The 288,358-nt window shown below is 42.7% G+C and overlaps 2 protein-coding genes across 3 annotated transcripts; one reads left to right on the plus strand and one right to left on the minus strand.

Moving 5' to 3' along the window:
- Nucleotides 1-1,619: 1,619 nt before the first annotated feature.
- Nucleotides 1,620-75,762, minus strand: TMEM165 (transmembrane protein 165). Of its 2 annotated transcripts, none has more exons than XR_004539523.1 (6): nucleotides 75,325-75,762; nucleotides 54,340-54,571; nucleotides 36,298-36,473; nucleotides 22,231-22,413; nucleotides 21,519-21,647; nucleotides 1,620-2,661 (listed from the first exon to the last, which is right to left on the minus strand). XR_004539523.1 is itself a non-coding variant. In XM_033945257.1 (6 exons), exons 1-6 carry the CDS (start codon nucleotides 75,334-75,336, stop codon nucleotides 2,585-2,587), a joined length of 786 nt encoding a protein of 261 aa, XP_033801148.1. In that variant the 5' UTR covers nucleotides 75,337-75,474; the 3' UTR covers nucleotides 1,654-2,584. The 2 variants fall into 2 exon arrangements, 1 of the variants encoding a protein (XP_033801148.1); XM_033945257.1 differs by having other exon boundaries at nucleotides 1,654-2,661; nucleotides 21,519-21,624; nucleotides 75,325-75,474.
- Nucleotides 75,763-75,983: 221 nt separating this feature from the next.
- Nucleotides 75,984-120,949, plus strand: SRD5A3 (steroid 5 alpha-reductase 3). Its single transcript, XM_033958869.1, is given in 7 exon segments — nucleotides 75,984-76,162; nucleotides 87,947-87,963; nucleotides 87,966-88,031; nucleotides 88,034-88,096; nucleotides 91,076-91,267; nucleotides 102,429-102,557; nucleotides 120,254-120,949. Coding segments are annotated over 7 exon segments (906 nt in total). The 3' UTR covers nucleotides 120,514-120,949.
- Nucleotides 120,950-288,358: the final 167,409 nt, after the last annotated feature.

The raw sequence follows: 288,358 nt of genomic DNA on the forward strand, positions 1-288,358 counted from the left end.
GAAAGCAAGACCGGTATCCAAGGGGCATGCTCCAGGTTATGCTATCAGAGGGAGGAGTTAAGACTTCAATCATCTGAGGCTTCCTACAGTGCCTAGTGGCAGGGGATGCATAACCCACCGGTCCCAGAATAAAGGGATGGTACAAGAAAGTCTGAAGTTAGTAAGACAGTGATGAGGTAAGAGGGGGAAGGGTTTAAGTCTCTGAAGTGTGAGCCTTCCTACAACGTTCTGGCAAATAAGACAGAAATAATCCACTGGTCCCCGAATAAAGTGGGATTATACATGCATATAGGCTATAAATAACATAATAGAATACAATTGAATAGAATTTAGATGTATCATCCAGCTTCCCAAATGATAACTGTTCTGTTTTGATAACTGCATCTCTTCTATCTGCTAAATGAACTTTTATCTCAATCATATTGTCCTAATACCATCAATCAAAATGTCAAAAGTAAATCCTTCATAGGTTTGTGGACCCAAAGACCAGCTCCTGACCAAAACAGATACTTGGGAGCTAACCACACTGGTGAACATCTGATGATGTGTTGGGCAAGCAGCATTTATTTTTCTGGCTGAGTATTTGTTGCTGAGCCCCATTCAAGTGGCAAAATGTTAGTGTTCTTGAGAACCTGATCCTATCCATTTTTCTTAGCTAAAAGCTTTATTATATAATCAAAATGATCCTTCTGTGCATATGGCAAAACACTTTTTTTAAAGAAGTGGACAAATTAATCAGAATGAAATGTAAAAAAAAATCACCACTTTTATTGACATGTTTTTCTTATAATTTCATGTGTCTGAAATAAAATATTACATCTCTACCATATGATCTTTTAAGAATTCATTTGCCATAGCTACATTTGTCAAATATTGACACTTGATTGCTATACACTATGAGGAAGATTCTCAAAATCCTGCGTTAAAAAGCGACAGTCTGCTAATACAGCTGTTCCGATACCGAATCTAAAAACCCAAGAAATTCTTTAATAATTGCGCAAGCAAATAAGGTCGGTGGACAGAAGTGAAGATTTCCTAAATTTGCATGTGTCAATGCCATTAAAAAAAACCCAAGAAACAAAACGCAACAGCGGGAAAGATGCCCACACTTTTCGCTGTATCACAACACCCCTTCCCTAAAATCCTGCAGCGACTCCCCCCCCCCTTGCATCAGGAAATATGCCCACTCTCTCCAGCACTAAACTAAATTTAAAAATCCGACCGTGACCTCCATCCAACCAAAACCTCCTCCCCCTTCGGCAGTAGGAGAGATTCCCACTCTCTTCTGCTGCAGTAAACTACCTTCTCCACCCCGGGCCCAAGTACTGCCCCACTACTAGTGACCCCCTCTCCCTCAAACAGATGAGCCGGAGGGACATGGACATCTGATGCTGCTGTATCATCTAAAATGGTAATTCCCCTCCCCAATGCATCTTGGGATACACCAGGGAAGGGCTTGAGGCTCTGATTGATCCAGGGTGTTTAAGGCCCTTCCTATGGGAGGGACCTTAAACAACTTGGACCAATCAGAGCCTTAGGACCCTTCCCAATGCATCTGGGGAGGGGCCTGAGGCTCTGATTGGCCCTAGTTAAGGGGAGGGGCCTTAAACACCCTGGGACAATCAGAGCCTCAAGCTCCTCCCCGGTGTATCCCAAGATGCACCAGGGATGGTAATTACCATTTTAGATGATGCAGCAGTAGATGATGTCCACGTCCCTCTGACTCATCTATTGAGGTAAGGGAGAGGGAGTTACTACTAGTGAGGGAGCAGTTGGGTCCAGTCACGGTTGGTAGTTTACTGCAGCAGGAGGGTGGGTCACGGCAGGATTTTTTTAATTTAGTGCTGCAGGCAGGAGCGAGTGTGCATCTCTCCTGATGCGGGGGGGGGGGGGGGGGGGGGGGGTGTTGTGATACAGCGGAGAGAATGGGCATCTCTCCTGATGCATCACAACACAGGCTTTCTAGCATTCTCAGATACTGACCGGCACCCCTGGACCACTTGCTTTTTTTTGTAGCTAAAAGCCGACACTGCTTTTAGAAAATGACTCAGCAATTTTATAAAATCCAGAGGACTCATTTCAACGTTGAAGAGCCCATTTGCATGTCGTAGACTGCTAGAAACCTCACTAAAAACGGAGATAATCTATTTTGATAATCTGCCGCTAAACCGTGTACAGGCTAAACCGCCAGTAAAGAATTTAGTGACAGCATTAAAGCTTTAAGAATCTAGCCCTGTGTGATTTCAACTCAATTATTTATTTAGCTTGGAAACAAGAGTCTATATAGGGAGGAATATCGTAAAAAAAATCCCCAACTAGTGGTGACCCAGCATTTTATCCAATAGAAACCAATACTTCTTAAAATAAGTTTACTTATTCTACTCCATAAAACACACCCCCCTTGCAGATAATACTTTCATAAATGGGTCAAACTCGTAATACAAAAAAAAAAAAAAAAGTTAGACCCACTGTACAAATATTTTATGAGCTGCTCATTGCTACAGCATATTATACGTTATAGACAGAAAATACAGTACTAACTAAGCACATTCAATCTTTCCTGAGACATGAAACTAAATGTCTGTTAAAAACCAGCTTCTGGGCTTATAAACAGTGCAGAAAATGCAAATGCCAGGAAAACGATGCCACCTACGATTGTCACTGAAAAAAAAAAGAAAGAAAATTTATGAAAGAAGGGAAAAGTTTTATTTTAAGAGCAAAATTCCATTTTGTCCTAGCATTCAATATTTCACTTACACATTTTGCTTTTAAAAAGGTGCGACTAAGATCCTTTATTTACAATGCTCCATATTTAAAATTCAGCTTCTCAAATTGTCTACCCTATGGCTCACTGGCCAGAATCCAGCCCACCAAGAGCTTTTTTTCTGCTCCTCGGAAGTGCCAATTCTTATTCCTGCTTCCCCATCACAACTCGGTTCTCTGTAAGCCTGAGCCACACAGTGTCAGATGTTTGGACTGGTATTGCAGTTTCAAGTCTTGTAAGACCAACCCAAACTCCAGCACATGCAGAGAGCTGTGTCGTGGTAGGGAAGCAGGAATCCTGTTTCTTCTGTAGCAGAAGCCAGGTGAGGGGTAAAGCGACTAGGGAGGCATACATAAGAGACAGAGACTGGGTGAAGGCTAGGAGGATATATGAGAGAGAGCTTTTTCATTAAATTTCATACTGTGGGGTTGTAGCTTCTGTTTCTTTGTTATGGCGATAGCTGTACCTCAATAAAAATTATTTCCAAAAAAAAACAAAAAACATTTATATTAAAAGCAGTTAAAGACTTAACTGGAATAAAATTTACAAGTTAGAAACTCCCTGTTTACATCCAACCTTAATTAAATATAGCATCAACAAATTCCAAAAAGGAGAAATTGGTTCTTATCTGCTAATTTTCTTTCCACTTATCTCAACAAATCAGTCCATTACTTGTGGGTTATGTCTTTCTACCAGCAGTCCATTACTTGTGGGTTATGTCTTTCTACCAGCAGGTAGAGCGAGAGGACTCAGAATTGTGCTGTGCTCAAATAGGCAGTGTGGACCTGGGGCAATTCAGTATCCCAATAACAAAGCAGTAAGAAAATATAAACCATACCACCACCAAAAAGGTCTCATTCCTCTTCTAAACAGCAAGATATGAGATGCACTAAAGCAGTTCTCAAGTAGGGAAATTCCTGCTAAGAGAAATGAAACTTCAAACTCTGTATCCTTTCTAGCAGCAAGATCAAGCCTGGAGTGCTTGGTATGTAGCCAGGACCACATCTGGACCTGCAAACATCATCCAGAGGAACTGCTCTAGAGGTTGCAACTGCTCTACCGTACTTGAATGTGGTCCAACGAGAACAGTCAGTTGCTTACCTGACAAAATGTATGCAGAGGAAATGCTTTCTTGCATCCAAGCCTACAGTAGCTCACTGAATGAAGTGAGACCTTTATATTTGGGACCCAGAAAGAGAACAAAGATGGTCAGATTCATTAATGACTTCAAGATATCCGAGAAGGATATTGCAGACATCCAATAATCTGAGACAGAACAGACCTTGCCACAATCTTCCTTATGGAAAGACAGGAGCAGTGTAGGCTGATTAACATGAATCAGTAAGTTCAGGAAGAAAGGAAGAACAGTTCAAATGGAAATTCCTGCCTCAGAAAAAAGGAAGATCAGAAAAGGATCCCTGCATGATAGAGCCTGCAACTCAAACTCACCTAGCTAAGGTAATAGCAACCAAAAAGGCAAATATTTGGAGTAAGATAGCTCCTTTCAAAGGTTGAAAAGGAGGCTTTTGAAGAGTCTTCAGCAACAAGTTAAGATCCTATAGAGCATGAGAGAGATTTGCATATAATGGAAGTGACAGGCATGCAAATCTTCTCCATGCATATTCATTAGGGCTATCCTGAAAACCCGACTAGCCTGGTGGTCCTCCAGGACAGGGTTGGGAACCATTGCTATAGAGGACATGCCAGATGGAGATGAGGCTGCAAGCAATTCAAACCCCTTAAGAATTTGGATGAGCAGCTAGTGAACAACTGTTCACACAATCTCTATAGAAAGTTTCTCAACACGCGGTACAGTACACGGGCCGCTTGTTGGGGGTACGTGGCCTGGCCACCAATTCCTGCATGTTCATAGAGGCCGCCACCTCCAGGGATCCTGCATTACTGCTTCCCCCGCCCCCCACAGCTGAAGCCGCTTCTGGCAATCTCTGCCTGCCCCCGAAGCAGACACAGTTACCACCTTCTTTGAGCCACACTCATTCCTTTGGTCTTCAGCAGCACTGCTTGCAAGCAGCAATTCACACACTGCACGTAAGTAGCTGACCCTGAAACTTCTCCGACGTCAGAATTGACGTTGGAGGGAAAGCTTGTAGGTCAGCCACATGCAGCATGTGAATCACTGCTTGCACCATCCCCACTGCAGACAGAATGAGCGAGTGCAGCTTGAACAAGAACTGGGTTGGCTTCGGGGGGGGGGAAGGGGGATTCCCAGCAGGAAGGCGGGATCCCCGGAGGCAGCAGCAGCTTCTACGGACAGGAAACTTACATGCAGGGAGGGGGAGGTGGCATGAACATGGGATACAGAAGAGAGGGAGGAAGGGAGCACTAACTTGGGACATAGGAGGGAGGGAATAGAAAGGGAGAATTGTTGGCTATAAGTGTGTGACGGGGAAAGATGATGGCACATGGGGAAAGGAAAATTGGTCATAGAGAGGGAGATGCATGGGAGAGAGAAGGATGAGAGGAGAAATGTTGGATATGGTGGTGGAGAGGGAACAGATTGAAGGGGATTGCAAGGGGGAGGAATATTAGACATATTGATGAAGGGAGATATGTTGCATTGTGCTGGAGAGGGGTGATAGAAGAAGGAGAAATGAGCATGGGGCTAGTGGGCAGTGGTGAAAAATGCTGCACATGATCCAGGAGATGAAAGAGGGAGAAATGTTGGATGTGGGAGAGATGCCTGAATCTCTCAAGACAGATGGACACTGTGAGCGAGAGACTTGTTGCCAATAGGGGTGGAGGAGAGAGGAAGAAAAGTTGGACTCGTGGAAGGACAGAGATGTTGGTTGGTGAAGGGAATGAGGTCCGAAAGAGAAGTGTGCAGGAGGCAGAAAGTGCTGGACTCAGGGAGAGCGAGTGAGTGATGGATGGGGAGGGAAGGAGAAATGTCACACTCAGGGGGAGAAGGCAGAAAGTAAAAAAAGTTGAACTCATGGAGGGAGAGAGAGAGATGTTGGTTGGGGGGAAGGAATGACTAGATGAGAAGAAATGTGCAGAAGCAGAAAGAGATACACTGGCAGAAAGTAGGGAGAAAAGTTGGATGTGGCAGTAGAGGAGTGGGAGAGATGCACCCAGGACATCTCTCTTTCTCCACTCCCTTTTTCAGCAAGGGAGGGAATGAGAGAAGGACAGTGATAGAGGGGGGGGAGACATGTTGCCAATGGGGGTGGAGGAGAGAGGAAGAAAAGTTGGACCATGGAGGGAGAGAGAGAGATATGTTGGTTGGGGAAGGGAGTGAGGTCTGGAGTTGAAACATGCAGAAGGCATGAAGAAAGAAATATTGGATGCACAATCAGAAGGAAATGTAACCAGAAACTCATGAAACCACCAGACAGTAAAGATAGGAAATATGATTTTATTTTCAATTTAGTGATTGAAATGTGTCAGTTTTGAGAATTTATATCTGCTGTCTATATTTTGCACTATATTTGTCTATTTTTCTATAGTTGTTACGGAGGTGACATTGCATATTTTAAAGTCATCTGCATTGACCTCTTTGAAAAAAACCCCAAATATAAATGATTAAAATTTTCTCTGTGTACAGTGTGCTTTGTTTTTTTAATTTTGTGGTTGTTATTATGTATTAAGATGTAAATGAAAAATGTCATTATGTATTAAGATGTATATGAAAAATGGATGGAAGACATTGCATTACAATTAGTATTATTATTACAGGGGTGGAGCTTGGGCGGGGTTACTTGGTTGATATTTATAAGACTTAAGGCTCCTTTTACTAAGCTGCGCTAGCGGTTTTAGCGTGTGCACTACACACTAACGCCTCCATAGAGCTGGCATTAGAATTTTCCACTAGTGCACCTTTAATGAGGAGCCCTTAGGGGGTACTTGGCTTGAAGAAGTTGAGAAACTCTGCTCTATAGCATACTGGGACAAGCCTTTTTTTAAAACCTTGTTGAAGAAAGATCAGAATATGCACATGCAAAGATTAAAAAGGAAGAATTCGCTCTTTCTTTGCACCATGTTTCAAATACTCTCCAGACCCTGGCATAAGCCTAGATGTACTGCAGAACACATTCTAGCCCAGACATGGGCAACTCCAGTCTTCGAGGGCCGGAATCCAATCGGGTTTTCAGGATTTCCCCAATGAATATGTATTGAAAGCAGTGTAAGCAAATAGATCTCATGCATATTCATTGGGAAAATCCTGAAAACCCGATTGGATTCCGGCCCTCGAAGACCCGAGTTGCCCATGTCTGTTCTAGCCTGAAGGAGTGTAGAAATTACATCTTCATGATATCCTTTTTTCCTCAGTTTATATCAAAGCAGGAAGGATTCTCTAACAGAATGGGGTCTTGATGATGAAGCCCTTTCTCCGTATGGAAAATGGCAAAGACTGTATCTGAAGGTGAACCTGATCTTTATACCAAAGCTTCCTGGGCTAATCTGGAGCCAGTAGAATCACTTGGCCTGGATGGCAAACAATGCACAAGAGAACATGGCCTTCAAGGGCCAGAGAGGAAATATGTACAGAAGAGAGTGGGTTGGCCAGGGCTGGAGAACAGCATCTACTCCTTGAGAGCCAGGCCCCTTCCTCCTTCCTTAAAGGGACTAAAGAATTTGGGAAATTTTGTGTTGTCCTTCATGGCATCAGATCCATGAGAGGCATGTTCCATCTCAAGGTTATGAGAGAAGACTTGGAAAGAGTCCACTCCCTTGGGTCTGGAGCAGTGGTTCTTAAACATGTCCTGGGGGATCTGTATATAATAGAGGTAACAATCATGCATATTCATTAGGGATATCTTGAAAACACAACTGGTTAAGGGTCCCCCCATGACAGGCTTAAGAACCACTTATCTAGAGCATTCCTGCTGAGATAATCCGCTTGAGTGTCCAGATGCTCCGCAATGCAAGCTGCAGACCCCTTTCCACCCAAAGAAGCAAATCTAAGGCTGAACTCCAAGTTCCCCCTGTCTGTTTATGTAAGAAACCATTCATATTGTCCAAAAGAACTCAGACATGCTTTAGATGAAGAACTGGAACAATGGCCAGCAGCACTCCGAGTTCCAGATAGTTTATTAGCCATTTAGCTCCAAGGAGCGAACCTGCTCACCTTTGTTGTGACAGATGATTGGAATTGGACAGTCGAGAGTAAGAATGTCCTGATTTCTTCTCTCCCTAAAAGGAAAGCTACTTTTTGCTGATAACACAACCACGAAAAAGGTGCAGAACACTCAGGCCTATATCTTTTTATATCATAGAAGTGAGCACAAGACTAGAAAAATCTATAAGAATATTTTGGTATGTCTTCAGGCAAACGATGAGATTAAGAATCCCCCTGTCCTTAAGTAATTTGTCCAGTTCCTTCTCAAATAATATGTAATTTACCCCTAAAGGGAAGCTTTATAAGAACAGGTTTTGATGCCACATCTACCACCCAATTGTGAAGTCAAAGGCATCTAGCTGAAATCACTAAGGCCATCTCCTGAGAACAGCCACCCACCAAATATGCAAGACCAGCTTCTAATGCAGGAAAGTCTAAAAGGATGAGAATCAGAATCCATGGAGAAATCAGCAGCTTGATGAACCAGACAGAGACAGACCCCAGCAACATAAGACCCTGTTACCTTAGCTTAAATTCATGAGTTACCTAAAAAGACAAAGCTCCGGGCCCAGATGGGATCCACCCGAGAATACTGAAAGAGCTCAGAGATGAAACAGCAGAGCTACTGCAGCATATTTGCAACCTGTCCTTGAGAACAGGGGTAATCCCGGAGGACTGGAAGATAGCGAATGTTACACCGATCTTCAAAAAAGGATCGAGAGGCGACCCGGGAAACTACAGACCGGTGAGCTTAACCTCTGTTCCGGGGAAGATGGCCGAATCACTGATCAGGGAAGGTATCAATGAGCATATAGAAAAAAATAATCTGATGAGATCGAGCCAGCATGGTTTCTGTAAAGGCCGATCATGCCAGACAAATCTACTGCAGTTCTTTGAGGGGATAAATAAGCAATTGGACCAAGGTGACCCAGTAGACATTATATATCTAGATTTCCAAAAAGCCTTCGACAAGGTGCCCCATGAACGCTTACTGAAGAAACTGTGGAGCCACGGGGTGGAAGGGGACGTGCACAGATGGATCAAAAATTGGCTGGCGGACAGGAAACAGAGGGTAGGAGTAAAGGGGCACTACTCTGACTGGATAGGGGTCACAAGTGGTGTTCCGCAAGGGTCAGTGCTGGGACCACTGCTGTTCAATATATTTATTAATGATCTAGAAATGGGGACAAAGTGCGAAGTTATCAAGTTCGCGGATGACACAAAACTCTCCAGTAGGGTCAGAACTGTTGAGGAATGCAAAGAACTGCAGAGCGACCTGAACAAACTGAGTGAGTGGGCAAAAAAATGGCAGATGAACTTCAATGTGGAGAAATGTAAGGTCTTGCACATAGGGAAAGGGAACTCCATGTACAGCTACGCGATGGGAGGGAGGGCACTCGGGGAAGGCAAACAAAAAAAAGATCTGGGGGTATTGGTGGATAACACAATGAAGCCGGCGGCGCAATGTGCAGCGGCCTCAAAAAAAGCGAACAGAATGTTGGGCATTATCAAAAAAGGTATCACTACCAGAACGAAGGAAGTTATCCTGCCACTGTATCGAGCAATGGTGCGCCCACATCTGGAATACTGCATCCAATACTGGTCGCCATACCTCAGGAAGGACATGGCAATACTCGAGAGGGTCCAGAGGAGGGCAACGAGGATGATAAAGGGTATGGAGAACCTGTCATATGCCGAACGGTTAGACAGGCTGGGGCTCTTTACCCTGGAGAAGCGGAGACTGAGAGGGGACATGATAAGAGACTTATAAAATAATGAAAGGCATAGAGAAGGTGGAGAGGGACAGATTCTTTAGACTAGCAGGGACAACTAAAACAAGAGGTCATTCAGAAAAACTGAGAGGAGACAGATTCATAACGAATGCAAGGAAGTTCTTCTTCACTCAGAGGGTGGTGGACACCTGGAACGCGCTTCCCGGAGAGGTGATAAGACAGAGTACAATTCTGGGGTTCAAAAAGGGACTGGATGACTTCCTGGAAGCGAAGGGGATTACAGGGTACAGATAGAGTTACCTTACAGGACATTGAGCGAATAGGGTATGGATATTTTAGGTTAGGTAGGGAACACTTCCAGGTCATGGACCTGGGGGGCCGCCGCGGGAGCGGACTGCCGGGCACGATGGACCCCTGGTCTGACCCAGCAGAGGCAATGCTTATATTCTTATGTTCTTAAGAGATGCCTCAATCCTGTGATCCTGCGTGTCCTTTTAAAGCAGTAATGCCCTGAACAGGTAACTATAATCTTTTTAGTAAATGCAGTGAGCTAGGAGTCCTATATGGGGAGTTTTAGCTTCTCCAACTCATCATGCAGAAGTGAATAAAGTCTGGCCTTGGCTCTAGCAACCTTAAGCCCAGAATTCGAAATGTTCCACTGCATGAAAAATTAATTCAAACATGGTTTCATGAATATGACCAGTCTTTGGGGGACTTCTTGGTCCCTACATGACAGTGTTTGAGACAGAAGAGGAATAAGAGCTGTAATGTGGAAAATATCTACTGCTCTTGTAAAGGCTGCAATGCCCTGAGCTAACATATGCATCGGTATTCCTTTCCCCACAATTTGGTAGCTCCCCTATGTCTCAATTCCCCTTCCCATCTTCTGGTGATAAATGGCAAAAAAAGCCCGAGTCCTGCATCTTCCACCACCTCCCTTCCCATATCTGCAGGGGAGAGTGGGAGATATGCTGGACTGGGATTTTGGTCCCCTTTATCACTAGCACCCTGGGCCGGTGCCTCATCTGGTTCATATATTGCTTACAAGATCCAGAACTGGCCCAATGTAGTAAGTTCATCTTTATAGAAGAGAAAAGCCATCTCCCTCATCATTAGGAAGCTCACCCTCTTCTAAATCATCCTTATCCCCAAGAGAATCTAAAGGAATAGAATAAGACAAGACATAGTGGGTCTCAGAAAATAATACATCTGTATGTAAAGTCAGGAGGAGGAAGTACTTGCCTCTTCTTAACAACTACTGTAAGTCCTCTGAAAGCTGATTACAGGAAGCAGGAACTAGGTCTGAGGAAACCTGGATCCATTTCAATAAGTAAGTCTGAAGAAGCTGTTGTACAAAATCTGGGGGGGAAAGATGACATACTGTTGTGCCCCTGAAGTTGAGGAACCCTCAAAAATGCCTGCCAGAAATTGCTTGGACCCGAGGAGTGACTGAAGAGCTGCTGGTAACAGCATTGAAGCCAGCAGATCTGACACATAAAGCTCTGTAATGACCATCATTGCTCTGCTCTGTGAACAGCTGAGCTGTCAGTGGCTTCATGGAAATCCCAGAGACACAATCTGAACCCAAAGCCCTGCTATCAGCGGGGGAGGTGGAAGGTGGGAGAGAACAAGATACACATTGCCCTGAATTCCTCGCTGAACAGCGAGAGCAGTGCCTAACTTCAACTGGAATTTAGGAATCCAAGGTAGTAAAACTAGCAGCTCGCTGGCTCTCAGAAAAATGCCCTCCAGAAGAGACAGTCTCAGAGATAAATGTTTTTCTCTGTGGAAGCTAGGTAGGAAAGGCAACAAATGCTCACTCTCCCATGAACTTCACTCCCTTGTATTTTTTTTGAAGAAGAACTCAATAAGAAGGGAAGCTGCAGGAAAGGCCCAGACCTAGAGTATCCCAAAAGGCCACTGAACAGCTTCCTCCATATTTTCTTCCTATGATCACCTTGTCTGCACCAGCATTTCTTAATATTCTGTGACTTCCTTTAATCTACTGTAAGTATCCTTCTGCAACTCTCCATGTGCTTATGATCTCAAAAATGTCTTTGTACTGCTTTATGAATGTCCTTTTGTAACCTGTCTGAGCTCCTGGGAGGACAGGATAGAAATTGAAGTAAATTAATTAACCCCCAACTCTATTATGACCAGGGTTACTGGACCAGGAACAAGTATCCAGAGAGACAGAGGAATATTGAATTGTTTCAGCTACACACTAGCTACTAGGGCATAGCACAATTCCGAGTCCTATCTTCATCTGCCCTTACATGGGCATAATCCACAAGTCCTGGATAGATATGTTGATGACAACAAGAAATGGGAGTTTATGCTCCCTCTGGAGATTAATCACTTTTTTAGCCATGCGGAAATAACACCATTTTAAAGCTCAACCAGGTACACTATAATATGATTGAAAAGCTATACAATTCTGAAGTCAAACTTCAGGCATAAGTTGTTTAATGAGGCAAAACATTCCTTAATATCTGCAGTGATTATGGTCATTCATGTATTTTTATAAATCACAACTAAAAAGGGATGCCAACAGAATGTATTTTGCATAAAACAAAGCTACTTACCTGTAAAAGGTGTTCTCCATGGATAGCAGGATACAAAGTTCTCACAGCATGGATTTCATCACAGGCACCACCATGTGGAAAAACTGCTCCAGTTTACTTTGTACTAGAAACGTTTGAGATGCTTCACCAGGCATGTGTCTCATTTCCCACATGCCACTGTTGCAGTCTAGTTATCTAGCTCAACTAGAATAAAACTCAATGGGGAGTTGGTGGGTGTGTGAGGACTTTTATCCTGCTGTGCACAGAGACCACCTGCAACAGGCATCTGAGTGACTTCAACAAAAATCAGGACAGCAAGTCCTCACACAGCATGGACTCCCTTGTTACAGGCTGCCTTCAACAACAACAAAAAAGAAAAACAAGGTTCCACAACAAGCAGCCACCAATGTTTTTGGTGCCAACTTGCCTTTTATACATTTTCCCCTTTTTGTTTGGTGGGGTTTTTGTTTGTTTTTTAAGGCAGCCTGGAACAGAAAAGAAAGGGTCTATGGTGAATGGAGTTAGATTCTAATTACCAAAGAGATTCTGAAAGACTGAAGGGCCAAACAGTAATGGACTGTGAATGACACAGGGCAAATTTTTCTCCAACCCCATGGGAATTCATTTTCCCGTTGAGTTCTTTTCCTGTCCCTACCCCATTCCTGCAAGCTCTGTCCTCATCTGCACAAGCCTCAAACACTTTAAAATCATAAGGTGCTCATAATCAAAACAAAAATACATCTAAAAAAACAGCATAAATCAGCACTTGGACAATCAGTAACACAAGTTGTCCAAGTGCCAATAATCAAACCGGGTTTTAGACGTATTTAAAAATGACTTAGGCCTTCACAGTGCTGCTGAACGGCCAGAGCTAAAAGGGGCGTTTCAGGAGGAATGTCGAGGGTGGGATTTAGGCGGGACGTAGGCCATCCTAGACTTAGTCATACTGCATGTATAGCCGAAAGTTTTACAACACTGCCTAGACAGAACTTAGACGTTGTGACTTAGGCCATCTAAAACCAGGCCTAAGTCCACAGAAGATATCCAATGTGACCAGATAAGCACTGCAGACACAAAGTACAGACCCCCACACACTGCCCCAGTGATCACTGACCCCCTCACCCCCACCCCATAAAAATCCTAACAACAACTTTACATATCTGCCTCCAGAACATCAGCACCTGGCAGCCTGGCATAGGAAAGCCTAGTACAGCTACACAGTGGTCTTGGGGGTGGGTTAGTGAATCAGAGAGGTGGCCCATAAGCCACTCTAATCACTGCATTCATGGTGAAAAATGTGCACCTCCCAAAAAAAACCCAAACCCTTTTGTACTGCCATATAAGTGGCTCCTGCAGCCATAAGGGCTATTGGGATGGTAGATAGGTGGGTCTAGTAGGTTCTGGGGGTGTTTTGGGGGGCTGACCATGACCTATAAGGGAGCTGTAGTGAAATGTTTGTGGCACCCTTTTTATGAAGTTCACAGCAGTGCTCTGTAAGGTACCCCACTACTCTGGTGCCATATCTGGTGTCTAGTCCATCACTTTTCTGGCTCCTCCCACGCCCAAAAGGTCTTTTTCTAGGCATTTGTGACTTGTACAAATTTTTGGACGAAAATGTGGTATAAAGATGGACGATTCAGCAGCCTGGACGATCAGATGGCTGGACGTACAGTTAAGACAATTTTTGGAAAAAAAATTATGTTGGACGTATTTTTCGAAAATGGACTTTTTCCCATGTCCAACTTTGGGCAACTTAGGCCCAAAACGGACTTAGATGTTTCTTTTGATTATGTCCCTCTAAGTGTTCAAGGTTTGTGTGGTTAAGGCTGAGCTTACAGGAATTGGACAGTGACTTACTAAAGAGTTTAATGTGCTCCAAACAGAAGGCCAAGGCTCTCCAGTAATCCAAAGTGTACAATGCACTTTCACCTTTGTGGATGTGATACCTGGGAAAAATGTCAGCAGGACTCGTTAAGATGGAAATACAACAACAACTTAAACAAGAGACTTAAAAAGCTTAGTATAAAGTGGATCAATTACTAAAGTTGTGGAGCTCACTCTGTACACTGAAATCACTGCCACTAAAAAAACTCGTTCACAACCTTAGGTCTAGGAAGGGAAGGAATTCCTCAATCTTTTTTGCCACCAGAAAATACTTGGAATAAAATCCCTGCCCTCTTTACTTTGGGGAATTAGGTTCAACAGCATATGCTCTTTGGCAATTACTTCCTGATACTGAGTGTTTGACCATGATGCCCTCAGTGGGCAGTTTGATGACGTTTCAAATAGATGCAGAGGGTATTCCTGATGGATGATCTTTGGAACCTGACTAATTGCGATAGGAACATAAGAATAGCCATATTAGGTCAGATCAATAGTCCTACTAGCCTGGTATCCTTCCTCTAATAGTAGCCAATCCAAGTCACAAGTACCTGGCAGAAACCCAACTAGAAACAACATTCCATGATGATACCAGGGCTTCTACCATGTCTATCTCAATAGCAGACTATGGGGCTTTTCCTCCAGAAATTTGTTCAAACAATTTTTAGACCCAGAAAAGCTAACTGCATCCTCTGGCAATAAACTTCAGAGCTTAACTATTCAATGAGTAAACAAAAAAATATTTTGTCCTATTTGTTTTAAAAGTATTTCCATGTAATTTCATTGAGAGTCATAGAAATAGAGAAAAATGAAGGCAGATAAAGACCATATGGCCTATCTAGTCTGCCTAACCATGCCATCTTCCCAGGAGATCCAACATACTTGTCCCAAGATTTCTAGAATTCAGATACACTTTTTGTCTCTACCACCGGGAGGCTGTTCCAAGCATTTACCACCCTTTTTGTGAAAAAGGGTTTTCTGAGGTTACTTTTGAATCTGTCCCCTTTCACCTTCACCCTATGCCCTCTCAATTAAATTTAACGCTTTCTGAAAATCTAGATAAACTACATCAACTGACTCACCTTTATTCACATGTTTATTCATGCCTTCAAAGAAATGAAACAAATTGGTGAACTCATGTTGACTCTCCCATAAAGTCATGTTTGTCTATGTCTATGTATTCCATAATTTTATTCTTTATAATGGTTTCTACTATTTTGCCAGGCACTGAAGTCAGACTTACTGGTTTGTAATTTCCCGTATCACCCCTGGAACCCTTTTCAAAAATTGGCATTACACTGACCACCCTAATCTTCAGGTACTACAGATAATTTTAATGACAGGTTACAGATCACTAACAGATCAGCAATTTCATGTTTGAGTTCCTTCAGTATCCTAAGGTGTATGCCATCCAGTTCAGGTGATTTATCACTCTAACCTGTTGATTTGGTTCAGTATGTCTTCCAGGTTAACTGAGATTTCTTTTCAGTTCCTCTGCATTGTCATCCTTGAAAACTATTTCTGGTACATGTAGATCTCTATCACATTCTTCCATAAAGATCAAAGCAAATAATTTATTCAAGCTCTCAACTATGGTCTTGTCCTCCCCGAGTGCCCCTTTTTCTTCCTCATGATCCAACAGTCCCATAGATTCCTTACAGGCTTTCTGCTTTTGATGTACCTGAAAAAGTTGTTTCTGTAGCAAGTTTCTCTTCATATTCTATTTTAGCCTTCTTTATCAATGCTTTGCATCTAACTTGCCAGTGCTTATGTTGCTTCTTCTTTTCTTTGTTCGGATCCTTTTTCCATTCTTTGAAGGAAGTTCTTTTGGCTCCAATAGCTTCATTCACTTCACCTGTTAACCATGCTGGCTGTCATTTGCTCTTCTTTCCGCTTTTGTTAATACATGGAATATCTCTCTACTCTGAGCTTCAATTTTAAACAAGATCCCTGCCTGATTTAAAGTCCTCACCTTTGCGACCAATCCTTTTAGTTTCTTCTTAACTGTTTTCCTCATTTTATCATAGCCCTTTTGAAAATTTAATGCTGCTACAGTAGATTTCCTTAGTGAATTCACTCCAGATATCAGCTCAGATTTGATCATGCTATGATCATTGTTTTCCAATAGATCTAACATTGTTCCCTAGTCTACTAAGCCCAGCAATGTGCAAAAAGTCATAGATTCCTTCCTACCAGTAGGTTGTTTGGCATGGATATTGGGATGCTAACTATGCTCTTGTAGAGACAGTAAATCTACATTTCTGGTTTTGGCTGTGGTGCTAATTAGGTCTTCTGCTGTCTGGGTCAACAGCAAGATCCCTGTCTTGACTGGAAAAAAGGGAGGAGGATAGCTACACCTTTTCTTTACCTGTTACTCTGGTACTACCTAGAATAAGAAGCCTGGGCAGAGTCTTAAGAGTGTCACTGTACTACTTGATTAGGGTAGCAGCCTCCTGCAGCTCATCTCTAAAAATATTTTCTGTACAGCACAGAAAATCAGCAAGCTTTTCTAGCATATCCTATCCTAGGTCTGAAACCAAAGCCAGGTGAGTCTACTGATGCCAAAACCCATTGGAGGAGAGTAAACAGTGGAGTGCCACAGGGGTCTATACTGGGACCGGTGCTATTTAACTTATTTATAAATGATCTAGAAATTGGAATGACGGATGAGGTGATTAAATTTGCAGATGACACTAAACTGTTTAAAGTTGTTGAAACGCATGCGGATTGTGAAAAATTGCAGGCGAACCTTAGGAAATTGGAAGACTGGGCGTCCAAATGGCAGTTGAAATTTAATATGGACAAATGCAAAGTGATGCACATTGGGAAGAATAGTTACCGGATGCTAAAGTCCACCTTGGGGGTAAGCACCCAAGAAAAGGAACTGGGTATCATTGTAGACAATATGATGAAACCTTCTGCCCAATATGTGGCGGCGGCCAAAAAAGCAAACAGGATGCTGGGAATTATTAAAAAGGAATGGTTAACAAGACTAAGAATGTCATAATGCCCCTGTATCGCTCCATGGTGTGGCCGAGCCAGTCTCCGGGTATGTGGGAAAGCTCGGCTCGGACCACAAGTAAGAATTTTGTTGCGCCCTTTATGTGGTCAGGTGAAGGAAAACCCAGATACTGGATTGCTGTGAACCTCACCAGGTTTATTAGTGTTCCCAAATGAAAATAAGAAAAAAAACATTCAAACTTGGTCTTAGACTCTCTTAGATGCTTCCTGTACTTTCGTATAGGTGAGTCATATGGAGCTTGACTCAGGAACTGGATAGTCAATCTTTATCAAAATAAACATAATTCAAAACCAAAATTCCACGGTAGTCCAGTGCTTTCACTGTCTCATATTCCCTTTTGGGATTTATCAGTCTCTCCTGACCACAGTTACTTCTGGCTTTACAGCTGAGCACTGTTCGTGCCAGCCTCCTCACGTTTCAGCTATTTTCATAGTCACAAATACCAACAAGATTAACTTTGCTTCTTGCTTTAACTCACCCTGCTCCCAAGGAACCTTCACAGCCCTGCCTGACAGGCTGTGCGGGCCACGCCTCCCTTTTGGTTTTAAGGTCTCCAGGCCCTCCCGAACTGACCCTTGTCTGCTTTATCTTCTGCTCCAAGGGAGTCTGGATACGGGTTTATTTACAGAAGCATTCTCATATAATTAAGTAGGCTGCCTCAGCCCTGCTTGCAGCCCTGCTCTGGCTCAAGTTTAAAGAAAACAGAAAACTTTCTTACTAAGACTGGATGGGACCCTCACACACTGTACCCTCCCAGGTCCATGTCTTCATCACACACACTATTCCCAGGGTCACTACACATTTCCCACTCACACTCTTGGGAACCCTGGCTTTCCATTCCCACATCCACTCCAAGCTTTTCCTCCCATCCCCCTCTCTGCAGGCTGGCTGGCTCTCCTGGAACATTTAACTCCGGATAAACTCCCAGCCATTCTCCCTGAGTATCGCTGGGCCAGTCCCCATACCTTCTGACGTTTACACTGCCCCTCCTTGTGAACTGGCCTCTGGCAAGACGTCCCTGCTGAGGATTGGGCTGCCTGTGGAAGCTAGGCACACTGTGAGTTGTTTGGCTCCCGCAATCAGAGCCAGCTGTGTCCTCCTCCTTCTCCAGCTGATTTCCTCCCTGAGGTTTTTCAACCTGCTCCCTACGGAGGCTGACTCCACCCTCTTCTAGGTTGGGTTTATGCTTCTAGGCTTGAGGAAAGGATTGATAGGGGAGATAATTAGTTTTCAGTGCTCTCCCCACCTGGCTTTTGGGCTGTGCTACAACCTGTTTATGCACTTTCCCTCCTGGCTGAGCATGCTGTCCTTGCTCCAGGCCAGGTTTTACAGAGCCCCATGCTGCATGCTGGGGAGGTTTAACAGTCCTTTTCACTGGGACAGGAGCTTCCCTGTCACAATGGTGAGATCTCACCTGGGAGTATTGCATTCAATTCTGGTCTCCTTATCTCAAGAAAGATATAGTGGTGCTAGAAAAGGTTCAAAGAAGAGCAACCAAGATGGTAAAGGGGATGCAACTCCTCTCATATGAAGAAAGACTAAAACGGTTAGGACTCTTCAGCTTGGAAAAGAGACGGCTGAGGGGATATGAGATATGATTGAAGTCTACAAAATCCTAAGTGGAATAGAACAGGTACAAGTGGATCGATTTTTCACTGTCAAAAATTACAAAGTTAGAGAAATACTTTTAAAACCAATAGGAGGAAATTTTTTTTTCACTCAGAGAATAGTTAAGCTCTGGAACGCACTGCCAGAGGATGTGGTAAGAGCGGATAGCATGGTATTGGTAGCATGGAATTTTACGACACCTTGGGTTTTGGCCAGGTACTAGTAACCTGGATTGGCCATCGTGAGAACGGGCTACTGGGCTTGATGGACCATTGGTCTGACCCAGTAAGGCTATTCTTATGTTCTTATGTAGAAGTTATTGATGCAATGAAAAAAATATAGGTTACTCAGACCATGTATTTTCCATACTCCTTCTCTTTACCCACTACTGAATCGAGGGGCTCAACCTTCTCCCAGGATCAAGTGTCTGAAAATTCCCCAGCACTGTGCACACATTGTTTCACAAGCACATGCACATGAGCAGCTAAGAAAAAGCTATTCAGGAAATCAACATACCATTCTAAAAAAAAATTCTTCCAAAAGACTCCATTTTCTGAGCTTCTCTCCTCAGGGGCACAGAAGAATGAGTCTTTAAACATTTGGCCGGTTTGAGAGCAGATATGACCAGCATGGAATGATAAGGAAGCTGCTGCTTCTTGAATCCAGAAACCTGGTGTTTTATAGTATAACATAACATTGTGCTTGTTAACTGCGTAACCATAAGGTCAACGTGGTTTACAAAAGATTATTAACAGTGAAAAGAATTCTGATGTCTCGAGGGCCTCTATTGACAGGGCTCCTTTTACTAAGGTGTGCTAGCAATTTTAGTGTGCGCTTAACACACGCTACAATGCCGCTCACGCTAAACACTAACGCCTCCATAGAGCTTGCATTAGTATTTTTCATTTAGCACAGGGTTTGCGCACGTTAATCTTCAGCGCGCGCTAAAAATGCTAGCGCAACCTAGTAAAAGGAGCCCTTAGTGTTTAGAGTGGACAGTGTGCTCTCTATGCCAACGCATCCCCGACATCCAATGTAGCTGAAGGATCCATGAAAACCAATGCCAAAGGTAAACAGAGCAGATTTCTCTGTACTAAAAATATGTTTGTGCTGCATTTCTCAAAGATCTCTTTTAGATATTTGTGAATGAAATTTATGAGAAGCATCATAAGAACATAAAAATCGCCATACTGTAGGGGTGTCAAAATCCCTCCTCTACGGCCGCAATCCAGTCGGATTTTCAGGATTTCCCCAATGAATATGCATGAGATCTATTAGCATACAAGTAAAGCAGTGCATGCAAATAGATATCATGCATATTTATTCATTGGTGAAATCCTGAAAACCCAACTGGATTGCAGCCCTCGAGGAGGGACTTTTGACACCCCTGCCATACTGGGATAGACTGAAGGTCCATCAAGCCCAGTATCCTGTTTCCAACAGTGGCCAACCCAGGTCTCAAGTACCCATGCTAGATCCCAAGTAGTAAAACAGATTTTATGCTGCTTATCCTAGGAATAAGCAGTGGATTTCCCCAAGCCATCTCAATAATGGTCTATGGATTCTCTTTTAGCAAATTATCCAAACCTTTTTAAACCCTGCTAAGCTAACTGATTTCACCACATTCTCCAGTAACAAATTCCAGAGTTTAATTACATGTGTGAAGAAATATTTTCTCTGGTTTGTTTTAAATTTACTACTTAGTAGCTTCATTGCATGTCCCCTAGTCCTAGTATTTTTAGAAAGAGTGAACAAGCGATTCATATCTACCCTTTCCATGGTTGAGCCCCAGGCATGAGTATCCATAACAGATACTGTTACCACAAATATACTCATTAAAGCCACCTGGGGCTTTCTTATGGGATATCTGGTTTGGCAAATGTATATAAAATCAAGTCAAATAGCCCAATTGGAAGCCCAAGGTCCTCACAGCAGAGTTAGCTACCGTATTATCTGGGGACAGCAGGCAGATATTCTCACATGTGGGCGACATCATCCAAGGAGCCTGGTACGGACAGTGGTAAAAATGTACTTGCACTTAAGTTTTCAGAATTTTTTTGCACACTTATGCTTTCCCATCTGTTGCTGGCTCACGGTACCTCAATTCCATAAGCAAGCTAATAAGCCACCAGGGGAGGTGGGAGGGATGTGAAACTATCTGCTTGCTATCACCGGATAACACCCGTTACAGTAAGTAACTGTGCTTTATCCTAGGACAAGCAGGCCACATATTATCACATGTGGGACTCCCTAGCTTACTGAAATGGGCTGGAGAGAGTTGGCCATTAAGAACAAAATAAATTTTGTAATACTGCTTGGCCGAAATGACCATCTCATCTGGAATAGGATTCTAGTCAGTAGTGAGATGTGAATGTATGAATTGAGGACCAAGTAGCTGCTTTGCAAATTTCATCAATGGGAGTGGAATGTAAGAAAGCTACTGATGCTGCCATAGCTCAGACCTTGTGTGCTGTAACACGTCCCTCGAGTTGCAGCCCAGCCTGAGCACAGCAGAAGGAATACAGACTGCTAACCATGTGGAAACAGTTCTCCTGGTGAGAGGCTGGCCCAGTCTATTAGGATCAAAAGAGATAAACAGTTGAGGTGAAGTCTTGTGTGGCTTAATCCTTTCTATGTAGTAAGCCAAAGCTTACTACATAGTACATACTGTACTAAGATGAGAAGCTCTCTTGTGCAGGCTCTGTCAACAATGTCATCCATGCTGCGAGAGCTTGATATCCTATTTGTCCTTGAAGAAAATTATTTACCAGGTGTTTATGTGAAAGGCACTAAGTCAATAAAAACAAAAAATTTTCAAAAGGACGTACCAAAAGAGGGGAACAGAACATAAAACCTGGTTACTTACCAGTTCTAACGGAGATTTTTTGTGCTATCATTCTTCCACCAATAACAGCTAGGCCAGTGCACAAGCAGTGTCCTACTGTTCCACCTACTGCCACACCAAATGGATCCTAATCAAGCACACATGGCATGACTGGGCATTAACAATTGAAAAAGGAAGTTCAAGAAAATAGAAAATTCAGTTTACTGAAAACATTTGAGCTTTCTTAATATATTGAGAACTCTGAAGAGTAAAGAATATTGCCCTATCTACTACTTCTTACTATGTTTTTCATTCACTGGCTGTTGGATTACCATAAAATCAGTCTGGAGATGCTGTGAGGGGCACTTTACATCACATGTCACTCCCATTTGCAGCATACAAACAGATGTGCCCTGAGACATGCTGAAAATCCAATCCTAGGTCACCAAGTCCCTTATTTATTTATAAAAGTTTGTATACCCTCTTCCTTGGAGCTATTTCATTCAAAATAGTGTATAATAAATCATAAAAGCATCAATTAAGGTAACATTTATTATTTCCCCTTCAAACATCAACTAAAATGTCACTTTACAAATGATGAATTGCAAAAGGGAGATTCACAACTCATATTACTTGGACAACAAGCACTGGTCTGAACCATTGCTTGATTAGTACATTGAGTGAGAATTTGTAACATTTTTGCATTCCCGTAGAAAGTTATCCCACTGTACTTTACTGCACAGATCTCACTTACCTCTCTAGCAGCTAAAACAATAGTTGTGAGTTGAGACCGATCACCCCATTCTGCCAAAAATGTTAAAGTAAAAGCTTGCACAAAAATTGGAGAGATACAATGCAGCCACCTCTTCTTAGGTACACCTTGTCCCATTCCTACTTCTACATCTGTTGGTCCGTTTAATAGTTTGGACCGCTGAAGCTGCAGATTAAGATGAACCACAGCTTAGAGGAATCAAATAAGCAAGCAACATTTGACACAATACTCCCTGCTTGGCAAGTTTAATCCAGAGAGGGAGAGGCAGAATTTTAAGTCTCGATACCTTACCAGGGCTACCAAAAACTTTAACCCTAAGAATGTTAGAGGTGCCAAGATCAGCTATAATACTAGCCTTGAGCACATTTTCTAGCAACAAGTTACAGAGCTTAATTGCTTGATTAAGAAAAATACTTGGTTTGTCATTTAAATCAACTAGTTAATTTCATGGAATGTCTTCTAGTCCTAGTATTAAATTATTCAAATACTCAGTACTTTGTAAATCTCTTATTAAATATTATCTATAAATACCAATCTGTACACATACATATAATGCAAAGAAAGTTTGTGAATCCCAACTACTGTATAAAGCACAGTTATTCACACTGTAACAGGTGTTATCCAGGGACAGCAGGCAGATAGTCTCACAGATGAGTGACATCATTCACAGAGCCCAGTACAGATGGTCTAAAAGTGTGGTATCAATAACTCTTCAGAAGTCTTGAGACAGCCCGTACAGGGCATGCACGAGTGCCTTCCCGCCCAATGTGGCCATCAGTTCAGCAGAAGCCAACAAGGGGAGATGGGAGGGTTATGAGAATATCTGCCTGCTGTCCCTGAATAGCAATCCCAGGACAAGCAGGCAGCATATTCTTACAGATGGGACTCCCTAGCTATGATGTATGGGATGGAGGGAATTGGCAATGAAATAAAGAAGTTATAGGGGTCCTTTTATCAAGCTGCGGTAGGGGTTTAACGTGCGTTAATCCGCCTGCCGCGCTAGTTGCTAACGTCTGCATTGAGCGTGCATTTTTTAGTTGGTCGCGGTGGTTAGTGCAGCTTGATAAAAGGACCCTATAGTGTTTTGGGGTTTTTTAATGTTTGCCGAACCAACAATTACGTCTGAAAATAAACATGGCAAATATGGAATTGGAAAAAATTTATTTATTTAAAAATTTATATACTGCCTATACTCTAAGCCAGGGGTGTCCAACCTGCGGCCCCGTGTTTTGTGCGGTCCCGGTCGAGGGTGATGCAGTGTTTTTCTCTGCTGCCCTGGGTTTTTACTGTCTTGCCGGCTCCCTCCTCTGTCTTACTACAGCGTTTGCACGTTTGTGCGGCCCCAGAAACATTTTTTCGGCCAATGCGGCCCAGGAAAGCCAAAAGGTTGGACACCCCTGCTCTAAGCGGTTTCCATTAAAATAATATTCATAAGTACGTTTTAATGCCTAACAAATTTCAACTCACTCAACATATAGTCTTCATTACATAAATAATTATAGAACTGCTCATTATGAACTTGAGCAGGAACTACAGAAGGTACTGGTATCTTAGAATTCACGCATGTCTTAGGTTGTAATTGCCTATGATGTATTGTAGGGACTTAAGAGTCTGCTTCAGAAGTAGCCACAATGAAGCCACAATGATAGTGAAATGGAGTAACTACTAATGCTGGTAACGTTGCTTAGTCATGAGGTGATGCACCTTTGCCCAGTGACAGCCCAGCCTGAACATGGCAGTAGGATATGCAGTGCATTGACTGTGGAGAGATCCAGGTGATGGTCACTGAAGATGTCAGACTGTTGGGTGAAGACTAGTAGTAAACAAGATGCTGTTTGGGTGTAGCTCAAGGTAGGCCGCAAGTCAAGGCAGGTTTAAATGCAATGAGTAAATATTCCAGTTCTAGGTAGATAATATGGTCTTGAGAAGTTTCATGCTTCTATAGAGTGAATGGGAGGAATTTGATGGGTACTCCTTATAGGGTGCAAAAATGCTTGAAAAAATAGTGTACAGAAGAGAGACCAATTGAAAATTGTTCTGCATAAGTACTATGTTGCAAAGATGAAGGCAGAAGTTGTAGAAATAGGGAATTCAACTTGTGAAAAAGAAAATGAAGGTTGCGACTTCCTGACGTCCTGTATGAAGGGAGAAAGCAATGGACATGTATCTGAAGACAGGGGTCCACAGGTATTCATACAGAACTGATAAGAGGCGAGGTAAGCTAGATTCTTGTGTTGTGGAATTATGTCTGTCTTTCTAAAGTTTGAAGGTATTCCATTCCATTCCATTATTTATTTATTTAAAGTCCAAAAATAAGGTAATGCAGTACTGATGATAGGATGATGGTTTGGAGTCCTGTCCTGTAGATAACAGCAGAGAAACTGTGTCCACATGAAGTAGTAGAAGTTAACACTGGAATTGAGAATTGGAAATTATCACAGAAGAGAAGCCACACTAGCGAAGGTTTATAGGCAGATGAAAAACAAAGTCAGATATATGACAACTGAATGTTTTAAGAGGAATTCATTCTTTAATATTGAACTGAAGAAGAAAATGAAATGAGGTCTCCCCTTTTTTTTGCCTTGGCAATGGAGCCTTTTGCCAACCATATTCGTCTCCATCAGGACATCCGGGGTTTTACTCATGGTGAGGTCTCTACTAAGCTGCTGCTTTTTGCAGATATTATGCTTACTGTTACGCGCCCAGTGAGCTCTCTCCCGGGAATAGTGGCGGAACTTGAATGGTTTGGCCAGGTATCTGGTTTTAAGACAAATATGGATAAGTCCAAGATTCTTAATTTGTCGGTGACTCCAGGTGATAGGGTTCGGTTGAAACGCTGGTTCCCTTTTAAATGGGCAGCTAAAGTATCAAATATCATGGGATTAATATTCCTTCTAGTCCTCAGTCACTCTATGATTTGAATTTTTCTCCTTTGCTTAAATCTTTGTGGGCAGATCTTGATAAATTGGAGGCCTCTTCTCTTTCTTGGTTTGGATGCATTCAGAGTGTGAAGATGGTGTTACCGAAACTTTTATATCTTTTTCAAGCCTTGCCGATTCCACTCAGATGTCTTTTTCCGCAGGGTCTCTAGGAAATTGTTTCAGTATATCTGAAAAGTAAGACTCCGCGGGTTCAAAGGAGTGTGTTATATCAATTCCGGGACCATGGTAGGATGGGTGTCCCTTGTTTGAAGCGCTATTATGTTGCAGCCCAATTGAAGGCATTTCTGACTTGGTGTAAAGCCCGCTCTAAAAGTTGGGTCAAGATCGAACACCCGCATATCGATGATGCCCTTTGTGTTGGGCTTCCTTGGCTGTCTCTGCCAGAGGCCCGGGCTTTGCTAAGAGGCTCTAACCCTTTTCTCACTCTTACCTTTAACATCTGGGCCTGTACTCGGGCTCGTTTGCTCCCTGGTAAGTGTTATTTTTTATCTACGCCACTTTGGGTAGCGGAGGGGTTTATGCCCGGTTGACTGGATATGCGATTTAAAACTTGGGCCCTCCAGGGCCTTGCGGATCTGGGGGATTTTTTTGATGAGGGTCAGATTGTTTCGTACTCAGATTTACGGGAGGCCTATGATTTGGGGGATTTGGATTTCTTTCGATTTCACCAGGTCTGCGATTTTCTTCGGCGTAGGGCCCTGGGCGAGTTGTTGATCCCGGAAACTTTGTTGGAATGGGCCATGGGTGGCAGTTGTGGTTGGGGATGTGTTACTCGCTTTTATAAAGGCACTTACTTCCCAAAATGCCCCCCAATCAAATTTATTCAGGTATGGGAGACTTTGTTAGGGCAGACTTTTGCTCCTCGATGGTGGGCCAATCTTTTCAAATGCTTGCTGCGCCCTTCAATTGCTAGCTCTTTGGTGGAAAATGGATATAAGATGCTCTACCAGTGGTACCTTACACTAGTTCGCTTGCACCGTATTTACTCGCACACCTCTGACTTGTGTTGAAGGCAGTGTGGGCAAAGAGGTACGTTTTTGCACATTTGGTGGGATTGCTCTACAGTGGCCCCCCCCTATTGGACTATGGTGTTCGAAATTCTCATGGAAATTTTTCATAGACCTGTTCATAGAAACATAGAAGATGACGGCAGATAAGGGCTACAGCCCATCAAGTCTGCCCACTCTGCTTACCCACCCCCTGTCTATGCCCTAATGACCCAATTTCCTTATCTTGACCCTCGTAGGGATCCCACATGGGTATCCCATTTATTCTTAAAGTCTGGCACGCTGTCTGCCTCGATCACCTGCACTGGAAGCTTGTTCCAATTATCAACCACTCTCTCTGTGAAGAAATACTTTCTGGTGTCGCCATGAAATTTTCCGCCCCTGAGTTTGAGCGGGTGCCCTCTTGTGGCCGAGGGTCCCTTGAGAAAGAAAATATCATCTTCCACTTAGACACGTCCCGTGAGGTACTTAAATGTTTCGATCATGTCTCCCCTCTCCCTACATTCCTCGAGAGTGTAGAGCTGCAATTTGTTCAGTCTCTCTTCGTACGAGATACCCTTGAGCCCCGAGATCATCCTGGTGGCCGTCCGCTGAACCGATTCAATTCTGCACACATCTTTACTGTAATGTAGCCTCCAGAATTGCACACAGTACTCCAGATGAGGTCTCACCATGGCCCTGTACAATGGCATTATGACTTCAGGCTTTCGGCTGACGAAACTTCTATCGATCCAACCCAATATCTGCCTTGGCAGTTTTCATGTCTGCACTGATGATTACTCCTAAATCTCGTTCTGCTGAAGTCCTAGTTAAAGTTTCTCCGTTCAAGAAGTACGTCCTGCATGGATTTCCGCTTCCGAGGTGCATGACCTTACATTTCTTAGCATTGAAGCCTAGCTGCCAGGTTGAGGACCAACTTTCCAATGTAAGCAGGTCCTGCGCCATATAATTCTGTAAACTGCATTCACTTACTATATTACATAGTTTGGCGTCATCGAAGAATAGTGTTATTTTACCTTGAAGCCCTTGAATCAGATCCCCTATGAATATGTTGAAAAGGAGTGGACCCAGGACCGAGCCCTGTGGCACTCCACTGGTCACCTCCGATGTTTTAGAGACGGTACCATTAACTACCACCCTCTGAAGTCTGCCACTCAGCCAATCATTGACCCATGCAGTTAGTGTCTCTCCTAACCCCATCGATTCCATCTTGCTTAGCAGCCTGCGGTGACTTGTTCGTAAATCTATAGGCAGTGCTTTATTGCATATGCCGCTTGGGGCATTGCCACGCTCCTGTCAGACCTTGGCTTTTCATGTGTTTACAGCTAGCAGACTGTTGTTGGCTGCACAGTGGAAGCAGGTTCACCCACCAACTAGGCAGCATTTATTGGGAAAATTAGCGTTTATTTTTCGTATGTCTAAATTGACAGCTTTCATGCATAATCGCCTCTCTCAGTTTTTGATGGTTTGGGATCCTTACATCAAGTGGTCATCGACCTCCTAGTGGTCTCACCCAGCTAATCTGGTAGTTTCTAGTTGGTTTTCTGCAAACAATTGGGATGGGGGGTTGGGGTGGTAGGAGGTGTGTGTGTGTGTGGGGGGGGGGGGTCATGTTCTGCTTTGGACTGTTTTGTCTCGTACTGAAGAATCCCAGTATGACTTTTGGCGGGGTGGGGGGATGCGATTGTCTGGGTTGTTGGTTGCCATTGTTCATGGTTCTGTATCTTTTTGCATTTTCTCAATAAACTTTTGAAAAAAAGAAAAGGAAATGAGAATCATGGTGGTCCAATGTTGATGAAATGTGAAGAAGTTGTTCCATATTATAGGTATAGAAAGGAGCGAATGTAGGAGTTGAAGGTCTAGCTGGAAGTAATTCAGTGGTAATAAAATGATGAGAATGCAGAATGTTTAATTTCGGGAAACTGTAATCATTGGCAGAGAGTACAAAAGTATGAAGCGTGGAGATCGTTAAATGAAGCGGATGTGATGGAATTGAGATGAAGGTAAAATCTAGCCTTTTTTAAAATTATTTAAAAAGTTTTTATACCGCCCAAAATGTCAGTGGTTTCTAGGATAATATACATACACACTAGAGCATAACAGTCCAAAATCATCAAACAAAGCATTAAAAAAATGCCCTTTACAATGATGCTAAAATCTGAAAAGGGTTATTAGCATATGATGCTCTGGCAGCTTTGAAGAAGAGGTTTTTAGCACTGTTTGCCAAAAGGACAAGGGTCTGTGCCTCCTTAGCTGATAAAGCATCAACTGACTAGTAGAAGTGAGAGAAGCTGAAGCACTGTGGCATTGATGTGATGTTGTAGGGTAGCATCTTGCACTGAATATGATTGATTTCTGACTGGAAGCAGAGATATGTGTTATAAGATTGATGAATGGGAAGCTCGTGGATCAGGCTATTTAATAAAGGTTAAACTCTCTGGTTGAGATCTCCTTCTGGGAGGTGGTGGAGAAGGGCTTGAAGGAATCCCATAAGACTTTGGGGCAGATAACTCTTGTTCAGACCCAACATGCATCCACAGATACGAGTTCAAATGGCCAGTCCTCAGAGATTTGCATGGAGAGGAAGAAGTCTGGTGCTGTTTAACATGATTATGGTGCTTATTGGAGCGTCGAGAAGAATTTCTAGTATGCCCATGGTACCAGTCAGTGGAAGAAGATGTAGAGCTTCAGAACCAGGAATCTAGAGATCTTGATTTTTGATGAGAATGAGATCTGCTACCACAAGGCTTGGAATAACCATGCTCAGGTTGGGCCGGTACCGAAGTAGGTGCAGGCAGAGGTGACAGATGCATCTGCAGAATGACAGCCAGCTCCTTCTGAAGCAGCTCCTGAATTTGGTCCAGTATGGACAGCGCCAGTACTGTGTCCAGGGCAATCTGTACATATGGTGTGGCAGAGTGTTGAGGTGTTGGTGACCTCGATGAAGAGGCATGCCTCAGAGGTAACACAGCCTGCACCGATGGGGAGCACTACTTGTGTCGACATTTTGACTGCATCAATTTGATGCTGAGGTAGTCAGCGATGCCTGGTGCGAAGGGGAAGAATGCTTCTCTGCCTGTTTCTCTGATGGTCGTACCAAGTCAGATGTCGAGGATGGTGTCAATGCCGATGTTGGTACCAACTGCTAAAGCAGCAGGATCCATTGCAGAATATGCCGACATCGAGGAAGTCCCAAAGATTGAAGTGCAAGATAGCATGTACAAGAGTCCGCTCTGAAGGCATCACGTGTGCGTATCTGTGACCGAAATGGTCCCGTTGCACTGAGTTCACCTCTTATAACCGCTAGAAAGCTTTGACATCAAAGGAAAAACAGCTGAAGCGAGGTCAAAAGAAGTTATGTTTACCAATGGAAGAGGTAGATGTTCTTTTGAAAATGATTCGACAGCTGCAGAAGAAAAAAGGGTGGCTGAAGGGTCAAAGGCCCAAAAACAATTTTAAGGAAAAGGAAAAAAAATGAAGCACTAAATTAAAGTAAATAAATACTTGAAGAAAAAGAATGAATAAACTGCACAGGAAGGCACTAAACTGTAAAGAAGTATACACACTAATGGAGTTTCCAAAAACACAGCTTCTTCACTTCATGGAAAATGAAGAGCTGATGGTCCCGCGAGCCAACATTGGGCAGAAGGCACTCATGCATGCATGGTATGGGCCGTCTCGAGACTTCTAAAGAGTTAAAGTGATACTATACTTTTTAGACCATCCGTACTGGGCTCTGTGGATGACATCACCTATCTGTGAGAATATGCTGCCTGTTTGTCCTGGGATAATGTGAATTACAAGTTCTTACCATGATATTCATGTTTAATTAAAACCAGTCTCTTCTAAATGTAATAAAAATGGTATAAACAATTATGTTTCTTGGGACACAGTAGAAACCATAAGTGTTATCCATAATTAGTGTGTAAACCTTTCATTTCCTCAGCACAATTAATTAACAAGAAACAAATGTCTGAATAATAGGGTAACAAGTAAATCACCCACTCTGTGCTTCGGTATCCTGTCCCATATAAAGATCCAAAAATAAATGGGAACTTCCTATCATATCACTTGTATAGAAGAATAGCTGAGACTCATTTGTCTTGACAGGGTTACAAGACCATTTGTAAACATTTGGGGTACCACTGATTCACTGACAGTACCCAAACTGAAAAAAAGTTGAAGACAACAGTGGCTATACCCATGTGTGTCATCCTGCAAAGACCACCCCTAGGAATGTGTTCACTGGAGGATAGTTAAGAAGAAACCAGGACTCTCTACAAAGAACATTGCTGCCCACCTCAGATTCACCAAACAGCATCTAGATCAGTGTTCTTCAACCTTTTTATGCCTATGGACCGGCGGAAATAAAATAATTATTTTGTGGACCGGCAAACTAATAAGACTGAAATTTAAAAAAACCCCATTGCCACCCTGTCCTTGCGAGCTCGGTCCCGTTAACCATCTGATCCCATCCGCACAAGCCTCAAATAGTTATGATTTTATATTGAACATATTTTATTAAAGTTTAAAAAGAAACAATATTCTGTACAATTGTCATTTTATAAATATAAATAATACAGGGCAAGGATCAACAAAACCCCCGTCTCCCCTCCCCTTCACATATATCCCCTCTACTATCAAGAAAACTGAATAAGCCAAATTATTACAGAATGCTACACAAATATCATGCTAACAGAATACCACAGTCACACATGGCAGGAATGGTGTTAGGGGGAGTGCAACTAGGGGAACTGCCTCCTGGTCAGAGAAAGCCCTAAGCCAGCTGGAAGCTAAAGACGCACTGCCTGGGCTTTTCACTCCCCAGTTATGTCTAACATCAGCTCTAGCAGGATACATATTTTAAATCTGATATATTCTAATCTAATCTAATCTAAACCTTAAGTTTATATACTGCATCATCTCCATGAGAATATTCTAATCACAAGATAGAAATAAAATTATTTTTTTCTACCTTTTGTCGTCTCTGGTTTCTGCTTTCATCTTCTTTTCACTCTCTTCCATCCAGCGTCTGCCCTCTGTCTCTTCAATCCAGCATCTGCCTCTTCCATCCACTGTCTGCCCTCTACCCCTCCCCCTCCCATATATCTGGGCGTTCTTTCTATGCCCCTCTCTCCTACACCAGATTTAGCATCTTTGTCCCTCTTTCCTTATTTTTCATCTGACCCCCCTTCCCAGCATCAATCTTTCTCTACCTTGTCATTCCTCTGTCTCTCCCCTTTCCCTCATCTGATCTCTCCATTCCATCCTGACTCCTTCCCCTCCTCTAATCTCCCTGCCAGCTGTTTCCTTCCAATGTTCCAGCAGTACCTTCTCCCTTTCTTCCTCCCCTTATCCAACAGTAATTCTCGTCCCTTCCCTTTCCCTTCTCCCCTGTCAGAAGTAGCCCCTTCCCCTCCCTTGTCCAGGAGTACCCCTTCTCCCTTTCCTCCTCCTATTATCCAACAGTAACTCTCGTCCCTTCCCTTTCTCCCCTGTCAGCAGTAGCCCCTTCTCCTCCCTTGTCCAGGAGTACCCCTTCTCCCTTTCTTCCTCCCCTTATCCAACAGTAATTCTCATCCCTTCCCTTTCCCTTCTCCCCTGCCAGCAGTAGCCCCTTCCCCTCCCTTGTCCAGGAGCACCTCTACTCCCTTCCCTCCTTCCCTCTCCAGCAAATGTTTCCTCGATGTAGGCTAGCGGCAGCTCTGTGTGCTTTCAACTTCGGCACACAGCTGCCCCTAGGCAGTATTTTAGCGCGGTTTCATGAGGCAGCCTCGGGGTTTTTGGTAGGCCGGCTCGCTTCGATGATGCGATGTGGGCCGGCCTACCAAAGGCCCCGAGGCTGCCTCATCAAACCGCGCTAAAATACTGCCTAGGGGCAGCTGTGTGCCGAAGTTAAAAGCACACAGACCTGGCAGCTGCTTTTCTGGAGGTGCGGAGACATACGTGGCAGGAGTCGGTGGTGGCAGGCAGGATTGCCGGCATAGCGACAGCAACAGGAAGTTGCACGTCAGCTGACGCCGGCACCTTTTACTGCGGCGGGGTCCTGAATCCTTCGCAGACCGGCAAGATTTTTTTGCGGACCGACACCGGTCTGCGGACCGGCGGTTGAAGAACTGTGTTCTTCAACCTTTTTACACCTATGGACCGGCGGAAATAAAATAATTATTTCGTGGACCGGCAAACTAATAAGACTGAAATTTTTAAAAACCCCATTGCCGCCCCATCCCCTCGAGCTCGGTCCCATTAACCATCTGATCTCATCCGCACAAGCCTCAAATAGTTATGATTTTATATTGAACATATTTTATTAAAGTATAAAAAGAAACAATATTCTGTACAATTGTCATTTTATAAATATAAATAACATAGGGCAAGGATCAACAAAACCCCCGTCTCCCCTCCCCTTCACATATATCTCCTCTACTATCAAGAAAACTGAATAAGCCAAATTATTACAGAATGCTACACAAATATCATGCTAACAGAATACCACAGTCACACATGGCAGGAATGGTGTTAGGGGAGTGGAACTAGGGCAACTGCCTCCTGGTCAGAGAGAGCCCTAAGTCAACTAGAAGCTAAAGATGCACTGCCTGGGCTTTGCACTCCCCAGTTATGTCTAACATCAGCTCTAGCAGGATACATATTTTAAATCTGATATATTCTAATCACAAGATAGAAATAAAATTATTTTTTTCTACCTTTTGTCGTCTCTGGTTTCTGCTTTCATCTTTTTTTCACTCTCCTCCATCCAGCGTCTGCCCTCTGTCTCTTCAATCCAGCACCTGCTTCTTCCATCCACTGTCTGCCCTCTACCCCTCCCCCTTCCATATGGTATCTGCATTCTTTCTATGCCCCTCTCTCCTACACCAGATCTAGCATCTTTGTCCCTTTTTCCTTATTTTTCATCTGATCCCCCTTCCCAGCATCAATCTCTTTCTACTTTGTCATTCCTCTATCTCTCCCCTTTCCCTCATCTGATCTCTCCATTCCATCCTGACTCCTTCCCCTCCTCTAATCTCCCTGCCAGCTGTTTCCTTCCAATGTTCCTCCTCCCCTGTCCAGCAGTACCTTCTCCCTTTCTTCCTCCCCTTATCCAACAGTAATTCTCATTCCTTCCCCTTCTCCCCTGTCAGCAGTAGCCCCTTTCCCTCCCTTGTCCAGGAGTACTCCTTCTCCCTTTCCTCCTCCTCTTATCCAACAGTAATTCTCATCCCTTCCCCTTCTCTCCTATCAGCAGTAGCCCCTTCCCCTCACTTGTCCAGGAGTACCCTTTCTCCCTTTCCTCCTCCTCTTATCCAACAGTAATTCTCATCCCTTCCCCTTCTCCCCTGTCAGCAGTAGCCCCTTCCCCTCCCTTGTCCAGGTGTACCCCTTCTCCCTTTCCTCCTCCCCTTATCCAACAGTAATTCTCATCCCTTCCCCTTCTCCCCTGTCAGCAGTAGCCCCTTCCCCTCCCTTGTCCAGGAGTACCCCTTCTCCCTTTCCTCCTCCCCTTATCCAACAGTAATTCTCATCCCTTTCCCTTCTCCTCCCTTGTCCAGGAGTACCCTTTCTCCCTTTCCTCCTCCTCTTATCCAACAGTAATTCTCATCCCTTCCCCTTCTCCCCTGTCAGCAGTAGCCCCTTCCCCTCCCTTGTCCAGGAGTACACCTTCTTCCTTTCCTCCTCCCCTTATCCAACAGTAATTCTCATCCCTTCCCTTTCCCTTCTCCCCTGTCAGCAGTAGCCCCTTCCCCTCCCTTGTCCAGGAGTACCCCTTCTCCCTTTCCTCCTCCCCTTATCCAACAGTAATTCTCATCCCTTCCCCTTCTCCCCTGTCAGCAGTAGCCCCTTTCCCTCCCTTGTCCAGGAGTACCCCTTCTCCCTTTCCTCCTCCCCTTATCCAACAGTAATTCTCATCCCTTCCCTTTCTCCCCTGCCAGCAGTAGCCCCGTCCCCTCTCTTGTCCAGGAGTACCCTTTCTCCCTTTCCTCCTCCCCTTATCCAACAGTAATTCTCATCCCTTCCCTTTCCCTTCTCCCCTGTCAGCAGTAGCCCCTTCCCCTCCCTTGTCCAGGAGTACCCCTTCTCCCTTTCCTCCTCCCCTTATCCAACAGTAATTCTCATCCCTTCCCCTTCTCCCCTGTCAGCAGTAGCCCCTTCCCCTCCCTTGTTCAGGTGTACCCCTTCTCCCTTTCCTCCTCCCCTTATCCAACAGTAATTCTCATCCCTTCCCCTTCTCCCCTGTCAGCAGTAGCCCCTTCCCCTCCCTTGTCCAGGAGTACCCCTTCTCCCTTTCCTCCTCCCCTTATCCAACAGTAATTCTCATCCCTTTCCCTTCTCCTCCCTTGTCCAGGAGTACCCTTTCTCCCTTTCCTCCTCCTCTTATCCAACAGTAATTCTCATCCCTTCCCCTTCTCCCCTGTCAGCAGTAGCCCCTTCCCCTCCCTTGTCCAGGAGTACCCCTTCTTCCTTTCCTCCTCCCCTTATCCAACAGTAATTCTCATCCCTTCCCTTTCCCTTCTCCCCTGTCAGCAGTAGCCCCTTCCCCTCCCTTGTCCAGGAGTACCCCTTCTCCCTTTCCTCCTCCCCTTATCCAACAGTAATTCTCATCCCTTCCCCTTCTCCCCTGTCAGCAGTAGCCCCTTCCCCTCCCTTGTCCAGGAGTACCCCTTCTCCCTTTCCTCCTCCCCTTATCCAACAGTAATTCTCATCCCTTCCCTTTCCCTTCTCCCCTGCCAGCAGTAGCCCCGTCCCCTCTCTTGTCCAGGAGTACCCCTTCTCCCTTTCCTCCTCCTCTTATCCAACAGTAACTCTCGTCCCTTCCCTTTCCCTTCTCCCCTGTCAGCAGTAGCCCCTTCCCCTCCCTTGTCCAGGAGTACCCCTTCTCCCTTTCCTCCTCCTCTTATCCAACAGTAATTCTCATCCCTTCCCTTTCCCTTCTCCCCTGTCAGCAGTAGCCCCTTCCCCTCCCTTGTCCAGGAGTACCCCTTCTCCCTTTCCTCCTCCCCTTATCCAACAGTAATTTTTGCCCCTTCCCCTCCCTTGTCCAGGAGTACCCATTCTCCCATCCCTCCTTCCCTCCAGCAAATGTTTCCTCTATGTAGGCTAGCGGCAGCTCTGTGTGCTTTTAACTTCGGCACACAGCTGTCCCTAAGCAGTATTTTAGCCGCGGTTTCATGAGGCAGCCTCGGGGCCTTTGGTAGGCCGGCCCGCTTTGATGATGTGATGTGGGCCGGCCTATCAAAGGCCCCGAGGCTGCCTCATGAAACCGCGGCTAAAATACTGCTTAGGGGCAGCTGTGTGCCGAAGTTAAAAGCACACAAAGCTGCCCCTGCTTGTCTGGGGGTGCGGAGACATACGCGGCAGGAGTAGGAGGTGGAAGGCAGGAGTGTCGGCATAGCGACGGCAACAGGAAGTTGCAAGTCAGCTGACGCCGGCACTTTTTGCTGTGGCTGGGGACCCGAATCTTTCGCGGACCGGCAACATTTTTTTGCGGACCGGCACTGGTCTGCGGACCAGCGGTTGAAGAACTGTGATCTAGATAACATACAAGACTTCTGAAATACTGTTTTCTGTATAGGTGAATCAAACATGAATTTTCTGGTTGCAACACACACTTTGATTTTTGCCCAAACAGTGTCTTCCAAAGTAAAAACCTCATCCTGATTGTCAAGCATGGCAGTGGAAAGATTTTGTTGCTGGCCTTTGCTGTATCAGGACTGAACCATCATTGACTGAACCATGAATTCTGATTTATGGGTAATACAGTCACGTGAAAAAAAATCAGTCCTTTTTCTTAAGAAATGTTCACATATCAATGTTGAATCTTTTTTTATTTATCTCTGGAAAAGAAAGTGAAGTAATTGCAGGTAAACAACAAAAATATTTCCTTGATTTACTCATGAAACAATGAAAACATGCATATGTGGTACTGCTGTAGTAGGTGAAAGTAGGTGTCATAACTGTTTAGAACCTTATCCCTAATCACTGGGGCCCACCAGAAGTGCGGTACTTGCCTGAGTCCCATCACATGGACTCTAAATACTGCTTCATCAGCAGTCACAGCCTGAAACACATCATATGAGTCACATGGCTAGAGCACCAAGACTTACTTCCTCATCTTTTCTCTTTATTTCCGCTTGAACTTCCTCCAGCTCCTCTTGGCCCTCTTCTGAGCTCATCTTTAAACCCTCACGAAGCATTCTGATGCCAAAAATTGCAAATAATGCTGTTGACACATAGTATGTATACACTCTGGGGATTACTGTTGTAGCATAGCCAAATAAAACTAGAAGAAAACAAAAATCACAGCAGGTCATTACAAAAATGTTTGGACTTGGTAAAAAAAAAAAAAATTCTAAAAGGAAAGCAAAGCAAGTAGAAATACAATGAGCATTAATCAGACACTGGGATTTAGTAAATATATTTATGGCATAAGCACCCTGTTCATTAGGTGAAAGGGTTTGTAAAAATTCAGTTTAAAAGGCATTCTGCCTAATAAATTTCACTGTACACCTAAGGGATTATATCTACAGCTTGGTTGATAGGTAAATTATAACCTTCAAAAGTCTTTGGAAACTGCACCACCTAAGCCATTGGTGTGAGATTAAAGGAGGCAGCACCTTGAATAGCATGCAGCAAACACAGTGCTACTGATATTTTTTATGTTTATGTTTAGAAATCTTTATTCATTTTTTGTGTTACAACAAGTGTTACAAATAAACTCAATAGAAACTTAAATACACACTTGAATAACTCATATATTAATATCAAGTTTAACATTAATATAATAATCCCCTGTCCCACCCTCCTTCCCAACCAATAATACATTAATCAGTTTTATTGTACATTCTTTGAATATTAATTTAGTATGTAATAAACAAAATTGAAAAACCCACCCCATTTCCCTCTTTACAATTATCTTATCATGGGAAAAATTCATTAGAGAAATCATGTTAACGGTCTTCAAATATTTCCAGTTTTATTTATGGGAAAAATTATCCTTCTTTACAAAAATCGGTTAATGGTCCCCATATTTTTTTAAATTTATTCATGTATCCTTTGTGTGTTGCAATAGCGTGTTCCATTTTATATATGTGGCATACCGAATTCCACCAGAACATATAATTCAATCTATCATGTTGTTTCCAATTGAATGTAATTTGTTGTATTGCAATTCCAGTTAAAATAAATAAAAGTTTGTTATTACTGGATGAAATTTGACTTTTTGCTCTCATAGTTGTTCCAAATAATATAGTATCATATGTCAAGGCTACTGGATTTTCTAACAATCTGTTAATTTGGGGCCAAATTGATTTCCAGAATGATAGGATAAATGGACAAAAGAATAAAAGATGATCTAATGTCCCAATTTCAATATGACAGTGCCAGCATCTATTAGATCTTGAACTATCTATTTTTTGTAAACGAGTAGGGGTCCAAAAAGCTCTATGAAGAAGAAAAAACCAAGTTTGTCTCATAGATGCTGACACCGTACATTTTAGCCTCCAAGACCAAAGTCGTGGCCATTGAGATGCACTAATTTGGTGTTTTATCTCAATGCTCCAAATGTCTCTAAGACCATTTTTTGGTTTTTTATTTATATATCCGGATATTAATTTATACCACTGTGCGGCTTTGTGACCTATTGAGTCCATCTGGAAACATAAGAATTCCAAACTGTGATATTTAGCAAGATCTTTCCATTCAGGGAACCCTTTCTGAATAGATTGCTTCAATTGCAACCATTTAAAATATTGTGTTTTATTGAGACCAAATTTTTGTTGCAATTGTGAAAACTCCAGCAATTTATCATTTTTAATTACATCATCCAAAGTGCGAATGCCTGCTATCATCCAATGTTTCCAGATGACTTTAAAACCGCCAATTTTGATCTTGGGGTTTAGCCATATAGTTTGGTTGGTTGATTTACTAATTGGAATTTGAGTAAGATTACTTATGTATTTTAGAGTTTTCCAGGTATCCATAAATATTTTATGATCTTTGTATAACCTTGGCATTTTGATACTAATTACATGATTAAGACGTAATGGAAACATAAGTCTCCATTCTAGCCAAAACCAATCTGGAGTATTATCTGTGGGTTCTGGGAGGATCCAATACATACCATGACGTAAGATATAGGCTTGATGATACCTATAAAAATTGGGAAAATTTACCCCTCCCTCCTTAATTGGTCTTTGTAATGACGCTAGAGCAATTCTTGGTTTTTTATTAAGCCATATAAATTTTGTCAAAGTCCTATTAATTTTTGTATAAAACGAATCTTGAAAGAAAGCTGGTATCATCCCCATTTGGTAACATACTACCGGTAAAATCATCATTTTTACCGTTTGTACTCTTCCCCACCAAGATAAGTGCAAAGGATTCCATTGCTCACACATTTCTGTTACTTTTTGTAATAAGCATTTTTCATTAATTTTCATTGTTTCGTCTACTGTTTTTGTTATCAAAATTCCAAGGTATTTAATATATTCTTCCTTCCAAACAAAAGGGAATGTATCAAATAAACCTTTTGTACAATGTATATTTAGTGGAAGAATTTCTGATTTATTCCAATTAATTTTATATCCTGAAAAATTTCCAAATTTCTCAATCAAATCAAGTAGATGTGGAATGGTGGATTCTGGATTCTTCAGATATAGTAATAAATCATCTGCGTAAGCAGATATCTTATATTCTTTATCTGAATGAGGTATACCCTGTATCTCCTTAGCTTGTTGGATAGCTAATATTAAGGGTTCTAAAACAATATCAAACAGCAAAGGGGATAAGGGACATCCTTGTCTAACTCCTCTCTGTAAATTAAATTTTTCTGAAAACGTATTATTAATATATAGTCTAGCAGAAGGGGAGCTATACATTGTTTGTATCATTTGTATAAATCCAGGACCTATACCAAACCATTCCATTGCTTGATACATAAAAGGCCATTCTACTCTATCAAAGGCCTTTTCTGCATCTAATGAAATTGCAAAAGTAGGTTCATTCATTTTCTTTGTTAAATATAACATATGGAATGTTAATCTGGTATTGTGAGATGAATGTCTTTGAGCAACGAATCCTGTTTGATGCATACCTATTATATGGGGGAGAGTTTTAGCTAATCTTAGCGCAAGTATTTTTGCTAATAATTTTCCATCTACATTTATTAAAGATATTGGTCTATAGTTTGATACCAAAGTGGGATCTTTATTGGACTTTGGCAAAACAATAGTCAAAGATTCTGCTATAGTGCCTTTAATACAACCTTTATTGAGTTGATATTGATAGAGATTTAATAAATAGGGTAATAAAAAGTTTTGAAATGTTTTATAAAATTCCACTGTATATCCATCACCACCTGGAGCGGATCCAACTCTAAGGGACTTCAAAGCTGTTCCTAATTCTTTTAGTGATATTGGTTCTTCCAAACTTCGTTTTATATGTTCAGGAATTTTTGGACCCTCTAACATTTTAAAAAATTCAAAACCATCTTTTTCTTTATTTGGATAATTTTCGGAAGAATAAAGAGATTTATAGAATTTTAAGAATTGTTTTAATATAGGTTCAATTTGTGTATATGTATTTCCATTTTCATCTTTTATTGCTATTAATTTTGTTTTTCTTTTTTTCGCTTTAAGATAGTTTGCCAATATTCTTCCTGATTTGTTTGAATTACCATAGTACAATGTTTGTTGAGAAAATAAATCTTTCCTAATCATCTTAGATGAGATCTCATTATATTTACCTTTTAATTTTAATAATTCTTGTTGAATAGAATATTCCCATTTTTCTATAAGTTTTGATTCTAAATTTTTTATCTCTTTTTCTAAGATTAAAAATTGTTTTTTAATTTGTTTTTTTAGAAAAGCCGAATAAGAAATTATTTGTCCTCTAATTGTTGCCTTAAAGGCATCCCATAAAGTTTCTCTGTTAATATCATCATTATCATTTATTTGAAAAAATTCTTTCATTTTTGTTAGAAGATTTTCACAAAAATTTTTGTCAACCAACATTGTATTATCTATTTTCCAAATTGGTCTGTTATTATTTTGATATGTAATTTTAATTTTGATCCACACTCCACCATGGTCAGATAGAATAATTGGATCAATGGCTGCTTGTGTCACTTGATGTGCAAGATGTTTTGAAGTAAAGATATAATCTATTCTTGAAAAAGAATTGTGAACATGAGAACAGAAAGAAAATTCCCGACCATCAAAATGAAGTATTCTCCATATATCTATTAAATCACAAGATTGAATCAAATTATCTAGTCCCATAGATTTCATAACTCTACTTGGGTTTTTATCTAATAAAGGATCCATTACAGCGTTGAAGTCCCCTGCTACTATAAGATTTGAAGTAGCCAGTGGTATGATCAGTTGTTGAAGAGTTTTAAAGAATTCATTTTGGTTCGAATTAGGGGCGTATATGTTGATTAACGTCATGGTAGTATTTCCCATATTCATTTCCACCATTATCCATCTTCCATGAATATCCGAAGCTTTTAGTTTAAATGAAGCAGAGCATTTTTTATTAATTAAAATAGCAACACCTGCTTTTTTCCCTGTAGCTGGTGAGAAAAAACACTGTTTGACCCAGCCTCCTTCTAGCTTTTTAGATTCTATATGTGAGAGGTGGGTCTCTTGTATAAGGCATATATCTGCATCTTGCCTTTTTAAAAATGATAGTGCTTTTTTTCTTTTAATCATATGATTTAGACCGTTAACATTTAAAGACATAATTTTAATATCCATTTATTTTTAAATTTTCAGGTATTAAATTATGTATATTTTCCCAATGTTTTAAGTATTTCATTTCTCTTTTTTCCCTTATTCCCATGATTACCTTATATATTTCCCTTTTATTCCCTCCCATCCCTCTTATCCCTCCCTTCCCCCCCTTATTAATTACGAAAACTTGGATACGCAGGTTGAGGTTAGATTTAGATAACTCCGACAAGCTATTAATAATTATCTAAAGTACTACCATTTTTTCCCTATTTCTGTATATTTTCTCTTATTTTATTATTAATTATAAGAATAAGTAAAAAGTTTTTTATTCTTATGTATTGAAAGATTATTTTCTGTATTTGTATGTCTTTAAATCCATAAGAATGATTATATTAAATCATTTATATCTAAGAACATTTCATTACAATTCGTTTCTTTTCAGGTGGAATATTATTTTTGTTTTAAAAAGCTTTCCAATTTAGCCTCTTTCCTCAGAACTGTAACAAGAGTCTTCAGCACAGAAATCCTCCCATCTCCTATACTCATTATTTTGTTATAATTCACAAGAGCGTGTCAATTAAAAGAAGCTAACACTCCCATTAGAGTTCTTATAAGTTCTGTCTCAATAGTATACTCTCTAGATATCTATGATTTTAAAGTATCTGAGGCCTGTACAGATAAGAGTGAAGTCCTGTGCCAAAAACCCTCATTTTATCTCTCATAGAGAATTGCCAGGTTGAACAATTGTGGGTACTAAAATTCCACTTAATAAATAAAAGAACATAAAATTTGAGATATATATATTTAAAAAGAAAAAAAAAATTTTTTTTTCCTTTTTCTTCCTTTTCTCTTTTCTTTTTCCCAGGCAATTTTTGCGTCTCAGATACATTCTTTTCATATATTTTGTATTTGAAACGCATTTTAATGTATCTGAAGCGCAAAATTAAACCCAAAGTACCACCTTCAACCGGAAATATAGCAAACCAATCACTTCGTCTTATTTTTTTTTTTTTTTTCCCCTTTTCTTTTCTTTTTTTTTTTTTTTTATAATATTCTATGTGATTGAAGGATGATTCTCTTTCTTATTATGACTCCGCTTTCAAAATTTCTCATTCAATCAGTATATTTTAAGTTTGTTGAAAAAACTTTCTTCGTCATCATTTGAGTTCGGAGATGTGTTTCAATTCAATTTCGTTCCTTCCAGTAAGTTTATCTTATTTATTCTGAGTAGAATTCTAGAATTTTTGTATTTTTCAGTTTTCTTGTTTTCCATGGAGAATGTTGCGAGTTGTTTAAGTCTTTAATTCGATCCTTGTGTGTTCTTTTTCCGTTGTTTTCCGTTCTGAACTATCTTTAACCGTCAATATTCTTTAGTATGAACTCATTAATTGTTTTTTAGATTGTCATAGGTTGCTCCAGTTGATTTATAAATTCCTGTAGTTTTTTTGGATCTGTAAAATTTTGCGTTTTGTTAGCAATGGTAACCTTCATAATCGCTGGGTAGAGGAGCCCAAATCTAGCTCCTAGAGATCTTAGTTGTGGTCTCATGTCTAAAAATTGTTTTCTTCTTGTTGCTGTTTCTTTTGCAAAGTCCGGGACAATGTATATTTTTGAATCTTGGCATTTAAGATTTTTGATTTCCTTGGCTATTTGGCAAATTTCAACTGCTTGTTGATGTCTTAAAAGTTTGAAAATTAAAGTTCTTGGACCTGTTTGAGTGATAATTCTTTGTGTTGGAATCCTATGAGCTCTTTCAATTTCCAGTTCCGTTTTAAATTTCAGTGGTAGTATTTTAGGTAGAAATTTTTCAAGGAATGCAATCGGATCATTCTTTTCCACTCCTTCAGGTAATCCGATTATTCTTAAATTGTTCCGTCTTTCACGATTCCGGCTGTCTTCAAGATTTTTTTTTATCTCTGTTATTTCTTTCCATATGATTTTGCTGTGATTCATATCTGTATTTAATTGTTCTGTAATATCTTCTAATGTTGAAATTCTATTTTCTGTAATGTCTACTCTTTTAGTTAGGATTGCAGCATCTTCCATTGCTTTTTGTAGTTTTTTGTTACTATCTAAGACAATTTCTTTTATTTGTCTTAGTTCTTCCATAACATCTAGATTTTTTTCTGTTGGTAATGGGATTTTAGAGGGTGTACCTGGCTCAGGTTTCGACCTCTTATTACTTCCCGATGTTCCAGCTCCCAATTCAGCTTTATTTTGTTTAGTTGATGTCATATTTCAATATATATTTTAGTTTCTTTAAAATTAAAATATTTGATAGTAGATCTTTTTAATTTATTTGTATATAAGGAGCTATTCGTTTATCCAACCATCCATCCAAGCCACGCCCCCTTTTTTTTTTTTTTTCTCAGTATTCTTAAAGCAACTGTAAGTTATTTGTCTTAGGTTCTATTGCTTTGAGAAAAAATGTCAGTGATCTTTTTTTTTTTCCTCCTTCAAGCCTTATCTCAGTCTCTATGAAGGCAATAAGACTCAGAGTAGTAATTCCTTTTTAGATATGGCTGGTTATTCTTTTATAGGATTAATTTACCAAACTTATTGTGACATCTGGCTTCAGTGCTGAAAAATTTGTAGCCTTCTTTTCTAGCTCTCTTCTTATAAGCCCAATCGCAGCCTCTACCAAGGAGAGCAATATTCCATCCAATATTTTATTTCAGTATCTCTCAATTATCTCAATGTCACTTTTTTTTTTTTTTTTTTCAGGTTACATTAATCCTTTTATTTGTCCTTTTCTCATGGACCAAACGCTGAGAAAAACATACAATCTCCTATACCTGATCTTTCAGATACAACAGCAGAGATTGCCCAGTAAATTTACTACAGACCTTGCTTTATTTCCAGCAGAGGACAGTTAATCCAAGACAGCCTATTTCCTTAGTATGACAGGCATTAAGCGTTTCAAAACCTTTATCCTTATCACTAAGCAGCTCACCGGTAGTCCCAGACTTTGTCAATTAATAATTAATTTTTTACGATCCAAGATGGCCGCGATCGCGCATCGAGCAACCGCCCGCAAACCCCACTCGGGGAACCTCTCCTCGAGCGTTTCACACCGCAGGACTCAAACCGTGCCAAAGAGGGGAAAGGAAGCCTCCTCTGCCCTACGGCGTCTCAAATCAGTCTCCTCCGATAATATCCAAGAGCTGCTGAGACGTACTTAGCCCTTCACTCCTCACTTCCCAGAAATAAAAACGGGACCTCTGTCTCCCGACTCTCACTCAAAAACGCACCAGGATCGAGAGAGGCAGCCCTCTTTCTCCAACTTGATTAAGGAGGCAAACTTTAATTTAAGTGTAAAATCTTTTTTTGTAGTTTTTTCCTGAAAATTAAGCCTGTTTGTACGGAGCTATTCTTTCACCCAACCGTCTTCATTCGCGTCCAAGCCACGCCCCTACTGATATTTTTTAAAGATTTAACTAAGATTAAACCACTGCCATTATGAAGAGATTCATGTAAGGTGGTCCTCAACAGGTGCAGCATGGAGACTTACTAGGGGTGCATTAAACTAACGATCATTGCTAAACCAGTTTGACCATTTTTGCGATCGATCGGATTAACCGACCTGCTGCACAAAACTGTTGGCCATGTGTTTTTCTGAGTGATCACTCATTCTACGATCCAACCATGCAAACTATTCCATTTAATATTAAAATCCCATGCAAACTAGCCCACCGATCAATGCCCTAACATACCACACAAAATTGCAATCGCTTCTACTGACCCGAAATAGCTGACTGGTGCAGACCTGTCGGTAGACAGGCCTGCCTGGGCTTTTTTTTTTAAATGGCAGTGTGCGCGCGTATATTACACACACACACAATCTGCCCTCCCCCACCCAGACAGGGGTGCTCTGCTTGGCAGGAGGGAGTAGGTATCTCTCTTGCCTATTTTTGGAGAAGGGGAGGGGATTGGTTTGGGGAAGGGTCAGTAGCACGGGGATCCAGGACCAGGTGGGAGTATGGGTATTCGGCCAGGCAAGAGGAAGTAGGCATCCCTCCTATTTTCGCTGCCATGTGGGTTGTTGGGGAGGGCCATCAGCGCAGGGCACTTTTTTCTTGGGGGGGGGTTTAATGGGGCAGATTGTGCACGTGTAACACACACATCTGTGTCATAAAAAAAGCCTTTACAGCAGGACAGCTGCTTCCCCTTTCACTGCTGTTAGGGCTCTGCACATGTGTCAATCACTCATTCATTAATCTGTTAGGTTTGCATGCAAATGATTTTGCACCTCCATGAAAATCATTTGCATGCAAACTTGGTAACTCAATCGCTCGTCCAAAATTGGCTCAAAAATCGGCCAACAGTGATCCAGTCGGTATTACCGATCATCTTTAGTGCATCTAGGCCTTAATTCTTACTACTTCCTCTTTAAAACAGACTGGGGAAGCTATTAACATAAGCTCCAATGTTACTGGAAAATTTGCACACTCGCTCAACAAGACAAATCTTGTCACAGGTGTCAAAAAGCAATGGACCAAGATCACTACTTTTCATCATATGCAAAATATATAAAGTTGTTAAATTAGTAAACCTGGTCAGTTTAACAACACTGCTGGCCAGTAATGCTTTCGAAACAGTACAAATCTGTTAGACCTCCAAACAGTGCTCTCTAGATAATGAAAAATCTCACTTGCATCATCCCTCTGGCACACAGTACAAAAACATGTTATAGCAATTCGCCAGTGCCAGGTATATATCCCATATTCAAAGATAGAGGCTCCAATTTGTTTCCCAATGAGAAGATCCAGCTCCGCTATCTTCAATCCACTTTTTGGCAGACAATCTTGTGTCAATTCCTATTCCTTGATCTCATTCCAGCACCAGCTCCTCCCAAAGATCAGGTCTGCCAAATAGAGTTTCCTGAAGACAACTTCCAAAAGAGATGGTCTGTGCTAACCGTGGAGAGTGAAACAAAGTTTGCCTGAATAAATGAATGTCTTGACCAAAAAATATGCCTACCTGCCTGTCTAAAGGAACAGCACAAAATGCTTTCCAGACGTAGCGTGTACTGGTTCATATAAAAGCAAAATCTCAGATTAGCCCCAATCTGATATGAACCGTCGTTCGGTTGGAGGGGGAAGGGGGTGTAATGAAAGGAGGGTATACGAGGTTTTGAGAATTTGATCATATTATAGATGAGGGCAGAGTAGAGCCCTTTGAGATTCTTCAAGAGGAATGATAACCTACTAAGAGGAGACTTCCACCAAAACCTACAGATTTAACATTTTATATGCAGCCAGAGACGTGTCTACAGTAGAACCCCAAGGTGATGTCATGAATGTATTGCGTGAACTCAAGGCAAAAAATGCAGTCAGTACAGTTACATATCAGACATATGATCTGGGGGCAAGGCAAGATGAACTGAAGCACCACATGACTGAGTGTGGGGAGAATCTCAAAGACATTCATCAAAACTCATTTAGTGCCTGAAAGGAGGACAGGGGAAATCTGGGCAAAACGGAAGATCTTGAAAATAGATCAGAAAATTATAACCTCTGTTCTGAGGTATCCCAGAATATTAATGCTATTATAGAAACACGATGACAGATAAAGGCGAAAAGACCCATCCAGTCTGCCCATCCACAGTAACCATCTCTTCTAAATAAATGAGGTCTCACTAGAGTCCTATACAGGAACATCAACACCTCCTTTTTCCCTATTGGCCATACCTCTTCCTATGCACCCTAGTATCCTTCTAGCTTTCGCCATCACCTTTTCAACCTGTTTGGCCACCTTAAGATCATCACATACAATCACACCCAAGTCCTGCTCTTCTGTCATGCACATAAGTACCGTACTTAACACCCTAAACTGTACAGTTCTTTTGGGTTTTTGCAGCCTAAATGCATGACCTTGCATTTCTTAGCATTAAATTTTAGCTGCCAAATTTCAGACCATTCTTCAAGCCTCGCTAGGTCTTTCTTCATGTTATTCACACCATCCGGGGTGTCTACTCTATTGCAGATTTTGGCATCATCCGCAAAGAGGCAAATTTTACTGACAGCCCCTCAGCAATATCGCTTATGTTTAAATCATTTTTATTGGCATATTATAACAGAAAATATCCATCCACAATAATATTGTACAATCCAAGAAACCACATTATCCAACCCAACCCTACCCCATGCCTTCCCATTCCCCTCCCACCCACCACAGGAACAGAAGCAACTCACAATGGGGGGGGGGTATTGGAACATATCATATATACATTAGCAGGTACTGTCAATGGAGAAATTTATCTTGGATATAAGGAGTTAACGCGTTACAAAACTGTGTCCAGCATTGACAAAATAGTTTCCCTACTCTTGAGTCCAAGGTAGAAAAGTCCGGTCTCTCAAGAAGTGCCTATTGGCTCAAAGATCTCCAATGAGAAAGTGTAGATGCCCATCACCATTGCCCTTCTGAGGATGGCTTTACACCCCAGTTGCACTGGATGCATATGAACATTCAGAGTAAAGAAGAAGCTGGGATGTAGCCGCCAGATAAAGTTCCAAATCCCCGCTATGTAAGAAATAAGTTGCATCCAGAACCGGGAAATATGAGGACAAAGCCGAATATGTGGCCCAGGCTAGCATGGGCTTGCAAACACTTGGTGCAGTAATCCCCCCGAGCAAATCTTTGCTTGGTACGCCCTGTTTGGGGGGCAGAGAATGTTTGCAAAATAAATTTGTAATTCCTTTCTTTCTCAGTAGCTTGTAGGAGGTACTTATGTTCATATTTGATGCCCTGCTTTATCATTTCAGATATTATAGAAACTTGTAGATCTTGAGACCACTTATGAGCCACTCCAGCATAATTCAAATCTCCTGCTAGTTCTTGGAGAAATTTAAGATGAAATCTCAGCAAGATTTGTATTTGAGCCGTAAGGCATACAGCTTCCAACAATTTCTCCTGCATTTCCTCCATTAATGCCACCGATGATATTTCTGCTAAAAAATATCTAAATTGGATTTATGCGTAACAGTCTTTTGCCAGGAGCTTGAAAGATCTGTGTAATTCCTCAAAACTAAGTGGAGTCCCTGTTGAAGATATAGCGTGGGACACAGATTAGTCCCCTCTGCACCCAAGATTGAAAAGACGCCCGATTCATACTGGGACAGAAGCTCCCGTTGCCCACCAAGGGTAGGCAAGCAGTAACTTGTGGAGAAATTGCCAGCATTTTACATAGTTATTTCCAGGTCAATCTCATGGCTGGCAAAAAAGACATCACTCCAGCTTCGTGAACTCAGCCAATTTCTTGGTGTGTAGCAAGTAGCTGAAGTGATAGGGATGGTAGGAGGCACATTCCACCTCTGTCACAGAGAAGTATGTAGTATTACAAAACCATGAAAAAAAGAAAAAAAACTCCAATTGAATGTTTAAATATCAAAATATAGAATGAAATACATTCAGAATATAGCAATGTGTGAGAGAAATATACAGTACTCGAGAACCTAGATCTCAGTGTCCACCAGATAAGCAAAAGAAAGCAGTTGATCTTATGGACAAGCCTACTTCAAGTACCCATTTGAAGAGGCAAACACATCCTCGGTCTAAAAAACTCCATGGTCAAATATCAGGCTAAATATTTCACAGGGCAAATGACTGCAATAAAAAATTTTTGTTTCATTTAAATATACTTGAACAGTCAATCACACTTATCTTAGAGTAAATTGTTGGTAAACATCTCTTCCATTCCATCTCTTCCAGCGGGGTTTTTTTTTTTTTTTTTTTAACAAGTCTCCACATATCAAGTTTTTCCATGCGTTTACCACCATAGGACTTTTCAGGGACCCCTGAAAAAGACTATCTTGTCGAAACACGGACCGTGTTGGGTCCTACGCTTTCAGCGAACTAGGTCCTTTAGGTTTTTTATGTGGATCATTTTATTTTTATGTGGATTGCCTTATTGTACTTTTGGAACTTTGACATAATAAAGTCCATTTCAGGAATATCGTCACTCCACAGTGTTCTTTTTGGTTTCTTCTAACCATCTCTTCCACACCCACTCTGCTAGATTGAAGATGCACAGAAGGTATTTTTTATTGCAGTCATTTGCCCTGTGAAATATTTATCCTGATATTTGACCGTGGGTATTTGACGTAGGCTTGTCCGTAAGATCAGCTTTTTCTTTTGGTATTATAAAACCAGTCATTAATATGTCTTATTTGACATACTCAGTAAGCCCAGGCCCCCCTGTTCTTTAGGTAACATTAAAGTGAACAGTGGTATTCTAGGGCGTCAGTCTCGCCACAAGTATGCTGACAAAGATTTATTATGTTGGTAAATATGCTTGCAAGTTTGCGAATCAGCATTACTGGGAGCATCTGTAACAAATATAACCACTCGGGTACTACCTAGTACCAGCATATTATAGAGGGCTATATGCCCCAGCAAAGAAAGTGGATATGTACACCATGTCTTCAATTTTTGGATTGTTTTATGCAAAAGAGGGTCCTTATTCAACCTGAGGTATCTTTACTCCCAAATATACCAGGTGATGTTTTGCCCACTGTAAAGGGAAGGGGCTCTCCCAGTGGTCACAAACAGAATTCTGTAACTAAAAGCTAATGATTTCTGCTTGTTTAAAGTTAAGCCCAAATAGAGCTGAAATTTGTCCAGAATTTCTAGGGCTCCGTGTAAAGACTGTTGTGGATTTGCCAAGGTAAGGAGGTCACCTGCAAAAGCTGAGGGCCCCTCTGACAAACCCACAAGTTCATCATCTCGCAATAGGGTGTGAATCAGCGGTTCCATCCCATTGACCAATCAGCTGTTCGCACCCCACTGGCCAGTACAAATGACTTGGGTTCAGTGTACAGTGTTGTAATGGAATTAAAGTACCACCCGTCCATCCCAATATAAGTTAATATTTGGAATAGATAGTGCCAATTAACTTTGTCAAATGCCTTGGCGGCACCAAGACACACTAAAAGGCCAGGCTGCTGTTGTCATTGAGCTTGAGACATAGCTAGTAGGACATGTCTAACATTCAATATGGAGTGTCTGTGTTTAACAAAGTCTACCTGTTCCATGGTTATTATGGTGGGCAGTATAGGAGCTAGGCAGACGGTCAAAACACATACAAAAATTTTTATGTCTATATTTAATAAAGAATTGGCTGGTAAGATTCAACCTCATCACTAGGTTTGTTGGCTTTGGTATTAGGGTAATGAGAGCCTCGTTAGCATATCTGGGAAGCATGCCGGGCTTCTGTGTGTGTTCGTAGAACACTAAGAGGGGGGTCGCTAATTGATAGGGACAGCATTTTATACAAATTCTGGAGAGAACCTGTCAAATCTTGGGGCTGTGCATGATTTTAGTGCCCTTATCACTTGTAGTATTTCTTTCCCTGAAAGGGGTGATTAAGCAAGGCTAGTTCTTGTACAATACCTCTGGAATCTACACCATAGAGTTATTTATCTCTTCCAGCCTTAAACTGTAGGGAACTCAAAATCAAATTCTAGCCCCTCCTTCTGTGATCATCTCCTGTTACTCACCCAGTTTCGTTTCCTATAGCCTTAGCTGTAGGGTCTTGTCTCTTCTGCTCGTGATTTATTTTTTTCTAAATTCTAGTCACTTAAATTTATATTTGGCGCAGGTCTTGCCCTAGTGCTGTGGATTCACCCTGCGGGGACATTCTTCAGCAGGAGATTGCACACTTTTCCATTTAATATTGACTGCTTCTGGGGGGTTCCCTGCTGCTGCAGTAAACCCCCTATACAGCTGCAGATCTGCTTGGGTCTCCAGAATCTGGAGCCATTTCACCCCAGGTTCTTCCACTAAGGGGTAGAGTGCAGGCTGCACAGTTATGTGGAGGCGTGACCGGGACCAGACCTATTTATCCCGAGAGGTCCTGGTAGTCACTGTCTGGGGTAACAATGAAGGTGAGGTGGTCAAAAGACCCGAAATCCACTTTTATCCCAGGACAAGCAGACAGCATATTCTCACACATGGGTGATGTCACTGACATTGCCCCGGTACCGACAATTGAAAAGTGAATTGCAACTTTAAATTTTAGAAAGTTTGCAATCAGCCCGCACCGCGCATACATGAATGCTTTCCTGCCTGACGTAGGCGCGTGGTTCCTCAATTTCTTAGTTTCTGCGGAGCTAAGACAACGCATTTCAAAGGCTGTTGAAAACTTTTTTGCCTTCCCGCTCTTGTGTCAGTGACTTTTCAGTCATTTTTGTGTTATTTTTCTTTATTTCATTTAGTTTACCCTCCAGTTTTTTAAAAAAAAAAAATCTATTTTTTCTCTCTAATCTAATCTTCATTTTATATACCGAATCTACTCCCTAAGGACTTCGATTTTGCCAAGGCGGTCTTCCTGTCGATGTCACACCCGCAGACGGAATTTAAGAAGTGAGGTCGCTGTGCCCGGCCCCTCTCTGTGACTGACCCACATCGCTGGTGTCTCCAGTGTTTGGGACCAGAGCATCACCTAGAAACCTGTACCCAGTGTTCTTCTCTTCAGAAGAGGACTTAGAAAAACCGCCTTCTTCAAACTGAAACTTCTGTTCAGTGTCGCTATGCAGGGGGAGCTCATCATGAGCTGCTCTCTTATTATACTCAACACTGGGAGAAAGACGCAGATTACATTAGAACCAAAGCAATGGGAGACATTTTTTTTTATTTGCTTAAAGTCTCCACAGCAAGCAACTTGACAGAGAATGGACACAAAATTTTGTATCGCTCGTATAATACTCCTGCCCGCTTGCACACCTTGTACCATCTGGGGACTGGAGACTGTTGGAGAGCTTGTGATGGTCAGGGGACAATGTATCATTTATGGTGGGCCTGCCCTAAATTGCAGTTATTGGATAGCCATTTTTTCCCCACAGTTTTCCGGATTACGGTATCCAGTTAAAGCAGAATGTCATCTGCTGAATGTTAGACTCCCAGGGGTTCAACCCTCTACACACAAATTGGCTTCATGCATTTTTGTGGCAGCTAGGTTGGCTTTGGCTAGAAATTTGAAAAAATTATCACCCCTTCTTTGGAGACTGTCTATTGTAAATTGGATTACTGTATTTCCCCATATATAGGCCACGGACTATACATGGGCTTTACAAACCCGTTTATGGGATGTGGCCTAATTAAATGGGCAGCCTATGCAGCAATTTTTAATCATCCCCTCTCCCCTGTACCTTTTTCAGAGCCCCCTCACTGGACATCAGATGGCGCACGGCTTGAATCTCCAGAGGTGCAGGGCAGGCAGCTGCGATCTCTTCGGCATCTGGCCTGCACCCGCACCGCTTGCCGAGTGGTTGACGTCAGTTCTCACGAGAGCTGACCTGCCATTCAGCAAGCAGTGCCGAAGCGATCGCAACTGCCTGCTCTGCACCGCTGGAGACCCGAGCTGTACGCCGTCCAGCGAGGGGGCCCCGACAAAGGTACGGGGGGAGGGGGATGATTGAAAAAGGAAGAGGGAGGTACCGGAAGATAAGCCGCGGCTAATACCATGGGGCGGCTTATCTTCCAGTTTTTAAACATAGGCTGCCCTTTTCTGCGGCCTATACATGGGGCAGCCTAAATGCGGGGAAATATAGGGGTTTTTTTTAATGACATCATAGAGGCATACCACGACACACTGGCTCCTAATACAAGCCAGAGTACACTTCAAATTCAACTGCCTACTATTTAAAGCTATAAACGGAGACAGCCCAACCTACTGGAATAATCGACTAATTCAATCCACCTCAACCAGACACAGGAGAACCCACACACTAGTCACACACCCGTGAAACCAAAAATGTCAAACAAAGAAAACTGTATGACAACCTACTGGCCACCAGAGCAGCGAAACTGGACAGACAACTCACCAATCTGCTGATTTTGACCACAGACTACAAAATCTTCAAAAAAGAAACAAAAATCCTACTCTTCAAAAAATACATAAAACCAATATAACACAACTAGATATGTCCTAAGCTTCACTTGCAATACTATCTACTCCTTAGCAAATTAGAAAATGTTCAGACTATTCCTTATGTACTTCTTAATATCATAACAATTCTTATGTAATCCACCTTGAACCACAAGGTAATGGCGGAATAGAAATCACTAATGTAATGTAAACTGACTGCCTTAAAATCTGGTCGATTGACATCTTTTTTAATAAAGTCTGGGACCCTTTTATCACTTGGATGGAACTTTTAGAAAGAGTATTTCTTGGATTGTATACTTCCCCCTTTTTTTTGGGGGGGCGAGGTTCAGTGGGCTTTCTTCTTCGTTATTCGGGGAAGAGGATCTTTGTATGGGGGGGATGGCGGCAGAGTTTGTTTCTTATGGATTTATGGATCAATAGTGGCTCTAACCTCCCATTTCCTGTTTTTCTGCATTGTTATTGTCTTCAAAATCTTTCAATAAAGAACTTAAAAAAGAAAAAAAGAAAACAAACCCAAAAATTAAAAAAAATTCAGATCAGATCAGAAACACATCTAAGCAACTTGCTTGCAGAAGAAAAACTGAGGGGACAGGAGCAGCCTACTGGGGAGGAGGTGGAGTTGAAAGATGAGTGCAATCATTCTGCAAGCAACATGCAGGTTCAGATGCATAATCCTAGCATTTGGGACTACTAGACACATTGCACTAGAAATATATCATTTAAAATCTAAAGATCCTGGTTTATATAAGAACATAAGAAGTTGCCTCCTCTGGGTCAGACCAGAGGTCCATCGCGTCCAGAGGTCCACTCCCGCGGCAGCCCGTCAGGTCCATGACCTGTAAGGTGATCCTTATCTAAAACCCTTTATTCCCCTTTATGCTTCTATCTATATCCTTTCATAATCCTATCTCTACCTCTATCTGTATCCCTCAATCCCCATATCCTTCAGGAATTTATCCAATCCTTCTTTAAAACACCGTAGTGTACTCTGTCCTATCACAACCTCCGGAAGCGCATTCCAGGTGCCCACCACCCTCTGAGTGAAAAAGAACTTCCTAGCATTGGTTCTTTTTTTTTTTTACACACCACTAAAATTCTTTCCCTGACTGCACCAATAGACAGGAGAGATGGCTTTGAAATATAATCAACTCATGTTTGGAGCAAGAGTTTAGCCACAGAGAAAAGCTGCCTGTTGCAAAATCGAATAAACTGTTGTACCAGGGCTGCTCAATTCCGGTCCTCAAGATCTACAGGCAGGCCAGGCTTTCAGGATATCCACAATGAATATACATGAGAGAGATTTGCCTGCACTGCCTTCTTGGTATGCAAATCTCTCTCTTGCATGTTCATTGTGGATATCCTGAAAATCTGACCTGCCTGTAGATCTCGAGGACCAGAATTGAGCAACCCTGTTTTAGACTGAGACCTTTCTCTATTTCCTAGCTGCTACCATGGAGGGTTTTATTATTGAACAAATGGCTAACTGAGCAAAGTTTTCTCTGTAAACAAATATAGTGAAATGCGCTCACCGGATAAACATGTCATGAGTCCTAGGGCAAGCATCGCCCCAGCCAGCACAGTGAGGCGATTATAACGCATTGCCATAATAGCAGCAATGAAGAAGGTCTTATCCCCCAATTCCGAAACAATGATGACAGATATTGCAGCCACAAAGGCATGGATAAATCCCAGATTATCCTTTGCAATGGATTCCACATATTCAGAAAGTACTGGAGAAAGCTGTGTGGGCGTTTTCTGTACCTGGTTAAAAACAAAACAAAACAATTAGTAACAGTAATGACAGTTCTGGAACCGTACCCATAATATCCATAATCGTTTTATAGCTCTCTGAGCAAAAAGAGCACAAAAAAGGAAGATAAATGATCCAGTGAAAGGCAGACATAAAGCAGATGTGTTTAAAGAGTAAACACAATAGTGATATGATTGTCCTTATGAAGTATAGCTTTGCCTTCGGAAATATTTTGGAACAGAATATGAATAAGAGGTGGCACTTTTGTGATCATCAGCTCAGAGCCTTGAGCCTGTGTTCTAATATGTAAACATAAAAAAAGGGATTATGTACTTACCCTGGTAAGTTCTTTTCCAGTAGACAGGCAAAACATTCTATATAAGTGGAGTGTATCCCAATGGCCACAAGCCATATGCAGAAGGAATCCACTCCATATTTTTTCTGTGACTCTGCTCTACTTCACTGTGCTCTCTGGCTTCACCTTCAGTTAGTACCCAAGCACCGAGAGCCACCTCACAAAACAGGAAGTAGAGACATCCATGGCAATCAAGTCCATAAACAGTTCTGCTCAAGAATTAATATGCGAACATTAACTGCAAACAGCCAACAAATGCATCAAAGGAGCTCAGAAATGACCCCCCTGCATAAAACAGGAACATATATACAGATTCTTCCCAGCCCATGGGCTGACTGACATCCAAGAATCAACTTGGAGAGGTATAAACAGACTGAGACAGTAGGCAGGTGCCGGAAGGACTGAGCGGGAATCTAGGATGTCTCACTTATCTACTGAAAAACAGCTTACAAGGATAAATACATAATCTCTTTTTCCAGTAGGTGAGACATTCTAGACAAGTGGGACATACAAAACCAGTTCTATAAAGCTAGAGTGGGCTGACTGCACTGACCATCAAGACTGAAGACCCTGAAGACTCTATAGAATTTGGCAAAAGTGTGCAGAGTGGACCAAGTAGCTGCCTTACAGATCTCCTCAAGGGAGAATGCTTTAGCCTCAGCCCATGAGGAGCTCACGCTTCAGGTAGAATGTGCTTTAACAGACACAGGAGACTGTTTACCACATAGAATGTAGGCTAATGAAATGACCTTACGTATCCACCTAGAAATAGTGACCTTGGAAACAGCAGCACCCCGCTTAGTAGAATGAGTCAGCACAAAAAGATGGTCGGAGACGAAAGTCATTAATGACCTCCAGTTAACGTAAAAGAACTCTTCGGACATCCAATTTCTGCAAAATGCGGCTTGCGGCTTAGAACCTATAGGCTGAAAAACAAGCAAATGCACTTCCTGATTAACATGGAAGACCGACATCACCTTCAGTAGAAACGAAGAAATCGTGTGGACAGAGATCCTAGTCCCAGAGATCCTCAAGAAAGGCTAACTACAAGATAGAGCCTGGCGTTCAGAGACACATCTCGCTGAGGTAATGGTGACCAGAAAAACTGCCTTCAGTGTCAGGTCCCAAGAGAGAAGCATCTTTCAGAGGCTCAAAAGGAGCCTTGGTGAGGCCAGAGAAAAACCAAGTTAAGGTCTCACAAAGGGAATGGTGGTTTCATACAAAAAGCGCCCTTCAGAAATCTGGCCACGTCAGGGTGAGACACCAGGGAAGGACTACAGTCCTGAGTTCTGAAACATGAGAGCCCAGTGACTTGGACCTGCAGAGAAGCCATAGTAAGCCCTTTATCAAGGCCCACCTGAAAAAAAAGCAAGCACCATGGAAATAGGAGTGGAATACAGCTCCACACTGAATGGGACGATTGCAGTGAGCTCCCCAGCCCCGAAGACTGGCATCGGTCTTCACCAAGCCATTGCTGGATTCAGAGCATCCAGCGAGCAGAAATAGTGTACGCTGACATTTTAGCCAGTACCCGCATAAGATCATATAAAGCATCAACAACATAATCACCCCCAGCCAAAAGGAGTTGAGGAGAAGGATCAACAGCCTCACTCTCCAGGGTGCGCAGCCGAGACAGACAGGTGTGTGTGACAAAGGATGCCATCGAAGCAGCCTCTATGCCAAAAGCAGCTATATCAAAAAGCCTCTGGAGAACTACATCCACATGGTGGTCCTGCATATCTTTAAGTACCACACTAACTTCGCTGGGAAGAGAGATACGTTTAGTCACCTGTGCAACCAAAGAACCCACTCAAGGCAGGCCCAGAAGCTGCTGGCACTCCTGTGCCAGAGGGTACAAACAAGACATGGCCCTCTATCCACTGAGTTCTCTATCTTCGCTTACGCGGATGATATTCAACTTACCCACCCTGTTGATTTGGACAACCCTGCAGATATCTCGTCTATTAATTTGAAACTGGAACCAATAAGCCATTGGTTAAGCACAAATATGCTAGCCCTCAACATCAGCAAAACCAAAGTAATGATTTTCCCAGTCAAGGAAGGTCTTACTCTTCCCTGCCCCATAACAATAAAATCAGTTTCTCTTCAGATAGTCACCTCTATTAAACTTCTCGGTGTTACTTTCGACGGAAAACTCTTGTTCCATGAACAAATACGCTCAGTAGTTAAGAAATGTTTCTATCATCTTCGAATGATTAGATCTCTTGCCACCCTATTAGATCAATCTTCATTAAATATTCTTATTCATTCGCTCATTATTTCATGCTTAGATTACAGTAATGCACTATACAAAGGAATCACTAAGAAATAAAACGTCTTCAAATTATTCAAAATACTTCCATTAAAATTATTTCAAAAGCACTTAAATACAATCACGTCACACCTCTTTTTTTAATTCTTTATTAATTTTCAAAACTACAACAGTGCAATACAACCAATGCAACTCACAGTAATACAATAAAAGCACATTCATCTTTCTCATGTTCATAATCATCCTTCCCCCCCACCCATCCACCCAATTATCATTCCGTATAACACAAACATATATTATCATAAATATCCTATCTATTCTGAATAATGATATCTTCACACCCATCCCAATTATAAATATTCAAAAATCAATTTGACATAAAGAATCCCTCTCCCCCCTGCCCTGGATATGTACCATAGTAAAGCACAAACTGATTCACAGTCAACAATTACAATGAGGTAACATAAGATGCCAATGGGCCCACCGATTAATTTAAATATATTACCATGTCCTAAATTTTCAGCATTTATTCTTTCAAATCTATAACTAGAGCAAAGACTTGCTCACCAGAATGAAAAATTTAAACGATCAGATTTCTTCAAATTTCGGGTGATCATCTGGATGGCTATTCCAGTCATTAAGGATAAGACGACCTCTATATTGATCTAAAGAGGGTTTAACATGTAATATTGTACCACAAATGACTGCCCCATAAGTTAAAGGAATTGATGATTCCAAAATATTATTAATTTTATCCCATATTGACCTCCAGAAGCTAAGTATCAATTAACAATAGAACAACAGATGATCTAGTGTCCCAATGTCTACACCTCTTTTGATCAATGCTCACTGGCTTTCTATTGATCATCGAATTTTTTATAAAATAATGTTACCGACTTAAGAAACCATAACTTCCAGCTAACCTAATTTTATTAACAGGCTACCCCCCCACACACCCCCATCGTACATTACGTTCATCTAATCAAAACTTGCTATCTATCCCCTCTTTAAGATACATTAACACTATGCGCACTAGCATTTTTCTGTTACGGCCCCTACCATCTGGAATTCAGCGCCAAATTATATAAGAGAAATTACATCCCTTGATAAATTTAAAAGTAACTTGAAGGCCTTTCTTTTTAAAGATACATTCGGTGTATAATAGTCCTTCTGAGGACGGTAAAGGAAATCTGTTCCTTGCCATTTTTTAATCATTTTAGCTTATTTTACATTATTCTAGACTATTTATATTTTGTTCCCCTTCCTTTTGTTTTGGTCCCTCTCTCCCTCTTTCACTTTGTGCAAATTGTATTTCTGCCCTTCTCCATCTTGTATCGATGTTGATGTTTGTCAGTGCGTATGATTGTTTGTAGCATTATTTGTAATTTGTTTTTAACGTACGTTCTTATTATACTTTGTTTTTATATTATGTAAAACCGCTTTGAATTTTAATACGGCAGTATATCAAATTTTTAAATAAACCTGAAACCCTCGCTATCTTAAGAGCATCTTCCAGAGAGTCATATTGCTCTGAAATTAAAATGCTTATATCTGGGTGTGCATACCACAAAGCCATGAGGAAGAAGTGGATGGAGCTGGCTGAGTGACCAAATTCAACTCCTGCAAAGACTCAGGAAATAAGATCCAGCAAAGTCGCAGACTTAAACAAGTGCAGAACCATGGGATCGTCTCCTGGTTCTAAAGCTCTAGAGGGCTCCGAAGAGCCAGAATACAGACCTTGGTCACCGTCCCGGGGAGTGCTGTGCCAGAGAATAAGGATCATAAGGATCACCCTGATCAGGATCAGGCAGCGCTGGAACAGCGGCTGACTTAGAAGACGTGCCCATAGAAGCAATGCTGCTGAGAGAATTATCTGAGGCAGAGCGGTCTATGCAGGGGCGAGAATGCCTGCTGTGAAATTCATTCCACAAATTTCATAAAGTCCGAGGAGGCCTCCAGCTTCTGGGACACAGTCACCCTTAGATGACAATCTTGTGTTTCTTAGGCTGCACTTTGTGCATGGAACTATCAGCTGTGCCAAGCCCTGAAAACAAAGAAGGTCACCCCACTGGGCTACCTGAGAATTTAGTCACCTGCTTAATAAGGGAGGGGGCAAACTTTGCGCTGCCACCACTCCCAGCTGCGCCATGTGGCATAAGGACGCTCCTGAGGTGCAAGAAGCATGCAATCCTGGCAAGAATTCACACTAGGAGAGCCCAAAAACTCCATCCCAACAAGTTTTGAGGCAACAAATGCAGTTTTGGAGAAGCAGGAAGCCTGTGAAAAAAAAAAAGAAGATTGCTAAAAATCCAAGATGGCCACCACTAAGAAATTCACACCAAAATTGCAATATTCTTCACAGTCAGCAAACTCTAAAAACAACAATTTTAGGATTTTTCAGGTGGAGGAAACAGAGGGGACATGCAGAAACCTTCAAAACTTGGAAATTTAGGCACCTTCCCCCAAATCCTCGCAGACTGACAGCCTTTACTCACTTTGACCCATGTTGGGAATGTGCTGAACCCTGCCTCAGCTCTCTTACAGTAGCTGGAATCGGAGAATCACTGCCTCATGGGAATGTCATCAACGCTGATCTTTCGGCTGCTAAAAGGATGCTAGAGTGCATAGGAAGAGGTATGGCCAGTAGGAAAAAGGAGGCATTGATGCCCCTGTATATAAGACTGGTGAGACCTCATTTAGAATATTGTGTACAATTCTGGAAACCACACCTTCAAAATATATAAAAAGTATGAAGTTGGTCCAAAGGAAGGCTACTAAAATGGTGCGTGGTCTTCGTAATAAAGCATATGAAGACAGACTTAAAGATCTCAATCTGTATACTTTAGAAGAAAGGCAGGAGAAGGGAGATATGATATAGATGTTTAAATTCAAAATGTGTATAAGAATGTTTAGTCAAGGGGGCGGAGCCTGCTAAGCGACATGAACGAACGCATGGAATGATTGCTCCTCCACACCCGCACCGATTTCCTGATTTTTGCGCGTTCCAGCCATATTTTACAACGCCTCTCTGCTTTCCCTGTAGCAGGCTCCATTAACTCATGTCGCCGCCGAAAAACTCCAAAGGCGACTCTACCCCTACTCAGCCTCTGAGCGGTAAGCGGCCAAAGACAGAATCGCTGGAAAAAATGGCGCCACTCGACATTATGATTCGAGAAATGCGCTCTTTCAAATCAGTGATGCAGGAACAAGTTGAGGCAACTAAAATGGTGCGTGAGGAGCTAGAATCACTCAACTCTCAGTTCGTAGATGCTAGACATCGCCTTGACGTTTTAAAAGAGCAAACAGCTACGCTACAAGCTAAATCTCTCCTCATGGACAAGCATGAAAAACTGATAATTACCCTCCAATGGGATCTTGAGGATATCGCCAATCGCAGTCGCCGGAATAACTTACGAATTATCTGGATACCTGAATCGTCTGAGGGATCCGACATGATTGCCTTCCTCACCTCTCTCCTCCCGAAAATATTGGGCCTCACCTTCACAACCCCGCTCGCAATAGAGCGTGCTCACCGGGTCCCGTCTCATCTGACTGCACATCAAGCCACTGCCAGGCCAATTGTCGCGAAGGTATTGCGGTTCCCTCATGTGCTGCAAATCATGAATGCTACCAAATCACATCAGCAGCTTCTCTACCAAGGCAAAAAGCTTTACATCGTTCCTGATCTTGCGAAGTCCACTGCATCAAAACAGAAATTATTTCTCTCTCACCGTCAAGACCTTAAAGACATTGGAGCTAAATATGGTCTTATGTATCCGGCTTGTATGAAAGTCACATACAACAATCGCACCACCTCATATACTGAACCGGAGGACCTCAAAGAATTCATCTTTTCTGTAAAGAACGCTATGACCTGAACATCAGATGTCATTTTCCTTTTCCAGGCTAGAACGGAAATGTTTAACTTCTTGAAATGGTGTGGAGCTGTTTTCTGTCACTCCTGCCATCTCTCACTCTCTCTTGCAGGAGCACCCATAAACTGTTCTGTTTACACACATCTAGCATGTGTTTGTCTCATATTTCCATGCTATGTGTTTCTTGTATTTTCTTATCTTCCCTGTCTCTCCTTTTCTCTCTCTCTACTCTGAAGACTGGGTATTTTTGGAACGGTATTGTTTGGTATTCTTTCTATCTGCATATACTTGTTTGCATATTCTCTTCTACTGATTATGGCTGATTTACACATATTGTCATTCAATGTTAATGAGCTAAATCACCCCATCAAAAGGAAAAAAATTTCTAATTACATCAATTCCAAACATCCTGATGTGGTTTTCCTTCAGGAAACCCATCTTCCCTTTGCTGCTTCATTTAAATTCTCCATTAACGGTTACTCCTCTTCTATCTCGTCCCCTGCTTCCAACAGAAAGAAAAATGGTGTAACCATACTTTTTCATAAAAACCTCCCCATAACTATTCTGGCACAGAGGACTGATGCGGAGGGAAGATGGTGTTTGGCACATGTTGTGTTACACTCAGTGGAATATGTATTCTTAAATATTTATGCCCCTGTTTTGGACCACCCAGATTTATTTCGTGAACTGCAGGCCATCCTTATTGAATTTAATTCTTATCCCTTGATTATAGGAGGAGACTTCAACCAAATACAAGATTATTGTTTAGATCGCTATTCCTCTTGTAAGCCCTCTCAATCTAAATCTTATCAAGAGTTGATCAACCTCAAAACAAATTTTTCCTTACAATACCCCTGGAGATTATTACATCCGAAAGGCAAGGAGTTCTCTCACTTCTCTCCACCCCACCAGACTTACACCAGAATTGATTACTTTCTGATCTCCTCCCAACTCGTTCACGCCCTCTCCTCTGCACTTTTGCACCCAATAACTTTGACTGATCATGCAGCTTTCTCCCTACATCTAACCTTACAGTCTTCCAATTCCAGATCCCCGGCGTGGAGGTTGAATAATCATTTGCTATTAGATTCCGATATAGTTGACAAAATAAAATCCTTCACCTCAGAGTTTTTTGCTATTAACTCCAAAGATCCCGAAATTTGTCCCTCCACCATTTGGGAAGCATACAAGGCCTCCCTCAGAGGTGAATTTATTAAACTCTCCGCATGGAAAAATAAAATCTTATTGCAGAAAGAAAAAGATTTAGAAGCCCATATTAAACAACTTGAATCACACACATGTCGGGACACTCTTACGACCCTTCTATTTACCAACAATTATTGAAATTGAAATATGAATATAATTGTCTCTCTTCTTCCAGAGCTAGGAAAGATTTGTTTGTGCTGGCTTCTGGACATTATATAGGAGATAACACTATGGGTAAGCCCCTCGCCAGATATCTTAACACAAAAAAGGCAAAAACCAATATCTCCTCTATTCACACCGCGTCAGACCAAACGGTTACTTCCACAGATGCAATCTTAAAACAATTTGAATCATTCTATACTAATCTTTATTCTTCAGAACTTCCTCCACAAACACCCAATTTCCATGATTTCCTGGACACCATTGATCACCCTAAACTGGATGAAGCAACCAAACTTAGTTTAGACTCTCCTATCACGTCTTCCGAAATTCTCACTGCACTATCCCTCCTAGCCAAGAACAAAACTCCCGGCCCTGATGGATTTACTAACGAATTATTTGGCCCCTCCTTAGCTCCTTACATGCTAAATTACTACAACTTCATTCATCTCACTCCGGAGAAGCAATATAATTTTGCTGAGGCTACAATAATAGTTTTTCCAAAGCCCAACAGAGATCCCACATTGGTTAAGAACTACAGACCCATATCCCTTCTAAATTTAATTATAAAATCATGGCCAAAATTCTCTCCGTTCGTCTAAATACAGTTATAGCCACCTTGATTCACAAAGATCAGGTTGGATTCATAAAAGGCCGTTACATCGGTGATAACCTGCGCCTTTTTCATCATATCAAAGCTCATGTCAAACATCTCTCCGAACCGGTGGTTGGATTGGCCATTGACGCGGAAAAAGCATTCAACCGCGTGGAGTGGCCTTTTCTCCTCCAGGTTCTTCAATGGTTCAACTTTGGCGAATATTTCACTGACTGGATAAATCTATCTAAGACTGGATAAATAATAATCTATCTAAGAAATTCTATTTGCACAGAGGCACTCGACACTCTCACCCTTGTTGTTTAACTTAGCTTTAGAACCACTGTTGATTGCCATCCGTCAAAGCTCCCTTATCGACGGTATTTCCACCTCTAGTAGGCAAATTAAAATTGCTGCTTATGCAGATGATATACTTCTTTTCATTCGTAATCCGATCCATTCCTTCCCCGTGCTTATTAATATTATCAATGAGTACTCCTTGCTTTCCAGATATTCTGTTAACTGGGAAAAATCAGAACTTTTCCCTCTTAATGACCTTATCTCACAATCTGATTTAGATTCCTTTCCATTTCATTGGTCACATACTGCTGTCAAATACTTGGGAATTTTGGTCCATAAAGACCCCTCCCTTGTCATGGATCTAAATCTTTCCAAAGTTAAACTCATTGTCAATAAGGCTATATCTAACTGGTCCCCAATGTTTCTTTCATGGTGGGGCAGAATAGCATCAGTTAAAATGACCTTAGCCCCCAAACTAAATTATATTCTATCCATGCTCCCCTCTAGAATTAATAAATCCCTTTTTCACTGGATTAATCGCAAACTCTCCTCTTTTATTTGGAACAATAAAAGACCTCGTATAGCTTTCTCCAAATTGAATGCTTCCAAGGAAAATGGCGGCATGAACCTTCCTGACTTTCAGTTTTACTCCATGGCTTCTTTGGCAAAATATGGTACCTGTTGGATTAGACCTCAGCCTCCAAATGATCTCCCTCTCTGGCTGGAAATGGAAACACATATTTGTCAACCATGTCCCTTGTTAGCCCTCTGTACTATGAATATTCCCCGTCGCTTGAAATGCTATCCTTTACTGGGTGTGACACAACATGCTATACGATATTTGGATGATCTAGCGGAATTCTCCTCTTTTGACTGCCATACTATGTCTCTCTGGAATAACCCAAAACTTACACATAACGGCAAACCTTTTTGCTGGAAATACTGGCAAAATGCTGGCTTCTGGATGGTTGGTCAACTTCTCCATAATAATTTGATCATCCCTTTTTCTACCTTCTGCTCTCTTAACCCTCTGTTCAAACCTCACTACTCTCAATGGAACTTACTTACCTCAGCTATTGTCTCTCTCAATCTGCAAGCTGTTTCCTCTTCTTCTCCTCACACTCTATACCAGTGGAGCGACAAAGCCCTTTCTTGTGGAGGAGCTGTATCCTTGTTTTACAAACTTCTTCGGGATCATCGTTATATGCTCTCCTCTTCAGACTTACAACAGTGGTCCTCCATGCTCACTATTTTGATTTCATCTGTTGACTGGATGACTCTATGGACCAAAACCAATCGACCGCTCCTCTCATCCAGAGTCTCCCAATCCTTGTATTTCCTCATGTGGCAAGCTGTCTGGACTCCTCATCATAAGTGGAAGGCGAAACTGAGACCGGATCCTAATTGCTGGCATTGTATGGACCTGATGGGCCGCCGCGGGTGCAGACTGCTGGGCGTGATGGACCTCTGGTCTGACCCAGTGGAGGAAACTTCTTATGTTCTTATATCTGCCGAAAGAACTTTGGATCATATGTTATTTCATTGCACCGCATTCCAATCTTTCTGGTCTCGTATCTGGAAAACTATAAAGGCTATTACCTTATGTCCTCACGATCTCCATTTTGACATGATTATCTTGCGCTCACAATATCCCCATTTTGCTCACTCGATCTGTCCTCCTAAGCTGATTGACACGATGTTTGCCTTGGCCCTTATGCACATTCTTAAAAACTGGAAATCAGCCTCTCTTCTGGATTACACTTTTTGGTGGAACTCACTCTGTCTTTATCATCGATACGAACAATTTGCTTCTGAGAAATTGCATATATCAAGACTATCGAGACTCGCTACCTCGACCTCCACTCTAAAATCTCCTTGGCAATATTTGGACACCTTTATGCAATCTCAATCTCATTCTCTTCCTTGACTGTTCCGACTTCTGTTGACTATTTACTCATAGCCTTCATTTCTCTTCCTTTCTCTTTTCTTCTTTTCTTTCACCCTTTATTGATGCTGGGTTATTTGCATAAATTTTTTATATTTATTATCTTCCAGATGCATATGTTTAGTTTCTTTGCATCTCCTTATTACATTTTGCATCTTATTCGCATCACTTTTTGTATTTTCAAAAATTCAATAAAAATTTTGAACTAAAAAAAAAAAAAAGAAACACAATGTATCAGATACGTGGCCCATTTCTAAAAATAGTAGTTTTAATGCGTCACAAAAACAATTATGCAATTGGATACTTAATAAATGTTTGCAAAATAACAAAAAAAAAAAAAAAAAAGAATGTTTAGTCAAGTGGTGGGTTACCCCCTGAAAAACCATTTATATGAGAAACCATTTATAGGAGAAAAGATGTTTAAATACCTATGTGGCGTAAATGTGCATGAGTTGAGTCTCTTTTATTTGTACAGAAGCTCTGGAATGAGAAGGCATAGGATGAAGTTAAGAGGAGATAGGCTCTGGAATAGTTTCAACCTGTGATAGGATATGTAATGCTACTGCAGGAAACAAACCCTTAACGCTCCCATTTTCTAAATGTTTATAATTCACTCTGCCAACCCTTCAAGAAATTAAGAGATGCCTTAATTCAATAAACACCAAAGGAACCAGTCATGAAGTTATTCCTCCTTTTCTCCTGAAGCGATTTTTCCCAATTTTTGGCCCATGTATACTAGACCTGGTCAAATCTAGCTTAGCTTCTGGACCAATATTGGAGAAAGCTACTCCGCCACCTTTTTGACTATCTCTTTCTTTTCTAAAAAGATTATATCCTGGTATGTTTGTGTCCCATCCAATTCAGATAGAAATGGTTTTTGTGGCAGCGGGTGCAAGATGGGAAGATTAAGACTTTTCAAATCTTAAGGGGGGGAGGAGTTTGATCTTCCTGATATCAGATCTGCCCATGGTTACATTTGCAATATGCACTGCAACATTTCAAATTGTGCATTACAACTTTAGCAGACTAATGGCGGTTACCAGCTGTATTTGAAAAGTTCATTGGGGGAGTGGAATAGTGTCAGCTATTTGTGTTGCTAGACTCAAACCAGAAGAAAGATTTGTGTGGCTACTCAGAAGTTTGGGGCATTTGAGTTGCAGGATACACTGCTAGATCAGCAATAGCAGGGGTTTTTGGCTACACGGTACACGATCAAAAATATCAGCATGTATAACTTAGATACTGATTGCTGTGGACTCCTATTAAACAAAAAATAAATGCAGACTAAGCGATGGAGATCATTGCTGGTCCACACAAGTAAGAGGGCAACAGGCATTTTACTTCACCTTATTTACGAGTGCCTTGGGAATTGTTAGATACTTATATGGTTACTGTTTGGGGGGTGGATTATTGAAAGTTGAAGGTGTTTTTTGTTTGTTCTGTATGTACTTAATAAAAGATTTATTTTGAAGATTAAACATCTAACTTTGCACAGCAGGACAATCCAATTTTGCCTAATCTTCTTGGCAGAATAGTCCTTCAAGTTGTTTACAGATATTCTGTGGACTGCAGTCTTTCAAGCAATGCCACAGATTTTTTTAAAAGACTCTCATCCCCACTGCTTCAAAGCAAACCTATAACATGATGCTGCCATCAGATTTCTTGAGAGAACTCTCTTTCCAGGCAGCCAAAATGAATGCCTGGTTTGGCAAAATCATGCGCATGCAGGAGTCTCGTCCTATTTTTTTTAGTAAACTATTAGAGACACAATTATTTGACAAATTTGTAACCCAAGCTTCCTAATTGCTTTATAAATATAAAATATATTGTGTACATTCTAGAAATTGATGTATCTTTTTGAACTGTATATTCGCTAGATGTTCAGCCTTACCTGCTACCACCTAGAACCATTTGTGGTCTGACGGTATATAAGAATAAATTATTATTATTATGCTTTAACCATAAGCATATTGTTAGCAGGGGGATGTGCTGTTTAACATCACGCATTGTTTACACTGAACCCAGAAAGATTTCATGTATTAATTGTATACCCCTTTTAATATAACCAGGGTTTTAAAGTTCCGCTTTGGCCTTATTGGATCACAAAGCATTCACCCACATGCATGGAGAGCCCACTAATTCATTCTTTGCAGTGGCTTTCTTCACAAGCATGGCCTATATGTTATCTTGATGTTATTAATCAGTTTATTTGTTCTCATCTCAGCCAAAGACCACTGTAGCTTTTTGCTCAGCAACTGAGTTTGGACTGACAATCTGTTCAAGCCAGTATTTTGGTGGTGCCATTCTGTTGCCAATTTTCAAATAATGGACTTGGCACTATCCTTGAGGATATTCAAAACGTTTAAGACTTCCCTTAATATGCATCTTTGAATAAATTTCAGCAACTCTTTGTTGAGAATGTTTAGACCTTTTCTTCAAATTCATTTAAAAGCTGTTTCTGCTGTAGAAGGTAAAATAATTCTTCATCCAAGCGTTTTCAAATTACCTCAACTACTGTGCTTAGACATAGATGGGCTTTGAAAGATTATGCATGAGATCTATTAGCATACAATGAAAGCAGTGCATGCAAATAGATCTCATGAATATTCATTGGGGAAATCCTGAAAACCCGACTGGATTGCGGCCCTCGAGGAGGGACTTTGAGACCCCTGATCTAAACCCTAAGTGGCTTACAATAAAAGCATTGTGCACTTTATGAACAATATGTGCACATACAGCTCTCAATTGTTTCAATTTTACCCTTTATTTGGCATTGTTGCTCATGGTTCTTATGGGAAATCTGCATCTCCAAATGCTTGTTACTTGGCATTGTTGCTCTCGTTCAACATGTTACATAAAGCAGCTGTTTCACCATCTGCCAATTAAAGGGTCAAGAAAGTATTTTTGTATTATGCTATTTACTGGTAATTGTGGTTGAAAAATAAGCTGTGAATCTAGGATTACTCCCCAAACTAAAGTGAGACAATTCCATCAAGAGTCAGAGACTGGAGAGGACTGGAATGAAACTACCTAACAGAAGACAAACTAAGCATAGAAGCTCCAGTTAAAAGGGAATAACCTCAAGGCTCAGAACTGGCCATGCAAGACTCTTTGGAGAGCAAATAGCCTGGAACTGAATTCATAACCCCTACTGCTTCCTGAACAGCTACAGCCAATGTGGAACAAGCTGCTGCTTAAATACAGTCTGCTGTTTTGAGAATCATTTATTCTGATAAATATCAAAATTTGCTCATTTACACAACCCTGGAAGAGACAAAAAAATTTTTAAAAAACCAAGCACCGAACCACATTTTTGAAGATTGCTGTGAGTCAGGTTTTCAGGATATCCCTGATCAATATGCATGAGTAAGATTTGCATATAGTGGAGGTTAGGCATGCAGATCTCTCTTATCTCTTGAAAATCTGGCATGTTGGTAGCCCTCAAAGAGAGTAAATACCAAGGGCATTCATTTATCTGTTAGACATAACCTGGAGCACCATCAGTGCTAGTAACCCAGGAAGTGAATCCAAGGTCCCAGAAGATTTCTTAACAGGAATGAAGGTGGGTGGAGAAATGACCCTATATCAGAGACATACTTACAAATTCCTCAGAAAAACTAAATGTTCTTCTACATAACACTAATCAGCCTGTCCAGTTACACACAAGAAAAACATACCAATGAACTCACGTTTACAGATAAAATGCAGAAAATAGCTCAGAGGGCTATTAAATTACATGGTACAGACGGCTGCAAATTGTATTGAAATGTATTCCTTCACAATGCAAAGACAGAAGCATACAATGCAAAGAAAGGAATAATGGACTTTAAAATTTCCACCAAATCAAAGATAGCATAGATGGTTTTGAGAACAGAATTTGTCAATTTTTCATAATAAACTGATAATTTTTTCTTCTTTTACAAGCAGAAGGAAGCTCCTAGAAGTTTGACAGATGGGAAGTAACAAACATACATTTCTTTTTTTTTTTTTGTAATTCTTTATTTAAAATAAGAAACACTCACAAAAACCGTATAACAAGCCAGAAAAATAATACAGAATACCCCCCCAATACCCCACAAAGAATACCCCACTTAGTGAACCCCCCTCCCCCCCCAACAGGCTATAAGCCACAAACCCAAATCCCCCAACAATTTCACAATCCTCATTACAACCAAGGCAAAAAAGTTATATGTAAATTAGAACCATGGTAGAACAGACAAAATCCCCAAATAAAACCAATAACCAGCCAATCAGCCCTGATCAGACCCCCCCTGACCAAACCCTCCACTGCTCCAAACAGCCAAATATTGCTGCCATGTCCGTGTCAACAAGGCCAAAATCTTGTAGAGTTCACACACCCATCCCAATTTGTCCCTCATCATAATTAAGGTAGGTGTAGTGGGGCTTTAACCAATAGTGAGCCACAATCAACCTCACTGCTGTAAACGCCAACTGGGCCAATTTATCTTGAGTATCATCAACTCCCCCCACTTGTATCCCCAATACCGCTAATTCCACCCGCTCCGCTAAGGGTATCTGAAGTAATGCCCCCACATACCCAAACACCTGCCCCCCCAAAAGCTCCACCACATATGAATAAACTTTCCCCTCTGCCCACACCCCCTCCAACAGGTGACAGAGCTGGTGGCAGACATTTTACTCAAAATAACTGGGGTCATATACCACTTTACCAGCAGTTTAAAAGCAATTTCCACCAAAACAGGCGCTACTGCCAGATGGTGCATCCGATATGCGATTCTCTCCCATTCATCCTCAAATAATAATAATAATAACAATAACAGTTTATATACCGCAATACCATTAAGTTCTATGCGGTTTACAATAGATTAAGCGAGGTACAAATTGATTGAATTTAAGAGGGGAGAAGAGGAGAGTTAATAGGACCGGAAATGCATTGTTGAGGAGAAAGAGATTAATAGGCAGAGGAATCACTATGGAGGAGAAAGAAGATGAGTGGGTCAGTTGTCTAGATACTTTAGGAACAGTTGAGTTTTTAGACATACCGCTATACCAGAACACCCTCCCCAAATCCTCTTCCCAGGCCAGTAAGTACGAGGGTTTCCTTCCCCCATCCCAATGCACCCATATACAACCTCGTTTTACTGGGCCCCTAACAGCTGTTCAAACTCAGACCGCTTATATGTAGTAGGATCCACCTGATGAAACTTGACAAGATAATTTTTTACTTGCAAATAGGGAAAAAAGATCCCTAGATTCCAGCTGGTAAAGAGACTGAAACACAGGGAAAGTTCAAATAGCTTCTCCCTTCAAGAATTTACCAACGTACTGCAACCCTTTCTTCTCCCGCCTCTTAAATATCTCCCCCCCCCACCCCTCCCTGCCCGGAACAAAATCAGAAGCATACCTCAGAGGAAGATGATGCACTCCTTTACCTTACCCAACTTTTTGTGCATCCCCTTTCCAAATCCGCAAGGTCCACCTAGTGAACGGATTATCTATGGCCATAAAATCCTTTTTCCCCAGTTTCCCCCACATCATAGACCCTAGGGACCTCTCCCCAAAGTAACTGTTCAACAAACCCTGTTCAACCTGCACCCACAACTTCTTTGGAGAAGCATGCCATTCAACCCCAGCCCGTAACTGCACCGCATGATAATAATGCTCCAAATGAGGGATACCCAAACCCCCCTCCGCCTTAAACTTAAACATTGCAAACCATGCCACTCGGGGTCACATACTGCCCCACACAAATAGCAACAATCTCCTATGCCATCGCTGAAAAATATGTTTAGGTATTTCAATAGGCAATACCTGAAAAAAGTACAGAAATTTAGGAAAATCATCATCCAGACTACTTCCATGTGTCCAAAGAAACGTATAATTTATCCCATCTATCCATATCCCTAGACAGTGCCACTACCAAGGAAACATAATTAAGTTGGAACAACGATTGCTAATCCACCCTCAATTGGATACTGAGATAGAGAATAGGCCCCTTAACCCACCAGAAAGGAACAGCGCTCTTTATTCCCAGAATATCCGTCTCAGGAACTGAGATATTCAAGATCTCTGTCTTAGGGTAGCCTTGAATCCAGACAACACCCCATATTCCGACATCAAATCCTGAAAAGTTGTAAGCGAGCACTCCGACCCTTCCACAATAGCTAAGATATCATCAGCAAACAGGGATAATTTGTGTTCACAGCCCTGAATACGCACCCCCGTATTCTGACAGCCTAATCTTTTGAGCAAGTGGTTCCATCACCAAAGCAAAGAGCAGAGGCGATAGAGGGCAGCCCTGCTTCGCCCCTCTCCGAAGTTCAAACAGAGAGGAGTATACCCTATTAATTTTAACTCATGCCATCGGTGTATTATACAAAGACAGTATCCAAGAGATAAAACGTGACCTCAGCCCCATAAGTCAAAGTACCGCTGCCATAAACTGCCAATCCATGCTGTCAAAAGCCTTTTTAGCATCAACCGCCACAGCTACCCAAGAGGCCCCATTGCACCTGGCCTACCACACCAAATTCAAGACCTTACGAATCCCATCAGCTACTTGCCTCCCCACCTATAAACTCCACCTGATCAGGACGGCTAAGCTCAGGCATATGTACGGATAATCTATCTGTCAACACATGAGCCATGATTTTAATGTCTATCCCCAGCAGTGAAATCGGTCTATAGATCCTATACTGGGAACTATCCTTCTCAGGTTTAAGAAAACTTATACCCACTAATTGCATAAAGAAAGGCAGTTGTGCCCCATCCCTCAGATTATTATAGACCCGCACCAATAGTGGAGCCACCAGGGTTGAAAGCTTCTTATAAAATAAACCCATCCAACCCTGGGGACTTCCCCAATTTAAGCTGTCTAATCGCATTTTGCACCTCCTCCAGAGAAATATCAGTATCCAACCCCTGCACCTCATCCTCCATCAAGGATGCCAAGCCCAAGTCCGCTAGATATTTCCCAATGGCCTCCTCAGACCCCTGACTCTCAGGCGTATAAAGTTCTTGATAGAATTCCTGAAAACGCTTTGAATGGCCTCCTCAGCTGTCAGCATCGCACCCCGTGGGATCTTTAATAGCCATGATGTTTGATTGTGTTTAAGTCTAAGGCGGTGCGCTAACAATTTACCAGCCCGATTTCCAGACTCAAAGAACCTTAAGCGAAGTCTCTCAAGGTTAAATGTAATCACCTCATCTTCTAATTTCCCCAACTCCTCCCTAACTTCCTGAATCCTAAACTTAATTGACGCCCCCCTTATGTTGATCAACTAATTGTCAAAGGGACACCCTCAGGGCTTACTCCTTCTGAAGATTGGTCTTTTTCTTATGAATAGCCAATGAAATAAGCTCTCCCCAAAGAACAGCTTTCAAACTCTCCCAAATCATTACTGGAGAGTACTAATAGATATTATTATGCTCCAGGAAGTCTAAAATAACCTGCTGAACCTTGTGTACTATCAAAGGATCCTGTAACAATCTCCAATAGCGGGCACCAACACTCGGGACTCCCCAACTCACATCCATCCAAATCGGAGCTTGAACAGTTCTTTGGCCAAATCTTCATCCAAAAATAGACCCTGCTTGGAATTAGGAGAATAGAGATTCACTAAAGTTACCAATTCCCCATTAACCTGCCCCACCCAGATAACCCAACGCCCCCCCCCCCCATCCCTCCATTCTTGCTCAGGTATGATCTGGAGATGCTGAGCAAACAGGATACCCACCCCAGCACTTTTCTGTTCTTTCTTATTAGAAGCCCAAATTCTATGTGGATATTCTCTATATTGTATCAATTTCTCCCCAGATTTCACAAAATGTGTCTCTTGAACAAAACTGATATCAATCCGCAATCTCTTCAACTCCTTTAATAGCAGTTGACATTTGCGGAGCATATTAAGACCTTTAACATTAAAGCTACCCACCCTTACTTTATCCCCTCCCCCTGTGTCATTGACAAACAAACCCACAACAGTCCCCCTCTCCTTCCCAATCCAATGCCACTCATTAAGAATCCTGCCGTTACCTACCTCTACCCCATCCCCACCCCCCACTCCCACATTCTCCTCATCCCCTCCATGACTTCATGTAACCCCACCAAATCCCATTGCCCCCTCCTCCTTCCTCCTCCAGTTTCACCACACAATCACCACATGCACTCCCCCCAATACCAGAAACCCATCACATCCAACCTCAGACACACTGAAAAAATATTAACCCAAAGGTACATTTCACTGCAGTGTCCCAATATGGCCAAAAACAGCCAGGCAAGGAACCTCCGCCAATCTCTCTCCACTCCTCCTCAGGTATTCATGCAATCTGCCTTCACGATTTCCCGACCTCCAGACCCCTGCCGCCGGGAACGCACTGCACTCTCTCTCCATCGAAACCTCTCCATTTTCTTAGCCATTGGCTTCCCCAGGGTGGGGGTCTTCCGCGCTCAGCATCCCTTCTTTATGCAACAACGTTCCTGCCTCCGCTACAGTAGTAACTCTCTTGTGGGCTCCATTAATAATAATGAACCCAAAGGGAAAGAGTCACCGATACCTCAGGTTGTTCTGTTTCAGGATCGTCACTATCGGGCAAAAGTCCCGTCTCCGCTGCAAAGTAATCGCCGACAAGTCCTGAAATACTTCCACCTTGTGTGTCTTCCACTCAAAAGTACCCAATTCTCTGGCTTTTCTCACCATCTTATCCTTGTCGGCAAAATTATGCAGGTAGGCAATGATATCTCTGGGGTACTCTAACTTTTTGGGCTCGGTCCACTGTCAGCACAAAGTTATTGTCCTGAGTTTCCCCCTCCGATGAAAAGATTGCACTGAAGATCTCCTGCACCACCCGCACAGAGTCAGCATATTCTGAGGTGTCCAGCACTCCGCGAATGCAGCATCATTTCTGCGTGACCGGTCTTCCACATAAGCATAGCAATCCTGCCAGTCCTTTTGGGCCGTCTCAAATGCCCCACTTAGCTCCTGAACAACATCTTCCTGCTCACTGATGCGGCGCTCAGTGTCCTCCACCCTCCCCATGAGGTCTGTCAGGTCCTGCTTAATTTCCTTCACAGCGTCTTTGATATTTCTCTTCACCGCCATCACCTCATGCTTAATGTCGCATGCCACTGCTGGAGGTCCACTTTGGTGACCGCTGCAGTGGAGTCCATGTGTCGCAGTCTTGGAGAGGCGCCCCGCTCCAACTCCTCTTCCGACCCGCTCTCTCCTGAGTCAGGCACAAACGCGTTGGATGCCCCGCGCACATGGCACAGGCTACATTTGTCCTCCACTTTATCATGCAATCTCCCCTCCTAAAGTTCAGACAGAGACCAAAGAAAGATTTGGGGAAAAGGACAAGTGTGGATGACTACAAATGGAGAGAAAATACCTACACCAATAAGAATGCTCACTCAAGACAAGGTAAACTCTTAGTGAATCCTATGCCTAGAGAAGTGGAACACTTTTTTTTAGTTAAAGAGTTTGGACTAACCAAAATCTCCAATCCCACTCCATGTCATGGTCTTTATGGCCCACCCCATTCTACAAAAAGACTAAAAACAACCACAAATTTAGAACAGCTGTTAAATTGTAACCATCTAAAATAAAGAATGTAACCACCTTGTATTAGGTAGAGGGAAAGACTTCAAGAAAGCAGTTAAATTGTAACCATCTAATATAAAGGATGTAACCACCTCTATTAGGTAGAGAAAAAGACTATTCTACCATTCTACTACATATGCCTTAAACAAACGAGCCTAATTCAAGGCCCCCACATTATTTCTGACTATATAAAATGTAGTAACTCCTCCTATCGACTAAAGGAGGGAAGGTAGGAGGCAGACAGAGTAATAGTGACTCCTGTCCCCACCGCCCCCCAACCCCAACTCAATCTTTGTAGGAAACAGCTGTCTTCAGAGATACCAAGTCACACACATTTGACTACCCTCACGCTTTCACACGCCCAGCATCTCTCTTCACACGGGACCGGGGACTGACTGACTCCCTCCCGCAATAATCTAACTCTCCCTTCCATTCTCCTCCCCATCTGCGATCCGGTACCTCAATCTCAATCCTACCTCCAAACTCATGTCTGAGGTCGCCGGCCCCAATGATTTCCTTCTCCGGCGCCCCGCCCCTTACTGACGCCAGTTCTGTTCCGCTGCCACGTTCTGCCCCGCCGGAAGCAGGAAGTTGCGTTAGAGAAGGGATGTATATAGTTTAAGAATGGGCGGGAATTGTTGGCCTTAGTTGTTAAATATTTGATTCTTATCGCGCTAGGAGACGTAAATACCTCAGGCCAGTTTGGGTTGTCTGGGAGCTGCCTGGAGGAAATGCCCCAGACCCGTTCTTTGAAAAAGAATAATGTAAAGGGCGGATCCTATGGATCTCTATTAGCATAGAAATCCGTGTGTGTCCGTCGTTTACCCAGTCCCACCCGGAGTGCTTGCAGAGATTTGTACAGTACTCCCGATTTTGCCATCACACTACAGATCTTAACTGCAGAAACAGCGCTGGATCAGCCGAATCGGTCTACTTTGTGTGTGTGTGTGTGTGTGTGTGGGGGGGGGGGGGGGGGGGGGGTGATCGTACGCGGCCCTAGGTTCCCTCGTCCACAAAACTGAACTCTTATCACACTTTCCTCTAGCACAAAAAAAGCTGCTAAAGGATTTGCGGGGGAGAGCTCAGCTGGTTTCTCCCTACAGGGGCGTCTTGTGACCCTTTGCTGCTCGCCGCCATGTTGTCCGTGGTGGCCGGGTTCTGGCTGTTCCTGGCCGGAGCCTTCTTGGCCGCGCTGTTAGTGCATCTTAGCTCCGTTCTACCCAGCGGTCTCTTCCAGGAGTTCATCCGCTACGGCAAGACTGTACGGCGGCGGGGTCAGCTTCCGGCCACCAGGTGCTACTACCTGCCCAAAAGGTAAGGACATGGTGCGTTCCTGCCGCTATTCGCTCTTTACGGCCAAATGTAGAGTCGTTTAGAACTGAATTACCACTACCATGTCCTCATTATTGGGACCGAAACATGATTTTGCCGAGAGACGGAGTAAAGGCCGTCGCTAGGTGGTGGTTTGGAGAACTGAGGAGGACGAGCAACGTCACGCTTAGCTTCTAATCTAAACGCACCAGGATGCTTTATCATTATTTACAGTAGTGCTGCCGATTCGGGGAAAAAACATTTCGATTCCATTCGATTCAGCCTATTGAATTGGTTATTCGATTCGATTTTCCTGCCCAATTGGATGTTTTTTTTAAATATCCTGGTGGTTTATTTATATCCTCTTCACCCCCTTTGCCTTCTCCGAATCACACTGGGGCTGTGGTGTTAACAAAATAAACAAACAAAAAAGACTTTTCCTCTTTCTTAAATCCTAGCTCACGTTTGCGGTCTAACACCAGCTCTGGCAGGATACACGTTTCAAATCTGACATATTGTAATCACAAAATGGAAAAATAAAATTAGTTTTTCTACCTTTTGTTGTCTGGTCATTAGTCAAATCTTGTCGGTCCCAGGCATCTGGTTGTCTTCATGCCAGGGTCTCCTTCTTTCTTCTTTCTCCGTGCTAACCATCCATCTGCTATCTCTGGCCTCCCTTCCGGCATCTTTCTTTTTTTTTCGTCTCCATCCACAGATCCACCTTTTCTTAACTACCCTTTCATCCAGCATCTCTCCCTCCTTCCCACCACCCCAGGGTCCACCAGCTCTCCCTTTCTCTTCTCAACTACTCTCCTGTTCAGTATCTGTATCTCTCACCCACCCATCCCCCACACCATTCCTTGTGCCCAACTTCTCTCCCTTTCTGTTCCTTCCCTCCCTAAATCCCATTGTCCACCCATCTCTCTCTCTCCTCCTCTGTTTTTAGACCCATTATTTCTTCATCCCCTCCTTCCCCCAGTCCGGTATATGCATGTCTCTTTAACCCCCCCCCCCTTCCCTCCCTCCGTGTACTTCTACACTAAAATATTCTCTACTCCCAGATGGGCTCACAGTCTAAAACTATAATATGGATAAAATAGGGAGGAAGAATGAAATTAAATAAATTTAATTTAAAAAACAACCATCCCACTAAAATAAAATTGAAATAAAATAAGATAAGATAAGAAAAATAATTAAACCAAAACTGAATATATAGAAGAATTTTTTTTTAAAATCTAAATAGATAGAAACCTAGCAGAAAAATCAACTAAAATCAGGTCAATCCCTGATCAGTGCAAGGCTGCTGTCAGATGGAGGAATTTGTGCCCTTAAACGGCCATGGCACTCAAAAGACAGGCACCTTCCACATTTTAAAGTTATTGAAATCTTTCTTGGACTGCAGCTGTGGGTGTAGATGGCTAGCATGGGCAGTAGCAGGGCTGTAGGCGCCCCTTGAGTGCTGGCAATCGCAGGGTGTGGGCGAGGCCTCTCCGCGTTCATTGAAGCTGTGGTGGCTGCAACTGGGTGAGTGCCGGCGGCTGCAAGATGGGCTGGGGGAGCACTGGTGGCAGAGGCTGAGGTCCCAGAGGGCTCCACACCTGGACAGGCTGTAGTGGTAAGATGGCAATATGTCCTCAGGCTGCTGCTTGTGGAAGCAGAGGTATCCAGCTCCTTCCTGTCAGTCCTCCCTCTTTTCACGCTCTTCATGGGCTGAGCTCTCTATCCCCGGTCGTCTGCGCTTCAAAACAGCGGTGCTGACGTCGCTCCTGCGGCTCCACTCTAGCCCGGTTGGCTTGGTGGAAGAAGCGCAAAGGAGGCCGGCAAACAAGAGCCGGGGGACGGGCTGCCGTCTCAGAACAACAGTTAGGCAAAAGCAGGAGGTCAGGGGGAAGCCGGAGGACACTGCAGCACTTCCTGACTGACCCTCGCCCCTTAAAGCAAAAGCAGCAGCAGCCGGCCAGCAAGAGGCAGCGCTGTCATTCTTGCTTAGGGGGGAGGGGTTAGTCACCAAATCGGGAGGCCAATTTTTTGGGGGGGTAAATCGATTCACCCGAAGTGAATCGATTCAAATTGGAAATCGGGCAGCACTAATTTACAGTACTGGTCTTGAGAAGCATCTCTTTTTGCAGGACGGGCAATTTCAAAAAAAATGTCTTTTATGTTTTTAAGTGGGGACACTGATTTTGTGGAAGAAGCTAGGAGATAGAGCAATAGACTATTTCAGGGGGCAGCAAAAATGCCTTTTTGTTTGGAGGTACCCAAGCTCTGCCAAGACCTACCCCCATAGTAGTACCAATTGTAATAACGATTCTTCCATTCATTCTTCATATACTGTATGATCAATATAATCTTATTAGCAATATATAATGTTAACTACAAAACTAAACTACACAAAGCACACTGAGACATCTGTATTCCTTAATGCCTTAGAGCACAAGGCTAATCAACCCCATTCTACCTCTATTTAAAATCAAATAAAATTCAAACACCCAGATCATCACATAATAAGCCCCTCCTTTCTCACTCCCCAAAGACTGATGCTTTAATAGGAATTCTATCTACTAGTTTAACAATATTTACCGTATTTCCCCATATATAGGCCATGGCCTATACATAGATTTGCAAATCGGCCTAGTGGGCGTGGCTTGCTTAAATGGGGCAGCCTATACATGGAGCAATACATCATCCCCCTCCTTAAATAGCTCCCTCGCCAGTAAATACCTTCTGGACAACTACGCTGGCTGCCTCCTCCAAACAATGCTGTGCTGTGCAGGGCAGGAGCGATGTTTGCCATCTCAAGCCTCACCCCTGTGCCCATTCTTGATTGGTTGCCGTCACGAGGGCAACAATGGGATCTCCACTAACTTGGAACATGAGGGACGTTACTGGCTAGACTATACAGTAGATATCCTGCAAACAGCGGGATGGTTGGATAGGCTGGAGCTTGGATGGCAACTTCAGCAGTATGGAACCTAGGACAATTCTAGGTGGACTTTAGTCTATGGGTCAGAAATTTCAAAGAAGAGACAAGTTAACTTAATCATGTATTTTTAATGAGAAAAACTAATGGGCAAACTAGATGGACCGTTCAGGTCTTTATCTGCCAGCATTTACTATGTTACTTACAGTCAAGTTTTCAAGATAGCTCTAATGAATATGGATGGGGAAGATTTGCATGCCTGTCACTTCCATTATATGTAAATGTCTCTCATACATGGAGGAAGGAGTGGCCTAGTGGTTAGAGCTACAGCCTCAGCACCCTGAGGTTGTAGGTTCAAGCCCTGCGCTGCTCCTTGTGATCCTGGACAAGTCACTTAATCCTCCATTGCCCCAGGTTCACTAGGTAGATTGTGAGTCCACCAGGCAGATAGGGAAAAATGCTTGAATATCTAAATGTAAAACTGCTTAAAACAGCCTCCATTGATAGGTTGTATATAAATAATTTATGGTTAAACAATTTTTTATTGAGGTCAACAGAAAAGCAGACAATGCAAGAAATACAAACTGGTGGCATATGCCAAACACAGTGCAGACAAATATGCTGATGTCCAAAATCACCCCATTTTGTTACAACATGTCCTATTCAAAACCCCAAAACTTTGAATAACAGGGCAGGCATGTCCCAGCTTATTCTCTCCCTGCCCACACTTCATACAGAGGGGTGATTGTCAGCCGCCACTATAAAATAGCTGTTTTTGAGTAAAGTAAGCCCACAGCGTCACCTTGTAGTGGGTCTCCTGTAACCAAGCACAGGGCGTCACCAACGGTGTGGAGAGCAGTGTGCGGGCCATATCCCACTGTCCCAAATCTACTTGCAGTTCAGTCTCCCATCCCACGTGAATCCTTGTAAAATCTTTAGTGCAGGCACTAATACTTGAATACTCTTATGGAGTCCAGCCACTGACAGCAAGGTATCCTCTTCCGCTGAAACAAACTGACAGAGTTTATTCCCTGTTTGCCCAATTGTACTCTGTCGAGGGTTGCGATATAGTGCCCCACCTGATGGAAATGCAAATAGCGACTCTCCAGGGTGTCACCCACCAACCTCCAAAAATCCTCAAAAGACATTACACCCCCCATACTCCCCCAATATATGTTCTAATGTATGGATACTTTGTGACCTCCCCCCCCCAGTCCTGTAAAATTCTGCACTCCCACCCTGGCAGAAAAGACGAGGTTGCCCCTTAACATCAATAAATCTGACACTTAAACGTCGCTCCCCAATTTCTTCATTATCCAATGCCAGGCCTCCTGCAAGGAAGGAAAAAGAATGCTACCTCTGATACAGGCAGGAACCTGATCCCGAGTTCTATGTAGCAGAGCTAAAACATTAAAGGGTGCATAAAAATTCCTATTCCATCTTCACGGGGGGTGTACATTCGGATCTGATTCACCCAGTCGCCCAGGTGTTTGGGCGTATAGTTATGGTGATGAGTCAAAACCGCACAAGACAATCGCACGTGGACAATGCCGGCAGACAATCGCGTGCAGGATGTCAGCGCGCTGGATTGAAACAGTATTTTAAAGCTCTCTTGGGGGGGGAACCCCCCACACACTTTACTCCTGTTGGGGTGGGGGGGATCCCCTCCCCCATTACAGAGGAAACTAATTTTTCCCTAAAAAAGAGGGAAAAAGGCTGTTTCCTCTATAATCGGGGTGGGGGGTTTCACCCCCACAACGGGAGTGCCAACAGTTGTAAGTAAAGTGGGTGGTTTCCCTACACACACACCCTTGGAGCACTTTAAAATAGTGATTCAAATCCAGCGCGCTGATGTCCTGCGCGCGATTGTCTGCCTGGCATTGTCTGTGTTGCAATTGTCTTGCTTGGTTTAGTCTCTATACCCATAGTTATACGTCTGCATATCTGGCATGTGCCCAGACCCCCTCTCTGCCAATTTCCCCAAAGTATCTGTAGGGGCCATTTTGATTTCTTAGCAGCCCAGCAAAATTTAGTGAACCCTCTATTCAGAATACTCAGATCTTTCCCCGGTCAACTCAAAGGGAAGGTTTTGCATCACAAAGCCATTTGGCAGAATGGTCATTCTAATCAAGCTTAAACGACCAAGCGATGAGATAGGGATATCCCGCCAAGTTCCCAACAAGGTAGTCGTTGTGTGCTGCAACCTGTCTATGTTCAGACAGTAGATGGAGGAGGTATTCATGGAAATCAGAACCCCCAAATAAAGAAACAGTCCGTTTGCCCATTTCACAGGAACCGATCCCCCCCCCCCAATAAAGCCTTCACCTCCTCTGAGGAAGGCAGTGCCTCCAACTTTGCAAAATCCCATTTGTGCCCAACATAGTCCCCATATTCTTTGACCATGTCTAACAAGGATGCCAGAGAGGATTGGGGCTCCGTCAAATGCACCAGCAAATCGTCGGCAAAGGCCGCCAATTTGAAGGATGTTTTACCCAATCCTCCTTATTGCAGGCATCTAATGGATATCCTGAATTAATGGGTCCGGGGTTAAGACACATAATAAAGGCAATAATGGACAGCTTTGTCTAGTGCCCCTATGAAATGAAAACCTCTCTGACTCATAACCCTTCAACACAATTTTAGCTTGGGGTGAGGCATACAATGTCTGGACCGCCGAAACAAAGAACCCATCAAAGACATATGCAGTTAGAGTGGCAAATAAGAAATCCCACCTGACCCTGCGAATGCTTTCTCAGCATCGAAGCTGATCAACACGGACGGGGAATTCATATGAGCCCTATATTCCAGCGACAGGAGTAATTTCCACACATTCTTGAATATACAGTATTCCTGCCCTGCACAAAGCCAACCTGAGAATCATGTATGATTCCTGGCAGAACTGCGGCCATTCCATTGGCCATAATCTTTGCCAGTAACTTGACCTCTGTATTTAATAAAGAAATATGAATCTATATGAATCTGCCAATTCCAGATCTCTACGGGGTTTCGGCAACACCACAATACAATTGATATTCATGGACTCCGGTAAGGCGACAGCTCGAATCATAACATTAAAACAACTTAGCTAATGCTGTGCAATCTCTTCGCTCCCCAACAATTTATAAAAATTCAGTCCACATCCATCTTCTCCAGGCGCTTTCATCAAGGGACTATGCGTAATCATTCAATAAACCTCCTCAGGAGAAATGGGCGCATTTAAATGCTCTTTGGCCTGTGCAGTTACGCAGGGCAGCTGCAAAACCCTCCAAATAGAGGGATGCAAGCACCCCCTCCTCCAGAGGATGGCTATATAACCGCTGGTAATACTGGAGGAAAATCTCACTTATACCTTGATCTGTTGTTACTCTTGTCCCCCCTCTCATTCCTCAAGGTCTGCACCCACTTCAGGCCCATCCTGACCGAGATCAAGCAGGCCAAGAGGCTACCCCCTTTATTCCAAACTGATAGAACTGGTACTTATAATATGGGAGAGATTTGCACACCCACATGATGTAGGAGTGTGTTCAAAGCCACCTAATGTTCAATTAACTCCTGCTGATGAGTAATGTTATGTGTATGCCCATTTCGCTGCCTTGCCTTGCGAATCAACTTTTCTAATCTCAAAAATTTTGTGATCTTGCACCTTCTTCAAAATGACTACCATAACTTAAGATATCCCCGTGGAGAACCGACTTGGCCGCCTCCCTAAAAAAGGATCAGGTCCCCTTTCGCGAGATGCATTGTGCTCTCTATATTCTTTCCAGGATGCAATATCTGTTCCCGAAATTTCACATTCCCATAAAAGGCTAAAGGAAACACCCACCATATTGCCTGTGGAAATGGCACTTCCCCCGACCACTTTCCTACTAACCCATGCATGATCCAATATAGTATATGAGCTAATATCCACCCTCTCTAACTCCAGGAACACCGACTCAGTAACCCACAGGTAGTCAATGCGCAATTGAGAACCATGCGCTCGTGACGTGTGTGAAATCCCTTTCCTCACCATGCCACACCCTCCCGGCATCAATTAACTCTAAATTGGTCACTGAAATGACAAAGCTCCCATGCTCCTGCTTGTGCTCCAGGCCTGCGGGACCCATGCAGTCCACTCTAACATCCCCAACCACAAGATGACAATGCGCGTAAGGCAACAGTTTATGTGTCAAGGTGATAAAGAAGACCGGATCACATACATTAAGGGCATAGACACTACAAAACACCATATCTCTATATGCTATCGATCCCCGACAGAGCACACATCTTCCCTCCCCATTATCTAGCTATTAGTTGCAGGGTCATCAGCAAATTCCTTATGAAACAATATCACCACTACTTGAAGTTTAGTAGATGTAAATGCAGCTACACACTCCCCCACCCACCACTGCTATCAATTTTGCATGTTCAGTAATCATTCAAGTGGTTTCTTGGAGGAAAGTGTTATCCACCTTATGGCTCTGTAACTGTTGTAAAATCTTTGTGCGTTTAATGGGAAAATTAATCCCCCCCCCACACACACACACTTTCCATGTGACTATTTTAACCAGAACAGTTGTGTGTTAGGAGAGTTCCATTCCCCACAAACACTACATCCGGCAGCCCGGCCATCCCAGCCCTGACCGAGCTATGCCAGAGCACCAATTGGCCACCCAAAATCAAATACCAGAAATAGAGGATCTCCCTAACACCCCCCCGCTACCTCCCCCCACCTTAACCCCCTCCCTGCCATGTGGCCTGAGCCTGTCCAACCAGACCCAAGACCCCCTACAAGAGGAAGTAACACTATCCAGGCCAGCCGCCCCCTAGCAAAAGCTCAGTTCAACACCGCCACCACTGACATAATAGGATAAGACCCAACCCCAAACACACACGATTCACACCCACTAACCCCTCTGTTCCACCATCTCCCACTCCCTTTGTATAATCTCCAGCCCCATCTCTGACGGAAAGCTCCACCAAAAGAATGAGTCAGTATCACTATATCCTCCACACTCCATTCAGGTGGGCTGTCCATTATCCGATCTCCCTGGCACGCTTTTTGCCTGGTCTGGCACTTGCAACTGGTGGACCTGTCCTGTTCAGATCCTCCTGCTCCACCCAGCATCCGCTCCGTGAGATTAGGTGCTTATAGAGAGTGTAAGACTGACCATGCTTCGTCCAGAGTGCGCAATCTCCTAGTGGTTCCCTCACAGTGAGTGCCATCGCAAAGTGGTACGATACCTCAATCCTTCCTTCTGGAGATGGTTATCACTGGCTGAAGATCTTTGCATTTCCACAGTGTGACCCGCTGCCTCATCCTCGTATTTGTCCACAGTGATATGCTATTTATACTCCGGCAACTTCCTTGCTGCATGGAATATCTCCTCTTATAACTCTGAAACTGCTTAAGCACAGCACTATGACCCTCAGCAAATTAGCCTTGGAGCTTTCTCAGTTTCAAGATCTGGCACGGAAGCAATATGTCCGTACAAAATATCGAGGGCCACCTGTCCTTGCATTCTGATAGGCACCCTCCTCTGGTACTCCCTGTATCCGCAAATTACACTGGCAGGACCGGTGTTCTAAGTCCTCCAGTTTGTCCCAAAGGGCCTCTTCTCCTGCCGGAAGCCCTCCACCGTTTGCTTCACACCTCAATCATATCCTCAGTCACTTCGTTTGCATGGGCTTCCACCTCATCTTGCCACCGCATGAGGTCCACTAGCTCCTGTTTCATTTCAGTGACCACGTTGATGATATGTTTCTCATGGTTTGCATTTCGGTACGGATCTCCAGTAACAGCTCTCTGAGGAAGTCCGATTATGTGTGAAACTCTTCACATGGCTGAGAAGTTGTGACCATGCTCTGTGCCTCATGGCTGAGAGGCACACCCGTAGGCTCCGCCATTTATGTTTCCTGTGAGGGGCTAGTTCTTGTGGATTTCTGCGGACCTTGTTTGCTCCCCGCAAAAATGATAAGCATCCAATTTCCGTCTGGTGACATGCTCTGGCTCCCGTTGCCATCCGCTCTTATTAAAATTGTGGAGTGCTCAATTAGAGGGGCATATCTGCGCTTTTTTGAAGCGGTTCTGGCGGAGCTCTGCTCAGAGGCTTCCCCTGTATATAAATTTTTTTTTTAAAAGATCCAATGTATCTAAAAATGAAATTTTGAATTAATGACACCTCCCAAAATAAAAATGCAAATTAGATGCAAAACATTGATAAATAAGGCTAAAAGAAAATATAAAGATAAATTTGCCACAGAAGCAAAAATTCACAGTATCAACTTTTTCAGGTACATCAAAAGCAGAAAGCCTGAGGGAATCCAAAACAAAAGGGGCACAGAGAGGACAAGGCCATAGCAGACAGATTGAATTACGGTAATTTTTTGGTCTGTATTGAAGAAGATTTAAGAGATCTACCTGAACCAGAAATGGTTTTCAAGGATGACGAGGAACTGAAAGAAATCTCAGTGGGCCGGGATCTCTGAGGCTCAGGGTCTGTTTCCCTCCCACCCTTCTATGTGGCGTAGTATATATGGGCAGCAGGGCCTGGGATGTCGCAGTAGCGGTGATACCCAAGCTACTGGTTTCTGGGCTCATCGGGCGATGAGCGTTGGCTGCCAGTAAGCGATGGAGCTGATGCCATTGGTTCGGGTGACCCATTGGGGCATGAGGTCCATGTCATCCCCCAGTCCCTTGCTGGCAGGAGGCTATATATTTGGTTTCTCAAGGCACTTATGTATAGCTCAGGAGTTATTATTCTGCTGTTAATTTGGTTTCCAATTAACAGCTGCGGTTGGGGTTTTTCCCAACAGAAAGTGTCCGTGTTTTGATTTCTGCATGTACATTGTCAAGTGACGCATATGCTGTTAAGGAGGGTGGGGTATAGGAGAAGTAGGAACTGGCATAGCAAGAATAAGAGTTCAAGGGGGGGGTAGGGGGTGCGGAGTCGAGAGGCCAACAGGGCCTGTCCAGATCCCTGTATTCAATTCTGGTTTAGAGAATGACACTGTGACAAAATTCATCACCGTTCCCTTCCCCGTGGATAACCGCGGGAAATAATCCTATGTCATTTTCTAGTGTCTATTTCAACCTCGGTCCTTCTACACCAGTATTCTTCAAAGCAAAGCTTGCGGGTCAGTGGTTGTGGCCATTCATACTCTGATTCTTCCCTCTCTCCTTAAAGAATGACATGAAGATGGTTTCCCGCGGTTATCCGCGGCGACGGGGATGGTGATGAATTTTGTCACCGTGTCATTCTCTATTCTGGTTGTCATATTTCAAAAAAGATATAGCAGAATTAGAAAAGGTTTAATGAAGAGCCACCAAAATAACAAAGGGCATGGAACGCCTTTCGTATGAACGCCTTTCGTATGAACCCACCTCCCATTTCCCCCGTTCTCTGTCTCTGTGGACAACACTTTCATCCTCCCTGTTTTGTCTACTCACAATCTCAGAGTCATCTTTGATTCTCTCCTTTTCCACCCAGATACAACATTGCTAAAACCTGCTGCTTCTTCCTCTATAATATTGCCAAAATCTGACCCGTCCTCTCCAGGCACACTACCCAAAACCCTTATCCATGCCCTCATCACCTCGTGCTTACATTATTGCAACTCGCTACTGTCAGGTCTACTGCTCAGCCATCTTTCTTCCCTTCAATCTGTCCAGAATTCAGCTGCACGACTCATATTTCATGAGAGATGCTATACTTACATTACCGGTACTCCTCCTAAAGTCACATCATTGGTTTCCCATCTATTTCTGAATACAATTCAAACTCCTCTTACCTACAAATGCATTCACTCAGTTGCCCTTCACTATCTCTCCTCACTTATCTCCCTCTATGTTTCCCCCGCAATCTCCGCCTAGCTGGTAAGTCGTTCTTAACTGTGCCCTTCTCCTCCTCTGCCAACTCCATACTCCGTCCTTCTATCTTGCTGCGCTGTATGCCTGGAATAAACTGCACAAATCGCTATGGCGGGCTCCGTCTCTGGCAGTGTTAAATTCAAAGTTAAAAACCTACCTCTTCAAGACTGCTTTCAGCTCCTAACTCCTCTCGCCTTGGGTTCTGCATCCCCAACCCTATATGTCTGTCTGTCCAAGTTAGATTGTAAGCTTTTCTGAGCAGGGATCGTCTATTGGTTGTCAAAATGTAGAGCGCTGTATATGCCTTTCAGTGCTTATATAAGTGATAAATACTAGTAGTAGTACAACTCCTGGTACTAAACTTGTCCTATTTAAACATATACACTTCTTCCTCTGAATTCACGGTTTCAGCAATCGCGGTTTTGATTATTCGCGGTTTTTAGCTTGCTGGCTCCTCCCCCCCAATTACATCAGCTTGCATAGAGAAATTGCTGATTCCAAGTGTTTACAGAGAAAATCGCTGATTCCCAGCACTTTCTTCACTGTGTTTTGCCTCTCCTTCTGGAGCAGGCCAGGTCTCCCACCATGGTATTCGCGGTTTCACCATATTCACGATGGTTTTTAATAGAAAACAGTGAACATGTCTACTTTGATGTTAGTCTCTTCTGTAGACATGATTATGGTGCCATTTTTTGTAGGTGCCTACATTTTTAAATTGCATTTTAATTGGTTTTAAATGGCTTGGTCAATTACCATAATGATTAACACCAATTAAACTGACTTTGGACATAGATGCCAACATTTCAAAATGAATAGGAGTGCCAGGCACATTACAAATCACCTCCTTTGTAGACAGTGAAAGAGCTTGCTCATTGTTGAGGGTGCTCTGCATCTACTGGCACCTACAGCGTAACTGGCTCCTTTGAAACCATATGTTTGGTAAAACATACTAAGTAGGAAATGTTAATGGAACTTGGGAAGTCAAAGCAGTTAATATTGATTCTTATTTTCTCTGCAGGTGGTTCTCTCATTTTTATTTGTGTCTGTTCTTTGGAATGGATTCCTGCTTCTGCTACTTAGTCGGGCTCTGTTCTTAAAGTTTCCTTTCCAGGATGGCTTCAAACTGTGCTTGGTGCCCTCAACAAGGAATCAGAGTACCAGAATCTGGGTAAGTGGTAGGTGCTTTCTACATAAATATTTTTTTAATGTTACAGTCATAATATGGATACATTCTGGATGGTGGCTCAAATGGAGAAAAAAGAATGGCTGGGGCGTGGCCTAAATTTGACCCAATATGCATAAGAATCTGAGCTCTAAATTTGTGTACTATTTTCAAATAAACTTAGGAGTCTAAAAGTGCAATTCTATGAAGGGCATCTAAATTTAGGTGTTAAATACACATACTAATCTATAGTATGATTATGTGGTTATGTAATTTCTTGTCTGCATGTTGACCTTTCTTATTTTAATTGTGGCATTCTTTTCTTAAACTTAGTTTCTATTGTACTCCACTGAGATCTGCCAGTCAGATAAAGTAGTATAATAAACACAGTAACTGATAAATGAATAACGTCAAAATTGGCATTTATGTGTATGTACTAGAGGCTATTTTATGAAATTGGTGTACTAATCACATGGGACATAACAACAAATGGGCTGTACCAGTGGATGAAACATGGGCATGTCATGGGTATTCTGCCTTGCAATGTACGCTCCTTATAGAATATCAGATGTGACCATTGCAAGGTGCAGTTAGGCACACCAGCACACAAAAGTGGCTTTGCACTACTATTCTGTAACAGGTTAGGAGCACCTATATTTGGCACCACTTTACAGAACTGTACCCTAACCCCCTCTTCTATGAAACCACGCTAGCTGCTCCCGACCCTCATTAAGTTCCTATGAGCGTGGGCCATTTAGCGCGGCTCCCTGCGTTAGAAACTGCTAGCGTAGTTTCGTAGAAGAGGGGGTTAGTTTTTTTTCAGTTGAAAATCCTTAATTTAGGAGCATAAGTTCTGTTTATAAACTTAGGCCCATCAGTCATTAGATTTGAGTCTAATTTATAAGCCTAGTGCTGAAAATCACAGCTAAGCTCCCGAGTCCTAACCCATTTTCCTCCCTTATTCCATCCATGTTTCCATCCACTTTTTATGGTTCTAAATTTAGGAGTAGTTGTGTCTTTGAATGTTAACCTCATCGTTAATATGGCAGGATTGTTTACAGTAAGAGCACATAAATCAAATGCTGTTTGTAAAGAACATATTAAAGCCACACAATTGCAGGATCTGCAGGGCAAGGAAGAGGCACTGTGGATCAATTTGGAAAGAGGGAATGGTGAATATATTTACATTGGTGTGATATATAGGCTTCCTTCACAGTGTCTGCTTCTCGAGTAAGCAAGCCGGCCTCTGGCTCTGGTGATCTTTTGGATCACGACAGGTCGGATGGATTGTCAGATTTCATGCCACTTTTATCCCTGGGTTCTGACTCAGTCTTGGATGACTCATGTTCCCTGTTCAGGCAGTAGCTAAGAGGCTTGGTTCCTGGCCAGGGGGGCGATCCTTGTGTCCACCGCCTTTTCAAGTCAGTCTCTGTCCAGCATTTTATTTCTGATGTCGGTCATGAGTGATTTTAGCGCCCAGACCTCTTCCTTTCTAGCACATCAGGACATTACTGCCCTGGTCACGGAGCAGTGGAAGACCCCAAAGGGGTCCTTGAAAGTGGCTAAGGCCATAGCTAAGCTTATCCCCGTGGCACCAGAGTTCCAGTAGCTCTTTGACCAGCCGAATGTCCTGTTCTCCCAAGCGAAGGTGGTATTATGCTGAAGGATGCTCAGGAATGCAATGTGGACATGATTCTTAAGAAACAGTTTGAGGCTCTTGCTGTGGAGATCGGGGCTTCTGCTTTTTTTTTTTTTTTTTTTTTTTTTTGCTGCATGGGCCTGCCACACCAGACTGTGCTGGACTCCCTCGAAGGGCTCATGTGGAACTTTAGTGAGACCCTTCAGAACAACATTAAGGTTCTAGGTTGGAAAGGGACGCCTCAGTAGAGGCCTCAACTGGAGAGCTCCCAAGAGGAATCTGGTCACATCAGGATTAGCCGTCGGTGAAGACCTGCGATCTTGTGTCAGAAAGCAAGAAAGACCGGTCATCTGTACCTTGAGGGAAGCCACAGTCAGGCCTTTTTCACAAACTTGAAGGAAAGTCAGGATGACCGGAATAGGAGCCTGAAGCAGTTCCACCGGAATAGGAGCCTGAAGCAGTCCTTGGCACATCATTGCTGAAAAGCCCGCCAGACCTTTGCATAAGACATCAGAGTAGAGGGCTTCTTAGCCCAAAGCAGCATGGCAATAACCAAGTTGGAATAGCCTTTGCGAATCAGCGCTGAGCACTCAAAAGCCATGCATTAAGACCAAAGCGCTGTGGATTCTCCATGGGGATTAGTCCCTGACTGAGAAGACTGTGATAAAGAGGCAGCCGGAGCATCGCCTACTTTGCACCTCTTCAATTGTGCAGGTACTCAAATGGGAGCAAAATAACGCTTGTATATTTGGAAATCCCTCATGATTAGATAAACTCTGTTGAGAGGGGATTGTCTCTTCATGGTTAATATAAATGTACAGCACTTCATTTGTCTGGCAGCATTGTAGAAATAAGTAGTAATCTGGAGGGAGACAAGAAATACAAGAGCACACAACTCTAGAAATGGAGAGCCTAAAATTTAATGCACTGAACAGCAGATTCAGGACTTGAGTCCCTTGTATCCATAACCAGCAATGCCCTGGGTAGAAGCCCCGAAAGTCATGTCAGCTGTGCCCTAATCTGGATTGGGTTAGCTTGCCTCTTCTTTCTTAGGTTACAAGAGTAAACTTTAGTGGGAAATACAGACTTTCGGACATAGGGGTTTTAAATTTCAGCATTTTCAGTGTAGACAGCATAACATAGAGGTAAAATAGCTTTTGCTTTCAGGTGTGTCCATCGTTGAAATATGGCGATTTTTGATCTGGTGGGTATCACAGATAAGTTTTACTGGGAATGAATTTGCTTTTATTTATACAGAAAAAAATGTTAAATCAGTTAGAATTTGCGAATAAAACTGTTAACGAACAGGAACATTTTATGGCCTATCATGTCTGTTTAACTTATAGGTGCTGAGCTGTCTGTCCTCTTGGTTCTTGAACTTTTATGGCTGCATAGTGTTCGAAGGCTGATGGAGTGCCTCTTCATCAGTGTCTTCTCTCCAGGAGTAATTCACCTTGTCCAGTACTGTTTTGGTCTGAGCTACTATGTTATTCTTGGTTTAACTGTGCTATCTCAAGTGTCACTTGAAGTCTGGACTGGTAAGTGCCTGTTCAGAGCATTGCTCTTACTTCCTTAATGTACTGAATTTATTTTTAATGGCTTAATTGCTGTTATAGGGCTCCTTTAACTAAACGGCAGTAGAGGTTTCTACTGCAGGCTGGGAAGGTAAATGCTCTGACGCTCATAGGAATTCTATGAGCGTTGGAGCATTTACCATGCCAGCTCACAGTAGAATCCTCTACCACTGTCTAATAAAACCCAGCAATAATTTGTTATTCAAATCAATAGCAGCAGGATCATTAAATGGAAAATGTGAATAAAGACTGTATCCACTGCCCTGTTTATGAAGCAAAATTTCCTAATGATATTTCTGCCTCTTATTTCTAAACAAACAAGACAGACCAACAAGATGCCAGGGTGGGGTACAGTTAGGTGAGCTGGATAATCTGCTAGCTAAGGTGGTGAGCAATGGGCAACCTATCCCAAAAAAACCTGCAACTTTCATCCTTTCCTCTTTAATATACTGTATGGCAGCGCATAATGTACACCAAAGTTCTTCATTATTTTATTTTTATTTATTTATTTAGATTTTTTATCCCGTTCTCCCAGTAGCTCAGAATGGTCTACAGGTAAACATACACAATGGAGAGTAATTAGACAAATAAGAAGTACTATAGGTTAAGTGTTTGGACATACAGGACTGCGAAGTAGTTAAATACAGGGAGTATACAGCAAATTAAGAGAAGAGTTTAAGTATAAGTAGTTTAGTTTAGTATCAGTCGTTTAGTTTGGTATGAGTAGTTTAGTTTAGTACAAGTTATTTGAGTTTAGATACAATTTATCCGCGTACAGACTAAGAGAGGACTGTAACCGAAATTTAGGGAGAAGTTAGACAGGGGAGGGAAGAGAGAGGGGGGTTTAAGGGGGGTGAGGACTGAGGGTGACCTTTAGTTGAAGAGGAGGGTCTTTACCATTTTACGGAATGTCAATAATGAGATCTGTTGTCTGAGTTGAGGGGGGAGTTGGTTCCAGAGATGTGGAATGAAGTGGCTGTAGGATCGTTTGCGGGCAGTTTCTGAGAGGAGGGACCTTCCAGGGGGAATGCGTAGGCGTATTTCCGATTTTGAGCGGAGGGTGCGAGTGGGTGTGTAGATGGGAAGCTTGGATTTTATGTAGGAGGGGGTGGTGGTATAAATTATTTTGTGGGCTATTGCTAGGGCCTTGAAAGCACAGCGCTGGCTAATTGGGAGCCAGTGTTCAGCGTGGAGTGCTGGGGAGACAGGATCATGGTAGTTGAGGTTGTATAGGAGGCGGATAGCTGTATTTTGGACCCGTTGGAGGCGTTTGAGATTATTTTTGGTTAGGGCCATTAAATAGGGAGTTACAGTAATCCATTCTGGAGAGGACATATGCGTAAAGGAGTTGGGGCGAGGTCAGGTGTGGAGATGTAGGGTTTGATCCTTTTCAGTTGGCGGAGGTAGTAGAAGGAGGTGGAGATTACTTGGGATATGTGGGCAGATAGGGATAGGTGTCCGTCTAAGGTTACTCCTAGGCTGCGTACCTGATCTGTTGCCGTTAATAGAGTGGAGTCCCATGCTAGTGTGGGACGTGTGTATTTGGTGCTTTTTTTCCTGATCCATAAGAGTTCGGTTTTAGAGGCGTTAAGTTAAAGTTTGTTGTTTGACATCCAAGCTTTCATGTCAGATAGGCATTGTTGTAGGTTAGCAATTTGGGACGACTGGTTCTCGCCTAGTGGGAGGAGCAGCTGGATGTCATCTGCATAAGAGTGGATTTTAATGCTATATTTCTGTGCTATATCAATGACAGGCCTGATGTAGAGGTTGAATAGGAGGGGGATAGAAGGGCGCCTTGAGGAACACCATATTTGATAGGCTTGGAGTGAGATTTGTGTGTCCCTAGTAGGACAGTTTGGATCCTTTGATGGAGGAAGGAGGTGATCCATTGGAGGGCTGTGTCCTTGATTCCGAGGTCATAGAGTCTGGATGTGAGGAGGTGGTGGTCGACTGTGTCAAAGGCAGCGCTGAGGTCAAGTAGGACTAGTAGGGCATCACTGCCTTTGTCGAGTATTGCCCAGCTGTCATCAATGATATCAAGGAGTACTGACTCTGTGCTGTGGCCTTTTCGGAAGCCGGACTGGGCAGGGGATAGAGCAGCTTGTTCTTCAATGAAAGGGTGTAGTCGGTGGAGCACAATTCGTTCAAGGAGTTTGAAGACAAATGGGAGGTTGGAGACTGGGCGATAGTTGCCGGGTTCGTTAGGATCAAGGGTGGGTTTTTTGAGAGTGGGCTTAATAATAGCTGACTTCCAGCTGAGGGGAACAGTCCCAGTGGTTAGAGAGGTGTTAATGATGGGGAGGATGGATTCTGCCATGGCATCTTCTGTAGACAGCAGGAGGCTGGATGGGCAGGGATAAAGGATGGTGTTGGAGGGTTTGAGTTCTCTCAGGGTTTCGAGGACCTCGGTATGAGTGGCCATATGAAATTGGGAGAGAGTGACGGAAGATGGGGTATTTGGAATCAGTTGGGGCTGAATAGGAGTGGGTTTGGTGTTGGTGTCAAGATTATCTCGGATGGTTTGTACTTTGGACTGGAAGAAGTCCGAGAGAGTCTCACTATCAAGTTCTGTTTGGTTGTTGTGACTTTTTCTTTGGGCGCTGGTGAAGAATTGGTTTGTGAGGGTGAACAGTTGTTTGGATCTAGAAGGGGCTAGTTGAAGGAGGCGAGAGTAGTAGGTCTTTTTCGCTTCTAGGATGGCAGCTTTGTATGATATGTTATTCCACTGGGCTTTGGTTTCTGAGTTCGGGTGTTTGATCCAGATCCTTTCTGCTTTCCTCAGTGATCGTTTATGATCGGAGGTCACTGGTGTACCAGGGAGCAGGTGCTTTGTTGGTGATTATTTGGGTTGTTTTTGTCTGGGCAAGGCTATTATAGAGGGATTGGATGTTGGAGTGCCATGCGGAGGCTGCTTGGTCAATGGAGTGGGGATGTTGGGTGCAGGTTTCGTTTAGGGTGCGAATGCCCGCGGCCATTGCTGGAGGGCTGACTGAGTTAGGGAGTTAACGTAGGGTGGGAGGGGTAGGGTCTTTGCGTGGGGCTAGGTAGTTTCAAGTGGGAGTTTGAATTCAATGAGGTGGTGGTCTGACCATGGGACTGGTGTGGTGGTATAAGTTGTTTGTTGGGGCTCTGCAGTTGGGCCTCTGAGGGTGAAGAGCAAGTCTAAGATGTTGCCTGCTGAGTGCGTGGGGGTGGTTATAGCTTGATGAAATCCCATGTCGGTGAGGGAGGAGAGGAAGTTGTCAATTTGTCCTGAGGTGTTGGGGTAGTCTGGGAAATTGAAATCTCCCAGGATGGTCACGTGTTTGTGTGAGATGGATAGTTCAGTGATGAATTCGAGGAGGGTCTCTAGGGTATCTGTTGGGGAGCTAGGGGTTCTGTAGAGGAGTATGAGGGCGATTTTGTGTTTGTGGCTTATGGTGAAAGCAAGTGCTTCCAGGGAGGGTATATTGATGGAGTTTATCAGTTTTGGTGTGGTGGAGGTCTTGATAATGGCAGTCACTCCACCTCCTTTTCCAGCGGTACGTGAGCAGGCTAGGGCTTGGTAGCCTGGAGGACATAGTTCGCCTAGTGTTATCCCATCATTGTCTTGGAGCCAGGTTTCGGTGATCATGAGGGCGTCCCAAGTCTTGTCATAGATTGAGGTCGTGTAGGAGGAAGGATTTGTTGTTAACTGATCTTGCATTTATGAGTGCCAGTTTGAGTGCCTTGCTGGAAGGGGCTTATGGAGAGGGAAGAATGGGGATGAGGTTGGCAGGGTTTCTGGTGTGGCTTTTTTTAGGTTGGGAGGAGAGATCACCATATCTGCCTTGGCCTGTAATAATGGGGATGGTGAAGTATAGTGTTGTAAGGAGTGTAGGGGAAGTGGTAGGAGTGGGGGTGGTTGGGAGGGTGGTTTGGAAAGTGGTGGGAGGGGGGGGGGGGGGGGGGGGGGGGGGGGGGGGGGGGGGGGGGGGGGGGGGGGGGGCGGGGAGGGTGGTGGCCTGAAGAGTTGGGGACATGGCTGGATGGGGAATTGAGGCGTTGGGTCGGAGGGAATTCAGGAGAGTCTCGCTATCAAGTCCTGGCTGAGTCCTACTGTCGTAGCTGGAGTCTAATGGAGGGTCAAATGTGACAGAGCTAAGTCAGGAGCTTTGAGTTGAATTGTTATTAATTGAGACAACTGGAGGAGCAGCTAGAGAAGAGAAAAGCTAGGAAACAGAAAAAAAGAAAGGAATCAGAGAACAAACAAGCTGAGTTGGAGGAGCTTGAGTAACTAACTGCTGCTAGTTATAATAGGCTGTATATGCAGTTGGGTTAGTTAAAGAACATGTAGCTTGTACGATATATACATGCAGGCTAAGCAGTTATACATTAATTATAAATGCAGGTTAAGGATGCAGAAAGTATTCAGTTTGTATGCAGCTAGGGAGAGCTCGAGTGCTTTGTGTTCTGTGGAGGAGCTTGCCCTTCTCCTGAATTGAAACCGCTTGGAGATCTCGCTAGTTTGGAGGGAGGGGCAGAGCAGGGCTCCCACAGCTCCTCTCCTCTCCTGTGCCGGTGTGTGGTGCAGTTTAAAGAGTAGGCTCCCCGTTGGTCTCGGGGGAGAGGGGGGCGGAAACGGCTCAACGCCTCGTGCAGGTAGGGCAGGCGAAGGCTCCCGATGGAGCGATTCTGTAGCAAAATCCCGGACTCGGGGGAGGGGGGCGGAGGGGGGCTCACATGCACACCTTGGCGGCAGGGCAGGCAAAGGCTCCCGATGGAGCGATTCTCTAACAAAATCCCGGACTCGGGGGAGGGGCGGAGCGGGGCTCACACGCACGCCTCGTGCAGGCAGGGCAGGCAAAGGCTCCCGATGGAGCGATTCTGTGGCAAAATCCCGGACTCGGGGGAGGGGCGGAGCGGGGCTCACACGCGCACCTCGGCGGCAGGGCAGGCAAAGGCTCCCGATGGAGCAATTCTGTGACAAAATCCCAGACTCGGGGGAGGAGCGGAGCTCACACGCGCACCTCGGCTGCAGGGCAGGCAAAGGCTCTCGATGGAGCGATTCTCTGGCAAAATCCCGGACTCGGGGGAGGGGCGGAGCGGGGCTCACACGCGCACCTCGTGCAGGCAGGGGCAGGCAAAGGCTCCCGATGGAGCGATTCTGTGGCAAAATCCCGGACTCGGGGGAGGGGCGGAGCGGGGCTCACACGCGCACCTCGGCGGCAGGGCAGGCAAAGGCTCCCGATGGAGCGATTCTGTGGCAAAATCCCGGACTCGGGGGAGGGGCGGAGCGGGGCTCACACGCGCTCCTCGGCGGCTTGGCAGGCAAAGGCTCCCGATGGAGTGATTCTGTGGCAAAATCCCGGACTCGGGGGAGGGGCGGAGCGGGGCTCACACGCGCACCTCGTGCAGGCAGGGCAGGCAAAGGCTCCCGATGGAGCGATTCTGTGGCAAAATCCCGGACTCGGGGGAGGGGCGGAGCCGGGCTCACACGCGCATCTCGGCAGGGCAGGCAAAGGTTGGATTGATGAGGTGGTATCGCAGCCCTGCTATAAATGCAGGCCTTGATTTTTTTTTAATAATCTAATCTAGTATTTGTGCTTCACACATACCTGTACAGGCTCAAAGCGACTTATAATGTAATGAGAAAAAAGTTACATATAATATGGGGGAATAGGGGAAGAAGGGGAGAAAAGATAGGAAATAAGAGAGAGAGAAGCTTGGTAGGTATCAAGATAATACTGAGTGTTCATGTAGAGTTAATTTGTTGAAAAAAAATTCAGTTATCAAATAGAAGGGTTCTTCCAAAATGAGGTGTGGTTGGGTTCTGTTCTGATTGAGTTTTGCGAGGTTATTCCAGGTTTTGACTCCTAGGAAGGTAAGCATGGAGTGGAATATATGCCAATATTTGAGGTTTTTTGTTGAGGGTAGGTGTTGTATCTTGTTGAGAGTTCTGCTTCAGTAATATATCCTGCATGCAGTGGCGTACCTAGGGGGGGGGCGGGGGGGGCCGGGCCGCCCCGGGTACCAGCCCTAAGAGGGTGTTTCCCGGCCTTGCCGTTCAGTCCCCCGCCACCCCCGAAGGACCGCTCGCCCCACTGACCTTCCTGCACCATCTGTGAAGCAGCCCGCAGCAGGATCGCGAAGTCAGCGTCAGCATCCCTGCGCTGCTTCCTGCGCCGCGATCCCGCCCCACCCTGAAGGCCTGATGCCCCGACCCACCCCTAAGGACCGCTCGCCCCCCCGGCCTCCCCGCACCACCTATGAACAGCCGCAGCAGGATCGCGAAGTCAGCGTCAGCATCCCTGCGCTGCTTCCTGCGCCGCGATCCCGCCCCTCCTCTGACGTCAGAGGAGGGGCGGGACCGTGGCGCAGGAAGCAGCGCAGGGATCGCTGACGCTGACTTCGCGATCCTGCTGCGGCTGTTCATAGGTGGTGCGGGGAGGCCAGGGGGGGCGAGCGGTCCTTCGGGGTGGGTCGGGGCATCAGGCCTTCAGGGTGGGGCGGGGCGGGCAGGCAAGCAGGCTTTCAAGGGGGAGGGGGGTGACAGGCAGGCAGGCAGGCCTTCAAGGGGGGACAGGCCTTCGGGGGGGGGGTGCAGGCCTTCAAGGGGGGCAGGCAGGCCTTCAGGGGGTGCAGGCCTTCGGGGGGGGGGTGTAGGCCTTTGGGGGGGGGTGCAGGCCTTCAAGGGGGGACAGGCAGGCAGGCCTTCAAGGGGGGGACAGGCCTTCAAGGGGGGGACAGGGCCTACAAGGGGGGGACAGGCCTACAAGGGGGGGGGACAGGCCTTCAAGGGGGGGGTGCAGGCCTTCAAGGGGGTGCAGGCCTTCAAGGGGGAGACAGGCCTTCTAAGGGGGGGAAAGGCAGGCAGGCCTTCAAGGGGGGGACAGGCCTACAAGGGGGGGGACAGGCCTACAAGGGGGGGGACAGGCCTACAAGGGGAGGGACAGGCCTACAAGGGGGGGGACAGGCCTTCCAAGGGGGGGGTGCAGGCCTTCAAGGGGGGTGCAGGCCTTCAAGGGGGAGACAGGCCTTCAAGGGGGGGGGAAGGGCAGGCAGGCAGGCCTTAAAGGGGGGACAGGCCTACAAGGGGGGGACAGGCCTACAAGGGGGTGGGACAGGCCTTCAAGGGTGGGACAGGCCTTCGGGGGGGTGCAGACCTTCAAGGGAGTGCAGGCCTTCGGGGGGGGGGCAGTCCTTCAAGGGGGTGCAGGCCTTCAAGGGGGGGGAGAGGCAGGCAGGCAGGCCTTCAAGGGGGGGACAGAGGCCTACAAGGGGGGGAGAAGCTACAAGGGGGTGGTACAAGCCTTCAAGTTGGGGACAGGCCTTCGGGGGGGGGTGCAGACCTTCAAGGGAGTGCAGGCCTTCGAGGGGGGTGGTGCAGGCCTTCAAGGGGGGTGCAGGCCTTCAAGGGGGGAAAGGCAGGCAGGCAGGCCTTCAAGGGGGGACAGGCCTACAAGGGGGGGGGGAGAAGCTACAAGGGGGTGGGACAGGCCTTCAAGTGGGGACAGGCCTTCGGGGGGTGCAGGCCTTCGGGGGGTGCAGACCTTCAAGGGGGGGACAGGCAGGCAGGCCTTCAAGGGGGGGACAGGCCTACAAGGGGAAGGGACAGGCCTTCAAGGGGGGTGCAGGCCTTCAAGGTGGGACAGGCAGACCTTTAAGGGGGGACAGGCCTTTGGGGGGGGGACCATGATTTAGAAGTAACACAGAGGGAAGGGGGGTGTATCAAAGAGACATGCATATGCCAAACTTTGGGGGGGAAGAAATAATGGGTCTGAAAATAGAGGAGAGGGAGAGAGATGATGGACCATGGGATTAGGGAGGGAAGGAACAGAAAGGGAGAGAAATTGGACACAAGGGATGTGTGGAGGAGGGATAGAGATACTGGATAGGAGGGTAATTAGGAAAAGAAACGGAGAGATGGTGGACTCTGGGATGGTGGGGAAGGAGGGAGAGATGCCGGATGAAAGGGTAATTTAAGAAAAGGTGGATCTGTGGAGGGAGATGAAAAAAAGGAAAGATACCAGACTTCCTGGGAAGGGAAGGGAAATGGAAAGGGAGGACAGAGTTGGCAGATGGATGGTTAGCATGCAGAAAGAAGGAGACCCTGGCAAGCAAGTTATCAGAAGAAAACCAGAGCCTTGGACCAACAAAATTTGAAAATATAACCAGACAACAAAAGGTAGAAAAATTAATTTTATTTTCTGTTTTGTGATTATAACATGTCAGATTTGAAATGTGTATCCTGCCAGAGCTGGTGTTGGACTGCAAACGTGAGCTAGGATTTAACAGAAAGAGGAAAAGTCCTTTTTGTTTCTTTATTTTATTTACACCACAGCGCCAGTGTGGTTAGGAGAAGCCAAAGGGGGTGAAAAAGCTATAAAACCCACCAGGAGTTTGAAAAAAATCACCCAACTGGGCAGGAAAATCGAATTGAAAAACCAATTCAATAGGGCTGAATCGAATCAAAAATTTTTTTTTCCTGTATCTGGCAGCATTAGTTTGCGCTACTGTCTTAGACTTTAGGACCTGGGATTGGGGAGAGATGGCATCCTCAGTACTTTATAATGCAAGTGAAACGAGGATTTGGTCAGACTTTTGAAGGGTCTGCAGAAAAAAAATATTGTATAGGCCGGGGACATGAGACAGCAGGAAATGGGAACTTTTCTTCCTTCTATTTTTGTGAATGGAAAGGCTGAGGATGTCAGAGAGGTCAGTTAAAATATGTGCTTTATAAGAAAATATAATAATGTGTTTTATAAAGTTTATAGCATAGCTGGCCTACCCAGTGAGGTGTTCCTAGTGGTGATGGTGGCAGCGTGTCAATGTGTTTTTTATAATGGGAACAAAAATGGAAGAGAATTAATGTGTGTGGAATGGGGGGTAACTAATTTCTTCAGCTAAATAATTCAATCCACTTCAAACAGACATAGGAGAACTTGTGCACCATTCACACACCCTCCAACCAAAAACGTCAAAAGAAAAAAACTGTTCGACAACCTCCTAGCCATTCGAGCTGCAACACTCGACCCCCAACTCTACAACCAATTGATATCAACCACAGACTGCAAAACCTTCAAAAAGAAATAAAAACTCTTCTATTCAAAAAACACATAAAACCGAACTAACACAATCAGAACTGTCCCAAGCATCACCTGCAACTACTCCATATGTACTTCTAATGTCATGACAATTTAGACATAATTTATGTTTTGTTATGTTTGGAATAATGGTTACATATATGAGGTTCAATAAAAGAAAATTTTCACTGCCTGTTTCTATTCTGACCATTTATTCCATTTCATGGTTATTGCAAAAAAAAAAAAAAAAATAATAATTTTTTTTACATGGGGGGGGGGGGGTGTCAAAAAATGATGGGCCCCGGGTGCCACATACCCTAGGTACGCCACTGCCTGCATGACACCCCCTTACATACTAACTGCCATAAAATAATTTCCAGTGCAATAGGTGAGTCATTCTAGACATGCAAGATCTATCTGTCTATCATGTATATATAGAGAGATATATACACACAAACAGTACATTATACTTTAATTAGAGATCCTCAGCAGCTCTCTCTGCTACATGCTAGTAGGTGTCTGCTTTATGCATTAACAATTTATTTTGACCTTACAACATAGTTAACCTGACTTTTAAAATTGCAATCTTCCCTTTCCAGCTCTACAACCTCCTGTATCTTTTTCTTCTAAAACACTTATGTTGCTTCCTGTGAGCTGGAAACAATAATCTTCTCCTCTGGCTCATTTCTATCCTTTTCTTTCCTTTAACAATGTGACTCGGTTCAAAGCAATTCATCACTGCTAAAGGTTCTCCGTCTCTTATAGCTTTCCTCAAAACCTCTCCTAATCCGGTTTGTAAAGACCATACAGTGGCCAGCATCCCATATGGACTCTTATTCCATCCAGAAATTTTTACAACCTTTGGGTTTTCCCTCTTTAAACATAGTTTCCTGCCGAACAGCGCCAAAAATGTTTTTTGCCTGATTGTACCCTATTACAAGTCAGCACAAAACCTTTTTACATTTTGTTAGAACAAGAACAGTCTAGTCTGATCCATTAATTTCTATTGTAAAACAGGATAACACACACTAGCTTCTTTTAAGAATAAGTATATAGTAGAATCTCAGTTTACCAGTATTCAATTAACCGGCATTCTCAACCAACCGGCAAAAAAATTGTTGGCAAAAATTTCTCCCGTGCTCCTCAATGTCCAAAGTAGTGCACCTAATCCAATAACTCTCCTCCCTCCCTCTAACCCCAGAGGCAGCAGCAGCAGCCACAAATCTCCCTCCCTCTGTTCCTGAAGCAGCAGAGCCAGTCCTGACACCCCCTTCCCCTCCTTTCCTGAAGCAATAGAGCTGGTCCTGAAAACCCTCTCTCCCTCACCCAAATCTGTAAAGGCAGTCGGCGAGCAAAGGGAAGTGCCTATAAACAGGCTGCTTCTGGCCAAGCCCAGCAGGGCCTTTCCTCTGCCATGCCACTTCTGACATTACATTCCTGGCATATTTAAATCAAATGAAATGTAGAGCGCCACTGTGATGAAACAAATATACAAAGGACACTGCACTGCTGCCAGCCCAACCTCTTCTCTCACTGCCAATGACAACAACTTTTCAAATGTGGAAACTAAGGCTACAGGCCATCAAAGCAGCGTACTTTCAGGTCATTGTTGGAATGAGAACGATATTAGAATGACAGATGAATAAAGCATTCTTTATACCATTCGTGTTGGGTGACACAGCCCCTGATTAAGTCTTTAAAGGTAATGGTCTTGGCTTCTGCTGGGTCCAAGATAAGTGTCCCTTTATACATTTTTTTTCATCATAATGGCATCTTACATTTCCCTCCTTGATTTAAATTTGCCAGGACTGTAATGTCAATTAATTCTCTTTCTATAAAATAACACCACAGGGTATTTTATGACCAATGATAATATTCAGTACCCCAGTAAAAATGTGGATTACATTCACATCTAGGTGTTTAAGGTCTTTTTGCTTGTGGTTGTTTCACCTTAGTAGTATTTCACAATTTTGATACTTGGCTTATCACAGTTTGTGTATGTTTTGTTGAGCACAAGTTTTTTCTCCATTTTGCAATTTTAGTAATAACATTGGTGTCACTTTTCTGTAAATTGCTTTCAGTGTCTCTTTCAGACCTTGTTGATCAAGCACGCTGGCACCATCTCATAGGAATGCTGATTTTCATTTGGGCTTCTTGTCATCATTTTCAGTGTCATGTGATTCTCGCAAATCTGAGGAAAAGTGAATGTGGTAAGTTCCGCCCCCTCCCCCCAATAATAGTTCTCAGCTTATAAAGTTACTGAAACCAGCAATTCAGCCTGTATTCAAATGTGTAATAGCATTTATCCCAGGACAAGCAGGCAGCCTATTCTCACATATGGGTGATGTCACTGATGGAGCCCAGATGTAGACAGCCTCGCAAGCAGACTTGCTTGTAGAAACGTAGAAGTTTCAAGTCAGCCGCACCGTGCAAGCGCAAGTGCCTTCCTGCCCAGCGCAGGGCGAGTCTCCTCAGTTTTCCGCGGAGCCGAGAAGTCCATCTTTGACTCTCGGCGTTTAACTTTGTTACTTCGTGCCTTCTCTCACCGCGGTTTGTGCTTATTTTCTTCACGAATCGCTGTGTTCTTTTCTTTATTTCTAGTAAAAAAAAAAAATCTTATTTTATTTTCTTCCGTTCGACTGGCGGGGCAGGCCGCTCGGCCGCAGCCCAAGGGCTTCGACTTCGCTGTGGCTATTTTTCCTCCTATGTCCCGGCCAGCAACGGGCTTCAAGTAGTGTATCCAGTGCCAGTATGCGATTTCCCTCACAGACCCATATCGTTGGTGCCTCAAGTGCCTTGGGCCGGACCATCAACTGAAGTCGTGCAAGCGCTGTGCTACTCTTCAACCTCGAGGCCTTAAATGTTGTCGGATTTTAGTGGAGAAGCTCACACCCTCGACTTCAAAAGCGGCCTCGAATCCACCTTCTACCAAGGGTCCTCTTGCCTCCATGACTCCGACCTCGAGCCTCATCAAACCTTCCTCTTTTGCGGCGGCTCTTTTCTTGAGTACACCTGCTGTATCTTCCCCTGGATCCTCAGGTCAGATAGCTCAGCAGAAAGTTCCAGTGATGGTCCTGAAGCTTTGTAAGACTTCCAAGTCGAAGCACATTTCCACTGCCACTTTGGAACCTCCAGCCGTAGCAGGTGGTCTGGTTTCAGACGCGGATCCATCCTTGCCTGTTTCCTTCCAGACCATGTTAGAGCAGCAATTTGTTCAGTTCCTAACCAAAATGGGACCGAAGCTGGCTACTCTAATCTAGCCTGGGCATTCTGCAGACTCCCGCAAGATCGAGCCTCTTCCTGTGCGTCGAGCTGAAACTTCACACTCTATGCAGGGAGCAGAGTCTTTGCGAGTGTCTGGTCTGGCATCTATGCACTCTAAGCAAGGAGTAGATTCTTTGCAAGTGCCTTGACAGGAATCCTCATACTCCATACAAGGAGCAGAGTCTTTGGGAGTGCCTCGAGATTCCTCCACCAAGCCTCCTGAACTTCGATCTACAGCTTCTAGCCCTATCCATTCCTTGGTAGCAATGTCTGCTTCCATTTCTGGGGCGAAGTCTCCTCGATCCTCGAGACCTGCTTCCAAGCACCACTCTTTGTTGTCGATCGAGGCCTTCCTTGAGGCATACCTCCAGGCATATCTCTTCTTTCAAAGAGCGTCCTTCTTCAACTAAGCCTCGATCTACACCTTCCAGCTCTACCAGACCACCGACTCCTCGATCGAGGTCTCCGCTTCCAGACCTCGAGGACTCAGCGGCTTCTGTTGATTTGTCCAAGTCTCCTTATTCGTTTGAAGACTATTTTCCCGCCGAGGCTTCCTCTTCGACCCAGGCTGCCTCGAGATCCTCTAGACCCTCTCGAGACAGGGCATTAGCGGATCAGCTATCTTTCTCTTCTTTTCTTCGCCAGATGGATGCTGACCTGGACCTTCAAGTGGATGCTGTTTCTAACTACTCTAAGGAGTACCTCGAAGTCATGCATCTTCCTCAACCTCCTGCAGAGTCACTTAAGCTTCCTCTTCACAAGCTTTTGTGTCAGACTTTTACACGATGCCTGGAGACTCCTTATGCAATTCCTGCTGTTCCAGGCAAATTGGACTCCAGAGGATTTGAGAATTCGCAGTTGTCTCACCAATCCCTGCTTGTGGAGTCCTCCTTGAAAAGATCCCATACTTCCAGAGTTTATGCTAACGTTCCTCCTGGAAAGGAAGGGAAGGGAAAACTGTGGACAAGTTTGGACGTCGCCTTTACCAAAATGCTATGATGTCCTCCAAAGTCCTCAATTATAATTTTCATTTTGTCACTTATTTCAAGTTCCTCATTGATCTTCTTCCTAAATTTCTCAGCTATTTAGATACACAGAAGCACTTTGAATTTCAAGAAGTCATAGCTACTCTGTCACAACTCAGATTACATCTTCTCCAGTCTTCTTATGATGCCTTCGAGTTGTTCGCCAGGGCAACTGCTTGTTCTGTAGCAATGTGCCACCTGGCCTGGCTTTGCACCATTGACATAGACCCTAATCTTCAGGACAGCTTGGCTATTATTCCTTGTGCAGGCAATGACCTCTTCGATGAATCTATTGAGGCAGCCACCACGAAATTGGCTGAACATGAACAATCTTTTGCTTCCATTGTCAGACCAAAGCCTAAACCAGCTCCTGCCAAGCCTGCATGACCTCCTCCAATTTTCCAGAGGTGTTTTGCTCCCAAAGCAGCTCCTTACACTTGTCCTCCTCCCAAGAAACAGCAGAATCAGAAGCAACAGAAATCTCTACCTGCTGCACCTAAGGCCGCGCAGCCTTTTTGACTGTTTAAAACAGAGCATAACCTCCACCGTTCTGTCTCTGTCCTCTCTTCCCCCCATTGGAGGTTGTCTCCATCATTTTTATCACCAATGGGAGACAATTACATCTGACCTCTGGGTGCTGTCAATCATCAGGGAAGGATACTCTCTTCATTGCACTCAGGTTCCACCAGAGCTTCAAGAGAGTATCCTTCCAGTCCATCCCAGACCACCCTTCTTCAGGAAGCTCAAGCTCTGCTATGTCTCCATGCCATCGAACCAGTTCCTCTAGAACAGCAGAACAGGGGTTTTTACTCCCGTTACTTCCTTGTTCCGAAGACGACGGGCGATCTGCAACCTATTCTGGATCTCAGGGCTCTCAACAAATTTTTAATCAAAGAAAAATTTCACATGTTGTCCCTGGCGTCCCTTTATCCCCTTCTAGATCAGAAAGACTGGTTATGCTCTCTGGATCTCAAGGAGGCTTATACTCATATTCCCATTCATCCGGCCTCCCGTCAATATCTCAGATTTCGCGTGGGGAATCTGCATTATCAATACAGCATGCTACCCTTTGGCCTGGCTTCATCTCCCAGAGTGTTCACCAAGTGGTAGCAGCAGCTCTAAGGAACCATGGTCTTCAGGTATTTCCCTACCTAGACGACTGGCTCAACAAGGATTCCATATCTCAGGGGGTTATTGTAGCGACCCAACGGACTGCGTGGTTCCTACAAAGTTTGGGATTCGAAATCAACTTTCCCAAATCCCAACTTCAGCCCTCTCAGAATCTACAATTCATCGGAGCTGTTCTGGACACTATCCAATTCAGAGCATTCCTTCCAAAACAATGTCTGGAAGCTCTCCTTCAACTCTGTCATGCAGTGTCTTCCCGCTCTTCAATCTCAGCGAGACATATGATGGTACTATTAGGTCACATGGCCTCCACAGTACATATGACTCCTTTTGCCAGACTTCACCTCAGAATTCCTCAGTGGACCCTGGCATCTCAGTAGATGCAGGCTTCGACCCACTTTCTTGACACATTGCAGTCACTCCTTCCTTGAGACAGTCTCTCCGCTGGTGGATGCTCTCTTCCAATCTCTCCAGAGGCTTGCTGTTTCAAACACCCCCCCCCCATCAGAAGGTCCTCACAACAGATTCCTCAACCTATGCTTGAGGCGCTCATCTCAATGGTCTCCGTACTCAAGTCCACTGGACCAGTACAGATCGTCAATCTCACATCAGTCTGTTGGAACTCAGAGTGATTTTCAATGCTCTCAAAGATTTTCAACATCTTCTTCACGACCAGGTAGTCCTCATTCGAATGGACAATCAAGTCGCCATGTGCTATGTCAACAAACAGGGGGGGATCTCCCTCCCTTTGTCAAGAAGCTCTGATGGTTTGGGACTGGGCAATCCGCCACAATACCTTCCTCAAAGCTGTCTACATCTAAGGGGCGAAAAATTGCTTGGCCGACAATTTGAGTCATCTTCTGCAACCTCACGAATGGACACTCAATTCCTCGCCTCTGCATCACATTTTTTCACAGTGGGGAACACCTCAGATTGCTCTCTTTGCAGCTCCCCAAAACCACAAACTGCCCCAGTTCTGCTCCAGGATATAGTCTCCTCATCGCCTCGAGGCAGATGCTTTCTTACTGGAATGGACAAATTTCTTCCTGTATGCATTCCCTCTATTCCCTCTCATTCTCAAGACTCTTGTCAAGTTGAAGAACGATCATGCCACCATGATTCTGATTGCTCCTTGGTGTCCAAGACAACCTTGGTACTCCCTTCTACTTCAATTCAGCAGCAGGGAGCCATATCTTCTACCAGTTTTTCTGTCTCTGCTTACACGGAGTCAGTGATCTCTGCTTCATCTCAACCAATCCATTGTTCTTCCAGTGTTCTTTCCAAAGCCTCATTCTCACCCTGGAGAATCAGCTCTTCATACTCTGGACTGTAAACGTGCTTTGGCCTTCTATATGGAACTCACCAAACCACACAGAACTGCTCCTCAATTTTTTGTCTCCTTCGATCCAAACAAGTTGGGACATCCAATCTCTAAGCGTACCATCTCCAACTGGATGGCTGCTTGTATCTCTTTCTGCTATGCCCAGGCTGGATTACAACTACAGAGTCGAGTCACAGCTCACAAAGTCAGAGCAATGGCAGCTTCAGTAGCTTTCCTCAGATCTACACCTATTGAGGAAATTTGCAAAGCTGCTACCTGGTCCTTGGTTCATACTTTCACTATTGTCTAGATGTTTTCTCCAGGTGGGATGGCCATTTTGTCCAGAGGGTATTACAAAATGTATTCTCCTAAGTTGCCAATGCTCCCAACATCCCATTCTGGTTAGCTTGGAGGTCACCCATATGTGAGAATAGGCTGCCTGCTTGTCCTGGGATAAAGCACAGTTACTTACCATAACAGTTGTTATCCAGGGACAGCAGGCAGCTATTCTCACAACCCGCCCACCTCCCCTGGTTGGCTTCTCTGCTAGCTATCTAAACTGAGGAGACTTGCCCTGCGCTGGGAGGGAAGGCACTCGCTTATGCGCAGTGCGGCTGACTCGAAACGTCTACATTTCTACAAGCAAGTCTGCTTGCGAGGCTGTCCACATCCGGGCTCCATCGGTGACGTCACCCATATGTGAGAATAGCTGCCTGCTGTCCCTGGATAACAACTATTACGGTAAGTAACTGTGCTGTATGAACAGTGCTGTTCTTCAAGGACAAGCAGGCATCGTATTCTCACACTTGGGTGACATTATCCACGGAATCCGGTACAGACAGTCAAAAAGTGTACTGTTATTTTAAATCTTTAGGACCATCTGTGCTGTGCATGTGCTGGTACATTCCTGCCTGCTATTGACCCGCAGAACCTGTGATTCTTAGTTTCTGAGGAGCTGAGGAACTTTGTTTTAGAGTTCTCTTTAAACACATCAAACTTTGGTCTTTTTTGTGCCTTCCCGTTGATTTTTTCTTCAGTTTATGTCATATATGCCCCTTACCCCGCTTCCCCCTGGATATTTTAAGCCCCCCCTTAAGCCTTATCTGGTGGTCTAGTGGGTTTTCGGGGCAGGAGCGATCTTCCCACGCTTCTGCTCTGTGCAGATCGCTCATAGGAAATGGCTGCCTTGAGCTGTTACAAGAAGTTCTTTGATAGAGTTTTGGCCTTACAAGCAGGCAAAGCTCAATCTTGGTTAGATAATATGCTCCATCAAACTGAATCATATTGTTCTTTTAGGAAACTTGTAAAGACCTACTTGTTTAAGAAATTCTTATCCAGCTAAGAACTATATATATATATATATATAAAGTTGTATAAAGAGAGGCGTAGTCAGTAGAAGGAAGAAGGTGTTGATGCCCCTGTACAGGTCATTGGTGAGGCCCCACTTGGAGTATTGTGTTCAGTTTTGGAGACCGTATCTGGCGAAAGACGTAAGAAGACTTGAGGCGGTCCAGAGGAGGGCGACGAAAATGATAGGAGGCTTGCGCCAGAAGACGTATGAGGAGAGACTGGAAGCCCTGAATATGTATACCCTAGAGGAAAGGAGAGACAGGGGAGATATGATTCAGACGTTCAAATACTTAAAGGGTATTAACGTAGAACAAAATCTTTTCCAGAGAAAGGAAAATGGTAAAACCAGAGGACATAATTTGAGGTTGAGGGGTGGTAGATTCAGGGGCAATGTTAGGAAATTCTACTTTACGGAGAGGGTGGTGGATGCCTGGAATGCGCTCCCGAGAGAGGTGGTGGAGAGTAAAACTGTGACTGAGTTCAAAGAAGCGTGGGATGAACACAGAAGATTTAGAATCAGAAAATAATATTAAAGATTGAACTAGGCCAGTTACTGGGCAGACTTGTACGGTCTGTGTCTGTGCATGGCCGTTTGGAGGAGGATGGGCAGGGGAGGGCTTCAATGGCTGGGAGGGAGTAGATGGGCTGGAGTAAGTCTTAACAGAGATTTCGGCAGTTGGAACCCAAGCACAGTACCGGGTAAAGCTTTGGATTCTCGCCCAGAAATAGCTAAGAAGAAAAAAAAAATAATAATAATAATTTAAATTGAATCAGATTGGGCAGACTGGATGGACCATTCGGGTCTTTATCTGCCGTCATCTACTATGTTACTATGTAACTATGTAACTATATATATGCCTGATGCTTACTTATATTTTATCACTGATTGTCCAGTTCTTCTTGTCTGTAAATTGCCTAGAACTCTTTCGGTGTTGGCGGTATAGAAAATTAAATTATTATTATTCTTGATCGCACTCTTAAGCGTCTACGCTCCAGTGCTGGATTGCCATCTCTGCAATTGGTGTTTTCTCCAAGACATCCCTTGACATCGAGGTCCCTAACACCTCGACACCCAACTCAGTCAGTGTGTAATATACCCTTGCCAATATTGGTACTGGTGCCATCACTGCAGGAACAGCTTCGGCTGTTGTTATACCAGGAATTAGCTGGGCTAGTTCAGACACACCTGGGGCAGGTTCCAGCACCATCTCTCCCAGTTTAGACACAGTCTGAGCATCAGCCACACAGTCCATCAAGGCATCTACCTTGGACCCCTCAACAATGAGCTTCTACATCAAAGGGACACAGGACCCAAGTGTCGACTTCTAGAGAGTGGAGCACACTGACTTCTTAACGACATTCATCGTCCTATTCTCGGCACTCTTCTCGATGTTCTCCTAGAAGAGCTTGATGTTTCCCAGCCGGAACTCTCAGCCAGAGATCTGTATCAGAAGTAATTTCAGTACTTATATCTTCAACCTCCCTGATGATGGACTCAACTGAAACTCAGCTGGAGTTGGAGGTTTATGCTGATTGAACAATATAAGTAACTAAAATTGGAAAACAATAAGGATTAAGAAGAGAGAACCTCAGAACTGATTAAGCATTTCTTATTGGATTATGAATATAAAGAACAACTGGCTTGGTCAAGTCTACGTATTACAACTCAAGGAGATATTGGGCCTGAATGGCTTCAAAACGTAGCATCATTAAGAGCCTTGAAGGGTAAGCTAGATGCACTTCTCCTTATGAGAAGATTAGAGTAACATGGGGACTAAAACTATGCCAAGGTACACCTGGCGGGGCCTCCGCGTTTGCGGATTGCCGGACTTCATGGACCTAGGGTCTGTTCCGGAGATGGCACTTCTTATGTTCTTATGATTGATTGATGGACTCTATTTAAAAGCTTTAAATAGTACCTGTAGCTTTTTCCAGCCTATGATTTTGCCATTAGTAGTTCTCTGCACTTTGTATTACTTGTTATTGTAGATTTTAAATGTAGATGAAATAAATTTTGGCAATTTTTAGGATATGAATTGAATTAAATAAATTAATAAATTAAACATTTAATTAAGTTTATGTTTTGGTATTCTTGGTATAGCCTCCTAGAAGAGCTGACATTGAGCACTCCGATTCCAATTTGTCACTATGCTCTTACGACGACTACCCTGACTTCTCTGCTGATGAGTCCTATGGGTTCATAGACAACCCCGCGAAAGACAAAGGAGCGCGCCGACAACTGAGCACAAGATGGAGGCGTGCGCCGAAGAAAATTACAGTTTTTAGGGGCTCCGACGGGGGGTTTTGTTGGGGAGCCCCCCCAGTTTACTTAATAGAGATCGCGCCGGCGTTGGGGGGGGTTTGGGGGGTTGTAACCCTCCACATTTTACTGTAAACTTCACTTTTTCCCTGTTTTTAGGGAAAAAGTTAAGTTTTCAGTAAAATGTGGGGGGTTACAACCCCCCACAACGCCCCCACAACGCGGCGCAATCTCTATTAAGTAAAGTGGGGGGTTCCCCCCCCATGCCCCCCCTATCGGAGCCGTAAAAACAGTAATTTTCTGCGGCGCGCACCTCCGCGCTGCGCTCAATTGTCTGCGCGCGCCTTTGTCCCGGCGCGCTTTTGACCTGACACCGTCCTATGGGATATTATTGGATCCTTCACTATCTCCTCCTCGACGTAGGTCCCCATCTGAAAGTCTGCCCTTTACTAACTTTATCAGACAGATGAGACAAGCACTCCCTGTTAACATGGGTGAGAGGAGGAACCAAGGGCAAAGCTCATAGAGGCCTTAGACTGCAAGCAGTGGCCTAAAGACTGCATCAAAGTGCCTCTACATAATCTTACATTTAAGCTTATGAAAGAGACCCTCTTTAAAAACTGGAAAACACCATTATCTGTGCTAATAGCCCCATGTAAATTGGACGCTTTATACAGAATCCAATCTTGTTCAGAGATTGATAAGTCACAACTACAGCACTGGTCTCTGGTAATTGAGTCAGGCCTAAAGCGAGAAAACAGTTTTCATATCTATACCAATACTCCATCTGACAGGGAGGGCAGAACCTAGGACAGATTTGGCAGAAGATTATTCCAAGCAATGATGCTCACAAATAGAATACTCAGCTACAATTTTATTTGACTTTTTATTTGAAATCTCTAATTAAACAGCTACTGACTTATGAGCAATTACTTCCATCAGACCAACTCAACCTGTTCCAACATGGTCAGATCTACATTTGATGTTTTTTGACATCACCTCCCATTCTTTGACAGTCTCCATTGCAAGGTGCAGACAGACTTGGCTACGCATTTCTGATTTGGACACCAATTTTTCAAGAGTGCCTTTCCAACATCCCATGCTTAGGAAATGATCTATTTGGAAATCACATTGAAGAGGCTACACAAGAGATCGAGATCCATAATGAATGCATAACAACCTTGTCAAGTACCAAATCATCTCAATAACAATCATTCCAAAAATACTTCAATACCTCCAAAAGCTCTTATTATTGTTCCAAATGTAAATATAACCAACTGTCTATATCATCTTGACCAACAACTCAGAGACGTTCTAAGCAGCAGAGACAGCAAAAGACTCGGTCTTAGCCACAATCCAAGCAACAGCAGTCCTTGTGACTCCCTTCTAGAGAGCATTGCCAGCATTTCTCTCTCCCTCGGGATCTTCTAATAGGAGGCAGACTCCATCATTTTTACTATCGTTGGACCCTCATAACATCGGACCAGTGGGTTCTCCAAGTGGTGGCTCAGGGTTATGCCATATGCTTAACTATGAAAGCCTCTGAATCAACCCCCAAGAGAGTCTCTTTTCAGCTCTCTCCAGAAGACCCTCCTTCACCAAGAGCTTTTAACAGTTTTCCAGCTCAATGTAATAGAACATGTTCCTCTGCAGGAGAGGGGGCTGAGGGTTCTACTCCAAATCTTTCCTGATACCAAAGAAAACCGGGGGTCTCTGGCCAATTCTAGACCTCCATGCTCTCAACAAATACTTTGGGAAGGAGACATTTCATTTGGTCTATCTGGGAGTTCTCTTAACATGACTCTTCTCTAGACCTCAAAAAAGTGTACACTCACATTCCACTATTACCTGCTCACAGGAAATATCTTTACTTTTGAGTGGGGTCATGCCATTTCCAGTAGAGAGTACTACCCTTTGGTCTGGTGTCAGCATCTACAGTGTTCATGAAATGCTTGGTGGTAGTCACCGCAATCCTCAGCTCATGCAGGTTTCATGTACAGTGTTCCCCTGGTCATTTGCGGTCGGCGGTTCGCAGTACCAGTCATTCGTGGTATTTTCCGACCGCGACCGCCGACCAGGAGAGGACAGCTGGAGAGGCAGGAAAGAGCAGCCGGAGCGCTGGCGAGTGAAGGAAATCACTCGCTGTATGCTCTGATGTAGGCAGTTGTCCAGGCCTACCTCGGTAATGAGACCTAGAACGCTATATACTGGTTTCAATAAGTATATATTTATTTAGCCAATCAATAACAGCTTACAGGAATAAATCATTTAGCATATAGCGTAACAGAAGGTGATCTCTAGGCCTAGAGGTCCTCTGATGTCTGTTCTGTTCTCTCCCTTCTGAAGGCCTGGTTTTTATACATTTCTTAGTGGCCAACACCACGTTGGTCTACATCACATGATACATCCTTATTGGTTATTTACCTATGCACTACTGCCTAGTTACCTTCCTTTATTGGCTGGTTGACCTGCGTCATGTTATATGTTCACTCTGTTTTCCGTAAGACCTACCTTTTTCCCCGAAATGCCTGTTTCCCCACCATATTAGTATTTCCGAGCACAAGCCCCCCTCCCAACTGCAAACATCTCTGATACTTTCTATTAGATGATATTTCTTGTGAATTCTCTCTTCTGAGAATTCTGCCTTCTGACCATGGTCTGTTTATTTCTTCATGGTATCTGGCTGGGTGGGCCTGGTGTAAAACCACAGCTAACCCACAGCCTCAGGACCTTTTGCTTTTTCTCTAGTTTTACTTCTACAGTAGCTAATTGAACTTATAAAACAGCGTATTTCTCCATCTTTGCATGCTCTTTAGTCAATGGTGAAATATCTTTCCACAGTTAATCTACTGTTTCTATCATCTGCAGAGATAGATAAGGTAGATGTCAGTTGCAGGGGGTGAGGGCAGTTTTTCTGTAAAGAGAAAAGTGATCTTTGTCTTTTTCCCATCCTCCTTCACCTGGTTTACTAATGTCAGGACTTACAGGGATGTATCCAGAACTTCCATGCTTTATCCTCTCTCAGCTCCGACCACTTCTTCCTGTACTAAAGTCAGGCCTTACCAATCAGGAGCTGTTTTAACACACAGCTCCTGATTGGTGAGGCCTGACTTTAGTGCAGGAAGAGGCGGTCGGAGCATACAGCGAGTGATTTCCTTCACTCGCTGGTGCTCCAGCTGCTCTCTCCTGCCTCTCCCGCTGCCCTCTCCAGTCCCCTCCATGAAAAACCATATTCGCGTTTTTTCAAGATTCGCAAGGGTTTCTGGAACAGAACCCCCGTGAATTTCGGGGGAATACTGTAAACTTCTCCCTCCAAATGAGCAGGTTTAGAACTCGCGACTTCAGTTATTCGTGAGTTTCTAAACCCTGACCCACCCCCACCTCTTGGACCTCTCCACACTGTACCTGGTGGCCTAGAGGTAAAGCAGGACAGGAGTGATCTTCCTATGCTCCTGCTCCATGCCATCAACAAAAATATCTGCCGTGAGTTCCTGCTGTAGTCTCGTGAGACCACAGGAACTTGCAACAGCCATTTTTGTTGATGACTGCAGGGGGCAGGAGCAAAGGAAGATTGCTCTTGCTCCGCTTCACTGCTAGACCACCAGGTGAGGTGTGGAAAGGTTCAGGAGGCAGGAAGGTGGCGGGAGTGGGTTAGAGCCATCCCTAAAAGTTATTTGCGATTCTTCCATATTTCCATATTTGTGGGCTGGCTCTGCCTCTAACCCCCGCGAATATGGAGGAAGAAGTGTTTTTCCTTACATAGACGACTGGCTATCAAGGCCTCTTCATCACAACAAGCTCAACATGCCATCAATTCCACAGTTTATCTATTGGAACTTCTTAGATTTGCAGTCAACTACCAGAAATCATATCTTCAACCAGCTCGGACCTCAGAGTTCATAGGAGCTCTCCTAAACACAACACAGGCTCAAGCTTTTCTGATTCAACAGAGACATGACAATCTTACCTGCCTGTGCCATTACTGTATGACAAATGTTAACATCTCCTGGATCACATGGCATCTACAGTCTATGTCATTCCGTTTGCATGTCTACATTTCAGAGTTTCTAAGTGGACCCTTTTATACTCATTGGACTCATGTGACCTGAGAGCTTCGTCAGTCTTTTCAGTGATGGATGCTTCCGGCCAATTTTACTAGGGGTCTTCTCTTCCTGTCTACACTGCACCAGAAGCCACTTACCACAGATGCTTCCATGCTCAGATGGGAAGCCCACCTCAACAAACTTGCATACCCAAGGCATCTGGACTCCTCATGAGAAAATTCTTCACATCAACCTACTAGAGCTTCAAGCAATTTGCCACACACTTCGCACCTCTCAGGATCACCTCCATAATCAAGTAATCTTCATTCACACAGACAATCAAGTCACCGTGTTCTACTTTAAACAAATAAGAATCCACAGGGTTTTACCCACTCTGCCAAGAAGCAATACAAATTTGGTCTTGGGTGATTGCTCACAACATATTCCTCAAAGCAGTTTATCTCACAGGAAAACAAACCATCTTAGCAAACAAACTAAGCAGAGTCCTTCAATCTCATGAGTGGTTGCTCAACACACCCCTTTTGCAACAGATATTCTTGAATTAGAATACCCCCAATGTAGACCTCTTTGTTTCTGTCCACAACCACAAACTTCCACTCTTCTGTTCTAGACTCTACACTCCCAGTCGTCTGGAGTCAGATACCGTCCTCCTAAACTGGTGAGGTAGGTTTCTATATGCATTCCCTCCAGTGCCTATCGTTGGGAAAACTCAAACTTCACCAAGAGCAAGCCATCATGATTCTCATAACACCTCAGCTACGTCAACCATAGTTTTCTCTCATCCTGAAACTCAGTGTATGGGAACCCTTTATGCTTCAGCTGTTTCCAACATTGCTGACACAGAACTAAGGTTCTCCCCTTCATCCCAACCTATGCTCATTAGCACTCACAGCATGATATCTCTTTCCAAACAAATAGATGCATTCACACTATCTGCACTAGTATCAGCCATTATAGAAGCTCCCAGAAAACATTCCACACAGCAGTGTTATAATTTCAAAAGGGTTCACTTCACTATCTCGTGTAATCTGCAATTGCTGGATCTGATTACTTGTCCCCTACTGTCAAATTTGGACAATCTCCTTCATCTCTCCAATTCTGGTCTCAAGACTACTTTAGTGCGAGCTCATCTCAGTGCTATTAGACAGGAAACCATTATCTGTACATCCCTTGATTTCCAGATTCATGAAGGACCTCTACCATACCAAGCTTCCTCTCAAGTCTCCAACTGTTGCCTTGGATCTCAATATTGTGCTATCCACTCTGATGAAGTTTCCTTTTGAACCTCTTGTGATTTCTTGCCTGTCGGGTCAGGGAACTTCAAGCACTAGTATTGGATCCATGATAGGGTGGGTTCTCTGCACATATCTGAAATTCCTCCTAAAGGTTGTCTCTGTATTTCATCTAAACTAGTCTATAGTTCTACCTGTCTTCTTCCCAAGACCACATTCTTACCCTGGTAAGGCGGCTCTACACACATTGCACTGTAAACGTGCACTGGCTTACTATTTGGATCGAACCAAGTCTCTCAGAACTATCAACTCTTTGTGTTATTTGATCCTAACAAATTTGGAGCCCTCCAAGAGAATCATCTACACATGGCTGGCATACCATATCTCCTTTGCATATGATCAGGCTGGACTGACACTTGAAGGCTGTGTCATTGCTCATAAAGTTCAAGCAATGGCAACTTAAGTAGCCAATCTTCCACACCTATTGTGAACATCTGTAAAGCAGCCACCTGGTCCTCAAACCATACCTTCACGTCCCATTACTGTTTGGAGAATTATTCCAATAACTTCCAAGAGGCATGACCCTGGCAGCTTGGGAGTCCTAGATGTGTGAATATGATGACTGCTTGTCCTCGGAGAAAGGACAACAGGCATATATTCTCACAACCCTCCCATCTTCCCTAGTTGGTTTCTTAGCTATCTTACTGAGCTGCAGGTTCCATGAGCCATCGTCAGGTGGGAAGGCACTAGCACATTCGCAGTATGGACAATTTTAAAGTGAGTACACCACTTTTTGACTATCCATGCCAGATTCCATTGATGACGTCACCCAGAAGTGAGAATATAAAAGAACATAAGAACTGCTGCTGCTGGGTCAGACCAGTGGTCCATTGTGCCCAGCAGTCCACTCACATGGCGGCCCTTAGGTCAAAGACCAGTGCCCTAACTGAGACTAGCCTTACCTGCATACGTTCTGGTTCAGCAGGAACTTGTCTAACTTTGTCTTGAATCTCCCTGGAGGGTATTTTCCTCTATAACAGCCTCCGGAAGAGCGTTCCAGTTTTCTACCACTCTCTGGGTGAAGAAGAACTTCCTTACATTTGTACGAAATCTATCCCCTTTTAACTTTAGAGAGTGCCCTCTCGTTTTCTCTACATTGGAGAGGATGAACAACCTGTCTTTATCTACTAAGTCTATTCCCTTCATTATCTTGAATGTTTCGATCATGTCCCCTCTCAGTCTCTTTTCAAGGGAGAAGAGGCCCAGTATTTCTAATCTCTCACTGCACGGAAACTCCTCCAGCCCCTTAACCATTTTAGTCGCTCTTCTCTGGACCCTTTTGAGTAGTACTGTGTCCTTCTTTATGTACGGCGAGCAGTGCTGGACACAGTATTCCAGGTGAGGGCATACCAGCGGCATCTGTTCGTGATCCCCTTCTTAATCATTCCTAGCATTCTGTTTGCCCTTTTCGCCACCACTGCACATTGCGTGGACGGCTTCATTGACTTGTTGACCAGTACTCCCAAGTCTCTTTCCTGGGGGGTCTCTCCAAGTACTGCACCGGATATCCTATATTCATGTATAAGATTTTTGTTACCGACAAGCATTACCTTACACATATCCACGTTAAACCTCATTTGCCATGTCACGGCCCATTTTTTGAGCATGTTTATGTCACATTGCAGGTCTTCGCAATCCTCCCGCGTCTTCACTACTCTGAATAACTTCGTATCGTCTGCAAATTTAAACACTTCATTCGTCGTACCAATTTCCAGGTCATTTATAAATATGTTGAAGATAACAGGTTCAAGCAAAGAACCCTGCAGCACTCCACTCATGACGCTTTTCCAGTCTAAGTATTGTCCATTTACCCCCCACTCGATGTTTCCTATCTACCAGCCAGTTTTTAATCCACGTGAGTATTTCATCCTCGATTCCATAGCTCACAATTTTTCGAAATAGTCGTTCATGCAGAATCTTGTCGAACGCCTTCTGAAATCCAGATATACAATGTCAACCGGGTCACCCTTGTCTATCTGCCTGTTTACTTCCTCAAAGAAGTGCAGCAAGTTCTTCAAGCAAGATCTTCCTTTGCTGAAGCCGTGCTGGCTGGTCCTCATCAGATTGTGTCCATCAAGGTGGTCAATGATGCGGTCCTTTATCAGCACCTCTACCATTTTTCCCGGTACCGAGGTCAGACTCACTGGTCTGTAATTTCCCGGATCTCCCCTCGAAAATTTCTTGAAGATCAGAGTAACATTCGCCACCTTCCAGTCTTCCAGAATCCTTCACGAATTGATCAATAGATTGGCTATCAGTTGAAGCAGTTCAGCTATAGTCCCTTTCAGTTCCTTGATTACCCTCAGATGGATGCCATCCAGTCCAGGGGGATTTATCATTTTTAAGCCTATCAATCTACCTGCATACCTCTTCTAGATTGACTGTCAACCCTGTCAATTTCCAGTCTTCGTTTCCTGCGTATAGCCTGTCAGCTTCCGGTATGTTGTGTATATCCTCTTCGGTAAATACAGATGCAAAAATGTGTTCAGTTTGTCGGCGTTGGCTTTGTCCTCCTTTAGCACTCCCTTTATTCCATGGGCATTCAACAGCCCCACCACTTCCTTCGCGGGTCGTTTCCCCTTAATATATTGAAAGGACGGCTTGAAGTTTTTCGTCTCGTTGGCTATTTTTTCTTCGTAGTCTCTTGGCCCCTCTTACCCCCTTATGGCACCTGTTTTGATGTTGTTTGTGCTCTTTCCAGTTTTCATCTGTTTTTGACCTTTTCCATTCCTTAAACGAAGTCTTCTTGTCTCTGATCGAATCCTTCACCGCTACAGTGCACCACGCCGGTTCCTTGTTCTTTTTCCTCTTGGATCCCTCTTGGTATATATAGATTTTGCGCCTCGGTGACTGTGTCCTTAAAAAGATACTATGCTTGCTCTAGCATTTTTATAATGCTTATCCTCTTCTTAATCTTCTTCCCCATCATGAGTCTCATCCCTTCATAATTCCCTTTTCGGAAGTTCAGTGCCATGGCTGTTGTTCTGGATCGATGTTTTGTCCCCATGTTCAGGTTGAAGTGGATCATATTGTGATCATTGCTTCCCAGCATCCCTTCTACTTCTACACCTTGGCCGGTCCCCGTAGTCCATTTAAAATTAAGTCCAGAGTTGCATTTCCTCTCATATTTTCCTTGACAAGTTGTTCCAGGAACCCACAAAAAGGCAGAGTAGTCAAATGGTTCAGAGAGTGGTCGCTCAAGACAAAGTACCTGAATAAACACCATGCAAACAAGGCGTGAAATTCAAATAATAAAGTATTAAGGTGCCCTCAGTGTGAGGGGGCAGCGAAAGGAACCAATACTCCAGCGCTTCTCAATTTCGAGTAAAGGTAATATACCTCCACCCGCACACCATCATCGGGCACCTAATGTGTGCGTAATGTGTACAATAAATCAAAAGTGAAAAAAAATCACAAACCAAAAAGTGAATAACAGGTGTAGTCAATGAACGACCACTCTGTGAACCCCCCCAGTCAACTCCCAGTAGCAAAACAATGAAAAAGGCAATGGACTTAGCTGTAGGTAATACAATTCATCCAGAGGGCAGAAAAAAGATAGATGAAACGCCACAGGATACCAGGTCCAACCAGCCTGGTTTCGGGAACACAATCCCTTCCTCAGGAACCCATAGTCACAAAAGATCACTAGCATAAGACTGAGCCAACTGGTTTCTTTTATAGGTTGTGTGGCAGTTCCTGGAGTTTTTTTCGTGCGAAGTTGTTCCAGGAAGCAACCGCCTACAGCATCCAGGAACTTGGTCTCCCTACTGCAGCCGGAGGTGCCTAGGTTCCAGTCTATCCCCGTATAATTGAAGTCACCTATGATAACTGCCTCCCTTGCAATTGCGTTTAATCTCGTCCATCATTTCTCCATCACTTTCTTCAGGCTGCCCTGGGGATCGGTAGTAGATGCCGATCTTCGTTTCCGTTCCATTTGTTCCTGGAATTTTGACCCATAGAGACTCTACCTTATTTTTAGTTTCTGGCGTGTTCTCTCCGGTAGACTCCCTCATCTGACTTGGACACCTGAATTTCAATTTTAATGTCTTTTCTAAAATGCCGCTCTCTGTGTACTGTATATTAAAGCAAGTATTTACTGCAGATTTCTGAACTTTTTTTGCAGCTTTCCAAGATTCATATCTAATTTTTGCACATTAACATTTCATCTAACTTCTGTTTTCATTTTCCTTTTAAATTTTCAGGTGAAGTGGTTAACTTGGATCATAGTGTTCCTTATGGGGACTGGTTTGAAAGTGTGTCTTGCCCAAACTATTTTGCAGAACTCTTGATATATGTGGCCATGAGTGTCACTTTTGGAGGCTGGAACCTGACCTGGTGGATTGTGGTGCTGTATGTACTGTGCAGTCAGGCACTGTCTGCAGTCCTCTGCCATGAATTCTACCAAAGAAATTTTATATCATACCCAAAGCATCGAAAAGCACTGATACCGTTTATTTTTTAATATAACTTACACAAGAATCTTATTGTAGACTTTTCATTTAGAAATTTCCAAAACATTGTTTTCAGTAACAAATTATTAGCATTTGAAGAATGGGAATTGAAATGTTATTAAAGTGTTTTCTATCTTAAATACAAGTTGATAGTTACAGCAGAACTCATGTGGTGAGTTATTCTTGTAAAACCTGACTCACTGACTTCAGAAGGGTGTATGGTTTGTTAGATGTGCAGTTAACTGAGGAGAGGTCCTGAAGCTTGGGAAGTCCAAATTTTATGTACCAGTTGATTTTTTGTGTCATTATTAGCCTTTGTTTTAGTCTAGTAGCTATTGTATCAGTTCAAATATTTTGCCTTCTATAACTTATATTTAGTTCACTGGATAAAAGTTACATTTCCCTGTTTTTATTAGATGCAATAAAATCAGCTTCAGTTCTCACATATCCTAAAGATACGTATGGCAATTTACATAAACATTTTGTTTTCATTTACCTTCATATTTTATAGACCTTAACTTTAACTTGATCCCTCATCTGATTCTGTAAAGAATCACGAGTTGGGACAAAGCAAAAAAATGGATGGAAACAACTTCACTCAGGAAAAGATAGTGAATCACACATTACAGTTTCTTCAATATAGAATTTCCCAGAGATAGCAGGTCTACAAAAATCAGAATAATTTCAACTGCTAGCATGATAAATAAAGTCAAAATCTGCAAAAGGTAAACCTTTTGGATAAGTATTATATAGACCCAACAGCATTTCCAGTGCAAAAAGCACATGAGTCCTGAACCTACGAGTAGTTCATCTTTACCCACGAGGACTGCAGAAGGTATGATCTACATTTTCAACTCTGCCTCCCTGCATCATCAGGTATTGCCCTCCTCAGATTTTTTCTTCTGCAGCCAAGTTGAGAAGGTGTCTTTTCATCTGCTCGTTTAAAATTTCTCATTTTTGGGTTTTATCTGACCTTTTTTAGGCTTCGGGTATTATAGAGGTTCCTAGTAGGCCTGGGACAGCTCTGCCTGGGAGAGGCTGCAAATTCAGCATTCTGAGATTATAGATGGGTGGGCCATCCTTGCTGCATGGCACCTATCTGGTGACCCTGCCTTAACACTTGGATCAGCCCCTAGGAGTCTGCTCACCTGGTTTTTTTTGGAAGCGCATGAGCACAGGCTGTATTTGGCTCCAAGCTGGTTGGGCGCTTGTTGGGAGACCTTGCAGGAGATGGCTGCGTTCCCACTCAACCCCAAAGAATCGTGTGGAGACTGGTGGAGTAGAGGGTTTCAGGCTTTTCAGCCTATGTAAAAGGCAGCCTGAAGAGACTAGCCCCTGGATATCCTGCTTTCTTATTTGAGGCAGAAAAGCTTTTACTTTCTCCAGCTCCAGTGAGAGCTGATACAGGCACAGCACATAGCAGCACTGTTGAGTACAGCCCATTATGTTCTATAGAAGACATCGGAATGGAGTAGATTTGAGGTGTTTTAAGAGTTTCTGGGGCTTTCTTGAGGGTCCCCACCCCTAAAATTTTGTTTTTGGAATTTTTTGGCCATTATTGTAGCTCCCCCTAGCCGTTTTTGGTACCAAAATTGCTTCTGCAGTGGCTATCTTGGACTTCCCAATTTTATTTTATTAAATTTCCATTTTAATTACAGGATCAAATAAGAAAACAAGAATTTACAAATCACTAATTATAATTATAAATTACAAATCACTAATTATAATTATAAATTAACTTTCTAGCCCACATTACTGGCGGAGGTATCTAGAAACAACAAGTTTAAACAAGCAATTTAATAGAAAAAAAGAAATTTAAACATTTTTTATCACTAACAGAAGCTACTAATTTTCTTATTTTCTTTTAAATTTCTTTATTCATTTTAAAGCTATAAGTAAGTGTAAAATAAAATACAATCATATAATTCTATAAAAGCACTTAAATACAATCACAATTTTAATCTATGACAAAAAGATTATCACTCCCCCCCTCCCATAATTATATCTAAGAACTATACTCTAATTGAGAATTGAAAAATACATTCCAATCCGCCCTCCCACCCACCCACCCTGGACGTGTATGACCAAAGGGCATAATCAGCAATCACTCTTTGCAAAATTTTGTCAATGGCTCTCAAATCTTCAGAAATTTCTTATAATATCCCTGATGTATGGCCATGTTACGTTCCATCTTAAAAACATGACAGAGAGACTCCCACCAAAAGGAATAGTTCAGTCTATCCCAGTTTTTCCAATTCCTTAGAATAAGCTGTATGGCAACCTCTGTCATAATAAATAGAAGTTTATTATTATGGGATGATATTTGGCTTTTAGCTCTCATCATAGTGCCAAATAGCACAGCGTCATATGTTAGTGCCACTAGATTTTCCATTACTTTGTTTACCTGATCCCAAATGGATCTCCAAAATTGATGTATCAAGGGACAATAAAATAATAAATGATCTAATGTCCCAGGTTCGAGATGACAGTGCCAACACCTATTAGACTTGGAACTATCTAATTTCTGTAACCGAACTGGGGTCCAAACAAAAAAACCAAGTTTGTCTCATAGATGCAGACACCGTACATCTCATCCTCCAAGTCCAAATTCGTGGCCATTGAGACGCAGTAATCTGATGCTTTATCTCGATGCTCCAAATGTCACGAAGACCAGTTTTTGGTTTCTTATTCAGAAATCCAGATATTAATTTATACCACTGAGCAGACTGAGGACCCAGGAAATCCGCCTGGAAGAACAGGAACGGCAAACTAAACTGATTTTTAAGATTTTTCCAGTCAGGGAACCCCTCCTGAATGGCCTGCCTCAACTGCAACCACCTATAACTTTGAGTTTTAGCAATACCAAATTTTTGTTGCAGTCGTGAAAACTCAAGCAACTTTTCGTCTGATTCTACATCGTCTAAAGCAGTGTTTTTCAACCTTTTTACACCCGTGGACCGGCAGAAATAAAATAATTATTTTGTCGACCGGCAAACTACTAAGACTGAAATTTTAAAAACACATTTCCGCCCCGTCTCCGCAAGCTCGGTACCCACAAACCATCTGATCCCATCCTCACAAGCCTGTTATGATTTTATATTGAATGTATTTTATTAAATTATAAAAAGAAACAATATTCTGGACAAGGGATACAAAGTAATTCATGAGCCAATCCGCCTTAAATAAAAACAAAAATGCAGCAAACCTCTAGCTAGCATTTGGGATGTTTTGATTTTCAAAAATAGATAGATGTCCTAAGGGCCATGATGTCTAGATGAGTCATAAAAAAAAAAAAAAAAGTTGGGCATCTTGCGTTTTCGAAAATGGTTGTTTCCCTGCCCCGACTTTTGTACGTCTTGCAGGAGACATCCAAAGTCAGACTTAGATGTCCTGTCAAAAATGGTCTTTTATATTAGATCTATGTGTTTCTTTTTTAAAGTAACAATCACGTTCAACTCTTAAAGGGCATTATCTTTTTAGCCTTTTTATAGCATAGCAATATCAGTAAAGTTCTATTGATTTTGCATAGCTTCTTAAAACCAACAATTTCAATTATCAGTCATGCCAGAGTATTACAAAATCAGATGTACAAGGGGTGTACTGATAGTAATGCAAAAGTGGGCTTAACGTCTCTGTTAACTGCACAGGTTGATAGAGTAACTCTTCCTCTATACACAAAGAACACCAAAGAGCCGAATCAAGAAATGCAACAAGTTTATGAGACAATATGTCTCTTCTTCCATCCTCCTTTCCCTTCCCACTTTTGAAAGTCTGACATCCCTTCCTGAATGCCTATTCTCGCCCACCTGACAGCATTACAAATAATCATCATCCCAGCAACAATGCAGGTCGGCTCTCTCTGGCCAACCCTAGGGTCCTTTCCGCTTGCCACATGGGAGGGACATTCAGCGGAAAGACTCCTGGGGTTAACCAGAGAAATCCTGGCTGTATTGCTGCTGAGAAGATAATTGTTTATAAGTATGTCGGGTTGGCAAGCAGGGAGAGATGATGGACTTGTGAAGTAGGGAAGAAAGGGAGAAAGAGAAAGTTCAGATTGGACTGGGCAGAGTTTTTCAATGCAAAGCCCGTGGCTTGTAAGCAACAGCAAAAAAACAAAACTAAAGGACTGTGCAGGCTACCCAAAAGGTTCATGAGGCCTGCCATTGGCTCACCAGCCTTATAATGAAGAAAACTGCTTTAAGCTGTCTATTAAAATGCATTGTTTTGACATTGTAATATAACATACTATGACATACTTTGTATTGTAATCTGATATTTTTTTTTTTACTGCTGTAATTGTTGCTTATGTTTGATTTATTCTTGCTGTACACCACCTTGATTAACTCCTTTAAAAAGGCAGTAAATAAATCTTAATAAATAAAATGACCTTAGCAGATGGGAAAGACCCGTGTAAGGGCATGCTAAACCTTATACTGGTTTGGTAAAGGGGCCCCTTAGGTGCTATTCTATAAAGTAGTGTCTAAGTCAGGGGTGTCAAACTCAAATCACATAAGGGGCCGAAATCTAAAACGCAGGCTAAGTCTGGGCCAGATTTTTATTAAGATACTTGCCCCCTCCTTCGCTGAAGCGCAGTGTGGACTCCAGCGCCGGTGGCGGCTCCGATACTCACAGGACCTCTGTGAGCATCAGATCAATCGCTGGCACCAAAACCCACGCTGCGCGCCAGCAAAGGAGGGGGTTAGTCTTAGTAGAAGTATAGGGATGCAATCTCTCCAACCCCACGCCGGCTACAAAATAAATACAAAAGACTTTTCCTCTCTTTTAGGTCCTAGTTCACGCTTGCTGTCTAACATCTGCTCTGGCAGGATACATATTTCAAAACTGACATATTGTAATTTCAAAATAGAAAATAAAATTATTTTTTCTACCTTTTGTTGTCTGGTCATTTTGCTTTTGATCCCAGTTTCTCTTTCTGATTTTGTCTATCTTCTAATTCTCTTTCCAGTGTCTGCTGTCCATTTTTTTTTTCTACTCTTCTCTCTTGCTCCAGTCCCTGTCTCTAACATATTGATTTTTCCCTTTCAACTTTTCTCCTTTTTTCTTTTCTGCCTCTGTCCACTGAAATCTTGCCCTCTTTCTCATCCTTCTCCTTTTTAAATTTTCAGCTACCTATCAGTTTTCCATTTTCTCTTATTCTGTAGCTCTCCCATTTTCCATCTCACTCCTTTCCCAGCCTCCTATTTCCTTCTATCTCTCTTCCTCTCTCCTCTTGGTCCAACATTTTGCTCCATATCTTTTTTGTTGTTCTTCTTCCTTCTCCCCTTGATGCTGAACAATGAGATGGAAGGAAAAAAAAAAAAAAAGAGATGCTGAATCTCTCTCACCCTTCCACCCCCAGGTCTAACATTTCTCCATCCCCTTCCATCTCCAAATTCAACTTCTCTCCCTTTCTCTTCCTAACTGCCACCCATCCCATCTCTCCCCCTGTCTGCCTGCCTCCCTCCCCCCAGGTGCACCATTTCTCCCTTTCTCTTCCCAACAGGTTTCTCTTCAAGTATCTTTTACCCTCTTTCTCCACACTACCCCAGGTCCAACCTCTCTCCCTTCATCTCGCTCTCTTCACAGCCCGTCGTGCCTTTCCCTCCGGCGCAGGTCCGATGTCGCTGCTTCCCTCCCCCCAGGTCCACCATTTCTCCCTTTCTCTTCCCAACGGTTCTCCCTTCAGGTATCTTTTTCATTCTTTCTCCACACTACCCCAGGTCCAACCTCTTTCCCTTCATCTCACTCTCTTCACAGCCCGTTGTGCCTTTCCCTCCAGCGCCAGTCTGATGTCACTGCCGGGCCGGGGAATCTGCCAGCCTCGGCGATTCCGGAGTGCTGTGCATGGCTCCTCCTGCTTTTTGCCTGCCGAGGTCTGTCTCCAATGATGCGCACCTTCCTGTTTCTGCCCAGGGTGGACCATGGCAGGAGGGGGAGCCACGAACAGCACTACCGAGGCCGGCGGACTTTCCGGCATGGTGGCGTCAGACCGCCGCAGAGGGGAGGACACACTTGTCTCATAAGGGGAAGATTGGGAACGTTGCTGCGGGCTACATAAAAAGGCCAGCCGGGCCGGATTCATCCCACGGGCCTTGTGTTTGACACATGTGGTCTCAGTGCTATAGTTCATGACTCCAGGGCTGAGAATGTGCAGGCCACAGGCCTGTCTTCAAGTGATATGTGTAGCTTATAGAATACTATCCGTTATGCTCGTCACTTGCAAATGTAAGTGTGCCCATTTACATCTGCATGGCATAAATGACCATGCCTAAACTTAGGAGCACCTATGCTAACTCGTGCTAGTTGGCTACTGTCCGAAGAGGATCCAATACTAAACGACCTAATACCAGATAACTACAAAATTCACATGTTAAACCGCGAAGACAGAAGAGGGGGAGGACTGGCAATCATCCTCAAGGAAGAACTGGAACTTGAATTAGTAGATTCCAAGATAACCAACCAATTAGAAACACTAGCATGCAAAATTAGCAACAAGGATCTAAAAGAGTACCTCTCCTGTATTCTATTCTATGTCCCGCCAAAATGCTGGTCAAAGGCCAGAGAGGACTTCTACGAATTTATTCTACATAACTCAATCACCCCGTCTTACAACATTATAGCAGGAGACGTAAACCTACATTTAGAGAACGAGGACAACCCAGACACAAAAGATTTTAAAAACTTCCTATCCTCACTCAACTACAATTTCCCCTCATCCACACATACTCACGAAAAAGGCCATCAGTTAGACTTGGTAGCCATGTCCTCAAAAGAAATCCTAAATCCCACCATTTCTATATCTGACGGTATCTGGTACCACGACATCTGGTCCGATCATTTCACCTACTACTTTAACTTAATCTGGAACCAACCAAAAGAAAAAACCCACCCAAAGATAAAAAAAGAACATCTCACAAGGGGCCACATCAACCCAGAGGAATACTGGGCACATTACGAATTGCGCGAGGAGATAAACGAAGGGGACAAGTTCTGGGAACAGTGGACGAAAACAAGCACATCCATCTTAGATAAAATAGCCCCTAAACGAAACAGAACAAACCGCCCAAATAAATATAATAATTGGTTCGACTCTGAACTATTAAAAATGAAACAATCAGTAAGACGACTAGAAAGGATCTGGAATACAACAGGAGAAATATCAGACCGGAACAATTGGAGATCAAACATAAAGGACTACAAACAACTGATAAAAGAAAAAAGAAAAACATTCTACTCATCCAAAATACATACATCCGATACGAGTTCAAAAGGAATCAACACTCATGAATTGTTCAACCTGGTTAAAAATTTATTTGATACCACACGCCACAACCAATCCATGCACGACATAAAACTTCCATCAGCAGACGATCTAGCGCACCACTTTGACTCAAAAATTGTGAACCTAAGGAACAATTGCCCAACAAACAACACATATGAACATCAAATAGCCAACATACATGAAAATGAAACACCAGTGGATATGTTCTGGAACTCCTTCCAGGATCCTGAATGGAATAACTTCACAAAACTTTGCAAAAAATATACTAAATCAAACTGCATTTTAGATCCCTGTCCCCCCTACATTATGAAAGCGGCCCCATTAGACTTTAAACTAACACTGTGGAGTCATATGACCAATAATTTCAAAAACGGAAAATTCCTATCGAAATACGGCCACATTATAATCACCCCAATTCCGAAAAATCGTAAACAATCCCTAACATCAGTAACCAACTATAGACCGGTAGCATCCATACCATTCTTCGTAAAAATAATGGAAGGTTTAGTACACACCCAATTGATGGACTACCTTGATCAGTTCTCGCTACTACATGAAACCCAGTCTGGCTTCAGACCTCTGTTTAGCACCGAGACGGTGATTGCAGCGACCCTAGAATACTTACGCAACTTACTCAGCAAGGGCCATAATGCCTTAATAATGCAATTTGACATGAGCTTGGCCTTCGACTTGGTAGATCACAAAAAATTGCTACAATGTTTAGACGCAATCGGCATCGGAGGTGAGGTACTTGTCTGGTTCCGAGAATTCCTTACGACCCGCACCTATCAAGTACGCTTCAACAGCAACCTCTCTAAAACATGGAGAAACCCATCAGGCGTTCCACAGGGGTCTCCACTATCCCCGCTACTCTTCAACGTCTATATATCTTCACTAGGCACGCAGTTGGCCCAGAGGGGTATAAAAGTATTCAGCTATGCGGATGACTTCACAATCATTATCCCGTTTAATACATCTCCCTCCGAAATCACCCCCACAGCAACAGAGGCTCTAAACCTGATGGAACAATGGACCTCAGAATTCAGACTGAAGCTCAATTCAGACAAAACTAAATTCTTTATAGCCTCGCCACACCCACATATCACGACAAAATCACTATGCATTAACAATCTTAACTACCCCATTCAACCAACAATGAAGGTTCTGGGGGTAATACTGGACCAAGGTCTAACCATGAAAGACCACGTGGACTCCCTGGCCAAAAAAGGGTTTTTTACTCTATGGAAACTCAGATCCATTAGAGCATACTTCGACGCATCTGCATTCAGAATTCTGGTACAATCCCTAATACTAAGCCACCTTGATTATTGCAACATTACCCATCTGGCAATCTCCCGAAAGCAAATGCAGAGACTACAACTGATACAAAATGCAGCAGTCAGGCTGATCTTCGGGCTGAAGAAGTCCGATCACATAACCCCTTCCTACCGACTCCTGCACTGGCTGCCAGTGGAGGCACGTAAGAAGTTCAAGCTGGGATGTCTCTGCTTCAAGGTATTATCTGGTCTAGCCCCTAAATACATAACAGACCTCTTCTCATTCCCAACCAGCAGACATGAGAGAAGAGCACACCTGAAATTCGTCTCCCCACCGGCTAGAGGATTCAAATATAAGAGATACCATCAACAACTTCTATCGTATCAAGCAGCCTTATGGGGCAAAGACTTAGAAAAACTAATTACACACACAAACAACTATGGAGAATTTAGGAAACACCTAAAAACATACCTGTTCTCGAAATACCTAGGTAACGAATCAGGATAATAGCCTCCTTCGTAATCCCCCCAAATCTGATCTTGTAAACTGTCAACCCCTAATCACTAACTATGAATGCTCCAACCAATTTATGGAATTTTTCTAATTCATTGCAAACCGCATGGAACTTCACGGTCCTGCAGTATATAAACTGTTGTTACTATTACTAATGCTGTTACTATCAGATGTACACTGCTATACTCTGTAAGTCGCTGCCTGCACAGTTTCTCTTTATTGTGAACCGCCTAGAAGTCGCAAGATTGTTGGCGGTATATAAGAATAAAGTTATTATTATTATTAATGACATCTTAGTACACAGATACCATTATAGAATTGGTGCCCAGCGCCCAGTATTGGAGTGTTTAAATGGAGTGCCAATTTACAGAATTGCCTCCATAGCTACAGTGGCCAGCACTTTCCACATATATTCAAGGCTGCCACCTATCTAGATAGTAGTGTTGAATATATGTCATTTTTTGAAACTCTACAGCCAATGTTTTATTTGGGGAAAAAAAAATGCTTCAGGTCAAATCTAAATACTGATTAATTTTTATGAACTGAAAATAATCTGATTCTTCTGATATGCAGATATGTTCAGTAATTATTTTAGGACATAGGTGAGCTATAAATAGGTAATGATAAATATATAAATAATAATAATGAGAATTCAATCCTTCATAGCTCAAAACAGTTCTGATTATTTAAAACTAAGTTGCATACATTTGTGTTTGATAGGAGAATGCTGAGTTTCGACACTAAATATTCTTGTATGGAGGGCAGACTGGTTGGCTGGTTTCTAAAGCTGACCTTTGAATACCATCATTTAGAAAAGTGTTCAGCTTTTTCTTAAAGAGGAATATTATTGAACTGTTTACTACATCTGTGCTTCACTTTATTCTTCCTAAGGGATTAGCTCTTAGCTGTAATTGCTTTTCAAGAGTAGATATGAATGGATCATGAAAATAACATTTTAATAAAGATGACAGGAAAGAAATCCCTGGAAAGGAAAATGAGACCTTATACTTAACGTGCTCCCTGTGGCCTTTTAATGACTTCTTGTGGGTATTTCATTACACAAGAGTATTTGGCTATTATATGACAGAGCTATTGAAACGGCAAAAGAAGTTAAGGTACTTAGATTAGAAATGCAGTGTCTCTTTAGATTTACAAGTAAGCAAATGTATGAATGGATGTAATGGCTGGTCTTTCTGTTTATGTCTATTTATAATCCAGAGATATATACTGAGACACACACATGTAAACACATGTATTGCCAATCTAATGTATATTTTACTTTCTTTAGAAAGGTAAATATAATGGAAAAGGCTGCTAGATTCTCTTTATTCCTTGTTGAACTGTTTTATTGTTCTTTAGAACAGTGCTTCTCGGTTCTCTCCTGGATGCACACCTAACCAATCAGGTTTTTAGGATTACCAACATGAATATGCAAGAGACAGATGTGCATACTGCAGGACTCCAATACCCAGATCTATCACATACATACTCATTGTGCTAATCCTGAAAACCCAGCTGGCTATATAGGCTTCCAGGAGAGGGCTGAGAAGCACTGGTTTAGAGTAGCTACAAACTAGAGAATGACATGGAGACAAAGTTTCCCCCGTGGGAACTCATTTTCCCGTCCCATCCTGGCGAGTTCTTTTCCTGTCCCTGTCCCATTCCTGCAAGCTCCGTCCTCATCTGCACAAGCCTCAAACACTTTAAAATTACAGTGGAACCTTGGTTTACGAGCATAATTTGTTCCAGAAGCATGCTCGTAAACCAAATAGCTCGTATATCAAAGCAAATTTCCCCATAGGAAGTAAGGGAAACTCGCTTTGATTCGCTCCACCTCCTCCTCCTCCACCCTCCTCGAGGCTACCGGTACTGCTCCATCACATACACACACCCCTTCCCCTGCTCAAACCGGAGATCTCGGAGAGAACAAGAGCCAGAAGGCCTTGAGCATGCACAGATGTTCAAGGCCCAGCCCAGGCAAGAGGCAGGATCTTTCCTTAACTGGCACCGGCTTGCAGTAGATGGGGTAAGGAGCTTGTTTGGGTGGGTGGGTGGGCGGGCGGATGCTGCTTACAGCACGGGGGGTGCAATACAGTTCTCGGGGGGGGGGGGGGTTCACGGTCGGGGTGTGCGATGCCGGTTCGAGTGAGGGGGATGCTCATTTTGCGAGTTAAGGTTTGAGGGAGTGTTTTGCTCGTCTTGCAAAACACTCGCAAACTGAGGTTCCGCTGTATAAGTGTTCGAGGCTTGTGCGGTTAAGGCAGAGCTTACAGACATGGGGTATGGGCAAGGACAGAAACAAAACTTGTGGGGACAGGACAGGAAAATTGAGTTCCTCTGTGGACGGAAAAAAATTTGGCCCTGTGTCATTCTCTACTACAAACAGGCGCTCGGTATCTTCTTTTCCTAAAGGGAGTTCACTAAGATGTAAGAAGAAAAATATTAGGCTTCCTGCTCAGGGACCCATGAAGGAGCTTGGTTCTCTATCTTAGAGATCAAGGGAGAAAAGAAGAAAGAAAAAGGTTGAGTCAGTCCTAGATTAACCATTAAGCAAAAGAAACATGTACATAGGCAAGGAGGGGGGGGGGCACCTCAGAGTTTTTTCCCCTAGCTATCATGCCCTTAACTCTTTCACTGCCATCTGTCACATCCATTAACCTGCATGGCCCTGAAGTTATGACTCTGGGCATGTCACTTAATCTGCCATTGTCCCAGGTACCACAGTTGGATTGTGAGCCTGCCGGGACAGATAGGGAAAAACTTAAGAGTAACCAATTATTATTCAATGTATTGTAATCCATTTTGGGTGAATCTATTCATGAAAAGGTGGCAAAGATACAGGTACTTTAGTTCACTTACTTTTCCAATGTGAACATTTACAATACTTTTGGAAACAAGTTTGGGAGTTCATTTGTTGGGCAGAATAGGTCTAAAAGCCTCAATCACAGATGAGCTGGCTAAATTATTGCGAATATTACTAAATTTGGCAATTAAAACAATTAGCCATTGGAAAAATTTTATGAGGATAGAGTATATTACTTGGTGGAATTTTGTATGTCTCATAGCTAAATTCGAAAGGGCTTTTGCTGAAAAAAAGAGGTAGTTTGCACACATATTATAAGATATAGAAACCTCTCATAAAATATAGGGCTCCTTTAACGAAGGTGCGCTAGCATTTTTAGTGCACGCTAGCCGAAAAACTACCACCTGCTCAAGAGGAGGCGGTAGCGGCTAGCGCGCGCTATTCTCTGTGTTAAGGCCTTAACGCGCCTTCATAAAAGGAGCCCATAGTGATGTAGCAGATTTATTTTGTTGAAATTTATTAATGCACATCCATGCTGTTAATTATATGTTGATTATTGTTATTATCTATTGGTAATTGCTAGTGAGCTACCTTTATTTGTGCTTTGTTTTAATTGTGTTAATACTTTTTTTTTCTGATGTATTATATAACTGTTATTGTATAGGACGATTGTTGGTTTCTATGTATAATGTAAATCTGTTATGACTTGGTTGTATCTATAAGTATTATATAATAAAATTTATTGAACTAAATATAAATAAATATATGAAGTTTTGTTTTGTAAAATAATGTTCTTATTGCACACCTTCTTGCAGATCATATTGAGGGATACGGGAAAACCGGGTCTCCAAAAAGGAGCACCTAAATGGGCCTCCGCGTGTGCGGATCGCCGGACTAGATGGACCTTGGTCTGATCCGGTGAAGGCGTTTCTTATGTTCTTATGACACTTCTCAGCACTTATTGAGTCTTAACGCCTTGTTAGTTAAGCAATGGAAGGGCCAAGGGGCACCATTGTTGGGCTGTGCTAAGGGTATCAGTTGGCCTTAGTCCAGCCCTGTGAGGGGTGGTACCTGTTTCTTGTATGAGAGGAGTGTGGAATAGTAGAGTTTTAGCTTGAGCCAGACAAATTCCAAAGCACTGTGTGTCAAGAAAAGAGGAAAGGAGACGATCAGAAGGAAAATCCCAACAAAGTTAGGAGAGTGAAGCTGCTGCTGATCCTATACCCAACAAGGGGAGAAGGGAATGGAACCCATATGTGGTGAGAGTACATGCTGAAGCACTGGGGGCACCTTAGTCTAGAGAGGTCATGGATGTGGTGGAGCCCCTAGAAAAAGGGAGAAGGGGCTTACTTGGTGTAAATGTAACATCAGGGCATGATAGGGAGGTAAAAATCTTTGATGAAATCAAGGACTGCTTTATGGAGCAGCTACTTCAATAACTGGCAACAGGCAAAGCAGTTCTAGACCTAGTTCTTAGTGGAGCATATGATTTAGTGCAGTAGATGATGCTGGGGCTACTTGATAATACTGATCATAATATGATCAGATGTGATATACGAGGGAGTAAATACACACAGGAAATCCAAAAGAACAGCATTTAATTTTAAAAAAAGGAAATTATGATAAGATGAGGAGAAAGGTAAAAAAAGAAACTTAGAGGAGCAGCTGCAAAGGTCAAAAATTTACATCAGACATGGATGTTAGTCAAAATTACCGTCCTGGAAGCCCAGACTAAGAGCTCCTTTTACAACGGTGCGCTAGTGGTTTTAGCGTGTGCTAAGTGTGCACTAAAATGCCGCACGTGCTAGCCGCTACCGCCTCCTTTTAAGCAGGCGGTAATTTTTCAGCTAGCGCACACTATAGCACACACTAATCTTGTGCGTGCGCTAAAAACGCTAGCGCACCTTAGTAAAAGGAGCCCTAAATGTATTTTTAAAAGGAGGAAGGAAGTCAAAGCAGCAGCTGGCATAGGTAACAAGTGAAGTGAAGGACTTGCTATCCAACATGAAAGAAAATCGTTCAGAAAGGGTAAGAAGAATTTGACTGAAAATAATAAAAAACAGCATAAGGAATGGCAAGGTGCTGATAAGGAAGGCAAAGAGAGATCTTAAAAAGATTGTTTAGGAGGCAAAAACATATAGTAAAAACTTTTGTATGTATATTAGAAACATGAAGGTAAGAAAAGAATCAGACTGCGAGATGACCGAGAGGTTAAAAAAAAAAAAAAGGCCATTCAGGGAAAGCAAGGCCAAAGAAGAAATATTCAATGAATTCTTTGTTTCGGTCTTCACAAAAGAAGATGGAGAGATACCATTGCTAGAAATGGTATTCAGTGCTGATGAGAAAGAGACACTGAAACAAAGAATAGTAAATTGCCTGGACTGGAAAAAGGAACTTGCAGAGCTATTAGTAATTTGTCATTTATCTTTAAAATCTAGCATTGTACTGGAAGACTGGAGGGTGGCTAATGTAACACCAATTTTTAAAAAGGGTTCCAGAGGTAATCCAGGAAATTAAACTCCAATGAGTGTGATAAAGGTGCTGGGTAAAATGGTAGAGACTATTATAGAGAAAAATATTATAGAGCATATGCTTAAGCATGGATTAATAAGAGAAAGCCAACATGGATTTAGTCAAGTGAAATCTTGCCTCACCAATCTACTACATTCCTTTGAAGGGGTAAATAAACATGTGGATAAAGGTGAGCCATTTAATATTGTGTATCTGAATTTTCAAAAGGCATTTGACAAAGTACCTTATGAAAGACATCTGATGAAATTAGAAAGTAATGAGATAGAAGGTAATCCCTATTATGGATTAAGAACTGGTTGAAAATAGAGAGTATGGTTAAATGTATAGGTCACCTAGGGGGGGGCGGGGGGGGGGGGCGGGCCGCCCCGGGTGCCAGCCCTAAGGGGGTGTTCCCGGCCTTGCCGTTCAGTCCCCCGCCACCCCCGAAGGACCGCTCGCCCCACTGACCTTCCTGCACCACCTGTGAAGCAGCCCGCAGCAGGATCGGGAAGTCAGCGTCAGCATCCCTGCGCTGCTTCCTGCGCCGCGATCCCGCCCCTCCTCTGATGTCAGAGGAGGGGCGGGACCGTGGCGCAGGAAGCAGCGCACGGATCGCTGACACTGACTTCGTGATCCTGCTGCGGCTGCTTCATAGGTGGTGCGGGGAGGCCAGGGGGGCGAGCGGTCCTTCGGGGTGGGTCGGGGCATCAGGCCTTCAGGGTGGGGCGGGCGGGCAGGCAAGCAGGCTTTCAAGGGGGAGGGGGTGACAGGCAGGCAGGCAGGCCTTCAAGGGGGGACAGGCCTTCGGGGGGGTGCAGACCTTCAAGGGGTGCAGGCCTTCAAGGGGGGCAGGCAGGCCTTCAGGGGGGGGCAGGCCTTCGGGGGGGTGTAGGCCTTTGGGGGGGGTGCAGACCTTCAAGGGGGGAACAGGCCTTCAAGGGGGGAAAGGCAGGCAGGCCTTCAAGGGGGGGACAGGCCTACAAGGGGGGGGACAGGCCTACAAGGGGGGGTGCAGGCCTTCAAGGGGGGTGCAGGCCTTCAAGGGGGAGACAGGCCTTCAAGGGGGGAAAGGCAGGCAGGCAGGCCTTAAAGGGGGGACAGGCCTACAAGGGGGGACAGGCCTACAAGGGGGTGGAACAGGCCTTCAAGGGGGGGACAGGCCTTCGGGGGGGTGCAGACCTTCAAGGGAGTGCAGGCCTTCGGGGGGGGGGGTGCAGTCCTTCAAGGGGGGTGCAGGCCTTCAAGGGGGGGAAAGGCAGGCAGGCAGGCCTTCAAGGGGGGGACAGGCCTACAAGGGGGGGAGAAGCTACAAGGGGGTGGTACAAGCCTTCAAGTGGGGGACAGGCCTTCGGGGGGGGGGGTGCAGACCTTCAAGGGAGTGCAGGCCTTCGAGGGGGGTGGTGCAGGCCTTCAAGGGGGTGCAGGCCTTCAAGGGGGGACAGGCCTTCAAGGGGGGAAAGGCAGGCAGGCAGGCCTTCAAGGGGGGACAGGCCTACAAGGGGGGGGGGGAGAAGCTACAAGGGGGGGGGACAGGCCTTCAAGTGGGGGACAGGCCTTCGGGGGGGTGCAGGCCTTCGGGGGGGTGCAGACCTTCAAGGGGGGGACAGGCAGGCAGGCCTTCAAGGCGGGGGACAGGCCTACAAGGGGAAGGGACAGGCCTTCAAGGGGGGTGCAGGCCTTCAAGGTGGGACAGGCAGACCTTTAAGGGGGGACAGGCCTTGGGGGGGGACCATGATTTAGAAGTACACGGAGGAAAGGGGGTGTTCAAAGAGACATGCATATGCCAAACTTTGGGGGGGGGAAGAAATAATGGGTCTGAAAATAGAGGAGAGGGAGAGAGATGATGGACCATGGGATTTAGGGAGGGAAGGAACAGAAAGGGAGAGAAATTGGACACAAGGGATGGTGTGGAGGAGGGATAGAGATACTGGATAGGAGGGTAATTAGGAAAAGAAAGGGAGAGATGGTGGACTCTGGGATGGTGGGGAAGGAGGGAGAGATGCCGGATGAAAGGGTATTTAAGAAAAGGTGGATCTGTGGAGGGAGATGAAAAAAAGGAAAGATACCAGACTTCCTGGGAAGGGAAGGGAAATGGAAAGGGAGGACAGAGTTGGCAGATGGATGGTTAGCATGCAGAAAGAAGGAGACCCTGGCAAGCAAGTTATCAGAAGAAAACCAGAGCCTTGGACCAACAAGATTTGAAATATAACCAGACAACAAAAGGTAGAAAAATTAATTTTATTTTCTGTTTTGTGATTATAACATGTCAGATTTGAAATGTGTATCCTGCCAGAGCTGGTGTTGGACTGCAAACGTGAGCTAGGATTTAACAGAAAGAGGAAAAGTCCTTTTTGTTTCTTTATTTTATTTACACCATAGCGCCAGTGTGGTTAGGAGAAGCCAAAGGGGGTGAAAAAGCTATAAAACCCACCAGGAGTTTTGAAAAAAATCACCCAACTGGGCAGGAAAATCGAATTGAAAAACCAATTCAATAGGGCTGAATCGAATCAAAATTTTTTTTTCCTGTATCTGGCAGCATTAGTTTGCGCTACTGTCTTAGACTTTAGGACCTGGGATTGGGGAGAGATGGCATCCTCAGTACTTTATAATGCAAGTGAAACGAGGATTTGGTCAGACTTTTGAAGGGTCTGCAGAAAAAAATATTGTATAGGCCGGGGACATGAGACAGCAGGAAATGGGAACTTTTCTTCCTTCTATTTTTGTGAATGGAAAGGCTGAGGATGTCAGAGAGGTCAGTTAAAATATGTGCTTTATAAGAAAATATAATAATGTGTTTTATAAAGTTTATAGCATAGCTGGCCTACCCAGTGAGGTGTTCCTAGTGGTGATGGTGGCAGCGTGTCAATGTGTTGAGAGGAAGAGGTGGTCTGGGAAATTCTGCTGAGCAAACTCCGAGCCCATTTCCACCCCCCAGTTAGTCCACTCCACTCAACTGATTCACACACTGAGTGGGTCTTTGGGTGTTGTTTTGGGATCTCTTCCAGTGGTTTATCTCCTTCTGGTCCAAGGAAGGAAACTTTGTTATCCTTAGCATTGACCTACAGAATATGTTTGTAACAGCGCTGCTTGTGTGGCATTAGGCTATGTAGTGATTGAAAGAAAAAACAGACCTTTGCACATTTTTGCACTATATGGTGGGTGTATGAGGAGATTCACATTTCCTGCACAGCTAAGTCCATGTGAAGTTACCTTGTGCTGTATTTGACATCTAGCAAGGTCTCTGTTTGAAAGGAAAGATCTAAACTTAAAAATGAAGTGGCCAGAAGTTATGTTAAAAGCAGATAGTGTAGCTGGTTTTAAGAAAGATTTGGACAAATTCCTGGAGGAAAAGTCCATAATCTGTTATTAAGACATGGGGGAAGTGTCTGCTTGCCCTGGATCGGTAGCATGTTGCTACTCTTTGGGTTTTGACCAGGTATTAGTGTCTTGGATTGGCTACCATGAGAATGGGCTACTGGGCATGATGGACCATTGGTCTGACCCAGTTAGGCTATTCTTATGTTATGTTCTCATCTGTAGGGGCCTTTGTTTTCACTTCTTATTTTAATGTATTTTTTTCTGGGAACTTATCAGTGTTTTTTATAATGGGAACAAAAATGGAAGAGAATTAATGTGTGTGGAATGGGGGGGTAACTAATTTCTTCAGCTAAATAATTCAATCCACTTCAAACAGACATAGGAGAACTTGTGCACCATTCACACACCCTCCAACCAAAAACGTCAAAAGAAAAAAACTGTTCGACAACCTCCTAGCCATTCGAGCTGCAACACTCGACCCCCAACTCTACAACCAATTGATATCAACCACAGACTGCAAAACCTTCAAAAAGAAATAAAAACTCTTCTATTCAAAAAACACATAAAACCGAACTAACACAATCAGAACTGTCCCAAGCATCACCTGCAACTACTCCATATGTACTTCTAATGTCATGACAATTTAGACATAATTTATGTTATGTTATGTTTGGAATAATGGTTACATATATGAGGTTCAATAAAAGAAAATTTTCACTGCCTGTTTCTATTCTGACCATTTATTCCATGTCATGGTTATTGCAAAAAAAAATAAAAATTTTTTACATGGGGGGGGGGGGTGTCAAAAAATGATGGGCCCCGGGTGCCACATACCCTAGGTACGCCACTGTATAGGTGTCGGAATGAGGGAGCCCACAGGGGGCCATGGCCTCCTCAAAAATTTTCAGTCACCGGTTATTGCCTGCCCTCTCATCTCCCGGTGTTATGGTTCTAAATCTTCGGGCAACTAATGTGCAGCAGCAAAGAGGCCTGCCCTGGAACTCATCATTCTACTTCTGAGGGCAGGCCTGCTCGTGGACACTGCATGGCGGCTGCATGAAGATTTAAAACTATAGTGCAAGGAGGAGGTGGATGGGGGACTCGGAGCTGCTGATAGGTCATGCGCTAGAGAAGAGCTCCTGCCTCCTCCCCAAAAAAACAGACAAAGCAGTGTTCCGCTGACTTTGGTTAAATGGTCAATATTCTCAATAGAATAGGGTAAATAGTGGCATTGCCTAGAAGTCTTTGCTGGGACTGCTGCTTTTTAACATATTTATCAATGAACTAGAGATAAGAATAATTAGTGAGATAATTACTCCCCCCTCCCCCCTTTTTACAAAACTGCAGTCCTTGATACCCTCGCTCCTCCCATATAACACGCTATAAGGCACGCCAAACCCCAGCCCTGGCTGACCTCTAAGATCCAATATGTTCCCGTGTCCAATCTGCATAACATCATTGCCTTTCCAAAATTGGTACTTGGACCTTTCAAGCACATGAACTTCCATTTCAGCTTTTTGAGACGTCCATATGCTTTGAAAATTTATCATTACTGTTGTCTTCATTGTGGTTATTGAGGTAATTGAAATAATCATAAAATGGGTAGTAGGAAAAATAACCACCATATAAACCAACTCCAGAAAGGAGGACTCACCTGCTATAATTATCAATCAATAACATTTCTTTAACATACTATCAATTTATCATTGTTACAACAAAAGAGAAAGCATAATAAATATTTATTTGATGTGGCTGAAGGATTGTGAACTGAACTACCTGAGAGATTAGTGATTTCCCTGAAACAGCGGCAATCCAAGCTGCCAGCGTCGGAGTTTTCAAATGAGCTTCAGGAACAGGTGCTTTGAATGTTTAAAGAATTATAGTAAGGTTTTCAAAGAAGCCCTGGGAACAGTGTTTAGAATGTCTAAAAGGATCCCAGCAAGTACTTTTCACATTTTTTTCAAATTTGTTTGATTGATATAGTAAATATACTCTAGTTTTGAAATTTGTGATAAGACTAACTTATTTTGTATGAAAAGTTGGATATATTTTTCAAATTATTAGCTTTAGCTATATTGAGTGCTTGAGGGTATGTTTTTAGTTCAGTGAAAGAAAAAAAGGGAGCATGGAAAAATTCTCTATGCAACTTACGTTGAAAATCTAAGGCTTTTCCTACCCTCGAATTTTGCTCTGTGCACTCTCTCTTTTGTGGTGGCAATGATAAGAAACAGTATTGATTGATAATTATAGTAGGTGAGTCCTCCTTTCTGGAGTTGGTTTATATGGTGGTTATTGAAATCACCCCTGATTATAGTGTCGCCAAATTTGCTAGCTTCCCTAATTTCTGCTAACATTTCAACATCTTTCTGTTCATTCTGGCCTGTCAGATGGCACCTGCATAAAAAATATATGTAAACCACCTTGGTTGTACCACAAAAAAGCAGTACAGGCAGCCCCCGAGTTACAGATGCCCAGCTTAAGTACGACTCATACTTAAGAACGCAGTTGCAGCTTCATTTGATTTCACTGAGCGGTATTTCCAGAGACATAGACTCCTACTCTTCTCCCATAGCAGATTCAGGAATGATGCATGGCCACATTAAGAACAGTGTGTGGTTGTGTATGCTATACCTTAAAGGGAACACTGGTAGGGACAGTTGGCCCTTCTGTCAGCTGGGAGCAGAAGTAAGCAGCAAGAATCTTAAAATCTTCAAGTTCTGAGTTACATACAAATCTGCTTTAAGAACAGCTTTAAAAATGTAACTCTTTCTTAACTCGTGGATTGTCTGTATATCAAATCCATGAGCCTTTACTCTTTATCCTTTAGTATAATCCTACCAGTATTTTATTTCCCTCACACATGGAATTCCTATTTGTTTCTTGCTGAATATTTATTCTGTTAGACTCAATTCCCCTTTTAACAAAAAGAGCCAACTTTCCTTCAATTTGACGCACAGTGTCATTGCAATATAATTTGTACCCAGGCTACAAAGGAGGAAATTCAGTAAAAGTTGAAAGATGGACACAAAGTGCTTGAAAATTAGGCATGTAATTGCCATTCTAGAATACCAGCATAACTAAACATTTTCATGGCTCATTTTAGATGTGACCACTTACCCCATGTCAAAGGCTGGTTTAAATGCTATCGCCTAAGTCCTGGCAGTTAGGTGCGTGACTGCCAGTATTCTAAAACATTAAGCCTAACTGCTTGGCATGCTCTTGCCCTGTCTTGCCCCTCCCAGGTCCACATACCTTTTGTAGTTACACCCCTAGGAATTAGGTGCTCAGGGCCTGATTCTGGACATATGGTACCTTCTGCAGTAGGCACCTGCAAAATGGGTGTCCAGAATCATGTCTTTTTACAGGCCTACATTTAAGGTGTCTGACTCATGCCTATGGAAGCGCCTAGGCACTGCCTACAGATACCTAAGGCCACTTCTGGATTAAGCCGGCCTTAGGCATCCATAGGTGTGCATAGGTGCTTCCGTAGGCATAAGACAGATGTCTACATTGTAGACATCATTCGCCGCATCAATAAATATATTTTTTTAAATGTGTGTCCTGATTGGTCCATTAGAAGTCTCTCAGTATATCAAATAGTAGCATAAGTCAGATATGTAACTATAAATTAGTGCCAATTTGTACTTGTTAAGGCTAATTATCATCAATTAAGTGTCAATTTAGTGCTAATTAGCTAATTAGGTTATGCACATAACTAACTTTATTCTATAATTATGCACCCATTTACATGCCTATTTAAGGTCCTCTTTCTCCCTCCTTTCAACTCTGACCCTGTAACATGTAAATCTCTTCCTGCCAAGGGGAGGCCAAGAAATAAGAAGAGCTGTTTGCATGCATTAAAAACCCCCCAAAACAAGAAGAGTGAAACAAAAAAAAAAAACAAAACCCAGCCCGTGTAGGTTAAGGCAGTGATTCCCAACCCTGTCCTGGAGGAACACCAGGCCAATCGGGTTTTCAGGCTAGCCCTAATGAATATGCATGAGAGAGATTTGCATATGATAGAAGTGATAGGCATGCAAATTTGCTTCATGCATATTCATTAGGGCTAGCCTGAAAACCCAATTGGCCTGGTGTTCCTCAAGGACAGGGTTGGGAATCACTGGGTTAAGGTACTGAACTTAAACCCTACTGTGCAGCTTGCTCTTATGAGAAATTGCACACAGTTTTAGTAAACTGCATGCAACAGTTTTAAGCCCATATTAATTTCTCTACATGTGGGGATGTGCTTGGCTTTAATTAATTGGCCACTTTAATTATAATATCTAAATCTCAAATTGGTTTACACAATAATAAATAGTACAGAAAATATTTTTCCAATGATTGCTCAAATCAGCACTGCTCTACATCAGTGGTATCAAACTCGAGGCCCAGGGGCCACATGCGACCCGCCAGGTACTATTTTGAGGCCCTCAGTATGTTTATTATAATCACAAAAGTAAAATAAAACATTTTCTTGATCATATGTCTCTTTAGCTATAAATGACAATATTATTATTAAGACTTAACCAAAAGGAAAGATTTATAAACTATAAAGAGTTTTACCTCATGCAAAATTGTCATTTCTTTAATAAGACATTAACTATTTTTTTTCTGAGGCCCTCCAAGTACCTACAAATGCAAAATGTGGCCCAGCAAAGGGTTTGAGTAGGAGACCACTGCTCTAGGTCCATTTTCTTTCATGCTGTGTATTCTTACAATTTTGCAGAATAAACCTTTGGGCCTATCTTTTTAAGATTGAATGGTCAGATGTTTCCTTTGTGCTCCAGTAGTTTGAGATAGGGTTTCCCATGAGCACACTGATGTTGACAGAGAAAGAGCAAAGAAGCCTTTATGACTTTACCAAAATGTCATAACAAAGGCAAAGCTTAACCTGTTTCTGATTGATTGATTTTAGGGCAGGAAATCTAGTTATTTTGGGAACTTCAGCTAATGACATTGTTATTATTTCTCCTGAGTGATAAGGTTGATGGATCCACACCACTTGCATTTAACTTAATCCCTTTAGTCTCTTATGTGTTGTTGAGTCCTTCACATGAAAAACATTGATTATGAGCTACATTCAGCTGCCCTTGGTCTTTCATGCTCATGTTTGATAACATTGGTAGAATTGTGTTTCTCGAAGAATATTTTCTTCATATGTAATAAGCATTTTTCATTTGCAAATTCTTGAGGCGACCTTGAAAAATCCACATAAGGGCTGAATCTCTGTTACCATCTAACATATCCTAAGGCCAGTATACTTAAGTGCTTTAACAATGGCATGAATTAGCTCATGTTAGCACCTTTTATTTACTAGCATTAAAGTTAGCACATTAATGCAGAATTGTAACAAAAAGTAGTCATTGTTAATTTTTCTGAGTATGACATTATTCTCTCTACAAAAATCAATCCAAAGCAAGTAAGGATGCCCCAAAACTCACTCAAATATTATAACCATCCAAAAAAGTCACCCCAGCACTGTTTAAACACCAACAAGACAGATGAAGTGAAATTTATCAAAAAATAGAGAAAAGACCTCAGTGTCATACAGGGGTGTTATAAAACTTTACGCCAGGGATGGGAAACCATGGCCCTCGAGGGTCACAATCCAGTTGGGTTTTCCACAATCATCATGCATGACATCTATTTGCATGCAATAGAAACAGTACATATAAATCAATCATGCATATTCATTGTTATACCCCCTTTGTTATTTTAAATTTAGTATTAGTTGTACACCGCCTTGAAGCCTGCTTTGGTGATATAACAGACTTTTAATAAACTTGAAACTTGAGAAATGTTATTTATGTTACCCCCTTGTTTTGACGGTTGATTTGCTTGTTTTTTCAGTTTATTATTTATTTGAAAATAAATTAAATCCTAACTGGGTTATGTCACTGGACAAACACGGCTACCTACCCCTGCTCTATGGTGTGTAGGAGTCTGCTGCCTGTGTTCTGACTGCAGGGTGTACTGTATCCCTCCCAAGGTCTGAAGCACTGTAGGTAGTGGAATCTGATGGGAGCCCAGCTGCCCTACACATTCAAACTACAAGAAGGCTGCAGGAGGCCCTGCAGTTAGAACACAAGTGGCAGACTCCTGTGCGGCTTAGAGCAGTGTTCTTCAACCACAAGTCCATGGACCAGTGCCGGTCCACAGAAATTTCCTGGCACAAAACACTGTTCTTCAACGGCGGTCCACAGTGCGATCGATGCGGCATTATCTTCGAGCCAGCTCTCTCTTCCTAACTGATTCAGTGCACAAAGCCACGGGCAGTGGCTCCTACGGGCATCCTGTGCCTGAACCGGAAGCTTTCTCTCTGACATTGCAACATCAGAGGGAAGGCTTCCAGATGAGGCACGGGACGTGCAAGGTGCAATTAGTACTATTATGGGGGCGGGGTCTGGGGTGGAGATTGGGTAGAGATGGGCGGGGTCTGGCCCACGACTTAGCCCCGTGTTCTTCAACCGCTGGTCCACAGACCGGTGCCTGTCCACAGAATAATTCTTTTATTTCTGCCGGTCCATAGGTGTAAAAAGGTTGAAAACCACTGGCTTAGAGGGAACATTGGAGTGTGAACATGTGCGATTTGTCTTTGCAGTAATAGGTAGTACTTAACCGTTATACATACGTTTCAACCTCTGTCTTAATCTCTTCTTAGATCAGTGTCCCGCAGACTTTGTCGAGCCGCAGCTCACGGCATCTGGAGGTGTGTGGGTGTCGACACAATGAGAGGGGAGTGTGTGGCGCAGTGGTTAAAGCTACAGCCTCAGCACCCTGGGGTTGTGGGTTCAAACCCACGCTGCTCCTTGTGACCCTGGGCAAGTCACTTAATCCCCCCATTGTCCTAGGTACATTAGGTAGATTGTGAGCCTGCCAGGACAGACAGGGAAAAATGCTTGAGTACCTGAATAAATTAATGTAAACCATTCTGAGCTCCCTTGGGAGAACGGTATAGAAAATTGAATAAATAAAAATAAAATGACATCATGCGCATACATGACATCATCACATCGATGTCTGTGCCTGTGCGAAGGCCCTCCAGACGGGCCCTGAACTGCCTGTGGGGGGTGCCGGCAGGGAAGATGCGCAGAGATGCATTGGCACCGGCTGATTCCTAAAGGATGTGCCTCTCGCCGCCAGCGGCACACCTGAAATTTCAGGAGGCACACTAGTATTCTGCAGCACACAGTTTGCGATACATTGGTTTAGATTGTTTATGCTAATAGTACATATATGTACAATAACATTGCAAAAGTATTAGAACACCTTAATATGTTGGTTTCCATATGTGTTAAATGTCTCTAAGTCTTTACAATATTTTTTATTTATTTAAAACATTTATAGGCCGCATTTATGCGGGTAATAGAAACATAGAAACAGACGGCAGATAAGGGCCCACGGCCCATCTAGTCTGCCCACCTTAATGTCCCTCCCCTACCTTTGCTCTGTGAATAGATCCCATGTGCCGATCCCATTTGGCCTTAAAATCAGGCACGCTGCTGGCCTCAATCACCTGTAGTGGAAGACTATTCCAGCGATCAACCACTCTTTCAGTGAAAAAGAATTTCCTGGTGTCACCTCGTAGTTTCCCGACCCTGATTTAGCGTACATACATGATGAATACAAAATCTAGTGAACAGCACGCCGCTGAAACTCCTGAGACAAGTACAGCATTTACCTTTTGGGGGGTTTTGACCAGCATTACAACTGTGAAGTGGACATGGCTTTTTTTGCTAAGATTTTGGACGCTGGAAAATGAACTATGTTGATTTCACCAAGATTGTAGTTTATATTGAACATTAACGGAAGGAAGGACTTTTTTTATTGTTGTTGTTTCAGCACGTTTTGACACAAAACGAGAGGTCCAGGGATGTTTCACACAAATTTACCCAATTGGGTTAATAAAAGTTAACAACTCTGATTAAGGGGTCTTGTTCCCTGTACGAGTTGTGAAAACTGAGGACTTTCGCCAATATTAAAAAAATTTCATATCTGTGATATATTGGAAAATTATATCTAGATTGTGTTTCCTTCTAGTCTATTTACAGTATATTACACCCTAATGGTTATTTCAATTTATCTACCTTCTTTTTTCACTGAATTATATTGGTGGTTGTATTTGGCATTCTTCAATTATTGGGTTTATTTAATAGCACCACACTAATCAGCACTGATTCTTTAGGCAACATACACAGAATTGGGCCCTTGGTGTAAATGCTCACATTCAACTACCCTCAGGTACAGAAATGTAAGTATTCTATAACCACGCACCTAAATCCTGGAAATGCCCCTGACCTGACCAGGCCCCAGTGGTGTAATAAGGGGGGGTGGAGGCAGACCATCTTGGTGAGGGTGCCATCACCTCTCTGCCCCCCCAGCCATACTTGTGCCCTCCCTTCCCCTCCCCCTCTTCCATACCTCTTTAAATCTTTTATCAGCATGAGCACCTTCTCCAGCCTGTTGCTCGCACCGGCCTAGCTCCCCTCTGAAATCACTTCCTGGTCACGACGCCAGGAAGTGATGTCAGAGGGAAAGCCAATGCCAGTGCGAGTAAGGAGAAGCTGCTTATGCTGGTGCTAGGGTTGGCTTTCCCTCTGACATCACATCAGGAAGTGATGTCAGAGGGAAGCCATGCTGGCATAAGCAGCAGACTGGAGAAGTTGCACGCTCTGGCAAAGATTTAAAGAGGTATGGGGGGTGGAAGGGAGGGTGCGAGTGTGTTGTAGGGGGGTGGAGAGGTGCCGACGTCCCTACCAAGATGGCGCCTGGGGTGGCCTGCCCCCCTCTTACTATGCTACTGGTTATCACCTATGTAGTCAATTAGCTTACATGCAGATCTGTGATCCATTCCCAAAATACACATCAAACTTTAGGCAACGTTTACAGAATCCAGATAATGCTACAGAAAATTCACAGACTGGGAGCTTGTATATTTAGTGGCTGTGGCTGTTTGTACAGATATGTCAAGTTTTAAATTTATGTAAGATTTCATATACCACCCAATCAGCCTTCTAGGCGGTGAACAATGTCATAAAAACATGTATTGACTAAAAAAACATATTTAGGAAAACAGTACATCATTAAAAACAATAATAGTTATTAAAAACAATTAAAAGCAAAAACAAACAGGAACAAAAGGGAAAAGGGCTAGAACTACAATGATCAAGTAGAGAGAAAGACATATTGGGAAGAAAACAAAAGGAAGGGTGGCAAAAAATAAAATAAAACTATGTAGCCCTGAAAAGGACATTTAGGACTCGAAAGCGTCAAGGAAAAGAAATGTTTTTAACTTTGTCTTAAAATGGTGAAGAATTGATTCTTCCCGTAAATGGGCCGGCATTTTATTCCAAAGAGATGGAGCACTAACAGAGAAAATGGTAGACCTCATTGTGTTGATATACTTCAGAGACGGGATAGATAGAAGATTTTTAGCAGACAATCTTAGAGTCTTAGAAGGACTATAAGGGATAAGAAGATTATTTTTTCTAGTTTTAAAAGTTAGTACAAGAATTTTGTAAGTGATTCTGTGTTCTACTGGCAAGGAGGGGGGTGACATGGTCTATCTTCTTTGCATTAAAAATAATCTTTACTGCAGTATTCTGTATAATCTGAAGTCTTCTTATTTCTTTCTTAGTTATGCCCTTGTAGAGAGTATTACAATAATCAATGCAGGAAATCACAAGAGAGTGGATCAAAATATTCAGAGAAACAGGTTCTAACAATTTGGATATGGACCTAATCATGCGTAGCCGGTAAAAGCAGCGCTGGACTACTGTGCTGATTTATCCCTTTGAATATTGCCCCCTTTGATTATATAAAGCTGATTAGTTTGTCTCAATGCATAAATGCAAACAACTTCCCCAAAACCAAAGTTCTGTGACCAGAAGACCCTATGAAACATTCTACACTTTGTATTCATTACTGTCAAAGCAATGCTGATATTAATTGCTAAAGATAGGGTAGGGTCAAGTTCAGTCTCAGGCCTCATCAAAAGCTGTAAGAGACCAAAGAGTTTATCTTTCAGATGCACACTTTCTGAAGCAGTCCAGTGTCAGATATATCAGCAGCTGCAGGAAGTTGTTTATCTACTCCACTGACCTGTAAAAGGTGCAGGAAGATGGTAAAAAACAGATGTGGACACAGTTAATTCTTCTTTACTAAAACATTCTCATTAGTTCTCAAAGGACCTTTGCACTGTAAAAGATCTGCAGACCTCTCACTGCAGATGATGTGCAAATTCATGCATCAACCATCAGAAAATAAACTGAATGAGAATGGCATCCAAGGGGAATAGCTAGGAAGAAACCACTGATCTCTAAAAAGAAATTGCTGCCCTCTTCAGGTTAGCCAAAGAGCAACTAGAGAATATGACCCACGAAGCTTGGAATGATGTTTCCTGGACAGGCGAGTGAAAAATTTGAACTTTTTGATCACAATAACAAATGTTCTGTTTAGTGAAAATCGGACACTGCCTTCCAAATAACGAATCCCATCCTGATTATGAAGAATGCTAGTAAAGGTATTATGGTTGGGAGATTGATTTTCAGCCTGAATAGATTGCGTTTATCGATGGAGCCATAAATTCTGCATTGTTATCAGAAAATTCAGCATGAGAACATTAGGCCAAAAGTGGATCATACAGCAAGACATTTGACCATAAATCTATTCTACTACAGAATGCATTTGCTATATTGATACAACCAAAGCACTTTACATTTTTTTTATTATATGCAGGCACTCTCTCTGTTCCTAATAGGTTCACAATCTAAGGGGCCCTTTTATCAAATTGCGCTACAGGAGTTTAGCGCAAGCCAGCATGGTAAATGCTCTGCTGCTCATAGAATTCCTATCAGCATCGGCACACTTACCTCACCAGCCTGAGCTAAAAACCTCTAGCTCAGCTTGATAAAAGGGGGGGGGGGAAGGGGGATATGTTTTTGTACCTGGACAATGTAGGGTTAAGTGACTTGCCTAGAATCAGAAGGATTTGCAGTGGGAATTGACCATTAGGATGCTTCGCCACTAAAGGAAAATGAGATTTTGTATTGGCCAATTCAAAGTCCTGACCTGGCAAGGCCTGATGCAAGGAGGCCCTCAAATGTCACAAAAGATCTTTTTATACGTTTCCCCCCCCCAGGTGTAAAGCCTATCTTAGAAGTAGAAAAGGCATGTTATGAAACTGCATTACTGCTTGGGCACATGAAAAATTTACACAAGTGTGAATCTGCTTTTGCACGGTAGGGTAATTTGATCTTGATGTAACCAAGGTGCTCACCACACTACAGCTGTATCTACTAACATCCACTTAACTTACATGATGCAACACTGAGCTTGTTACTTGCAAATGGAGAAAGTGTTTTTTGATGTCTGGAGAAAAAGATCAAATGGCATAGCTTGATAGAATAGCAATTGATGGAACAGATCTGGAAGCCCCTCAACCAGGAAAAAGGGGCATCACTCAAAAGGGGCTCCACTCAATGATCCTTCAAACAGGAAAGAAGGGTCGCCCTGAACCCAGCCCTGTGAGTAAAACACTGAGATTAGAAGCAATATTCCCTGCTGTGAAATGGAAATAACAAAAATACAAGCAGAAGCATTTGGTCAAATTATTCAGTTAAATAAACCACTTTCAGAGTTTCTATGTTCATAGACATTCGCGCGTGAGACTTCAGCACGCCGACTTTGGAGCACAGACAATTTGGTGCAAGACCCCAGCGCGCCACCGAAAAACTTACTTTTAAAGAGCTCTGACGCGGGGTGTGAATGGGAACCCCCCCTTAGTTTACTAAATTCTCTTCATGCTGCCGTTGGTGGGGTTGGAACCCTCCATTATAGAGTAAACTTTTTCCCGATTTTATAGGAAAAAGTTAAGTTTTGTCTGTAATGTGAGGGATTGCACCCCCCACACCCCCCCAACAGCAGCGCAAAGACTATGAAGTAAAGTGGGGGCACCCCCCCGTCGGAGCTCTTTAAAAGTAAGTTTTTCGGCGGTGCGCTGAGGTCTTGCGTCAAATTGTCTACGCTCCAATGTCGGCACTCTGAAGTCGCGTGCGCTTTTGTCCTGTCACCATTTCGATAATGCTAGGTTGGCTTTGTACTAGCAGGAGTAAAGAAAAATGAGAGATCCAGAGGTTTTCAAGGGACCAAAAAGAAAAACCCAGCACTTGAAGAATACATTTCGTACCAGGTGTCAAGCTGGGCAACCCAACACAGTCCAATTCATGGTCTCCAGATTCCCATCCACTAACACTGAGGAGCAGTGTGTAGCGAGGGTGAGTGGCACCCCCACCCTCTTCTCTGCCTTCCCCTCCATCCCAACCCCACTTCCCCCGTACCTCTTTAATTTTCCCGGCATAAGCAGCATCGGTGTCGGCTTTCTCTCTGATGTCACTTCCTGGGAGTGAGACCCGGAAGTGACATCAGAGAGGGAGAGCCGACACCGGCAACAAGAAGTGCGGGAGAAGGGAAGGGGCGCACATGCATGGCAAGGGGAGGGGAGCAGACAGGAGGATGGGTGCCGGCATCCCCATCAAGATGGACGAAGATATGAGTTTTGCTATTGCTCCCGTCCTCTGGGGGGCCTTATTTTTTTCACATAAACAGGCAGACCTTTTTATTTTGAAACATGAGTTTTAGGGAAGGTTTCAATGTACAGGTCTCTGGCTCTGTTACCCTTAATTGAGGACTTGTGGGTATGAACTTGTACTATCAAAATTGCACTTCCTTAGTATGCTAATATGGTTTGTAGCTACAAAATACAAAGCTATGTGCATTGCTTCAGTTTCCATACCAATCCTGCCATGGCAATTCAATTCACTGTTTCCTCTAAGCGTAGCAGGAGTTCTCCAACTATATTGCTGTCAGTGCTTCAATTGTTAGGAACAGGGCAGGGTTCCTGGGTAAGGTTACTAGATTTTGCATCTGGCAAAAAAGGATGCATGGCCTTGCCCCATTCTGTCACCGGGCCTGCCCTGTTCTGCCATGGCCCCACACTGTTCTGCCCCTCAACCCCAGCCAAACTTTGTCTCTTTAGGCCGAGTCTAGAATGCATCTGCACATTCACAGATGCAACGTGATAACATTACACGCATGCATGTGACATCAGCGCGTCGCGTCCATGCATGTGCAGATGCACTTCAGACTCGGCCCCGATCTCAACTTTTCAAAATCCAAAGTGCTGGGTTTTGAAAAGCCATCTGGTCACTTGGACAGTCCTCTAAAAAGAGGACACGTCCGGGTAAATCCGGATGACTGGTAACCCTATTCCTGAGGCTAGATGCACTAAAGCAGGGGTGCCCACACTTTTTGGGCTTGCGAGCTATTTTTAAAATGACCAAGTCAAAATGATCTACCAAGAATAAAATTTTTTAAAAAACACAAAGCACACTGTATGCAGAGAAAATGTTAATTATCATTTGTATTCCGGGGGTTTTTCAAAGAGGTCAAGGCAGATGTCTCTATGCAATGTCACCTCAGTAATAACCATACAAAAATACCCCTCTCATTTTACTAAACCGCAATAGCAGTTTTTAGCGCAGGGAGCTGTGCTGAATGCCCCGCACTGCTCTTGACGGTCATAGGCTCCCTGCGCTAAAAAACGCTATTGCAGTTTAGTAAAAGGGAGCCATAGTGCAAAATATAGACAGCAGATATAAATTCTCAAAACGGACACATTTTGATCACTAAATTGAAAATAAAATCATTTTTCCTACCTTTGTTGTCTGGTGATTTCAAGAGTCTCTGGTTGCACTTTCTTCTGACTGTGCATCAAGTTTATTATTATTTCAAGTTTCAAGTTTATTATTTATTTGTTTAATCGCCTTTTCAATATTCAAGGCGATTTACACATTAATAAAGTTACAAAATAAAATAATTTTAAAATAATTAAAAACTGACAAGACTAGACGATAACTAAACAAACTGGAAACGAAAGGAAGGTAGGGGAAGAAGTTACAATGTAATTGAGCAAAGTGGGGAACCAAATAAGGAAAACACAAAAAGGATGGGATAAAAATAGTTGAATATGTGAAGAAAAGAGGAATAGAAACAAATGTAGTTGGAAGATGTTAAAAAGAAAACTATAAATCAGATAACAAATGCATCGTTAAATAAAAAAGTTTTCAGTTTGTTTTTAAATTTGTCTAAATTAAGTTCTTCGCGTAAATAGATGGGAAGAGAATTCCAAGTTTGGGTAGCCGTTACTGAGAAAATATACTGACGGCGCGTATTTATTATTTTTAATGATGGAATCATTAATAAGTGCTGTTGGTCAGATCTTAGGGTTCTATTGGAGGAATAAGGAATTAATAGTTTATGAATGAAGGCCGGAGTTTTAAACAGAAGAGATTTAAATGTGAGCAGACAAAGTTTGTATGTTATTCTGTGAGCTACTGGAAGCCAGTGAGCTTCTTTAAGAAGAGGAGTTATATGATCGAATTTTTTGGCTTTTGTGATAAGTCTGATGGCTGTATTCTGAATAATCTGAAGACGTCTGATTTCTTTTTGTGCTATACCATTGAATAAAGCGTTGCAGTAATCTAATTTTGAAATTACAAGAGAATGGATGAGAATTTTCAAAGAGTCATTATTAAATAGCTGGGAGATAGAGCGTATCTGTCTCAGTCTAAAAAAAGAAGACTTAATAACACTGCTGATGTGATCGTGAAAAGTAAGTTTATGGTCCAGAATTACACCAAGAATTTTGGTTTTTTGTACTACTTGTAAAGGGAGTCCATTGATAGAGATTGGCGAAATAAGAGTAGGGTTGTCTTTCCAAGGAAAAAGCAGTATATTAGATTTATTGATGTTCAAAGCTAAACGATTATTGATTAACCAGTAGTGAATTTGTTCAAGTTTTGTGTTAATTTGGGCTATGTCAGAAGGGTTGTCAGGATTAATAGGATGTAGAAGCTGTATATCGTCAGCATAAGCAAAAGTATTGAAACCAATTGATTGACATAAAGTCAACAAAGGAGAAAGAAATATATTGAATAAAAGAGGAGAGAGTATAGAACCTTGAGGAACACCGTACGTTGTGGAAAAAGTGTCAGAAATTGTATTATTGAAAGAAACAGATGAGGAGCGATTTGAAAAATAAGATTGGAACCAGGATAGTACCTGGTCTGTAATACCTATTGTTTGCATCCAATATTTCTTCCCTTCTTTCAGCCTCCTGTATGCTTCCTCTCCTCCAGACCTCATTCTCTCCCCCAACTTTTTCTTTCTTTCTCCCTGCCCCCTTCTTTCTTTCTGACTCCCTGTTCCCCCTTTCTTTCTGTTTCCCTTCTTTCTTTGTCTCTTTGCCCCCCCCCTTCTTTCTATCTCCCTACCTGCCCCCTTTCTTTTTTTCTCCCTGCCCTCCCCCAAGCCACTAGGTTTGCCACCGCCGCCTTCGGGAAACAGGCCCTCAAACCACTAGGTTTGCCACCGCCACCCGAAGCTCTCCCTGTAGAAGCGTCGCGCTAACCAGCATTCCGCTCCCCAACGTCAATTCTGATGTCGGAGAGGAGTTCTGAGCCAGCCAGGCAGCGATTGGCTGGCCTAGAACTTCCTCTCCGACGTCAGAATTGACATCAGGGTGCGGAATGCTGGTCGGTCTGACGCTTCTGCAGGGGGGTGGTGGGGGATGGTGGGAAGAGGAAGGCTGATTGGCCCGGTAGATCGGGACAGAAACACGAACCTATCATGGAGCCAGGGATGGGCTCTGCAATCGACTCTCATTGCCTTCCTGAACTACCGGTCAATCGCGATCGACATATTGGGCACCCCTGCACTAAAGTCTCTGATCGTCTAACAATCGTCGCTAAACCGGTTTGGCTGGTTTATTGACTGATTGAATGGCTCACCTTAGGCCACTCCCTTTGCATCCCAGAATGAACAGAGTTTGTGGGTGTGAGGGGTATGGGGCATCTGGTGGCAGGAGTGATAGGGCACCCCTCCTGCTCATTTTTTTAAGGAAGTGTGGGGAAGGGGAGGGGTCAGTTCAGGGAGGGGGTCCTGGCCGGGGGTGTCAGTTTAATGTGTGTGTGTGGGGGGGGGATTACGGTGACAGGAGGGAGTGGGCATCTCTCCTGCCAATTTTATTTTTTTTTTAAGGAAGAATGGGGAAGGGGATGGGAAGGGTTAGTTTGAGGAGGTGTCCTCGCCGGTGGTGGGGCAACAGTTTTGTGGTGGTGAGTGTTTGTGGTGGCATCCCTTCTGCTGATTTTGGCTGGTGCGGGGAGGGGGAAGGGAGTAGGCATCCCTCCTGCTGATTTTTATTGACATGCGGGGGGGGGGCGGTTTGGCTGGAGCGGGTGGCATTCACTATGGCAGGAAGGAGTGGGCATTCCTCCTGCCTCTATTTTGTTTCTGGGATGGGATGTCAGGGGAGGGGCACTGTCATTGTGGGGGAGCAGTGGCAGCTCACATTTTTTTAAATGGGCAGATAATGTGCGTGTGTAAAAAAAAAAATGAAAAAAGCCCCAACAGTTGAGTGGCAGGAAGCTGCTTTGAGTCTTCCTCTGCCACTCAGCTGTTTGGGCTTTGACTAAACGGCTCTGCGCATCTTAAAGTCAATCTCACGGCGACTGATCGGATGGAATTAAGGCGAACCTCCGCACAAATCATTTGAAACTTGTTGGAACATTGATTGCTGTTCCAGAATTGGCCAAAAAATAAGCCCACAGCAACCTGCACGATCTTAGCGACTGTGTTTAGTGCATCTAGTCCCTGGTGTCCTGCAGAGCTTGCCTGTTTCTCACTATTGAAAATTTAGTAGTGAAACAGCACCCCCCACTGCCAGAATTGCAGATGAAGGACTTCTGCTCAGCTATAAATTACAATATTATTATTAAGACTTAGCCAAAAGGAAAGGTTTATAAACTATAAAGAGTTTTACCTGATGCAAAATTGTCATTTCTTTAATAAGACAGTAACTATTTTTTCTGAGGCCCTCCAAGTACCTACAAATCCAAAATGTGGCCCTGCAAAGGGTTTGAGTTTGAGACCATTGGTTTAGAGCAGGGGTGTCAAAGTCCCTCTTCGAGTGCCGCAATACAGTCGGGTTTTCAGGATTTCTCCAATGAATATGCATGAGACCTATTTGAATGCACTGCTTTCATTGTATGCTAATAGATCTCATGCATATTCATTGTGGAAATCCTGAAAATCCAACTGAACAGCCCAGGATGTCTTTCCAAAATGTGGATAAAAGCATACTCATTGCATTATGTACCTAATTTTACCTGTATACAAGGTGGGCAGATTTGGGATGATGATAAAACATTTTGTATCAATGGAAATCACTTTGTAAATTGGTCTCCTTGTATGAGAATGCAGTGTTTGCTAAGTCACAGAATCTGTATGAAATCTGTGAGAATCTCTTTGTAAAATGAAGGAGGTTTCCTATATACTATTCAACCTCTGGAAATAAAATTAACTGTTCAGCAAGTTATCTTTTCAATACTTAGGGGGTTTGTTCTGGAATCTGGATCTTGCACTTCTGGCTGACCTATAACCTCCTGCTGGGAGCTGTCAGGGAGTTGCTTCTGGTACTTGTGCAGCCTTGATGGAGCCAGCAGGGGGTTAGAGAGGCACAGGGAAGAAACAGATGCTTCCTGGTTGGTGCACACACACTCCAGCAACTCATGAGAAAATGAATTTTGAGAAAATGTACTAGAGCTAGGTTCTTATTTATTAGCCATTTCAAGAACATAAGAACAGCTTTACTGGGTCAGACAAATGGTCCATCAAACCCATCACTTTCATGTTTTATTCATTTTTCTTTAAAAGTGAGAATGACTGGCCTGATATTCAAAAAACAGCTGAGCTCCTAATTTATGAGCATAAATTTTCAGCTGAAAATTCATCTTAATTTAGGAGCTTAAAATTTATGCTTACAAAGAAAGACCTGCCAATCATTTGCCTACATTTATGAGCCTATTGCTGAAAATCAGTGTTTAAGCTCTTAAATTTTTTTCCTTGCCTTAAGTTTGCCTCTGTTGCTATCCTCTTTTTATGCTCCTAAATTTAGTTTCGTGAAATTCTGCACTTAGGTCCTCTTTTACAAAGCAATTTAGCGCTGGCCGTTGCGGTAAGGGCCCCGAAGCCCATAGAGATTTAAAGGGCTTTGGGGCTGTTGCTGCGTGGCTTTGTAAAAGAGGCCCTTAAAGTTATGCATTCAGTCCTTGTAAATTTTCAGAAAGACTAATCTATGAGCACAATTCTCAGGGCTCCTTTTACAAAGCCACGCTAGGGCCTTAAAGCGCGGAATAGCACGCACTAAATTGCCACATGTGCTAGCCGCTACCGCCTCCTTTTGAGCAGGCAGTAGATTTCTGGCTAGCATGCACTATAGCGCGCACTAATCCGGTGCTTGCGATAAAACCGCTAGAACGGCTTTGTAAAAGGAGCCCTCAGTGTTAAAAATATAAATCCTATAATATTGTTAAACTTATATCAAGTAACACATAAATACTGATCCGTTTCGGTTCCATTAGTAGTCACATAGGGGTCCTTTTACTAAGGCGCGCTAGCTGTTTTAATAATAATAATAATTTTTATTCTTATATACCGCCAAACCAAAAAAGTTCTAGGCGGTTCACAACAAGTAAAACTAATGCAAACAATGCAGATAAAATACATCAAATTATTGAATGAAAAAAACTATAGAGAATTAATACCCAATGCTTTAAGATATCAACCTATCAAATAGTTGTGTCTTTAACAATTTTCTAAAATCAAAATAAGAAGAGACCTCTAACATAATTTTTCCAAGCCACGCATTCAGTTTAGCGGCCTGAAACGAAAGGGTTCTCTCAAGGAACTTCTTATAAAGACAGAATTTTGTGGAGGGATATTTAAACAAATGCACTCTACGTGTACTCTTATTAGAATGGCTCAAAGAGAAATGACAAACAAGATAACCTGGTGACATACCGAAGACTGATTTATAACAAATGCATGAAAATTTAAACAAAATTCTAGACTCTATTGGCAGCCAATGGAGTTTCTGATAAAAAGGAGTAATATGCTCCCATTTTTTTAAATGAGTCGAACTGCAGTATTTTGAACAACTCTCAATTTTTTGAGAATTTTCTTATAGGCACCTAAATATATAATATTACAGTAATCGAGAATGCTTAAGATAGAGGACTACACTGCAGGCCAGGTTTTCAGGATAGTCACAATGAATATTTCGCTCTTGATTTTGGTCTTGGATTGTGGCTTGGCGATCCCCCATCTCCCTGTGAGTGTATTTGCTAGTCTTTGTATGACTGTTTTCCCCCTCAAATTAATGGAGCTCTTTTTCCTACTTATTCTCTTAGACTTTACACCGCGTAATCCTGCGTGTCAGTGCTTATAGCGGTATAGCAAATTGTGAATAAGTAAATAAATAAAATATGCATGAGAGAGATTTGCATGCATTGTGGATATCCAGAAAACCTGGCCTGCCTGGGGACCTCGAGGAGCAGAATTGAGTAGCCCTGCCCTATGCTATATTATCACCATATCATAAAACAGTATCCTAATAAGTTTCATCAGTCACCATTAGAATGTAAGCAGTATGATACTCAGCCTAATAGTTCATTAAACTTAGCATCCTGTCTCTTGGAAGTGCTCATCATTTTCCATTGGCAAACAGGATATAATCAGGCACACAAGTGAGTAATGTCATTACAAAGTGCCAGGACTAAATACTCAGACAGGGTCAAAGTGAGGATTTCTGGAGCCCCCCCTGCAACCTAGAAATCAGAGCCCCAGGACTTCTGTCACAAGCAACCTATCTACACTGCTGTACAGTGCAGGAGAGTCAGTCTCGTAATCTCCATTTGTCAAGTCTTCCCACTGGACTTCCTTCCTGTATGACATGGCTTAAAGCTAAAAAGCCAAGCTGCATGTGCAGGCAGGAAGGATCAATGCTCATGGCAGGTTTTGGCATTCCCAAATGTGTGCACCCCCACATTTGCTTACTTTGTAATGTTCTTTCAGTTCCTGCTTCTAGAGCTCAACTAGTGTAAAGTTCCTCCTTTTCCTTCTCCTACTTATCATTTCTATAGCGCTGCTAGACATATGCAGTGCTGTTCAGTAAAACATTCAAGACACAGTCCCTGCTCAGTAGAGCTTACAATCTAATCAAAAATACAAACAAAACAAGTAGGGAGTTAGGGAGAGATGCCGGCCAGGAGGGAAAGACAGATGCCGGGGCTGGGATGCAGCAGAGGCAGCGGCTGATGCTCCCGATTAAAGAGACTTGGAGGAGGAAAGGGAAAGCTGAAAGAGGTTCAGGAAGGAAGGGGAAGATGCTAGACTGTGGCCTGGTGTGATGGGGTACTGTGGAGGCAGTGGGGGGGGGGGGGGAAACAGTGTGAGTGAGTGATTCTGGACTGGAGGCAGAAAGGATTGGGGGTGGATTGGGAGTGCTAGAAAGCAGGGAGGAAGAAATGGTAGACTCAATGAGTAGAATAGAGAAAAGGTTTCAAGATATATGGAAACCATTAACGAAATATTGTAAGGATTAAAGTAAAACTGATTCCCTTATATTAATTATTATTTTAAGATGCAGGGGGGGGTATTTTAATATCACATGTTTTATATGATAATAAAATATATGGGTGGGTGGAATGGGATAGGGATGGGGATAAGAATTTATGAGATGTATCAATGAATAATTCTAAGTGATGTATTTATTATTTATGTGAGTGAATATATTATAACACTTTATGTAATATTGAAAATGAATAAAGAATACAAAAAAAAAAAAAAAAAGAATAGAGAAAAGGAGAAATGGCAGACTTGAGAGAGGGTCTAAAGGGAGAGAAGAACTCAGGAGAGGGGATGGCAGAAGGGAGGAAGAGATGTTAGACTCAGGGATGAGATAATAGAAGGAAGGGAAGGTGGGAGAGATGAACTTGGAGAAGGGTAGAGGGAGGTAGGGAAGGGACAGGTAGAGATGGGGAGGATGGAGGGGGAGGAAGAGGGAGAGGGAGAGATGGACTTACAATACTGCAGGGGCAGAAGAGGTAGTGAAAGAGATGTTCTTAGGATGGCAGAAGGGGATTAAGACATTGGGGGTAAAATGGACTTGGGGGAGAGCAGTAGAGGCAAATGGGAAGAGGGAGAGATGTGGAAGGCAGAAGAAGGAAGAAGAGGGAAAGATGGACACAGGAGGTGGAGGAGGAACAAAAGAGGGAAAGAGAGGGAGAGCAGAGGAAGAAAAATAGGGGAGGGAGAAGGAATTGGGGGCAGAAGGGGAATGGAGAAATGTCAGACTCAGGGGAAGAGGCAGAAGGGGGGAAATCCTGGATTACAAAGGTGGAACCAGGGGTAAAGGAGGGACAATGATAGGAATGGTGGATCCATGTGGAAGAGGCTAAGGGAATGTTGTCAAAGAGATGAGTAAGAGGAGGGTAGTGCATGCAGAGGGTAATGGGGAGCAGATGAAAGATAAAAAGGCAACAAGAGGCTGAGAAATGAGTGAGATGGAAAAATGCGAGAGGAGATAGAAAGTTGAGAAGTAGATGAAAAATAAAAAGGAATAGAGCAAGAGGGTGAAATTTGAGTAGACAGGCAGAAAAGAAAAACCAAACGAGAGAGCTTTAAAAGAAAGATCAATAGGTCAAAAACAGATATAGTGAAGGAATGGAATAAGACAGGAGGAGAAATAAATGGATAGTGGCCACTGGAGAATTAGCAGAAGAGAGGAAAGCAGAAAAGAAAAACGGATCATCATGATGGAAAAATAAAATGCACAGACATGCGCAGATAGAAAAAATTGTTTTATTTTGAATTTATTAACTGGGATATATATATTTTATTGTAAACCGCCTTGAATTGTGCTGCAACTAAGGCGGTATATCAAGTGTAATAAACAATAAATGATAAAAAGAAAATGCATTTGTTTTGCTTCTCCAGTGTTGCAGTATATGTTGAGTTTAACTTTTTGGGATTTCTATTTTCTTATCTCTAGTTTGGGATCCCTTGTTCTGTATTAGGTAGGGTTCTTACTGTTTGATCCCTGGAGGTGTACTGATGTTTAGAACATTTGCAGTGCTGAGGGGGATGCATTATACAATTAATCATGATTAATCAATGTGCAGCTCTAATAAATATATATGGTTTATATATTTTCATGATTTTGTAATAAGCCTAATTGTTGGGCTCCTGTCAGTTTGCTGTAGTCTATCATTCCAACCCATCTTACTCCCTGATTGTAGTTTTGAGGAGGAAGTGAGTGGCGGGAGGGGGCATCTTATTCTTTGCCTAAGGCAGCAGATTGCCTTGAGTCAACCCTGCTTCCCTGTACTGTCTGGTTAATGCTAGGGTGGTCTATAGATAAAGCTTTGGCAGAGCCAATACAGTTAGTAGCAATATTCAGATCACTAACCAGCAAAAAAGCTGTCCTAACTTTGGCTGCTGAGCTTACTGAGCTAAATGTTGGCTAATGCCCAATTAAATTCCAGGTAGCTGCATTAAAGTTTATTAGTGCCCCTCCCTCTCCTCAGGGGAATTCAAGGGAATAATGTAAGGGAGATCATGATTGGCTGGGGAAAGAAACAGTGGGAGGGGAGAGCTATGGTGAGGGATTGTTTAGTGATTTGCGTGGAAGTGTGGGGATTATTGTGTGGAGAAACAGGGAGTTTAGGGTCAGGTTTTTTTCTATGAGACTGTATTCCATTCTCCTCTCCTCTGTGTTTGTGTCTGTATTTGCTTTGAGAGTCTGTCTGTTCTATTGGGTATTTTTCTTGTTTTTGTTGGGGTTGGGATTAAAGGATATTTGGGAGAGGGAGTTCGGAGCTGATGGAGCCTGGGCAGAAAATAGAGGTATTGTGCCTGGGAAGAATTGCAGTTAATAAAGAATGAAATGTAGCACTCGTAGATGAAAGCACTACCAAGGGAGGCCTGGCCTGATGATACCGTAGGTCATGCTTGTATGATGATGATAAAGGTTGCAAAATTAAAGGGAGCTAGTTTTGTCACCGGATAGCTCCCTGGGGTTTGTTGCTGTCTTATTTGGATTGTTTGAGTATGATATGAAGATTGTGAATAAAGCTCCACTTCCCTTCTACCCCTAAAAAGAAGAAGCTCCTGACTGAGCTCCTTCATCTTCCACCTGTGCCTATCATGAATATCCTTGATTGTCTAGGGGGGGTCTTATAGAGAGGACCAATGTCCTTTTACTCGTGCCTTCTCAGCTCTGACCTTACAATGGTTTCTGTGACTTTTTTAATGGCAGTCTCATGGTACTCACCATTACTGCATGACTGCTGCTAGAGAGCAGCCATTATGAGACTGGAGCCGTGATGGGCAGGAGCGAGTTGACATTTCTCTTGGCCTTAGGATCCCTAAACCACCAAGAAGACACACAGGGAGCTCGGTTGAAGGTTTCCTGTCATTGGGGGTGTGAGGAAGGGGCTTCCAGATTGGGAGGGGGTGATAGAGCACCTTGGACGTGGTGAGAGCACCTGCTTCTCTTATGCAGGTTCTGGTTGTATATTGGTAGGGTTACCAGATGTCTGGGAAAATCTGGACATGTTCTCTTTTTAGAGGACTGCTCAGGTGCCCAGGGGAATTTCCAAAACCTGTTAGTTTGTGTTTTGTAAGGTCCCAACTACCCCAGCTACCAGAGGAAGGACCTCTGAGCATGCGCAGATGCGATGTGGTCTTCACATTGCATCTGTGCATGCTCAAAAGCCTTCCAGACATGGCCCCGAGCTCAGGGAAGAAGAGATAAACTTTGTGCAGGGGTGGGGATGAAATGAGGTGGGGCCACATGTCTTCTTTTTTTACGATCCACATAAGACCCAGTGGCCAGCACATGCTGGTATGACCCCAGATATTCAATTTCAGTGCCCAGACATGCCCTAATTCTGCCTGTGGTGGTCAGCATTTAGCAAAATACTGACCACCACTGGTTGAATATTGATCGGGTTGTTTTCTTTCTGTTGACTCAGACTAGAATTGACACAAAATTATAAATGCCATCTGATGTTTTCTATATTGTTTGAAAGAGCAGTGGGTCTCTACCAGGATCAGTTTACTTCTCCTTGATGATCTGTCATCTCTTTCAGGGTTCTTGTTACAGTAGACACTTTCACTTTTCCAAAATGCCCCAGTGACTAATCTTGCACCATAAATTGTAAAATGTTTTCAGAGAAGCAGGACAAAGGGAGCATTTTTAATCCAAAGACCAAGTTCTTTTTAAAGGCTCTCCAGTAAGCTATACCCTCCTCTTTTTTCAGATACCTATGTACCAGTAGTATTAGATAAAGCACACCCCAACTTCTTTTAAGCACCCCCCCCCCACTGTGTCCTAAGCCCAGCTATTCCTTCTTTAACCAGTGAACTGAACAGAGGTAGGACAATATTGAAGCTTGCACAGTTTCTCTGAAGCCCCACGGATAATATGCTGCTCTCTTCCCACCTAGTTTTCAGTCATACATCACTGCCACACAGTCCTTTTGCCTTTGGTTTTCTGCACCCTAGGACCATTTTTGGGTGAATATAGGCAACATTGCCTTGTTGACTAAGAACCAGTTTGGGACTATGTGACATCACCAACGTTGGCATTTTGCCATACGGATACTCATTATCCAGAGACTATTTGATATCCTTTGATATATCTGTTTGTATTGTTTTGACAATTCTTATGAAATTTTGCAATAGCATTGATTTCATTCACCTAGATTAATAGTTTTTCTAAGAATTTTTGTGAGTCCCATAAACAGAGTCAGTTTCAGTGACCATATGAATTCTGAAAATTGCTATTTTGCACAGAATTTTTATATGACCTTATACAACTTTATCATGAATTTTTGACAACCATATCAACTTTATTTATTATAAAATCATAAAATTAATTGATTATAAAAATGTATTTATATTAATTATTGCATTTAATGAATTATTGCACTTATATCAAAGGGATGGAGGCGGATTAATGATTGAAACCACAACATTGAATTTGTCAAATGGCCATTAGCTGTTATGAGATGTAGCATTGCGGTCTGAGGTTTTGCTTTCTTCCATAAACGATCTATCAGTGCAATTGAATTGATAAATTCAATTTTAGTCTCATTCCACTTTTTGTTGTATAATAAACCTGGCAGCATCCAGCTCATGAACTCCTTTTATTCTTGTACGTAATGTGTGCAAAAGGTTTGTTGTGGTAGCTCTTCCTCTCATCCATCAATGTACTGCATATCTGCTACACTGATCCTACCAGAAGATCATTATTGCCTAAACAGCAGGCACACCTTCTCACCCCCAGTCATGGATTAACCTATACTAACAGGAAATTGGGTGGGTGATTGGTTAAAATTGGAGATAGGGAAGATCTACCAGGTAAAGAGTTTCCAGAAAGCAGACTGAACAGTAACATATGCTAAATTCTAAGTGAGTAGAAATTCAGTTTGAAAGGGAGCCAGAAAATGGAGCTCAAGTTGCTCCAGAGACATCAGGAAATGAATTAAGGAAACTTGTTATGAGCAATACTCCAATAAACTAAGAATGGAATAATTCCAACAATAAAAATAGAAAGAGGTAAGGAAGAGACCAGGTTAAAAAATTTGCAAAAGCTGATAATACAAGGAGGGTCTGGAGATGCAAAACTGATTAAAAAAAAAAAAAAAAAAATCCCTAGCCTGAATAAGAAAATAAGAAATGATTTTGCATGTCATGTCTCACAAGTACCTTCTGACTCACACATCGTTTCTTTTCAGGGGCTGTTGAGTGATGAGTAGAAAGCCAGCAAAAAGACCAAAGAAAAAGGCACAAAGATAAGATGAGAACTTAAAGAGAGAGGCTTTCTGACCAGAGTAGATGGAGTGAAATGACCTTGCTTGACAAGGGTGGGTGGCAGATGAATGCTGGGATACATAAGTGAAATCTAGAGTCCTACTACTACTGCTATTTATTATTTCTATAGCGCTACCAGATGCATGTAGCACTGTATATTAAACACACAAGAGATGGTCCCTGCTTGAAAGAGCTTACAATCTAATTATGAAAGACACACAGGTCAAAAGTGAATCAATATATGCTGCTCATGTAGGGAAATACAAAAGGAGAAGAGGTAGAGAGAGGAGGGGTCCACAGAAGGAATGACAAACATATGTGGTGCTTTACAAATTGGTAGGGTTAAGACAAATGCAGTTTCGAAAAAGTGAGTCTTCAACCTGGACTTGAATTCCTTCATAGGCGGTGCCCAATGTACCGAATCAGGCAGGTTGTACCAGGCATACAGCGCAGCAAGGCAGAAGTGACGGAGTCGGGAGTTGGCTGTACAGGAGAAGGCAGCAGACAAGAGAGACATACCTGACGAATGGTGTTCCCGGAGTGGAGTATAGGGAGAGATAAGAGTAGGGTTACCAGATGATCTTGTTTCTCTGGACATGTCTTCTTTTTGAGGACTGTGTCAGGAGTCTGGGCGGCTTTTTAATTTTAATGGAACTGTGGTTGGGCATTTGTGGGGGGACAAGAAGATAAGTGGGTACTCATATGCTTTTTATTAATTTATTATATTGCCTTGTAGAATTTGTTGAAGCCAAACTCACAAAGTAGCACTTGTGAGAAATTATTATTTGGTGCACATGAAAAGCTCAATAAAAGACAAGTAAAAAATATCATCCTTGACATATCCTCTACTGAAGGACTCCGGGTACAAATTAATCTGAAGGCTTTTCTCACTATATATATATAATTTTCTGTATATCTAGTATTAGACATCGCACTGGTTTATATATTTTTTAGTATTCATATACCACTTATAGCCGTGGTTTATATTCAGGTACTCAAGCATTTTTCCCTATCTGTCCCTGTGGGCTCACACTCTATCTAATGTACCTGGGGCAATGGGGGATTAAGGGCTCCTTTTACGAAGGCACGCTAGTGGTTTAACGCACGTAATAGCATGCGCTAAACCGCCGGCCGCACTAGCCGCCACCGCCTCCTCTTGAGCAGGCGGTAGTTTTTTGGCTAGCGTGGGGGTTAACGCGTGATGAAAAGTCACGCGCGCTGAAGCCGCTAACGCAGCTTCATAAAAGGAGCTCTAAGTGACTTGCCCAGGGTCACAAGTAGCAGTATGGAATTTGAACCCACAACCTCAGGATGCTGAGACTGTAGCTCTAACTACTGCACCACACACTCCCTTATAATAAGCAGGTACATAAAAAGGTGCCCCAAACTGGCTTTCATTAGGCTCCCTCCCTCATAAAATTATCTCCACATGTATATTTTCAGATGTGAAATGCATCTATGTCCATGCATAATAGAAAATATAAGATAAAAGGGGAAATAGAATAGCAATTCTACACATAAAAATACATTCATTTTATGTAAATAGCAAAAATAAATCTTCAAAATGAAACACAAACTTCTCAGAATCAGTGCATTGTAAATTTTATAAAAGGCCTATTTCTGTGTAACTAGGCCTTTCATGTGGGGAAAAAACCTTCATAAAATTATCCCCCACATGGGCAACTTAACCTTGTATTGGTTAGTATTTTTTGCTCATTTTGCAATATCCATCTGTAGTTAATCTGTTTATAACCCAGTGACCAAACAATGGGGATCTTTTACAAAGCTGTGCTGGTAAGCAGAACATACTAAATGCTGAGCCACCTGTTCTATTCCTATGGGTAGCTTGGCATTTAGCGTGTGCTGCTTGGCAGCGCAGCTTGATAAAAGCCCGCCAATGTGATGATCATCACCATAAATTCAAACAATAAAGAACTAACAAACCATCAAAATAAATGCAAAGAATACGGAACTAACATTGCAGGGAACTGACTTTGAATGTCACCCGTATGCAGATGACATACAGCTTTACCTCCCCCTAGGTCAACACCGAGATGCACAAATAAAAAACTTCACTGCTGCCTAACAGAAATAAAAAACTGGATGACTGCAAATAAACTACAGCTCAACGCGTCAAAAACAGAACTTCTCTGGATACACAAGGTCACATACCCCTGCCCATCTCTTTCTTGGGGAAATTACACCCTCACAGCCAAAGACAATGTCCGTAGCCTAGGAGTGACTCTCAACTCAAACCTGTCGCTCTCAGACCCATATATCAAAAATAATGTCTTCATCCTTCTATTACCTCCACCAGCTAAGCCTATTTTTCAGGAAGCGATTTTGCCCAGCTACTATATGTGTTTGTATTATCCCACCTAGATTACTGCAACATCCTTTTAGTGGGCCTACCAGCAAAAACACTCTCCCATCTCCAATGGGTGCAAAACGCCGCAATACGATTCCTAAAAAACCTGGGCTTCCGTGACCACGTCACCCCTGCACTAACTTCCATGCAATGGCTGCCTATCCAAAAACGATGCGCCTTCAAAGCTTTGGTGTTAGCCTTCAAGACTTTCCACAAGATGCCACCAAACTACATAGCATCAAAACTACAAATTTATGTCCCCAACCGATCACTGAGATCTCAAACAGAAAAAAGGCTAATCCTGCTACCTGGCTGCTCGCACATTTCTGAGACAGCCCGAAGAACATAAGAACATAAGAATTGCTGTGGTCCATCGTGCCCAGCAGTCTGCTCTCGCAGCGGCCCTCTGGTCAAAGACCAGCGCCCTAACTGAGACTAGCCCTACCTGCGTACGTTCCGGTTCAGCAGGAACTTGTCTAACTTTGTCTTGAATCCCTGGAGGGTGTTTTCCCCTATGACAGACTCCGGAAGAGCGTTCTAGTTTTCTACCACTCTCTGGGTGAAAAAGAACTTCCTTATGTTCGTACGGAATCTATCCCCTTTTAATTTTAGAGAGTGCCCTCTCTTTCTCCCTACCTTGGAGAGGGTGAACAACCTGTTCTTATCTACCAAGTCTATTCCCTTCAGTACCTTGAATGTTTCGATCATGTCCCCTCTCAATCTCCTCTGTTCGAGGGAGAAGAGGCCCAGTTTTTCTAATCTTTTGCTGTACGGCAACTCCTCCAGCCCTTTAACCATTTTAGTCGTTCTTCTCTGGACCCTTTCGAGTAGTATGGTGTCCTTCTTCATGTACGGTGACCAGTGCTGGACACAATACTCCAGGTGACGGCACACCATAGCCTGGTACAGCGGCATGATAACATTCTCCGATCTGTTCTTGATCCCCTTCTTTATCATTCCTAGCATTCTGTTCACCCTTTTCGTCGTCACCGCACATTGCGTGGACGGCTTCATCGACTTGTCGATCAGAACTCCCAAGTCTCTTTCCTGGGAGGTCTCTCCAAGTACCGCCCTGGACATCCTGTATTCGTGCATGAGATTTTTGTTACCTACATGCATCACTTTACATTTATCCACATTGAACCTCTTCTGCCATGTTGATGCCCATTCCTCAAGCCTGATTATGTCACGTTGCAGATCATCACAATCCCCCTGTGTCTTCACTACTCTGAATAACTTTGCATTATCAGCAAATTTAATCACCTCACTCGTCGTACCAATGTCCAGATCGTTTATAAAGATGTTGAAGAGCATGGGTCCAAGCACCGAGCCTAAGCACCTGTCCAAGCACACTCTTATTCTCATTACATACCCAGATTATGGCACATCATCTCCCCATCCATTAGATCACTAGACAGTCTTTGGAACTTCAGAAAGGCTGTGAAAATCTTCCTCTTTACAAACCTAGCCTCTTAACAACCCATGTCTACTCCCTTGAAGGATGGATCTAAAGGACACCGCCTAATACACCAAACGATATCTCTAAACTCGCAGGCCACTGCAAATATAACTTGAATTACCACCACATTCTCCGACAGCAAAGATTCACCCACCTGCTAGAAAAGCTCCATGTTATATCTGCACTGTAAATGCTGCAATTTAATCCACCCTATGTCTACTAACCCCCTCTTCTACTAAACCGCGCTAACGGTTTTAGCGCGGGCAGCCCCACTGAATGGCCTAAGCTGCTCCCGATGCTCATAGAGTTCTTATGAGTGTCGGGAGCAGCGCAGGTCATTCAGCGTGGCTTCCCGCGCTAAAACCGCTAGTGCGGTTTAGTAAAACCGCTAGTGTGGTTTAGTAGAAGAGGCCCCTAAGTCTGTATTTTTAAGTCTGTATGTTATGTCTTCACTGTAAATGCTGTAATCCAGGGGTGCCCACATTTTTTTGGCTTGCGAGCTACTTTTAAAATGATCAAGTCAAAATGATCTACCAATAATAAAATTTTAAAAAACACAAAGCACACTGTACACAGAGAAAATGTTAATTATCATTTGTATTCAGGATTTTTTCAGAGGTCAAGGCAGATGACTTTAAAATATGCAATGTTACCTGAGTAACAACTATACAAAAATAGACAAATATACCCCCTCCCCTTTTACTAAACCACGATAGTGGTTTATAGCACAGGGAGCCGCACTGAATGCTCCTCACAGCTCCTGACGCTCATAGGCTCCCTGCGCTAAAAACCACTATCGCAGTTTAATAAAAGGGGGCCATAGTGCAAAATATAGACAGCAGATATAAATTCTCAAAATTGACACATTTTGATCACTAAATTGAAAATAAAATCATTTTTCCTACCTTTTTAAGTCTGGTGATTTCATGAGTCTCTGGTTGCACTTCCTTCTTCTGTAAATCCAATATTTCTTTCTTTCTGCCCCCTCCTCTTTTCTTTCTGTCTTGTCTTTCTTTCACTCTCCCCCTGCCCCCTCTTTATTTCTGTCTTTCTCTCTCCCCCTGCCTGCCTGTCTTTATTTCTCTCTTCCCAAGCCATTGCGCCAAAATCTCCACTTCCCTGATTCTTTCTCTCTCCCTCCCCCCCCCAAGCCACCACGCTTATTCCTCTCTGCTTCCCTGAGCCAGGCCTGGCGTGTACAAGCACCGGGCCCACAAGCCTTCCCTCTGACTTTAATTCTGACTTCGAAGAGGAAGTTCCAGGCCAGCCAGGCAGCGATTGGCTGGCTCACAACTTCCTCTCTGATGTCAGAATTGACGTCGGAGGTGAAGGCTTGTGGGTCCGGCACTTGTACATGCCTGGCCTGGCTCGGGGAGGCAGGAAGAACAAGATCACAAAGGCAAAGTGATCAACTCGCGTTGCCTTTGCGATCTACGGTCGATCGCGATCAACCATTTGGGCACCCCTGCTGCAATCTAAACCCCCCTTGTTTATACTGTAAAGTCTGTATTTCTCACTAAAGTTTGTCCTACCCATTCTATGAATGTACTCTTGTAACCCATTATGGGCTCCTTTGGGAGGACGGGCTAAATATATAACTAAATAAATTAAAAATAAATAAATACATAAATAAATTTTTATGAGAGGTACAGCTGAGCTGTTTAAGATTTCCTAGTTTTAGTTTGCCTGAGCTCAGAAAGATGAGAGTTGAAAAGGAAACAGAACATAGGTTTGCTAAAACAGCACTTCCTCCTTAACTTGGTGAAAGGTGATTTTTAGAAGTGACCTTTACGGGGAAAAGAAATCCCTAGAAATTCTCATAAACAAATGTGATACATTTACTGTCAAAAGTGAAATATGAAGCCTCAGCAGTTGGCTTCTAATGGATCCTTATCATGGCCCTTTTGAGCACTTTGACTTGCAAGTGATTGGCCAAATATTGTTAAAAGAATAGATAAGTGTGGTCGCTGGGAAAAAGTGGCACAGACAACATGTACACAACCCGATATCAAATATCCACTGACCAACACTTGCACAAACAAAAGCTTTGCATCAGCTAGTCCAAGTGATCTATCTGCTTCAGTTAAAAGCTCCTCAGAGTCTTAATATGATTCCTAGGTTAACCCCTTGAAGCATAAGTGCTGGTATGCTGTTTGTTATAACAAACTGTGGGGTTTTTTTTGGACCTAGTCAATGGATCCGATGAGTTGGAATTTATTTTAGTTCAAGATTACATCCTATAACATACGTTTGCATCTCTGGGTTCACATGTATCTGGTGATGATCAAAGATATAGTAGCACTAACGAACAAATCAAAAATAGAATGTTTTGTGCCTAATGAGATTCAAACAATGCCATTTCAGCAGTGGATGTATGTATGAAGGGGTGCTGAAAAGTTCTCAGCCCAACTAAGAAGACAATGCCGTGGATATGGTTCAATCAATGATCTGAAACAATGTCAAAAAACATAGAATTTCGTTTCTGCAAATTGGCACTTAACGAAATAAGATAACACTTTTCTCAGCTTAGAATTTAGGAAGTCGGTTGGTTGGGCTGAGAACTTTGCAGCACCCCCTCGTACAAGATAAATAATAAAGAATTTCACGCTCATTATCATAAGCTAACAAACTTCATATAGTCCATACTATCATTCAAGGGGCAAAATAACCAAAAGAGAAGATGAAATAGAATCAATAGAAAAAACAAACCTGATCTCCCATACATAAGATAACATCTACTACTTTTCTGGAGTAGACAAGTTGGGGACTCGTATCATCATCAGATGAAGCCTGGCCATCTTTTCAGATAAAAAGAAGGATAATCCAGCCTGTTCAAAGAAAACATATGAGGGGGTGCTGAAAAGTTCTCAGCCCAACCAAAAAGAGAACGACATGGATATGGTTCAATCAATGATCTGAAACAATGTCAAAATGCAGAATTTTGTTTCTGCAAATTGGCACTTAACGAAATTAAGATATGAAGCCGCATTAGGCTTTTTTATCACCAGCCGCAGCGGTATTAGCTCCGATGCTCTTAGAATTTCTAAGAACGTCAGAGCTAATACTGCCGTGGCTGGCGATAAAAAAAAGCCTAGCGCGGCTTCTTAAAAGGGGTTAATGCATAAATGTTCAGAATACTAACATATACGGGCATATGGGCATACATGCCAGATATTCGCCCAAGTCTTTGATCCTATTCTTTCAGTTCAAGAATTGTATTGGTATAAGCCTGCTGCAGAGAATCTATTCAGGTATAATCCTCCAGGGACATAACTTTATAACAGCGCACCTATATACGAACGCCCATAGAGCATATATACACATATGTACAATAGGACCAGCATAAATATATGAACCTAAGGGCCATAATCTATAAATGGCGCCTACATTAAATGCCACTAGGCACCCTAATTGCAGCCGCCCAGCGATGCCTAATTTTGGGATCTGTGCCTAACTTTTATTTTTTTAATTGGCTTAATCGGTGTAATTGACCAAGCTGATTTTCAGTCAATCAAAGAAACCCCCCCCCATTAATTAAAAAATTTAAGAGTTTGGAATCGAACTTTTAGCAATGCCTAAGTTGAGGCATCCTCCCCACGCCTAAGGATACCTATCTCAAATAATAGGCATGGTTATGGGTGGAGAATAGATGTGGTTGTTAGGCATCGTTAGGCATCCGACGTAGGTGCCTAAAATGCCTAGCAATGCCTGTTTGCATAGGCACCACTAGGCATGATTCAATAAATGGTGCCTAGCAGTTGATTGACAACCGTGCCAAGCTGTGTCTACAGTGTAGATTCCACTAGGTGCCATTTATAGAATCTGGCCCTAAGTGGTGGTAATACATGTGTAATTCAAAGTATTCTGTAAGTTATCCTCTGAATTCTATATATGGCGCTCAAAACTGAGGGCCAAATTCTATAAATGGTGTCCCAATTGAAGATGGTGGTAGGTGTCCTACTGATGTCTAACCCGCTAATCGGGACGCACGTAAAAAAACAAACCCCACTCTGAGGCAGGCCACCTACACCGTAGGCATCTGTCACTGTTTAGGGAGAAACATAGGGCTGCTTAAGCTCGCCCAAGGCTAGGCATGGGTGTGCTTTCACCTGGGAGTCGCCTAAAACTCTGATTGACCAGATACCTAAAGCCAGAGGTTTTAGATATCTGGCCAATTGGAGTCTTAGGCCACTCCCAGTGCATCCCAGAATGCACCAGGAAGGGGAAGGCCTGCCATTTTGCAGTGGCGGGCCTGCCAGCAGGAGGGAGTGGGCATCCCTCTTGCCTGTCATCAGATAAAAGTACGAGGGGCTTTCGGGGGGGGGGAGTTTGGAGGGTAGCAGGTGTTGGGGTGTTGGGGTGGAGTCAGTGAGTGTCAGGAGGATATTAGGATTTCCAGGAGTTATCCAGGTTATAGTAAGATTTATGGATGACTAATCAGTTACATAAACAAATACGTGCCTGTTTGTCAGATGCTAGGGAAAACCATAATCTCCTTACCCAAGATTCGTTATTTTGCCAGTTTATACTAAGAATAGAGACCCAGGCTATGAGAAATAGAAAAATATAATTCATAAGCCAGCAGCAATAACTAATTATTGTTCGCATAATATCCGAATACATATATGAAACTCAGTACATAATTATCACACCACACTTGTTAGATAAATGAGTAAAACTAATTCTTACACTCTAAATAATTCCTTATAATAATAATTCCTGATTAACAGCAATCTATTACAGTTTATCACCAAGAGGAACTTCACTTCCTTGTTCCAAAGACAATTGAATTCTCTCTCTAACCCAGCTGAAAAGACATATAATTCCTTATTTTCAGCATCCAATTAGGTCGTAGCACAGAATCAGGTGAAATGGAAGATGTCTTTCCTCCACTTAGCAGATATAGAAATTCTTCTGTTTAGGAACAGTCCGTCAGCAGCTGGAGAAGCTGTAAATTAGGTTGACAGCAAAGGTTTCCTTTATGTGATGGAATCCAAATGTATAAAAAGTCTGGTTTCTCTCTCTCAGGCAGAGAGTCACATGAGGTAACTTTTCAGGTCTTAATTATTATAGAAGAAGTGCAGAGAAAACCTATGATAAGATGCAAGTTCTCTCACATCCCAGCACAGACTAAATTAATAATTAGGCACATTTCTTTTGGATCTCGTCAGATGACTTCTCCGGACCAATCCCGAAACATAACTTAGATGAATAGCCTTTCTGTATAGAGTCTTGTATAGGCTGTGAAACAGAGGCACCTTCGTTAGATAAAAACAGCATAAGAGCCATGCCTCCCCCAATATTCACACAGGCTGAGCATGTAGGCATAGCTGGATGTCCTTGACTAGAATACAGTTCTGGTACATACCCAGAATGCATCAGGCAGAAACAGCAAAGATGTTTTCTTCTTTCTCTTCTTGCATGGTTCAGGCTGGAATGATTGCTTGCAAACAATGGTTCAGGCTTGATGATGTCAGAGAGGCCTAACCTTCAGGTGCAAATAAGGAAACACCCCTACAAGGTGGAGTCAGGGAATATCTGGGGGATGTTGGGGTGTCCAAGAGTGTCAGGGGTGGAGTCGGGGAGTGTTGGGGTGGAATCGGGGAATGCTTGGTGGGGTTTGGGTGATGATGGGGCCAGTGGCAGGAGGGAGTGGGTATCACTCCTAGCATGGACTGTGTCGGGAGGGTTCACCGTTGCGGCAGGAGGAATTGGGTACTCCTCCTGCCAAAGACATCCAGAGGGGGGGGGCTTCGGAGGTTTCAGCAGAAGGGAGAGGGCATCCCTCCTGCAGGCTGACTTCATGGGGAGGGGGGGGCAGGTTCCCTGGTGTGGCCACTATACTGATCGCAGAAGGGAGATTCCGTTGACATGATTAGCTCAGTGGCAATGTGATTCTCTAACTGGTGCCTGTGACATGAATGCCAGTTAGAGAATTGGGGTTTTAGGTTCATCAGATGCAATTCAGATGCAATTCTATATGGGACACCCGTGCACGATTCTCAAAAGCTGCTTAAGCGGCTGCTGAGACCGGGCGTCAAATACAGAATAAGGCCGTAAATGCTCTGATGCTGGTCTGATGCTCAAAGAATTCCTATGAGCATCGGAGCAGCATTGGAGCATTTAGCATACCAGGTCGTGGTAGAAACCTCTATCAAGGCTTAGTAAAAGAGGACCATAAATTTATTGCATTTAAATCTTCATATAAGTGGATATTAACAAGAAAGATGTATTTATGTTTTCTAAAGGTATAAAATAAGGTTTTGTTGGAGATTTGATAATGGGTGAATAAAAAGTTAATAAATCTTAATAAGTGGAGAAATATATAAATTATAATGTCAACTACAGTTCAAATCAGAAGGTACGTGGAGTTCAATACTTCTGTGTATCACCAAAACAAATATACACTCCACCTTTTAGCTGCATCTCAATAACATTCCAAAAACAGAAGGAAAAAGCTATACACCACTCCACTTATAAGTCATGGAGCATAATAAAATCCTTCCATTGAAAGACTTATGGTATAAGGCAGCTGGTAAAGTCATGAGCTCAGAAGAGAACTGTGACTTTCTCCTGTCCTCTGAGGGTGGCACCCCTACAGAACCTCCCCAGGAAGTGCTTGATGACAGTGGGGAAGCAAGCAAATGTTTTTGTTTGTTTTGTCATAAAGTGTTGATGAACAGATGAACAGCAGACATTAAAATACCTGAACAGTCAAGCTGTGAGGAGGAAGTGCTTGTTCCTACAGCTTGTTTTTAATTTTAATGCACAAACAGCTCTTACATTGTTCACATTAATTTGCATGTTTTATTTCTCTTTTCAGTTTGGCCATGTTAAATATGGCTTGGACTATAGGAGAAACAATGTCAAATAAATTGAATAAATAAATGGGATACTAGAAACATGACAGCAGATAATGGCCAAATGGCCCATCTAGTCTGCCCATCCACAGTAACCATTATCTCTTTCCCTCTCCGAGAGATTCCACATGCCTATCCCAGGCTCTTTATAAACCTTTACTTTAATCATTCATCTACCTCACTCACTATAACCATTTGTGAATCACATTCTTTATATAATTACAGAAATATGCTTTCAAATATAAATGAATGCTTAAGAAGCACATGGAATTATTGAAAACATATACATTTTCAATGGGAGACTCCATCAAGGAACTTTAAAGCTTATCTGATATGAAGATAGTGAAATCACACAGTACCGGGCATTATTGGGGTTCTATTTTCAAACAACCAGAACAATGTGTAGCAGTGACTTGGCTTGGGGTCTGGGCTCCCCACTTTTGGCTCAGGCCTCCTCCACAACGAAGTACTCTTTGACTGGTATAGATGCCTAGTGCCTACCAGCTTATGAGACCCACTGCTGGAACAGCCCTAGTGTGGCCTCAGTAAGGAAGAAGTTGGTGACCTCCCTTCCTGCCATTGACATTGACACTCCTCATACATAATCTCTGCTAGGATAGGAGTGGATAAGTAAGTCCTGCTATAGTATATTCAGCTGGTGTCATATCTTGTATGTGAATGACTAGCCAGTTAGTTATTTCCTCCATTAAAGATCTGGGTGAAGAACCAAGCTTCCAAGTAGAGATAGTCATGTGTTAAACAAAGTCTTATAGGGAGTGCATTCCAGAGTATGGAGGCTACTCCAAGGCTTGCAGGTAGGTATCGCATCTCATGATGTCCTTTGGAGAGGCTGTGGTTAGGGATTCACCTTGGAAGGACCTTAATGATCTTGGAGGTGTGTAGAGGGAGATCCAGTTCTTCAAGTACTCTGGGCCATTTCCCTTAAAGACCTTCAAGGTCAGACATAGAGTTTTAAATTTAGCCCTGTGTGTACTGGTAGCCAGTGAAGGTTTGTAGAAATGGTATGATGTGGACGCATTGCTTACAACCTTTGATTAGTCTTGCTGCAGCATTCAATTGGAGCTAGTGCATACTTTATAATCAGACCAGTGTAAAGTGCATTACAGTATTGCAGTCTTGAGTTATCATGGCATGCACAACTGTGACAAGACTTGCCTTCTCAAAGTATAGAGAAAGGCAGCATGGTTGTCACAAATGATAGAAGCAGCTCTTGAAGGTTGCTTGGATTTGGGGGATCATAAGAACATAAGAACATAAGAAGTTGCCCCCGCTGAGTCAGACCAGAGGCCCATCTTGCTCAGCGGTCCGCTCCCGCGGCAGCCCATCAGGCCTAGTGCCTGAACAGTGAGGGGAGATTAATTTTGTAACTTACCTCTAATCCCATCCCTATAATCTACCTCTACTCTATCTGTACTCCTCAATCCCTTTGTCTTCGAAGTACCTATCCAAAGCTTCTTTGAACCCCTGTAGCGTGCTCCTGTTTATCACATCCTCTGGTAGAGCGTTCCATGTATCCACCACCCTCTGTGTGAAAAAGAACTTCCTGGTGTTTGTTCTAAACCTCTCCCCTTTCAATTTCAGTCTAGCTATATTTCAAGGTTCATTTTCTATTCTGTCCTCCCCAAAGAGCTCAGAACGGGTTACATAAGAACATAAGGATAGCCTTACTGGGTCAGACCAATGGTCCATCAAGCCGAGTAGCCTGCTCTCATGGTGGTCAATCCAGGTCACTAGTACCTGGCCAAAACCCAAAGAGTAGCAACATTCCATGCTACCAATCCAGGGCAAGCAGAGGCTTCCCCCATGTCTTAATAGCAGACTATGGACTTTTCCTCCAGGAATTTGTCCAAACCTTTCTTAAAACCTGCTATGCTATCCGCTTTTACCACAACCTCTGGCAACGCATTCCAGAACTTCACTATTCTCTGAGTGAAAAAATATTTCCTCCTATTGGTTTTAAAAGTATTTCCCTGCAGTTTCATCGAGTGTCCCCTAGTCTTTGTAATTTTTGACAAAGTGAAAAATCGATCCACTTGTACCCATTCTACTCTACTTAGGATTTCAATCATATCTCCCCTCAGCCTTCTCTTTTCCAAGCAGAAGAGCCCTAAAAGTCTTTACTCATATGAGAGGAGTTCCATCTCCTTTATCATCTTGGATGCTATTCTTTGATTTTAATTTTGGGTATATGCCCAGTTTTTTCCAGAACCCTTTGAAGCTTGGTTTTACTTGGGTTCAAGCAAAGTTTGTTGTTTTTAGCCCATTCTTGAATTGCTGTTAAATAGTTTATTCAGGGCTGTGGCTAAGTCAGGTTCAATGGGTATGAGTAGCTGCTTGTGATCTGAGTAGATATAGAACTAAGTGTACATCGACCCAATCCACTCAGCTAGTGGCTTGAGGTAGATAAAGGTGACAGAATCGATCCTTGTACCACGCAGGTCAGTGCCCATGGTGGCAACAAGATGCTATCAAACAGTATGGACATAGAAACAGAACATGAAGGCAAATAAAGGCTAAATAGCCCATCCACAGCATCCACTATCTGATGGATAAGCTTGAACCAAGCAAGTTCTATTCCATTGTAACCTGTTTCTGCCAGTCATGATAGCATAATTCACAGTGTCTAAAGCTGCTGAAAAATCCAGCAGTACTAACACCGAGGTAAATTCCCTGTCTTGGTTTCTGAGAAGATCATCTAGTAATCTAGTACAGTGTTCTTCAACCGCCGGTCCATGGACCGGTGCTGGTCCGCAGAAAATTCCTGCTGGTCCGCACAGGGCCAGCGAGATTGATGAGCTGGAATTTCCTGCTGGTCCGCACAGGTCTGGCGAGATTGATGAGCTGCAATTTCCTGTCGGTCCACGCAGGGCTGGTGAGATCATGGGGATCCTCCGACAATGCCTTTCTCCCCTCACAGTAGCTTTCGGTACTTGCCAGCGCAGCGATTCACTAAGACAGCCTTGGGGCTTTTGCTGAGTCGCGGCTGCCTCTGATGATGCAACTTCCTCTTTCCTCAGAGGCGGCATGACCCATCAAAGGACCGGGGCTAACAGCAGCAGCCCCCGAAGCTCCTCACCAGCCAGTCCCGCCCCCTCGAGAAGGGCTGAAAAGCTGGCCTCGCGTGCTCTGCAAACAACTGCCGAGCAGAGGCAAAACAAAACAGAACAAAAGCCCCCACCCACCAAACGTCCTGCACAAGAGCTTGGAGAAAGCAGCACATTGGAAGGGCAGCGACCTGCATGCAGAGAACCAGAACAGACTGAAATGATAAACCAGCAGTGAGAACAGAGACTGAGAAAAAGAGAAGGCATAAAGGAGTAGACAATTGCAGTTAGCTTCAAAATTAAAGAAAGAGATGACAATAGAAAACTTGAGAAAAGGAGTTATTAAAGAACTGAGCACTTAGTTTGAAGTAGCTCCGTGTAGGGCTGTAGCTGGGTAGGATTTGGTCACAACATTGAAGCTGTTAGAAGCAGAAAAGAGTTGGTGAGGCAGAAAACATCCTTTGCCAAGGGGAAAAAAAGGAAGGGACGCCTACTGCTGGACAGGGGGAGAAGGAAAGAGGTGCTGATGGACAGGGGCGGGGTGAAGAAAAAGGAACGGAGGCATAATGTTGGACAGGGGGAGAAGGAAAGAGGTGCTGCTGGACAGGGGGGAGGTCAAACAAAGGGAGAAGGGCTGCTGCTGCATAATGAGAGCAGTGAAGGGGTGGTGGTGGACACAGGGGAGGTAAAAGGAAGGGAAAATGGACGGGTGGAGCAGGCAAGGGGTAGTGATGGACAGCCAAGGAAAAAGAAAGACTGAAAGAAAGGACAGACACACACACATATATTCTAGCACCCGTTAATGTAATGGGCTATAAGACTAGTTCAATATAAAATCATAACTGAGGCTTGTGCGGATGGGATCAGATGGTTTGCAGGGACCGAGCTTGCAGAGATGGGGCGGAAATAGTTTTTTTAAATTTCAGTCCTAGTAGTTTACCGGTCCACAAAATAATTATTTTATTTCCGCCGGTCCATAGGTGTAAAGAGGTTGAAGAACACTTGATCAGCAACTCCAAATCTAATGATTATCCAATAGGGTCAAACTTCAATAGCAGTCTCTATTCAAGATGAGCAGCAGGAAACTCCTGAGGTATCGATTGTATATTAGTATATCCTGGAACTTTACTATTCTCAACTCCTGACATGAGTCAGCACTCCTTTACATTCCTCTCAATCACTCCATTCTATGTGTGGCAGGTAAATTCTTGAATTAGTTGAGTTGGTTGGTATAGGAGTCCCTTCCTTAATAGGAGGCAGGAAGTTCTCCTTTTTTTTTGAACATCATTTTTATTAAAGAGTCAGGAGACTTTGTGTACCAAGTGTTGTGGGGCCCCAGGGATGCTACTGCATTCCTTCTTGGAATGTCCTGAACTATCCATATGGAACTCTTCCTTTACACAACTTCATTCAGTCCTGCAACGCAATGTTGAGTGGGATTACAAAACGGTGCTCCTCGGCAACCAGACCTTGCTGGAAGAACAGGGCCTCACGGTATCTCAGCGGCACTTCATTTATCTGACTTTGTTGACGGTTAAATGAACGATCTTACAATATTGGGTCCAGGTAGGGTCTATTCCTTTGGACAGATAGCTCACTCAGATGATTGAGGAAGTTCTGCTAAGGCCTTAGTCAACCTGAAGTTCAGGCTAAACTGTAAGAAATATATGAACAAGCCTTAACAACAGCCAATAAACAATATTCCTCTCAATGCATTGAACAGGTTGCCAAGTCAATCAAGCACCTGTTCAGAATAGTAGCCAGTCTCCTGCAACCCCCACAACAGAAACAGCCTGCTCCGTCAAAACTGAACTACAATGATTTTGCTTCATACTTTGTCAACAGAATTAAAAGTCTCCACTAGGATTTAAGGGAAAGGGAATGGGGATTTGTATACTGCTTTTTTTGTGGCTTTGGTATTCAAAGCAGTGAGCACTGGAGGATTGAGTGACTTGCCCAGGGTCACAAGGAGCAGCACCTTCTCCAGTCAGCTAACCAGGAGCGCACAAACTTGCCCTTTCCTGACACAGACATATGGGACCCTTTTAACTGAATAACAGAGGAGGGCCTTAACAAAATTCTAAGAGGCTTCCAAGTTTCAAATGTATTTAAAATTTCTTATACCGCCTAATCAAACCTTCTAGGTGGTGTACAAAAATTTTAAAACCATCTACTGACTAAAATACAGTTTAAAAAAACACACAACACTAAGGCAAATACTAGCTTTTAAGAACTAATAAACTAACAAAAAATTAACAAACAGAAACAAGTGGTAAAGGAGGGCTGGAACTACAATATGTAAAGAAAAAGAGAACATATAAGGGAGAAGAACAATAGGAAGGGGAACAGATATTAAGATTTCTTCTAAATACTGGGTAGTCCTTAAAAGGACAATTAGGAGTCAAAAGCAACGAGAAAGAGAAATGTCTAATTTTGACTTAAAGTCTGTAAGTGTAAGTTTTTCGCGTAAGTAGTTTGGGGAAATCCACTGCTTATTCCTATAATAAACAGCATAAAATCTCTTTTACTACTTGGGATCTAGTTAGGTACTTGGGACCTGGGTTGGCCACTGTTGGAAACAGGATACAGGCTTGATAGACCTTCAGTATGTCCCAGTATGGCAATTCTTATGTACTTGTACACATAAAATCACCTGCGGAATTTAGCAATATGATTCTCAAAATGTACATTAAATGACAGTCCACAATTATTGGTGTTCAAGGGTAGAGATTATCCATAATAGTATAATAACAAATTCTACCCAAGTTGTAGTTTAAATCAGTTTTTTAAAAATATATAATGAATCCTCAGTTTGCTATTATCAGCCATTTATATACTCATTGATATAGCCAACATCTTCTTAGGATCTCATTTGAACTTAGTCATGATCTTATATATAACTAGTGTTTAAGCCCGTTACATTAACGGGTGCTGGAATAGATGTGTAGACTTTGAGCACAATGGGGCACTGAGGACTTTCTTTCTTTCTATCTCTTTCCGTGACCCTCTGTCTGTATTTCTTTCTGTCTCTCTCTGTGGCCTCCTGCCTGTCTTTCTGTCTCTCTCTGTGGCCCCCTGCCTGCCTGTCTTTCTGTCTCTCTCCCTGCCCCCTGCCTGCTTGTCTGTCTTTGTCTCTCTCCCTGCTCCCTGCCTGTCTTTGTCTCGCTTCCTGCCACCAGTTTGCCTGTCTGTCTGTCTCTTTTCCTGGCCCCCTGTCTGTCTGTCCCTCTACATGCCCCTCTAGCCACCACCGCTGATTTAAGCCCTTGCCGCCAACTCTGACGTTGATATCGTGCGCTGAGACGCTTTTATGTTTGGTGAATGCGTGATGAAGGCAGCCAGGGATGGGGGAGATGCTGAGCTAGAGGTGCAGGGCGGCTGCTACTTCTGCTGTGCGGGATAAGTAAGCAGCTCCTCACAGGCCACCTCTAGGGGAGCTGAAGAGGTTTTGCGAGACACCGTAGCCCCGGAGTGGGCCTCAAGACTTCGGGGGTGGGGAGGGGGAGATTAGTGGAAACCGCCTGCCTTATTTATGTGCTTTCTTTCTCATGCAGGTAAATGAGGGGAAGGACTGAGTGCGGGTTGGGTGGAAGGAGGGAGCTGAAGACAGACTTTTCCGGGTTGTCTGTTCGCCTGTGAAAAGGCTTCTAGGATCGGACAGTTTCGGCTTCCCCAGCACTTCCCTGCTCGGTGGTGTACTGCGCATGCGGAGGCACAGAGGCACAAAGCACGGACGCATGGAGTTTGAAGTACACATGCGCGCGTGGTGTTTTATTATAGTGGATATTTTTTTCTTCTTTTTTTATTTTTTAACAATATAATAACTTATAAATGATATAGAAGTACAAGTATATATATATATATAAAATTACAACTTGGGTAGAATTTCTCAAAATGAACAGCCAGACTGTGTAATTGGTTTTTAACATATTTAAATGTGCTTGCTCTGCCTAATCAAGAGTGTGAGCTTACATAGTGGGGAAAAAGGCTAGCATTGGATCCAACTTTTTAAAATGATTGGGGGGTGCTAAACTTAGATCCAATTGTCCCTCATCGGCCACTGCTTATTCCTAGGCTAAGCAGCATAAAATCTGTTGTACTCCTTGGGATCTTGCCAGGTACTTGTGGCGTGGGTTGGCCACTGTTGGAGACAGGATACTGGGCTTGATGGATCTTTGGCCCATCCCAGTGTGGCAATTCTTATGTTCTGATGAGTTTGCTCAATATCGGGGTTGCTCAACATCCTATGAAGGCTAAAGAGGGTCATGCACACTGCAACAGTTCTGGTAATATATCATTTAATGCAAAAAAGGAGCTGGTCTAGAAGTTCATCTAAAAGGGAGTTCAGGGTTGACCTTAAGCAGGGTCAACAGGAGGGAGGAGCAACACAGAGTACTGTGCTACTAGGGAGTGGGACCCAGTGCTTAACTGAGTCAGTTTTGCAACTGGCAGCTGACCAAAACTTAAAGTGTCTTTTCTTTCTCCATCTCTACCAACCACTCTGTCTCCTTCTCTCTCCCTCCCTCTTAGTAATTGTGCTCCTCAGCACTGATACTCTGTATTCCTCCCATGGCACGGCACGGCCAGCCAGCACTTATATTTCCTCCCCCTCACACTTTGGTTTTGCACTTCTCAGAGGGATAGCACCATTTTATTGCCTTTTTGGCTTCAGTTTCTCACAGGGACAGCTGTAAATCAATCAATCAATCAATCAATCCTGACACATCATTTGAAATCTTAAGTGCCGGGCGAGGGTCCTCACAATTCCCATAATTGCCAAAGCCAGCCCTGAGGGAGTTTATTAATTAATTAATTTAAAAATGTATATGCCGTATATTACTTATACGGTTTACATAGCCACAATCATAAATAATAAACAGTACATATAAATTAAATAGTTACATAAAACTTTGCCATAAGAATCAACTCATCAATCTAATAAAACATCAGCAGGTACATATTAAGTTTTTCTGAACTTTGAGGGTGCATTAAGAGTTGCCATGATGAGACAGACTGAAGGTCCATCAAGCTCAGTATCCCATTTCCAACAGTGGCCAACACAGGTCACAACTACCTGGCAAGATCCCAAAGAGTAAAACAGATTTTTATGCTATTTATTCTAGGAATAAGCAGTGGATTTTAGCAAGTCCATTTTAATAACGGCTTATGAACTTTTATTTTAGGAAATCAGCCAAACCTTTTTATAACCCTGCTAAGCTAACTGCTTTCACCACATTCTTAGGCAACAAATTCCAGAGGATTTTATTTGTAATTTTCTGTGGCTGAAATACCTATCTGCTTGAAAGTTTTCTAAATCATGAATTTGGAAAAACGGAGGGCACCTTTTACTAAGCCGCGTTAGGGCATTAACACGTGGAATAGCGTGCGCTAAATTGCCGCATGCACTAGACGCTGACACCAGCATTGAGCTGGCGTTAGTTTTAGCTGTGTAGTACGGGTTTAGCATGTGCTAAAGTGCTGCTTGCGCTAAAAACGCTAATGCAGCTTAGTAAAAGGAGCCCTGAGCCTAATGACATCTTCACAATGGAAACAGCTCTGAAACAGAAGATAATTTATTAGTGAACTTAGAAATGTGAAAACAATGCTGACTTCATTCTTCCATGTCATAAATTATATAATATTAAGCTTATTTTGTGTACAGGAAGTCATGCCTGTTTTTTCTGCACAATATAAAGAGAAAAAGAAATTCATACAGAAAGATGACATTTCTGAACAAAAATTTATGTTGTTTCTCTTGTATTCTATCAGACTGTGAAAATAATTGCAATTGTTCTTGTTATCAGTGATTTCAATGACGTAAGAAATGTACACTTGGATCAGCAAAAAATAGATTTTAGTTTCTAAATTAAAAGCAAGCAACTAACAATAATGTTGACAGATAGATAGAGGTAGTGATGAGATAAGATTAGGGGGGGGTCGTAGCAAAATTAAAAATGTTGATGCAAATCTTAAGTGCTTTAAGCCCAAATTCATTCCTGTTGCACAACCATAGACCCCAGCTCATTTTCAGCTTTCAGTTAACTGTCTTTTAATTATTTATTGCATATCTCACATTAACCCAAGTTAACATTTGATATGAGGGAGGTTTGAAAAGTTTGGTAAAAAAGCAAGTGAAGGAATATAGACTCCATCAAAGTCTATACACGTGGGCTTGATTCTCTCTAGCATGTCGATCTCGGCGGACGCCTAAGAGGCGACTGCCAATCGCGTGTCAATCATGCATCGGCATTCTAAAGAGAATCGCATCTACATTACTTAAAAGGCCTACATTTAAGGCATCTGTCTCTTGCCTACAGAGATGCGTAGGGATGCCTAAGCATGCCCAAGGCCACTTCTCGGTGAAACCATGCCCACAACCTGCCTTAGGCATGCTTAGGCATCCCTACGCATCTCTGTAGATGCGCCACAGATGCCTACAAACTAGGCATCCTTCATTGCACAATTTTTTTTTTAAACATGCTTCCCGATGGGCTTCCAGATAGGACACCTACTGCCACCTGTAATTAGTCCAGCGAGTTTCCAGTTTTTTTCATAAGCTATTCTCCCTACGATACAAAAAAACCAAAAACAACTGGAAACTCGCTGGAGTAAGTAAGAACATAAGAACATAAGAAGTTGCCTCCGCTGGGGCAGACCATAGGTCCATCCTGCTCAGCGGTCCGCTCCCGCGGCGGCCCATCAAGCCCATTGCCTGAGTAGTGGTCTATATCTATCTATACCCCTCAATCCCTTTTTCTTCTAGGAATCTATCCAAACCCTCTTTGAAACCATTTAATGTGTTCCTGTCTACCACAGCCTCTGGAAGCGCGTTCCATGTATCCACCACCCTCTGAGTGAAAAAGAACTTCCTAGCGTTTGTTCTAAACCTGTCCCCTTTCAATTTTTCCGAGTGCCCCCTTGTACTTGTGTTGCCCCATAATTTGAAAAATCTGCCCCTGTCAACTTTTTCTATGCCCTTCATGATCTTGAAGGTCTCTATCATGTCTCCTCTAAGTCTCCGCTTTTCCAGGGAGAAAAGTCCTAACTGCTTTAATCTGTCGGTATATGGGAGATTTTCCATTCCCTTTATCAGTTTAGTTGCTCTTCTCTGTACTCCCTCAAGTACCGCCATGTCTTTCTTGAGGTACGGTGACTAGTACTGGACACAGTACTCCAGATATATAGCCATCAATGGAGAGTACATTGTTCAACTTGCTTTTTAACCAAACTTTTCAAACCACCCTCATAGTAGATCGGGTCCATAACTCCTATGCATGCAAATAAACAATAATTTTCCATCATTCCTGTTTCCCCAAGTTTTTGTGGTATAACATTTCTTTTTAGTACACATGGGGCCACGTATTATGTCTATTCAAACCATGTGCAAGATGTCCATTGCTAAGTATTTTTCTCATGAATACACTATCTCATTGTATATAGGAATTACATTCACCCCCCATCTTGGATTGGATCAAATTTATTGATTTTTATATATTGCTTTGTACTAAAGTATTAAGGTGGTTTACAAAAATATAGAAAACTAATGACAAATACTATGGGCTCATTTGAAAAAAAAATAAAATAGAAAAACATCCAAAAAGTAGCATAAGGGGATATTTTCTTGCCAAACCCTTCCAATTTGCTATTTTCAAAATCTATTTTCTAGATGGATTTCTAGGCTGACCTTCCACAGTTAGCCTAAATCTCAAAGGGGCATGTTATAGGCATAGTGTTGGCAGGACTATGACCTGGATGTTTTTCTGCCATAATCAAACATTTTAGACTATGTCCAGGGCACAATTTAGACATTTGGGGCTAGACCTGCTTTAAACAACGGATAAGTGACCAATAACTGAACAGATGACCACTGGAGGGATGTAAGCATGAACCACCACAGTCCTCCATTGATCACTGACCCCCTTCCCCCCCCTCAAAGATGTAAATGAAACAATACATATCTGCCTGTATGACAGCTTCAAATGTTCTGGGCAGTCCTATTAGAGTAGCAAGTAGGTCTCTGGAGTAGCCTAGAGGGCAAAGTAGACAAGTATAGAGATGGGGACTCAGGCCCATATCCCACTCTAACTACTACACTTATGGTGGATTATGTGAGCCTTCCAAAATCCACCCAAATCCCACTGCACCTACATATACAGTTGACTTAATACATAAGAGAAGTGTCCCTGTGGAAAATGGTTCCTCGGACAGACCAAACAAAATATTAAGCTGAGAATTGCTCAGCATTTGAGCAATTTGAAGTTATTAACACTTGAAACCCCACTGGTTGGCCATTGGGTAGAAGCGGGGCATCAAATTGATGACGTGCGATTTGTAGTGTTGATTCAGGTCAATCTTGTTAGAGGGGGGAATGTGACAGATGCATTATTACGTAGAGAACAGCGTTTAATTTACCAGTGGAAAACTATGGAACCTGGTGGACTTAATAAGGAGGTAGGATGGCATGTTTTGTAATTAGAAGGTCAGAAGGAGGGAATCCCTGGTAGTTAGTAAGATGAATTAATACTTAAATGGGAGTGGTATATATAGGGATGTAGAAGGAAGTGTGGATTTCCCCAGCTAATATGCATGAGGGGAACCAGTTATGGAAATAAACTACTGATCAACTAGTATCTAGTGAACCAATGCCAGTAACAATGTTGTGATTGCAGCAATTGACAGAGGAAACAAAAAAATTTTATTGACATTTTTGACTTTAGGTGAATGTAGAGGGGGAGGGTCTCCTGATGGGTAGATTTATAGATATAAAATGTATTTGACATTTGTAGATTGAATGAAACTGCTTTTTGAGGGATTTATAATACATAAATTAAAATTGGAATTTTAAGAAGAATTTTTGAAGTTGATAGCTTCTCTTGAATAGTGAGTGTATTCAACTAATATGCATGAGATCTATTTGCATGCATTGCCTCCATTGTATGCAATCATATCTCATGTACATCTTCATAGGAGAAATCCTGAAAACCCGACTGGATTGCAGCGCTGGTTGCCCATCCCTCAGCTGAACGTTTTTTTGAGGCGAACGTAGGGCTCCTTTTACAAAGGTGCGTTAGGGCCTTAACACGCGGAATAGCGCTCGCTATAATGCCGCGCGCTTAATGGGCGTCTCCAAAATAGGTTCCACTCAGCGCGATTCATTAAACAGCATCCAATTTTACTTGAATCGCACTGAAGAGTGCCTAATTAGGCGCCTAACTTTTGGGCGTTTCTTATAGAATTTGCCCTTAAGTGATTTGTCCAGGGTCTCAAGGAGCAGTGTGGGTTTGAACCCACAATCTCGGGGTGCTAGGGCTGTAGCTTTAAAGCACTGCACCACACTTTCCCCCCTCCTGCAACAGTGATAAAAGTTTACCATATACCTCTGCGTTTAAATCCTAACCCTACCAATATACAGTGGTACCTTGGATTACGAGCATAATCCGTTCCAGGAGCATGCTCGTAATCCAAAAGGCTCGTTTATCAAAGCGAGTTTCCCCATAGGAAATAATGGAAACTCGCTTTGATACGTTCCCACCCCCTCCCCAGGCCAGCAGCGCTGCTCCCCCCCCCCGTTCGCAAAGTCCCCTCTCCGCGTGAACCAGCACCTCCCCCCTGTGTGAACCGGCCCCCCCGCCTGAACAACTTAAACTTACCCCCCCCCGTGTCTGGCACCAGCACGCAGACACAGATCGTGCCAGTGCCTAGAAGATCTTCCGGCTTCTGCCTGCCTTGAGCATTCATCTGCGCAGAAGCTGGAAGATCTTCTAGGCACCGGCACGATCTGTGCCTGCGTGCTGGTGCCAGATGGGGGGGGGGGGAAGTTTAAGTTGTTCGGGGGGGGGGGCTGGTTTGTGCAGGGGGGGGCGGTTCAAGTGAGGGGGCCTTTGTGAGGGGGGAGTGATGCCGGTTATCGGGGGGGAGTGCTTGCAAATCGAGTCAACACTCGGTTTGCGAGTCAAAAGTTTGCTGAGTGTTTTGCTCATCTTGCAAAACACTCGCAAACCGGGTTACTCGTAAACCGAGATTTCACTGTATCTGCCTGTCATCCCCTCAATAGTCCATTACCACCTCTTCACCCCCCCCTCTAATTCTCTTCATGAATTAGAGGGAATTAGAAGGGGGCTGATAAGGTGGAATTGCATAGGAAAAAGGGGAGTCTGAACTTAGGGCTCCTTTTACTAAGCTGCGCTAGAGGTTTTAGTGCACGCAGCATTGCCGCATGCGCTAGACGCTAACGCCAGAATTGAGCTGGCGTTAGTTTATGGCATGTAGCACGGGGTTAGCGTGCGCGGCAATGGTGTTGTGGGAATGAATGCTCTGTGAATAAAAAGGAAACCTGAAAGATGGTGAAAAATTATAATGTAGCTGAAGGTGATGAACATGCGTGTTTCAATGGGTGAACAACCACGTGAAGTTATTGAAATTTAAATGAGCCTACCCAAGGATTAGTGGGAAATCAGGAGAATATACCAAGAAACTAGTGAAGATGTTTGACTATAAAAATGATATTAGAGAGACATTTTGCATAAATGTACTTGCGGACATAAGGCTTAAAACCATAGCATGCCCATTTGAAAGAGATTTAGTTGTACACCCCTTGAATCTATTAGTGAACACCAAAATTTGACATGGCAAGTTCTGCATTTTATATACTACAAAGTCTTCATCCCGTTTATCATATAGGAAAAAAATGCTGCCTACTTGTCTCTGTGGAAAATTAAACACACGGCGCGTATAAATGGAAGAAAACAAAACCAAGGGCCTGTGTTAATTTATTAGATCATGGTGAATTTCTGTACTTGCAAATAAAGCTGAAACTTTATTACGGTTAATACTAGATTGGCTGAACAGTGGAAAAACAAAGTGCAGGCAGCGTCTATAGGAGCAAACATCATGTTCTCATGTGTCTGGATCAGAGTAAAATTTAATATCGCTGAATGGAAACTCTACAAGTTAGTGTTAAATGGATAGAGAAACAAGCATCTATCAATAAGCTCCAATAAATACTAGACTAATACAAAAGTTACCATATAACCAATTAAGTCGTGGGACACTGGAATCAATTTTACGAATGGAGCTCTTGAAAACAAAATTGACTATTTATCTATTTGGTAAAGGCCAAACCAGTATCGTATCGCATTGAGTAACTTACCCCAATCTGTGAGCTGAAGCATCATGTTTGTGCTGAAGCTGATCAACACTGTCAGGAGTGAATGGCGAAAATCAAAATGAGGCACAGACGTTGGACGGCATATTTAAAGCCAGTGTTAAATGGATACAGAAACAAGTGTCTATCGGTCATATTAATAAAACTTGAATTCGTAAGACTAAAGATTTTGAGATTTTTTATTCATCTAGTACTCTCGACTACCACGGTCGTAACAGTGTTGAGACTCCACTCTTTATGCTTCTAAAAAAGCAAGCTAAACAATACAGTTAGTCCAACGATTTTCCAGCTTTTTCATATTGTAGGAAAAATAGCTTACATAAAAACTGAAAATTTGCTGGACTTTGGGCCTCTTCTATTAAACTGCGCTAGCAGTTTCTAGCACGGGGAGCACGCGCTGAATGGCCCATGCGGCTCCCGATGCTCATAGTGTTCCTATGAGCGTCGGGAGCAGCGCGGGTCATTCAGCGTGGTTCTCTGTGCTAAAAACTGCTAGTGCAGTTTAATAGAAGAGGGGAAAAGTATAGCCCTGGATGGAGAGTACGTTGTTTAACTTGCTTTTTTACCAAACTTTTCAAACCACCCTTATTTATAAATAATTGTACTATTGTCCCTTGATACTTAAATTTTGGAGATCCATCTGGGACCAAGTGAACAAAATATTGGAAAATCCATTGGCATTGATGTATGATACCATCCTATTTGGTACGTCAATGAGGGCTAAAAGCCAAATATCTGCTCGGAATAACAAACTTCTCTTTATAATGGCAGGGGTTAAGAACATAAGAAGAACATAAGTTGCCATACAACTTATTTTGAGGAACTGGAAAAACTGGGATCGATTAAATTATACTTTTTGGTGGGAATCTCTATGTCACACTTTTATTTTTTATTTTTTAGTTCAATATTTTTTATTGATTTTTTGAAAAAATATAAGAAACAGTTCAAGTACATGGTATCAAAATATAAAACAAAACATTTAGTATAACAAATATTCAGTTACATTATGCAATGTAGAATTGAATCGTTTTAAAAGATCTAAAGTACTAGGACTGTTCATGAAAAAATAGTAAAAGAAAAGATAAGAGGAAAGAGAAATTGAAGGAAGAAAAAAAAAATAAAATAAAATAAAATAAAATAAAAAAATTAAAAAAATAAAAAGTCAAAACATGGGGGTAAAGAAAAAGAAGAGGAAGAGGAAGAAGAAGAAGAGAGGAGTGTCTATGAAATAGATTGAACATATGAGTCCAGGAATTTCCAGGGTGATTTACATTGTATCAAATTTTTGGAAAGTCGAATTATATTTTTCTTTTCATAAGCATATGATTCAAATTTATGATACATGCTCAAAGAATTCCACCAGAAGGTATAGTTTAGTAATGTCACACTTTTAAAATGGAACGTATGATGGCCATACAACAGGGACATTATAGGACTTTTATGGATATTTGGGAGCCATTGACAAAATTCTGTAAGGAGTCATTGTTGATTTTGCCCATTGATGGGTGGGAAGATATATTTTTAATTTGAGTGCAATTTTTGGATATGTAGACGGGGGGATTGAATTTAAATGCTGTTAAAGTATAAAATGACTGTATAATATGTGGCACTTATTTTTGGCTTTAAAATGAATAAAGATTTATAAAACAAAAAAAAATTGTAAATAAATTAATTCATGCACCTGAATAAGTGCTCAAATTGACTTTTTAAGTTGCAAGCAAAACATGGAACATCAAAGTCTGGGAGTAAGAGGCCATTTGAAGAAAAATCATTGATAAACAGGTCTTTATTTTGTAAGAAAGCTTTAGTCACTGCTTGGCTCATGCAGCAGCACTAGTTTCAAGGTCGCAGAGGGCTGTCCTTGTATGTGCTTAAATTGTCAATATGTCACACAGCTTCAATAAATTCTCTTTGAGAAAAACTGCATCAGATATAAAAACTACATCATGTAGAAAAGGGAGGAATAACAGCTTAATTATTCTACAGGCTGTTTGGGCAAAGGTCAGATATTAAAGAGAGATATGCAAACAAAAATGGGGGGGGGGAAGTGATAATTCACTTTCTTTAGAAAAGTTGATGGGATTAATTTGTAATACTATCTATTTGGCTCTCTGTTTGTGCAACTAATACTTTCCATATGAGAAAACAATTCAGGGGATATACACCCTTCAGGGTATGTCAAGGTAAAGTATTTTCTTTTTAAAGATTTGAGAAAACATTTTAAGCACTAATTAATTCCATGTTGGAAGGCCAAGTACTTGTCACCCAGTGCAATTTCCTCAGTAACTTTCAGGTGCAGGTTGTTACAGGCAGTGAAAACAGAAGGATGGCTACGTTTATATCTAGTGTTAGCTGTAGTTATTAGAAAAATAACAGATTAAATTTAAAATATTACCTTTTTGCGAACACCCAGTAAATAAATGCCTACCTGCCTGACAGTCTTTGTGTTCAAATTTTGTTGGTTTTGTTTGATAGGTGACTATAGTCAGTTCAGAAAAATAGTTAGGGTAGGGTTTCTTAACCAGTGGTGCCCAAATCCCAAGGGGTGCAGGAAAAGGTCACACTAGGACAGGGATCTCAAAGTCCCTCCTTGAGGGCCGCAATCCAGTCGGGTTTTCAGGATTTCCCCAATGAATATGCATTGAAAGCACTGCATGCACATAGATCTCATGCATATTCATTGGGGAAATCCTGAAAACCCGACTGGATTGCGGCCCTCAAGGAGGGACTTTGAGACCTCTGCACTAGGAGGAGGAAATATTTTTTCACTTGGAGAATAGTTAAGCTCTGGAATGAGTTGTCAGAAGTTGCGGTAAAAGCAGATAGCATAGCTGGTTTTAAGAAAGGTTTGGACAAGTTCCTGAAGGAAGAGTCTGTTATTGAGAAGAACACTGCTTGCCCTGGATCAGTAGCATGGAATGTTGCTACTCCTTCGGTTTGGCCAGGTACTAGAGACCTGGATTGGGCACTTTGAGAACGGGCTACTGGGCTTGATAGACCATTGGTATGACCTAGTTAAGGCTATTCTTATGTTCTTATAGATTCCTCCCACTGCCAAGAAGCAGTAGTACTTACCGTAGTTTGATAAAAGGACCCCTTTGTGTTAAATGATTACTGAAGGAATGTGGTTGCCACATTAATAAGGAGTCTATACAAAATGAATATGGCAGCTCTCAGGATATTTTCAAAGAGACAGATTTACTTATTAATTTGTGTTCAAGTACAAGGGGCCGCTGAAAGATTTTTAGCCCAACCAAGAAGAGAATGACGTGGAGCCATGAAACTTACAAGTTATTCCACACTTTTCTTGACACTTTTCATTTCAATGATATGAAATGAAACAAAAAGTGCCAAGGAAAGTGTGGAATAACTTGTAAGTTTCATGGCTTCACGTCATTCTCTTCTTGGCTGGGCTGAGAACTTTTCAGCGGCCCCTCTTATATTTAGGTTTATGTTTATTAATTTAATATTCAGTTGTAGCTCCTGCTTGTTGGAATTGCCTCTAGTCAAATAGGAAGAGGGGGACAAGTTACAATCAATGTAACAAGAGTGAAAAGGTGCGTGTATTGAAAAGAAAAAATCACTCTATAGACCTGCTCAAAGAGTAATGTAGATGATATAACTCAGTTCACAAAAACTTGCTCAGAATCAAGGAGGGGAAAACTGGGGCGAGCCCCAGAAAAACCACCTCACAGCCCAATCATCGCATGGAGAGTAAACAGAAACGTTATATCATTCCATATGCTTTTTGAGTTATGAAAAAATGCTAACGTTCAGCACTATGTTTACTAGGCTTTTAAGTCAAAGAACTGAGCAAACTTAACTTGCAGCTTGCGGGTTCCGACGTGCACGTTTCGATCCTGCCTCAGGGAACACACAGGAATAGATGAAAAAACACATACGATAGGTACAGGGATTCAGAACGGACTGCTGTCTCACATATAGAAGCGCAAGTAGCGCGGCTTGACTTCTTTGAGAGTCAAGCGCTACGGCTTGACTTCTTTGAGAGTCAAGCGCTACGGCTTGACTTCTTTGAGAGTCAAGCGCTACGGCTTGACTTCTTTGAGAGTCAAGCGCTACTTGCGCTTCTATATGTGAGACAGCAGTCCGTTCTGAATCCCTGTACCTATCGTATGTGTTTTTTCATCTATTCCTGTGTGTTCCCTGAGGCAGGATCGAAACGTGCACGTCGGAACCCGCAAGCTGCAAGTTAAGTTTGCTCAGTTCTTTGACTTAAAAGCCTAGTAAACATAGTGCTGAACGTTAGCATTTTTTCATAACTCAAAAAGCATATGGAATGATATAACGTTTCTGTTTACTCTCCATGCGATGATTGGGCTGTGAGGTGGTTTTTCTGGGGCTCGCCCCAGTTTTCCCCTCCTTGATTCTGAGCAAGTTTTTGTGAACTGAGTTATATCATCTACATTACTCTTTGAACAGGTCTATAGAGTGATTTTTTCTTTTCAATGTTGGAATTGCCTAGCAAGAGAGCTTCAACTGGAGAATAAAGTGAAGAAATTTAGGAAGTTAGTAAAAAGCATGGCTTTTTACCATTTAATCTAACAGAGATGTTAGTATAGGCTAATGCTGGCTTGTGGAAGGGGGAAGTTTTGATATTTCTTTCTTGCCTATATGTGGGTTGTAAACCTGAATTTTTATGATTTTTTTAAAGTGTAAACTGGTTAGTTCAATCTGTATTGTGTAGTAGTGTATAAGACAAAGATAATAATGTATTATTAGTATTTGCCTGCCAATGACAATGTCTTAAAGTATCACCTGCACAATTCTGTACCCGGTGCCATCACGATTGATATAACAATGGCATCAGTTACAGAATCCGGGTCTTAGTTACAGACACTTCTACCACGACTTACGGCCTCTTTTACAACCTATAATATCTAACATTAAAATCATTTTATTAAATAATTTTCAGTGTGCTCAGTGAAAGTTTTGTGCCTATAAGTGTACTAAAATAAATTGAAATACACACGGAGACTCAATTATATTACCATCATTGAGCCTGCGTGTGTATTCCAATTTATTTTAATATACTTATAAGCACAAATCTCTCACTAGACACACTAAAAATTATTTAATAATTATTTTTAGTGGACTGCTGGGCACGATGGACCACTGGTTTGACCCAGCAGCGGAAATTCTTATGTTCATATGTTCTTTTATATTAGATATTATAGAACTTATTTATAAAACTGCTTGTGAGTTGTTAAGTTCATATGTAAAACAGAACACAAGGGTCAGCAGTGGGATTTAAATCTTGGCATTTCCTGGTTCTCAGTGTACTGCTCTAACAATTAAACTACTCCTCCAATTGGAGTATACTGTACTGTACAAGGAAGAGAGAGGTAAATTAGTCCAACTGTTTGCCATTCAGGATGGACAGGAAACTATTATAACATTTCCTGGTAATCCATTCTGTCATCACTGCTCAATGATTTGAAGTGAACAGAAGACAATCTTTTGTTTTAGATAAACAAAAAAGTCATAAAGACAAAAGGGAGATGAAAATTAGGTCACTTCCTGTATGCCTGCTGAGGTAATTACATCTCCTTTAAACAATCTCTGCATGTTAGATTACAGCACTGCACTGTTTGGTTTCTTTTATTCCAAGGAAATTGTTCATAATTTTAAAGTGCTCCAATCATTCTCCAGTAAAATTGATTGTTTTGTAATGATTATCTTTTGTCTTGAATGTTTTAATATATAGCGCTGCTTTACATGTAGAAGCTCTATAGAAATAAGTAGTAGTAGTAGTAGTAGTAGTAGTAAGAGGGTGTTCGGGTCTCCAGCTAGTCCATCACTGGATTTACAGGGCTCCATAAAACATTTATTTCTTCCCAGTCCTCTCCCTTAATTGCTCTCATGCTTTTCTCCAAGGGATCAGGTTCTCCCTGGAGATGGGACTGGAAGAGTGGGGGAAAGAATTTCTCTTCAAGGCCCTGGCACAGAAGTTCTTCCAAATGCTAACTCAAATATTGGAGTAGGGTTCCCTGACTCTCTGTACTAAACTCAAGTGTAAAGCAGTTACAGTTCTTTCAATCCTAACATTGTACAGCATTGGGTATTGTCTGTGTCTGCGATACTTTTAAAACAATCAGTCTGTAGGATGGCTGACTTCCTGGATGCTGGGGTAGACCAGCTTTATCCAGAATATAGCTTTTCAGGGTAAAAGGTCTCCCTCAGCTTAACCTATTCTCTTCTGATTCCACTTTCACACACAGATGCTTCCAATTAGAAACAATCTTATACACAGCACCCAGTCTTTACCCCATTGGACTGAGGGCCAGTATGCTACTCCATTCCTCAAACAGCAGGCAGAGGGGTGTCACGTTCACTTCACACTAGACAGAAGCTACTGTAAAATATTCAAGGGCGGTTTCACACATGAAGGACTGATTAGGAGTCTAACTCGTACCACCTATACCATGTTTATTATGGTCTCTTATAAAGGGCTAGATTCACTAAACTGCCCGATCGTGACCAATCCGTGTCTGATCCGGGCAGGTCTGATGGATTCACAATCTGGCAATATTCAAATGGAGGCAATCGGAGGAACACCCCTATCTGACGACATGGATCGCTAGTGTGCGATCCTGACGCATATGCAGACCATCTGTAGCCCAGCGAGCCTGTGGTTTTAACCCGCTTTAAACCTGTGGGTTAAAACCACGGGCTTGCAGTGCGGGGAAGGGCAGGAGAGATTCAGGGTGGCAGGCAGGAGAGATCAGGGGAAGAGCAGGGCGGTGATTCGGGAGAGAGCAGGGCAGCAATTTGGGGTGGCAGGCAGGACAGATTCAGGGCAGAGCATTAGGTGGCAGATAGGAGAGATTTGGGGCAGCAGAGAACAGGGCGTGCAGAGAGCAGGGCTTCAATGGAGCTCGAGAGTCGGAAAGGTTGTTTGCGACTGGTCCCCAGCAGTCACTTCTTGGGTTGATCAGCCAGCCCAGTCGGATTGCAAAATTTGTTTTGTGAATCGCATCCCTGCCTACTTTGCATGCCGTTCCCCTCATTTGCATACGCGGATCAGATTTGGATTGGCAGAGAGGTCAGTGAATCGGGCCGGAGTAAAATTAGGTTGCAAAGGGGTCATAAACCGATCGATACACGATTAGTTTGCTTAGTGAATCCCACTGAAGGGCATGCCTTGAAGGGAGAATGCTGTATCCAGATGGTATGCACTTTATTTTATTTATTATCAAAAAAAAATAAAAATTCTGCATATACCTATGCAGATTACAATAGCACATGCATTATCCGATAACTATGGTTACCATATTTTGGGCCACAAAACCCTGGACACAAGGTCCCGCTCTGATCTGTCTCTGGTCCCACCCCATTTCAGTCCAGTCCTGTCCAGTTCCACCTCCAGCTCTGTCCCATTCTGCCCCCAGCCCCATCCACCCAAAGCCTCCTCTCGTCTCCCTTGACGAGCTCCAGTCACATCCCAGCGATTTTCTCTGTGCAATGCTGCTCCCAGCGATTTTTTCTGTACAACGCTGCTCCCAGCGATTTTCTCTGTGCAATTTTGCTCCCAGCGATTTTCTCTGTACAACGCTGCTCCCAGCGATTTTCTCTGTGCAACGCTGCTCCCAGCGATTTTCTCTGTGCAATTTTGCTCCCAGCAATTTTCTCTGTGCAATTTTACTACCAGCGATTTTCTCTGTGCAACGCTGCTCCCAACGATTTTCTCTGTAAAATTTTGCTCCCAGCGATTTTCTCTGTAAAATTTTGCTCCCAGCGATTTTCTCTGTGCAATGCTGCTCCCAGTGATTTTCTCTGTGCAATGCTGCTCCCAGGGATTTTCTCTGTGCAACGCTGCTCCCAGCGATTTTCTCTGTGCAATTTTGCTCCCAGCGATTTTCTCTGTGCAACGCTGCTCCCAGCGATTTCCTCTCAGCAAATTTTGCTCCCAGCGATTTTCTCTGTACAACGCTGCTCCCAGCAATTTTTTCTGTGTAACGCTGCTCCCAGCGATTTTCTCTGTACAACGCTGCTCCAAGCGATTTTCTCTGTGCAACGCTGCTCCGAGCGAATTTTTCTGTACAACGCTGCTCCCAGCGATTTTCTCTGTGCAACGCTGCTCCCAGCGATTTTTTCTGTACAACGCTGCTCCCAGCGATTTTCTCTGTGCAACGCTGCTCCCAGCGATTTTCTCTGTACAACGCTGCTCCCAGCGATTTTCTCTGTACAACTCTGCTCCCAGCGATTTTCTCTGTACAACGCTGCTCCCAGCAATTTTTTCTGTGTAACGCTGCTCCCAGCGATTTTCTCTGTACAACTCTGCTCCCAGCGATTTTCTCTGTACAACGCTGCTCCCAGCGATTTTCTCTGTACAACTCTGCTCCCAGCGATTTTCTCTGTACAACGCTGCTCCCAGCAATTTTTTCTGTGTAACGCTGCTCCCAGCGATTTTCTCTGTACAACTCTGCTCCCAGCGATTTTCTCTGTGCAAATTTGCTCCCAGTGATTTTCTCTGTACAACGCTGCTCCCAGCGATTTTCTCTGTGCAATATTGCTCTCAGCGATTTTCTCTGTACAACGCTGCTCCCAGCGATTTTCTCTGTACAACGCTGCTCCCAGCGATTTTCTCTGTGCAACGCTGCTCCCAGCGATTTTCTCTGTACAATGCAGCTCCCAGCGATTTTCTCTGTACAATGCAGCTCCCAGCGATTTTCTCTGTACAACGCTGCTCCCAGCAATTTTCTCTGTACAATGCAGCTCCCAGCGATTTTCTCTGTGCAATGCTGCTCCCATCGATTTTCTCTGTGCAATGCTGCTCCCATCGATTTTCTCTGTACAACACTGCTCCCATCGATTTTCTCTGTGCAATGCTGCTCCCAGCGATTTTCTCTGTACAACTCTGCTCCCAGCGATTTTCTCTGTGCAACGCTGCTCCCAGCGATTTTCTCTGTACAACGCTGTTCCTAGTGATTTTTTCTGTGGAATGCTGCTCCCAGCGATTTTCTTTGTACAACGCTGCTCCCAGCGATTTTCTCTGTACAACTCTGCTCCCAGCGATTTTCTCTATGCAATTTTGCTCCCAGCGATTTTCTCTGTACAACGCTGCTCCCAGCGATTTCCTCTGTGCAATTTTGCTCCCAGCGATTTTCTCTGTGCAACGCTGCTCCCAGCGATTTTCTCTGTACAACGCTGCTCCCAGCAATTTTTTCTGTGTAACGCTGCTCCCAGCGATTTTCTCTGTACAACGCTGCTCCAAGCGATTTTCTCTGTGCAACGCTGCTCCGAGCGAATTTTTCTGTACAACGCTGCTCCCAGCGATTTTCTCTGTGCAACGCTGCTCCCAGCGATTTTTTCTGTGCAATGATGCTCCCAGCGATTTTCTCTGTACAACTCTGCTCCCAGCGATTTTCTCTGTGCAACTCTGCTCCCAGCGATTTTCTCTGTGCAAATTTGCTCCCAGTGATTTTCTCTGTACAACGCTGCTCCCAGTGATTTTCTCTGTACAACGCTGCTCCCAGCGATTTTCTCTGTGCAACGCTGCTCCCAGCGGTTTTTTCTGTACAACGCTGCTCCCAGCGATTTTCTCTGTGCAATATTGCTCCCAGCGATTTTCTCTGTACAACGCTGCTCCCAGCGATTTTCTCTGTGCAACGCTGCTCCCAGCGATTTTCTCTGTACAATGCAGCTCCCAGCGATTTTCTCTGTGCAACGCTGCTCCCAGCGATTTTCTCTGTACAACGCTGTTCCTAGTGATTTTTTCTGTGGAATGCTGCTCCCAGCGATTTTCTTTGTACAACGCTGCTCCCAGCGATTTTCTCTATGCAATTTTGCTCCCAGCGATTTTCTCTGTACAACGCTGCTCCCAGCAATTTTTTCTGTGTAACGCTGCTCCCAGCGATTTTCTCTGTACAACGCTGCTCCAAGCGATTTTCTCTGTGCAACGCTGCTCCGAGCGAATTTTTCTGTACAACGCTGCTCCCAGCGATTTTCTCTGTGCAACGCTGCTCCCAGCGATTTTTTCTGTGCAATGATGCTCCCAGCGATTTTCTCTGTACAACTCTGCTCCCAGCGATTTTCTCTGTGCAACTCTGCTCCCAGCGATTTTCTCTGTGCAAATTTGCTCCCAGTGATTTTCTCTGTACAACGCTGCTCCCAGTGATTTTCTCTGTACAACGCTGCTCCCAGCGATTTTCTCTGTGCAACGCTGCTCCCAGCGGTTTTTTCTGTACAACGCTGCTCCCAGCGATTTTCTCTGTGCAATATTGCTCCCAGCGATTTTCTCTGTACAACGCTGCTCCCAGCGATTTTCTCTGTGCAACGCTGCTCCCAGCGATTTTCTCTGTACAATGCAGCTCCCAGCGATTTTCTCTGTGCAACGCTGCTCCCAGCGATTTTCTCTGTACAACGCTGTTCCTAGTGATTTTTTCTGTGGAATGCTGCTCCCAGCGATTTTCTTTGTACAACGCTGCTCCCAGCGATTTTCTCTATGCAATTTTGCTCCCAGTGATTTTCTCTGTACAACGCTGCTCCCAGCGATTTCCTCTGTGCAATTTTGCTCCCAGCGATTTTCTCTGTGCAAATTTGCTCCCAGTGATTTTCTCTGTGCAACGCTGCTCCCAGCGATTTTCTCTGTGCAACGCTGCTCCCAGCGATTTTCTCTGTGCAACGCTGCTCCCAGCGATTTTCTCTGTGCAATGCTGCTCCCATCGATTTTCTCTGTGCAATGCTGCTCCCAGCGATTTTCTCTGTGCAACGCTGCTCCCAGCGATTTTCTCTGTACAACGCTGTTCCTAGTGATTTTTTCTGTGGAATGCTGCTCCCAGCGATTTTCTTTGTACAACGCTGCTCCCAGCGATTTTCTCTGTACAACTCTGCTCCCAGCGATTTTCTCTATGCAATTTTGCTCCCAGCGATTTTCTCTGTACAACGCTGCTCCCAGCGATTTTCTCTATGCAATTTTGCTCCCAGCGATTTCCTCTGTGCAACGCTGCTCCCAGTGATTTTCTCTGTGCAACGCTGCTCCCAGCGATTTTCTCTGTGCAAGGCTGCTCCCAGCGATTTTCTCTGTACAACTCTGCTCCCAGCGATTTTCTCTGTACAACGCTGCTCCCAGCGATTTTCTCTATGCAATTTTGCTCCCAGCGATTTCCTCTGTGCAACGCTGCTCCCAGCGATTTTCTCTGTGCAACGCTGCTCCCAGCGATTTTCTCTGTACAACGCTGTTCCTAGTGATTTTTTCTGTGGAATGCTGCTCCCAGCGATTTTCTTTGTACAACTCTGCTCCCAGCGATTTTCTCTGTACAACTCTGCTCCCAGCGATTTTCTCTATGCAATTTTGCTCCCAGCGATTTTCTCTGTACAACGCTGCTCCCAGCGATTTTCTCTATGCAATTTTGCTCCCAGCGATTTCCTCTGTGCAACGCTGCTCCCAGCGATTTTCTCTGTGCAACGCTGCTCCCAGCGATTTTCTCTGTGCAAGGCTGCTCCCAGCGATTTTCTCTGTACAACTCTGCTCCCAGCGATTTTCTCTGTACAATGCAGTTCCCAGCGATTTTCTCTGTACAACGCTGCTCCCAGCGATTTTCTCTGTGCAATGCTGCTCCCATCGATTTTCTCTGTGCAATGCTGCTCCCAGCGATTTTCTCTGTGCAACGCTGTTCCTAGTGATTTTTTCTGTGGAATGCTGCTCCCAGCGATTTTCTTTGTACAATGCTGCTCCCAGCGATTTTCTCTGTACAACTCTGCTCCCAGCGATTTTCTCTATGCAATTTTGCTCCCAGCGATTTTCTCTGTACAACGCTGCTCCCAGCGATTTTCTCTGTGCAAATTTGCTCCCAGTGATTTTCTCTGTGCAACGCTGCTCCCAGCGATTTTCTCTGTACAACGCAGCTCCCAGCGATTTTCTCTGTACAACGCTGCTCCCAGCGATTTTCTCTGTGCAAATTTGCTCCCAGCGATTTTCTCTGTACAACGCAGCTCCCAGCGATTTTCTCTGTGCAAATTTGCTCCCAGCGATTTTCTCTGTACAACGCAGCTCCCAGCGATTTTCTCTGTACAACGCAGCTCCCAGCGATTTTCTCTGTACAACGCTGCTCCCAGCGATTTTCTCTGTACAACGCAGCTCCCAGCGATTTTCTCTGTGCAACGCTGCTCCCAGCGATTTTCTCTGTGCAACGCTGCTCCCAGCGATTTTCTCTGTACAACGCTGCTCCCAGCGATTTTCTCTGTGCAACGCTGCTCCCAGCGATTTTCTCTGTACAACGCTGCTCCCAGCGATTTTCTCTGTACAACGCTGCTCCCAGCGATTTTCTCTGTACAACGCAGCTCCCAGCGATTTTCTCTGTGCAACGCTGCTCCCAGCGATTTTCTCTGTGCAACGCTGCTCCCAGCGATTTTCTCTGTACAACGCTGCTCCCAGCGATTTTCTCTGTGCAACGCTGCTCCCAGCGATTTTCTCTGTACAACGCTGCTCCCAGTGATTTTTTCTGTACAACGCTGCTCCCACTGATTTTCTCTGTAGAACGCTGCTCCCAGTGATTTTCTCTGTGCAACGCTGCTCCCAGCGATTTTTTCTGTACAACGCTGCTCGCAGCGATTTTCTCTGTGCAACGCTGCTCCCAGCGATTTTCTCTGTACAACGCAGCTCCCAGCGATTTTCTCTGTACAACGCTGCTCCCAGCGATTTTCTCTGTACAGCGCTGCTCCCAGCGATTTTCTCTGTACAGCGCTGCTCCCAGCAATTTTCTCTGTGCAATGCTGCTCCCAACAATTTTCTCTGATGTAATTTGGGGGGGGGGGGGGGGGGGGGGGGCGGAGCCTGCAAATGAAAAACTGAAAATAACCAAAACCACGATTGGTGAAACCGTGAATTAACCTTAGAAGTAAAACAGAACCCCTCCCTTTGATTAGGTGGAGAAGGGAAGGGTTCTGTTTTACTTGTAAGGTTAATTGCATTATCTTTGGGACATTGTTGAAACAAGGCTGCCCTGTGAACTTCTAAAAGCTAAGTTACTCACCAATTCATATTCTGCTCTTTTCACTGGTTTTCAGCATTATATCTGCTTAATTTCTCTTCTCCTCCCTGTTTCTTACTAAAAAAAAATATAAAAAAGCACAAAAAAATCCTTCTCTTTCCTCTGTTAAATCTTATTTCTTCTTCCTGCAGTTTTGTTTAAAATACTGTGTTTTAGGTGGTATAGAGCCTATATTTCTGCCTTACTAGTAGCCTTACTTATAGTCCCACCAACCCCAGGGACCACTATTCATATATAGAGACCCATATAATCAGGACTTCACAACCAATCAAGATGACCTTTATTCTATGCAATCACTGTGGTGCTTTAATTCCAAGACATACTATTTGGAGGCTTAAGGCTTGCCCCATCTGTCTTCAACTTGCCAGTATTAAGGAGGAGCTCTGCAAACTTAAACAGGAATTGAATACAATTAAAGCAGCTTCCATCACTCCACAAAATCATACCAACTTACCACCTCTACCTCAAAGAATAAAACAGCCCAGGAATAAATGGGTCACAGTAGGCTCAGGAAGACTGCGACATGTAACACAGAAACATCCACCTTCACTAATATTACCTCTACAGAATTCCTTCGCTCCACTAGTGCACTGCTATACTCAGGAAAACAGAAGGCAGGTGGGACTGGAACCAATGAAGGATACTCAAGAGAACAAGAGCACCCTAAGTACAAATAAAAAAGCCAAAAACAGAAAACTATTACTGTTGGGGGATTCCATCATCAGAGGCATTAACCTTGGAACACAGGGCGAGGAGTCCAAAATAGTGAAATGTCTTCCAGGATCCTCAGCTACCAGGAGTTCCAGGCAAATACTGACTATAATTAAGGAAGAAACTAAGGATTTTAACACTGATGTTGTTATCCATCTGGGAACAAATGACCTGGCCAACAACTCCACACTTGCAGCACAGAAAGCTTTTCGGGAGCTTGGTGAGGGAGTGAAACCTTTTGTAAAGACTTTAGCTTTTTCTGAAATACTGCCTGCATATGGAAAAGGAGAGCAAAGAATGAAAAACACAGAGGACTTTAATAGATGGCTCAGAGCCTGGTGTCATCAAGAAGGCTTCAGGTACATAGGAGGATGGGGAAATACATGGAAGGACAAGAAGCTATATTACACTGATGGGCTACATATTACTACAGCAGGATAAAGAAACCTTGCAGAGAAATTTAGACAATATTTTTCCAGGCATTTAAACTAGAAGGTGGGGGTGGTGTATGTACGAAGGACAATTATAGAGACCACCCCCGGCAAAAGAAAAGATGTGATAGTAGTAAAGGCTGCAACATAAGCAATATCAGCAACTCATTTCTTAGTATTGCAACGGAAAGTGAAACGACACAAAAATCCATACGAAAAAGGAGATTATCGCTGAAAAATAGCTGGAAAGCGATGACCACAAATGCTCGCAGTCTAAGCAACAAAGTTCATGATCTGCAAGCCCTGATATTAGAGGCAGATCTAGATATTGTTGCTATCACAGAGACATGGTTCAGTGAATCACATGGATGGGATGCAAACATACCGGGATATAATCTTTTTAGGAAGGACAGAGATGGTCATAAAGGTGGAGGAGTAGCTCTCTATGTAAAGATCAATATCCAAGCGACCGAAATGCAAGGGACCTGGGGAGAGGAAGAAGCGATATGGATTGCTCTGAAAAGAGAAGATGGAACTTCTATCTACGTGGGTGTAGTCTACAGACCTCCGACTCAATCGCAGCAAATTGATAAGGATCTGATTGTGGATATCCAAAAGTTTGGAAGGAAAGAGGAGGTTCTGCTGTTGGGAGATTTCAACCTGCCGGATGCGGACTGGAATGTTCCGTCTGCGGAATCGGAAAGAAGTAGGGAGATTGTGGATGCCTTTCAAGAGGCTCTGCTCAGACAAATGGTGACGGAACCCACAAGGGAAAAAGCGATATTGGATCTGGTCCTCACAAATGGAGAGAGTATCTCTAATGTTCGAGTGGGTGCTCACCTGGGTAGTAGCGATCATCAAACGGTTTGGTTTGATATAACGGCTAAAGTGGAGAGCGGCCGCACGATACTTAAAGTCCTAGATTTCAAACGTACGGACTTTAATGCAATGGGAAAGTACCTGAAGAAAGAGCTGTTAGGATGGGAGGACATAAGAGAAGTGGAAAGACAGTGGTCTAAGCTGAAAGGAGCGATAAAAATGGCTACGGACCTTTATGTGAAGAAAATCAATAAAAACAAAAGAAAAAGGAAGCCGATATGGTTCTCCAACCTAGTGGCTGAGAAAATAAAGGCGAAAGAGTTGGCGTTCATGAAATATAAAAAAACCCAAGAAGAGGAGAGCAGAAAGGACTACAGGGTGAAACTGAAAGAAGCCAAGAGAGAGATACGTTTGGCGAAGGCACAGGCGGAAGAACAAATGGCTAAAAATGTAAAAAAGGGAGATAAAAATTTTTTCAGATATATTAGTGAAAGGAGGAAGATAAAAAATGGAATTGCTAGGCTAAAAGATGCTGGGAACAAATATGTGGAGAGTGATGAGGAGAAAGCAAATGTGCTAAACAAATACTTCTGTTCTGTGTTCACAGAAGAAAATCCTGGAGAAGGACCGAGATTGTCCGGCAAAGTTACACTAGAAAATGGAGTAGATTCTGCGCCGTTCACGGAGGAGGGTGTTTATGAGCAACTTGAAAAACTGAAGGTGGACAAAGCGATGGGACCAGACGGGATCCATCCCAGGATACTAAGGGAACTCAGAGAGGTTCTGGCGAGTCCTATTAAAGACTTGTTCAACAAATCTCTGGAGACGGGAGTGATTCCTGGGGATTGGAGGAGAGCGGATGTGGTCCCTATTCATAAAAGTGGTCACAGGGATGAAGCAGGAAACTACAGGCCGGTGAGCCTCACTTCAGTTGTTGGAAAAATAATGGAAGTGTTGCTGAAAGAAAGGATAGTGTATTTCCTTGAATCTAATGGGTTACAGGATCCGAGGCAACATGGCTTTACAAAAGGTAAATCGTGCCAAACGAACCTGATTGAATTTTTTGATTGGGTGACCAGAGAGCTGGATCGAGGACATATGCTAGATGTAATTTATTTGGATTTCAGCAAAGCCTTTGATACAGTTCCTCATAGGAGGCTGTTGAACAAACTTGAAGGGCTGAAGTTAGGACCCAAAGTGGTGAACTGGGTCAGAAACTGGCTGTCTGACAGACGCCAGAGGGTGGTGGTTAATGGAAGTCGCTCGAAGGAAGGAAAGGTGACTAGTGGAGTCCCTCAGGGTTCGGTACTGGGGCCAATCCTGTTCAATATGTATGTAAGTGACATTGCTGAAGGGTTAGAAGGAAAAGTGTGCCTTTTTGCAGATGATACCAAGATTTGTAACAGAGTAGACACCGAAGAGGGAGTGGAAAATATGAAAAAGGATCTGCAAAAGTTAGAGGAATGGTCTAATGCCTGGCAACTAAAATTCAATGCAAAGAAATGCAGAGTAATGCATTTGGGGATTAATAATAGGAAGGAACCGTATATGCTGGGAGGAGAGAAGCTGATATGCACGGACGGGGAGAGGGACCTTGGGGTGATAGTGTCCGAAGATCTAAAGGCGAAAAAACAGTGTGACAAGGCAGTGGCTGCTGCCAGAAGGATTCTGGGCTGTATAAAGAGAGGCGTAGTCAGTAGAAGAAAGAAGGTGTTGATGCCCCTGTACAGGTCATTGGTGAGGCCCCACTTGGAGTATTGTGTTCAGTTTTGGAGACCGTATCTGGCGAAAGACGTAAGAAGACTTGAGGCGGTCCAGAGGAGGGCGACGAAAATGATAGGAGGCTTGCACCAGAAGACATATGAGGAGAGACTGGAAGCCCTGAATATGTATACCCTAGAGGAAAGGAGAGACAGGGGAGATATGATTCAGACGTTCAAATACTTAAAGGGTATTAACGTAGAACAAAATCTTTTCCAGAGAAAGGAAAATGGTAAAACCAGAGGACATAATTTGAGGTTGAGGGGTGGTAGATTCAGGGGCAATGTTAGGAAATTCTACTTTACGGAGAGGGTGGTGGATGACTGGAATGCGCTCCCGAGAGAGGTGGTGGAGAGTAAAACTGTGACTGAGTTCAAAGAAGCGTGGGATGAACACAGAAGATTTAGAATCAGAAAATAATATTAAAGATTGAACTAGGCCAGTTACTGGGCAGACTTGTACGGTCTGTGTCTGTGTATGGCCGTTTGGAGGAGGATGGGCAGGGGAGGGCTTCAATGGCTGGGAGGGTGTAGATGGGCTGGAGTAAGTCTTAACAGAGATTTCGGCAGTTGGAACCCAAGCACAGTACCGGGTAAAGCTTTGGATTCTCGCCCAGAAATAGCTAAGAAGAAAAAAAAAAAAAAAAAAAAATTTTTTAAATTGAATCAGGTTGGGCAGACTGGATGGACCATTCGGGTCTTTATCTGCCGTCATCTACTATGTTACTATGTACTTACAAAACCAGTAACAAGTAATGAATTTGCGCTATTGTTGAACCCAACTCTCGATTCCTCTTTGAAAAATTTAAGTGTGCACTGTTAAGCCCACTTCTTCACAGTCACTTTCACTTCATCTGTGTCATCATGTTTTCCTTAAAGACTGTCCTTCATTGGACCGAACAGGTGGAAGTTGGAGGGTGCCAGATCTGGGCTGTACAGTGGATGGGGGTATAGGATGATTAGGGCTATGCAATCACTGATAATAAAATCTTCTATGTTTAGGGCAGGGGTGTCAAAGTCCCTCCTCGAGGGCTGCAGTCCTGTCGGGTTTTCAGGATTTCCTCAATGAATATGCATGAGATCTATTTGCATGCACTGCTTTCATTGTATGCTAATAGATCTCATGCATATTCATTGTGGAAATCCTGAAAACCTGACTGGATTGCAGCCCTCGAGGAAGGATTTTGACACTAACATAAAATGGTCCCAGTTAAACAACTTTTAGCTTGTCTATTTGCTTATTGACAATGACCACACTATCCTGAAAGCAATTGTCTTTATTATGTGGTTCTTTAATACAGAAAACGAACTTGCCTGAATACAGGCATAGATAGGTAGATATTCATAAATGAACAAAATAACACAGGAAAATACACTCAAATAATAATGCTGTTAGATTATGCAAAGAGACTAAGGGCTCCTTTTACAAAGGTGCGTTAGAGCCTTAACACGCAGAATAGCACGCACTAAAATGCTGTGTGCACTAGCCGCTACCATCTCCTCTTGAGTAGGCGGTAGTTTTTCAGGTAGCTTGCGCTAATCCGGTGCGTGCGCTAAAAACTCTTGCGTATCTTTGTAAAAGGAGCCCTAAGTTACTAAGAGCAAAGAACACCCAGCAAGGATTTGCCATACTCTATTCTCATAAATCTATCCAAAGCACGAAAGAATAGTCGTGAATCTGTCTGTCTACCCCAGCTAAAGCATCTATGAAGGTATATGCCTGCTCACCAATGAGAAAGAGGAACGTCTCCAATGTGAAGATTTCTTTCTTGTACAGGTAACCGGCCTCTTCTGTGCTGCAGGGTGTCAGTCTGTTTACGACCTGTCTCAAGGCTCTGTTCTGGGAAGGATACAAGCGGGGACTGATGGCTGTGAATTCTTTGATGACCAGAGGTGCAGTCACTCTGGTATGAAACAATCTCAGACTTATTTCTCTCCAGTGCAGGGAGACACAAAGAAACTGGTCCCAGTAACTTGGTTCAGGACATCCCAAGTGCACCTGAGCTGTGCATAGGCTCTGGTCCAGGCTGTCATCGACTCTTCACACCCACACCTCTCTTCTCTCCTGCACAAACTTGAAGTTACCTTCTCCACCTCTCACGACCAACTTTCCAACTCCATCTGCAATCTTCCAATCCAATCTACCTGAGACTGGTCACGTCCTCTCTTTTTCTTGTCCCAAGGGGTAATCTCTGTCCAATAAAGTCCTAGTTGCAAAGCAGATTTCGTTCTCACATATGAAGTGTCCTGCATTAACTTCCCAAGGCCTAGTGACCTCATAAATTATCCTGGAGATAAGAAAGCTATGTTCAGCTAAGCTCTGAATTCGCCTAACATTAGCATTCGCATTCCCGTCAACTGCAACTGAAAGCTAATCATCATCAATCAATAATCACACAACTCAATTTTATTGGAATAAATATTTGGCCGCAGCTTTATTATCTATCTGAATATTATCTCCACTTACAATACAATCCATGTCCATAACCAACAAACCCCCAATGCATATTTCACCCCCCCCCTCCAGATCTATTCAGTGTCAAAACTAGTTCCCGTTAAGTCTTTAAACTTATAACATTCCCCCAAACATGACTCACAGTGACGCCAGGCCATGCTTCCCCTCCCCTCCCCCCAAACATGACCCACGGTGATGCAAGGCCATGCTTCCCCTCCCCCCAAACATGACTCGCAGCGGTGTCGCCTATGAGTGTTAAATTTATTTATTTATTAACTGCTCATCTCCCACATCCAACTGGGCCAAACCCCATTTTCCACCCCACCCAAAGATGTGACTACCTTCTCCCAACCCCATAAGCTCAACCAAACCCACTCAAGTCCACATAAAACCAATACCCCCCCCTGACACAAAACATAGCACCAGCATACATGGAAGGGAGGGAGGGATAATTTTTTTTCCTGAACAGACTATTTTACTCTTTCCCTTTCCTCACAAAACTCACTCCAGAATGCCACAACATCCAACCAATCCCGTGACTGCTTCACCCTATCACCTTAGAAACCTCCCTAATTTTTTTTCTTTCTTACAAGCTCTGTCTATTAACCCTTTCTTACCTCCTCTTATAAACTTGTCAGTCCTTATTGTATAGACCCTTGATATGACCTCATATATTCCTCTCACCCTCTGCCCCCCCCCCATTTTACCCACACTACCATTCAATAAATATTACCAGCAGGTGACATCAGCTCAGCTAATGTTATATCACACCAGATGAATCTGGTGTTCTTACTTATCACACATTCCTCAGGTAGTGGGCCTCTGGCAAACAGACAATCAGTTTGAAATTCCAAGATGCTGACAGAAAGCAAAATTATTTTTCCTCATTAGGCCAAAGCCTAAAAATGGTGGTACAGACATAGGCCTACAGGGGACCAGCCCAATTTGCCGATCACCTCATTTCTTGCCAAAGATGTGTGTGGTCGTGCATTTTCATGGTGAATGTGGATCGTTTCCAGATTCTTGTTCAGTCTCTTCCTCCTAATGACTTTTCTAACCTTCCTGAGTGTCTCAATATACTGCTTGCTGGCCATGGTATGGCCACATTTCAACATAGCCTCAATATGGAGGAGGTAGTTTTCAGAATTTTTCAAAAAACCTGAGGAGATAAAAAAGATCTTATCTGGAAAGGTAGATCGTTCCAAATCACAGTTAGTAAATAAGGAAAAGAGTGAGGAATTTTACTAGCAGATCTACCGTAATACTTTTTGTAGAAGGCAAGGAAAGCTTATACATATGAATGGTTCTATTACCTGTAGATCTCAAGGCGTTTAAAGATAAAGAGATCAAGGGATCAAAGAGTCCATATATCATTTAAAAAACTATACAAGCGCATTTAAACTGAAAAGGGAAAAGGGAGCCAGTGTAAACTCCTCAGCAAAGGTGACACATGGTCAAACTTTCTTTTTCCAAAAATCAGCCTTGCAGCAGTATTTTGAATTAACTGGAGCCTTTTCTCATCTCCTTTACTTAAACCAGCATAAATGGAATTACAATAATCTAGTTGTGCCAAAATAATAAACTGGACCGATACTGCAAAATGAAGTTGATGGAACAAATGGCGAACACTTTTCCTGACAATGAAAGGAGAGAGTGGAATCTAAAAAGACTCCCAACACTCTGGAAGATGACTCAGTGGACAAAACATCACTGGAATTGAGAATTACTGAACTTGGCAGATTTACAATTTCAGGGTCAAACCATAATAGTTTTATCTTTGCTGCGTTTAGTTTCATTTGAACCTGAGATGACCAAGACTAATTTAGAAATGCAAGAATTTATGTTAGTTGTAAAATTGCTCAAATTAGAGTCTACTTCAAGCAAGATGAAAATATCATTAACATAAATAAACAACGATTTGATAAGACTTAGGGCTCCTTTTATAAAGCCGCGCTAGCCTCGCTAGCCGCGCAACTTTTCATCACGCATTAACCTCCGTGCTGTCCTAAAACTACTGCCTGCTCAAAAGGAGGCGGTAGCAGCTAGAATGGCCAGCGGTTTAGCGTGCAGTATTACGCGCATTAAACTGCCAGCACGCCTTTGTAAAAGGAGCCCTTAGTTTATAGAATTTTAATGTGGTCATATAGATGCTGAAAAGAATTGGAGACAACAGGGAACCTTGTAGAACACCGCAGTCTGATGACTGTGAATGGGTCATCGAAAGAGGAAGGTTTTCACTGTTTTTCTGAAGTCCATCAGGCTTTCCAATGATCTGATGTGTGGGGGTAACAGGTTCCATAGTTTTGGAAGGAAGTGGGTGAAGGAACACTTACATGCTGTTCCCAGGTGGAGGGATCGTCCTGGAGGTATTGGTGAGTCGTTTCTCATTTTTAGAATGAATTGTTCATCTGGGTGTGTAAGGTTTTAGATTAGCGGATATGTAACTTAGCACCTCATAATGGAAAGTCCTGTAGGCCAATATTAGGCCCATAAAGATACAGCGTCTGTTGATGGGCAGTCTGTGGGCTGAGATTAGGGCTGGAGAGATTGGGTCACAAATGTTGAGGTTCTTTAGGAGTGCAGCGTTTTGCACTCATTGCAGATGGTGTAGATTTTTTTGCAGACAGGCCATTAAACAATGTGTTACAGTAATCCATGTGGGAAAGGATGAAGGCATAGAGGAGCTATGCAAAGTCCAATTCTGAAAGGTAAGATCGGATTTTCCAAAGCTGACAGAGATAGTAAAATGAGGTAGATATGACTTGTGATATGTGGTAGGAGAGTGATAGATTGCCATCAAATATTACCGTATTTTCTCGCATATAACGCGCGCGTTATACGTGGTTTTTACAAACCGCGCATACCCTTGCGCGTTATACACGTGAGCGCGTTGTACAAAATTTTTTTTACATAGTTTCCCCCCCCGATGCCCGATTCATCACCCGGAAGGAGCACTCGCACTCCCACCCCGAAGGACCGCTCGCACCCCCACCCGAAGAACCGCTCGCACCCCCACAGCCCCCCCCCCCCCATGGAGAAGCTGTCTACCTTGTTTCCGGATGCCAGCCCAGCTGCTTCCTCTGCCGGCGGTCCTGCCCCTTCTCAGAGCCCTGTGCTGCGCTGCTTCCTCTTCAGGCGGTCCCGCCCTTTCTCTGATGTCATCCTAGTATTTTTTCTTGTATTAATATCATGGGCTGTAGAGTACACAAACAACTGCATTCCCCCCCCCCCAACTCAGGTTGATCACAGTTGGGTGCCCAAATTGGGCTCAGAGCCCAGATGCACACATATAAACTAATTAGTCAATTGAGTACTAACAACCAAATTATTGCCATTAATTAGAGTTAATTGGCACTTGGCAATAATTTGCAGTTTGTGCACATCTGCCTACGTGCTATTCTATAACTCTATGCACCTAAACTGTCTCGTGCACAACTCATAAGGGAGCATAGCTATGAGAGGTGTTCCAAAGATTTAGGTGCAGTGTTTAACAGAACTGTTTATTTAATTTTCTATACCGTTCTCCCAAGGGAGCTCAGAACGGTTTACATTAATTTATTCAGGTACTCAAGCATTTTTCCCTGTCTGTCCCGGCGAGCTCACAATTTCTCTAATGTACCCAGGGCAATTGGGGGATTAAATGACTTGCCCAGGGTCACATGGAGCAGCGTGGGTTTGAACCCACAACCTCAGGGTGCTGAGGCTATAGTTTTAACCACTGCGCCACACTCTCCCCTAGAATACCAGGGTTATGTACTCAACTTGTGTAGCAGGATTTACACCAGGTTTTAGAAGGTGTAAGTCCTCATCATTGCTTCCTCTAAGCTGAGCGGCAGTCCTCCACCTATAGTCCTGCCAGTGGGGGGTACTGTTTCACTATCACATTTTCAATAGTAAGGGATAGGCAAGTTCTGCAGGAATCCAGGGAATATGTCTGTCCCTGGCAATTGAAAACAGACTGTTGAAGCGCCACCCCCTGCTGGTAACAATGCAGTTGGAGGTCTCCTGCTCAGCTTAAACGGAAAAGTAGCTCCTCATGCCCAAAGCTGGATGCAGGAATCGGCTCTAAGCACCATTTTATAAAGGTCGCTCAGCCCAGAGCACCTTTTATAGAATATGCCTAGCATCAGTTTTTTCTGGTGCCTGGATTTGAGCACCATTTATAGAATTTATCTCATTAAACTCAATCTGGATTAAAATGTAGATAAGGTATGGTACTAGGGGCCTCGTATTTCCTGAACTGTTATCATTTAGTGGAAACACTTTAAAAATATCTGCTTGGTATCAGTTGTTTAGGTCTTGATACTGATAACACAAACAAATGAGTAGTTGGGTTTGATCAGTCAAAATGACTAGTGATTAAAAGATTAGCCAGGCAATCATGTACTGGATCAAAGTTAATGTGAAGAACTGTGTAATGATAAAGTAGTGAAAAGAGTGGCAGGAAATGCTAACTTGCTGATTTCACAGAGAAGCGTATCCTGTATTCAGATAGCCCATGTAACAGTAGGTCTGAGTGTGGTTAATCAAGGGAGCTCTCCTGCAGCTTGATGTTATTGCCTCTGCTAACTTGAGCTCTGGAGTCTGGACAACTGATAGTTGATGACTGGAAAACCCAGCCAATGCCATTGTCAGATCATTTTTAAAATGAATTTAATGTCCAGTTTACTGCATTAAGGCAATGGATAATAAGATCAGATCAGATAGCTGACATATTCCTGTAGAGTATCTATGAAACAAGGTAGATGCCTGTCACAAATTTTTCAAGTTTAGGCAGAGACTAAATTAAAAGTTCTGGATGATATTGCTCCTTTGCAAACTAAGAAAGTTAGAGAGAAAAAGAAAGCATGGTTTGCCCCAGAATTAATTGAACTCAAACGCAAATTGGAAAGAAGATGGGTAAAAACAAGGGGAGAAGATGACTTTGCAACCTGGAAAGATAAAGCCAGCAAAAAATAATTTTTATCTCAGATAATATTAGTCAAAGTTAAACTAAACTAAACTAAACCTTAAGTTTGTATACTGCATCATCCCCATAAAGATAGAGCTCGACATGGTTTACAGGTAATTCAATAAATGAAGGAAGGACATGATAAGAAATTAGAGGTTAAGAAGAGGATAGCTAGCTTTACATTTTAAATAGATAGCTTTACGTTTTGGAGAAAAGCCAGGTTTTCAGATGCTTTTGGAATAATTGGAATGAGCCTAGGTTCCGCAGCAGGGCAGGGAGGTTATTCCAAAGCTCAGTGAAGTTGAAGAAAAGGGATTTCCCTAATTTACCTGCATACATAACACCTTTTAACGAGGGGAAAGATAGTTTGAGTTTGTGGGCAGATCTGGTAGTGTCAGGTTTTGAAGAATTCCAGGATAGTGGGATTAGGGAAGGAAGAATGCCATGTAGGATCTTAAAAATTAGGCAGGTACATTTAACGTGAATCCTAGAAATCACCGAAAACCAGTGAAGTTTTGACAGAAGCAGGGGAAACATGATCGAATTTGCTTTTTGCGAAGATCAACCTAGCCGCAGTGTTCTGGATCCGCTGAAGTCTTTGAAGATTTTTCTTGGTTAGACTTAGATAGATGGAATTTCAATAGTCCAGTCTGGAAAGAATAATTGATTGTATAAGGACAGCAAAATGTTACTGGCGGAAGACTAAAGAAAACATTTTTTTACCAGAGAGTTGAGATGATCATTAAAGGAAAGTGTAGAGTCAATAATTATGCCCAAAACTTTGCTTGAGAATTCGATCTGCAATGTGGGACCAGAAGGTAACATAGAAACATAGAAACATAGAATATGACGGCAGAAAAGGGCTATAGCCCATCAAGTCTGCCCACTCTAAAGACCCACCCCCCTGACTTTACTCCCTTAGAGATCCCACGTGAATGTCCCATTTTCTCTTAAAATCTGGCACGCTGCTGGCCTTAATCACCTGTAGAGGTAGACTGTTCCAATGATCGACCACCCTTTCTGTGAAGAAGTATTTCCTGGAATCACCTCGAAATTTCCCTCCCCTGATTTTCAGTGGATGCCCTCTGGTGGTCGAATGACCTATAGGACAGAAGATATCATCTTCCACCTCGATACGGCCCGTGACATATTTGAACGTCTCAATCATGTCCCCCCTCTCTCTTCGTTCCTCTAGTGAGTACAGCTGCAATTTATTTAGCCTTTCTTTATACGTGAGATCCCTGAGCCCCGAGACCATCCTGGTGGCCATTCGCTGAACCGACTCAATTCGCCGCACATCTTTCCGGTAGTGTGGCCTCCAGAATTGAACACAATACTCCAAATGAGGTCTCACCATGGATCTGTACAGTGGCATTATCACTTCAGGTCTCCTGGTGACAAAACCCCTACGGATACAACCCATCATTTGCCTTGCCTTGGAGGAAGCCTTTTCCACTTGATTGGCAGCCTTCATGTCATCACTAATGATCACCCCTAAATCACGTTCCGCCGTGGTCCTAGCCAAGGTCTCACCATTTAGGTAGTGGAATGAGCGTGGGTAACTGATCTAATTTTGGGCCAAGCCAGAGTAGTTTTGTTTTGGACTCATTCAGCTTCATTTGTACAGAGAGGACCCAGGATTGGAGTTTTGTTATGCAAGCTGTTATATTTTCAGTGAGGTTAGTGAGGTTCGAATCTATCTCAAGAAGGACAAAGATGTCATCTGCATATGTAAATAGAGTTTCAAAGGGAGATAGATGGAAGAATTTCAAAGAAGACATATAAATGTTGAAAAGAAGAGGGGACAGGGGCAGTGTTCCCTCTAAGCTGCGCTGGCGTGCGCTGGCGCACAAAATATTGCCTCGCAGCGCACAATGTCACGTCACAGCGCACGGCGTACGGAGATGGCAGGCCGCGGCGAGAGGAGAATCGGGCGAGTTGGCGCTGGCGCCCGATATTTTTAGCGCACGGGGAAAAAATTTTGCTCACACCACCCGCCCGCTTAGAGGGAGCACTGGACAGGGGTGATCCCTGGAGAAAACCACATAGTGGTCTCCAAGGAGAAGACATGGTTCCATTCATATAAACAGTGTAAGAGCGGGATCATAAAAATTTTGAGAACCAGTATAAGACTGTGGAATCAATGCCTATCTCAGCAAGTTGGTAAATTAGGATATCGTGGTGGACAACATCAAATGCCGCAGATATATCGAATTGTAGTAGGATAGAAAACTTATTATGAGATTGAAGTTGTTGAATCTTTGAGATTAAAGAGGCCAGCAGGGATTCAGTGCTGAAATTAGGTCTGAAGCCATATTGGCAAGGTAACAGAAAGGAGAATCTCTCTAAGTAAGATGTTCTAAGTTCTAATCTTAGTACAGAGCTTTTCAGATTAGTGAGGTGTTTTACACAGCCCCCAGTACAAAACTCCCATACCTCTTGCCCCATACCAAAATCCCATACAACTTGCTGCTCCAGATTGTGTAGGCTTTTTTTTTTTTTTCAGTCTAAGATAAATAAGATCGTAAAACCTTCATCTCAGGTAGATGTAGTGATAGTCATTGCTCAAACAGAAATAGCAGAATCCTCAAGGGATAGCCAGTGGTGTAGCAAAAGTAGGAGGCATTTGGGTCAATGGCACCTTCCCCCCCGTGCCCTCCTTTCCACCCCACTGCTCTTTCTATGCCCCTTGCTCCTTCCCCTCCCCTCATGCCACACTTACGTTCCCTCTTCACCCATATCTCTTTAAATCTTCGCCAGCACAAGCAGCTTCTCTGGCCTGCTGCTTGCGCTGGCATTGGCTTTCCCTCTGATGTCACTTCCTGGCCCCGCGACCAGGAAGTAATTTCAGAGGGTAACCAGGCTGGCACGAACAGCAGGCCGGAGAAGTTACTCATGCTGGTGAAGATTTTAAGAGGTACAGTATGTATAATGTAACAGCAGTATACTATATTAACCTGAAGAAGGAGGCTATGGCCTCTGAAAGTTAATTGAAAAATGGTATATTCTTATTTTGTTTTATTTCTATTTGTTAATTTATAAAGTGGTGATTGTTTGTCAGTTTCTTCAAATTTACATCTGCTATATTTATAGTTTACAGAGTATTAGGGGGCGGTTCAGTTTAACTTTCATCTACATATTTCTATTTTCAGTTTATGATTACGTATTCCATACTGGATGAGGGTGTATCTCTGTTCTGTGTGTATGAAAGACATGGTTTTCTGTTAGCGGTGACTAGCCTTGTTTGGCAAAATGCATCAGGCATGGTTCTTGGGAGCACCTGGAATAAACCTGATTTGAATATCATTATTTTCTGTTAATCTTCTTTTGTTTCATGTTGGATTCTTTGGTGGCCTGCTTGCCTTTTTGTTTCGTTACAAGTTATCATACATGGAGTGGAACGTACTAGAAGAATTACCGATTTGGTTGTTTATACATACATATAGGTTACAGTTGGTTGACATAGAGTGAGGCAGTTGAGAGGCATTGTAAACTTGGTTATTAATATAGACTTATATTTTGGATAGTATTTACTGCTTTACAATATATTTGAACACTTTTATGTATGTATGGAAAGGGTTCAGAGTTAAAGTCCTGGGTAAGTAGGTGGGAAGGGAAGAGGGATTTGTTCAGAGATGTTTGGGGGTTGCATAGAAAAAAAACTATGCACTGGTATGGTAATCTTTGTTTTGAATTTTAAAAAAAGAAAGAAATATAAGTGAATAAGAAAATGGGGTGTGGTGTGGGCGGGACAAGGCCAGGGGGGCCCAGTATGCTTATGTGCCTAGGAGCCCTGGATATAGATATAGGAAACAGCACATAATTGGGGAGTGAGGTATTAATTAGAGAATGACAAGGGGAATATTTAGCTTATTCCTTCCATATAAATCAAAGTTCTGGCTGCTGTTTATAAATTTTTGGTATAAAAAATGAATGAAAAACAGGTTTCCTATACACAACTATGTGAATGATTATTAATAAGAGGAAAAGACCTCAGACACCTGCACCACCGAAGAATATGAACTCAAAGGTGGTAAATAGCAGGGACAGGATTTCTATCATCGGTCAAAAACCTCTTTAAACTGATCGACAAAAAACTTTAAATTCAGTGAACTATGCACTTAACACTTTATCACTTTTCAAAACGATCAGTTATAACATTAATGCACTTATCTTTTATGCTGATAAGAGCCCTGTTTTTTCCATTCATTTTTGTTATTCAACATTTGAGGTTTCGATCCATTCCAGTCTTTAAATAGTGTTCCACTATAAATTTATATCAACACAACTAATATACTACTTTATTCTAAAGCAAAAAAAAAAAAAAGAAAAAAAGAAAATAAATAGAATTTTTTTTTTCTACCTTTGTTGCCTGGTTTCTGCTTTCCTCTTCTTATTCAGTTCCTTCCATCCACTGTCTGTCTTCTCTCTGTGTCTTCCATTTCTCTCTTACTGTGCCTCTCCCTTCAACCCCCTCCAATTGGTCTGGCACCCATCTTCTTCCCTCCGCTCCCCCATAGTCTGGCATCTCTGTCTTCTTCCCTTCCAGCGTCTTCTCCCCACTCTTTGTTCCCCATTTCCCTTCAGCATCTTCTCCCCACTCTGTCTTCCCCATTTCCCTTCAGCTTCTTCTCCTCCCCCCCTTCAGCGTCTGTTCCATTCCTTTCCACCACCACCCTTCCCTCTTTCCACTCCCCTTCAGCACCCCTTACGTGGTTCGAGCATCTCACTCCCTCCCCCTTACCTTCATAGCACGTTAGTGTAATTTGGACAGGTCGCCGGAGCCTGCCTGAAGTCGCGTGTGTCTGCGGGTGGAAGCTTCTCCTCTGATGCAACTTCCGGTTGTGTCAGTGGAGAAGCTTCCACCCCCAGATACACGCGCCTTCAGGCAGGCTCTGGCGGCCTGCACAAATTACACTAACACACCACGAAGGTAAGGGGGAGGGAGGGTGGGAGGGAGATAGATGCGGCCGGTAGGTAAGAAGGAGGGAGGGGGCCGCGCAATTGGTGACTGCACAAGTTCCCTCCCTTAACTGCTGAGACAAGGCCATTTACTGCTCCATGGGGCTGTAGATGGCCTTGTTCCTGTACCCGTAGTGAGCACTTTTCCCCCCCCCCACTGTTTCGGCGGGTTACCCGTGACTACCCACAGCTAGCTACGGGTAACAGCCACTGTGTCATTCTCTAGTATTAATGTGCACTAAACAGGATACATTAGTTGTATTCACATCCTAAAGGCCTACAAATGGGTCAAGATTCTTGGATAGTCATAAAGAATACTGAATGCATACCACCTCCATTGTATGCACATCTATCTCATGCATATTCTTTAGCAATATTCTAAAAAGCTGACCTGTTTGCAACCCTCAAAGACTGGGAGTAAATACCACTAAGACTAAAAATATCTCAAGACAGTGAAAACAGTAATCGACAGTGGCCAAAATCAAATACTAGGAGCATATGTAGAAAATAGAGATGATAAAGCCTTTGTACAAGTCCATTGGGAGCATTGGGAGGAAGCAGAGTATTGCATGCAACTGTGGAGGCTGTATCTCTGAAAAGATTCAGGGCTCCTTTTACGAAGGTGCGCTAGCAGTTTTAGCGCACGCTTAGCGCGCGCTACAATTCTGTACACGCTAGACACTAACGCCTCCATAGAGCCGGCATTAGTATTTTCCATATAGCACGGGGTTAGCACGCACACCATTGTAGCACGCTCTAAAAATGCTAACGCATCTTCGTAAACGGAGCCCTCAGTATGGTGTGGACAGCATAGAAATCATCAAGGGAGGGGCAGCCAATATGGAGTATCAATAGTTTTAGGACTGGAGAATAATTAAATAAGTTTCTCTTAGAAGAGAGGAGGCACAGAGGAAAATATGATGGAGACATTCAAATGCATCCAAAGAACATGTTTTAGAACAGTTACCCATGTGGGGCAGGTTAGTTGGACCTTAGGGTCTTTACTGGCCATTTTTTGTTTACCTTTTTTAATGATGCGAATGAGTTGCTGATCAAGAATATACTGCAAGGGGAAGTAGGAGGTCTTCTCATCCTATCCCCCCTTCCTTTCAGCTGAAAAAAGCCTCACCTCCTGTGCATTTATACCAGAGTTATTTAAACATTTCTATCATATCTCAGCTCTACTGCCCTTCTTCCATATACATATTGACATCTTTACATCTATCCCATATGTTTTAAGATGAACACCACTAAATGTTGGTGAAATAGGGACATGTCATGTTCAAATTTTGAATTCCAATTAACAGTGAATTCACACTTTGGGTGCTAGCAAGCAACTCAAAAATAGAGTTGAAAAACATGAATATGACTGGCTACAATTTAATAGGAGCATCCTTCAAAAGCAATTACTGACTTAAAAAAAAAAATGTCTACTGTATATTTTGAGTGCACAGCACCCATTTCCAGAAGGCACTAGAATTGCAAAGACAGGCTAATTAAATAATAAACCAATTTTTATTTTGTATGTTTTTTATCTGTACCACAAATTCCATGACAGCTTAGACTTACTTTGTCATCTGACCTATGGAAAAATATGGCAGGAAATGGTCCAGGCACCCCTTTTATTTTCCATCAGGTGTGGAAATGTTCTAATTATAGAACACTGGCAGCTTTTTACCCTTGTGACGTCTCACATTAATTTGTAAGGCTCTCTACAATGGAAAACACTGGATAGAGTCAAATAATGAGGAATAAAACATGCGCTATTTTATCTCTTGTCAAGAAAGGCACAGTCTCTTATCTGCCATGTCTGTCTGCTGCTAAAATCTTCCCTTAATGGTCAGAGTTTTATAGTGTGATTAGTGTATAACTTCCTGCAGTAAACCAAAAACATCAGTTGCTGAGGGTACTGAAGGGAAAAAATAATTCAAGGACAGTGTTTAAAGTAACAATTGCTTTTACTTATCCCGTTTTGCAGTTCAGTTCTTGATAAAGAAAATGTCTCAGTTAAGCTTAGGTCAGCTAAGTGTATATATAATTTCCCCCTGCCCTCCCATTGCCTGGATTTGATCTTCTTGACAAAACTAGGGTAGACCTATATGCATTTGATAACTTTTACAGCAACCCAGTGCCGTGAGGAGACTGAAAACTGTGTTTGAAATAGATAAGATTCGAACATAGCTATAGAGAAGGCTTCAGTTTTAATGTAAGGAAAGGGCTGCCAGTCCAGTTAAAGCATTCAGATTCACTTATTGTTTCTCCAATGAAATGAAGCGTTTTTCAAAAGCATCAAATGATTCTGCACGTGAAAGTCAACTGAGTTTTACATCAAGTACATCTTGTAACAACATATGGGCTCCAGTTTTTTTTCTCCATTCCCTGAGAAAATTTCTTTACATTCCAGGTGAGTACATGTCATAAAGGCAATTCTATAAACCAGTCATTCACATTTATCTTCCTATTTATTATGCACATAAATGTTTAGGGCAATGGCATTTGCATGTGTTACCAGCGGCATAATCAGAAGTCAGCTACTGGGTAGCTTTCGTGGGCATTAGGGCTTTTTATGTGCCAGTACATGTCAAGACGGTGTACCGGCACTTTTTTTCCCTTGCTGGTTTAGCCCCTTTCTCCTTTTTTAAAATTTAATTTCAAATATTATACACAAGAGTGATCTTGTACAAGAAAAACAGAAAGAAAACATAAACTAGAAAATTCAGCAATAATGCTAAACTACAAAACAGAAAAATGAATCATCTTCCTCAGACCACCACAATGGAGGAGGAGGGTATGATAAAGAGAGACTCAAAGAGGAAAACAAAATCAGCAACAAACAAGTTTAACAGCAATGATCCCTTAATCTTCAACTACAGTTTCTTCAAATCCCAAAAAGATCGTAATTGATCTGGTGTAAAAAAGACATATTTAACTCCAAAAAATTATACTAAACATTTACTAGCATAAACTATTAAAACTATTGCTCCAAGAGTTAATGTTTCATTTTACATAGTAAGAAATAATTTCCTTCGCTCCTGCATAGTTTTAGTGACGTCAGGTAACATCCACACTTTTTTTTTTTTTTTTACCATAGAACAAAGATTTAGGGCTCCTTTTACAAAGGTGCGTTAGTGGTTTAACGCACGTAATACCGCGTGCTAAACTGCTGGACGCACTAGCTGCTACTGCTTCCTTTTGAGCAGGCGGTAGTTTTTGACCAGCGCGTGATGAAAAGTCACATGCGTTAACCCCGCTAGTGCGCCTTTGTAAAAGGAGCCCTTAGAGTTACGAAAATATAATTTCATAACTGCGTTCAAAACTTGTTCAAAGGCAAAATATATTAATAAAGTAGCTCTTTCCATATTTTCAGAAAGTGTGGTTTCCAACAATTCGGTAACATTTAAGGAAGTATCTTCTTTTTGCTGCATCTCTGGCGCAGTTCCCATCACTTTTTTAGCAGGCAAATAATATATATGGTTTATTGGAAGTAAATGCTCAGGGGAAATGCTTAATATTTCTGTCAAATATCTTTTCAGCATATCCAAAGGAGCTATACCAAAAGATTTAGGAAAATTCAGAAGACGAATGTTTAACCTTCGATTGTAATTTTCCAATTGTTACACTTTTTCTAGTCAAAAGCATTCTCTCTTTAACCAGGTTGTTAGTTACAGCCTGGACTTCTACCACATTTTCTTTGACTTGTTTAATTTCCTTAGCAAATTCTTCTTTAACGGTTTTAACAGATTTCTCAAGATCGTCAACAGTACTGACAAGATTAATGACTTGCATGTAAGAGTTCCGTCTTTCGAGATCGTCACATGTGGTTTCGAGAGTGATCACCGCCGGTTTTGCTGTTCCAGGGCCAGCATCCAAGCCGGCTCTCAAATCTCCCTGCCTTGCTTGAACTGTCGCGAGCCCAGCCCCTTGATCAGGGGTTTCCCCTGACTCTATTCCATGCAGGGCTCCTCCGGCAGGACCGTGAACACGACAGGGTGTGGCGGCAGAACAGCTCCTGGTGGGGAGAGCGACACCTCTGGCTTGAAGTCTCCAACCGCTCCCCCCGGGTGAAGACAGCTCAGGCACTTCTCCAGGTACTCCTTAGGAACTTGTGGTGACGGCAGTAAAATCCAAAATTGATTGCTGAACTGGGGTAGATGTCCTAACCGTAATGGGGTCGGCTCGGACACTACCCTTGCATTTCGAATGCGGCATTTCTCTAGAAGAGAGAACAGGAAAAATCACTAGTGGATTCAGGTGTTACACATGTTGCTTCTGCGCTGCTGCCATCGTAACCTTCCTCCTCCCTAACTCCCATCTCTTGCGGCTGCTGCTACTTCTCCCAATGAGCAGCAGCAACAGTGGACAAGCCAAGCAGTAGCAGGCACAGGGCCACAGTGCTCAGGCGTGCATTGTCGGCTCTGCAGGTCCCCTGCCCTGAAACAGGAAGTTGACTTCAGAGAGACAGGGGTTCGGCAGAGCTGACAGCGCATGCCTGAGCACTGTGGCCCCACACCTACTACTGCTTGTATGGAATGTGGACCCTTGTGTGGAGTGGTACAATTACCTCTAGATATAAGTTGATGCAAGTGTCACGGTACTTAGCAGGTTTCCTAAATAACTCCACACAACCAAGGGATTCAACATGAAAAGAAGTATAAAGTTTACTGAGCAAAATTTTGTGAAGAGCACTAGGTAAGCTCTTCAGGGTAGGTACCAATTTGTAAGGCTGGGTGGCATTCGGTGATTAATAAGCTTACAAATGTGTTTCAACTGACCACATTCGGAGTTTCTATCCTCAGATAAGTTAGTCCCCCTTCTCGTGTGGTGGCCACCCTTACACGCTAGGATAATGGTCTCCTGTCCACAAATACCCTCAATCAGCAAATTTACATTCCATATGTATCCCTTAGGACAGATACACTACAATGCACATTATCATTAACTTAAATACACAGATCTGAAATGTGTCATGCTAGGATGAATGTGGCCTAGTACAGTACATGTTACCTGTCTAATAGAGTATCTGTAAATGTTGCAGCTGTCTTGTGTTGGGTACCATGATCCTCGGGGTTTGCACCTCTATTGGCTGCTGAGGTCAGTTTGTCGACTCAGGAACTCAGGAACTCTGACTATAACAAATCAATGAAGGAAAACCCTTAACTAAAAACAAGCAAACAGGGGACTTGGCAGAGAGAGGGAAGGCTAACTAAATGCAAAAAAAAAAAAAAAAAGAGAGAGAGAGAAATGGGGGGAGGGGGGTGGGGGGGAGAGGGAGGTGTCCTAACTAGCCCACCCAACTGCAGTATCTGCTATGTCTCTCTCAGTTGGCTGTTCCAACCCTTCCTGCACTGACTACAACCACTGGCTAAGTAGCACTAACCCCAGAGGCTTCTGCTAAAACAGGCTTTAAGCAGAATTCTTGGGGTTGTTGTTGAGGGGGGGGGGAGGGCAGGCAGACTTATGCAAAATTCTCAGAGGGTAGGCTCAAAGCAAAGTTCTCAGAGGAGCAGGGTGAGGCTACTTGAGACTCACCTGGGCTTCTTCTCCTTTCTCCTCAGGGGTCTCATACCCAGCTCTCCTCCCTGCTTCCAGCTGGGCTTGCTCTCTCTTTCTCTCTCCCCTGTAGCGCAGTGTCTCAATGCTCTTTCTCTCTCGCCCTCTGCCCCTTCAGCTTCTCCAAAGGCTCACTTCTTCCAATAGCAGCTCCCCCCACCTTTTTTTTTAACCTGCAGCTTCTCTTCATTCCTTCCGGTGGCTTTTCTTCTGTTCCCATCTTGACTGCTTTTCTCCCACTTGCCTGGACTAGTCTTTCTCATTTCACGCTGCTTGCTGCTTTCTCAGGGCCTGCCCACTCCCTCTCTCTCCAGCTGCATGGCTCCTCACTGCCCTGCTTCCTGGTCCCTTCTTCTTTCCAGTCTCCCTTGGGGTCCATCTCTTCCCTGGTGTCCGATTGGTGCAGGCTATTGTTTTTAGGCAGTAACTCTCCTTTCTTCAATCTGCTCAAATTTTGCGCTGAGTGATTGGCTGTCTGATGTCTCCTCTAACATTGGCCCCCTTTTATGGCAGGCCCACCTTGTCACCTGATTGGTCAGCTCTTCCTTCAGCACTGCCTCTTTCTTTTGCTGGGCCCGATTGGCCCAGCACTCTCAGCCCTCCCCTGGGCTCCTGTTTCCTTGTGTAGAAGGAGTTATCTACCTTTTTTGGCTCTGCCTCCTCTATCCCTGCTCTGTGTTCTGTGCTCCTCAATTTCTCTTATTTGTGAGTTGAAAGTGTCTTTCTGATCTGCTTTGTTTTCAGTTTGTTATTTTTAAGCCTTTTGGCCCACTTTTAGAGGCTTTACAGACCACAGAGATCCCCAGGTTCCCTGGGGCATCTCTGCCTGAGTAGAGACACAGACCCTCACTATAAGAGGTCTGTAGCTGGGAGGGCAACCTTTGTTCATGGTACCTACCTAGCCAGCCTGCACTAACTCTTTTGTGGCTCAGGAATTGTTTCTCTTATAGTGAAGCTCACCTCTAGTCATTACTGGAGATTGAGCACAGGCTGTTTGACATCCATGGCGGTCCCTGGGACTTTATTGGTTGCTAGCTGCGATTCCCCTCCCCCTCGAAGACACGCTAAGAGCTGTGGGTAATTGGGTCTTCTGGCTTTAACATCTTAACCAGGGTGGAACCAGGCTGCTAGCATCAACATTTGAAAAGGGGATAGAGCACCTTTTAAACTAGAAACTGGGGGAAGGCTGACAGTCGCTCAAAAGACCATGGTTCAGAACAAGATATCTTTAAAAGATATCATCATAAAAGGGAAGACAGAGCGTCCCCAATAGTGAGATTGCAATACATGCCACAGTAGACCAGGTTTCCTTAAATACAAAGAAGGCTGATTTTGAAGATTGCAAATTATCCATGCCAACTGCTAAGCAAATTGTAAATAGATATGACAAACTTAAAGACTTATTTTTTTTCTGATGCTTATTCTCAGGTATAATGGGTAGTGCTATGAGGATCTTGGAAGACAAATTGTTAATGCTAATTTTTGTATATTTTTTATTTGTTTTGTATTATATGTTGATTATTTTTTGTATAATGTGTATTTTAAGCCACCTTGCAGGTTTTCCCTAGGGCGGGATAGAAAATTTTAAATAAACTTGGAAACTTGTTTGAAATGTCTGTATGCAAATGCCAGAAGCCTAAGAAACAAAATGAGAGAGTTAGAACTTATTGCACTAAATGAAAAGATAGATATAATAGGCACCTCTGAGATCTGGTGGAAGGAAGATAACCAATGGGACACTGTTGTACCGGATTACAAACTATATCACAGTGATAGGGTGAATCGAATTGGACTGAAAATTCTACAGGAGCCAAAAACACACCTTGGATTCCCTATGGATAGGAATGTACAGTACTACCATCTGGAATGTTATCAGAAATTAGCAAGGCTAATAAACTGGGTAACACAATAATAATGGGTGATTTCAACTGGGTAAATGTAGCATCAGGGAGATAAATTAATTGAAATCAGGGACTACTTTATAAGAACATAAGAATTGCCATACTGGGACAGACCGAAAGTCCATTAAGCCCAGTACCCTGTTTCCAACAGATCCCAAGTAGTAAAACATATTTATAGTGCTTATCCTAGGAATAAGCAGTGGATTTCCCCAAGCCATCTGAATAATGACCTATGGACTTCTCTTTGAGGAAATTGTCCAAGCCTTTTTTAAACCCTGCTAACCTAATTGATTTCTCCACATTCTCTGGCAACAAATTCCAGAGCTTAATTACACGTTGTGTAAAGAAATATTTTCTCAGGTTTATTTTAAATTTACTACTTAGTAGCTTCATCGCTTGCCCCCTAATCCTAGTATTTTTGGAAAGAGTGAACAAGTGATTCACATCTACCCTTTCCACTCCACTCAGTATTTTATAGACCTCTATCATATCACCACTGAACAGTCTCTTCTCCAAGCTGAAGAGCCCCAGCCTCTCTAGCCTCTCCATACCATAGAGTGATACAAGGGTTTTTCTAAAAAAACATTTTCATCTTTGTTTTCCATTCCTTTTCCTGAAACTTCCTAATATTCTATTTGCTTTCTTAGCCGCCACTGCACATTGAGCTGAGTGTTTCAATGTATTCTCAACAATGACACCTAGATCCTTTCCTGGGCAGTGACTCCTAACATAGAACCCAGCTTGAGTACCTGATTGTAAAAACCGCTTAGATAACCTTGATAGGCGGTATATAAAATCCTAATAAACTTGAAGCATCACATAGGTATAGTTTGGGTTCCTCTTTCTCACATTTATTTAGTTAGTTAATTTATATCCCGTCCTCCCAGGGAAGCTCAGAATGGGTTAAGAGTTTGCATGCATATTTATATGTTTTTATACAGGGTGTTGGCAAACATGGTATGGCAGGAAATTGTTTGATAGAGATAGCAAAACAGTTAAAGCGTGGTAAAACATAACATAACATGGTATGGTGAGACATAGCATGATGAGCATTGTATGGAAAAACATGGTGTGACAAACGTTATATAACAAGTATAGTTAACATTGCATGACAAACCTAGTATTGTATATACAAGCATAGCATGCCAAACATCACATGGCAAACCTAGTATTATACTGTATATACATATTATGGTATGGCAAACATAGTATGGGAGATATTGTACATAAGTGTGGCTAACCTAGTATGGCCTCTTCTCCCTTGAAAATACAGAAGGGAATAGACTTAGTATATAAAGACAGGTTGTTCACCCTTTCCAGGGTAGGGAGAATGAGAGGGCACTCTCTAAGTTGAAGGGGGATAGATTCCGTATAAACGTAAGGAAGTTCTTCTTCACTCTGAGAGTGGTGGAAAACTGGAATGCTCTTCCGGAGGCTGTTGTAGGGGAAAACACCCTCCAGGGATTCAAGACAAGGTTGGACAAGTTCCTGCTGAACCGGAACGTATGCAGGTGAGGCTGGACTCATTTAGAGCACTGGTCTTTGACCTAAGGGCCACCGCGTGAGAGGATTGCTGGGCACGATGGACCACTGGTATGACTTTGCAGTGGCAATTCTTATGTTCTTATGATATGTAACAAGGTAGAACTTAGCACGGAAGACATGGGATGGCAAATATTGTGTAGTGGGAATAATATGAAAATGTAGCACAGTAGACATATAGTGTGGCAGTTATAGTATGAAAGATACAATGTATAGTATAGTAGAGTGAGAGAGAAAAGTGGCAGTGTGACAAAATGTGGCAAAGTTTTGGTTCATTGGCTTCGGAGTGCAAGTTGAAGGATCATTGCCCAGTACCACTTCTCCTCCCATGGCAAAGTATTGTCTGACAGCGTTTGGACATAGTATAGAGTAGATAGAACAGTAGGATCTTGCACAATAGAGGCTGTGTATTATACCCCTTTTACCCCTCATTCTCAAAGTCCATTGTGAATATATGTCTAGTACTGTCTCGTTATGACTATAGTTTGTATATCCCTTATTTTATAATTTTATAGTTGTAAGTCGTTTAGAAACTTGATAAGCGGGATAACAAATTTTAATAAAAATTTGAAACTTGAAACTTGGTAGGGCAGAGCATTATATGATGGACAATATAAAGTGAGACATGCATCATTTTGTACTTATTCACATTAAATGTCATCTGCCATTTTGACGCCCAGTCTTCCAGTCTCACAAGGTCCTGGTAAACAATGTAATTTTAAGTAATATGCTCATACTATCTGATCAATTGCCATTGAAAATGACCACTTAGCCCTGAACATGCGATGTAACCAGCAAGGAGGTGTTTCTGGCTGGTTACATTGTTTTGAATATTGACCCCCCTAAATCTCACTTCCAAAAAATGAGAATTGGTGTGAATGAGCAACAGGTCATTGTTCACTGAGAATTTGTTTAAAATGACAGGAATTAGAAACCAGCCTGTGGATAAAATGAACAGGTGTCATCAACAGAATGCTTCATATTCATGTGTCTGTGTCAGATTTTCCAGCTCAGACCTTAGAAAGGAAGGATTTAGCCAAAGCAATCCTTTCATTGGTGACAAACTGTTTAGATAACTGTGATTTGCTGTACCAGAGTTTTCCTGTAACAAGTCAGCAGGCAATTTCCAGTAATTGTAAAACAACAGGGATTGTTGGCAAATAGTCATTACTGAGCATTTTTCAGCTTCCTTTCCCCTTCAAATTCACATGCTAGAATTCTTGTGGGAGGAAATAGATATGTTAGTTTTGCCTGCAATTCCTATAATTCCCTTCCCCAATTGTCCTGTTTATCTGTCTGATTAGATTGTAAGCTCTGGCGAACAGGTAATAGGTATATTCTAGAGGAGAGCAGGGACAGGAGTGATATGATACACATATTTAAATACTTCAAAGGTATTAATATAGAACTAAATCTTTTCCAGAGAAGTGAAAGTGGTAAAATTAGAGGGCAAAACATGATCACATTTGAACTGATATCTGGAGTGACGTCTCGAAAGAAGTCTACTGTAGAGGTATTTAATTTTCAAAAGGGCGACTATGATAAAATAAGGAAAATAGTTAAAAAGAAGCTAAAAGTATCAGTTGTAAAGGTTAGGATTGTAAACCAGGTGTGGAAGCCCAGATCAGATGTATTCCACGCATTAACAAAGGTGGAAAGAAGAGGAAATTAAAGCCAATATGGTTAAAAGGTGAAGTGAACGAGGCTATTAGAGGCTAAAAAACATCCTTTAAAGAATGGAAAAAGGATCTGAATGAAGAAAATAACAAGAGACACAAGCACTGACAAGTTAGATGCAAAGCATCGATAAAGGAAGCTAAGAATAAATATGAAGAGAAACTTGCCAAAGAGGCAAAAACTAATAATTATTTTAGGTACATCAGAAGCAGAAAACCTGTGAGGGAATCCATGGGACTGTTGGATGATCACGGAGCAAAAGGGGCACTTAGGGAGGTTAAGGCCATAGTGGAGAGACTGAATGAATTCTTTGCTTCAGTCTTTATGGAAGAAGATGTAAGAGATCTACCTGAACCGGAAATGGTTTTCAAGGGTGATGATGCAGAGGAACTGAAAGAAATCTTGGTGAATCTGGAAGATGTACTAAGCCAAATCGACAAGTTAAAAAAGTGATAAATCACCTGGACCGGATGGTATACATCCCAGGGTACTAAAAGAAATCAAACATGAAATTGTTGACCTGCTGTTAATGATCTGCAACCTGTCACTAAAATTGTCTGTAGCACCTGAAGATTGGAGGGTGGCCAATATTATGCCAATTTTAAAAAAGGGGTCCAGGGGAGAACCAGGAAATTACAGACCGGTAAGCCTGACTTCAGTGCTGGGCACAATGGTAGACACAATTAATAAAAAATAAAATTGTGGAACACGTAGACAAACATGATTTAATGGCACAGCGTCAGCATGGTTTCAGCTGAGGGAGATCTTGCCTCACCAATTTGCTTGACTTCTTTGAAAGTTTGAATAAACATGTGGATAAAGGTGAGCTGGTTGATGTAGTGTATCTAGATTTTCAGAAAGCTTTTGACAAAGTTCCTCATGAGAGGCTCCTGAGAACATTAAAGAGTCATGGGATAGGTGGCAAAATCCAGTTGTGGATTAGGAATTGCTTATCAGATAGAAAACAGAGGGTAGGATTAAATGGTCATTTTTCTCAATGGAGGAAAGTAATCAGTGGAATGTTGCAGGGGTCTGTACTGGGACCAGTGCTATTTAACTTATTTATAAATGATCTGGAAATTGGAACGACGAGTGAGATGATTAAATTTACAGATGATACTAAACTGTTCAAAGTTGTTAAAACACATGCAGATTGTGGAAAAAATTATTTATTTAAAAAATTTCTTCTCCACTTAGTACCCAAACATCTTACAGTGTAAATTACACAATCATGTATACACAGATATAGTCTAATGATAACATTTTCCTACCAAATCCCCACAACTCATCCCTCTTCTACTAAAACTAGCACATAGCTAATAAAATTTTGATAAAACAGAATATTAAAACTAAAACACCGCTAACTAGTAAAAAGCTTTCACAGATATGTTTTTAGTTGCTTTGTAAAAGACATCTTATGTTTACATAATTTCAAGTATCCCAGTAAAGCATTCCATTTCTGAGGACCTGCCACAGAAATGGTGTTTGAGTCTTTTTGTAATGAGTTTCACCAAGCACTTCAATTGATAACCTCATGGAAGACTGATCTTAATGATCTAGAAGGTATATATTGTTTCAATGTATGACTTAAATACCATCATGTTACTCCATAAAGTTCTTGGTGTACAATCATCAGAATTTTATACTCAATCCTTGATTGGATTGGCGACCAATGGAGACTTTTCAATACTGGTGTTATATAATCATTCCAAGCTACCCCTTTGATTATTCTCGTCACTGCGTTTTGTACTAACTGCAGTGCAGACCTTAGGAAACTGGAAGAGAAGGCATCCAAGTGGCAGATGAAATTGAATATGGACAAATGCAAAGTGATGCACATTGGGAAGAATAACCCTAATCACAGTTACCGGATGCTAGAGTTCAACTTGGGGGTTAGCACCCAAGAAAAAGAACTGGGTGTAATTGTAGACAACACAATGAAACCTTCCGTCCAATGTGTGCGGTGACCAAAAAAGCAAACAAGATGCTAGGAATGATTAAAAAAGGGATGGTTAACAAGACTAAGAATGTTATAATGCCACTGTATCGCTCCATGGTGTTACCTCAACTGGAGTATGGCGTTCAATTCTGGTCTCCTTATCTCAAGAATGATTTAGCGGCATTAGAAAAGGTTCAAAAAAGAGCGACCAAAATGATAAAGGGGATGGAATTCCTCTCGAATGAGGAAAGTCTAAAAAGGTTAGATATAATTGAAGTCTAGAAAATCCTGAGTGGAGTAGAATGGGTACATGTGGATCGATTTTTCACTCTATCAAAAATTATAAAGACTAGGGGACACTCAATAAAGTTACAGGGAAATACTTTTAAAACCAATAAGAGGAAATATTTTTTCACTCAGAGAATAGTTAATCTCTGGAATGCATTGCCAGAGGTTGTGGTAAGAGTGGATAGCGTAGCTGGTTTTAAGAAAAGTTTGGACAATTTTCTGGAGGAAAAGTCCATAGTCTGTTATTGAAAAAGACATGGGGGAAGCCACTGCTTGCCCTGGATTGGTAGCATGGAATGTTGCTACTCTTTGGGTTTTTGCCAGGTACTGGTGACCTGGATTAACCTTGAGGACAGACTACTCGGCTAGATGGGCCATTGACCCAGTAAGGCTATTCTTATGTTCTTATGACATAGGAGTAATATTAGAAAATTATTTTTCATTGGGAGGGTGGTTGATGCCTAGAATACCCTACTGAAGGAGGTGGTGGAAAGGAAAACAGTGACGGAATTCAAAAAGCATGGGATTAACACAGAGGATCTCTAATTAAAAAATGAATGCTGCTGGACAGACTTTACAGTCTGTATCTTGCAAATGACAACATGGTTTGGATAGGCTGGAGTGTGCATCGATGGCAACTCCAGTAGTTGGAACCTAAGGACAGTACTGGGCAGACTTTACGGCCTATGGCCCAGAAATAACAAAGAAAAAAAATTACAATTTAATTTAATTGTGAATTTATAATGCATATAACTGCTGGGCAGACTAGATGGAATGTTCAGGTCTTTATCTGCTATCATTTACTATGTTACTATGTAGTATCGCCTCTTTCTAGGAATTCTCGACAACTCTTCCCCTTGGGACACTTATTTCTCATGATAGAGTCTTTCGTACCACTCCAATGTTGTTACCCTGAGGATAAAAGAGACAATTGGAACGTTTTCCACTCCTACTTTTTACATCTCTTCCATTTCATGGTCTCCACCCAAGTCCTCAGCACTAACACACTCCATGTGCTCTGGGGCTGATACCAGATCTTCCCTGAGCTCCTCTGACACCAACATCTCCATGGAAACCACCTTCTCCCTCAAAATCTTTCTATCTCATACTTGATACTCCTCATCCTTAAAGGAAGGAGCTTGCAAACTCATGGGGTTCATCTTCCAGGGCAGCTCTGTGGGAATTATTTCCAGCAGTGGTGGAGGGCTCTGGAACTGGCTTTAGCAGAGGTGCTTGGGCCTTGTTCTGATTGTGACAAGTGATAGTTGCATGCCTAACTACAATTATAGAATTCAAACAGCATTCATCATTCCAGCATTTAATTTTCAGTGACCTTTTGAGAATATACCCAGTGTCAAGTATCTGGCTGCGGCTGGAGGGCACCCAGAAATGTGTGGACATTGACACAATGATGTCATGCACATGCGCAGATGTCCTCCAGCTGTGGCCCTGAACCTCCTCTTACCACTGGTAGAGGGATGCTGCAGAAGGAGAGGTGAGGAGAAGGAGCAGAGGTGCCGGCGAGGAGGAAAGGCGCTGGCTAACTGTGTACAGGACGTGCCTCTCGCTGCGAGAGGCACGTCCTGTAAACAGTCAGCCAACGTTGGTGCCTCTGCTCCTTGCCGGCATCTCATGGCACAGCTGGAATCTGCTGGGGCATACTAGTGTGCCTCGGCAAGCAATTTGCGATACACTGTTTTAGGACTATTTTTGAAAACAAAATGTCCAAAAGAAAAACATACACAAACAAGCTATTGGGACAAAGAAGCAACAAGCAATTTAGCAGTATCCACAGACACATTTCAACAGAACAGAGGGGCACTCTAGGGGGTACTGCAGTGAACATATTAAAAATTCCGAGATCTCACCTTAACCTCATCTCACCATCTCCCGCTTATACCCACCCCAAACTTACTGTACCTACCTGTACACCACAACTATAACCCTTAGGTTTGCAGGTGATATCTTTATATAGGTACATTAGGTTCTGGGTGGGTTTTGGAAGGCATATAATATAAGCAGGTTATGGTGAGATATGTACCTCGGTCTTTTTAATGAGATGTTCACTGCAGTACCCTCTAGAGCACCCCTCTGCTCTGCTCAGATAAGTCTGTGTGCCGATCTGAACACAAGCCTGCATGTATTGTTTCTTTCACATCTTTGGGTGGTGGGAGAGGGTCAGTGACCACTGGGGGAGAAAGAAGGGGTCATGCCTTAATCCCTCCAGTGATCATATGGTAGGTTTGGGCACCTTTTTGGGCCTTGTTCATTTTTGAAAGAGGTTTAGCCCTGGTTGCTATGGTAAATGTTTGATTATCGCTGCAAAACATCCAAATTAATTTTCTTTATTTAATTATTTATATTCCTCATATCCTACAATTCTATGCAGATTACAAATTATTCAGGTACTCAAGCATTTTTTCCTATCTGTCCTGGTGGGCTCACACTCTAATATCCTAAGCTTGCCCTAAGCCCACCTAAAAAAACATCTTCAACACATACCCTTGGAATTTAGATGAACAAAGGGAGAACAGCCAAGAAAAATGTCTAAAATATGGGTTTTGAAAATTGTGATTTAGATGTTTTAGCAAGAAAAACGTCCAAATGTCACTTTATGCCATTTTTTGGATGTTTATTTCTTTTGAAAAGTGAGCCCCATAGTGGAATTAGAAAAGGTTCAAAGAAGGATGATCAAAATGTTGAAAGGGACGAAACTCCTCTCATATGAGGAAAGGCTTAAGAGGGCACTTTATCTTGGAAAAGTGATGGCTGAGGGGTATATAGAAACATAGAAACATGACAGCAGATAAAGGCCAAATGGCCCATCTAGTCTGCTCATCCACAGTAACCATTATCTCTTTCTTTCTCTGAGAGATCCCATATGCCTATCCCAGGCCCTCTTGAATTCAGACACATTCTCTGTTTCTACCACCTCTTCCAGTAGACTGTTCCACGCATCTACCACCCTTTCCGTACAAAAGTATTTCCTCAGATTACTCCAAAGCCTGTCACCTCTTAACTTCATCCTATGCCCTCTCATTGCAGAGTTTCCTTTCAAATGAAAGAGACTTGACTCATACACATTTATATTACGTAGGTATTTAAATGTCTCTATCATATTTCCCCTCTTCCATCTATCCTCCAAAGTATACAGATTGAGATCTTTAAGTCTGTCCCCATATGCCTTACCATGAAGGCCACACACCATTTTAGTAGCCTTCCTCTGGACCGACTCCATCCTTTTTATATCTTTTTGAAGGTGCGGCCTCCAGAATTGTACACAATATTCTAAATGAGGTCTTACCAGAGTCTTATATAGAGGCATCAATACCTCCTTTTTCCTACTGGACTTACCTCTCCTTATGCAACCTAGCATCCTTCTAGCATTCGCTGTCACTTTTTCAACCTGTTTGGCCACCTTAAGATCATCATATACAATCACACCCAAGTCCCGCTCTTCTGTCATGCACATAAATTCTTTACCCCCTAATCTGTACCATTCCCTCTGGTTTTTGCATCCCAAATGTGAAATGCATGATCTTGTATTTCTTTGCATTAAATTTTAGCTGCTAAATTTCAGACCATTCTTCAAGCTTCGCCAGGTCTTTCTTCATGTTATTCACACCATCTGGCGTGTCTACTCTATTGCAGATTTTGGTATCATCCGCAAAGAGGCAAATCTTACCCAACAACCCTTCAGCAATATCATTTATAAAAATGTTTAAAAGAACAGGCCCAAGAACAGAACCTTGAGGCACACCACTGGTAACATCCCTTTCCTCAGAGCAATCTCTATTGATCACTACCCTCTGTCGCCTTCCACTCAACCAGTTCCTGACCCCGTCCGTCACTTTGAGACTCATCCCAAAGGCACTCAGTTTATTTTTTAGAAGTCTGTGTGGAACACTGTCAAAGCCTTTGCTATAATCTAAATACACCACATCTAGTGCACATCCTCTATCCAATTCTCTGGTCACCCAGTCAAAGAAATTGATCAGATTTGTCTGACAAGATCTACCTCTAGTGAATCCATGTTGCCTCCATTCATATAATCCACATGATTCCAGGAACTTAACCCTCTTCTGTTTTAAAAGCGTTTCCATTAATTTGCTTACCGCAGAAGTCAGACTTACCGGCCTGTAATTCTCTACTTCTTCCTTACTTCCACTTTTGTGGAGAGGGACCGCATCCACCCTTCTCCAGTCCTCCGGTACCACTCCCGACTCTAGAGACTCATTGAAAAGGTCAGTCAGCAGAGCTACCAGAACTTCCCTAAGTTCCTTCAGCACCCTCGGATATACACCATCTGGCCCCATCACTTTGCCTACCTTTATTTTAGCTAGCTCCTCACGAACACAACCCTCTGAAAATCGATCAGGGTCTATTACTCCTCCATCCCTATTCATGCTTGTCTTCTGCGGTTCCGATCCCGGCGCTTCAACTGTGAACACAGAACAGAAATATTTGTTAAACAATTCAGCCTTTTCTTTATCAGCTTGACTTAACAGTTTTTCTAGGCCTCTCTCCCACTTGCTACTCCCCAAAGGTCTACAAATCCTGAGTGGAATAGAATGGGTAAACATGAATCGATTGTTTACTCTTCCAAAATGTCAAAGACTAAGGAACACTCCATCAAGTTACATGTTAATACTTATAAAAAGAATAGGAGAAAATATTTTTTTCACTCAAATTTTTGAGCAATGGAACTTGTTGCCTTAAGACGTGATAACAGCAGTTAGCATATCTGGGTTATCTAATCTAATCTAATCTAAATCTTGGGTTTATATACCGCATCATCTCCGCAGATGGAGCTCGACACGGTTTACATGGTTAGGGAAGGAACGGAACTCCAGTGGAATTATATAAGTATGAGAGAAGAGAGGTTGGTGTGAGAGTGCCAGGAGCGGGACGGGGTTACGTTCTGGAGAAGAGCCAGGTCTTCAGATGCTTACGGAATGGTAGAAGGGGGCTCAAATTGCGGAGAGGGGAAGGGAGACTGTTCCAGAACTGAGTGATTCTGAAAGGGAGGGAAGAGCCAAGTTTACCAACAAGGGAGATGCCTTTTAAGGAGGGGTAGGATAGTTTTAATTTTTGAGTGGATCTAGTGGAGGTTGGATTTGAGGAATTCCAGGATAGAGGGATAAAAGGAGGAAGGATACCGTGGAGGATCTTGAAGGTTAGGCAGGCACATTTAAAGTAGACCCTGGAAATAACGGGAAGCCAGTGGAGTTTGGATAGGAGCGGTGTGACATGGTCAAATTTACTTTTTGAGAAGATAAGTTTGGCCGCGGTGTTCTGGATTAGTTGGAGTGTGTGGAGGCTTTTCTTTGTTAAGCTTAGGTAAATGGTTATAAAAGGTTTAGACAATTTCTTGGACACAGACCTGAGAAGGCCAGCATTTATCCCTGGGATCAGTAGCATAGAATCTTGCTATCTGAAATTTTGCCAGGTATGTGTAACCTGGATTGGCAGCTGTTGGAAAAGGACAAACACAGTCCTTTAACATCTTGCAATGGTGCACTGTTCAGTAGAGTTGGGAAAAAAGATTGTTTCTTTTGAGAGAAATACATTAGGTCCTTTCATAGGTAAAGCCCATATAAGAATGTTCAGTAAACTGTATGTACAGTAGATCCATAGGTTTAATTTTTTGGCTTCTGATGCAGGCTCAACAATTTTGGTTACACTTCGTTTTTGTAGACCACTTGTAGCCTAGCTGCCTTTTTATATATAATATCCAGAACTCAATATGGTATTTGAGATACAATTTAACCTACATCCCTCTGGCTTTGGCCACTGTCTTAACCTGTTTGATATTGATAAATCTTGCACTGTAACTATGTCAAACTTAACCTGTAAACTGTATATTATGTGTATTGGAATTAGATCCCTAGAATGTGTCACGTTATGATAAAATTTGTATTGAAAAACGTTGTACTGTAACTACTAAAATGGTGAGTGGTCTTTGTGATAAGGCGTATGGGGACACACTTAGGGCTCCTTTTACGAAGCTGCGGTAACAGCTTTAATGCGCGCAATGTTTGTTTGTTTGAAATAATTTTTATTAAGCTGAAAACACTGAACAGCCAAAACAAGGCAGCATGGTACACACAAGTCATGAAAACAGCAAAACAAGCAGGAAACCACAGACCCAAAGGGAGGAGGTGCAACACCCTGCAACACCCCCCAAGAGCAAAATCCCAGAAACAACAACATCACAAATCCAATAATAGGAACGAAGAAGAAAACAAGCTGATCAGTACATTTCAGGTTTTTCCAATAGAAAGAAAAGAAACAATATCCCCTAAAGCCCAGCAGCCAAACAACTCATCCACACCTACACTCATTCCACAAGCAAACACACACAGAATCCCCCCCACCCCCGTCTATGTGAGTGATTAGGAATGAAAAGGAAACAATCACAAGGAGCCAACCTCCAGTAAGGTCGCGTCCCAAAGAGAGCGATATAAGCGGCGGGACGCAGACAACGTCCCCTGACAGCTATGGATCTCCCATCTGGCCACCTCAGCCAGGGATCGCTTCCATCCCAACACCTCAGGCGCACTGACATCCATCCACATGCGAAGCACCCCACGCTTGGCCACCAACAGAGCCGTGTACAGAAAACACCAGTGCTCCAAACCCAAGCCCTGATCTAGCACCTCCCCCTCACATCCCAACACAAGGAGTAAATAAGACCACTGAAAGGGCAAACCCACTATGCGGGCTAGGAAATCCAGCACCCCATTTCAATAAGTACCCAATATCGGGCACTCTATGAACATATGAAAAAGGGTACCTCTCATACGCTGACATTTCACACAGGTATCCGAATCCCAGAGACCTGCCCGCACCCCCCTGTCCCTGGTAAAATAAGTACGATGTAACAATTTAAACTGTATTTCCTGCAGTTGAGCGTTCCGGGCCCCCTTAGGTATACTAGAAAAGCAGGCCACCAGCAACTCAGGCCCAATGGGCTCCCCCAACTCCTCAGTCCACTTAGAGACCAAGTGTTGGAGGTGAGAGTCTGGCCGTTCCGCTCTGGCATACCTGTACCAGGTGGACAGAGAATTCAAAGAAGCAGGGAGAAAGAGAAAAAGATGGTCAACCCTTAAAAAACAGGATCCCAGGGGGCTATGCCGCCGACAGTCCTCATAAATTTTTGATTTGTACATCGCTTAGTGATTCTAATAGGCGATCAATCAAATTTGCTAATAATAATAATAATAATAAAAATGTCGTAATTGCAAGTAAGCAAAGAAAGGCATGTCGGGGAGGGACCAGTGGCAACCGAGAGCGGCATACAAAGGGAAGGCCCCAGCCTCAGAGGACGACGAGCAGACATGGCCCAAGCAAAACCCAGTGCCAAAACTTGCCGCCATACTGCGTGTCCCTCCAACTCCCGGTGGAAACGCAGGGTTTCCCCGGACAGACTGGAAGGCCCAGTTATCCCGCTTCCCCTCCTCCTATCCGTCGTCACCACCAGAGCAGGGCTCGCCGCAGCGGGTCCAGCCACAAAGAATTACAGCCCACCCGAGGTCGCCGCCACCGAGGGACATCAAGACAGGCCAGCGCGCTGTGGGGAGCCACCCATGAATCAAACAAGCTCGGGGGGGCAAACCGGGAACTAGACGTGGAAAGTTCATGTACCCAACGCAGCAAGGCAGCCACATTGTACAGCCGGAGGTCCGGAAGTGTCAGTCTTCCCCGCTCTCTACTCTGCGTAAGTCTCCAATAGCCTTTTCGGGCCCGCCTGTTCCGCCAGATGAAAGAACCAATAAAGGACCTATAGGCCCTTTCTTCCGCCCCCTTGAGCCAGAAGGGGATCATCTGCAGGGGGTAGAGAATCTTGGGCAACAGAACCATCTTAACTAAGACTATCCGACCAAAAAGAGACAGAGGAAGGTCCCCCCAATGGTGACAACTGTCACGGAGCTGGGCAAGCCGAAGCACAATATTGCGCTGATATACAGCAGACCAATTAGCACTAAGAAATATCCCAAGGTACTTAAGCTCCCCCACGTTCAATTTCTACCTTTCTAGATCCCAAATCAATTAATATTCTGGTTCATTCTCTAATCATTTCTAAAATTTATTATTGTAATTCCCTCTTAATTAACACAACTCAGAAAGAAAAAAGACGACTCAAAATAATTCAAAACACTGCAATAAAATTAATTCATAAAGCAAGAAAATACGATCATGTCACCCCATTATTGATCAAATCACATTGGCTTCCCGTTTCTCACCGAATTACTTTTAAAATTATATTTTTGGTTTATAAAACAATAATCTTCAATGAACCTCAATTTATATCTAAAATGATAATTCCATATAATTCTACACGTTCTCTACGATCATCCTCCTCAAATTTATTATCAATCCCTTCTTTGAAAATTATCGGCACAAGAAGAAATGACATATTCTCCATTATGGCCCCTACATTATGGAATTCCCTACCAAATTATATTAGAAGCGAAAAAGACCTTATATCATTTAAGAAAATGTTAAAAACTTTTCTATTTCAAGATGCATTTGATACATGAAATGACATACTAAAATTTCCTACATCTTATAATAATTTGACAAAATTTTATTAAATCCCTTTGCTCCTTATTGTTTTTTCCCTTTTATGTGAACTTCAACAAATAATGACATTGTAACTTTTCCCCCTCCTCCCTACTAATTCATGTCTGTCTAGATTTTAACAATTTTTAACTTTATTTAAGTTACATTGACTTTTTTTCGTCAATTTTAACACTATCATTAGTAAACTGTTTGTTTTATGTCTAACCTGTCTAAATTGTTTGTTAAACCACCGTCTGGTGGCTTTTAATATGTACATCGCTTAGATATTGCAATAAGCGATTCATTAAATGTCAATAAACTTGAAACTTGAAACTTGAACTTGAAAAAACAATGCATGCTGCATTCATTTGCACTGGGAGTAAATGTCTCTCTTCCTGGCAGTGCATGAGTGGGGACTGACTCATGCACTGACAAAAAGTGAGACATTTAAAAAAATGCAGGATTCTTACACTCTTGAAAAATTCCTTTGTGGCTCAATAGGCTTTGGATCCCCCCCTACTGAGGATATCTGGTTCAGGGCATTGCTAGCCCAGACACCTGACAGCCTCCATGCTGCTGGACTCCCCTGGACAAATAGGCCAAGATTCTCAAAATGGTGCTGTGAGTTAGGTGGCCATAGAGGCCATACCGTCTCCTAACTTAATTGGATTAATTGATGCATTAATTGATTACACCATTTAAAAACCACTGAAATTCTCATTTAAAAAAATTGGTGCCAGAAGGCACCTGTGATACTAGGTGCTGGAATCATGTTTAGAGGTAGTGCTATAACAGATTGGAAATGGGGACTTGTATACCATGTTTTTGTGGCTTAATCCTCCAGTGGGCACTGGAGAATTAAGTGACTTGCCCAGGGTCACAAGGAGCAGCACTGGGATTTGATTTCACAACCTCTGGGTGGAGAGGCATCAGCTCTACCTATGAGTCACATGTGCCATACCTTCAGGGATCTATCTCACTAAGGCTGCATTTGTCTCACTAGGCAGCAGGAAGCAGTAGAACTAAATGTCCCAGAGTGCTCTAGGGTCTGGAGTGCCGAGTCAGAGGGGCGGGACCTACACAGAGAGGAATATATCTTCCCCAGGCCTGTGATCAGGAGGGAAGGTCCTAGACATAGGCTAAAGCAGAGCCTTAGGAACAGAAGAATGTCTAAGGGTAAAGCAGAATGGCTGAGGTAAGCCCTTGGATTATTAAGGTTGTGGATTGTATTAAATTGATGTGTTAGACAACACTATAATAAATAAAAAATTTTTGGCTCAGTTACACCTGGTGTCCTGGCTGTATGTACTGACTTCTCCTGGCAAGCCTGGCCATCCTGCTGCACCAGGTTTGGCTTTTACAGGCACCATATGTCAATGGTGAAAGTTTAAAACAAAGTATTATGCCAAAAGCCTGGAAAGAATCAATTATTCGTCCTATTATTAAAGATCAAAAAATTAGTATTGAAGATATGTCTAACTATAGACCAATAGCCAACATTTCATTTTTATCAAAATTAACCGAGAAGGTGGTGTTTAATCAGATATCAGACTTTATTGAAAAAACCAACATCCTGCACCCAAACCAGACAGGCTTTAGGCAACACCATTCCACAGAATACTCATTAGTAGGTATGACCACATCCATTCAATATTTTTTGGATCACCACCAATCAGTTCTTTTAATTTCTATAGATCTTTCGGCTGCCTTTGATACGATCGACCATGAGCTTTTATTAAATAGGCTCCAATCTATAGGCGTCACAGACCAGGTTTTATCTTTGTTCCAATCCTATTTCTCCGATCGTACTTCATCTGTGTTATTCAATAACGAAACTTCTGATAACTTCACCACAACTTATGGTGTTCCTCAAGGATCTATACTGTCTCCACTTCTATTCAATATCTTTCTCGCCCCATTGCTGACCCTGTGTCAATCCGTCGGCTTCAATGTTTTTGCTTATGCCGATGACATTCAACTATTCCATCCTATAGATACCAATAACCCTTTGGACATACCATCAATAAATATGAAACTTGAAAAAATATCTCAATGGCTGAATAATAATAGACTAGCACTGAATATCAATAAATCAAATGTTATGCTTTTTCCCTGGAAGGATAACTTAAAACTTAACCTTCCGATTACTATCAAGGGTCTTCCGTTGCAAGAAGTATATAAAATTAAAATTCTAGGAGTTATTTTTGATCACAAACTTTCATTTCATGACCACATCAGTAGTATTGTCAAATCCTCTTTTTTTAGGCTTCGACAAATTCGTTCTGTTTCTCAATTTCTTTGTGCTAATTCTCTTAATATTCTTATCCACTCTCTCGCTATTTCTAAAATAGACTATTGTAATGCTCTGTACAACGAAATAGCTCAAAAGGAAATCAAACGTCTACAGATCATTCAAAATACGTCCATTAAACTCATTTTTAAAGCCAAGAAATTCGACCAAGTAACACCCCTTCTTAAGGAAGTCCATTGGCTTCCAGTTGCACATCGGGTAATATATAAACTATGTCTGCTTACATTTAAATCTCTTCTTTCTAAAACTCCAGCTTTTATTTACAAGTTATTAATCTCTTACACCTCCAATAGAACATTAAGATCCGTTGAACAACATTTGCTAACGATTCCTTCTCTTAAAATTATAAATACTCGACGACAGTTGATCTTTTCAGTTACAGCTCCCCAAACCTGGAATTCTCTCCCTAGCCATTTAAGGGAAGAAACCAATATAGAAAAATTTAAAGGTAAACTGAAGAGTTTTCTCTTTAATGATGCCTTTATAAATTAATCATTTAGTCTTTGAACCAATATCATTTTTTCTTTCTAAACTTTTTATTGAAGTAATCATTAAAAAAAAAATTTTTTTTTAATTCTATTTAATTTAATTTAATTTAATTTTTTCCTTTTTCCCTTTCCTTATGTGTCCTCCTTATTTGTTTCTTCAACTTTTATATAAATTGTAATTCTTACCCATCTCCTCCCTTATGTTTCTAGTCTTATCAAATTTGTCAATAATCTTGTTAGTCTTATTTATTGTATTATCCCCCTTACATTGTAATTTTATTAACATGTACATCGCTTAGAATTTAGATTAAACGATTCATCAAATTATTATTAAACTTTAATTAAACTTGAATGTAGGTGTGGTTATAGGCAGAGTTGACGTCAGGCACTGATAGACGTGATTCTCCATCAAAGATAGGTGTTGGAAATGTAGGCCTTTAAAAACCTGGCCTACATTTCTGACACCTACCTTTGACAGAAGCTGTGATTGACATATGATTAATGCTGTTTTTGAAGGTGTCAGCTGATTATGGCGCCATTTGCAGAATCTGGCCCATAATACTTATCTGATCCAGGGAAGACGCCAACAGTATGCTCTTCTTGTTGTCTTGATAATGGTGGCACCTGACACCTAGTGGTACATTGGAATGCATTGCAGGGGTTAGTGGACAAATATATAACTGACCCTATATTGAGAAACATTTCACTATTTAAAAGAATGATCTCTAGCTAAATTTGTACAGCCAAGTTTTAAAAACATTTCCAAGGGTGATCTGAGAAATTACAGATCGGTAAGCCGACTTCAGTGCCAGGTAAAATAGAGGAAACTATTTTAAAGAATAAAATTATGGAACGAGTAGACAAACATGATTTAATAGGACAGAGTCAACATAGGTTCATCCAAAGGAAGTCTTCTCTCACCAATTTGCTTCATTTCTTTGAAGGCATAAATAAACATGTGGATAAAAGTGAGACGGTTGACCTACTGTATCTAGATTTTCAAAAACCGTTTAACAAAGTTCTTCATAACAGGCTCCTGAGAAAATTAAAGAGCCATGGGATAGGAGGTAATGTTTTGTTGTGGATTAGGAATTGGTTATCAGACAGAAAACAGAGGGTAGGATTAAATGGCCATTTTTCTAATTGGAGGAGGGTGAATAGTGAAATGCCGCTAGGATTTGTACTGGGACTGGTGCTATTAACATATTTATATTATAACATATTTATAAATGATCTGGAAATCAGACTGATGAGTGAGATAATTAAATTTGCAGATGACACAAAACTTTGAATAAGAGGGCAAAACACAGGTAGACTATAAAAAATTGTAAGAAGATCTTATAAACTGGAAAACTGGGTATCCAAATGGCAGATGAACTTTAATGTGGAGAAAAGCAAAATCATACTTATCAGATGCTAGGGTCTACCTTAGGAGTTAGCACCCGAGAAAAAGATCTAGGTGTCATTATGGACAATACGCTGAAATCTTCTACCCAGAATACAGTGGTGCGGGGAGGGAGGGGACACAAAAGAGCAAACAGGATGCTAGGAGTTATTAGGAAAGGGATGGTAAATAAGACTAAGAATTTTATCATTTTTCTATATCACTCCATGGTGCGACCTCACCTTGAATATTGCATTCAATTCTGGTCACAGTATCTGAAAAAAGATACAGAAGAATTAGAAAAGGTTCAAAGAAGACTGACCAAAATGACAAAGGGGATGGAACTCCTCTTGTATGTGGAAAGGCTAAAGAGGCTAGGGTTCTTCAGCTTGGAAAAGAGATAGCTGAGAGGGGATGGGGTGGTGGATATTAGTGAGGTCTACAAAATCCTGAGTGGTAAAGAATGGGTAAAAGTGAATCAATGTTTCACTCTTTCAAAAAGTACAAAGACTAAGGGGTACTCAATGAAGTTACATACATGGAAATACCTTTAAAATAAATAGTTAAGCTCTGGAACTCATTGCCATAGGATGTTGTAACAGCGGTTAGCATAGCTGGATTTAGAAAAGGCTTGTCCAGAGTGGGGGTAAATGGACAATACTCAAACAGGAAGAGTGTCACCAGCGGGGTGCCACAGGGCTCGGTGCTTGGACCCATGCTCTTCAACATCTTTATAAATGACATTGGTACGATGAGTGAAGTGATTAAATTTGCAGACGATACAAAGTTATTCAGAGTAGTGAAGACACAGGGGGATTGCGAAGATCTACAAAGTGACATAATCAAGCTCGAGAAATGGGCATCGACATGGCAAATGAGGTTCAACGTGGATAAGTGCAAAGTGATGCATGTTGGTAACAAAAATCTCATGCATGAATATAGAATGTCCGGGGCGGTACTTGGAGAGACCTCCCAGGAAAGAGACTTGGGAGTTCTGATCGACGATGAAGCTGTCTGCACAATGTGCTGCGGCGGCAAAAAGGGCGAACAGAATTCTAGGAATGATAAAGAAGGGGACCTCCCTCCAACTCTTCCGAAAACATTTAAAAACATGGCTTTTCTCTAAAATGTAACGACCTCTCCCTCTTCGATATACTAAGTCTCTCTAAACTTCTCTGTACCAAGTTCTTCTACTTTTCTTTGGAGTTCCTTTCTATATCAATTCCTGTAAACCGTGCCGAGTTCTACTTCTGTGGAGATGATGCGGTATACAAACTTAAGGTTTAGTTTAGTTTAGATCACAAACTGATCGTAGAAGGTTATCATGCCGTTGTACCGGGCCATGGTGTGCCCTCACCTGGAGTACTGCGTCCAGCACTGGTCGCTGTATATGAAGAAGGACACGGTACTACTCGAAAGGGTCTAGAGAAGAGTGACTAAAATGGTTAAGGGGCTTGAGGAGTTGCCGCACAGTGTGAAATTGGAGAAACTGGGCCTCTTCTCCTTTGAAAAGAGGAGGCTGAGAGGAGACATGATCGACACATTCAAACTACTGAAGGGGATAGACTTAGTACATAAAGACAGACTGTTCACACTCTTCAAGGTAGGGAGAACGAGAGGGCATTCTCTAAAGTTGAAAGGGGATAGATTCTGTACAACTGTAAGGAAGTTCTTCACCCAGAGAGAGGTGGAGTGCTGGAATGTTGTTCCGGAGTCTGTTGTAGGGGAAAACACCCTCCAGGGATTCAAGACTAAGCTGGACAAGTTCCTGATAAACTGGGACATACGCAGGTGAGGCTGGACTCATTTAGAGCACTGGTCTTTGACCTGGGGGCCACCGCGTGAACGGACTGCTGGGCAGGATGGACCACTGGTCTGACCCAGCAGCGGCAACTCTTATGTTCTTATGTCCAGTTTGTCTATCTTGACTAGATTGTAAGCTCTTTTGAGTAGGGACTCCATCTTCATTGTTTTGATGTACAGTGCTGTGTATGTCTAGTAGCACTATAGAAATGATAAGTGTTAGTAGTAGTTGGACAAGTCCATAGCCTCCCATTGAGACAGACATGGGGGAAGCCACTGCTTATCCTGGGATCGGTAGCACGGAATGTTGCTATTCGGATTTTTTGCCAGATACTTGTGACCTGTATTGGCCACTGTTGGAAACAGGATACTGGGCTAGATGGATCATTGGTTTTCTTATGTTCTTATGATTGCAATTTTAATCACTTAGCTAGCTAGAAGGGTCATGTTTTTAACAGAGTAGATTTCCCTGGCAAAACATAATTTTAGCAGAGTAAATCTTTTTGTTATCAACCCCTTAGTTTGTTAATGTGTTATAAAAGCATTTTTAACATTACTTATTTTTGGGATAATGTTCAGCTTGCAGTGGTCAGTGTTTCTCAAACATCTATGGACATGGACATTTTATACTTGGTTATTCAGAGCTGATAGCAGGATACTGGAGACACAAAACATCTATGTATGGGCTGGCTGCAGCATTGGTAAATAAAAGAACAGTTACTAAAACACTGCCATAAGACTACTCTTCAACCTGAGAAAATATGACTCGGTCACATCCTTCATCAAACAGCTGCACTGTCTACCCATCCCATCATGAATAACATTCAAAATCTCATGCATCATTCATTGCATACTTTATGATAATTCAGCGACTCCTCTCATCCAGCTCTTCTCAATGGCATGGTCTACTTCTCGCAGAACCCTCAACAGGATAATACTAAGGGTCTCTTCTATCATACTGTGCTAGCGGTTTTTAGGGCAGAGAGCTGTGCTGAATGGCCCGTGCTGCTCCCGATGCTGATAGGAACTCTATGAGCATCGGGAGCAGTGCGGGCCTTTCAGCACGGCTCACCACGCTACAAACTGCTAGTACAGTTTGATAGAAGAGGCCCTTAGTCTCCCATCCACAAAAAATCTTCTGTACAAATGAGTTTTCCATTCCATGCTTACCTTTCTAGGAGTAAAAACTTGGAATTACCTCACAGAAACGTCCAGAACAGAACCTAGCCACGCCATATTCCAGAAGAAACTGAAAACCCATCTTTTTGCCACTTAATCTCCTACAGCCTCTCTCACTCTCTCTCTCTTTTTTCTTCCACATTCTCTCCTACTTCCTATTTCCCCTCCTCCCCATTCTCCTCCCTCTCCTCTCCCCTCCCCTCTCCTCCCATCACTCTCTCTTCTCTTTAAGTCGCCTTGAGCATGTATAGGTATGAGCGACGCATAAATAGAAGATTAGATTAGATTATCAAGTCCTTTATGTCCTTAAAATCTGATGGTGCTTGTTAATCAGCTATTGTAAATGTTTTTGTAGGAAAACCCAATAAAATAAGGGTACAGTCGTATATGTAAAGCACAGTACGTTTTCTTTTTGAGTCAATGTTTTTGTAGGAACATAGTGCCAATAGAAAGCTGTTTCATCAGCACTGTAAATTTGCTCATGACCAAGGTTTCCATCAGATATCCGCTTAGCAAATTCATCAATGTAATTTTTAGCTACCTTGTAATCAGCAGAATCTTTTTCACCACAGACTTTGAGATAGTTAATACTGTGGTGTTTCCTAAATTTCTTCAGCCGTTCTGAATATTCACACTCACTGTCAATGTTCAGTTCTTGATGATATTTTTGGGCTTGCTTCATTACCATCAAACCAGTCAATGGCATGCATTCATGTCTTCTTTGCTGAAACCACTCAATCAGCACATGATCTAAATCTTAATTTTTTTGCCCTATGGAATGTTTTTCTGGTTTTCATTAATTTCTGGTCATCACTCTCATTGTAAAACTTCAACAACTTACCTGTCTGAGTGGAATCTTGAAACACATGCACCTGTGTTGGTTTCAGGGTATGTCATTAACTACTTCTGTTTTGTGTCAAATTTCAATTTTCGGAGCTTTCGGTTTTTGGAATTTCGGATAAAGGAATTCCTAGTCTAGCTAATGTGTTCCCCAGGAAAGAAAAGGGCTGCACTTGTTTTCTCTATTCTAAGGCATATCCTAAGAAATAAACTGAAAGGCCGTGAATGTGCATATGCCGTACCCTGAAGAAAATCTTCAGATACATTGAAATATTGGAGGCTCTCTTGACTCACTATTGCCAAGAGAGCATAGGTGAATGAGGGGAGAGAACAAGTGTGCCCAGAGGAGGGACAAGGGGAGTGAAGAAGAGAGAGGGAGAGAGAATGCTAGAAAGAGGAACAAAAGGAGAGGAAAGCTCTCTACAGTAATTGCAGGCACTAAGGCCCAAATTCTGTAACCAGCGCCTAATATTAGGCACCTATTTGGGAGGCGCCCAACTAGATAGGCACCTATCTACATTGATCAACAAGTTCAATTAAGCTTTTTAATCAGCAATAATTGAAACTTAGGCGCCTAACAAGAAAATCGATTCTGCAATAAGGTACCTCTAAAAATTTAGGTGGCCTTCAAAAAAATAGGCACTATGTACATTAGGCGTGGTTGTGGCTATGTGTTAGGCACCATATTGCAGAATGACTGCTCTTAAGCGTGCTTAAGCACTCACATGGGCGCCTAACTTTTAGTTGTGCCTAGAACTGGCCTATTTATTAGAAGCCTCTAAAACAGGTGCTGCTCAGCGTGCTTCATTAAACAGCACCCAATTTTACTTGAATTGCATTGAACAGTGCCTATATGGTGCCTAATTTTTGGCCGCTTTGTATAGAATTTGCCCTTAATAGACTAGATTTTCCTTCTTACATTCACTCTGCTGCTTCCTTTCCTTATTTCTGCACTCTCTATGAATCTGGAGGACAGGAGGAAGGGAACCGCGATGAAATCAGATTTACTTGAAGATACAAAATAGGTTTGTGAGTCATGAGGTTGTAATGTGGTAAATATTTCAGGGTTTGTTTAAATACACTCTTGCTTAAGAAAAATATCCATAATTAAAGAGGGCTTTGTTGAGCCATGAACCTAGCATAGGATGTTTTTTATCAATTAACCAAACATGAAATTAATTTTAAAAGTTCATGATTATATAAAATAAGAAGTTTCTTGGTTATTGTTCTTTGAAAAAATGTAGAAATTGTGAGAACTTTGAATTCTGCCCTGACAAAAAATTCCAAGTGAATAGCCTGCAAGAACTGTCCTGCATTATGGGTGACACTTCAAATTTTTAGACAATGACTTTGAGCGCTTACCAACAAAAAGTCACGTACACTCTTATAGAAACATTTCAATTATTTTTAAAGCTGTCTCAAGAGGCAGCATTCTATAATTTTATTTGAACAAGACTAGACACACGTCTACTGTTGAGGCAAATGTCTCAACACACAACACATTATTCCATAAAGTGTTGGATGTTATAGCAAAATGCTTGTCATAATTTAGCACCTAACATTCAACTCAGTTTTAGGTCAGTTAAACAAGTTGATTAGCTAATATGTTTTTCCCATTACTGTGCATTATTAGTGAATAGCCCCAAACATAAATAATGGGAGCTGCAGAAATAATGGGACCCTTTCACTAAGGTATGGTGAAATCTGGGTTTAGTGTATTCTTTTTTTTTAATATTTTTATTAAAGAAGCAATGTAAAGAGGATAACAATCCACCAGACAATAATAAGAACAATACTAGCACAGTAACATCTGCAGCATACAATAAACAGCAGCAACAGCTAACAAGAACAAGCTAACCAAACAGCAGTTCAACAAAAAAAACCCCAGAAAACCCCCACAACTTGTAGGCCAAAGGGTCCCCAGAGAGGATTCTCTAATGCAAGTCCCTTTGTAAGCTCCAGTTTTTATGTTTCTTAAAGGGAAAAAAGAAAAAGAAAACAAAACCACCCCTCCCTACTCCTCTGACCCCCTCCTAAAATGTGCTCTTTTAATGTTGCAGATTTGTTGAAACAACTATATCTGAAAATTCTGAAAGAGCCACTTTGCTAGTATCCTTTATTCAGATTATTCTTTCATAACTCTCAAGTATTATTCTACGACAGAAAAGTTTGGATATTCCTAGACGTGACTAGACAAATGCAGGAACGGAGAAAATTGTTTCTTGCAATGAGAACTGAATTGGTATCTCTGGGGGCTTCATTTCTTTGGCCTACCCATGTAAATCTGTGATCAAATATTTAGGGGTAAAGTATGTATTTATTTTTTGCCCTGGAGCAGTTAAGAGCATTTATAGATTTGAAGAAATTGTTAGTTGGTAATGTTTAGTTATTATAAACAGGTATTGTGACAGTGGGATTAGCTGTTAAGCCTTATTTGTAGATTTATTTCCGCAATAAATCTCTCGTCTTTTCTTTGCCTGGGCCCTCAGCTATTGTGGTCTAATGAAGATTTATATTTTTCTTTTCTTAATAATCTTCAAGTACTGAGTTTACTTTCTGCATTTCTTAACAAGAATATTCTTGTGAATTATGGTTAAATGGCATAAAAATGATTCAAAATGTGTGATCGTGGCACCGAGATATCCCCCTCTTCAAACCCAGCATACACTCAAAAAGAGGGAGAAAAAGCCTCAGACTAATGTAACAGTATAGAACCAAAAGGTACAAATCAAAACTGCTTTTGATACTTTCACTGGCAAAAAACTCCCTCACAGAACAGCTCAGGTTTAGAAAAGGTTCTTGATTCATACTTATGAATCTATTGAAGGGTTTAAGATTCATAAGTATGAATCAAGAACCATTTCTTTGTTTTCTTCTTATCTTTTTGTAATTAGAAAAGGTGCCATGTCTCCTCATTGTTGTGGGCTTTGAAAGAAATTTTGTTTGTATGTATAAATACTGTTAAATTATGTTAAGAATCCTTTTTTCCTTGGTATCATCTGATATTGTAACTATAAAATTTGCATAAATTAAAAAAAAAGAAAAAAGAAAAGGGCAATGTCACCCGGAGGCACATTCAAGGACTTAGCTGACAAAAGACGACTTGAGCTCCAACGCTGTCATGTCTTCTCCATCTTCCCAAGCAAACTTGTTTCACCAATGTTTGGCTCATCAGGGGAACAAACAATACAGCCTTGAAAAGTGCAGTTAAGTCCTTGCTGTGCCTCCGGGTGACTTTGCCCTTTTCTAAACCTGAGCTGTTCTGTGAGGGAGGTTTTTTTGCCAGTGAAAGTATTAAAAGCAGTTTTGATTTGTACCTTCTGGTTCTATACTGTTACATTAGTCTGAGGCTTTTTCTCCCTCTTTTTGGGTACATGCTGGGTTTGAAGAGGGGGATATCTCAGTGCCACGATCACACAACATTTTGACTCATTATATGAACATATTAAATGTACGCTCTCGTTTAATTTGTTAATAACATGAAAAAAAAAAATCATCCTCCCCTCCTCCCCATCACTGGCCCTATATTACTTGTATCACTCCAGTTAAAATTAGCAAGATACCATCACCCCAGTTTAAGATAAACAAGAAAATAATTCTCTCAGAAAGAGTAGGCCATTGTCAGAGATTTGGTTGTCTTATCTGCTGTCTCCATAGGCATGTCAAGAGCATTAATGTGGCCAATTCAGTCTTTAATTATTTAAAATATTTAAGAACATAAGAACATAAGAAGTTGCTTCTGCTGGGTCAGACCAGGGATCCATTGCGCCCAGCAGTCTGCTCCCGCGTCGGCCTATCAGGTCCATAAGTGATCCTTTGTCTAAAACCCTTTAATCCCCATTTTTCTTCTATCTATACCCTTTCATGGTCCTATCTCTACCTCTATCTATATCCCTCAATTCCCGTATCCTTCAGGAACTTGTCCAATCCCTCTTTGAATCCCCTTAATGTACTCTGTCCTATCACATCCTCCGGAAGCGCATTCCAGGTGTCCACCACCCTCTGAGTGAAGAAAAATTTCCTAGCATTGGTTCTAAATCTGTCCCCTTTCAGTTTCTATGAGTGCCCCCTTGTTTTTGTAGTACCCAATAGGCTGAAGAATATGTCCCTTTCCACCTTCTCTATGCCCTTCATGATCTTGTAAGTCTCTATCATGTCTCCTCTAAATCTTTGCTTCTCCAGGGTGAAGAGCCCCAGCCTTTCTAGCCTCGCTGCGTATGAAAGGTTTTCCATACCTATTATCATTCTTGTCACTCTTCTCTGAACCCTCTCAAGTAGATCCATGTCCTTTTTTAGGTACGGTGACCAATATTGGACACAGTACTCCAGATGTGGTCGTACCATCGCGCGGATCCATATCTTTCCTGGATGGATTGCAATAAAGCTATGGAACGGTCTGGGTCATTGGGGGGTGTTTCTGGCTCCCAAGGTATGCTTCCCCTTTGCTCCTGAGTCTTCATTGGCTCCGGTTTATCTTAGAAATCAATTCAAATGTGCCTGCATCTCTTTCAAAATTTTATATGGCATTATTATTCCCCTTGTTCCCTTATTATGGAATGCTTACAGATTTTCCTTTGCAAGAGGATTTCAACAATTCAAACTCTCCCTTCCATCTAAAAAAGGAATTAAAGGAGTTAAGATCTTCAGTCAATCTCTGGCTTTTAAACTTTTTCAACTATGGAATGGACTCCCTTTAGTTCTGAGAAGCCCCAGCTCTTTCCAATCTTTCCGCAAACTTCTAATAACTTTTCTTTTTGCCAAACAATTTGAAAACTAATCTCTTTGAAACTTTTGCTATTACTTTCTTTAGTTTTTATTTAATCACTAGTCTTTAAGCCCGTTACATTAACGGGTGCTAGAATAGATGTGTGTGTCTGTCTTCCTTTCTTTCTTTCTCTCTCTCTCTTTGGATGCTTTCTGTCTGTCTGTCTTTTTTTCTGTCTCTCTCTTTCCTCGGCTGTCCACCACCACCCCTTGCCTGCTCCCCTTGTCCAGCAGTAGCCCTTCTCCCTTCGTTTTACCTCTCCCGTGTCCAGCAGCACCTCTTCCTTGCTCCCCCTGTCCAGCAGTAGGCCTTCTCCCTTCCTTTTACCACCCCCATGTCCAGCAGCACCTCTTCCCTGCTCCCCCTGTCCAGCAGCAGCCCTTCTCCCTTCGTTTTACCTCCCCCCTGTCCAGCAGCACCTCTTTGCTGCTACCCCTGTCCAGCAGTAGCCTTCTCCCTTTGTTTTACCTCCCCCTGTCCAGCAGCACCCCTTCCCTGATCCCTCTGTCCAGCAATAGCCCTTCTTTCTTCCTTTTACCTCCTCCCCTGTCCATCAGCACCTCTTCCCTGCTCCCCCTGTCTAGCAGCAGCCCTTCTCCCTTCGTTTTACCTCCTGCCTGTCCAGCAGCACCTCTTCCCTGCTCCCCCTGTCCAGCAGCAACCCTTCTCCCTTCGTTTTACCTCTCCCTGTTCAGCAGCACCTCTTCCCTGCTCCCCCTGTCCAGCAGTAGGCCTTCTCCCTTCCTTTCACCTCCCCCCCTGTCCAGCAGCACCTGTTACCTGATCCGCCTGTCCAGTAGTACCCCTTCTTCTGTCTCTGCTCCCCATGTCCAGCATCTGCTAGCCTGGGCAGCTCAGGGCTTTTGCTAGGCCTGCCCACCTCGCATTATCTAAGTGGGCCGGCCTAGCAAATGCCCCGCGGCTGCTGCGTTTGCAGGTCCATGGCTGAGAAGAGGTGTCCCGGCAGCGGCAGCGCAGGAGTCAAACCGCCACCACCGCTCAAATCTCTCCACGCGCAGCAAGCCATCGTGAGCTGCCCCACGCACCGCAAATCAAATTCGGCATGGAGGCACACAGCACGGTGGCAGGGATCATGAAACCCTAAGCGCGCATGCGCGCTTAGGGTTTTATTATAGAGGATTGTAAACTTTCTTTAGTTTTTATCTAATTGTTGTAAACTGAATCGAGCTTCCTTAGGTTGACGACCTGGTATATAAAGTTAAGCTTTAGTTTAGTTTAGTATCCCTATCTTTCCTCTGCAATTACTCTATTCATTTTGCTCGAGTCCTTCATTCTGTACATGATTACTGTCTTGCTGTACTGGTAATATCCTAAGCTAGGTTGAAATCACCAAAGATGTGAATGTTTTCTTCTTCACAGAACCTTTCTTATGAAATGTGTTCCCCTTCTTTCTGAGCAGATTCTATTATTATTATTTATCAGTTCTATAGTGTTACTAGACATACACAGCACTGAACATAAACACGTTATTGACTGTTACAATGGCAGCGGCGGTTGATTATTTCCACTGAGTTGAAAGATTTTTGACTTATGTTTCTTGTGCTTTAAACGAACAAAAATATATTTGGATGGATTCCACATTTCACAATCTCGATTGCATCCAAATATGGAATTCAAACCCAATTGTTGTTCAATTGATTCTTATAGAAAAAATATTTCTTCTAATCTGTTGCCTGACAATTCATGCTGTTGTATCAAACATCAGTCGTATTGAAGGAGGAAGGAGGAAGGACCTCAGACTGGTTTTTCTAATGCATACAGATCAGCTGAAATAGCTGTTCAGCCGAATAAAACCGTAATGGAATCACTGGTCCTCCTCCTTCTCCCAAATAATTATGTGCAAATTTAGCAATCTTAAATTTTTTAAAATAAATAATCAATCATGTATCAAAATTTAATTTATAGACCACTTATCTGAATATTTTATTGATTCTTGATTCTCATAAGTGCCTAAAAAATGAAAAGCACTGTTATTCTTCCCTCTTTCTTCACAAATTCTATCGTCATTCATAACTACACATTCACCAAATGCATACAGTCAGGACAACCTAAATAAAGCATAGCCACAGCTAAACAATATATTCTATTGACACAGACTATCATCAACCTAATATAAAAGATTGTATGAACTATATCATCTAATCGCATTGCTATCATTTATCGATATTAAACTATCAGTTCTCCCCCACAGCCCTAGCTAAATAAACTACCATACTGAAAACTCCAAAAACAGCCTACATCAAGCTAACAGCTACAGATTCACAGTTCTACTACTTACTATTCTAAATGACATTCATATTAAAGTCTCAAAGAACACTTGTGCTTTAAAAACATTCACTATCCCCTGATGCTTCTTTATTAGGCGAAACGTGACTTCAGACACATTTTATTAATACATTTGGGGATTTCTTTTAGGACTACTATGTTTCCTAGTGTTATCCATTACTTCCAAAGTTTGTACTTGCCTCCTTGTTTTTTTGGTATTTTCATAAACACTTAAGGGACATTTTCTTATAAGATGTTCAGGGCAAGTCTTAAATCCCATTTCTTCAGCCCTTTAGGTAGTATACTCAGTGGGACTGGATAATGACAGATTTGCACCAACTGAATGCTCTTAGGTCCCGATGCTCAAATGCTTTCTGTGGCAGTAAGAATTGTTAAAGCATTCTTACTGGTATAGAAATGTAGGGATTATCCCTGCCCTACCTTTTGGAGCTTTCAGGCCTACAAACTTAGGCCAAGAATCATCTTATCTCTCCTGAAGCATTATGGACTTGTTTACAAGATCTGTGTGTGCACAGCCAAGGACATTTACCAGCTCTGGGATTCTGTTCCTGTGAGAACTTGTAGAAGAGAGACAGTTTTGCAGGCATTGCTATGAGCAATGCCTTGTGATTTTATCATGTGGGCAAGATATGTTGGTGTCTCAGTGGACTCTACAAGAAGACTATTTATTCTTCTTCTATGTGACCGAACATCCTCTGCTGGACAGGTCTTGATTGGTCCCTGTGTGTCACCTGTATGACGCCCACCAGAGAGCCCACGCAAACTAGACTTAAGACAAGTTTTGATTTGGAAGATTTCAGATCAAAACTTGTGAGGTTCTTTTGTTCTTTGCAGGGAACAAAAACTGACAAAAGAAGATTCTTGGCCGAGAGAAAGACAGAGAGAATGAGAGAGAGAGAGAGAGAGAGAGAGAGAGAGAGAGAGAGAGAGAGTGAGTGTGAGAGTGTTTGTGTGTGTGTGTGTGTGTGTGTGTGTGTGAGAAAGACTGTGTTTGGACACTAATGAACTTGGTCTCTTCTTTATGACCTGTACCATGAAGTACTGGCAATGGTGTGCTGTGGCTGTTATCTGAGGGAAAAAACCTTGTGCCGTGACAGAGTGAGGATTCTATATCTATCCTGATTGAACATCTGGGCTCTCGGTCTGCTTTTAGCCCGAGATAAATCTTTTACCCCAAGTGAGCTGGCATCAGCTGAATCTAAGGGTGAGGCAGAGGATTTATTTCTATAGTTTGCTGGGTTTAGATAGAGATTATCTTTGCTTGGTAAGGATAAAGTTCTTTCAGGATTCTTGGTAATTAGCCATGCTATATCAGAGTTGCTACATATATTCTTTTATCAGGAATTGGTTGGTAGGAATACATATATTGTGTAATATAATTAGTCTTATTTACTAATTGTGTGCTGATCTATAGTTATATTTATATCTATAGCAATATCTATCTATATATATACACAGAAATATTTATACATAGTCATCTATTGTTTTATACAGCTTGCTTTATTTTCTATGACTTGCTTTTATTTTCATAATAAACAAGTTTCAGACATTCTCTGGTCTTATATTTTTCCAATAAGTTAGCAAAAGGACGAACCATGGGACATGAGTGCAGAATAATTGCAGTTTTATCATACCTAATCAGGCCTACAGAAAGCTGCCCTGTTGATGCACAAAAGGATTCTCTGTGGCTGCTAGTATACCAGCCTCTGAAAGCCCTATGCTAATGCATTACAAGGAGCTCATTAATATTCTAATGAGCACTCTGTGTAATGAACAGCATGGAAATGTGTTGTTTCCTGTGCAAACTTTAATGTTAGGATCTGAGCTGTCATAGCCTTACCTTCCTGTCAGTGCCTGAGCACTGATTGGCTCAGGCACTGACTGGAAAATAAGGCTATGATAGCAGACCCTGCCATTAAAGGCCTCAACACCCAGTAAAAAAAAAAGACCCCCCATCCCTCCTTTCCACCCACTGATTCCCCCCCCCCTGTACATGCCCTTGTCTGCCCTCCTCTACCGCCGAGCCCCCCAACACCAAAAAATCACCTGGTGGTCCAGTGGGACCTCTCCACATGGCTGTATGAGCCAGGATCCCCCCCTACACCCTGTACATTTTTTGTTGAAAAGTTTGGCAGGAGAGAGGCCCACTTCCTCCTGCCTTGGGATGCCTCTTCAAAATGGCAGTCCTTTCCTTCCTGATGCCTACTGGCCTGGGATGCATGGGGAGCGACATAAGGCCCTGTTTGGCTTAAGTGCCTAAAGCCCCTCCCAAGGGGGAGGGATGCACCAGGAGGGGACAGGGCCATCATTTTGAAGAGGCATTTCTCCTGCTGAACTTTTCAGCAAAAAGGGTACGGGATGTATGTAGGGGGGGTCCTGCACCATATGGCCGTGTGTGTGTATGTGGGGGTCCCACTGGACTACTAGGTAGTTTTGTGGGGTTAGGGATTTGGGGGGGCGTTTTTGAGGGGATAAGATGTGTTTGTGTTGTGCAAGTACAACAGCTACGCCAATTTTAGAGTTCAATAAGTTTTATTCGGTTTTTCAGTAAATATACAAAACTAGAATAACAAAAGGGAACAAATATAGAGGTGCAGTATAACAGATCAAACGCACAATAATAAGCAAGTGCTCATCCAAGGAAGCAGAGGATAAGGCATACCATATAAATTAGCAACAATAAAATAACCCATGATGACATGAAGCAATTCAGCTCAGACATAAGGGGGGAAAGAAACATCCAATAGGAGTTGCCAAGTACGTTCAAATGAATTCAAGGATTTATTCCTAAAGGCAGCAGCTCTTTCATATTTGGCTGTGACACAGACCATGTTCCACCACATGGAGTAGCTTATCACTGAGAGATTCTTCCAATTCTGCAAGACTAACTTAATGGTCAATTGCAACAACAGGGTGAAGAGTTTCGTGTCAGCCTCAGGCAATTCATGATCCAGAACATGATTACCAAGGATCACAATAGCAGGTGTGAGTGGAGTATCAATGCAAAAGTATCCACAAATTGTTTTCCAAATAGATTGCCAAAAGGGGTTAATCAGAGGACAATAAAAGAGTTGATGTAAGAAAGTGCCCTTCTCTTTCTTACAAGACCAGCAGTGTCCAGTTTCAGAAGATTTGAAATGAGACAACTTGTATGGAGTTCATATGGCCCTGTGTAGTACGAAGAAAATGGATTGTTTCAGAGACGAGGAACAAGAAGAACGTGTTGAGTAGAGCCACACATTTTTCCAGATGTCTTGCAAAGGTGAAATCTGCAGATCAAATTCCCACTTGTGCTCAGTGCCAAGGGGCTGATAGTTTTTTGCTTGTAACCACTTGTACCATTTGGATGCACAGCCTTTAATAGCATGTAGTCTGGCGTACATGGATAATAGACTAGGCGGGTCAGAGGTGAGAGAAGAGGTTCGCATGAAGGAAGATAGACAGTGGATCAGCTGTATCCAGTGAAAATGTTGCTTGTGGGCAAGATGAAAGCGCTGTTGCAGTTGAGAATAAATCATCCAGGATGAATCATCATGAAGATCCTGAACAGTCCAAATGCCAGCTCTCTGCCACTCAAGCCATTAAATGAGACCACCATTTATTGTAAAGGCATTGTTATTCCAAAGAGGAGCCTGCATGGATGACATCCAAGGATTATCCAGACATCTTTCAATAAGACAGACTGCAATTTTTGCACTATGGAGAATAGGATTAGCAGATTTAGGCAAGTGTTGAAAAGGTATAAGATTAAGAGGGTGGTCTATTTGACAAGAGGATTCCCAGGAAAGCCATATCGATGAGTAATCAGATGAAGCAGTCATGAACCAATAAGAGGTTTGTTGCAAGATGAAGGCAGCATGATAGGAACAAAAATCTGGAAAGTTGATACCCCCACTTTCTTTGTTAGCTTTCAATTTAGCCAATGCAATTCTCGGCGGTTTGGAGTTCCAGAGAAAGGTAACAAGAGTCTTTTCAATAGTGTTATAAAAAGCATCAGAAAAAAAATGGGTACGCCAATTTTAAAAAAACAAACAAACAGCTGATAGGGGATTCCCTTGCTGGCTCTGAAACAGGATCCAGCAGGGGAAGTCCCAATAAACTGCAACTCCCACCCTCTCCTCTGCTGGCTGATCATGGCCGGAGCTACCATCAGCTGGGCAGAGGGAGAGAACTGCAGCTGCAGGGAGGAGCTGTGCCTAGCTATGGCTCTTCTGAGTAAGTGCTAGGCACAGTTTCTCCTCCTTTTCCTGGTGATGTTTCGCACAAATAGCTTGCATATAATTTGCATACTATTGTGTTGAGCATCACCAGTAAAAAAAAAAAAATCACTTCTACTACGATATTTTTTTACCATAGTGTTGGAGCTTTGTCCATCCTGCCCTTAAGAACATAAGAAATGCCATACTGGGACAGATAGAAGGTCCATCAAGCCCAGTATCCTGTTCCAACAGTGGCCAACTCAGGTCCCAAGTACCTACCAAGATCTCAAGTAGTAAACCAGATTTTATGCTGCTTATCCTAGGAATAAGCAGTGGATTTCCCCAAGCCATACCAATAATGGCCTATGGACGTTTCTTTTAGTAAATTATCCAAGCCTTTTTAAACCCCATTAAGCTAACTGATTTCACCACATTCTCTGGCAACAAATTACAGAGTTTAATTATATGATGTGTGAATAAATATTTTCTCCACTTTTTAAAAACCAATAAAGTATGGCTAGCATCAAGAAGAAAGCTCAAAGAGCTCAATTAAAAACTATAAATATTCAGCTGGGTCCAAGGCAAACTGTTTCTTTGAAATCTAATACAACCATATCAGAACTGAATGACTTAAGAACACCAAGATTTCTAGCCATTCTAGCTGGATTTCAGATTGTGAGATGACATGGTATAGTAAGGAAAGAACTATTAACCCCTGAAGCAGCCTTTGGTGAAACAGGGATTGCTTGTTGGGTATTAGGGTACGCTCAGCATTCGAATGAAGAAACAAATGTGTTTTGGATTTTGAAGAAAGAATTCATCTTGGATGCAGCTGAATATTTATGGTTTTCAGTGTCATAGTTTTAAGGAGTGGAGTTTTTTCAGACCCATGAAGCTTAACTGAGGTCTTTTTCTCCACTAATTTTAATTTTTGATTATTTTTGATTAATTTTTTACTAAGCGATTTTGTAGTGGGGCTTTTTTGTCTGCTGTGCTGGATAGGAGGTGGAAGCATGGGGGATCCCATGTGCCTATCCCATGCTTTCTTGAATTCAGACACAGTCTCTGTCTCCACCACCTCTTCAGGGAGACTGTTCCACGCATCTACCACCCTTTCTGTAAAAAGTATTTCCTTAGATTACTCCTGATCCTATTGCCTCTTAACTTCATCCTATGCCGTTTCATTCCAAAGCTTTGTTTCAAATGAAGAGACTCGACTCATGCGCATTTATGCCACATAGGTATTTACCAAACTTTTATGACTCACAACAAAATATGAGAAAATAGTAACCTCAAAAAGTAGTGCTCAGGAAACCTTACACACTCCAATGGGAATTCAGATTCCACTGTACTCAGAACAAGTCAGTGGTGTTGGAATTCTTCACCATTCCCTTTACATGGAGAGTGAAAAATATTTTTTGTGGAGATACATTTTTGTTCTTTTTTTCTCTTTTTACATCCTTGTATATTCTACATCCCAATAACTTATAATAGCTTAAAAAGCATATATATCGAAAAGGAATTAAAAGTGTATCACTTAGCTTAAGATCCTTATCGGTTCCCCTTCCCGACGCGTTTCGGATCTTTTTCAAGGTCGGGGGAACTGAAAAATAACACACATAGCATAAGTAGAAGCACCTTAATAACATTAAAAAAAACAAAGATCATTCTAAATCTGCCACTCACCAAAAGATAAGGTTAGTCCTTAACCATACATTTTCTGCCACTGGCTTATCCAACAAGATGGCCGCGGCGTTCATTGAGGGAAATATATAGTCCCTCCCCCCTCCGTATCCTAGCAACCCAGCCGAATCAGGGGAAAATTCACCACAAAAGTCCCTACTTATTCACCTCAGCAGTCCACTTGGGCCATCCAATCCGAGGTGAATTTTCCCCTGATTCGGCTGGGTTGCTAGGATACGGAGGGGGGAGGGACTATATATTTCCCTCAATGAACGCCGCGGCCATCTTGTTGGATAAGCCAGTGGCAGAAAATGTATGGTTAAGGACTAACCTTATCTTTTGGTGAGTGGCAGATTTAGAATGATCTTTGTTTTTTTTAATGTTATTAAGGTGCTTCTACTTATGCTATGTGTGTTATTTTTCAGTTCCCCCGACCTTGAAAAAGATCCGAAACGCGTCGGGAAGGGGAACCGATAAGGATCTTAAGCTAAGTGATACACTTTTAATTCCTTTTCGATATATATGCTTTTTAAGCTATTATAAGTTATTGGGATGTAGAATATACAAGGATGTAAAAAGAGAAAAAAAGAACAAAAATGTATCTCCACAAAAAATATTTTTCACTCTCCATGTAAAGGGAATGGTGAAGAATTCCAACACCACTGACTTGTTCTGAGTACAGTGGAATCTGAATTCCCATTGGAGTGTGTAAGGTTTCCTGAGCACTACATAGGTATTTAAACATCTCTATCATATCTCCCCTTTCTCGCCTTTCCTCCAAAATATACATATTGAGATCTTTAAGTCTGCCCCATACACCTTATGATGAAGACCACACATCATTTTAGTAGCCTTCCTCTGGACCAATTCCATCTTTTTTATATCTGTTTTAAGATGCGGTCTCCAGAATTGTTCACAATATTCTAAATGAGGTCTCACCAGAATCTTATATAGGGGCATCAATACCTCCTTTTCCTACTGGCCATACCTCTTCCTATGCACCCTAGCATCCTTTTTATTTTCACCATCACCTTTTCAACCTGTTTGGCCATCTTAAGATCATCACATACAATCACACCCAAGTCTTACTCTTCTAATCTAATCTAATCTAAACCTTAAGTTTATATACCGCATCATCTCCATGAGAATGGAGCTCGACACGGTTTACAAGAACTTAAAATAGGGGGAGAGATAGTGCATATGTTACCTGGACTTACCATGGAAAAACCGAAGAAAGGAATTTTCGATGGTTCACAGATCAGACAACTTATAAATGATCCACATTTCATATCATCAATGAATGAAATCGAATCATGTGCCTGGTCTTTATTTGTTGTTGTTGTGAAAAACTTTCAGGCAACAAGAAGGCAGAAAATTACATACAATTAGAAGTGGCGTACCAAGGGGGAGGGTGGGGTGGGGGACGGTCCACCCCGTGTGTAGCCTTAGGGGGTGCAAAGCCAGCCAGGTCCGGAAAATTCTACCGGGAAGATCAGCCTTCCTCTCCCCGATGTCAATTCTGCCGTCGAAGAGGAAGTTTGGGCCAGCCAATCGCTGCCTAGCTGGGCGGAACTTCCTCTCTGACGGCAGAATTGACATCAGGGAGAGGAATGCTGGTCGGCCCGGGGCGGCGGCGGCTTTGGGGCCTGTTACTCGATGGCGGTGACTTGGGGGGCTGTTCCCCGATGGCGGTGGCAATGGCTTGGGGGAGGGCAGGGAGAAAGAAAGAAAGGGGGCAGCCAGAGAGACAGAAGGAAAGAAGGGAAAAAGAGAAAAAGAAAGGGGGCATGAAGAGAGAAAAAAGAAAGGGAGGCAGGGAGAAAGAAAGGGCAGGGAGAGAGGAAGAAAAAGTTGGGGGAGGGAATGAGGTGTGGAGGAGAGGAAGCATACAGGCTGAAAGAAGGGAAGAAAGATTGGATGTACAGTCAGAAGAAGAAAGTGCAACCAGAGACTCATGAAATCACCAGACAACAAAGGTAGAAAAAATGATTTTATTTTCAATTTAGTGATCAAAATGTGTCTGAATTTATATCTGCAGTCTATATTTTACACTATGGCCCCCTTTTACTAAACTGCAATTGCGGTTTTTAGCGCAGGGAGCCTATGAGCATCGAGAGCAGCCCTGGGCATTCAGCGCAGCTCCCTGTGCTAAAAACTGCTATTGTGCTTTAGTAAAAAGGGAGGGGGGTATATTTGTCTATTTTTGTATGGTTGTTACTGAGGTGACAGTGTTTAGAGTCATCTGCCATGACCTCTTTGAAAAAACCCCAGTATAGGAATGATAATTAATATTTTCTCAGCGTACAGTGTGCTTTGTTTTTGTTTTTTTTAATTTTATTGTTGATAGATGTTTTGACTTGGTCATTTTAAAAGTAGCTCACAAGCCCAAAAAGTGTGACCACCCCTGAGCTAGAGCGTTGAAACTGCGTGTTTCTGCCGTATAGGTCATCTGTGACGCAACCGGAAGTTGCATCAGAGACGACCTTTACGGCAGCCATATGCAACTACAACGCTCCGGCTGCTTTAAGAAGGCAGTTTAGACATCGCCAGGTTTGTCGGACCGGGCCTGTTGTCCGGGGAGGGGGGTGGGGGGGGGGGAGAAAGCGCCACAAAGGTAAGGGGCAGGGAGGGAGAAAGGGAGGAAAGGTGGGGTGGAGAGGAAAACAGGGTAAAACAGGGGAGAAGGACGCTGACAGCACATGGGGAAGACAGAGTGGGAAGAAGATGCTGAATGGAAATGGGGAACAGAAAGTGGGGAGAAGACGCTGAAGGGAAATGGGGAAGAGAGAGTTGGGAGAAATCGCTGGCAGGGAAGAAGACAGAGATGCCAGACTATGGGGAGAGCGGAGGGAAGAAGATGGGTGCCAGACCAATTTGGAAGAGGGGAGAAAGGGAGAGCACAATAACAGAGCAAATGGAAGATGCAGAGAGAAGAGAGACAGTGGATGGAAGGAAGAGAGTAACAAGAAGATGAGGAAAGCAGAAACCAGAGAAGACAAAGGTAGAACAAAAATTTTCTATTTATTTATTGCTTTAGGAGACATGTGTCACTGTTTCTGTGGTGTTGCATTGTATGCAGAGTCCAGCTTCTTGCTGATTCAATTTAACCTTTGTCTATGTATTTCTATTTTATCCCCCCTTTTTCAAAACTGTGGAGCATTTTTTAGCGCCAGCCGTGGTGGTAGCAGCTCTGATGCTCAGAATTCTATGAGTGTCAGAGCTGTTACCAAGGTGGCTAAAATCCACACTACAGTTTTGTAAAAAGGGGAGGGGTTAGTTTGTGATGACATATTCCATACTAGGCGAAGGTGTTTTCTGTGTTCTGTGTGTTCGAAAGACATGGTTTTCTGTTAGGATTGACGGTGTAGGATTGATCTGTAATAGTCTGGCTTGTTTAGTTTTACAATGGGTGTATTGATGTTGTACTGCTCACTGCAGTATATAAGAAGCTGCCTTTTCCTAGGTACTCATGTGTGACATGTGGCTTGTTACTAAAAATCATGTTTTTCGTTCAGATGGGGGGGGGGGTGCCAAAAAATGATGGGCCCCGGGTGTCACATATGCTAGGTATGCCACTGACAATTAGTAAAGGATATGCTCTTTCATTTCAACAGGCTTGGCTGTAACATGAGTGTTAAAGTCCATTATCTGCATAGTCACTTAGATCGCTTTCCAGAGAACCTTGGTGACTTAAGCAAAGAGCAAGGTGAAAGATTTCACCAAGACATAAAAACAATGGAAGCCAGATACCAACTTACAAAAGGAGCTTCTTGTGTGTCGAATGACTGGAAAGTTTGTATCATAAACTTCTGCTTTTGGTATGAAATAAGTATATTTTCATGTACACTTTTCTTTTCATTTTTAACTTGTTTTCTTCATGCTTAAAGATATTAGTTTAAACACTACATTAAAATATCCTGATTTTTTAAATTGGTAAGCAGAGTGAAGAGTGGGTTACGGCACATGTTCTGTATCTCAGAACTGACAGGAGAAAATTGGTGCCATTTTTGGAATCAGTAAGTCAAATTTACCCAGAAATAGGTCTAACATTTGATGCATCAAAATGAGTGTTGGCCAGTGTAATCAAAATAAAGAACAGTCTGGAATAGGCAGAGGAAAAGAGTACAGAATGACTTACCTGATTAACAGAGTTCATGGCCTCTAAGTTAAGCTCTGGATTTTGAAGGAATGCTGTAAAAACTGATATTAAAGAAGGAATAACCTGATTATAAACATACATGTGAAGTAAAAATGTTCTGTCACTATCATTTTTTATAGTGTTCAATACAAACATCTTTTTTCTGTGTAATGAATATTTTCAGATTTGGACAAACTCTCGGCATAGGGCAGATTATACAACATGGTGTTTGACCTTCCTCTAACCCACAACATATAAAAGTAAGCAGGAAAAGAGCTTAGTGCTCCCTTCTCATTTCACACCACGTTTCCTGACTTTTGCCTTTTCTGCTGGGAGAATTGCCACCTGCATGTCAACTACACGGACACAATGACATCCTCTCTTTTCATTTGGGCAAGTTCCGTTGTTTTTTTATTTATTTATTTATTTATGAATTTTCAATTATAATCAATTAAGTTTAAACTTGTACAGAAAAGCAAGATTCAATAAAGAAACATTCAAAATATTAAATTTCCAAGAAAATAAATTATATCTTAAATCATGCTCAAGTCCTCATATAGGATCCAAGATTCACTCTAACGGAATTTAAAGCAATCATATTCAAAAGAAATAAACAGTAATAGGTAGAACTGTAGTAAGGCAGTCCTCTTTATATCATACATCATGAGCTTTCTCCAGTCTTGACAGAGACAGGAATGTTGTCAGTTGTGAGGGTTCAAAGAAAACAAATTTATGCGACTTATAATGAACGATACATTTGCATGGGTATCGAAGAAAAAAGGTTGCTCCCAGGTCAGTAATTACTGGTCTTAACAATAGAAATTCCTTTCGATGTCTCTGTGTGTCCCTGGCCAAATCAGGAAACATTTGAACTTTCAATCCCAGAAATTCCTTGTGTTTATTTTTAAAATATAATTTCAATAGCCATGTTTTATCCAATGTAAGAGCAACTGATAGGAGTAAAGTAGCCGGAATGGCTACTTCCCTGTCTGAGGACTCTATTAAGGCTGATATATCCAAAGGTTCTTGAATCACTTCTTGATTCTGAAGACCTGGCTCTTCTCCAAAACGTAACCCATCCCCTCCCCTCCCTATTATTATCACACCTAACCTCTCTCTTACTTACTTTTATAAACCCACTGGAGTTCCATTGCTTCCTAACCATGTAAACCGTGTCGAGCTCCACCTGTTGGAGATGATGCGGTTATATAAACCCAAGATTTAGATTTAGATTTAGATTCGCTTCCTGAGGGTTTTTTTTGATCAATAGTGTCTTTAACAGGCAAATAATAAGCCTGTGTAAACGGTGGAGTAGAAGATTCAGGAATTTCAAGTATTTCTACTAGGTAACGTTTAAGCATATCTCTAGGAGTTGCTGTGGAAATTTTAGGAAAATTAATTAATCTAAGATTATTGTTTTTAGAGAAATTCTCAAGTGATTCAAGCTTTCTTCTTAGGTTGGTATTGTCCTTAATCAATGCGTCCTGTATTACTTTAAAGGATTTATTATTTTGTTGTTGAGTTTCAATCTGTGATTTAATATCAGTAGTTATTTTCTGTAATCCTATAATCTCCTTATCATGTTCTTTAAATTTTTCTTCCACTTGGTTAAATTGAGAAGCTATAGTTTTTGGAATTGTAGCTACCAAGTCCCACAGGGCGTCCAACGTTACCACCTGGGGTTTAACAAGTTGTGGAAATTGTAAATGTAAAGTTTAATGCTTACCCACTGGCAAGTCTTCCAGCTGCTGTTCAGGCTGTGCTAAACCTCCTTCTACAGGTGTTAGTGCCTCAAACTCCATGCTCAGGGTCCCAAGCAAAAGCTGGGAGCTTGAGTCTCCATTCCTTGGATCGAACTCTACTGCCTCTTGAGGAGGGAGCACTCCAACACCCGGAAGCTCCCCCTCCCTCGGGGAACTAGTCGTTTGAGGATTTGGAGGAGGTGCTCTTGCTTCAGGGCTAAAGGTTGTTTCAAGCCCCAAGGAGATCTGCTGCGCGCCGTTCCCTTGCAGCGTCTCCAGCGGGGATAACCGCCCTGTGTCTGCTGACATGCCCTGCATACGCCGGATAAGCTCCTCTATACCACCAACCGCGGCGGGAGTCCCGGGAGTCCCGGAGCGCCGCGAGGCCCCAGCGGCGCTTCTCCCTCTCCGCTTCGGCATACTCCAGGTAATTTTTTTAAAAGCACTAGTAAAGTCCAAACTTCGAGGAGGTTGTCAGGAGCATACACACAGACAATCTATTCAGTCGCCATCTTGGATCCCAGGTTTCAAGGGCCAAGTTCCGTTGTTATTAAAGCACCAATTTATAACAATCACATTAGTGATATTTCACTTTACTGATTAATCTTGGAAAAATATGGGCACATTTACATCCAGATTTCACTTGTTTTATGATACACTTCTGTGCTTGTTATCCATAGCATTATGTCAGCTTGAAATTTAAGTTTATGATTATTTTATGCTTCTGTTTTTATTACTATAGCTTGACATGTATGTCTAGGTTCATAATCAGATGTTTAAAGTCAAGTCAAAATATTGAAATGAAGAGAAACAGAACATCATATAGGTAGGAAAGCAGAAAAAGAGGCATTACAATCAGTAGTCCAGAGGGACTAAGATCCAGAAGAAGTGCTGTGAGAGGACTTTCAGAGACAGAGAGATCTTCCACTGGTAAGACTTTGCTGGAAAATCGCTTACAAACTTGGGAAAAGTGAATCCTAAAGCTAAATAGATAAGCTCAGAGAATTATTTTATTTAAATTACTTTGCTCACTTAGTAAGGGAGTTTTAGGGATAGTTTATTTTTCTTAGCTTACATAGGCTAACATTTTAAGAGAGTATTTTAAAATTGCTATAGTATCAGTATAAAGCACAGCTAGCTTCAGTTTAAACTTTAATTCCTACCCCAACTTCCACCCATCCCTGGCCTGATTTCTGATTTATAGGCACTTGAACCAATTATAAGGCTAAACAAGTAATTAGCTAATCTTTATTAGCTAGTAATTAGCTCTCAAGAGAAATAGTCTAAGAAATCTTTGGAGGGTAACCTACCAATTACATTACATTACATTAGCGATTTCTATTCCACCATTACCTTGCGGTTCAAGGTGGATTACATAAAAATTGTTATGATATTAAGAAGTACATAAGGAATAGTCTGAATATTTTCTAATTTGCTAAGGAGTTGATAGTATTGCAGGTGAAGTTTGGGACATGTCTGGTTGTGTTATATTGGTTTTATATGTTTTTTGAAAAGTAGGGTTTTTGTTTCTTTTTTTTTTAAGGTTTTGTAGTCTGTGGTTGAAGTCAGCAGATTGGTGAGTTGTCTGTCCAGTTTCGCTGCTCTGGTGGCTAGTAGGTTGTCATACAGTTTTCTTCATTTAACATTTTTGTTAGGCGGGTGTGTGAATTTGTATGGGTTCTTCTGTGTCTGGTTGAGGTGGGTTTTTCTGTGTCTGGTTGAGGTGGATTGTCTGGTTGAGGTGGATTGAATAATAATAAAAATTAAACATTACCATAGTCTAACATATAACTAGCAATCTTAGGGGACCTTAGTGTATATATTCCAACTCACTTAGCAACTTAACAAAGAAATCACCAATATTATAATGCAGGCAGCAGTCCAGCAGCAAGATAGGGGCTATCCAGTTTTTTGCACTGAGTGTCACATATTTGATTATCTCCCAGTTGGTGAGAGATCTTATGTGTATGCTCAGTGGAAAGAGTTCCTAGTAATCAAGGAATGGGTCCGATCTCTTGAGGCTAGAGTATCAGACTAGGAGGAGTTGAGGGAGACAGAGAAGTACATGGAGGAGACCCACAGGGAAGTTGCAGAGAAGTCCCACCTCCAGTCTGGCAGTCTCTGTGCTACTTCAGAGGAGGGTGGTTTTCTTAAAGGAAAGCTTCACCCTGAAGTTGGAAGCAATCATGTAGCCAGGACCTGCCCACCAGGGGATGCAATGTCCTCTCGCACTGAAGATATGCCTCTGGGAGCTTCTGCCCAGTAGGGAAGGGTTAGGAATGACTGTTAGGTGTCTTGTGGTCGTGAGGATTGCTTGGTCACTTGCCTGCCTGGTGCAAAGGCGGTGGACCTCACACATCACCTAGATGGCAGATGAAGTTCAACGTTGAGAAATGTAAAGTATTGCATGTTGGAAACAGAAACCCGAGGTACAACTATACGATGGGAGGGATATTATTGAATGAGAGCAACCAAGAAAGGGACTTGGGGGTAATGGTGGACATGACAATGAAGCCGACGGCACAGTGCGCAACAGCCGCTAAGAAAGCAAATAGAATGCTAGGCATAATCAAGAAGGGTATTACAACAAGGACAAAAGAAGTTATCCTGCCATTGTATCGGGCGATGGTGCGCCCGCATCTGGAATACTGCGTCCAATATTGGTCTCCGTACCTTAGGAAGGATATGGCGTTACTCGAGAGGGTTCAGAGGAGAGCGACACGCTTGATAAAAGGGATGGAAAACCTCTCATACGCTGAGAGATTGGAGAAACTGGGTCTCTTTTCCCTGGAGAAGAGGAGACTTAGAGGGGATATGATAGAGACTTATAAAATCATGAAGGGCATAGAGAGAGTAGAGAAGGACAGATTCTTCAAACTTTCGAAAAATAAAAGAACAAGAGGACACTTGGAAAAGTTGAAAGGGGACAGATTTAAAACGAATGCTAGGAAGTTCTTCTAATCTTTACCCAACGAGTGGTGGACACCTGGAATGCGCTTCCAGAGGGAGTAATAGGGCAGAGTACAGTACAGGGGTTTAAGAAAGGATTGGACAATTTCCTGCTGGAAAAGGGGATAGAGGGGTATAAATAGAGGATTACTGCACAGGTCCTGGACCTGTTGGGCCGCCGCGTGAGCGGACTGCTGGGCATGATGGACCTCAGGTCTGACCCAGCAGAGGCATTGCTTATGTTCTTATGTTCTTATGAGATTTTAGTCAGTGCTGGGGAGCTGCCTGCTGTCTTGGTACATGTGTGTGCACTAATGATATAGGAAAATGTGGCAGGGAAGTTCTGGATGCCAAATCTAGGCTCTTAGATAGGAAGTTAAAATCCAGAACCTCCAGGGTAGCATTTTCAGAAGTAATCTCTGTTCCATGCGTAGGACCCAAAAGACTGGCAGAGCTCCAGAGTCTCAATGAATGGATGAGGCAATAGTGCAGGGAGGAGGCTTTTAGATTTGTTAGGAACAGGGTGCCATTCTGGGGAAGGGGGAGCCTATTCTGTAAAGATGAGCTCCACTTTAACCAGGTGGAACCAGGCTGCTGGCATCAACATTTACAAAGGAGACAGAGTCTAAAACCAGTTACGCTACAATGGAACTCCAAAATAAGCCCCTTAAGTACTGGACTATAGACTGCCAATATACTTGGACCTTCAAACAATCCCAGAAGGAATGAACAAAGGTATTGGGGTCTCGGCCACATTTCAAACAGAGAGGTGAGTTAGTACCCCCAATTTTGTGCAATTGCACCTGAGTATAATAGGCCCTATATATCACTCGCACATAACACTCTCGAAACAGCGCTCCCGTAATCAAGCGAGGAACCCCCCGCAGGGCTCGTAAAATATCCCAATGACTAAGATCCATATGAAGGTCTTGATCCCCAATTCCCTTGAATATGTAACACATCTTTGGGCTCAGTGAACTCCAAGAGGGACCTATGTAATGCCGACACCGAAGTGGAGTGGATCGCCACCCCTGCAAAGAAAACCCTAAGGCGCTCCCCCATTGGCTGCGCAATCCGATCCTGAGGGAGTGAAAGAACATAATGTTTAGCCTGGCAATAGGCAAAAGTATCACCCTAGCTCCCACCCAAGCAATCCCCAAGAGCCGTTAGGGGTTGCAGACCTCCCTCCTCATTCAACAGGTGTTCCAGCTGACTAATTCCGCGATCAGCCCAAGTAAGAAAAGCAGGGTTCCCACGAAGGGGCAATTGGTTCGTCACCCTGGGGTCCCCTCCCAATTTACCTATCAAACTCCTCCACACAGCCCACATAGATTTCAAAAGAACGCAGGCATGGGGGGGGGGTGTGTCAGCATGGGTTGAGAGAGTGGACATCCCTCCTGGCAATTTTTGCTGCTGCCGGTGTGGGGGGTGGGGAGTATCAATCTCCTGTGTCGGTTTGCCAGGGGGATATTGGGGTGAGGGAGACCTGTCATCAGCAAGGGGGGGGGGAGGTTCTTTTTTTTTAATGGGGCAGATATTGTGCATGTGTAACACACACACAGCATCTCTGTCCATTAAAAAAAAAAAGTTTGGCATGCTATAAATATTTTTGTATCGGTGGGACAAGGAAGTGACTGGTCTTGACCAGTCGCTTTTTTTGGGATTGCTAAAAGTGATCACTTTTTTATGTACAGTGGGAAGCCATGTTAGAGCATCAATTGCTCTACTAGTTTACATGACATTTCAATATTAACGAGCTTATTTGCATGGCCAGATCGGAGAATGAGCGATCCTGCAGAAAACCAAGCACTGAGCCATTTTCTATATCAGGTCAGCATATCCGATTGTCGATAAACTAGTCAAAACTGGATTAGCGACAATCATTTGAGGATCGCTGACTTTAGTGCATCTAGGCCTTAGGGAGTTTGGAGGGGGTTAGTTACACTGGGAAATTAAGGTTAAGTTTTCACTTCACCCATGGTGTTCTGTGATAGCTCTGCCCACCTGTGACATCACTGCATGACTTAGCCAGCTATCTGTAAAATGTAAAGGGTTAACTGGCTAAGTTTAACGGCCAGATCAGGCTATATAAACAGCTGGTCTAGCTTTGACTGCTATAAACTTAGCATTTTAATAGGATGTCAATGTTTGACTTTGGATGTTTTGAGAAAAATGTCCAAAAATTGTTTGGAGAAAGTGTCCATTTTTGAACCTATAAGACTTTTATCTTTGTTTTCGAAAATGGCCCAGCTAGACGGTTTGTCCAGCTAGACATCTATCTTGTTTTTTTTTTTAAATTGAAAATGGCCCAGCTAGATGTCTAATTTTTTTTGCCATTATTGAATAAAGGCCAAATTAAAAATGTGTAAAACAATCCATTTGCATGTAGGAAGGGGCCAGCATTTTTAATGAACTGGCCACACAGATGACAGCAGAGCAGTGGAGCACCCTAGGGGGCACTATGTGAACTTCATATTAAGGGTGCCAGGCACTCATCTCAGGGCCACATACCGCAGCAGGGGCAGCCTTTTCAGAGGCCTCTAAGAACCTCTTCAAATAATAAATTGTTGATTAATACAAAGAGAATTATTTTCTATACTCGTCTCATAGAACTTGATTGGCCAATTTGGGTTCTAGAGAGTGAACATCCTAAGATATTCAGATTTTTCTTACCAACTGTCACAGAAGAAAAAATGCTAACATAAAATAGGGAAGCTATTGACTAGGTAAAACTCACATCAGAACATGATACAGAGAGGTAAAGTTTCTCAATGAAGGGGAGCTATTTTAGATCACACCTACTAAGAATTAGTAGGTCACAGGATCTAGTGCAAGAGGCAACAGTGTTGGACCCACTTACAATAATGATCATTACATAATCAAATGTGATTTAATAACTGAAGTAAGAATATTTTGCTGTTAGCCTGGGGGCTCTTCAACATCAGATAGACAACACTGTGGTGTCCGACTAAGCTCCTAACATCAGTTTTGTAACGCTACCAGGCACATGCAGCACTGTACATTGTAAATGCAAGAAGTGGTCCCTGCTCACAAGGTCTTCCAATCCAATTATGACAGACACACAGAGGGGGTTAAAAGGTGGTAGACAGATATGTTGGTTGGGTCAGTATTTAAACGCAGCTTCAAATATGTGGGCTTTGAGTCTGCCTTTGAATACCGCCAGAGCCTGACGTAGCGAGCCAGGCAGATAGTTCCATGCATGCGGCACAGGAAAGTAGAAGGGACGGAGATGGGAGTTGGCGGTAGAGGAGAAGGGTGCAGAGAGGAGGGACTTTGTCTGATGAGCGGAGTTCGCGGAGGGGAGTATAGGGAGTAACAAGAGAGGAGAGATACTGAGGAGCTGCAGTAAGAGGAGTTTAAATCGTATTAATCATATTGAATATTAAAGTGCTTCACAAAACCTTCCTTGTGCAACATAAGCCATTACTGTCTGAGCTGGTGGCAGTTCTCCTGTAGACTGTGACTGCGTAGCCCATGGCTTTTTTTGTTTGGTTCTCTTTCAGGCTGGCTTGGGCTTCAAGCTGAGGGAATCTGATTTAGTGAGCTGAAGAATATCAACAGGACCATATCATTTATGGCTCTTTGATCTGATAAATGAATTAGATATATGATCCTGGCTAAAAATTCAGCCCTGTGCTTCTTAGAAGTTCTTCCATGTGCCACCCAGAATAGTATCTGAATGGAAGCCAGACATTTATCTGATGGGACAGTTTCTCATTAAAGGAACAGTAGCAACTGTAGGTCATAGCAGTTTGTGGGGGGCCTTCTGCAGACCAGGAAGTTCATGAACGGTTTCCACAGAGATAAATGAATTGACAGATAAGGAATTAGGGCTTGTAGTGCATTTTCAAAGTAGCATATTTCAATCACATAGCAAATAGCCCATACTATTTTACTCTGCTGAGCACAGTCAAAGGCAAATAGGATTACAATAATAGCTGTAATCCAGCATCACATTCACTGTTTTTAATTTCAAACTACTTTTCCTTTCTAGTTTTACTAGGCAGCAATTAAAAATAACCACAAAAACACCAACCAACCCCCCCCCCCCAAACAAATATTGGTGATCTAACTGTTCAGCATGTATCTATAAACTAAAATTGTGCTATACTAAGGTCACCAAAGGTCACATTCTTTCAATCCTTTTCTCAGAGATAATCCTCTTTCTTTAATGTGGTATACAATCATACAGATTGCATCAGAAAAAGCTATTGGTGTTTTACTGTTGGTATCATGCTGGCAGTGAGTTTGCATGACAGCTTTGTACCAAGGGCTAGATTCACTAAATGGACCTACCGGTCCGATCCGGATCAAATCCGGGTCTGATCTGGATCTGGGGGGGGCGATTCCGACGCATGCGCAGACCATCTGCAGGATTAACCAATAGGCCAAGTAGGCACGTGCCTAGGGCCCAAAATGGTCAGGGGGGCCCGATGAAGGAGGGCATCAACATTGTTTTTTCAAAACAGCGATGGGCCCCTCCAGCATTGATCGCTAACGTGGGCCCCCCTGATCGGCAACACGCCCCCCCCCCCCCGACGGAAAGTAAGACAAGCAAGCAACGCAGGTAAGAAAAGCAACGGGAACTGTAATTGTGCAAGCGGTGCTGCTTGTACAAAGCTTCCCTCTGACGCAGCTTCCTGTTTCTGCCTGGGCGCATGGTAGGGTGAGGCGGGGCAGGGGGGTCCAGTGTACTTGGGTGCCCAGGGGCCCTCGATGAATTAATCCTGCCCTGAACAATACTAGACACAAAATGACAATCAAGGGCAGGAAAGGTTTACAATATCAAGAGGTAAGAACATATAAGGGAAAAACAGGAGGATAGGGGAAAAAAAAGTGCGAGAAAGAAACAGAGGAAAAAGCTAAACTGAAGCTTTAAGAACTAGGGTCAAATACACAAAGAATAGCTACATAAACAGAATACATAATTCAGTATAACTTACAACACCCTCTCAGCATCCTTTTCTCATAGAGAAGCAAAGAAACCTCTCACCATTTTATTTTATTTTATCCTTACATTTCTTTACAACCTTTTCCTGAACAAATCAGCTAAAGTGGTTTACAAACTAATATGTTCTTTTACTAAAACATGGTGTGTGCTAAATGCGTGAATCCAGTTTTGTACCTATTGACTTCTTAGCATTTAGGCCCGGATTCTATAAACGGCACTTTAAGTTAGGTGCCTGTAGACCCCCTACTGGCACCTAATTTAAGCTGAAAATGCCATTAAAAAATGAGAAAAAAAAACTTTTAAAAGAAAAAAATGTAGACACGTACTTATGCCTAAAAATGGTGCTGGAATTGCACCTACAGATGCATTTTAAAACGCCTTATGCCACTGTAGGCGTGGCTAACACCAGACATGGCGTTAGGCATCATAAAGTACCTCCAAAGGTGTAATTTATGTGAAGGGTGTAGGCCTTGAAAACCCTGTCCTACATTTCCGGCACCTACCTTTCCTGAAGGCACAATTCTATAAATGGCGCCGTCACATAATTGACACATGTTCGGTGGCTGTTTTTAAGGCCTGTGCCTGCACTATATATAGAATCTGGGCCTTAGTTTCTCTCCCCCGTCCCCCTCCCCTTACTTGGTTTCTCTCTCGTTATTCTCTTACCTTCCAACTCAAACCTTCGACGTTGCTTGTACTTCTAATAAAACTCTGTTAAAGCGATCCCACTCTCCCTTCTTCGTTGCTTGTAACTTTGACAAAATTTTGTAAATCCGTGTGTCATCGCGGATCTTAATTAACTGATGTGAACCGCCTAGAACTTCTTGGGTATGGCGGTATACAAGAATAAATTATTATTATTATTAGTTCATACTAATTCCATTAGTATTTCTAATAAACGTTGGTCATGCTGTACAAATATATTCCCAGGTATTCAGTGCTGGCTTATGTCTGGATAACGGCACTGAATACCACCAGAATATGCCACAAAGAGCAGTCATTATTGGAATAACAGTGATACTCAGCTTCTGTGTGGATAAACTTGTCGGAAGTTATCAGAATAACAGAACTGAATATTGCTGATATCCAGATATTTGCTCTCTCTCTGTTCTTGCTTCACTTTCGAACTGCCCCAACAGTATCTAGATATCACTGGGGTGGTGTATAATCCTTTCCATGGTCAATAAATCATTTTCACTAGCATTGTCCACATAATGAGGCAGAAAATTTCTGAGTGGCCCAATCAGCAGCACTTTTCTGGGGCTACACCTGTTTTAATAATGAATAAGTGTCAAAAAGGTGCCAAAACTGTTCAGATGATCACTGGAGGGATGACCTCTCCCCAGACTCCCACAGTGGTCATTGACCTCCTCCCACCCCCAAAAAATGTGATTGAAACAGTACATACCTGCCTGTATGATAGTTTCAGATGTTATGGCCAGTCATAATACAGCAGCAAGCAGGTTCCTGGAGTAGCCTAGTGGGCAGTGTAGTCAACCACAGAGATGGAGACCCAGGCCCATGACCCACTCTAACTACTACATTTATGGTAGAATATGTGAGCCTTCTAAAACCCACCCAAATGCCACTGTAACTGTACATATAGTTGTCAAGTCAAATACCTGTATGTTTTCAAAGTACTTAGAATATTTTGGGTATAGCATTACAACCATTGGAAGATTATTAAACACAGAAATTCAATGCTGCTTTACTACATGGGATCTTGCTAGGTACTTGGGACCTGGGTTGGCCACTGTTGGAAACAGGATACTGGGCTTGATGGACCTTCAGTCTGTCCCAGTATGGCAGTTCTTAAGTTCTTTTCTCAAAATTGGACAACAAACTTTTTAACTTGTAAAGAGTCTCTAGAAATGTTGATAATTTGATGAGACAATACCTGGAACTGGCCTGACAGATCTTGCAATGCAAGCCAAATAGTCTCAGATTTAAAGACAGAAGGGCGCTTTAAAGCCAAGGGAGCCAAAACAGCAGAAAATAAAGAAGTAGTATTCAAAGTTCAAGGGTGCACATCCCCAAGCTTAAAAAGCTCCTGTTATTCCAAGTGCTTGTAAAACAGAGATTCTTGATGTCCCTCCTGCCTTTTTTATAGGGGGGAGGGGGGATGCGGGAGTGGGCCTTCCCATATCCCTGCCATGGGTGGGGGGAGTCGCATTGGCATGAGGGAGTGGGCATCCCTCCTGCCAATTTTCTTTCATGGTGGTGGTGGTGGGGGGTGGGATTTGGCATGGCAGAAGGATGTGGGCATTCCTCCTGCCGTTTTCACTGGTGCGTGAAGGGGGGAGCTGGTTCACAGTGCCTTCGTTGGGAAGGGCTGTCATTGGCGGAGGTGGATTTTTTGTTTCCTTTTTTTTTTATTGGGGCAGATATTATGTGTGTGTAACACGCAAAGCATCTGTGCCCATTAAAAAAAAAAAAGGAAAAAAAAGGTTTCCTGAACGGCTGAGTGGCAGGAGGCTGCTTTCAGAGCTTCACCTGCCTCTCCGCTGTTCGGGCTTCCCCTGCTGGCTTTACGCATTTGTGAGAGTCGCTCTCATTGCAGTCAATCAGATGGCAGAGTCAGGGATTGCGAGGAACATCTGCATGAATCATTTGATGGAAACTTTTTTTAGTGCATCAATAGTTCTTTCTGAATCGACCCAAAAATCGGATCAGTGCAGACCCACATTGTCTTACCGATTCTCTTAGTGCATCTGCCCCCTAGTTTTGTTTTTTTGCATAGCCAAGCGATGTTAGTGCATCAATTGCTTGGCTACTTTGCATGGGGTTTTAGCTAATTTGCATGGCCGGATTAGAAAATGGGTGATCGAAGGGAAAACACGCGGTGAGCCGTTTTGTGCACTGGATCGGTAAAAGCGATCATTGCTACAGCTGTGAAAACAGGTTTAGCGACGACCACTGACTTTAGTGCAGGGGTGTCAAAGTCCCTCCTGGAGGGCCGAAATCCAGTCGGGTTTTCAGGATTTCCCCAATGAATATGCCTGAGCTCTATTTGAATGCACTGCTTTCATTGTATGCTAATAGATCTCATGCATATTCATTGGGGAAATCCTGAGAACCCGACTGGATTGCGGCCCTCCAGGAGGGACTTTGACACTGCTGCTCTAGTGCATGTAGCCCTTAGTGTGCACTGATCAGTGTGTGCTAAATGCTGATGTCTTAGCATTTAGCATGAACTAATCATTAGCGAGTACTGAATCAATTAGCGCTCCTTAGTAAAAAGACTCCTGATTGAGATCTTTCCTTTCCTTAGGGATCACTGAAATTATAACAGAGTTAACAAGAGGCAAGCAATACACTACTGTGATTTCATTAAATGCTTCAGCTAAATGAGGTTCAAACTTCTCCACCATAACTTTATATAAGGGGTTGGGACTTGTATACTGCCTTTTTGTAGTGTTACAACCACACTCAAAGCAGTTTACATACAGGTACTTCAAGGATTTTCTCTATCTGTCCCAGTGGGCTCACAATCTATCTAATGTACCTGGGAAAGTAAGTGACTTGCCCAGGGTCACAAATAGCAGCACAGGATTTGAACCCACAACCTCAGGGTGCTGAGGCTGTAACTCTAACCAATGTGCTACAGATCTGACCTGGTCCCATAGCTTTGTTAGTCTTTAATGTTCTGTTAGTGAATAACATTTCAGTTATTGTATATGGTCTATCAGTAATCTGTTTAAGATTAGTTTCTAATTTATGGATAGGAAAGGTATTAAGCCATTTTTTTTAAAGAAATTGGATGATGAGGTTAGTTGGGAGGACTTAGTAAGGCTTGAAGCGGTGAAGGACTTTCATCACTAAGTTCTAAGGCTCTAATTTACTAAAGAGAGAATGTGAAGTCTGTTGTCTCAGTTCCAGAGGTGGATCAAAGAATACCCTGAGTATCTGGGGAATGAAGGTGTACAGAAAGGATATCATGTTAGGAACCTTGGAGGATCCGGATAAGCCCAAGTGTCACACATTATCCCTGCTGGATTGGTTTGCAAGGTCTTCTAAATCCTTTTATAAGATGTTCACTTTATTCAGGCTGTGTCTAACTTCATGCAATTATATATTGTGCACTTCCATTCTCTCTTCAAATGAATTTAGCTGCAGTTGCTATTGAGAAAGCTGGGCTGTCAGCACAGGCATTTCAGATTGAGGATCAGCGTTAGCTTTAACACTCACTTGAACCATTTGGCATGGAGTCCACAATGATTGGATAACCATTCTTGGCCTTTGATTTAGCTGATGCTATCTTTTCTGGCATTACTGGCTCATGTTTAGAACATTTAATTGCAGTATGTACTGAGAATATGGTTTTCCCTTAGATTGTTTTGTTGCCATAGTTATCTTGGTTTCAGAATACCTCAAGAAAACATTGTAGATTGGTTACGAAAGCTGAAAATTGTCAGATCCTACCAATGTTGGCTCAAGCAGGGCCCTCAAGTGTCCCTCTTGCTCGGCTCAAATGACTTCCACCTTCAATGTCTCTGTGTCTTTATAAAATACTAGCATAAGTGGCAGTGACCCAGCATCTTATGTTCTTAGAAATATATGCCTCCATTGCAGGCACTGACAGTTATGCATATCTGCTTGAGAGCAGGTGCAAATTTCCACACCTAGATTATTTAGGTACACCCATAAATGAGCATATTTTATAGTCTACACGCATAAGAACATAAGAACATAAGAAATGCCTGCACCGGATCAGACCTAGAGTCCATCCAGTCCGGTGATCCGCACACATGGAGGCTCAGCCAGGCGTACCCTGGTGAATACCTTAGTCACTCATATCCCTCAATGTGTCCTGCAAGAAGATGTGCATCCAATTTTCCCTTAAATCCTAGAATGGTGGTTTCCTCCACCATCTCTTCCGGGAGAGAGTTCCAGGCGTTCACCACTTGCTGTGTGAAGCAGAACTTTCTGACATTTGTCCTGGCCGTGTCCCCTCTCAGCTTCAGGCCATGACCTCTGGTCCGAGTCTGGGTCACATTCGCCAATGTGAATAAAGCTGTTTCTTGCTCTCCATCCTTTCCCCCTGCTGGTAAGTAAGCTTGCTCTATTTTGTCGATTCCTTTTAGTATTTTAAAAGTCTAAAAGTTTGTGAACTCTACCCATTCTCTGCTCAACCTCCTTTCCTGTACATGCAACTGTCTGTGCAATCATATCAACATTCATACTTTTATACTGATCAGTATCTATGAGAGACAATTTATGCACATATGTGGCCACATACATGAAAAAATTACTTTAGAAAATTACTCCTTAAAATTCTATTTAAGAAAAAGATGTGTGTGTTTTAAACTGTCAATCAGGTCTTGCTCCTATCTCAATTCATATTTGATTTGTATTTATTTATTTTAAAATTTATATACCATCATACCTAGTCAGTTTCCAAGAAAAAAACATGCATAATAATAAAAACAATACAATAAAAACAATTGGCTCCTTTAACTAATCGGCGGTAGAGTTTTCTCCTGCAGGCTGGCGAGGTAAATACTCTGATGCTCATAGGAACTTTATGAGCATCAGAGCATTTACCTTGCTGGCCCACGATAGAAACCTCTACTGCCGTTTAGTAAAACCCAGCATATGTCTGTAGTACCCTTCAAATCTCATAAAAATTGTGTTACAAATAATTGAGGCCCCCTTTTATCAAGCTGCGTTAGGGTTATTTTTATCGCCGGTCATTGCAGTAAAAGCTCCAACGCTCATAGAATGCCTATGAGCGTCGGAGCTTTTAACGCAGTCGATTAAAAAACCCTAACGCGGCTTGATAAAAGGGGGCCTGAGTCTTTAACAATTTTCTACTATGCTGACATAGAGAATGAAAGATTTATACTGCCCTGAAAAACCAGAGCAGAGTAACTCAAATTGTTGTCAAAATTAAGCTAACTAGCCAGATGTCCTATAGCTACTATGCTTTTCTTAATATGGGAGCCATTTAACATTTGGATACATTTTCAAGCCTGTAGCAAAAGTCCAGAACATGGCATCTCTTGATAAATGGGAGTATGTTAAGCCATAACACAGTACTGTATTAGTCTTGGTCAAGAATTACATCGTGAGCATTTATTTGAAGAAATCTGGGGGGTTTTTTTTTGGACTTTTCTCATATTTACATTCTCACTAGTTACCGTTTTGGCCTTTCAGAGTAGTATAGCCAAGGATGCAAAAATCTCTTCTCCTAGAGACTATAACAAGTAGAAACTAGATGTTTTCTCAGGGTTTCTGCAGCTGGCATTGTGCTTGTTGCAGGTTTCTGGGTCTCGCTGCGGGTAAAAACCTGACGAGACGCAGCGAGACCCAGAAACCTGCAGCAAGCCAGTAGAAACTATTTTGCAGAAACGATGGGTCCTCATCCTACCCATTCTTATACTTGAATAACAGCGTCACGATTTTCAGTCTTATCCCATAGTGCACAAGAAATCAATGCAACTGCTCTAGCACTGGCGGGGCATTGTCACTAATGTGCAATTTACCATTAACCTGCCCAGCAGGGCTCTGGACTAGTGGAAATCTCTGACTGCCTATCTGTGTTGTAGGAGCAAACCCAGATGAGATAAGAGCCCTTGTGATGGTTGCCAGGTTTGTGGTTGCCAGATAGAATCAAAGAATTTCTGTTTTCATTAGATTTCATTTCAGTGTGTGGGTTTTCGACCAGTGACTCATACCCCAGGGCAATGGAACTAAGATTCGTACATTGTCAGCATAACGGCAGATCTTTAACTCTGCTCCCTCTCAATACACTTCATACGGAGATCATAAGAAAAGAGAGAGAACTGATTCTTGAGAGACTGCAATCCTGTATCCACACTCTGGGTGCAGAATTTCCTAGCTTAACTAGTTGACCTCTGTCACACATAAAGAAATATGAGCCACTTAAACACTTGTCTGCTTATAACCATTCCCTGCAAGCTACAGAGGAACAACTCATAATTTACTGAGCATGTTTTTGTCAGTGACTGGTAGTGGACAGTCTGTATTGCTATTGTTAGGTGGTTTCAGAATTTTGTGTATTGTATGCATGTAACATTGAACTTTTCCTCTCAAGGTATACTAGGCAGTGCACAGGATGGCAAGTGCCACCTCCCCCCCCCCCCACTCAAAATAGCTTGCCACTCCTTTGCCAGCCCATTTTGACCACATGCATATGTATTTCAGGAGGAAAGTAGCAGGACAGGGTGCCTCACTCACTGTCTGCCATCTTTTAGGCTCACCTTACCCACAGTCCAGATACTTTTTTTTTTTTATTACCTTCTTCACCCCAGGGCCAGGACAGGAAAATGCCTATTGTATCTGAACGTATCTCGACTTGAGCTACTCCTCAGAAAGACGTGATCCATATCCAAATCCAAAACCCAGTAAATGCATATTAGAAGTAATGCAAAGCACTACAAATGTCACTCAGGACTTATAGAGCAATCCTATCACACCATATCAACACTAACTTCCAGGAGTCACAGAACAAGGCCCTAGCTTGAAAGGCAGTATTGTAAATAGAGAATGACACAAGGACAAATTTTTCCTCATCCCCACAGGAACTCAATTTTCCTGTCCCGCCCCCCCCCCCCCCACAAGTTTTGTTGCTGTCTCTGTCCCATTCCTGTAAGCTCTGTCTTAACCGCACAAGCCTCGAACACTTATGATTTTAAAGTGTTTGAGGATGGTGCAGATGAGGACGGAGCTTTCAGGACATGTTCTTTTCATCTGTATTCACAAACGAAGACACAACCAACATACCGGAACCTGAGCAATTCTTCAATGGAAATCAAGCACAAAAGTTAACATCCATAGAAGTGAGCCTTGATGATGTGCGCAGACAGATAGAAAAACTAAAAACTGACAAATCCCCGGGTCCGGATGGAATCCATCCAAGGGTGCTGAAGGAACTAAAGGAGGAAATAGTGGAACTACTACAGCAAATTTGCAACCTATCTCAGAAAACAGGTGTGATTCCGGAGGATTGGAAGATAGCCAACGTTATGCCCATCTTTAAAAAGGGATCAAGAGGAGACCCGGGAAACTACAGACCGGTGAGTCTGACCTCTGTTCCGGGGAAAATGGCGGAAGCACTAATAAAAGAAAAAATTGATGAACATTTTGAAAAACACGAACTTCTGATAACCAGCCAACATGGTTTCTGCAGGGGGAGATCGTGTCTTGAGTACTGCGTCCAGTATTGGTCACCATACCTTAAGAAGGATATGGTGTTACTCGAGAGGAGAGCGACACGACTGATTAAGGGGATGGAAAGCCTTTCATACGCTGAGAGATTGGAGAAACTGGGTCTCTTTTCCCTGGAGAAGAGAAGACTTAGAGGGGATATGATAGAGACTTACAAGATCATGAAGGGCATAGAGAGAGTAGAGAGGGACTGATTCTTCAAACTTTCAGAACATAAAAAAACAAGAGGGCATTCGGAAAAGTTGAAAGGGGACAGATTCAAAACGAATGCTAGGAAGTTCTTCTTTACCCAACGTGTGGTGGACACCTGGAATGCGCTTCCAGAGGACGTTATAGGGCAGCGAACGGTACTGGGGTTTAAGAAAGGATTGGACAATTTCCTGCTGGAAAAGGGGATAGAGGGGTATAGATAAAAGATTACTGCACAGGTCCTGGACCTGATGGGCCGCCGCGTGAGCGGACTGCTGGGCACGATGGACCTCAGGTCTGACCCAGCGGAGGCATTTCTTATGTTTTTATGTTCTTATGAATGGGGCAGAGACAGGAAAAGAACTCGCTGGGACGGGAAAATGAGTTCCCGCGGGATGTGGAAAAATTTGTCCCCGTATCATTCTCTAACTGTAAACACTACAGTGGGTACTAAAATATCAGTATGCATACCAAAAAACTAAACAAATTTTATTACTACAGATTAATCCCACATGCACACAGAATGCAAATAGAGCACCACCAAGTAGAAGTAGTCACAAACTAAAAATAAGAACATAAGCAGTGCCTCTGCTGGGTCAGACCAGAGGTCCATCATGCCCAGCAGTCCACTCTTGCGGCGGCCCATCAGGTCCAGGACCTGTATAGTAATCCTCTATCTATACCCTTCTATCCCCTTTTCCTTCAGGAAATCATCTAATCCCCTCTTGAACCCCAGTACCGTATTCTGTCCTATCACACCCTCTGGAAGCGCATTCCTGGTGTCCACCACCCTTTGGGTGAAGAAGAATTTCCTAGCATTGGTTCTGAATCTGTCCCCTCTCAATTTTTCCGAATGCCCTCTTGTTCTTGTAGTTTTTGAAAGTTTGAAGAATCTGTCCCCCTCCACTTTCTCTATGCCCTTCATGATCTTGTAAGTCTCTATCATGTCCCCTCTAAGCCTCTGCTTTTCCAAGGAAAAGAGCCCCAGTTTCTCTAATCTTTCAGCATATGAAAGGTTTTCCATACTTTTTATCAATCGCATCACTCTTTTCTGAACCCTCTCGAGTATCGCCATATCCTTCTTAAGGTATGGCAACAAATATTGGATGCAGTACTCCAGATTCGGGTGCACCATCCACCAATATAACGGCAGGGTAACTTCTTTCGTTCTGGTTGTAATACCTTTCTTGATAATACCTAGCATTCTATTCGCCTTCTTAGAGGCCACTGCGCATTACATAGAAATATGTAGACAAAAAAATAAACTCAACTCCCAAGAAACCAGACACAGCTTATAATACAACCAATTAGTGATGCATTTCCCCCTCAAAACTCTGCAAAATATAAAGACAGCAGGTGTAAATTTCAAAAATTGGCATATTTCAGTCAGTACATTACAAATGAACTCCCTCTATTACAAAGCCCGATAGCATTGGCTACTGTGGTAACTGCCCTGAAGCCCATAGGGATTTAAAGGGCCAAGGGGCTTTTGCCGTGTGGCTTTGTAAAAGGGAGGGTGGTGTAAGAAACTGAAATTTAAGATTAAAAAAAGGAAAATAAGGTATTATCTTTTTATTGGACTAGTATACAGTCCTAACTTGAGGAAGGTAGTTTAGGCCTTCAAAAGCTAATCAAAAATGTATAACAAGTATTGTTAGTCAAATAAAAAGGTATCACTTTCTTTTCCATTTAAAATTAGATTAGAGTACAGTTGTGTGATAGCTGTGTTAAATTAAAAATAAAACTCTTTTTTATACCTTTGATGTCTGGCCATTAAATAGTTCAAATTGTGATGATCCCAGTCCTTGACTTTTACATTACATTACATTAGGGATTTCTATTCCGCCATTACCTTGCAATTCAAGGCGGATTACAAAAGAATTATCAAGGAAGTATTACAACAAGAACTTACAGAAAAAAAAAGGAATCTTGGACATTTTCAAAAGAGAATAAGAAATGAGTATGGTTATTTGTTTGGGGTAGTTGGCTTTAGTGAGAGGAGGTGTTTGAAACTTGCAGTGCTATTTCTTTTTTCAGGGCTTTCTTGAAGAGTATGGTCTTTATTTCTTTTCTAAAAGTCTTGTAGTCGAGCGATGCCGTCAGTAGATTGGTGATTTGGTTGTCTAGTTTGGCTGTTTGAGTGGCTAGTAGGCCATCATATAGTTTTTTCCGTTTGATTTCCTTAATTGGGGGGTATGAGAATGGGGTTTGAGTTTTCCTATGTCTGGTTGAAGTGTTGTGGATGAGGCGGTTGTTCAGGTAGCTTGGACTGTCTCCGTATAAAGTCTTAAATAGTAGACAGTAGAATTTGAATTGTATTCTTGCTGGGATTGGAAGCCAGTGCGATTTGAAATATGCTTCTGTAATGTGGTCATGTTTCTTCAATGAGTAGATGAGTCTTAGTGCTGTGTTTTGGATTGTTTGTAGTTGTTTTGTTATTGTTGCATGGCAAGGGAGGTAGAGGATATTACAGTAGTCTAGTAGTAGGCTTAGTATTAGGGACTGTACTATAAGCTGGAATTGTGATTTTTCAAATAATTTCCGCACTTGTCTTAAGTTTCTCATGATTGAGAATGATTTTTGTATTGTTTTATTGATTTGTGGTTGCAAGGTACAGCATTTGTCGATTGTTATTCCTAGTAATTTTAGTGTGGGTTGTATGGGGTAGTTGATTGCATTGATTTCATTGTTGGTTATGGCTGGTATTTTGTTGTTTTCGAGGAGGATGAATTTAGTTTTGTCTGGGTTCAATTTCAGCTTGTGATCTTTCATCCAGGTCGCTACTGATTTTAGTGTTTGGTGTATTGTGTCTGTCATGGAGGGTTTTGGTTGATCGAAGGGTAAAAGAATGGTGATGTCATCTGCATAGCTGTATGAGGTTATGCCTTGTTTGTCCAGGTGGGAGCTGAGGGAGGCTGTATAGAGGTTGAAGAGTGTAGGAGATAGAGGGGATCCCTTGGGAACTCCGCAGGGGGTATGACCAATGTTCAGATTTTTCTTTGTCTGATTTAACTCTATAGGTTCTTGATTTTAGGAATCCTTCAAACCACGAGTATACTTTATCTGTGCTACCTATTGTATCTAGGATTTGTAGTAGGATGCTATGGTCTACCAAGTTGAATGCAGCGGTCAGGTCTAGTTGTATTAGCATCATTTTTTTTCCTGTGCTAAGATGTTGTCTGGCTGTGTCTAAGAGAGATCCTAGTAGTGTTTCTGTGCTAAAGTTGGTTCTGAAGCCAGATTGTGTGGGATGGAGTATGTTTTGGTTTTCTAGGTAATTGGTGAGGAATTTGGCAACTAGTCTTTCTATTATTTTGACATAGAGTGGAATAGAGGCAATGGGTCTGTAGTTGGATGTTTGGTCTATTGGTCCTTTAGGGTCTTTGAGGATCGGGGTAATGATGATTTTGCTGAGGTTAGTTGGGTAGTGGCCGCTTATGAGTGTGATTTGTATCCATTTTAGAAGAGAAGCACGGAATTTTGTGCTGGATGTTTTTAGGAGATATGGTGGACAGCTGTTGAGGTCACAGGATGCATGGCTGTATTTTTTTGTAGTATTTGTTGAATTCGGGCCATTGAATGTTGGGGAATTGAAACCATATTCTGTCTGCTGCAGTTGAATCTCTATCTGTGGGGGGAACTGAGAGTTCGATAAGAGGGGTAACATAGAAACATAGAAACATAGAAATAGACGGCAGATAAGGGCTCACGGCCCATCTAGTCTGCCCACCTTAATGTCCCTCCCCTACCTTTGCCCTATGAATAGATCCCATGTGCCGATCCCATTTGGCCTTAAAATCAGGCACGCTGCTGGCCTCAATCACCTGTAGTGGAAGACTATTCCAGCGATCAACCACTCTTTCAGTGAAAAAGAATTTCCTGGTATCACCTCGTAGTTTCCCGCCCCTGATTTTCAACGGATGCCCTCTTGTTGTCATGGGACCTTTAAAAAAGAAGATATCTTCCTCCGCCTCGATGCGGCCCGTAAGATACTTGAACGTCTCGATCATGTCCCCCCTCTCTCTGCGCTCCTCGAGTGAGTATAGCTGTAATTTGTCAAGCCGTTTTTCGTATGGTAGATCCTTGAGTCCCGAGACCATCCGGGTGGCCATTCTTTGCACCGACTCCAGTCTCAGCACATCCTTGCGATAATGCGGCCTCCAGAATTGCACACAGTATTCCAGGTGGGGCCTCACCATGGATCTATACAATGGCATAATGACTTCCGCCTTACGACTGACGAAACCCCTTCGTATGCAGCCCATGATTTGTCTTGCCTTGGACGAAGCCTGCTCCACTTGATTGGCAGACTTCATGTCCTCCCTGATGATTACCCCCAAGTCTCGTTCTGCTACCGTTTTTGCTAGGATCTCGCCATTAAGGGTATAAGACTTGCATGGATTCTGGCTGCCCAGGTGCATAACTTTGCATTTTTTGGCATTGAAGTTGAGTTGCCATGTCCTAGACCATCGCTCCAGTAGAAGTAGGTCGTGCATCATGTTGTCGGGCATTGAATCTTCATCTGTTGTGCATTTGCCCACTACATTACTCAGTTTGGCGTCATCGGCGAATAATGTTATTTTACCTCGAAGCCCTTCTGCCAAGTCTCTTATAAAGATGTTGAATAGGATTGGGCCCAAGACTGAGCCCTGTGGTACTCCACTAATCACCTCCGTCATTTCGGAGGGGGTGCCGTTCACCACCACCCTTTGGAGCCTACCTCCAAGCCAGCTCCCAACCCATTTCGTCAATGTGTTACCTAATCCTATAGAACTCATCTTGCTCAGTAACCTGCGGTGTGGTACGCTATCGAATGCTTTGCTAAAGTCCAGGTATACTATGTCCAGGGACTCCCCAATATCCAGCTTCCCTGTCACCCAGTCAAAGAAGCCGATCAGGTTGGATTGGCAGGATCTCCCCTTAGTAAATCCATGTTGTCGGGGATCCCGTAGATTCTCCTCATCCAGGATCTTATCTAATTGGTGTTTGATTAGAGTTTCCATTAGTTTGCTCACTATCGATGTTAGACTCACTGGTCTGTAGTTTGCTGTCTCCATCTTTGAGCCTTTCTTGTGGAGTGGAATGACATTAGCCGTCCTCCAGTCCAACGGGACGCTGCCTGTACTAAGGGAGAGGTTGAAGAGCGCGGACAGTGGCTCCGCCAAGACATCACTCAGCTCCCTAAGCACCCTGGGGTGCAGGTTGTCTGGCCCCATTGCTTTGTTAACCTTGAGCTTTGACAGCTCACCGTAGACACTACGGATTGCCATTGAGGGGAGCTCTTGCATTTGTAATTTTATTTTGGAAGTGTTCTGCTAATAGAGTGGCTGAGGGGGGAGTGGTATTGTTAGTGGTCAGGTAAGGTTAGGTGTCAAGTTTTTTAGGTTTTCTACTTTCCTATCTTCTCTTAACATCCTTGGCAGAGTTTCTTGTCCTGCTATCATTTTTATCTCTCTTGCTGTCTTCTCCACTTCCGCTACTATATCCATCTTAAACATGATCTTTTACTTTCAGCCTTCTGCCATTTATTTTTCTGTCTCTCTGTCCAGATTTCATTTATTCTTACTATCAAATCTTCAATATCCCTCTCTTTTCTTCACCCATTTCCTTTTCTCTTTTCCCTCAGTCTTTCATGATCCTCTTCCTTTCCATTCACCATTTTCCCTTTGCTCTACTCCACTTTCATCCAACATCTCTCTCTCTCTCTCTCCCCCCCCCTTCCATTCAGCATCTCTCTATCCTTCCCATCCACC

Source organism: Geotrypetes seraphini, chromosome 1 (genome assembly GCF_902459505.1).
Source record: "Geotrypetes seraphini chromosome 1, aGeoSer1.1, whole genome shotgun sequence".
NCBI lineage: Eukaryota > Metazoa > Chordata > Amphibia > Gymnophiona > Dermophiidae > Geotrypetes > Geotrypetes seraphini.

Bases quoted from the DNA above. Each gene is read 5' to 3' on its own strand.
- TMEM165 (XM_033945257.1), bottom strand. The intron at 36,474-54,339 runs GTGAGCGCATTT...GTTTTCTTCTAG, and splicing joins ACTCATGACATGTTTATCCG to TTTTATTTGGCTATGCTACA. The intron at 22,414-36,297 runs GTAAGTCTTGGT...CTTAATCTGCAG, and splicing joins TAAAGAGAAAAGATGAGGAA to CTTCAGCGGTCCAAACTATT.